Source organism: Anastrepha ludens, chromosome 5, assembly GCF_028408465.1.
Source record: "Anastrepha ludens isolate Willacy chromosome 5, idAnaLude1.1, whole genome shotgun sequence".
In the NCBI taxonomy this organism is placed as follows: domain Eukaryota; kingdom Metazoa; phylum Arthropoda; class Insecta; order Diptera; family Tephritidae; genus Anastrepha; species Anastrepha ludens.
In genome coordinates, this window is record NC_071501.1 from 62,600,595 (window position 1) to 62,818,914 (window position 218,320).

Sequence of the window (218,320 nt, forward strand, 5' to 3'; positions counted from 1 at the left end):
CCTCAATGGTAGTGTGGAATCTGAAAACTTCCAATTAATCTTTCTAAAGGTATGGCATTACTGACGAAAGTCACACATGCAAAATGCACATTTTGACAGCGCTTTCATCCGAACAAAAGTTCCAATGAAAAACCTACAAAGCCTCGACCCCTGCAAAGGAAAAAAGGAATATGATCTGAGGGCATGTACTTGGAATGTCCAGTCCCTTAATGGGGAAGGTGCCTCTACCCGGCTGGTTGATGTCCTCGTGAGAGTAAAGGCTGACATCACTGCCATTCAAGAAATGTGATGGACGGAGCAAGGCAAGGAAAACAAAGGACCTTGCGACGTCTACTACAGCTGTCATGTAAAGTTGCGCAAATTCGGTGTTGGATTTGTTGTGGGAGAGAGACAACGTCGCAAGTACTGTCGTTCACTCCGGTGGACGAGCGTCCCGCAATAATCCGCATTAAAGGCCGTTTTTTTAACATCTCGCTAATTTGCTCCCACGCCCCGACGAAAGAGAAGGACGATGCGACCAAAGATTCCTCCTATGAGCGCTTGAAACGTCCCTATGAGCGCTGCCCCCGCCACGACATAAAAATCCTGCTTGGCGACTTCAACGCCAGGGTGGGAAAGGAGGAAATTTTTGGTACCACAGTCGGAAAATTCACCTTGCACAACGAAACATCTGGTAACGGACAGAGGCTGATCGACTTCGCCGGGGCCCGAAACATGGTAGTCTGCAGCACCCTGATCGAAAAACACGAAACCAGATCGATCATGTTGTGATAGATGGAAGACACGCTTCTAGGGTATTAGATGTACGTACGATCCGAGGACCCAACATCGTTGGAGCCAAACTGCGCACACGCCTCTGTGCAGCAAAAAACGTATATCTACCTAGGCAAAGAATTTTCAACATCGAAAAGCTGCAATCGCAACAGACAGCCAGAAGATTCGCCACTCGACTCTCTCTCCTGCTCTCAGAGAGTATTGCCCAACAAACCGGCATGCACGAACAATGGAGCAACATTTCTCGCTCCCTACGTACCACCGCCGAAAAGAAATCGGATTCCGGCGTGCCGGAAAAAACAGTTGCTACGACGAGGAATGTCATACTGCCGCAGAAAGAAAGGATGCCGCCAATAGTGCCACGCGGCGAGCGGGCGTAATGCGAGCCATGTGAGATCGCAACAGAGAGCTGAAAAAGGAAGAGAGACGTATTATCCGAAAGAAGAAACGAGAGGCCGAAGTACGTGAGGGCGAGGAGCTTGAGATGCTGGCCAACAGGAACAACACCCGAAAATTCTACCAGAAAGTTCAGCGGCTTACAGAAGGTTTTAAGGCCGGGGCGTTTTCCTGTGAGAACAAAGACGGCGATCTGGTGACTGACATACAGAGCAATCTTAAATTATGGAGGGAACACTTCTCGAACCTGTTAAACAGTGATAGCTGCGCAGGTTAAAGAGAATGTGAAGATCCCGATACCCCATTTGTGGACGACTGAATTGTCGTTCCGCTAACCGACCATGACGAAGTGAAAATAGCGATAACTCGGCTAAAGAACAAAAAAGCCGCGGGCACCGACGGACTGCCGGCTGAGCTATTAAAATATGGCGGCGAGGAGCTGGTAGGGTGCATGCATCAGCTTCTATGCAAAATATAGTCGAATGAAGGCATGCCTGCCGATTGGAATTTAAGTGTGCTCTGCCCAATCCATAAGAAGGGTTATCTGGCAATCTGTGCCAATTACCACAGGGTTAGTCTTCTAAATATCGCCTATAAGGTTCTAGCAAACGTATTGTGTGAAAGGCTGAAGCCCACCATCAACCAACTGATTGGACCTTATCAGTTTGGCTTTAGACCTGGAAAATCCACCATCGACCAAATATTCACAATACGCCAGGTTTTGAAAACGACCCATGAAAGGAGAATCGACACACACTATTTTTTCGACGATTTCAAAGCTGCATTCGACAGTACGGAAAAGAGTTACTTGTATGCCGCGTTGTCTCATTTTGGTATCCCCACAGCGCTGTCAGAATTGGGAAGGACCTCTCCGAACCGTTTGATACCAAACGAGGTTTCAGACAGGGTGACAATTCGGAGAACGTTGGTTCGAGTCTCCGTGAAACACCAAAATGAAGAAAAATATTATCTAATATTTTCACGAAAAATCTCCTCATATAAACCATCTGCGTTCGGAGGCATATGCAGATCCCTTCATGTGTGGATAACATCAAGACGCGCAGCGCAAATAAGAAGATCAATATATATATTATAAGTATGGATACTAGCCATACTTAGCGTTCCTTACTATGGCGCAATTTTTTTTCTGAAAAGCATGAAATTTTGTTTCGCATTTAAAGTTGTCCCTGCTTGTGATAAAAATGTAAACAACTCAAGGATAGAAATAAAAAAATAGAATTGCATAAGTATTATCTTTTCATTTCATCTTAAGTATGGTACAAGGCTTTCTGTTTCACTTCAAAAATATTTTAAAAACTATTTACAAGATTGCTCATGCATGTTTTCATATAGCTACAATACATATTTTCAATTTCGAGAAAAATTCAATAAGGAATATCTTATTTGGTCTCTTATTGTCTGGCCGTTTCAGAAATATACAAGGAAGAGTTTATAAATGAGCTAGAATAACTAATCATTTACATATTTACGCTGTGCTTGGGAGTGCCAAAGGATTGCTCTTTTCTTTTAGCTGCCTCCGCACTAGTTTTTCATCTTCATCACTTTCACTACAACTCATATATAAAAACAAGGTTTTTGTTTGAATTTATTAAATTTGACAACAGTTTTGACACCTCATTGTGGCCTAAACATACGATCCAAAGCATGGGAACTTGAAAACTATTCTGAAGTGAAAATAAGTTACGATCCGTTTGCATTCGCTGATTTGACTACGATTCAGCTTATACGGTTAGCGTGTGACGTAATTTTCGTTCCTATGGTTGTTGACCCTTGCACGGATGTGATGATTCGACCCCAGTTCTGCTTCTACGCACGGTTACTGTCATTCGTGGAATTCAACTTTTATGAAAAACTAATCGAACGTAGCGCTAGACTTTGTGGGCTGAATAATCAAGGAGTGGAACGCTTTAAATGGCCTACATATGTAGTTCTTTTAGCTAGTTTTGTAAATTGTTTTTCAAATTGGCATACACGATAACTCGGTTATCAACCGATCTCCCTGAAATTTGCACACATCTTTTTTTATGATATTACCTTCTATGTGTTTCAAGTTTTCGAAAATTTTTCGATAAAATAATTTTTTCGAAGCAAAAATAGTAGGCAAACATTAGATGCTGTTTTTGTTAGGGTCCTGCTTATAATGTTTCTAAACCATTAAATTTCGAGCATTTCTCAAAATATTTTAATAGCAAATTGAAGTGTTACGTACATACATATATAGTATTTTGGTTGTTGCGCTTCTTTCTAAAAATATATGTAACATAAACTTATATTAGCAATTTACTATATTTTCTTAAAAATAAGTGATAATCGTGAATATAACAAATGGCAGCATTCAAACTAAGTACAATGGCAAAGATACAATTGCGTAGTATTTATGGGTATATTTAATATTGAATATATGTAATATTTGGTTATATTAGTATTCGCTATACAGAAAGAATTTCAGGTTCCGATTTTTTTTTTAAATCTTTCCAAAAGGCTTAGAACACAATACCCAGCAATTACCGTACCTTGACCTTTGTCTAGTCATGAAACAAGTGTGGCTTTTGTTTTTGTTTTTTGCTTTTCGAATGCGTATTTTTCGGGTATTTTCGCCCTGTAAAATATATACACGGTTATGTAACACCAAATGATAGGAAGAGTGTTTTTCTAATAGCGATCATTCCTCAGCTAGGAATGGCAAGCCTTAAAGTGTACTTCTGTTCTAAAACAGTTCGTCATAAAAATCTATCTGCCGTTCGGAGTCTGTAAAACTGTAGATCTCTCAATATGTGGAAAAGCGTCAAGACACACACCACAAATTAGAGGTGGAACACGGTCCAACGCGTAAGCGGAGGTGTACATGCCGAGTCATACATGTACAATGTACATACTATATGTATGGATAGTATGATGAAAAATGCATGTGTCGGTTTGTTGATATGTATGTACTTTTACTTATACATACTAATAGTTGTGTAACTATAAAACTCCTAAATCGAATGGTTATTAAGCATGGCTCATGTAACGAACGTTCAAATATTTTATTTACTATTTTTTTCTTTGATTTTGACTGTTAAAGTTACGGGTCGAGTGGTTGAAACAGTGGTATAAATACAGTCAAACCAGTTTGTTCTCCACTACAAATGCATGTTTGAACACACTTTGTAGAAATATTTCTTTTTGTTCACTACACAAACAATTTTTGAACTTTCAAAGCTAAAAATGTCTAACGGCCGTTGTAACTGAGTGGGATTGCGCGTTATAATTCGGTGGGCGCCGGTTGCGATGCCAATCATACTACCACCTCCATTTGTAGAAGAATTCCAGACGTTTCTAAGAAAGTTAAGGTGAAGCTCGAACAATTATATACATATGTATGTTTTTATATGACATTTAATATGGATATAATTTCATTTCTTTACCGATAATTTATTTATATATTTATTCTACTGCTTAAATTCAGAAATGAAGACTCGTTTCCGCAACATCACTTTTCGCGAAACTTCCAAAATGTTCTGTTTTTCTCTTGGTTTGACGTCATAAAATTCGAGTTTCTTTTTAGCGAGAGAGAATGTAGTTACCTCCTGTACTAGTCCAAATAGGGTGAAAGGATATTGTAAATGATTTCATTTCACCAATTCAAGTTCTCCCTACAAGTTGTCTTGAACCCATACCTACATACATATGTACATTGAACTTTTTTGACGACAGCAAAAGACTTGGAGTGATACAAGAGTTGGGGGGCTTAACGGATTTTTTGGCGAGTGCGCTTGTATTGAATACATTGAGTAGTGGGTGTAAATGTGTTACTGTTCTATATACTTGCCGGTAATTGCGGCCACTCATATGCATGAATGATTGTACATATGTATGTTGGCTACGGAGTGGTATGCGATGGGAGGAATTGGTCGAATTCAATACATAAAATATTCAACACTTTTGCTCCGCATATGAGGGTACTCATGTTAATAAGGTAAAAAAAACGAAGTATGTTGAAATGTTTCAACATACTAGGAAATCGCTAAAGTTGACTAAAATACATATTTATATATATGTATTTTTTCGAAATACTCTGTACCGGAAATACAATGTTATTAATGTGAGTAATAATCTAGTAGGCCCTGGACTTGGGCAGGGTCTGTAGTGCTTCTTTCAAATTCGATAGGCTGGATGTCTTCGTCGCTCGTCTCGAGACCCAAACATGTCGGATGGCATTTCATATCTTTAAGAAAAATCCATCCACGGTATTCTGCAGGAGCAGTCAGGCAAGCCCACAGTCTCCGTCAACATCGTAGATGGTGTATCTCCTGAGTTGCCGCCTTTTTCGTCACTTAGTCATCTAATTATGTATGTACATATATACTTGTACATATGAACATACAGTGGTCATACTATTTATTCGTACACCCTACGTAGTACGTAAAAAACTTTAGCTTTGTGCAAATATTTGTTGACGCGATAAATGTATTTCTTTTTGGTAACTGTAATAATGTTACATTCCTAATGAATTGCCGCAAACAAAACTCCCGTTATTTAAACTCACAGTAAAGGGTTCCAAGGAAAGCAGGCAGAACGTAGCAAAAACGATTCAGTTTCAGATGCGCGTAATATCTCGATTTAAAGGGACAAAATGGGACGAAGTCGCGATTTACGATTAGAACTGCGTCAAATTGTTATTAAATTGTACTTGGAAAACAAGTCTCGGCGCGAAATCGGCTAAACAATTGCCAAATCGCATTCCACGTTGCAAAGTTTTATTGCTAATTACGTTAATACTGGTAAATTGGAAGCTAATCACCTCCAAGCCGGAAGGCGAGAAATATTGACTCCACGTAAGGAACGCACAAATTGCATCAGTCGCGCAAAATCCAAAAATAGCCTCCACGATGCTATGCCGAAATATTTAATAGTCTTTGCATAAAACAGTAAGCCCACATACAGTCCGGAATTGTCTGCATAAAGCTAGTTATCATAATAGAGTGACACGCAGCAAGCCCTACATTTCAGATATTAACAGAAAGAAGAGATTGGAATTCGCCAAACTCTACATAAATGAGCTAGATTCTTATTAGGAAAACGTCATATTTAGTGATGAGTCGAAATTGCATGTTTTCGAAGCAGAAGGCTCTCCAAATGTTTGGCGAAGAGAAAATATAGAACTGTTAAGCATGGAGAAGTAAATGCAGTGGTTTGGGGTGCATAAATGGTTTTTATTGATGATAAAAGGGGCAAACATCTGTATTTAAACGTTTTGAAGAATAATTTGCATGATAGTGCCACGTTGAACTTGGACTGAATGTTAAAGAGTTCTTGTTTCAACAAGACAATGACCCAAAACACTGATCTTATCTCTTCCAAGAATGGTTTATTTACCACTATAAGCAGCTTAAAACTCCACCTCATTCACCGGATCTGAACCCAATTGAGCATGTCTGAGAGCTCTTAGAAAGAAGAATCAGAAAGTACAAAATAACATCAAAGGCGTCATTATCGACCGCTTTCAGTGTTGAGTGTGAGAAAATTGCATCTAATGAAACCAAAGTATTGGTGAAAAGTATGCACCGACGATTGGAAGCAGTTATCAAAGCTAAGGGCTGCCCAAAAAAGTCCTGAATACTCGTTTTTTCTATTATTTTTTAATACAATATTCTTTTTATGGCTATGTACGAACAATATTTTTGCATAAAGTTCTGCCTTATTTCGTTATTGCCTTAAGTACTCTAATTCCAGAAATTAATTTGGAAGTTTTTGTTCCTTAAATATTGAATACAAATGGTATATTTTACGAATATATTAAAAATTTGTTCTTTTGTATGAGTCGCGCTAAATATCAGGTGTATATGCTTATACAGGCCGCCGTAGCTGAATGGGTTGGCGCGCGACTACCATTCGGAATTCACAGAGAGAACGTCGGTTCGAATCTCGGTGAAATCACCAAAATTAAGAAAAACATTTTTCTAATAGCGGTCGCCCCTCGGCAGGCAATGGCAAACCTCCGAGTGTATTTCTGCCATGAAAAAGTTCCTCATAAAAAATATCTGCCGTTCGGAGTCGGCTTGAAACTGTAGGTCTCTCCATTTGTATAACAACAAGACGCACACCACAAATAGGAGGAGGAGCTCGGCCAAACACGCAAAAAGGGTGTACGCGCCAATTATATACATATATATGCTTATAAACTGTGAGTGTACAAATAAATTGTGTGATCACTGTATGTATTTAGAAAATAGTCTTATCTCCATTAATTTTGCCTAACGCAGACACACGGATAATCAAAAGTATGTTGTTGCCTTCATTTTTCCGCACCTAAAAATTGTGCTGTGCTTTGATGGTATTAAAAATGTTGAACTTACTTAGCTCTGGCTACATTAAGTTTGGCAATTATCGTACAAATACTCGTATTCCAGCTCCGATAACGGCTCAGCAATTGCGATGTCAATCAGTACAGTAACAGAAACAAAACTTGAACGTGTTTTATGTGTGCTAGCGAAGATGTCTGTTGCGCAGGAGCAGTAGCACTCGATATCACAAGTGCACCGATTGAGTCTATGCAACGACAAAAAAACTACACTTACACACTGCTGGTAGCGAATTTAATTATGCACATTGCAACTTATTACTCATCAGACTCGCCTACAAATTCCGTTGTTGCTCTTATTACGTAACTTTTTTTTTGGGTTCATGATCATTTCTTGCAAATACATTTTTGTGTTAAAGTTCATACAGTTTATAGATCACCCGATCCACACATAAAATATACTTACTCATATACGTAGTGGCCCATAAAGTAATTGTTTTTTTAATTATAAGGCAATATTATGACAGCGACAGCTCTTTACCTCTTAGTCTTACCATAAAGTCGGTACTATACCTCCGGGGAACGAAATTAATCACTTTACGCTTGAACAATGCCGGGAAATATTGTAAACTTATTTCCGAAGTATTGAGTAGCCCAAGCAGTGGGTTTATTGAAAAGAAGTCAAAATCATATTTTATGATGAGCTCATTTTCATCTCGGCGGTTATGTTGATATGAAATGTCGCTTCTGAGGATTGGAACGCCCGTACGTGATGCCGTGGTGCACTAGATAGATTTTGGATCGGTGGCATCATTGGCCCATTTTTCTTTTAAAATGGTGCTGGAAACGCTATTTTGGTCGACCGTGAGTGCTTAAGAGGTACATATGCTAAAACATAGCCCCTATCACAATCGATCTATCGCGCGTCAAGTTCTGTAATCGAGTTATCAGGTGCAATTCGATGCCATTCGGTTTTTTGAGGTGAGCCAAGAATCGACCATTGTCGCGAAAATAGAGTAAGCCATTCAACAGATAGAGTCAGTAACCATGCCAAAGTATTGGAAAACTGATTACATTACTGCAAAAGCCAGCCGAGGCAAACACCACTATATGAACCACCCTGTGTGTATATATAAATGTTGGCCTAGAATGGATAGACCCGATTTACACAAAAATACATCTGGAAGGGAGACACTGGAAATTCTCTTTTGATGTTTCATTCGCGTACACACGGGCAAAAATGTTTCCGCGACATTTTGACATTTAATACTTTAGCATCGTCTGTTTCGGATGTATTCTAGCACGCGCTTACATGTAAAGCAGAGAGCGTTCGACAACAATTTCTTAAATATATGAATGAAAAATGCAAACTGGTTATATAATAAATAACTTGTTTTTTATAATTGAAATATATTTATAAATTCTTATACTTGAATAAAAAAAAATTTAATTAAAAATACTTCATATGTAAAAAATTAACTTGAGTATCTAGAAATGCAGGAAAAAATCAAGAAGTCAACATAAACATGTCCCATAACTATTTTAAATTATACCTACTTTACTAGCAAAAATAATCGTGCATTTCCCAAGCAGCGTTCGGATGTTTGTCATCGTTGTTATCTTCCGTTTGATTCAAAACCAACACATAACTTAGAACTTTCTTCCACAAAAGAAGAAAACGAATGAAGCAACTGTCAAAAATTGCTTTAAGATAAGAAATAAGAATAAGAAGAGCAAAGCGTATCGCCGAGTACGGGAGACAAAATCCCTTCTCTCTTCCCTGACCGTCCTTCGCCCTCGAACAAAATGTTTCCCTTCCAGATGTCTCCTCGTGTAAATCGGGTCATAGTCATCACTGTATCAGAAAGGAAGAAAATAGAATTTGAAGGCGGTGGAAGTAATTGGTTCATATGAAAACTGTCCGGCATTAGGAATCAACATAGAACTGCCGAGTCATGCATTTGTGCAAAAAAATCATTGCGAATAAGAGTTAGACCTAAAACTAAATCTAAATTAGGGTTACATCATATTTTTGTAGGTGTATGAGAGTTTACGAGCTTCCAAAATTATTGATATTTTGTTGAGAAAGAAGAGACCGGCCCCATAACGACAGATCGCACCGAAAGGCCTTCCACTCTTCTTTTAGTTAAAATTTATTTAATCCATGATTACAATTTTACGTACTAGATTATATCAGAGTAATGATAATTAAAAACATACAACTAATAGGGATAAAGTTATAAAAAGTATGAATTAACAATACATATTCGACGCTTACATCCTTTTTGGGCGCTTGTCCGAGCTCCTCTGCTATTTGTGGCGTTCGTCTTGTTGTTGTTCCACAAATGAGGCCTGCAGTTTTAAGCCGACTCCGAAATACACTCGGAGTTTTGCCATTGCTTGCCGAGGGGTGACCGTTATTAGAAAACAACTTTGTGGACCATTTTTTTGTTAATGCACGGCGATTCGGACCTACGCTCTTCCGACTTACATATGTAAATATAAATCTCCACAACAAAATTACTATATCGCCTTTCGCCAAATTATCGTTTGTACCGAAACCCAAATTTTACAAGAAAGCGTTTTTTCTACTTTTCTGTTCTTTTTCTTGAAATATTGAAATCAAATTTACTTGCGCTGCTTTAGATAACTAAACTAAAAGTATTTTCTTTCAAAAAATTTACATTTTCCCAGAAAACCCAATTTTTTGGCACATAAGACAATTTCGCTCACACCATTTTATTGGTGTGCTACTAGAAAATAGCACTAACGATAACGTTAAAATCAGTTTAAATTACAAACAAATTAAAACACAAAGTTATTTGTGACCTTACATCTTTGTGAAATGATTAAGAAATTATTGTGAAGGTTTCATTTCGCATTTTTTATTATTTTAAGAGGTATTAGCGGCCGCCGTAGCCAAATGGGTTGGTGCTTGACTACCATTCCGAATTCGGAGAGAGCGTAAGTTCGAATCTCCGTGAAACACCAAAATGAAGAATAAGTTGTTTCTAATGCGGTCGCCACTCGGTAGTCAATGGCAAACCTCCGAGTGTTCTGCCATGAAAAAGCTCCTCATAAAAAATATCTGCCGTTCGGAGTCAGCTTAAAACTGTAGGCACCTCCATTTGTCGAACACAAACACGACACACGCCAATTATATACATATATATATATAAAAATAGGATCGGATGAGACCTCCCTATACTGATGACGACCCCTGCAACGAACTAAAGAATACGAAATGAGGGTATGCACCTGGAATGTCCTGTTTCTTAATGGGGAAGGTGCCTCTGCCCGGCTGCTTAATGTCCTCGTGAGAGTAAAGGCTGACACCACTGCCATCCAAGAGATGCGATGGACGGGACAAGGCAAGAAAAGCGTAGGACCTTGTGACGTCTACTATAGCTGTCATGTTAAAGATCGCAAATTCGGTGTTGGATTTGTTGTGGGAGAGAGACTTCGTCGGCAAGTACTGCCGTTCACTCCGGTGGACGAGCGTCTCGCGATAATCGGCACCAAAGCCCGTTTTTTTAACCCGTTTAACACGAAACCAAACTGATCATGTTGTGATAGATGAAAGACACGCTTCTAGTGTATTAGATATACGTACGATGCGAGGACCCAACATCGACTCGGATCACTACCTTGTTGCAGCCAAACTGCGCACACGCCTCTGTGCAGCAAAAAACGCATATCTACCTACGCAAAGAATGTTCAACATCGAAAAGCTGCAATCACAACAGACAGCCAGAAGATTCGCCACTCGACACTCACTCCTGCTCTCAGAGAGTACTGTCCAACAAACCGGCATGCACGAACAATGGAGCAACATTTTTCGTTTTCTACGTACCGCCGCCAAAGAAGAAATCGGATTTCGGCGAGCCCGAAGAAACAGTTGGTACGACGTGGAATGTCGTGCTGCCTCAGAAAGAAAGGATGCCGCCGATAGAGCCACGCTGCGATCGGGCGCAACGCGAGCCATGTGGGATCACTACAGAGAACTAAGAAAGGAAGTGAGAAGTATTATCCGAAAGAAGAAACGAGAGGCCGAAATATGTGAGTGCGAGGAGCTTGAGATGCTGGCCAATAGGAACAACGCCAGAAAGTTTGGCGGCTTACAGAAATTTTTAAGACCGGGGTGTTTTCCTGTAAGAACAAAGACGGCGATCTGGTGGCTGGCATACAGAGCAATCTTAAATTATGGAGGGAACACTTCTCGAAACTGTTAAACAGTGATAGCTGCGCATGTCACAGAGAATGTGAAGATCCCGATACCCCATTTGTCGACGACGGAATTGACGTTCCGCTACCTCACCATGACGAGGTGAGAATAGCGATAACTCGGCTAAAGAACAACAAAGCCGCGGGTTCCGACGGACTGCCGGCTGAGCTATTCAAATACGGCGGTGAGGAGCTGGTAAGGTACATGCATCAGCTTCTATGCAAAATTTGGTCGGATGAATGCACGCCTGCCGATTGGAATTGAAGTGTGCTCTGCCCCAAAGTATCGTGTATGGATTGTTTTCAATTTAATTTAATATTTTTTTTACCAAAGGGGTACATAAAACAAGCAATACGCTTCACATTCTACTTCTAATTTGAAAAGGAGATACACACCTACGTATGCAGTAAATTCAACTACTATGAACAATGTATTTTTATATGACACATACAATAATTTCTCTCATAAGAAAGCATGCATTATTACATATGATAAAGTATAGTAAATTTTTGCCGTAACTATAGGGCATTCACATACAATGTTTTAATTTTTGCATCAAAGAGTCAATTTCATGTCAAATACTCCAAGCTGATCAAGCCAAAAACTTAGATGTTCTGTTTGACCGTTGACTTACGTAGCGCTCCCACATATGTTCTAAAACGGAAGCAAATTGGGTTAAAACTTCGTGCATCGTTCAACGAGAATAAAATTCTTCTATAGAAATCAATATTTACACCTATATGGACCTATGGAATCCTAATATGTTGCTCAGCTTCAAACTCAAAATTTTGAAATTTCGCAAAAGTTTCAGTCAAAAGTTCTACGCTCTACACATGTGCGCCAATGCACCTTGGATTGTCAACAATGAGATTCTACACCGTGACCTAAAGTTCCAACTATACACAAGGAAATCAGTAATCTTAGTCGCAGACACAACAATGCTATTCATCCAAATCAACGCACTAACTCAACATCAATATTCCATGTAAATTAAAAACCTATTGACTTGCCCCAAAGATTTTAATCATACATAAATCGAATGTAATTTAATTATTTAACATCATGCAATATATTGTAATTTAATCATGATCTTCGACGGGAGTTCTTACGTATGTTTTTTTTTTTTTTTGTTTTTGAATGTATAATCATATATGTATGTATATGATTGTTGAATGTTATTGGATGACAGATTGTATTTAAAAAATGGAGATATTTATAAAATAGCAAATAGTTTTAGGCTATTTATAAACCCTAAAGCTGCTGTAGGCTAAATTTCAAATTTCTGCACTAAAACCCCTTTTTCAGAGTAATTTAGTCTGCAGCCCCTTTGCTGGGCAGTCGCGGAGTCTGCAAGAATCATTTTTTGCCACACCAATTTTCATGTGGTAATTAAGCTTACAATGTCCTGTTAGCAGTTCCGTGCAGAGCTTTATATCTTTTCTGCTGAGGTTAAGGATTACCTCTGCCTTTATATATTTTGGATCAACGAGTATTTTCGATTGCCGCATGCCCGTTTCGACTTTCCAGTACCAGCTCACGTAAAACGGCACATTTTAAGCTGTTGTTTACCCCGCAAAAAGATTCAGAACCAATGAAGGGACTACTTGCATCCTTTTTCGCTAAAGGGCACGCAATTTCATCGAGATTTTAAAACATTCGCAAACCAACCTTGATTGAAATGAGAAGCTATCTAGCGATTTTAGAGCTGCTTGACTGTCAGAGAGAATGCTGATATTGACATCACTCGTGCCTCTACGAAGACATTCCCTGGCACATGGCTCTAAGACGTGGACCTCCACCTGAAAAATAGAATTCATTTTTCCCACTGCAATTGCCTTCTTGAAGTGGGGTGCGACAACTGCAGCTCCGTCACTGCCGTCTTCCATTTCGGACCCATCAGTAAACAAGACCTGTGCGATCAATTTTAAAGACATTTCGTTGTTTCTCTACGCTGAGCGATCACTGAGGATCACCTTGAAATTCTTGGATAATTCTAGTTTTCTTTCCATCTTGCCACAGACCGTCAGACACCGGGAGTTGAGGACTCAACCCAGAATTCTTACATGCCCTTTAACATGCCTTCTTTGAGATGAAATAGCTTAGAGCTTTTAGTACTGTACTAACTGTGGGCCGTTTGGCTACAAGGTAGAGTGGAATGAGTCAAGTGACCATTCCTAAGGTTGTTGTGAAGCGAATTCGCATTGCTCCCTTGTTAAGTGTCATCTGAGTCTTAATTTGGTCTACTTTTGGCCACCATACCAAAAAGGCGTAGGTGATCATTGCCACTATTATTGTCCTATAAGACCATCATCTTTGGCCGCAGACCCCATTTTTTACCGTAAGGCCTTTGGCACATGTGTATTGTTCTCAAAGCTTTATTTAAGATGTACGATAAATGATTTTTCCAGGTCAAGGTTTTATCAAGGATTACTCCCAGATATTTCATATCCCCGGATAGAGTTAAGTTTTCGTCCTCTAGCTTTAGGGTTCCTGAATCTAGTTTCCTTCTTCGGGCGAAAGATTTATCGATAGTTCTTTCGCTTGACACCAATCTTAGGCAATGTCGAGAGCTAGTTGCATGCGATCGGTTATAGAAGAGTCAAATTTGCGATAAAAAACTTAAATTTCACGCAGAGAGGTCGATACAGGGGACAGTGTTGCAAAAGGACATGATATGAAATTACGAAATATGGTTTACTCTCCGTTCAGCTTCAGATATACCTTTCCGAGCCTCTGTAGCTCAAATATGTCAATATTGCCATTTTCATTAAAACAGACACTGTACTAACGGCTGAAATTTTTTCTTTTAATGTAAGCTTAACATGTAGCTATCAATGGTCAAAATTAATCATAACATTAAGGGAAGCCCCTTGAAACAAGATACTGGATTGTTTAAACACAAATTGCTTTCCAGGTAAATGCGCAACTGGCTGCTAGTAATAAACAGTTGGAGAAAATCCGTAAACGACGTTTACTGAGGTGTAAAAAAATTATAGCAGCAATGCCCACGCGAATTTCGATATTAAATTTTATAATAAATAATAAGTGGACAAAGCGTTTATGGAAATAGGTTTTTTTCTGCTATATGAATGCATAATTAATAATACCTAACAAAAATGTTACTGGAATTATGTCTACAAACCTGTTTTCCTTGCCGGCGTCCATTTTATTTATTATAATATACTAGTTTTAATATCAATAACACAAAATACACAGGGTTGTATGTAAGAAAGTCCAGTAATAATCTAAGACTATTTTATAATCTCAGATTTCGGGAGAGAAATTTTCTATGGGTAATCTTGTTATTTCTTTCAGAACGATTCTTCTGCATATGGTTCAAGCAGCTCACAACATCCGGGATTAGCCCACGTATCCTCTGGATAGCTTCCGAATACCCATTCGGGAGTGAGCTAACGTGAGAAGGGTAGCTGGTTGTGCGCTGGGTTTGGGACCCGCCACTTAAAAACTTAAACACGAACAAAACTAACACTCTACAAGGCTCTCATCATGCCCCTCCTAACGTATGGCACAGAAGCATGGACGATGACAACATCCGGTGAAGCGACGCTTGGAGTGTTTGAGAGAAAGATTCTGCGCAAGATTTTTGGACCTTCGCACGTTGGCTACGGCGAATATCGCAGGCGATGGAACGATGAGCTGTATGAGCTGCGAATAAAGATCGAGCGGCTACGTTGGCTGGGTCATGTGTTGCTACTTAAGTAGGAACTGTGACATTTTATAAATTTCTTTATAAATCTCATAGTACTTAATCACAGAAGCATTAAATAATAATTTATGCTCAAAATAATGCAAAAATTATAAATAACATTAAAATCAGCTGTTGTCGTTGCCGCTTTCAAAATATTTTTGAAGCTGGATTTGCGGCGACATTTGCTGTCGCGCAACATTTCACCGTCGCTACGGGGCGAAGTGCTGGTGTCTATGTAGATGCAGTATTACGCGTATTCTATCAGGTTATAAGAATGTTTGACAATTCTTTGCTTCATTTTATTCATTGACCAAAGAAAACTGGTGGGGCATACACTACGGTAAGCTGAATATTTTTAAAGAATTTGCATTATTATTAAATAATTTGCATTATTAATAAATAGTTTGTACAAGTCCTATCCTAATATTTTTTACCATGGATATTTGCCGTTTTTTGTGCAAAAAAAGGCGAATCGAGAACGAAGATGTAAGTTTAACATAATATTAAATACAGAATAAATTCGGATTTGTACTAAGTGCATAATATTCACTAGGGTGTTGGCGAATTTAGTCGTACTGAGCTTCAAACTCAGACAAATATTGCTGAAAATGTCACAGGTAAGAAACAAACGGGATTAGCACTGACTCCTACAGAAGTGGAATGTGATTTGGAGGTACCGGAAAGCTCGTCTTTGCCAGTTTGCTCTTTGAAAAATTATCTCAGTTCCTATGATATTCGATTGTTTGTTCAAAAATCACCAGCTGACGGAATAAACTCAATTCCTGGATTGCAAAAGAAGATTTGGAGTCCCCCTGATGACTACAGTTTCCCTGCATCGGGCCCTAGAATTTTGAAGTTTGAACGTTCTTGGCTCCAAAAACACGAGCGAAATTAGCGAACAATATGAAATTGAATTGCGAAAGCCAAGGATTGCGTCGAAACAGACCCAACGTTCCAACGTACAAACTGATTCAGCTGAAGATTATTTCCGCATAACAATCTACATACCGTATATTGATTGGTTTCTGGTACAATTGCAATCTCGATTCTCAAATCACCGCAATATTTTATCAAATTTCGCTTGCCTTTTTCCCAACAAAATGCAAATTTTCGAGGAAGAGCCCTGCGCTCAACTATTCCAACCACACTGTTCAATTTTGCACGACGATTCCCGTGAAATCTTGGTGAACGAAGTACAACTTTGGCGGAAGCTCATTGCCGGAAAGGAAATAAAAAACTCACTTGAAGCACTCAATATTTGTAATGAAGATGCGTTTGCAAATGTTAACCAGATGCTTCGCGTGATGGCAATTTTGCCTGTGACAACAGCGACGAATGAACGATCCTTCTCAACTTTGCAACGACTGAAAACGTATTTGAGATCAACAATGTCTGAAGATCGCCTGAACGGCTTAGCCTCACTCAATGTACATCGCGATGCCAAAATCGATCCGCAAATAATTTTGAAAGAGTTTTTTTCAGTACCTCGAAGAGTTGATTTATTACATACCTAAATGTAATTTCTGTACTCTAAAATTTTTTTTTCTTTTTTCATTGATTACGTAACTTGAGTTAAAACCACCCCCTCGGAAATTTTCTGCGCACGGGCCTGTATGCACTTATATATTTGTATAAGTATATTTGTATACGTACAGGTACATACATACGTACGCAGCCAAAACGCTGCTGCAATAACTTATAGCAATTATAAGCTAAAATCTTACAAATATATTACCTCAAAAAAATTTTTTTTTCATCTTCATTTAATTTCATATATGTATGTATAAAAAAATTAATGTTCGAAACCTCAAAAAGGCGTTAAAAGTTGAATGGGAAAACATTTCTTCTGAATATACTAAGAAGTTTGTGGGATCGGCTTTAAGGGGCTCCAAAGTGTTATTGAGAAAAGAGGTTACGCTATAAAATATTTATTTTCTACTTCTTAAAGCTTTTGATACTGTAAGCAATGTCTTTTAGGGCTGCATTATTTTTGCATCTTTCAAGTGGTGTTAATTGTCAACAACATTTTTATTTCCCGTAATTTCGTTATTTGTTCCAAAAAGTTTACTGCATTGTTTTGGTTGTGAGTTGCTGTACATAATATAATATATCTTATAAATATTCCAAATTTATTTCATATTCATTATATCTCAACCAGCTAAAAAAAAAACACCCGCCATGTATTTATTTTCAATAAATGTAAATTGGCAACCTTATCAACAAGAGAGCATTCAGCTGAGAACCGTTAGCACGGATTCTTTGCAATGATTCATTGTCTGTTTGTTTTTCTCCGACTCTTTGCTTTTCTTTCAATGTTTGATAGTCCCTCGGAACGCTTGCAGAGAACGTTAATGTATTTGACGTTCTCTGCGCTTGCCTGTCTATTTGTTCTAGGCCTCAGCTGTTCTGCTATTATCAATTCATTTTGCGCCGAAGATTTTGTTTGTTAATCACAAATCTTCTCTCTTATTTCTTCTCCGGGGGCGATTAATTGTCCATCTGGTCGTGATATCAATTCGTTGGAGAGTAATTACAAATCATGTGTATATGTATTTTTAAAAATGCATGTTTAAAATAAATATGTTACTTTACATTTGAATAAATAATCTCGGCGTTCGTTATGCATACGTATATACATACATACATATGTATAATATATTAAAATTATATTATGTGTATTCGTTTATGAATAATTTAAATAATTCAGAGCTTAGCGCAAACGACAATTTTTTGCTCAAGTTTTTTTTTGTCGTCACTGCGCTCGCTCCTACTTGGCCGGTGTATGTGTTTTATGCTTTGTGTATTTTTGCGCTTCTTTCCCACTTTCTGACACTTTACTGCACTCAGCTCAGCAACAATGTGAGTAAGAGTCGTGAATTGAATTTTTAGCAGATCGGCTGGTTGGCAGTCAGGTTTAGTTTGCCGCAGATATTCTTTCGATGTGGTATTACTTGCAAGGTCGGTGTTACATATGTATATCCACGAAAACCGTTCGTGTAAATTGCGGAAACAGTTTTTCTTGACAAACACAAAAAGAAAAGCAATAAACAAATATAAATTTTGTACATATTACATGTCGAAGACTGTGACAAACACATCTGTGCGCGAAATAAACTTTGTATGGCAGTTTAGTATTTTAGACCAAAGAGCAATGAGAATTATTGCAAAAAGTTTCTTCGTAAGATTTTCCAACTTGGTTGTTAAATAAAAAAGTGTCTAAGCCAATGATACGAAAGTTATATTTTGCAAAATTTTAAGGTACATTGCCATGTACAGAAAAGGATGTGACAAATTTGTAAAGAAAATAGATGCTGAGAGAGTTTAGCATTTTCAGTGTAGTGAGTGTGCTGTGCAAAGGAAATTTTAATTTTTTGAATTGTTTCATTACGTTGAGCAATTAATGTGAAGTTAATGTTACAAAAACATAGAATATGCGCATAGTTGTTAGCAAAGTACAGTGTGCTAATTGTGTCAACAAACTACCTACACAAATGCATACATACTTATGTATTTCCATTTCATGAGTTTTTGATATACATATGTACATACATACATTTATTTTTATGGATATAATGCTTTGGGGAAATTGTAATTGACATCCATCTGTAATGCATCCCGACAAAACATTAGGAACTATTAAAAGATTTATTATTATTATTATTTATAGGGGATATATACAACATAACGCTAATTTAATTAGCACACTGGCTACCAGGGCCTTCAGTGCTTTAAAAGATTGATTTCCATTTAAATTATGGAAACTATTGAGGAATATTCAGAATAATGCCGCGCGCTTTGAAAGTAAAAGAATGTGCATTTCCCCACTATAATAAAGTCCCATTTGTAAAAATGTTTCTTTTTGTATATTTGAAATCAAAAAAACGCCCCTATAAATAATAATAATAATAATAATACTATTATTTAGTAAAAGAATTGTTATTTTGGTTGACTGGGTTTTTCTTATTTCGCTTTGATATTCTCTCTCTAGTCGTTCGTTTGACAGTTCGCTCCTCACATTTATTCTGCACGGTATTACAAAAGGTTCGAAGAACATTTGTAATAATAGAGTTTTAATGGAATTTGGAGTATTATTTAGTAAAAATAGCTTTAAATCGAATCTTAATGTAATAAAGAATGTTTATAAGTGATTTTGTTACTTTTATGTGTTTGTATTTAAGTGAAATAAGCGTTTGTAATAGGGCAGTTTTTCAAGCTTATGCAAAAAAGATGCATTTTTAACGTTAAATATTGCTATTAATTCTTAATTTTAATTTATAAAAAGTAATATAAATCAAAAGGCTGATATAGTGACTACATTTGCGTGTTATAATTTTTAAGTTCGGTCTAGGCACTTAGACACTATAAGCAAATACATCGTGATAGAAATGGAAAGCACAGCCCTTTCTCTAACCGCAGTACTATAGGCTACCATTTACATAATGTTTTTTTTTTTATATTTTCTAAAATTAATGTAAGAATTGTTCCTTTTTGGTCGACTGGGTTTTTCTTGTTCCGCTTTATTCCATTCTCTCGTTCCTTTGACAGTTCGTCCCGTACATTTATTTTGCGCGGTATTACGAACGTTTAGAAGACTATTTTTAATAACTTAAAAAGTAAGTTGTAAAAGACTTCTTTTATTTAGGAACCAGCATCAACACCGATAACAATGTCAGCCTTGAAATCCAACGTAGAATCTTCCTTGCCAACAAGTGCTAATTTGGACTAAGTAGACAAATAAGTAGTAAAGTCCTCTCTCGACGAACAAAACTAACACTCTACAAGACTCTCATCATGCCCCTTCTAACGTATGGCGCAGAAGCGTGGACGATGACAACATCCGATGAAGCGACGCTTGGAGTGATTGAGAGAAAGATTCTGCGTAAGATTTTTGGACCTTCGCACGTTGGCAACGGCGAATATCGCAGGCGATGGAACGATGAGCTTTACGACGACATAGTCATAGCACAGCGAATAAAGATCCAGCGGCTACGTTGGCTGGGTCATGTCGTCGGAATGGATGCAAACGCTCCGGCTTTGAAAGTATTCGATGCGGTACCAGCTGGTGGTAGCAGAGGAAGAGGAAGGCCTCCTCTGCGTTGGAAAGATCAGGTGAAGAAGGACTTGGCTTCACTTGGTGTGTCCAAGTGGCGCCGGTTAGCTCGAGAAACAAACGACTGGCGCGCTTTGTTAAACTCAGCCAAAATCGCATAAGTGTCTATCGCGCCAATTAAGAAGAAGAATCTTGTTTTCTAATAACGGATTGGGAGTTAAGCACGAAGAAGTAGATGATCCACTTAAATGTGAAAGCATTATAAGAACTTTTCTTCATTTGTTTGTTTTGACGTTTTGTTCAAAGAAAACTTTTTAATATTGTACTTGTGATTTGCAAGTATTTACATACATACATATAGGGTGGGCCATGTAAAATTTGCTTTTTGAATCGGCTATAAAAAAAAAACTAATCAATATTTTTTCAAACTTTGTTTTTTATTTTGAAGATTGAACCTTGTCATTTATGAATGAAAAATAATATCGTTAAAATGACTGCCACGACTGGCTTTACAGTATACCATTCGATCAACCCAATTTTTAAGCACATTTTCGATTGTTTGGGCTCCAATTTCATGAATGTTTTAAAGCATCAATCGTCTCTGAATGGTTCGCATAGCATTTGTCCTTAACGACTCTCCACAAAAAATAGTCCAACGGGCTTAAATCACAGCTCCGATATCGGAATTCAAAAACGATAGCCAAAAGTACGGGTGTAACTTTGGCAGTGTGACAAGTTGCACCGTCCTGTTGAAACCAAATGTCGTCCATGTCACCCACTTCAATTTTTGGAAACAAAAACTCGTTGAGCATGTCACGGAAACGCTCGTCATTTACTGTAACCGCAGAAGAAGAAGAAGACTCACCACTTTGGAAATAGGTTTTCAATATTTCTCAATTTTGTTCAAGCGTATAGCGTCCCATTTCGTAAATGTCAAACCTTTAAGTAATTTATGAATACATTTGACATGTCATTTGTGTTACCATTTTCAAAAAAATAGGTGGTTCAAAAAGCAAACGCTATATGGCCCACCCGTTATTTACACTCCGGTTCTCTTGATTAGAGGAAACTAGCTTTAACCGCGACCCCGCTCGCGTAGGAGTAGTTTTGAGGGATTTATAATATGTATATAAAAGAATTACAAACAATAATTTCATAGAAAATATTTTTTTATTAATAACCATAATATTACAATACCCGGCATCCGTTGCTATGCCTCGTTGAATAAAATCAAAACAACCAATCAGAAAAATATTAAGCAAAATTATTTTTATTAATTTTCTATCTCAAACCGTTTTTTGAACTTTGCATTTGGGTTATAGCTGAACAGCTTATGCGGATTAGGAAGTCTAGAGTGTTCTATAAATAGTGGGAAATAGGAAAAACTAAGATTTTTTAGATTAAATTTAAACAAATATTCGATTATTAGAGACGAATGAGAGCGGTGGCGGGGCCTGGGGGCTGTGGGAAGGGAGTTCCATCATAAAAACATATAGTGATGCGCGGAGAACGTACAAACATTCACCTTTATAGTATAGATAATTTGTATGGAAGAAAATGGTTTTGATCTAGTAATCCAAGGTTTTCTGATAATTCAAGTGAAGTCTGTACTTTGCTCGAAAATAAACATGCAATTGGTATCATGAAGAGAAATGGTTTGTTTATAATGGGCGAAGGTTGTGTTGATTTTGGGCGTATGTATATCACCAACACAATCTCAATTTTTGTGTAAACAAACCGCTGTCATAACCCAGGATACGTCAGTAAATCCACAGATTCAAATCGCTGACAGAGCCGGTTAACGGCCTAAACCTGGTCACACTTGGCTGCCGAGGAGTAACCGCCAAAATTTTAATCAAATATGTAATCAATTATGTAAAGACTCACCAACGCACTATCCACAAACACAAACACAAACGGACCATTTTGACATTCAAACAGGTTTTTTCTAATGGCGGTTACTCCTCCACAGCCAATCCCAAATCTCTTCGAGTATTTCTGAGATGGAAAAGCTTCTCATAAAAAAACTATGTTATTTGTTCCAAAACGTTCACTGCATTGTTTTGGTTGTGAGTTGCTATACATATTGTTATATATCTTATAAATATTCCAAATTTATTTCATATTCATTATTTCTCATGCAGCTAAAAAAAAACACCCGCCATGTATTTGTTTTCAATAAATGTAAATTGGCAACCTTATCAACAAGAGAGCATTCAGCTGACAACCGTTAGCACGAATTCTTTGCAATGATTCATTGACTGTTTGTTTTTCTCCGACTCTCTGCTTTTCTTTCTCATGTTTGATAGTCCTGCCGAACACTTGCCTGCCTATTTGTTCTAGGCCTCAGCTGTTCTGCTGTTATCAATTCGTTTTGCGCCGCAGATTTTGTTTGTTAATCACAAATCTGCTCTCTTATTTCTTCTCTGGGGGCGATTGATTGTCCATCTGGTCGTGATATCAATTCGTTGGAGAGTAATTACAAATCATGTACATATGTATTTTTAAAAATGCATGTTTAAAATAAATATGTTACTTTACATTTGAATAAATAATCTTGGCATTCGTTATGCATACGTATATACATACATATGTATAATATATTAAAATTATATTATATGTATGTATTCGTTTATGAATAATTTAAATAATTCAGAGCTTAGCGCAAACGACAATTTTTTGCTCAAGTTTTTTTTTGTCGTCACTGCGCTCGCTCCTACTTGGCCGGTGTATGTGTTTTATGCTTTGTGTATTTTTGCGCTTCTTTCCCACTTTCTGACACTTTACTGCACTCAGCTCAGCAACAATGTGAGTAAGAGTCGTGAATTGAATTTTTAGCAGCTCGGCTGGTTGACAGTCTGGTTTAGGTTGCGGCAGATATTATTTCGATGTGGTATTATTGGTACGGTTGGTTACATAGATCCACGAAAACCGTTCGTGTAAATTGCGGAAACAGTTTTTCTTGACAAACACAAAAAGAAAAGCAATAAACAAATATAAATTTTGTACATATCACATGTCGAAGACTGTGACAAACACATCTGTGCGCGAAATAAATTTTGTATGGCAGTTTAGTATTTTAGACCAAAGAGCAATGAGAATTATTGCAAAAAGTTTCTTCGTAAGATTTTCCAACTTGGTTGTTAAATAAAAAAGTGTCTAAGCCAATGATACGAAAGTTATATTTTGCAAAATTTTAAGGTACATTGCCATGTACAGAAAAGGATGTGACAAATTTGTAAAGAAAATAGATGCTGAGAGAGTTTAGCATTTTCAGTGTAGTGAGTGTGCTGTGCAAAGGAAATTTTAATTTTTTGAATTGTTTCATTACGTTGAGCAATTAATGTGAAGTTAATGTTACAAAAACATAGAATATGCGCATAGTTGTTAGCAAAGTACAGTGTGCTAATTGTGTCAACAAACTACCTACACAAATGCATACATACTTATGTATTTCCATTTCATGAGTTTTTGATATACATATGTACATACATACATTTATTTTTATGGATATAATGCTTTGGGGAAATTGTAATTGACATCCATCTGTAATGCATCCCGACAAAACATTAGGAACTATTAAAAGATTTATTATTATTATTATTTATAGGGGATATATACAACATAACGCTAATTTAATTAGCACACTGGCTACCAGGGCCTTCAGTGCTTTAAAAGATTGGTTTCCATATAAATTATGGAAACTATTGAGGAGTATTCAGTATAATGCCGCGCGCTTTGAAAGTAAAAGGATGTGTATTTCCCCATTATAATATTCCCGTGATTTATATTTGTATTCGATTCTCTCGTTCCTTTGACAGTTCGTCCCGTACATTTATTTTGCGCGGTATTACGAATGTTTAGAAGACTATTTTTAATAACTTAATAGAATTTTAATAGAATTCGAAGTATTATTTTGTAAAAACAGGTTTAAATCAAATCTTTAATTAATAAAGAGTGCTTATAAGTGAATATTGTTACAAACATTTCGTGGTAGTTAATGGAAAGCTGACCCATAATATATAATGCCGATTATTTTTATTGGATAATCTGGTAAAACAGTTCTTTTTGCTCAAATCTGTTCATTGAACTTTGTATTAATTTTGACATCTCTCCCTAGGTATACAGTTCCACGCTTCCTGCACTCGTTTGCATAGTTCATAGGCATTGTTAAAGTTTTTGAAAAAACTTTCCTTTACTGCCACTATATATTTGAATTGGGGGCGGAGGGGGACCACCTACCATGCCCATTAGAAAGAGTAAGGTCACACCATTATAACTGTGAAAGTCCCAACCTCCTAATGTCCCTATAAAGTTTAAAAATTAGGTTTTTTCCGACCGCATTTGCAGTTTATACTGAAATACAGTTGAAGAGAAGAGTATGCAGCAGTAATCAACCCAGCAAGCATTGAACTTAGGTTTTATAATTCATAGCACTTATGAAAACGTTGTTTTATCGTAAAAGTTATAAGTGCCGATGGCGAAAATTTAGGCCAAAAATTGTCCGATTTTGCATTATTTCACTATCTATAAATTTATTTTTTTTTTTTTTGTAAAAATATTTGTTTTTGTAATATATATGTATATTTGAAATCAAAAAAGCGCCGCAGTCGAAAATTTGGACTAAAAATCGCTCGATTTTTATTCCAAATTTTCAATATTTGTTTAAAATATTTTTTTTTGTTATATATATGTATATTTGAAATCAAAAAAGCGCCCCTATAAATAATAAAAATAATAATAAAAGAATTGTTCCCTTTTGGTTGACTGGCGTTTTCTTATTTCGCTTTGATATTCTCTCTCTCATCGTTCGTTTGACAGTTCGCTCCTCAAATTTATTCTGCACGGTATTACAAACGGTTAGAAGAACATTTGTAATAATAGAATTTTAATAGAATTTGGACTATTATTTAGTAAAAATAGGTTTAAATCGAATCTTAATGTAATAAAGAATGTTTATAAGTTATTTTTTTACTTTTCTGTGTTTGTATTTAAGTGAAATAAGCGTCTGTAATAGGGCATTTTTTCAAGCTTATGCCAAAAAGATGCATTTTTAACGTTAAATATTGCTATTAATTCTTAATTTTAATTTATAAAAAGTAATATAAATCAAAAGGCTGATATAGTGACTACATTTGCGTGTTATAATTTTAAAATTCGGTCTTCGCACTTTGACATTATAAGCAAATATATCGTTGTAGAAAAGGAAAGCACAACCCAATATTTTCATAATGGATTAATTTGGATTATTATACAACCTTAGTTAAATAATTGCGTTATATTACATATTTCTCTTCAACGACATTTCAGTGCACTAAGCAATTAAGGACTTGAAAAAACCTCTTTTTTTTTTGCGATTCCCTAGAAGGTTAAGCCTTTCCTAATTAGGATGGTGGGTCCCTGCTCATTCCAATGGACGTGACAATGGACAAGCCTCTTCCGCCGACTATCGAAATATATTGTGACAGTATTGAAAGTTTAGTCGAAAGATAAACTGTCACAGTAACGATAGTTAGAAAAGAATATAATGAACTAAAAAGCAGTATACCAAAAGGGAAAAATTCCAGTGACTCCTTTACCTATTTACTTTCGAATAACCATAGATACTTTAGAGTAGTAGTCAAAATGCAGTACATATATTTTTTACTAATATTGCAATTTAGTTTTCACTACCGGAAAAATATATTTATATTATATAAATATTTTTTTACTGATTACTGAAAGAAATTGCAAAAATAGGTACTGATAATATAATTTGATTTGGATTATCAGTAAAATATTTACTGTTTATTGGTAGTCAAAATATAGCACACTCTCGTCAGGGAAATTAAATTATTTATGTACTCAATAAATAGTTTTAGTTTTGGCTTATCTTCTTTTCCTCAGAAAAAGTAAAGGAACATAACATATATACATATATATATATAATTGGCGCGTACACCCTTTTTGGGTGTTTGGCCGAGCTCCTCCTCGTATTTGTGTTGTGCGTCTTGATGTTGTTCCACAAATGGAGGGACCTACAGTTTTAAGCCGACTCCGAACGGCATATATTTTTATGAGGAGCTTTTTCATGGCAGAAATACACTCGGAAGTTTGACATTGCCTGCCTAGGGGCGACCGCTATGAGAAAAAACTTTTTCTTAATTTTTTGGTCTTTCACCGAGATTCGAACCAACGTTCTCTCTCTGAATTCCGAATGGTGGTCACGCACCCACCCATTCGGCCACGGCGGCTGCCGTGCTTTACCTTGCTCAAAAAAAAATTAAAAAAATGGCCAAAATCTGCATTTTTTGACTATTTAACCCCAAATTGCCAAAAATCCTGACGTTCTGGAGCATTTTCAAGTTCATATTCGTTTTCAGCATAAAAAAAACTTCAGGAAACACCCATAGCGGTTTTAGAAACTGTAAAAAAGCGCGATTTCGCAGGCCTCTGTTATCGATGCATAATTCATCAGAATTCAACTAAGAATAATAGTTCCTCTACTTAATGAATTCTTCATGCCCACTAGTACTATACTAAAAAATAAATAATTGGCGCGTACACTAATTTAATGTGTTTGGCCGAGCTCCTCCGACCAGAGTTGGTAATCTCCTTTTGTACAATATACATTACCTGACCGATTCCTATATATTTACTTATTTAGTTATAAAATTTGTATGCTCTCCAATTTGTATGAATGTAAGTTGTAGTAGTAATTTGCAAATGCATTGTTTCACATCCATTATGCCCAGCAGTTTGTATTACGATTCATAATACCTATCGGCGATGTTCAGAACTGTAACCGGACATCTAGTAATTAACTCGCTTAAAATATACTAAAGTTCACGTGATTAAAATACAAACATTTATTTCAAAATTACCTTGTATTTCGCATATTTACGTACAAATTGAAGCGTGCTCAATTTAATATAAATTGACCTTTAAAAGCTGAAATAGAGTAATCTCGGCAGTGTGGTGTAAAGAAAAAGCTTCTTCCGCGATTAAAAATTCAGTGCAAATAATATGCATTTGGAAAGTAATCGCTTGTTACGTTACGTCACTTGGTCACAATAGCGAGACGAAGCTCTTTTTTTTACCTGATTATCTACCTGTCCAAATATACCGCGGTCTGATTGCTTTTATTTAATTTATTAAGAAGGCTAAAATCAAAATGTCAGAAACATCATCAAAGATCCCATCTGTAGTATGTGGGGATTACTCCCACTTACTCCATAACAATCCTCCTTTTCGCCTGAATTCCACCCTGGTGGAACGGGGTTAGTGACAACCAGGGATGGCTATAACGTGCACAGAAAGTAGGCGAGGCAGTGGTGGCGGCCTAGCGTTCATGGCCCTGTGTATAGTAGGCCATTATCATCTCATCGATGAAGGCATCGACCTCAGGGATAGCACCTTAAAATGTCAAGGTATAGCTGTCCGGTCAGGCGATGCCGAGTCGAAATTTATAATATCTATATATCCCCTGTCACCTGCTACCCGGCAGGATATCACCCTGAAATCGGTGGTCTTATCAGAGGTGAAAACTGATTGGTAATAGGTGACTTTAATGCGCATTACGATCTTTGGCCTAAGGGGACAGCATTTGGCAGATCAGATAGACGATTCGACATTTAGCATAGTAAGCGACGACGCCCCTACCAGGGTAGTGGGCAATTACAGCAGCTCGCCTGACATCACAATTAATTTCTAGTGCAGGTCTGATAAATAGCATAACCCGTCGATCTATGCTATCGCTTACTTCAGACCAGATCATCTCGATTGAAAGACCTGTCGACTTTGTTTCCGCGACTCACCGGTCTTACATTAACTTCAGTAAAGCTAATTGGGCTGGCTTCGGGTAATTTACTGAGGGCACCTTCCCCGCTCTCCCCATCCCCGCCGATGTGCGCGCAGCCGAACGCGCATTCCGCAAGATTCTCTCAGCTGCCGCGAGCTACTTTAGCCGGCAATTTATATTGCATCCTAAGGCCGCCAGCTACAAGCGTCTAGCCACCACTAAATTACGCTGCGCCTGTCTGGTCGCCTTGTTTTTTTTTTTTTTTTGTGGAGGAGGAAAGCATTGGAAGCCGATACCCACATTGCGACCGTCGGTGTGGGACTTTAACCCGAACTAAAACTCCCTATTGTCCCAACGGGTTCTCATCCCGGAAACCTGCCGTTAAGTAATACCTCGGGAGGCCGTTATGGAGTGTATTAACTACTAGTACGAGAATCTGTCCTGTGTTCGTCTTGCAACGATTCTTCAGTATTTATATCAGCCTAGAGATCAAACTGTAGATGGCGCAAGTTCGCCTTCGGATCCATTCTTCATCACGAAGCGTTTTCATTATACGCGCTACTACACCACTTAATGCTCGCCGTTTTGCAAGTTTATTGCACATTTTCATCGTGAGGCTTGCCTCTGTAGGATGCTCGCCAAAAATCCTGCAAAGGTCTTCTCTTTCGGTGTGGAAGTGCGGGCACCGGAATAGCAGATGCCTTGCACTCTTTGGTTCGTCAGGCAGACCGGGCAAAAGGGGTCGCTTTCCAAATTAAAGCGGAGTAGGTACTCTTTAAAATATCCGTGACCGCTCAGCAGTTGCGTCACGTAGAAGTCGATTTCACCGTGCTTCCTTCAATACCATTTCGCTATGCCTGGTATTAGCTTGTTCGTCCAACGATCATTTTTTGAAAGGTCTCAGCGTTGCTGCCACTCTCTCATGGTTCGCTGCCTCTCTTCTTCTTTAATAACACTAAGCGGTATTTCTCGCTTCTGCAGCTCTTTGATCGCGAGATCTATAGGGATTTTTCTCGATATGACTGCTATGGCGTCGTCTGAAACATGCTGTTTCGACGGTTTGAGTCCAGAGGGAGAGGGGTGTTAGATGAGTCGGTTTTAGAGGGCATGTGAAAAGGTGGTTAGTGTCGTGCGGGGTTCCTTCACATGCCGAACATATTTTTAGTATGACGGGGTCAATTCAGGATAGGTAGGAGCTTAACTTTGGAACGAACTTTGCTGCCACACGCTCCATGCCCAAAATTTCCGAAAAGATTGCATGAGCCAACCGATATGCCGACATCCTCAGCGTTTCCACGGCAGTCGGTTCTACGTTACCGAAACGACCCGCTTTGTATCCGGCCAAGGATTGCCACTCCAGCAGCATTCCCCGTATGTAAGAATGGGAAATGTTTATGCTGCTACAACAATAACAACAGCTCGGATGGGAGCTAATGCCGCATCCATCATACTCTCCGGATATTGCACCTTGTGATTATCACCGTGGACTTGAATCCAATATGAGTAACAAGAACTACTCCTCAAAAGAAGCTATAAAAAGGGATATCGAAGCGTATTTTGGCTCCAAGGACAAACAATTTTTTTGAGCAGAGAATTAAAAATTTGCCTAAACATTGGGAAGACATTGTAAATAATGAAGAAAAATATATTATTGATTAATAAATACTTTAAACATATTTTTTATTAATTTTAAAATCACCTTTAAAAACGCACGAACTTATGGACTGACCTGATACATAACGAAAACTGTCGATGGAGAGCGCGGTTATGTACTTATAAATGCATGTAGTTAATATGCGTGAGCCGTATGGGCATATACATATAAGCTTAGGCTGCTGATGTTGTTAAATTATTATATTTCCGTTTTATTGCTATGTTTTTCATTTTGGTTGATGAGCATAGCAATACTTTATTTGCGTTTGTTTTTTGTTTATGGGAGCATACGTGGATTGTGTTGTTGTACTCACGCACACCACAGACCGGTAGTCTTTCCGGACGACCAACAAGCAAGAACAATGAAAACAAATTTTTAATCAACGGAAGCGGTGAATTTCAGTTTGAAATATTTTTTTACTATATTTGATGTGTTTATAAAAACAGTTTTTTATATTACTTTTTGACATATGTGTATCTGTATGTATGTACTTATGTCTGTATAATGTACTTTTACATAAGTAGTAATCTCCAACACAAGCAGAAATACCAAAAGGGCCAATCCAAAGAATATGTGATTATCATTATGAGAAGAAATTAAAACAAGTAAAGTTATAATAATAGTGAAAAATCTAAATATTATACCACCAAAATAGCAATCGCACAGGAGGTCAAAGTAAGCTGCTACAACGACAACAATTAAGCAATAAGTATACAAATAATTTGATATCGCTGCTGTTCCAAAAGAGGAAGCGAAAGTGAAACCATTACCTAAAATAATCGTCAAAGTGAAAATATTAAGCAACTAATTATGTATATTTATAAATGGCACGCTAATGCCAATATTTTAAACCAAAAATTTAAAAAGATAGTCACTCACTGAATCGGTGAATAATACTACCAAAATAGTTTATTAAAAATAGATCAATTATATGTATACGTCTCAAAAAGCCATAACGAATCAAAATGCTGAAAATTCATATGTTGGAACAAGTAGTGAACACGGAGACTGCACTGGATGTGGTGGCAACCCTGCCGAAAACACCTGCATCTACTTCGACGTCACCTAAGCGCAGCGGCAGTAGCTGCAGCAGTAATGGGCGCACTCCAACTGCCTCTACTTCGCCATCACTGCTACGTCAGCATTCATATCCTGTGCCGGAGGTATCACAGTGTCAAATAAGCGGCAGCATCAAATCAGGGTAGGTTGAGAAAATTCAAGTTTCTAATAATATCTTGCTTTGGAGAAAACATACAATAAAGGTGTTCCAATAATAGCGGGTCGAGATGGAATAAAACGCAAGACAATGATTTCATGCGAATATAAAGTTTTATTAATACATTTAACATTTATGTACGTATGTTAACAGTATGTATACGCAGTTAACTTACTCTTGCCTGATCGATTGAGAGGCCCGAATCCTCAAGAAGATTATCATTATTGAAATACATGTATATTTTGCCATGGCGCTTTCGAGCACTGAAAAGTATTGAACTTAGGAGTTTTGCAATTGTTTCTGGTGTGGAAAACAAAACCTAGCTCACCAAAAATTGAATAAAAGTTGTTTGATTTATTTAGATCAGAAAACAAGCTGTATTTTGTGTTTGAAAATGTTCAAGCTAAATTTAAAACCATCTCGTAGTGTTTACCGTTAAGAAAAACATTTTTCTATTAGCGGTCACCCCTTGGCAGGCAATGGCAAACCTCCGAGTGTATTTCTGCCATGAAAAAGCTCCTTATAAAAATATATGCCGTTCGGAGTCGGCTTGAAACTGTAGGTCCCTCCATTTGTGGAACAACATCAAGACGCACACCACAAATACGAGGAGGAGCTCGACCAAACACCCAAAAGGGGTGTACGCGCCAATTATATATATATAATAAAAACAAACAAACTTGGATTGCTATCAGTAAAATTACCATTTTAATTTTTATCTCAGTACTTGTGACAACCTCGAAACTTTCACCGAGTCCGGTTTTCATTACGTGCAAGAATCGCGTTTCTACTGTACTTGTATAAATATTGTGTAATGCAGTAGAAGTAGCAGTAGCAGTCCACTAATACTAGAATACATATATTACATACATGTACAAATAATACCGATGTAGAATACATAACTAAATAAAGTATGTAACAATGAGGTTGCATTCTTTGTTTTTTTCTTTTACGTGCATGTGTATGTATAAGCGTTTTTGTATGAAAGTCGTTAAGGGTTAAAAATGCTATGTTTTTCAGCTCTGTCGTTATACTTAAACTTTAGCACATCAGCGAAGCAACCCAACAGCTGTAATGGCAGAATGAGGCAAACATTTTAAAATGTAGAAAAATATCAGATTGAAAATAAAGCTGAAGACGAAAGCGGCTCAAATATCACGTGCGTGCCATTTGTGGAAGTCTGGAAAGTGTGACCAGGCAATGTGGATTTCAATGCTGACAGTATTATCGGTCTTAATGCTGGTTTCTAAATAAACGAAGTCTTATGAGTTCATATTCATAGCAGCAAAAAAACCAAAGAACGAAAATCGGTCGTTGAGTATGAAAATTCGATAATAAAAGTTGTTATGATCTACTATATTTTTAACTCAAATCCGTTATTTGGCGATATCTCGAAACAACAGGATAAAAAAGTTATTTGGATTTTCGTACTCAGTGATTATATACGAGTGGGATGGTATGGTTCCTGGGTAACATTTCTTTAATTATGTGTAAACGTGTTTAGGGAAGTGACTCAACTTTAAAACTACCTAGAGAGGGTCTTGAAAATAATTCATTATAAACAGCCGAAAATTGTTAGAACTAGGGTCCATTTGTTGCAACAATTTGTCACTTTCGTGTTGAGAACATTAATCAAAAATATCAAAAACTTTGGAATGTCTACAATTTACAAACATTTCATTTTGTCTTATTTATGTCTACATATGTATATATTTACATATACATATATGTATGGACAATGGGTGAGTGGAATTTTTTGTTGTAGTTAACGGTAATTGGAAATTGTTGTGTTTTAAAATTGCGTCAAAAGAGCAATCAACAGCCAACACTATGCAAATTATCTTTAAGCATTTATTGGTAAAAACATACATACATATTTATCACGAACCGGTTCCTCCTTTTCACGGCACGCTTGGACGGATCATGAAAAGATAATACAATACCTGCTTATGAAATATCGTGTTAATTATCACAGATATGTATGTGCAGACACTCGGATAATAATGTAAAATACTGCTTCATTGTAGTTTATTGGCAAAAAGTAAAATTTTGATTATTTGACAAAATAAAAACACAATAGCAGTCATTGCTGTATACATACGTCTAAAAACATACAACTCTACAACCTATGAAAACCTGCGATGCCAATAAGTCGTAGTCAATGTCGACAATTCAACGACTTTTGCAAGATTATATATGTAAATAAATTCGATTTTCTGTTAACTTTTTTCGTTGTTTTTTGATTGGGTTCCTAAAAATCAAAGCGAGAAGTTTAGTCCTTCCTTCTAACACAGCGATGTTACAATATACACATTTTTCGTAATATCACATTTTGTTTATTTGAGAATACGAAACATAAAGAAATCAATTTTAAAACACATTACTAAAAGGAAATTCACATGTTCGTACTACTTAATTAAACAAACCGTTTTATAGTAATTTTTTTTTAAGGAACCCGTTTGATCTCGTGTGATATCGGTTTTTAATTATTTTTTAGCTCCTCTCATAATCTCTTCCCCAAATCAAAATTAAAAAACTGTTATCTAATCTTTCGGCGTCTTTTGTGACGTTTAATGTGCAATCGACTTTCTTGCTTATCCGATGTAATTTAAGTCTATTAGATGCGTGGGGTGCATTTCAAAACTAGAAAAAAATTGTATATAGGGTTTGATTGAAAAGTAATGAGCCTCCTCGCGCGGAGCGTCTGCCAAGCGATCAACGGAATCGGCTGGTGGGGAAAATGATCGTTGGACCCTTCCCCTTCCACTCGAAACCGGCCCCAGTTCGCTGGCAACAGCGGTGCAGTCAACATCCCTCCGCGCGTGAAAGCTGTTTTAAAAGTGTGTTAGGATTTTGCAGTGGCGAAAATGCAGCGATCGTTGGAGCAACGTTAATCGATCAAATTTTGCGTAAAGCTAAACAAAACGAGTACCGAAACCGGTACTTCCCCACCCTCCCTACAGCCCAGACCTGTCCCCTCCGGACTTCTTGTTCCCGCGCCTGAAAAAAAAGGCGTTTCGACTCCATCGAGGCGATCCAAAAAACTTTGACAGCCGAATTGAACGCGATTCCGGCGGTGGAAGGACCGCTACTAGCGGTGTATTGACGCTCAAGGGTCCTATTTTGAAGAATATTAGTTGTATAAGCCAAAATGTTTAATAAAACTGCTTAAAAAAAATAACGCTTACTACTTTTCAATCAGTTACTATTGCTAATATTTTGAAGTCGAAATTTATCAACAGTCTAAAAGTCTAAGGAAAATTATTTTCCACTTTTTAGTCCATTCCATGGTATAATTGTTTACAAAATATGTGTTTTTGTATCACTTCGTTCGGGACTGTTTTAAATCAATACTTAAGAGCGTCCAAATGAAAAAACAAAATCGGCATTAACAGTTGTTGTTTAATTTTCACATTTCTTGAAAATAACAATAACAATATTTACATCTTCCTTACCCAGCAAGCCGTTACCAACTGAAATATTTTGCTATTAGGTATATATTGTATTTATTTAAATTTTAGACAAAAAACACAAAGGTGGATCTACCTCAAGATCCAGGTGATAGATGATCTATGTAGCTATGGTCCGAAATAGGCTTTTTTGTTTGAGACCCTCCAATTTTCTACCCTTATTGAGGTATTTTCAGACAGTAATATTAAATCTATTACTTCCGCCCCTCCTCTAAAGCATTCCGTGCATGGAAATATAAAAGTCGGGGTAGTACCCCTGTTACATACTGTTAGGTTAGTATTAATGATAAATTCATATTGTATAAGGACTCACATTGGTCATTCGTTTCGGTACTCCCCCATAAGCTATGCCTCGTCAGGCGGTGCTGGTTGATCGTGTGCCATATAGACGGAGGCAATTTTGATTCTGACGCCGTCAGCAGCCTCCAATTCGATGAGCTATAGGATGGAATTAAAACTATGTTTAAATGTCTTTTTGCTACAGTACATGCCCTGGGGTTACCCTGTGTCCGCTAATAGTACAAATTGTAGTTTTTGAGAGAGAATCCGCTTACCTCAGTACTCCGCACTTTGGGTTCCTGTATCAGTGCGATGTCTACGTCCTCCTCAAATCGGAGAACGGTTAGGTTGTCCGTTGCAGTCCTGAAGTGCTGCAGATTGATCTGGACAACCTTGAGACCCATATTTATTGGTCGTTTTTAGAGGCGCTAAGCTGCATGCCCGTATGCTGCTCATTAGCGCCGTCGTTTTTGGTAGAACCGGCTTCCTCTAGTTGCATGCACATGACATGAATGACTCAGTTTTTTCTCGACCAAGGGCTGCCGCCTCAGTAAACTACCCTGTCTAGTGAACAGTGTATCACTCCACTCCTTACGTCACAGGAGCAACTCCTTGCAACAATCTTGCTCCAAATACTTCTCCTCAGGGCTGGTATTGAATCCAACCATGGGTCAGAGGTATTCTATTGCTGCGTATGCCATAAACGGCTCCACCCGAACTCCACCTCTGTTAGGTGCAATAAGTGCAACGGGTGAAGCCACCTTAAGACCTGTTCAGGCATTAAGACACATAGGGAGTGGTTGACATGGTATGTGGTCACGTGTTGCTCCCGCCAGCAGGCATATGATGCCTCAACGGCTATAACCCCCCTGATAGGCCGGCACTACCAACCGCCACCACAACCCATACCTCCACGGTAAGGAGCCTATGGGAGCAACACAACTGCCCCGACTTAGCCCATCACCTTCCTTCCTGCTCCAACCCCAGTGCGGGAACATACCAACAGCTCTTGGCCCCCCGCACAGTCTGTTCCGTGTGTCAGAACCTGACATCAGTCAAATGCAGCTTTGCAATGGTCACATTCGGAAGATGTTCCGGCCTGCGTACCACCCGTGAGTGGAAAACTAATTACGTTGCCCCCCGATCGTAGGGGACAATTATTGGCAGAGCAGATAGACGATTCGTCATTCCGCACTGTAAACGAGGACGCCCCACTAGGGCAGTGGGTTATTGCAGCAGCTCGCCTGACATCACAATTGTTAGCGCAGGTCTGATAAATAGTATAACCTGGCGGCTGGTTGCCTCCTGATGTCCCCTGTTCAACACCTTCACAATGAGGCACAGATGCTCCCTGTAATGAGCACAACAAACTGCTCAGCAAACAGTTCCTGCAAACAGTCACCCTTGCAGACACCTGCTTGAGCCTCCTAAGCACGTCAGGAGACATCTCTTAAACTACGCCGACGATATCCAGGACAGAACTGACCGAAATCTACTGGACCAGACAGTGTTTAGACAGTCATTAAACGATATTCACCGGGAGAAGGTCACCACCTTCTTAAGCTCCCGTCCTGTGATTGCCGTAATCGGAGTCCAACCACCACCTATAGCAGATGAAGAGCTCCAGTTCCCCCGTGAGACACGTGTAACACTGGCACAATTACGTTCTGGATACTGTAGCAGGTTAAACTCCTATTTATGCAGAATTACACACCGACATAGTAAACATATGTCCGGCATGTGAAGGCACCCCGCACGACACTAACCTTCTTTTCACATGCCCTTCAAAACCGACTCATCTAACACCCCTCTCCCTCTGGACCCAACCTGTCGAAACAGCAAGTTTCCTGGGCCTACCCTTATATGAGCCAGACGCAGACGACCGGTGGTCCACCCTACACTGACGTGGCTCCTATTACTGTTAAAAAAAGAACAAATCACCCTGTATCCACGAACCACCTCCATTGAAGCATATCCTGGCACTTGACCCTCCGGGCTTCCCATAGCGTGATCAACGACAATACGAGACAGCCGTGCCTTGATTTCGGACCACCTTTCCAACGCAGGTTTACCGTGGTTCGTTAGTTCGTCCACCAACGGAGTTTGCAGGGGATCCCGGGCCACCTCATTGAACGCGCGTTTGGCTGGTTTGGGCGTCAAAGCAGTGCGTGACATCTTATGCTTTTTCGCAGTTTTTTACAGTTGTGGCCCACAGCTTTGCCGTCAAGTGTCTCTGGACTAGAAGCCAAGAGCGCGTCTTCTGAGACAGTTCCGAGCTTCCTCAAAGTATGCAGTTTTATTTCATTTCATAAATTATAGAAAACCAAAACGAAAAATAGCTTCTTCACCACAATTTAACAGTAAATTTTACAAAAACAAAAAAGTTCATTGGGCAAAAGTTTAAATACTCGCGAAAAGTTAACTATATTCAATAAAACTTATTAAATTTAATATCTATTGTAAAAAATCTTAGTTGGACCGCACCGAATGACTGCTTGTAGACGACGTGGCATGGATAATACCCCATTCTCCGTTTCGGACACCGTTATTTCTGACTATATTTTATTGAGAGCTTCTTTTAGCGAATCTTTGCTAGTTTCAGCTGCATTAAATAATTTGCGTTTCATCAACTCCTATACATGCATAGGGTTTAGGTTTGGTGATTGAGGAGGGCATATTAAAGCGGTCATTCCTTTACCGAAAGTGTGGTGTGCTTAGTATCGTTGTTCTGTTGGAATTGTCAATGTGGGCCAAAACCCAAATTGTTCACACAAGGCTTTAAATTTTCACCAATAAAGGCCTAATATCCGATGCCACCTGCTCTTATTGTTCCCAAAACCATTGCATTACCAACACCGTGTTTTAGTGTTGTATGCGAATTTCTTGTGGGACGCGCTGTTTTAGGTTTTCTTGCGAAAAATTGAATTCACATTCATCACTGAAAAGTGCAGTTTTAGAAAATTCTACGGACTTCTCTTTGAACTTATTTGCAAACTCCAATCTAAGCCCCCTATTTTTCTTTCATATTAAATACGTCTTCCTCTGCTTCTGTACCCGTTCTCCCGCATTGCTCTTTGCACGGTTTTGAGTGAACTTGCTTATTGGAAGTACTAGCGATAATATTTGCTCGTTGTGGAACAATTAAATTAATTTTAAATGTTTTATAATTAGCATTTTAACAATCGATTCTATTTCTTTTCTTTTGCCCATATTTTGGTGTATAACTGGCACTGATGATAATAAAAATACAACTAATAACATATGTATCTAAACTAAAAATAACAAATCTGATCAAAACCACAGATATAACGTTACATCATTTGTGAATAAAAACCATACATGCGTATTTAAATTTTCATTCAGTGAGGAAACTATTTTTTGTTTTCTATCATTTATGAAATGAAATAAAACTGCATTCTTACAATTGTGGTGAAATGTGTACTTTTCTTTAAACTGCAATTTTGAAGGGTGTATTTAAACTTTAGTCTCTCACTGCGCATAAATAAATCTGAGAGAGAAATGTTTTCGCTTCGTGCTTTCGCGAATTATTCTTAGCACAATTTATTGATTTTAAAACCTTCTGGCTTCAAAATATATATTTTCTGTCTGGGTTGATGTCTGTTTGCCACACATTTGATACACATTGACGGAAAATGTCCGCTAGCTCTTCTTTTATACTGCGTATGTGTAAAAAATTCACGACGATATCAATTAACAGCATCTCTCTAGAAGATATATGTCTTTACTTTTACTTAGGAGGCATACTTAGTAAATTGAAAACTTCGACGGCGTTTTTGAATTATGACACTCTTGCAGCAAATAAACGATTTGTGCATGGACACATCGTTACCAAATATTGACGATATGAATGAAACAAAAGGATTTCCCGTCCTATTAATTGTTAGTTTTTACTATTGCAGCAAATATTTAGCAGCATTAAAGCTATAAAAGTCATGGCAAACAACAAAGCAGAATCTTCAAAACCTTCCATAAATACGAAAGTTGTAATTAAATATTAGTATGTGATAGATGCAAACTCATTACCCACTCTTAATTCAGCATTAGAAAAAATATGCTTGTTTTATTTTTTATCAACCGTTCATTATGTCGCAACTAGATTCATTCATATAATTTTTTGCTTAGACATTGAGTTATTCATTTCGAGCCAAACGCGTATTCACGTTATTATGTACTTGTATTACTATAAGTTATGAGTATCTCGCCAATTTAAGCTTTTCATACGCATCACAATGTCCGTTCAGGTGAGCAGAATGATGTGAAAATTTGCCCCATAACGCCATACATTTTTTTTTGGTTAGGTAGCCATGTATTCAACATACACACAATCCGGTTTAGTTGATTAGAGGCAATAACCAAGGGTATGCGTTGTATTCTATTGTGCTCTTTATGGACCCCAATAAAATGCGTACTCGATATTTACAAATAACTGTAATGAATGTTTTATTATTCATATTTAAAATGATATATATCCTGTTACCCATATATTTATCAAGGCTACTAGTATATGTGGGGGAAGCGCAACCGTATAATTTAAGGAAATTTTAGAATTAATATGTACAGAACTCGTATGTCACAAAACACTCTATTATATAAAGGATTAAAATTAACTGTTAAAACCGAAAAATGATTGATAGATTGATAGATATATTAAAGAAAATATTGTATAAAATAATCGTAGCATTAAGCAAACCATGCAAAAAATAATTTTATAAATAAAAATAAATTTATGAAAATACTACTATTATGAATTGAAAATAGCAAGAAAGACAAATAAATAAATCACAAATTACAACTAAATTACAAATTACAAGGGTTTCTGATAATTCATAATGAGTGAAGACTTTACTTTGCTCGAAAATATACAAGCTTCAAAATATTATTCCATCTAACAGTATATCGCAGCTGTAAGACTTCGGCAGTACGAACAGGAGTTATCTGTATGCCGCGATGTCTGAATTTGGCATCCCCACAAAACTAATACGGCTTTGCAAGAGGACGTTGCTCGCTGTCGCAGCTGTAAGACTTCGGCAGTACGAACAGGAGTTATCTGTATGCCGCGATGTCTGAATTTGGCATCCCCACAAAACTAATACGGCTTTGCAAGAGGACGTTGCTCGCTGTCGAGTGACTTCTTTAACTTGATGTTGGAGAGCATCGTACGAGCCGCAGAACTTAATCGCTCAGACACATTTTTTTATAAGAGCGTACAATTGTTCGCGTATGCCGATATTGACATTATCGGCCTTATCAACCGCGCTGTAAGTTCTGCCTTCTCCAAACTGGATAAAGAGGTAAAGCGAATGGGTCTGGTGGTGAACGAGGACAAAACGAGGTACCTCCTGTCTTCAAACAATCAGTCGGCGCACTCGCGTATCGGCACCCACGTCATTGTTGACAGTTATAATTTCGAGGTTGTAAAGGACTTCGTTTATTTAGAAACCAGCATTAACACCGATAGGTTAGGTTAGGTTAGGTTGGTATGGTTGCCCAGGGAATGGGCACACTTGGACGAAGAAAGATTCGTCCTTTGTGATACCATTACGAAGGGGTGAGGCGAGAGAGAAAGACCGATGGGATGCAGGAAGAGGGCGGGGAGAGGTGGTGCTGGGATGGTTAGGAGCGTGCGGATTAGAAACCAGCATTAACACCGATAACAATGTCAGCCTTGAAATCCAACGTAGAATCTTCCTTGCCAACAAGTGCTAATTTGGACTAAGTAGGCAACTGAGCAGTAAAGTCGAACAAAACTAACACTCTACAAGACTCTCATCATGCCCGTAACGAATCGCGCAGAAGCGTGGACGATGACAACATTCCCATGGCAGCCGGTTCTACGTTACCGGAATGACTCGGGTTTTTCCCGACCAAGGGCTGCCGCCCCAGTAAACTAGCCCTGTCTAGTGTACCATATCCCACCCCCAATCTTTCGTCACAGGAGCAATCCATTGTAGCACGTTTGCTCCAAATACTTCTCTTCAGGGCTGGCGTTGAACCCAACCCTGGACCACAAGTATTTTACTGGTGCAGCTGCCACAAACGGCTCCACCCGAACACCACTTCGGTTAGGTGTAATAAGTGCAACGGGTGGTGCCATCGTAAGACCTGCTCAGGCCTTAAGACTCATAGGGAGTGGTCCACAAGGTATGTGGCCACGTGTTGCTCCCGCCCTCAGGCGGCCCCTGCCTCAACGGCGGTACCGCCCTCAGTGCCGGCACGTCAAACTGCCGCCACCAACAATACCTCAACGGTAAGGAGCCCCCAACACAACTCCTTCACTGACCCGCAACCCTCCTGCTCCTATCCCAGTGCGGGGAAAAACCAGCAGCTCTTGGTCCCCCGCACAGTCTGCTCCGTGTGTCAGACCGTAGTTCCTCGGAACTTGACAACAGTCCAATGCAATTCTTGCAGTGGCTGGTGCCACTTTCGGAGGTGCTCCGGCCTGCACACCACCCGTGAGTGGACATGCGACTTCGTTGCCCCCTGCTGCGGAGCTCTGCACCCGCAACCGGCCCCAGTGGCGCGGCCGCCCGTCAACGTCAGGCCACAACAACTTTTGCGGAAGGCACAGCAGGACCAACGTAGACAACACCACGCGTCCCTCACCCCCCGAGTTACGATTACACTCCCGCGAAGTTTCAAGCTATTACAACTGAACTGCAACGGACTCTCGAGCAAGATTGAGGAAATAGTCGACTTCATGAGCCGGTATGGTATCAAGATAGCTGCGGTCCAAGAGACAAAACTGCACGCTAGCTCCCCCCTGATTTCCTTGGAATCCAACCACCATCCATGGCAAATACTGGATATTGTAGCCCGCGACATACTAAACATATATCCGGCATGTAAAGGCACCCGCACGACACTAACCACATTTTCACATACCCCATCAAACCCACTCAAACAGGAAACAAATTGCTCTTTCCCGCACTTTTGGAATTCGTAAATGAATTTGGTATCATAATTTTAATTGAAACGCTCACTGAAGGAAATAAAATTTCACGCTATGGGAAATATCTGAGCAATTATATTTAAAATGGGATGTGGTAACTATGTAGAGAAAAACGTTTCGAAATAGCTAAAGGCGGAGCTGTTTTTTTTTTTTGTTAAAGAGAGAATAGAAAATATTGGAATGAAATGCTTATTTAATGATCATATGATATAACATAGGTAAAAACAGAAATGAAAATTTGAAATTATTTACACTTTACATAAAACGCAAGGTCTCGACTCGAGAATTCAAAAATTTTGAAAACTCTTGCCTACAAAATTAGTACAATAATAAAATAATAATAGGGGGCATGAATGATAAGATAGGGGATGCGATGCAAGATTTTGGCGACATTTTTAAATGTGAGGATGATTTTTGATCTGAGGAAATCAAAGGACGCTACGATAAATGCAAACGGAAGACAATTTAGAGAAACTTGAAATTTAAATGGTCTTGTAATTACGAATGGGCAAACAGAAGGTGATGAAGACGGTAACCTGACATTTATAGGAGGTATGGGTAGTTCGGTTAATGATAATTGTGCAGTAGGACAGAACCTGTTGGGCTTAGTAGAGGGTTGGGTTTACGGTTGAGAAAAAAATCTGGTCAGATCATATGCCGGTAACTTTATGTTTAAATTTGAAGGATTGTTATAATTAAAAATGCAAGTTAGTACCGAAAATAATTTGGAAGAATTCGACAGCAATATGAAAATGCTAAAGAACAAATTAGATTTAGATGATACCAGGTTGCTCAATACGTTTTGCGGTTCGATAAAAGAGGGCATTGCTACTAGCCTACATTTTTTTTATTATGTTGGTACACTGTTCATATAAACGTAAACTTGCAAGAGAAGTATCCGTACAAAAAGAAATAAAAGCAACATATTAAGAAATTCATTGTAAAAAAAACTAAAACATTTTTAACTTTTATGAGAAATGTTTAGTTAGTAATTTTTATATATTACAATTGGTGATTTGTATTACACAGCAACCAGAGCTTAACATTATATGCCGAATGCTTGGGATCATTATCATGCTGAAACCAAAAATCATTACCAAGCTGCAACTTCTGAACGCTTTGCATCATGCTAGTCTTTAAAATATTTAAATAAGAAGATTGATCCATTGTTGACTCTATAGAAACAAATATGTCAACCCCTTGCGCAACCAAACACCCCTCAGATCATCACACCTTCCCCGCCATGCTTCGCAGTTGGTACAAGATTTTTTTCGAGCGCAGTATCGCTCTTACGGTACACTAGTTTTCTTCCTTTAATGCCATATATGTATGTATATTAATATTTGCTTTCAGCCGAAAATTGAAAACGTTCCCAAAATTTTGGAGGCTTGTTAACGTATTCGTTTGCAAAATCCATGTGTTTTTTCTGTTGGTTTCGGATATGTACGGTTTTCTACGTGCTACATGTCCGCGATACCCATCTTTTTTAAGTATTTTACAGTTATCGTCGTGTACATGCTTGCCAAAGGAATTTGAAATGTTTTTACATATTTGAGAAGCCGTAATCGAGGAATGTTTTTCACTGATTGCAATATGGTTCATTTTTCACGTGCGGTCAGCTCAAAACGTGGCATTGACACAATTGAACCAGTTGTATTGTATGTTTGCACGACATACTGCAGAAAAGAGTGACTCTTCCTATGGATTGCCCAATTTCGCGGAAAGATTGGCCTTCATTTCTAAGTTTGAAGTAATTTTTCCCTCGCCAACACTAATTTCCTTAGTTTTGAGGGCCATCGCTATTTCTTGTACACAAAAACTTTAAAATAACTCCAAAGTAATGTAGTCAAAGCGAAATCAATTACAAACTAAAATAAAACCGTTATTGGGTATGAATATGCCCGGTGCTACGGTGAATCCATGTTTTCATGTGTATGTGTCTGCTTCGTTGAAGTGTTTTTTTTTGTTTTTGTTTTGTAAAATTTAATTTTTAAAGATGTACTTAGGAAAAAATGTATAGAAATTGTAGACAAATTACTGACTAAACATTTCTCATAAAAGTTTAAAATATTTTAGTTTTTTTTTACAATGAATTTCTTAATATGTTGCTTTCATTTCTTTTTATAGGGATACTTTTTCTGGCAAGTGTATGTATATGAGGTTTCATTTCAATCTGCCAATTCATTCTTTGATTACAAATCATTTAGTACCAACGTGTCACGGTATTTTCTACAACGTAAAAAATCAAGTATTGTGCGGTGATTGAATTTTTATTTTTGGAAGGCTTAAAAGCAACGGAAATTTATGAACGAATGTTGAAAGTGTATAGGACTTTTCGCCATCAATAAGTGGAATAGAAAGATGGGTTGCTGAATTTAAACGTGGTCGTACAATCCTTGAAAACGATCCACGTTAACGAAATCGTAGAGAAATTTCATAAAATCGACGAGTGACTGAAAGAGATTTAGTAGAAGCCCTAGGCATCTCATTGGGCATTGTAAGAAATATTTTGACTGAAGTATTGGGTTTCAGAAAGCTGTGTACAGAATGGGTGCCGTAGTCGCTAACAATGGAATAAAAACACATTCGAATGCGACTTTCTCAGCAACATTTTGAGCGTTTTCGAAAGAATAAAATGGTGTTTGTGCGTCGATTCATCACTATGGATGATCACCATGATCCTAAATCAAAACAAGAGGCTAAAGAATTTTGTTTGTGGATTACTTACAAACTGGTAAATCAATAAATTCTGAATATTATTGTAACCTTTTAGTCCAACTGAAGGAACAAATACGTGAAAGAAGTCCCAGGTTGCAAACGAAAAATATTTTTCATTGGACAATGAACCGTGTCATAAGAGCATTTTTACAATGGCTAAAATCCATGAGTTAAAATTCGAATTGTTGGAGCATTCAACGTATTCACCATATTTGGCCCCTAGGGGCTTCCATCTGTTGCCAGACCTAAAAAAAATCAGCTGTGGAAGCGTATTTTGCAGTCATTCCAGATTTTCTCTTCAGGCATGGAATTCATAAATTGGAGTCTCAACGGAACAAGTGTATTGATGCTCAGGTAGACAATAGTGAATAATAAAGTGCATTTCAAACTATAAAATTGCGTTTTTCTTATCGAACTGCAAAACGTATTCAACAACTTAATATTACAAAAATAATCAATAATTCCTTGCCAGATAGACATGTAATAAATAAAACTCTACATAAAAAAGGGATTTTGTTTAACTGGCGAAGCGAAACGTTCGGTAAAATGTGGTTCAAAGCACTTCAAGAGTATAACGAAACACAGTTAAAGTCTGACAGAGGAAGGTATTCGACGGTAAATAAACAATATAAAGCAGTTTGTGAATAAAGCGAGGAAACTATTATAACCAAGGAAAAATAAATGATATTAAGTGTAGCAAAGATGGGTGGGCTCTGGCAAATTAAATAAGTGGTCAATACACTGGTTTTGGTTGGAATATAAATCCGTCTTTGTTTAGGGAATATTTCAAAACACTTTTAAATCCAACTCAGACAGCAAGTAAGATTATCTACGCTGCTATAGAAGTAGAAACTTATTTCTTGGACTGCCCAATCACTGTACACGAAATAGTTACAATGATTAATAATACTAAAGGAAATAATGCAAGGCGTCTAGGCTTGAGAGGATTTCATATGAATTTTGAAAAATTCCACCAGTAGGTTTTTGGACCAGCTTGTGGAAATTTAAAATAAGTTATACCCAACTGGTAAAGTGAGAGACATTTTTCAAACACAATTTAACACAAATTACAGAGGAATATCTTTTATGAATTGCAGTGCAAAAATTGTAATCGGTGTTTTAAATTATCGACTGGGTTAATGGGTTGAAGAAAATAACTTGCTCATATTGAACGACTGACAATATCTACACACTTACGTCAATAATGCACTTAAAATTTAACGAAAATAAATAGATTATGCCTTTTTAGTTGTTTTTAATTTCATTTACAGCCTACCATATGTGGAATGCGGATATTTTCCAAATGTGTTAACTTCATTGAGCAGCTAAATATATCTAGAGACAAGATTATTCAGAAGTTGAAGATTATCCAGATGATTTTGAAACGTTCTCGGGGGTAAAGCAAGGGTGTATGATGCCTCCTTTACTTTTTTTGCTATATTTAAATGACTTGCATGAAGATTTGGGTGGTGGTTTGAAAGTTGACAATCTTAATACAAGAATCGGAACCAATGGTCTTTCGTCGTGGGGGCAAACGATGGAAAAAAGAAAAAGTGCAAAGATAAACGAGAGGATATACCCATGGCAGCCGGTTCCACGTTATCTGAATGACTTGGGATTTTTCCCGACCAAGGGCTGCCGCCCCAGTAAACTAGCCCTGCTTAGTATACCATACCTCACCTCAGAGAATATTATTATAACAGACACGTACTGCTACCTGGGGGTGATTGTTACCCGCGAAATGGTTTTCTGGAAACATCTAGAAAAAAGGAATAACTCTATCAAACACTGGAGTAACTTTTTTGAAAAGAAAGCAATAAACTTAGACATAAAATGGTAATTGTTTCAATCAGTCTGTCGAGCTGTCCAAAGTTATGTAGGTATGGAGATACTGTGTGTTTGAAAATGTTGACAAATTACAACTGCCATTCACAAAGAAAATTTGTAAGCTCCAAGCAGTTCGCCTCCTTATGCTATTTATTTAGAAACAGGTATCGCGATATCTTAAATTATATCCAAAAAACAATTTTTGAATCTGAAGCCTTGAAACTCCACCGTCCGTAAACAAAATTAGTTTTAAAAAGAAAGATATTCTTGGCTAAAGTTTTAAATCAGATTGGTTTAGAATTTGAAATGGAACGAAACGAGGTTAGAAAAAAGCAAGTGATAAAACAAAAAGCAAAATATTTCTAAATTGTATAGCAGGCAAAAAATGTGGAATAGAGTACGAAACAGTACGGACAGAATATGGGAGGTTGAATTAGTTTTAAAGGTGACACACAGATGGCGCTATTTATCACTTTATCGCGTTGGCAATACTGAATATATATTCATGACAAAGCCTCATCCCTAGGCTTTGTTTATCAGTATCTGTCATTTCGCTGAAGTATAAACAACGCAGTGTTTTCGTGCTCCGAGTATGTCAACTTTCGTGCCGTCGAAACGCAATTTGCGGGAAGCTTTGCTTTTCTGCTTCAATTTGAAAAAAAATACAGCCCAAGCCCGTGAATTGCTGCAGGAGGCCTACCCAGACCATACTCCGTCGATTTCAACATGTGAGTACTGGTTTCGACGATTCAAAAGTGGTGATTTTCACACCGAAGACAAGGAGCGTCTTGGCCAGCCCAAAAAGTTCGAGGACGCGGAATTGGGGGAATTGTGTGCCAAACCCAAGAAGAGCTTGCTGAATCATTGGGCGTTGATAAATCAACCGTTTGCAAGCGTCTAAAAGCGATGGGAATGATCCAAAAGCAAGGACATTGGGTCTCGTACGAGTTGAAGCTGCGCGACGTCGAACGGCGACTTTTTACGTGCGAATTGCTGATCGAGCGACAAAATCGGAAGGGTTTTTTGCATCGGGTGGTGACTGGCGACGAAAAATGGATCCACTACGATAACCCAAAACGCAAAAACTCATGGGGTTTCCCGGCCACGCATCAACGTCGACGGCCAAGCAGAATATTCACGGCAAGAAAATCATGCTCTGCATTTGGTGGGATCAGGTCGGCGTCGTATATTTTGAGCTGCTCCCACCGGGCGAAACAATCACGGGGGATCGTTACCGACTGCAATTGATGCGTTTAAGCCGGGCATTGAAAGAAAAACGGCCGGAAACGGTAAAAAGGCACGACAAGGTTATTTTGCAACATGACAACGCTCGGCCGCATGTTGCTCAACCTGTCAAAAAATACCTTGGAACGCTTGGCTGGGAAGTGTTACCCCACCCGCCGTATAGTCCAGACATAGCTCCCTCCGATTATCATTTGTTCCGGCATATGAGTCTCGATTTGGCGGACCAGCGGTTCTCCTCGTACGAGGCTACCAAAATATGGGTTGAGTCATGGATAGCCAAGCAGCGGCCAGAATTTTGGAGAAACGGTATCCGGAAATTGCCCGAAAGATGGGCGAAAGTTGTAGCTAGCGATGGCCAATACTTCGAATAAAATATTTTGTACCGTTTTTTCACAATAAAGCCCCAAATCTTCGAAAAAAACCTTTAAAACTAATTCAACCTCCAATATAAAGAACTGGGCGATTGTGTAGATCAAAGTTGTTTTGAGGATGCCATACAAAAATTTGAATTTTCAAGGATTTTTAAACCCAGAAGTAATTGCATTAATCTTAATGGCCTTTACCATAAAATCTTATGTAACTTAAATCAGAAGGAAACAATCCATCATTTTCTTAGGCGATGCCCAATATTAAAACAATACAGCTGTAATTCCTTTGGAAAACCGTCCTTAGTAATGCGAAATAGTTCTTGTTCTACTACTGTTTGCCTTACAATATTCAAGGGAAACGTTTTTTTTTTTGTTTTCTCAATATTATTCAGGCCGCAACGCTATCAAAATCGTCGCCTTTGGAAACGATTTTTCTTGAAAGTATTTGCCTTAATACCGACGCGGTAATACTTATGCTGCAAACAGTCACCGACGTAAACGCAGTCCCCTGCCAGGCAATCGAAAATACCATAACGGATAAAGGCAGAAGCAATCCTTAACCTAAGCAGAAAGGGCATAAAACTTTACACTGAACTACTAACAGGGCATTGTAAACTGAATTACCACATGAAAAAGATAGGTGTGGTAGAAAACCATTCTTGAAAACTCTGCAAAGAGGCACAAGAAATAGCAGAACACGTTTTATGCGCCTGCCCAGCAGTGGCACGACGCAGACTAAATTACCTGAGAAATGGAGCTATAAATCCAAACCTCCTGGTAGAAATTAAGCCTGTAGCAGTTTTAGGATTTATTAATAGCGAGTAGGCTACATGGCTGCACAATAGATCTATTCAGGTCGCAGTGCACAAACAGCCAATCAATAATAATAAATAAATAAATGAGAGCCCCATGTAAATGAAAAATTACTTCCCTTCCGCATCGTAGTATCGTAGATTTTATCGCAGGATTTTGGAAAATCCCGTCGAATCCTGTCAGCTGATTGCTTTCTCACCACACAGTGTTGCCAAATACTACATTTCGAAATCATTTACAAAAGAAACTTAGAAAAATTATACTTTTTATTCAAATAACTTAAAAACAATGTTGAATAATGTTAATGTTAAATGAACTGTTTGCATTTGCTGGTTTTTTAAACAATTGGCCTCTGGTGACGGTCAAGCATTGTTTGACAAGAACTTTATATGTGTGCGTGTCGGGTGCTTGTCGTTTGCCCGGTAACGTTCAAAACAAAAAGCGATCAATCCACAGTTGCATTTAGAAGTAAATATGTCTTCATCGGATGATGAATTTTTATTACTTGCAACTATTGCAGTTTTGTTAAAAAAAAAAAAGAAAAGAGATAAAAAAAAGTGTGGATGAAAAGCGTTTGTTTGAGAATTTTTTTGTTACCCACTTTCTGTGTTATATTAAAAAATCGCAATAAGTCATGTTTTTAATTATAACATACATTTTTATGTACTTTACTTATGTATATCAGTTTTAAATAATTTCATTTACATATAAATTTTTAAATTTTTTGCTTATTTATGTACATATTTCATACGGATTGTGCTTATTTTTAGTATATGTAGGTATTTACGAGTAACATACTATTGGGCAACCGCACACTAAATACTAACCTCAATGCTAAATACAACCCTGCTGTTTTGTCCATCAGACTCCGACACGATCAAAAAAGTAAGCGCCAAACGAAAATATCAAAAATTTTTGATTTTTCATCAAGCATCGTACGTGTAGCCGACAACAAATACGTGTGTCACGACGACACCCGACTGCACTAACACACACAAAGCTCAGTCAAGCATGCTTGACCGTCACCAGAGGCCAAATGAAAAATTGTAACTGATAACGCGGATGTGTGAAAAAGTGTGTAAGCAAAAATATCAATGGCAACATTGTGTCGATACAACCAAACACAAACACACACAAACCGATGTATTGTGTAAATATTATATGTAACTAAAAGAACGCAGTTGTTTTCTACGGGATAAGTTTTGCTCAATTTTGTATATCTCACGGGCAACAGACAGGGACAGGGACTACGATAACGTCGGTGAATGTGAGCACTATAAGTATCTACCAGCAATTTGCGCAGGGGATGAAAGCAATGATGAGGGGATGAGGAAAACTAAACGAATTTGATTTCAGTAGCGAAGTTGAATTCGAGTCGTGTTGTTTCATTAACGCTCTAATACGTATGTAATTCCGATATATTCGTAATTAATAAAATATTTACAAGACAGAGTGAACAAAAATAGGCTATATTATATTTCTTTTATAAAAAAGTGAGTTGTGTAAACAAGCGGAAAGTAACAAAAAATCATTATTTACGCTTCAAGCGATGAAAAATTGCTGGGAGTGGTTTCGTACTTGCTCAACATTTTCATAGTAAACCTTGGAAACATCTGAAATTCGTAAGCACTATAGTGGATCGCTAAATTGAAGTTAAATCTAAGCATACTAGACTCGCGCGCACTCAAGTCAATATGCTTGAAATTTTGTGAGCTGAAAACAAACGAACACTATAGATTGTGATCATTTTCAAAAAATATACTAGGTATTATATCTATGTTATTGAATTTGATTCTTATAAGACATAGAAACAAATAATAAAAAATTAAGATTACGTTGATTGGTTGGTTTAATAAAAATGAAGTATGATAATAACATGGACAAGGAATCCTACACACTGGTGACCCGGAAACGGCATATGAAGAAAATATTGTACGTATGTATGACTATTATTACTCCTTTCAGTTATTTTACGATACTTTGTTTATTTTTGATTGAATTTTATACTTATGCCAAACTTTTGAAAGTGCTCGCAACAAACACGAAAATTTGTTTGATTTACATTTAATATCGAAAAATGCCGAAATGAACCTCAAATTGCAGTTTCGTCAGTAGTTCAAAGCGAAATCCGTTCAAAGTAGTGAAATTAAGGCTCTAAAAGATACAAAATTTTGCAAATACATTAAATACAGATTGACACCTAGAATGATATAATACAAATTGGGCATTCCGGATCCGCCTTAGCTTTGATAACTGCTTCCAATCGTCGGTGCATACTTTTCGCCAATACTTTGGTTTCCTTAGCTGCAATTTTCTCCCACTCAACACTTAAAGCTGCCTTTAATGACGCCTTTGATGTTTTTTTGTGCTTTCTGATTCTGTTTTCGAAGGGCTCCCAGTCATGCTCAATTGGGTTCAGATCCGGTGATTGAGGTGGAGTTTTAAGCTACTAATAGTGGTAAGTAAACCATTCTTACACGATATAAAACAAGCGTTTTGGGTCATTGTTTTGTTAAAACAAGAACCCTTTAAATACAGATGTTTGTCCATTTTATCATCAATAAAATCTATTTATGCACCCCAAACCACTGCATTTCTTCCTCCTTTAACGGTAGGAAGCATTTTCTTTTCGACAAACTTTTCGAGGGCTATCTGATCCGGGAACAATAAATTTCTACTCATAACTGAATATGACGTTTTTCCAAAAATAATCTAGCTCATCTACATATGTATGTATATAGTGTTTGGCAAACTTCAATTTCTGCTTTCTGTTCATATCTGAAATGTAGGGCTTGCGGCGTGCCACTCTGATATGATAATCAGCGTTAGGCAGGCAATTACGAACTTGTTGTGGGCTTACTTTTTTATGCACGACTGATGATACTTTGTTGCGTTCCTCACTTAACACAATAACACTTTGCACCGTTATTTGCCAAGTTTTTGTCAATTTCGGACAGAGACTTGTTTTCCAAGAACAATTTAATAACAATTTTACGCATTTCTAATGGTAAATCCGCACTTCGTCCCATTTTGTCACTAAAATCACATGACATTCATTGTACATTTACAAACAAGAAACTTCTCTTCCTGTACATCGTGTATACTATTTGCCGCTTTCGATTCACCACTTCTCCGTGCGATAGAGAATTTCGTTGCTCGCCAGACGACAAATTTGTTTGAGAAAGCAACAACAGTTCAGTAATTTATTTATTTATTAGAATTAATATATATGGTAATACTAAAACTAATACAAGAACGAGTGCTAGCTGCCAGGGCCTACAACTCGATAGTTAGATAGAACAGTCTGTGTTATTATTAGGAAATCATATTAAATCATAGTAGTTAAGTTACAATCTTTCAAAAAATTGTTTAAAGCAGTTATATTGGTGGTAGAAACAGTAAGTAGCCAGTAGAGCAGAAGGTTTGGTGGATCCGAAGTGTTTTTTCCTGAAACTTTCTAAGGTGCGACAATCGTTTAAAAGATGGCCAGCTGATGCGTTATTATCACAAAATGGACATTCTTGTTGGGTACTTCCTGTGAGGAGGTGTTGGTGTGTGAGTTTAGTATGCCCAATTCTGAGTCTGGCGAACTGGCTTGATAAATATCGAGGTGTATTGCTTGGGTATAGAGATGGTTTGCACCTGTCGTTGAATTCAGAGTTCAGTAATGTTCATGAGACTTTGTTTTCCAACGCTTAGCTCACAAGCTAAGTAGTTTGCATACTCTAGGCGGAATGTGAAAACCAATGGAACGGTCCGGGAGGTTCTGGAAAGGTTTTCTTATACAGAGTGTTAATTAACTTATTGTATTCGCCAGACTTCGCAAGAAAGTGTTTCCGTGGGTTTGGCGGATATTCTAAATGTATTTAATTTGCGTATTCCGCTAACTGAGACTTCTATTTCATCAGCAAAAGTCGTGCAGTAAAGCAAGACAAGCAATAAAAAGCACAAGCGTAATCATATGGGCAGCATGCGGAATTAATATCGGAACGGTATACGTCTTGTTGGTAACAATCGTACTTGGTGGTAAACTGTATCCAATAAATGCTTACTTCGCAGAAATTAATGCATACCTGCATTGCTTTAATATCGGGCAACGAAAGAGTTTTTATGTATGGTATTAATGCAGAATGTGCAAAGTTGGAGCAACAAATGTTAACCTGTATGCATGTGATTGAAGATAAATAAATACAACAGAGGAGTTAGTGTATAAATGAAGGATGGACAATTATGAAAACAATGCATGCCAGTTGTTTGGAAGTGGAAGTTGTAACGGGAGAATCGTCCTTAGAACGGATAGTCATCACAAATGCATACGCCACATTTATTGAATATCATGTTTTATATTATTATTATTATTTTTGTTTTTTGTTGCCATGCGTTTATAAGTATAAAAAGTTAACTTTCAGTTTTTTTCTGTTATTATTAATTTTTTTATAAGCAGATAAATTATTTGTCGGTCTCGTTATAAAAACAAATAGCGAATTCGTACGCGCGGAGGGCTGATAATGCATCCACACACATATACACATACTCTTGCGAGATTTTTCCTCACTTTCTATTTCCACCACGGTCCAAGTCACCCTTGCTGCTGATCGTCTAAGTGAATACCTAGCGTAGTAATGCCTGAAAATCCATGTCATAACCTCCACCAAGTAACACAATACGAGTCGATTAGTTGTACACATTTAGCTCACGCAAAAAAGTTTCCCTAATTTTATATTGTTTTGTTTAAGACATATGTAAAAATCATAGAAAACTATTTTAAAACACATTTCTAAAATAAAATCCAATTGTTTGTAATAGCTAATTAAACAAATCGTATTTACTCATTATGTAGGTACTATTTTAAAGTATGTTTTGAACTCCCACTGAAAATCGCAGTTTTAATTTTACATAACTTTTGCAGAAAAATAAAAGAAGGAAAAAAATAGAAAGCAGAAGGCTAAAATAGAGGCGATTATTATCATGGGCTCAAAACTTGGTATGAAATGAATGAAACCCGATACTACAAAACGAGTTCTTTGAAAACAGCCTTGATTTATTATTATGCAATTTATTTATTTTAAATATTATAATAATGAAAAATGGACTTCTGTATTTTTTATATGTTTTTAATACATACTCTTATAAACGTAAAATTACGAACATTTTTGTAAAACTGATCGACTCAAGTCCGGGGGTATTCAGGTTCTTTAGTTTAATATTTCCCAAAGCCGCGCTGTGCTAATATTTAAGAATTTATTTAGCAGTAGGGCTCTCACTTTGGTTTTTACCTACGCGTTTTCTAGCTATCACTCTTTTCTACTGGATGATAGAAATTCCAATAAATGGACAATGGAAACTAAATATGTATGTACATCTATACTCGGCCGTCGTAGCCGAATGGGTTGGTGCGTGATTACCATACGGAATTCACAGAGAGAACGTTGGTTCGAATCTCGGTGAAACACCAAAATGAAGAAAAACATTTTTCTAATAGCGGTCGCCCCTTGGCAGGCACGGGCAAACTTCCGAGTGTATTTCTGCCATGAAAAAGCTCCTCATAACTCCGTTCGGAGTCGGCTTAAAACTGTAGGTCCCTCCATTTGTGGAACAACATCAAGACGCACACCACAAATAGGAGGAGGAGCTCGGCCAAGCACCCAAAAAGGGTGTTACTCATATACTCATACATATATGTGTTTACAAGGCAGCTAAGTATCATATAAGTGCTCATATCATTATTACTCATTACAGAAGTGCCCTGTAAACTACTAACTAAATTATTTTTTGTTGTCACACAAAGTTCTAAACAGCTCTAATAATCTAAATTCTCATTTTTGTCATCACACAACTTCTCAGTACTAATAATCAAACTAGTAATTTTTCTCCTCATAAAGTCCACGTTACGACATAAAACAAATAAATAGAAAATTAACAATTTTATTTTTTAGCAAACGAAATGTTTTATTTAAAAAATTGAGTACATAGATTAAATAAATAAAAAAATATAAATATTATATTATATATGTGTATTTTTCTAATTTTTTTTTTTAAATTATGAAATTATTTTGTATAGCTCACAGTTTTATCTTTTGTATTTGTAAGTGCTTATTATTCAAATTCATTTTTTAAACTAAAATTCTATTTACATTCATAGAAGCAAAGTATTTATTGCTACTTTAATAAATATACTCTATTACATTTTACGGCTGGGATTTGCTATAATGTAACATGGGCAATTTTAGGCAAACTAAAGGGTGGTTAAATTTCAAGGGCCGATGTTGAATGTGAACCACACCTAAACGTCAATGACGCCGTTGGACTTCTTCCTTTGGGGTTATTTGAAAGAAATTCGGCACATTAACGGCATAGAACCTCAATTATGCCTCAGCGTCATCGAAAATTTGGACCATCGGATGGAGGTGTGCCGGCGAGGCCATACGTAATTGAGCCATACCAATATTATCATAATAAGGAGAAATGACAATAATTTCCTAAAAATATTGTATTTTATTCCAAATCAACACCGGCCCTTAACACTTAACCACCCTTTATAAGGTATTATTTAATGAAACTTTGTGGAGATGTTAGGGAGTGGTTTAGGAACAACCTTTATAACTGCCAGTTATTCCGGAAATAATAATTTGGTAATTATTTACCTTCAAAGTGCCCTCGGGAACATCACTATAGTTTGGCACATATACCTATGTAAATATATTTTTCTAAACGCGTGTTTTTACTTATTTTTATACTTGTATTCGAAATATTTCAATTGTTTCGCTATAATTAAATGCAAATGCATTTACCCATATCATCACTTTCCAATTTCAAACGCGAATAAGAATTAATTCGAATTGACAACAGCTAGTGTTGCCCGATACTTGCAAATAAAAATAAAAATATGAACAAAAATGAAGTATTTCAGTTCAGTGTTGGTGATGGGGATTGGGGTTTTTGTGCCTCTTTACTACACATAAGCATATGACGTTTTAATTTTGGGTTCAATGGTTTGAACGTGGAAAGGAGTTCTATGCAAAAATATTGTGGATGGCGTAGTCGGAGTTGGACTGATGAGAGTTATTTTTTAGAAGCGTGGCCGAAGGCCGCCCACGCGAAAGGAGTTCTATGTAAAAATACTATGGATGGCGTAGTCGGAGTTAGACAATTGAGGGTTATTTGCATGCAAAAAAACTTCTAAGCAATAATTCTACAAATTTACAAAAACTCTTCTACTCGACGCTCTTGTAAAATTCAGTTTTATATGTTTATATTTTGGAAAATGTTTCTCAATTCCAAACTAAAGCAAAAATATTGCAGATTTATAAACTGAACGTGTCTGCATCCGAACTTCGTTTTTATTTCAGGTGTCTGGCAACACCAAATTTTCGCTAAGTTACAAAACCAAATGGGAAATCGGGGTGAGATTTTCGCTCATTTTCGCAATGAAGCAACTAATATATTTTAATACACGGGTTACTGAACACACTGAAACATTTATCGACTTACTATACTCAAATACTGATGAAGTAGTATGTGAAAAAGCAGAGGAACAAAGAATATCACATCATGAAAGTATATTATTCCAGTGCAACATAAAAACACAAAGCCCAATACTACAGTCTCAGATTTAACTTCTCTGCCCTGCATAGTTTTACCACTGATGTTATGCAAGAACAGATTAGCAGCTGTCTGATGTTCATAATGAAAAAGTTAACCACTAAAAAGCAAATTTACGTTAAAACTAGGAATAAATGGTATGACAGACAATTAGTCGAAACTATATTAATAAAAAAAAGTTGTAGCATCCTTATATTTTATAAGTATTAATGTATTTATTTCTATATGGCAACACCTTCTACTTGTTAAGATTCAATTTAAAGTTTTCTTACATATATGGCAATGCCCTAAAAGTGTAATGACTACTACATAGATGTCTTTTTTCAAACTCTAAATTTGAATTTTTTAATAGGATTGCTTTTGTCTATAAAAAAGAGGTTGTCTGTAAAGTCGGTTTACTGACGATAGTTTAACGTGATAACGTCTAAGGAAATACTGATTGAATGGTTGCATTTTTCAAAAGAAAATTTTAATTTTATTTGTTTGATAGATATTTTGTATGGATATAGATAATGAGTTAACATTAACATAACATAATAAACTTTAACATAACATAACATATCATAAAGCATTCACCAACAGCTTTCATTTGATACCCATATTGTACATACACGTCCGAAGGTTACCAGGGTCCACGTTTTGACCTATATCTCGAGACCCTATCTACCAATAGGTATTCAAACTATACGGAAATCATCTTCAATACCTACTTAACAATGTGTGTAAGTTTGGTTTAATTCGGTTCAAAGACACGGCGGGTCCACGTTTTGGCATATATTTCCAGACCCTAGTCATCAATAGGTATGAAAATTACCCCGTATTAAAGCACTTATCAACAGCTTTCATTTGATACCCATATTGTACATACACAACCAAAGGTTACCCGGGTCCACGTTTTGACCTATATCTTGAGACCCTATTTACCAATAGGTATTCAAACTATACGGAAATCATCTTCAATACCTACTTAACAATGTGTGTAAGTTTGGTTTAATTCGGTTCAAAGACACGGCGGGTCCACGTTTTGGCATATATTTCGAGACCCTAGTCACCAATAGGTATGAAAATTACCCCGTATTAAAGCACTTATCAACAGCTTTCATTTGATATCCATATTGTACAAACACATTATAGGGTCCACGTTTTGGTCTCTATCTCGAGACCCCAGTCACGGAGCGGCATGAAAAATACTCTGTACTAAAGCATTCACCAACAGCTTTCATTTGATACCCATATTGTACATACACGTCCGAAGGTTACCCGGGTCCACGTTTTGACCTATATCTTGAGACCCTATTTACCAATAGGTATTCAAACTATACGGAAATCATCTTCAATACCTACTTAACAATGTGTGTAAGTTTGGTTTAATTCGGTTCAAAGACACGGCGGGTCCACGTTTTGGCATATATTTCGAGACCCTAGTCATCAATAAGTATGAAAATTACCCCGTATTAAAGCACTTATCAACAGCTTTCATTTGATATCCATATTGTACAAACACATTATAGGGTCCACGTTTTGGTCTCTATCTCGAGACCCCAGTCACGGAGCGGCATGAAAAATACTCTGTACTAAAGCATTCACCAACAGCTTTCATTTGATACCCATATTGTACATACACGTCCGAAGGTTACCCGGGTCCACGTTTTGACGTATATCTTGAGACCCTATCTACCAATAGGTATTCAAACTATACGGAAATCATCTTCAATACCTACTTAACAATGTGTGTAAGTTTGGTTTAATTCGGTTTAAAGACACGGCGGGTCCACGTTTTGGCATATATTTCGAGACCCTAGTCATCAATAGGTATGAAAACTACCCCGTATTAAAGCACTTATCAACAGCTTTCATTTGATACCCATATTGTACATACACAACCAAAGGTTACCCGGGTCCACGTTTTGACCTATATCTCGAGACCCCAGTCACGGAGCGGCATGAAAAATACTCTGTACTAAAGCATTCACCAACAGCTTCAATTTGATATCCATATTGTACAAACACATTCTAGGGTCCACGTTTTGGTCTCTATCTCGAGACCCTAGTCACGGAACAGCATGAAAAATACTCTGGACTAAAGCATTCACCAACAGCTTCCATTTGATACCCATATTGTACATACACATCCGAAGGTTACCTGGGTCCACGTTTTGACCTATATCTCGAGCCCTATTTCCAAAATAAAATATAATCCATGTTACTCGTGGATGATGTAGTTTCGAATGGTGAAAGAATTTTTAAAATCGGTCCAGTAGTTTTTGAGCCTCTTCATTACAAACAAACAAAGTTTTCCTCTTTATAATATTAGTATAGACAACATATCTTATAAGGTATATGGTAAATATTACCATACATTTTTTCCTTCATATATAATAAAAACATTAATAATAATAACATTAAAACAACAGGTATTATTAACAAACTTGGTTTTATTTTAAATTCTTGAAGTGAATCAAATTAATCAGGCCTATTATGATAAACGTCGGATGATATGCGGCGGGAGTTAACTCGATCCGCACTCGATTCACTTTTTCACAAAAATGGTATTATTGTTACCGACGGATGCACTGCATTACAATCCGTGAACTGTGTTATCAGCATAATCAGCTGTGCAAAAGACCAATAAATATTTGTTAAATAAAATGGATTCAATAGCTTTTTGTTTGGATTTTAATGAAAGTACAAACAATGATGCAAGACGAACCCGGAAAAAAGTAAGGGATAATGCTGTTGACGTGTTCCAGTTGCCGGATGATGTGTAAGTTCACTTTTTAAGGACAATTGACGAAAATTTATGTGAACTCCTCTTGTAGATTTGTTAAGCAATTCCGTCTTAATAAGATAGCTTTCCAATATGTTCTTAACATATTAAAGAGGGAAATGCTTCCTGTTATTAAAACATGGTCGATATCGCCAGAGCTCAAACTAGAAGCCTGTCTAAGATTTTTTGCTGAAGGGGGTTATCAAAATGGTACTGGGCAGGATTTTAATATTGGCATGGCGCAGTCCACAGTGTCCATAGTACTGTCAGAAGTTTTAAATATTTTAGAGGCAACACTGTGCCCCAGATGGATAAGTTTGGCAATGACCGAGACTGAAGAGCTTGAAGCCAAAAGATATTTTTTTGGAAAAACAAGAATTCCCGGCATAGTTATGTGCGCAGATGGCACCCACATAAAGATTTTGAAACCTGCTGGAGACAATTCGCACCTTTATTATAATAGGAAAGGATATTACAGTATTAATGCAATGATAGTAAGTTAATTTCTGAAATTTTAATTGACTAATAAAATGACTTTTTTCTATCTTAAGATATGTGACCATAAGCAGCGAATAAGGTATGTGAACAGTAGGTACGCAGGTGCAAGTCACGATTCCTTTATTTGGGAAAATAGTGAGGCTTCAAGACATTTCCAAACCATGTATGAAAATGGACGCAGAAGCACTAGATTGTTGGGTACATATATGACAAAAACGAAACAGTTAACAATACATAAGTAATTTTGATTTAAATGTTCCCTAGGTGTCTCTGGATACCCACTTTTACCCTGGCTGATAACGCCCTTCCGAAATGCCGGAGCGAATACACCCCAAAGCCGTTTCAATAAAAGCCATAGCTCGGGTCGCAATATTGTTGAACGCACAATAGGTGTCTGGAAGAATTGGTGTCGATGCTTGCTCTCAGCTCGCCAACTTCATTATTCTCCGGAAAAAGTGGCTCAAATTGTTAATGTTGCGCCGGCACTTCACAACATTCGGATCCATTATAATATTTCAGACGAATATTTAGAAGGGGTTTTTGAAAGTGAAGAGTATGAAAATGGCGAGCCTGTACAACATCAAAGGTATACCAATGAAGCAAACCAAATCCGGAATGAAATGCTACACAGCTTTTTATAAAGAAACATTTTTTTGTTTTCATTTAACGTACATAAATATATGTATGTTTGTATATATTTCTTAAGAACAAAATAAAAACAGCCTTCTTGGCAAATGTTGCACATTAAAACTTAAACTTAAAATATAAAAGCCTTCTTGGCAAATGTTGCACTTTAAAACTTAAGCTAAACAAAATTTCTAATTCACAGTCATTTTTTAAGTCTCAATTGCACATTAAAACTTAAACTTAAAATATAAAAGCCTTCTTGGCAAATGTTGCATTTTAAAACTTAATCTAAACCAAATTTCTAATTCACAGTCATTTTTTAAGTATCAATTGCTTGTTAACTTCTCCTAATTCAATGCTTAAAAGTTCTGGTTTCACCCTTAATTTTTCAATAGCATTTGTCTCCATAGCCATATTATGTCTTTTTGTCTCCTCAAGAAAAGCTTGGAGAATTTCATTATTTTTCTTCTGGTGATCACCCAGACGGTCAACCGACCTAGTCAGATCTTTCAGTTCCTTTTTTACATTTTTAAAATGTAGTTCCTGTGCACCAACACCTTCCGAAACTTTTGAATATAACCTCTCCTGCACACCGATTTGCTTGTCTAACAAGTCAAACTGCTCTGGTCTCTTTTTTTTTCGGAGTTCATTTCGAATGTTTTGGTTATTTTCCACATCTTCATTTTCCAACAACTCTATGCAGATGGCGTCTCTCGAAGTATATGAATTTGTACGAGCTCTCTTCGATGTAGATGGAGTAATGTCTTCAACCACCTGCTCTGAATTTAGTGGAGTGGCATGCTCAATAATTCTCCTCTGAGGCACTCCAAACTCTTTTGAATTTTTAATGCCCCCAACACAGGCGTTTAGGCCCACTAGAGCAGCAACATCTTCTTCTAGCGACGATAAAGGTAGTTCCCTATTTTCGCCTCCACCAGTTGCTTGTAATTCCCTTTTATTGTGTGCCAACTTTTTCTTTACTGCTGATTTAAAATCTGACCAAACCTTTAATTAAAACGGAAATAAGTACTTATATTCTCAATGAACTTTTGAATTATCAACAAACCTTTTTCCATTCTGAAATACTCTTCGATGGAGGCCCTAATGAATTCAGTTCCTCACGCACACTCTCCCAAAATTGCTCTACCTCGTTAGGAGCACTTCTGGTAAAATTTTTTGCAATATCAGGATGCTCCTTCATACGAGATATTAAACCTTTAAATTGCTCTCTGGTGGTTGTGCGTTTCCTAAAAAATATTAATTTTGCCATTTGTATAAATTTTGCCAATATATATAATCCGAAAAAAACAAATAAAAATGTTTTTCCTTACATTTTATTGCTCTCCATCTTTATTATAATAATATCCGCAACACAATGACCTGCGGATGAGAAACGAGTAAATTTCTTTGAAACGCGTATTGAGTGCGTTGTTGGTAATGCCATTTTTTTAATCGATCCGTAAACCACATTATCGATCCGCATACTGCTTTATCCGACGTTTATTATGATACCGAATACTGTCGGATCGAGTATAACTCCCTCCGCAACCATCCGTCGGATACCATAATAGGGGTGAATAATAATCAATAAGAAGGCATATGCAAATACAAATACGTGAATTTATATATGTACATATGCGCATATACATACATATATACGCTCACTTAAGTAGGAGAGAGCAAGATGTCGATCGTTGCCGTTCGTTTGCTTTGTTTGCTTTGTCGTTCCTTCCGCGCTTTCGCGTGCAGTTCATTCAATGCAATGAGCAAGGTAACTACATATGAGCAAGGTAACACTAATATGAGCAAGGTAACACTAATGAGCAAGGTAACACTAAAGAGCAAGGTAACACTAATATGAGCAAGGTAACACTAATGAGCAAGGTAACGACACATTTTTTCGTGCGTGCAGCCTGTTAAATCGAATTATAAGACGTTATCACGTCAAAAAGCCTGCGCGCTTCTGGAGAGAACACATTCCGTTTGGTAATCGGCAGTGAGCAGAGCTTAGGTGCAAGAGCAATGACTACCTTTGTAGTGTGGACAGCGTTGGCTGGCCGCTGCAAAACAGGTGTTGCTCTTGCTCGCTCAGCTTAGCTTACTCTGTAAACGCATTTGTTTTTAGTTTTTAGGTTTTTTTATTACGGTTAAAAATACAAGAGTTGTATTTTATATAAAATTAAATTATAAAAATGTGGACGCGGTAAAATGAATACCAATGCTACTTGAGGGTGATGCTGCAGAATGATGGTGTGGCATTAAAGATCAAGTCATTGATTTTGCTGATGTTACACGTAGACTGCGCGAAATATTTTCACCTTCAAAACCGGCCTAGCGAATTTATGTCGAAATATTTGAGCTAAAGCAATAGAAGAGTGAAACGACGGGCATCTTTGTTCGGAAGAAGCGAGCTTTATTTTCGCAGCTAGATATCGTTCCTGCCGAAGCAGAACAACTAGACATGCTGTTTGGTATGGTGCACGCACAAATCCGGGAAAAAGAATATTTCATCTTATGAAGATTTGCTCAGCAAGGCTCGAGAAGCCGAACTTTTTTTAAGTGAACGTAGGAGTGGAAACTCTGATGAAACTGCAAGGAGTGTTTACATTGAAGTGGCATTGCGTTGCAATTTTTATCGAAAGAAAGGTCACACGCCGAAAAACTGTTTCAAAAAACAAAAGGCCGATGTTGTGGAAGCTCAATCAATGGCATTTGCTCAGGCAGTAAATGCTAAACCTAAATTTGCTTGCTATGATTGTATCAGGTCAGTCCATAAGTTCGTGCGTATTTTACACATAATTTCACTTTTGTACGATTTTTGCATACAAAAAATTATTCGCGGAATATAACGGAACTATTTATATTTTCTTTGATATATTGTGCATTCAACAAGTGATAGAAGCACGTGTTGTTAAAAAATAAGCGGATAGAAGCACGTGGTGTTAAAAAATAAAATGGAATCTTCGAACGCGAATAAGAGGCATATTTTGTATTTAACTCCGACGCCTTGCTCAAACTCGTGGAAGCTGAGCCAAATGTGGAATAGTTCACAGGCACCTGGGAAAATGGGTTCCGCATAGACTTTCCGTCGCCAACCTTCAGCAGAGAGTGAATGTGTGTTCTCAGCTGCTGCAACGGCTTGAAAATTAAAGTTTTTGAACCGTATCGTTACTGTTGATGAAAAATGGGTCCCTTACAATAATCCTGTTCGCGAGCGCCAATGGTTAGATAAAGATGAAACACCAGAACCGACCCCTAGAGATGGCCTTCACCCCAAGAAGATTCTCCTGTCTATTTGGTGAGATATGGCCGGTATTGTTTATTATGAACTTCTGGATCAAAATCAGACGATAACTGCTGATTATAACTCCCATAAGCTAATACTGAATGAGGCACTTAACAACAATCGACCGTCTTTAGTCAATAGACGCAAAGTTTTGTTTCACCACGACAACGCAAGACCTCATACCGCAAGGCAAACATTAGGAACGCTGAACGAGCTCGGATGGGAGATAATGCCGCATCCTCTATACTCTCCGGATATTGCACCTTATGGTTGTCACCTTTTCCGTGGACTTCAATCCCATATGAGTAACAAGAACTACTTCTCAAAAGAAGCTATAAAAAGGGATATCGAAGCATATTTTGGCTCCAAGGACAAAAAATTTTTTGAGCAGAGAATTAAAAATTTGCCTAAACGTTGGGAACACATTGTAAATAATGAAGGAATTAATTTGATGATTAATAAATACTTTAAACATCTTTAGAGGAGTTTTAGAGCGCTTTCTTTTGGTTTCTACTTTGTTTACATATGGACATACGGGTACTTTTTTGAGCATATACACATATACGCATACTTCAAGTACGCCTATATCGCTTGTTTTGTTAATACTACTTCACTCATATCTCCTCTAATACTTCTATTTGCAGGCGTCAACAAGCCTTCATGGTGGGTTCGCAAAAAGTTGAAGGCAATGGCGGAGGAAGTGCATCTCGCAGTCCCGGAAAATTGCATGGGGCCCAGCAGGATTTGTTCGAGTTGTTGGAGCGTGTGCAGTGCTCACGCTTGGATGATCAGAGATGTGTATTGCCGTCGTATTTCTCACAGGTAAAAACTTAGCAACGAATTATTGTAATAGATTCAAATATACTGCCTAAGTATTTTATGAATGAACGCCTCAACACATTAAAACTGTGAATGTATGAAACAACGCCAAAACAACATTTCTGTATATTTCTATTCAGTCGTTAGTCAGTTTCAGAGTTATTGAAAATACTTATAAAAAGTTTTTGTAATACGATTAGGTGTATTTACACCCAACTCTGTTTTAACACGGTAGATACATCCCTTAAAAATGCGTACAAAAAAAATCGTGGTGCGACATATAGTAAATTTAGGGATATGTTCCACAACTTAAAAAAATCGTGTAAGGTGAAAAACTCTAAATATTTCCCCAAAAAACCGTGCAAAAGAAGTAATAATGAAATCCATATTACATAAGTACGTATTAAACAAAAACAATTCATCTTTATAACAAACAAATTCAAATTATAGTAGTGTACAGTAAAAATGTAATCCATAAGTCCCAAACATATAAAAATTCAAAATGAAATTAGGAAAAAAGTAAATTTTGTAACTATTCATCGTTACTTATCTGTGCCCGTTATAGCCATCCCTGGTTATCAGGGAAGTGTTAGCGTGTAGTTTGTTGAACCGCAGCTATTGGGATTCCGTGTCGGCTCATAATGTCGATTATCTCATCTATCTCGCTCGTTAGTCCGTTACAGTTAAATTGAAGAAGCTTGAAGCTCCTCGGGAGTACTGTTGTTGTAGCAGTAACTTTGTCCTGTCAGTGTAGTGCAATCACCGGTCGTCCTCGTTTAGCTCATCTAACGGTAGACCCAGGAAACTAGCTGTTTCGACGGGTTGGGTCCAGAGGGAGAGGGGAGTTAGATGAGTGGGTTTGATGGGGCATGTGAAAAGGTGGTTAGTGTCGTGCGGGGTGCCTTCACATGCTGGACATATATGTAGTATGTCGGGGTCGATAAGTAGGAGTTTTACCTGCTACAGTATCCAGAACGTAATTGTGCCAAGGTTACGCGGGACTCTCGAGGAAGTTAGAGCTCTTTGTCTGCGATTAGTGGTGGTTGGACTCCGATAACGGCATTCGGGGGTCGGGAGCTTAAGAAGGTGGTGAGAGTCTCCCGATGAATGTCATTTATGGCCTGTCTGTACACTTCCCGATCCAGTAGCTAGCTGACTGTCTGTTTTGTCTTGGGTCTCGTCCGCGTAGTTAAGGAAATGCCTTCTGATGTGTCTGGGAAGTGGCTCAGGCTCAAGCAGGTGTCTGCATGGGTGAGGCCTACGGTAACACCTTAACAGAAACTGCTTACTGAACAGTTTGTTATGCTCCTTAATAAGTAGCACAAGGGCGTCATCGTGTAGGTGTTGTATCGGTGACATCATAAGACATCCTGTCGCGGTCCTTAATGCAGTGTTTTGGCAGGTCTGTAGCTTCGTCCACTGAAAATCACTGGCTCCAGGCGACCAGACAGGCGCAGCATAGTTTAGAACTGATCGGCCTATTGCTTTAAAAGTCGACAGCAACATTTCCTTGTCTTTGCCCCAAGTGCTGCCGGCAAGCGACTTGAGAACCTTGTTGCGATTCTGTACTTTAGTTGCAATAGCGGTTATATGCGCTGAGAAGGAGAGAAAACTGTCAAAGTTAACTCCCAATATTTGAGTTGTAGCTTGACCTCCTTTGTCCAGGTAGTGAAAAGAGTCGCCGTGGATTTAGTGGGGAGAGTTGTAAGTTTCTCGCAGTGAAAACGCAGTTAACGTTTACCTTAAAGCATAGGCCATCAATGTCATTGCCCGACGCCATTATCGTGCAGTCGTCGGCGTATGAGACCAGGGAGACTCCCTCTGGTGGCTGGGGGAGTTTCGAGATGTAGAACTTAATAAGCAAGGGTGAAAGGATACCACTCTACGGAACTCCTTGCTTTATTTTCCTCTGTTTAGATGTTTGGTCCACCTCTTCAGCCCTGGCGGGAGTGTCGACTGTAAAATGTCGTCTAGTAGCGTGGCATGGCTGACTGTGTCGGAAGCCTTTTTCATGCTGTAGTCAGCTATAGCAGCGTATTATTTGTGGTATACTCTCCTACACATACCTTCACGTCGTACACATGTTTCTCCTCTGATTCCTTTTCGACATCTCCCGCACTCCGACATTGCTCTTAGTGATTATCCGTTACTTTTGGAGGGACAGAGGCAACAGCTATCTGCTTAGGATTTTACTTTATTTGCTTTAAGAATATTTAGGTCATCAGTTATTTTTAATATTTATTATTTTGCGTTATTTCGCTCAATTTGCGTATCCAAGTGTGCTAATATGCAATTTTTCGAGAGCGATCAAAAACACATCCGTTGACATTGACACATTGACACCAATTCGTATAGTTTTGTCAGTAAAAGATGGAGCGCAGGCAACAAATACGGGTATTAGCTGCCCTAATACTAAAAAACAATTATTTATTAAAAAAAATCTTAGATTGCAATTTCTCAAACTGCTCCGAAATATCAAAACAATTAGAGTGTGGAAAGTGTTAGTGCAAACTAGCATTGCGTCCACTCGTCAACTATGCCGACGAGATCCCGGACAAAACGAGCCGACAACTACTGGACCGGGCAGTGTTTAGATAGACAATAAACGACATTCATCGGGAGATCCTCTCCACCTTCTGAAGCTATCGACCCCAGAATGCCGTAATAGGAGTCCAACCACCACCCACAGCAGATTAAGAACTTCAGCTACCCCGAGAGACCCGCGTAACCTTGGCACAATTACGTTCTGGTTGTTGTAGCAGGTTAAACTCCTACTTATCCATAAATGACCATGATATACCAAACGTATGTCCAACATATAAAAGCACCCCGCACGACACTAACCACTTTTTCACATGCCCCATTAAACCCACTCATGTAACACCCCTCTCCCTCTGGACCCAACCTGTCAAAGCAGCAAGTTTCCTGGGCCTACCTTTCGATGAGCTGGACGAAGACGACTTTTAATTTACTCTACACTGACAGGGTTTAGTATTGCCGCTACAACAGAATTAAGCGTTGAGTGGCAGAAAATTGCAGGTAATGAAACCAAAGTATTGGTAAAAAGTAGGCATCGACGTTTGGAAGCAGTTATTAAAGCTAAAGGCGGCCCAACAAAGTACTCGTTTTTTCTATTATTCTTTCAATAAAATATTCTTTATATGGCTATGTACGAATAATGGTTTTGCATAAAATTGTGCCATACTTCGTTCTTACCTTAAATTCTCTAAATTCAGAAATGGGCTTGGAAGTTTTTGTTCCTTAAATATTGAACAAAAATGTTATTTTTTACGAATATATTAAAACTTTGTTCTTTTGTATAAGTCGTTCTAAGTATCAGATGAATATGTTTATAAACTGAACGAAGCAATTGTGTGACCACTGATCAAATAATGATTATTAAAATCCTTTACTTAATTTTAAGTTTTCATTTAAAGTTTAAAATTAAATATTTGGATCGAATTCATCGGAATATTTTTTTAAAGTTAGATTTCAGAATTTGCTTTTAATTTTGTAATAAGACGCCATTCGAAGTATTACAAAAAACTGAGTTTTGCAGATACAACATCATTTATAAAAATTAAATAAATAAAATGATTTACAAGGAATCCCACCCTTATGAAAACTTGTTTTTGGATACATGTTATATTGTTTGTATACTGCAGCTATCTATGTATTTCACATTTTTCAAGTGTGATTGATGTACGATGCCATTTGCAAAAGAGTTAATTTTTGGAATAAGAAATGTCCGCTTTAAGGAAAAGGACCTTATTTCTTTCGAAATGAGGAAGGAGATGCCGTTAAGGCGAATGGCGAGCGCCATTCTGACCGAATATTTGTTTTCAAAAATTAATCAGCTAAACATCGACGTCCTTGGGTTCCAATAAGACGGTGCAACTTGCCATACAGCGCGCTTAACAATCGATTTATTGCAAATTTCAAGCCACTATTGACGCTTTACGGCCAGATTTATTGGAAAAAGTACAGTGCACTCGCGATAACTCGAACTAATTAAAACAGGCGCTGTTCGATTTATCGAATTTGTTCGACTTATCAATTGAGTGTGCTATGTTAAAAAAACAGTCATCGATATCGATTTTTCGATCGATTGTTGAAAATGGAAGCCAGTAGAAAATTTCTGTGGTATAGTTTCGTTATACGAATTACATTTTGGTCCATTGGCTGGATCAATGGTGTCACATTCGGCGGCATAAACATAGTTAAAATTAAACCATCCTCGGACTTTAATTCGATTTCGTTGGGATGTGATGGGGCATTATCAATTAGAAGAAGAGCCTTCTCAGGTAGTCCCCCATCTTTCAAATATTTTCTTACCTAAATATTAAAGTCATTTAACTTGGTTAAAAAAATTGTTTTAATGAATCTGGATTTTACCTGCGGCACGAACGAATTATGAAACCAGTCTTTGAAAATCGCCGAAGTCATCCAGGCTGATTTGGAACTTTTGTACTCCACCGGACAGTTAAAATTTTTGAAAACACGAGGATTTCTTGCTTTATCAATAACGAGAAGTTTAAGCTTATGGTTGCCGGTAGCGTTAGTGCAAGCCATAAATTGCCTTATCTTTCTTTTTTATAAGACTTATGGTGGACTTGGCTACCCCATATTCCTTCGCTAGAGAAGTAACACTACGTCCACGTTTAATTTTGTTAAGGACTTCAGCCCTCTCTTTTAATGTTAAACACTTCAACCTTTTACAATCCATTACTCACGTGCACTGATACACTACAAATGACAAATTTAAAGCAATTTGGTCAATGCAAGATGTTGTTCCCAGAAAACTAACGGGATATTAACGCCGAAATATTCATATGGACAATACACTAGTATACATATAATTTATATATATATACTATTACATATGTATCTATGTACAAAATGTACATGTTTGAAAAGAATGTGTGTACAAATAAATTTGTTTTTTTGTTCGAGTTATAGCGCTTTTTTATTGTTCGAGTTACAAAGAAGTCAATAGGGGAAAAAATGTGTTCGAGTTAGCACGTCGTTCGACTTAGCGGCTATTCGAGTTACCGCGAGTGCACTGTAATTAAAAATTGTGACTCGTAGCCGCGGCGGACATATACCGGATATCAAATTCAAAAAGTAAATGCCATGAAATTATCTACCATCAATAATATTTCTGTTTTATATTATCATTGTAAATTCTTAAACACCCTATAAAAACGCACTTATATATGTTTATAATTCACCCATTTGTCAGTAGTAACGTAAAAGTAAAGTAAAATTTCAGGAAACCTGCGGGTGTATCATACTACACTACATATGTTTGAATTCTCCAGCTTAATTTGTTGCAGTACAGAGTGCGCCATCTAGTAGAGCATAGCATTGAGAGCAATATACATACGTCAGGGCAGACGTGTAAGCTCGATAGAAAGTATGAACATGGTTTGAGACTGTGCTAAATAAAATCAGAGAACATACCATATATTGTATAAGGACAAGTTACCAGGAGTATCGCTTTGTATATATACAAGGTGAAGTCCAAAATAAACAAGACTGGCGTCATAAAAATGTTTTTGATGGCGCCATCTTTTTAATGAGTTAGTGCGTTGGAAGGTATATCCCCAGCTGAATCCCAATGAAAGCTTGGTGATTTTCGGTTCAGTGGAGCGAAGTTATTGCGTCTAAAGTGTCAGTATGTTTGTGTCATCGGTACAAATCGAGTTTCGAACAAAGAGCTAATATCAAATTTTTTTTTTAAATCGGTAAAACGATTACCGAATCATTAGAATTGATGAAAAAAGTTTATGGCGATGATTGTCTATCTCGTGCTAGAGCTCATGAGTGGTTTACACGTTTCAGAGACAGTTGTGAAGGCATAAATGAAAAGGCTTGTACCGACATCCTGAAGGAAATTCCGGCCAATGTCCTGAAACACTCTTTCGAAAAGCTTTTAGATCGCGCAAAACAGTGTATCGAGGCCAGAGGGGGCTATTTTGAATAAATAAACTCAAAGTTATCAGAGCAAAGCTCCTCTCGTTTCTATTTTAGCTCAGACTTGTTTATTATGGATTTTTCCTTGTATGATGAAATACTTTTATTTGGATTAGGTAATTTTTTTTTTATCATTAGCAATACTTCAATACTTTACATTTCTTACAGTAATATATTACACTTATTCCTAATGTACTCATTTTTGTTTAAATACTATATAACTTTTTTCATTTTCTGTTTCTATTGGTAATGCATTGTACAATTTCAGTTTTATACTATTTATACCTAATTCAAAGTCATTATTATTTCTTAGTACATATTTTTGTTTTCTTTTACGTATTGTATCCTATCCCATAAATACACTGGTGCATTTTTAATTTTGTGAATTGTCATAGGGGTATTTAGTTCAAATCGTTCTCTTATATGAAGCCACTTTAAAGCCTCGTAACATAATTTTTGCAATCTTTTCATTTGTGTTTGGTTGCAGCATGTATACATATGTGATTGTGGAACAATATTTAAACTGTGGTTTAATCATGACATTATATATTTTTATTGCGGTCATTATATGTACTTTATTGCAAATTCTTCTGAAGTATGCTAATTGTTTACTAATCTTCTTGCATATATATTCAATATGATCCTTAATTCCTGTCAATAAATATATATAATTGGCGCGTACACCCTTTTTGGGTGTTTGGCCGAGCTCCTCCTCCTATTTGTGGTGTGCGTCTTGATATTGTTCCATAAATGGAGGGACCTACAGTTTCAAGCCGACTCCGAACGGCAGATATTTGTTATGAGGAGCTTTTTCATGGCAGAAATACACTCGGAGGTCGGCCATTGCCTGCCGAGGGGCGACCGCTATTAGAAAAATGTTTTTCTTAATTTTGGTGTTTCACCGAGATTCGAACCGACGTTCTCACTGTGAATTGCGAATGGTAGTCACGCACCAACCCATTCGGCTACGGCGGCCGCCTGTCAATAAATACTCCTAGATATTTGATTGTGTTAATTATTTCAATTTTGTTGTTGTTTATTTTTAATTCCAATGTCCCGCTAATGTTAATTTCTGGCTTTTTTTCATTTAATTTAAGTTTGTTCATTTTTAACCCTTTAGTAACCTCGTCTATATAAGTTCATATTTTATTTTTACATTCTTTCTCGCTTTTTCCTTCAGCATAAGTCAGGGTGCCATCAGCATATAGTACTATTTTATAACCTCCTTATAACCTTTTCTAAATCATTCCAAAATTGATCCCTGTGGTGCTCCTTTTTAGTCATTCCATATTCCGAAAACTTGCCATTTACTTTAGTTCTTTGGTGTCTATCTTCTTAAACCACTTTAGTTCCACTACGCGAACACCATATTTTCACATTTTTTATACCAAAATCAGATCGTCTCAAATGGCCTCTTGAAATCTAAAAAAAACATAATTTTATTTTGTTTTTCACCGGTTTTCCATTCATCAATGATATAATTTATAGATGGAAAAAAGTTTATCAACTTCCAAATATTCTATAAGTTGCTGTTTAACTACGCTTTCCAAAATCTTTTCAATAGTTTTTAATTTATTATAGGCCTAAATTCTTCATCTCTTTTAACTTTATTTATTTTCCGAACCGGAGTTACCATTGGCACTTTCAGTGAATTTGGAAATTATACCTCTCGTTATTGGCGTATTTACTTTATTTTGCTCCATGTGTACCCTATTTTGCTCCATTTATCTGTAAACCTTTGCTTATTCCTAGGAAATCTGGTTTATTTTTCACGGTTTTACATACATATGTTATAAAGTTCTCCTAATGTAACCTCTCCAAATTTAAATACGCTTTTTATATCCCTTCAGTGTAATTTAGATATTGTATATACTCAATTGACATATTAATTTCTACTATGCTTTGAATAAATATTATTATCGTCGTCATATGTCACCCCTCCAAATTCTACACAATCTGATTTTGCTGTATCTTCACATAAAACTAGTTCTTTGATTTTTTTCCACATTTGTTTCTGCCGATGTGTATTTGTTATACTATTTCTCATATATGTATGTATTTGATTTTTCACATTACATTACATTATTTTCAATGAGTTGCCCTTCTAGAGTGAGAGCCCGCGACGCCCAGACCTTCGTTAAATTATAAAAGTTGGAAATTTTTCTATATACGTCTCCTATACTGGTATAAGCAAACCCAGATTATTAAACCTGGGTCGCGGTGGCTTTGGCAGGTAACAGGTAGTAAAGGTGAGTAAAATTGAGTCTCAAATTTGTAATAGTATAAAGCTTAGTTTTTATACATTTCAACTTACAATCATATCAGAAACTGCCTCGTCCATTGGCGGACACTTAGGGCGGTAACAACCCCTCCCCAGACACCCTAACATTCTAATTATTTATAAATCTACTTTCGTCATAGTATAAAATCTAATTTTTATATATGTTATTCAGAGATCTATAAAAATAATGTGTTCACAATCCCCAGACAGTTTCGATGGTTCCCCTATCTTCCCAGACATAATGAAGTCCACTCCAGGCGTGAGCGCGATGAATATATATGTACGTTGGCGCGAGTGAAATAGTGCGATCTGTTCTCTAAATTTATCAAGAAAATTCATTATATACATTTATAACAGATAAAAAAAGTAAATTTTTAAAGGAGAACGCAGAAAAATTTTCATATTAACAAATTATTAAATCAACAATACAATAATGCGATTTTTATTGAGTCAAGTGGAGATCTACGAAAGTTGTAAATATCAATCGAAAATTTTTTCTAGTATTGTGCAGAAAAAAATACGAAAAATCGACAGCTGATGGTAAAATTCTAGAAGTTTAAAGTTAAGAAGATAAATTTGTATGCATGTTAGTTTTACTGTAAGGAGAGAGAATAATTTAGATCGTAATTGAACCAATCGAAAAAGATTTCAATTATATTTATAATTATAGCCATTACAATACAAAGTAAAAATATAATGTGTCAAACATTATTATTAAATCAAAAAAAATATTTAATCAACTTCATCGTCCTCGTCGGTATCTCGATTATCTTCATCACCGCTACTCCATTCTGCGGATTTGTCCTCATGAATGTCATCGTCTTCATCAGCTTCTGTAATAATTAAAGCAAGTTAGAATAATTATGAATGGTTGATAATTTCTTCATAAACAGTGAACATTTTAACATACCTGACAAAGTTTGTACAGAATCACTGACATAAGTAGGTAGCTGATCTCCTTCAAACCATTTAAAATGGTATTGATCATTTTCCAGTACCCAGCCATTATTTCCAGGTTTATGTGAAGTAGGTTTTCTTAAGTGAGCATTGTTCCAAATCGTACAAATATAATTAGCTCGTAAAAAATGCTGTAGTAGCTCATTTTCACAAGGTGGTAAACTGCTAGCATCAAAGTTTCTCAATTTTTTTCGATTGAAAGCCTCATTAATGTCGGAAACTTTGTATGAGTCTATAAACATCTGAACTCGAGCAGAATCGACATCAATTGCATTCCGAACATTATATACACTGAAAATATATTTCTGAATACTATTGAAAATGTTCTTCTGTTCACTGCTGTCCTCTATTAACTTATTTTCGCCGAACTTTATAAAAGCTTTTTGGAATTCATCGTTTTTTTTTAATAGTTTGTAAGGTCTTAGTTTTCCCTTTCTAAATAATGCCGGATTGTAATCGCACCCTGTTATTGCGTGGAAACCAGGCAAGCTTCGGCAAATGGATTCTCCTAACTGGGCGTGTATCTTTGTTAGATTCACGTACCTCACATTGTTTCCAGTACCCGTCAGCATCCAAATGGTCGAATCATCACTGGAGCTTTATCAATTCACAATATAAATTTTGTTCTGATGATGTTGGAGATTTTGTTGCGAGTTCGGTAGTGAACTCAGGTACTATCGGTGTATCTGGAGATAAATTGTCTACACTAATCGACTCTTTGTTTACTCTTTTTTTCTTTTTTAAATCTGCAGGCTCCGAATTGTAGTACTGTTTATTAACGCCTGTTAATGTTTTATGGCATTCTCGGTGATAACCTCCATCTGTATATTCATCAGGCAAAATAACATTCGCATATTTAAGGTTGTGTTTTTTTCTGACTTTCAAAACAGTTCGGCACTTCTTTAATGTCTCTTCAGAAAGCAATATTAATTTCCCCTCACTTTTCTTACAAATAAAATAACTTAATTTGTTTTTTCCGGTTCCTCCGTTTCGATGACAACACTTTATCACAACTAGACCACTTATTTTATAATAAATTTTGCAAATAAATTATTAAACGCTTGCTGTACGTATAACAGTTCACACTACAATAATATACAGAGTATAAGACAGCTGATGCGCAGAAAAAGATCGCCGTAGACCAATCGCGCTATTTCACTCGCACCAACGTACATATATATTCATCGCGCTCACGCCTGGAGTGGACTTCATTATGTCTGGGAAGATAGGGGAACCATCGAAACTGTCTGGGGATTGTGAACACATTATTTTTATAGATCTCTGAATAACATATATAAAAATTAGATTTTATACTATGACGAAAGTAGATTTATAAATAATTAGAATGCTAGGGTGTCTGGGGAGGGGTTGTTACCGCCCTAAGTGTCCGCCAATGGACGAGGCAGTTTCTGATATGATTGTAAGTTGAAATGTATAAAAACTAAGCTTTATACTTTTACAAATTTGATACTCAATTTTACTCACCTTTACTACCTGTTACCTGCCAAAGCCACCGCGACCCAGGTTTAATAATCTGGGTTTGCTTATACCTGTATAGGAGACGTATATAGAAAAATTTCCAACTTTTATAATTTAACGAAGGTCTGGGCGTCGCGGGCTCTTAGTCTATTCATCATATTCTAAATTTCTTCCGTTGAGATGTTTTCGAAATAGTAATTTATTGTTAAAAAAGTATTCTACCTTTTTGTATATTTGTGAATTACAGTTTTTAGGTATTTCTATTATATTCGTCTCAATATTTGAGACCACATAGTTTATTATTGTTCTTGAATATGTTGAGATCTTTGGACTTTCTCACATTTTTTCATGTAAGCTATTGAATATTTCTTCTACTTGGTATTTACAATATAATAGGTGCATATACATACATACACCAATCTGAAAATAAAACTTACTATACGTCCGACGTACTATGGGTCCGCTGCTGGTACTGGAAATTTGTGCCTTATTAACGGCAATATGGACCACAAACAATACCTAACAGTTATGAAAGTGCTGAAAAGTTGGGAATTAAGGACTATTTCCAGGACTATCAAGACAACAATGCTAAGCACTTGATGTCCGTCTGTGGCTTATGTACAATTGCCCTAAAGTACTTTAAAAACCACCACAATCTTCAGACATCAATGTATGTAATTGAACATCTGTGGAAAACCAACTGAAAAAGCATGTTATTAGGAACAAGAAAGACCTAGAAGATGATATTAAAGAAGAGTGGGGTAAATAGATTCCTTAATATCCAAGAAGCTGATCGAATCCATGCCAAGATGACTGTGAGAAAAAATAAAGGCTTGCCGATATTATATTGTTTTTTTCTTAAACATTATTTGCCTAACTCCACTTTATATAAATTTCCGAGTTCTTTTTTGTCATGCATTTTTTCTAAGTTTTTATGTTTGTATTTTCTATGTACGAATGAGTTGAAGTTTGTTTATGTGTTTCGTAGTTTTGAAAAATACGCTTGAAGAACGCGAATAAATGTAAACCGACCATCCGTAAACACTTAAAAGGACTTCAGTCGGTAACCCGTGAATAACTTTAGTAATGTTGGCTTGTAATGCCTGAATCGAAACTGGTTTATCCACAAAACATTTAGACATCACTTACCCCCACAAATAGAAATCCAAAGGTGTGAGATCACACGATCTTGGCGGCCAATCCACTGAACCAAATGTAGTGGAGATCACGCGCTTCAATTTCCGAGCTTCTTTATCAAAAATTCGTTTATCATGGCGCGATCGCGTTCGCTATTCACTGTTACTTTAGTGCCAGCCTCGTTGTTGTTGCTGTTGTTGTTGTAGCAGCATACTAAACCCTGTCAGTGCAACGTAGTTACCGGTCGTCTTCATCTAGCTCATCTAACAAAGGCCCAGGAAACTTGCTGTTTCGACAGGTTTCGTCCAGAAGGAAAGAGGTGTTGGATAAGTGGGTTTAATAGGGCATGTCAAAAGGTGGTTAGTATCGTGCGGGGAGCCTTCACATGCTGGACATACATATATTTGATATGTTGGAGTCGATTCTGGATACCTATCCACTCTTACCTGGAGCTTAACCTGCTACAATATCCAGAAGGTTACGCGGTCCTCTCGTGGTAGCTGAAGCTCTTCATCTGCTGTGGGTGGTGGTTGGACTCCGATGATGGCATTCTGAGGTCGAGAGCTTAAGAAGGTGGTAAGAGTCTCCCGGTGAATGTCATTGAACGTGTGTCTAAACACTGTCCAGTCCAGTAGTTGCCGGTTAGTTTTATCCAGGATCTCGTGGAAATAGTTGAAGATGCCTCCTGGCGTGCCTGGGAGGCGGCTCAAATTTTACCAGGGGTCCACATAGGTGCAAGCTACGGTACGGTTACCCGCGTAGAAACTGTTTGCATTTTATTGTGCTCCTTGACTGGTAGTATTTGTGCCTCATAATGCAGGTGTTGTCCCCTCTACATCAAACTAAATAAAAGAGACAAACTGAACTAGCCAGCCTCGTCGCACCAAATGGTTGTTTTGTTCTCGCTGTGCTTGAATCCATTCGAATTAAGTATCTAAGGTGGCGCCGTTAAGCAACAGTTACTTTATTTTTCTTGATTTGGCAAGTCTGACGTCAGCTCCCTTCGCAATACAAAACAAACGAACAAAACAAACAAAAGTAGGAGAAATTACATGTTTGGGAAAATTCAGTGAATGGCTTGGTAATATTGTAATTTGTGAGACTTAAACTTATCAAACTAATGAAAACGAAGTGCCGTGTGTTAAATTGTGAAAGCTCAAATTAAAATAAAGCCTATAAATGCAGTTTGTTTTCGTTTTTATGCGGAAGACGCCGTGGCTAGAAAGTATGTGTGTGTGCGTATAACTTCTTATGTTTGGTTGTTTCCATTGCTTTCGTCTACTCTTCTTCTTCTCAAACAAGTAATTTCACTTCCTTTTGCTTGTTTATTCATAAACTCTTACGACACGGCAAATTCAGAAGGCGCAATCTGTTTCTTTATCATTCTTCTTCTTGAATGGCTTCGCAAAGCTCTTCAGCCTAAATAGGACAATTTTGCTTATTGACGCGGCCATTAAATCAAAAATGGGCCTCTCATTTATAGCCGAAGTATTCTCTTCGCTCCAGCTGTACGTGGTCTAATTGGTCGAGTTTATCCAATAATATATGGCATATTTAGATTATTACGAAATGTATGAAGTAATGCATTTACATATGTATGTTGTGTGAACTTAATAGTTTGTCATAAAACCCAAAGTACTATATGAATATGTTATTGTAAAATATATGAATATAAATAAAATGTTATTTTCTGACTGAAAATTTGGTTATTTTTCTTTTCCGCTCTTGGCAACACTGGTTGTGACTGCTGTCATTTCTTTCGTTGTTGTTTACTGTTCGCTCGTTCGCTCCACAAACGAAACAACAAACTTCGTATCTGAGAGATATTTTCTGCGTTTGTGTTTATTAGACATCTGTACGTGGTTTCGAATGGAGTTGAACAGTTACGGACAGATTGCCGCGTTAGTTGCTACGCTTTCGTGAATAAGTTATGTTTTGCTTATTTGGTTTTTAGCGTTATAGCTTTCATTAGGCTATTATTGATTCTGGCCTAAATAGGAGCTCGAATCGGCCGATTAAGTGAAACTACACACGACTACGCTAATATTTTACGGTTCGTGTGTGTGTGAATATAGAATTTATAGAATTCAATTCCGAACACTAACTACTTACTTTCGAAGAGTTAATGAGCGGTGTGAACGTGAGTAATATAAAAATTTGTGGAGGCAGAAAAGATTTTTCATTATGTATGTGTAATGCGTATATATGTATATGTATGTATTTGCTGAAAATAAAATAAAATAAAAACCGTGAAGTGAAGCTGTGAAGTTTAAAAAGTATATTTTTTATAACAAAAAGCAGTGTAAAAGTGAATAAAAGAGTTGAGCAATGCGCTGTTGAATACATATATATTATATGTGTGTATATAGTATACATAAATGCACTTGAGCTGCCGTATCTTTTATTATAATAGGAAAATATAACATTTTGAAGACGAATTATCGATTAGAGCTTTAAATTTTTCCAAACGAGCTACAAGAAACTGTTAACAGTATTAACAGTCGCTAAAATGACCTGCCAACACAGAACGTACGAGTTAAGTTCGAAACTGAACTGAACGCCAACAATATACATAAAAAAATAAAAAACAACGACAACAGCAACGACTGCTGCAAAACCTGCCAAACAAGTTGACTGAAAAATAAAATAAAAACGGTAACAAACTAACAGCTACATATGTGTTTATGTATGTTAAAAACCTGCGAAGCAAAGTGCCCAATTGAGAGAAAAATTCAAAAAGTTAATATGTATGAAAAGCTACCAGTAATGTATTTGTGAAGTGAGTATGAATGTGTCCAGGTGTAACACGGAATGATATTGAGAATAAAACTAAAAATAAATAGCATGAAAAGTATGAAAGAAACGACTACAATACTGTCTGTCAACGAATTTAAAATTCCCCCTGCATGAATGGTTTTCTTGGCTTCAAATAGTGAAACTAAATCAAACCACTTATTGACATTGACGTATTTTGCTCCGCACTGTGACACAAACGTGAACGAAAAAAGTGAGCTTAAAGGAAGTGCAGCTCAGTAAATGTTGCTGATTCACACCTTAACATACCCTGTCCCCACCTCACCAGCCAATCAATCTTTAAAGTTTCCTGTTCACATATATATATATCGCCCACGTCGTCTGCAACTGCAAGACAATAATAGACAAAGACTACAAGCTGAAAACATAATAGGAACAACAATTTGTGGAGAGTGCAGAGTAGAGGCATCACAAGGTATTGATTGGGGCCAAATATTTGCTGAAGTAAATAGAAGTAGAGTGCTGTTGGATTTTAAGTAAGTTTGTGGACTGAGTCCGTAGTGAAGGTGGCATTTTATAGCGAAGGCACTGAACGACGTTGGGTGCGCCAAGCCGTCATGGGGGTACTTAGGTGGCGCGATCTACCCGGATCGCGAACTTCAGTCGGAAATAATAACAACAATACTAGTGGTGGCAATAACAACAATCGAGAGGTAAGTGATTCACGGAGAGTATTCGAAATTGAAATCTGTAGGCGAACTTGAAATTAGTTAACTAGAAGTTTTTTGACTTTCAGCAAAGGTTTTTTTTACCACAAAAACAAAAATAATTTATCCATATACACAACTGCATGTGGATATTTACACGGAGTTGTATATTTTTCTGCATCAATATGAAATTGCTGTCTTGTTTTTGTTGCATTGGACTTACTTTGAATCTATAGTTTCAGTTCACTATATACGCATGTTCTGTTACTGATAAGTCATTTCCGAGTGCGTAGAAATTGGGCATATATGTATACAGTATGTCAAGAATGAGTTTTAGCATAGAAAACAAATTAAATTTTTCGACTTCGTTCGCAAAAATCAGCACTTTTTTATCTTTGACTTCTTTTTTGTAATGATTCATATTTATTCACAGCATTTAATTAAAGGAAATTAATAAAAAAAAGCTGGAAATTCTTTGGAAAAACAACAACATTATTTCGACACTGTCAATAAACTGTTTTTACATTTTGTTTTACCAATTTCTTAAAAAATGTTGCGCGATTAACTTCGATTTACCGTTATCTCCACTTTGCAATGATCACTTTGATGATTTCGTTTTATTATTCAGTGAAATTTTTTTGTCTAATTCGGACTTCAAATTTAAAGATTGTGTTTTTAAAATGCTTGGCAAAAAATTATCCTTTGATATTACTCAATTATTATATTATAATTACCACGGCCGCCGTAGCCGAATGGGTTGGTGCGTGACTACCATTCGGAATTCACAGAGAGAAACATTTCACCTGCCACATCCTATAACAAATGCTTTCAGAAATTATAACTTCCAAAAGCAACCCTATTTTATTCAAACCGATAACAATAATTACAATCCAAAATTTGCACCAATGCGACTTTCGGACCAAAGTCGCAGCAAAAACCTACACCAATGGACATCGACCAGAGCATGCAGACAAAGAGAGTCAACTTCATGAATCGGCCACCACCAAACCAGGCATTTCAAGGAAAAATTTCACCAATAATACAACCACAAATGTCGGAAAATCGTCAACGCAACATTAACATATGTAGAAACGGAACAGTATGAGGACTTATATAATTTATTTAGTCCTGAATTCGAACCAACATATTACCTGAATACATTGACTCGATTAGAAACTATAACAGAACAGATGAATGTGTCTTCATTGCCCTACATAGAAAGCCAGACAAGCGATGGAGAGGTCATAAAAATTCTGATAGACACACGTTCTAATAGGAAAAAAAAGCCGTAGGAGGACATATTGATGTCACACACCATACTTTTGCAAACATCTTCAGATTAAAGAAATCCAATATAAAATTATTCATTCTACCACGTCTTCTACGTTAAAACCACTCAATGCTATAATAGGGAACGGCTCATTAAAGGAATTAGACGCAGTAATTTAAAATAAAACTAAAACACCATATATCTCAGGACGTAAATTCAATCAACATAATATAAGATCGGACCATTTAACATCTTATGTGTCTAAAGCACCACGTTGAAAAAAAACAAGAATATTTACGCGTTGGCATCATTCGACCATCTCGATCACCATATAATTCACCAGTATGGATAGCCCCTAAAAAGTTACACGCATCAGGCGAAAAAAAGTATAAGATGGTAGTAGACTATCGTAAACTCAACCTTGATACAGTACCCGACAGATATCCAATTCCGTATATTAATGAAGTATTAGCACAACTAGGCAAAAATAAATTTTTTTCAGTACTTGATCTTAAGAGCGGTTTTCATCAGATTCCCTTAAAAGAATCTGAAATAGAGAAGACAGAATTCTCTGTAAATAACGGGAAATATGAATTTACCCATCTTCCTTCCGCACTTGATGGCATTCTAAGAGATCATATTGCATACGATGCATTTATACCGATGATATAATTATTTTCAGCAAAAATCAAGAGAGCCATTTTAAGGGCATTGAATTAATTTTCAATACCCTTTCAAAAGCCAATCTAAAAGTTCAACTGGACAAATGTGAATTCCTTAAATCTGAAGTCGAATTCGTAGGCTTCATAATATCAAACAACGGTCTTAAAACAAACCCTAAGAAAGTAGAAAAAATAATTCATTTCTCAGTTCCGAGAACCTTGAAAGACTTAAGGTTATTTCTAGGCCTTTTAGGCTTTTTTCGCCGATTCATTAGGGATTATGCGAAACTCGCAAAACCCCTGACTACTCTTTTAAGAGGAGAGGATGGACGCGTGTCCAAGAACCAATCAAAAAAAATTCCAATAAAATTAAATTGAGCCGAGTTGCCTTCGCCAGACCGGCTCAATCACCAGATATGAACGCCATCGAAAATGTATGGTCATTACTGGAAACAAAAATTCGCACACGTCACATAAGCAATAAAGATCAGATAAAAACCGTAATTTTGAAGGAGTGGAACAAAATCGGACCGGAAGTACCGAAAAAGCTAGTGGAGTCAATGCCAGAAAGGTTAAAAACTGTTAATAAAACCAAAGGATACCACACAAAGTACTGGATCATTTTTAAATCATTAGCTTAACTTAAATTTAAGAAAACATCAATCTGCATGAAAAAAGCCGCGACATAAAATTTTGAACTGTTCTGTGTTTTTTTTTTTTAATTTTTGTTTAAAGTTTAAAAAAATATATGAAACTACCTTTTTTATACTGCAATCGCGTATAAATTATTTGATATTTAAATTTTTTCAAAAAAAGTTTTAGCTTTCAAAATACAGCATTTGAAGTTTTAGCAGTTCGCCTGCATGAAATAAGCGGTGAGCCACTGTACATATACATATATAATTGGCTCTTACACCCTTGTTTGGGTGTTTGGCCGAGCTCCTCCTATTTATGGCGTGCATCTTGATGTTGTTCCACATATGGAGGAACCTATAGTTTCAAGCCGACTACGAACGGCAGATATTTTTTATGAAGAGCTTTTTGAATGCAGAAATACACTTCGAGGTTTGTCATTATAACGCAAATTTTATTGTACCTTTTTATATCATGCCAAATTTGATTCGGGCTGGAGTGGGGCGCTGTGCAAGATGCTAATTTCTGAAGATTTGCTTTGTGACTAAATAAAGCGTTAGTTTTTTCATAAGCGGGAAATGGATATTTTCATGTAAGCGGAAATGGGTATTTCAGAAGTTAATTTGTCGCCACAGAATTTAAATTTCTGTCAGTTAGCGCGCTCGGTAATGCATTTGCGGTATTAATTTTGTTTTATCAGCACATACATATGTATATTAGATTCAATCTATGTAAAAATGGGGAAATAGGCACTTCCGTGCAAATTTTTGAAAATAGTCCATTTACAATTGGGACTAAACTAGCAGAGCAAAATGCTATTAGATCAGTACCCCTTCTTGGTGGTTGCGTTAGCTACCCGCCTTTTTCTTACTTCGCGTTGTTTGTTGTTGTTGTACTAGCATAAACATTCCTCGTTCCTGTACGGGAAGGGCTGCTGGAGTGACAGTCCATGGTCGGATATAAATCCGGGTCGTTCCGTTAACGTAGAACCGACTGTCGCGTTGATTGTTGTTTTTGTTGTAGCCGAAATACTGAAACTGTCAGTGTAGTGTAAATCGCCGGTCGTGTTCGTCTAGCTCATCTAACGGTAGGCCCAGGAAACTTGCTGTTTCAATAGGTTGGGTGCAGAGAGAGAGGGGTGTTAGATGAGTGGGTTTGATTGGGCATGTGAAACGTAGTTGTCCCAAGGTTACGCGGGTCTCTCAGGGTAGCTGAAGCTCTTCATCTGCTATGGGTGGCAGTGGGACTCCGATTATAGCATTCGGGGGTCGTAAGCTTAAGATCCTCCCGATGAATATCATTGAGCGTATGTCTAGTAGCTGAAGAGGTGCCTCCTGACAGGCTTAAGCAGGTGCCTACATGGGTGAAACCTACGGTCGCAGTTTGCTGAGCAGTTTGTTGTGCTCCCTTATAGGTAGCATTTGTGCCTCGTTGCAGTGTCTTGTCCAGTCTGGAGCTCACTAGTTCCATGCGACCAGACAAGCTCAGCGTAGTTTAGAATCGGCCGGCCAATTGCCTTAAATGCCGATAGCAACATTTCTTTGTCCTTGTCCCAAATGCCGCCGGCAAACGATTTGAGGATCTTGTTGCGATTTTGTACTTTAGAAGCAATAGCGGTTGTGTGCGCAGAGAAGGAGAGCAAACTGTCACACTTTACTACACCCAAAATTGTGGGATTGTTAACAGTCGGAATTGGTGTGCCATCGACTTTTACCTTGAGGGGCAGTTTGACCTCCTTTGTCCAGTTTGTAAAGGAGGTCGCCGTGGGCTTTGTGGGGGAAAGTTGGAGATTCCTCGCAGTGAAAAAACGATTTTAGATTTGATCACGAAAAATCACTGACAAGTGTCGACACTCAGATAATTAGCGGACCACCTCTTCTGCCCTGGCGCGAGTGTCAACTGTGAAATGTAGTAGCGTGGAATGGCTGACAGTATGAAAGCCTTCTTCAAGTTCAATGCTACTAGGACAGTCTTCTTGCAGGGGTGGTTTTGGTGGGTGTTTATATGTTTTTATGGCGGTGAGTGCTCTGATGTACTGTGCGCTCGAGCGGAAGCCATGCTGATGTGGGGCTGGGCCAGGTGTTTCGTAGGAGAGCTTCCAGTGTCTTCACTACTGGGGAAAGGAGAGTTATCGGCCGATAAGATTCCCCTTGGTTGACGGGTTTCCCAGGTTTCAGTAGTGAGACCACTCTCCCTTATTTCCACTTGTCACGAATAATGAGAGTGACCCATGATAGATGGAAATCTCTTGTGAGATACCCTAATCCAAATGGATCCAGGTTTTTCAGCATCAGTAAGTTAAGTCCATCAGGGCCAATGACTTTTAAAGCTTTAGTTTTGTTGATGGCCTCCTAAACCTCATCACAAGAGAAAGTAAGTGGCGCACGGTTGTTCGTTAATTTGTGCAGCCATCTGGTAGTGAATTGCCGGCTAAAATAGATCGCGCATCTTTTCGAGTCCGGCGAAGTGCAACCGTTGAAGGTGATATTCACCTTATCGTTGTGGTGAAGTTACAGGTCTTCAGATGCTCTACGCATTTAGTCCGGTTATTGTTGCTGGAGACACTTGGAGGCGGGAGGCCTGAAGAAGGTGGAGCCGTGTATGGAAGACGCAGCAACAGAATACCTTGTTTCAGAGTTGCATTCAATACCAACCCTGAGAAGAAGTATTTGGAGCAAAATTATACGCAGATACGTTGCTATTGTTCTGCCAGTTTCTTTATTTCGCTTGCGAGCTACAGCCCAACTTTATTTACTTAACTAGGTGTTTCTTTACCTATAATGCAATTACTAACTGTTAACTGTCAACTCTTATTCCATACTCGTACCCTATGCTGATGGGCATATCAAATGCAGGTATAAGCAAACACATATGTATACATAGTATATATCAACATATATACATACATACCTAAATATACTTACATACACCAATGGTTGTCATCTAGCTGTTAAGTGAACTGTATTCTTTACGGAAGATTAAGAGAACGTGTTTTTGCTGTCAGTTCCACTTCAGCGTATGTTTATGTATAGCTTTTGTGTTGGGAATCAAATAATTTGAATATGCACACAGTTTTTATCTGCTAACATACCATATACATTAGGCCGGGTCGATTTGTGGGGAGGCAAAAAAATCGCCCATTGCTCTGTGAAAATCATATTCTAGGGATCAAAATAAGAAACTTTGCCGAAGGAACCATACCTCTAAAACGAATTCTGATGTTCCCCAATTTGGGTCGAACTTTTAGTGTCTTTTGTGGGGAGGCAAAAAAATCGCCCATTGCTCTGTGAAAATCATATTCTAGGGATCAAAATAAGAAACTTTGCCGAAGGAACCATACCTCTAAAACGAATTCTGATGTCCCCCAATTTGGGTCGAACTTTTTAGTTTCTTTTCTCATGTAAAGGCCACAAATGGTGATATTTTGAAATGATTGTATAGGGAACCAAGGGAGTTCCAGGGGGTGTGCCACTGGCATGGGTGGATCGGCCGTCCAAAGTCAGTGGTGGTCGGTCATACATTTGGACTCGATTGGAGGACTCTAAATGGGTCAAATTGGGATTTTTCGTTCGACCCAAATTGGGGGACATCAGAACTCGTTTTAGAGGTATTGATCCTTCGGCAAAGTTTCTTATTTTGATCCCTAGAATACGATTTTCACAGAGCAATGAGCGATTTTTAAATCGACCCGCCCTAATATACATACATAGTACTCTTTTTTCGGGCGGCTATAGTGTCTCAATAATCTGCATATCAGCAATTAGTACTTTGTCGTCATAAAGGTTGGTAAGCAATTATATCTCTGTATGCATCTACCTATATACGTATATATGTAGATACATTTGTATGTAGATTACATGTCAGCTTCACTTCATCTGTTTACTGATTTATCCCAACATCTGTCTGCGTACAAAAAAGCAAATCCAAATTGCGGTTCTTCATAGACTACACCGAAATATCGCCCTTTACCACTGCACTATGGCTTCACTATTACCTTTCTCTATACGTTTTTAGTTACTTTATGAGTTTTCCGCTATGCTAAATTGCCCTGAGTTGCGGTATTTCACATTATTATTTTCTTTAGTATTGTAGCCTCAGGCGGGGGGCAGTCAGTTAGTTAAACAGTTCCCGCTTTTCGTTTGCCCTGTTGTGCTTTTGTTGGGACAAAAAATATATACATATGTATATATTTTTTTTAGTGTAAATTTTATGCGGAAGGGTCCGAAACCATAATTTTCGTGCTTGCCTACACCAACACACATGCATCCTACTGAATATTTTTTGAATTTTTCATATGTATATGTTTCCCATCACACATTAATTCATCTCAGCACAAGAGATCAGTTCAACGCCCAGGCTAGAGGAATCCAAACAAAGAGGCAACGCATTAGCACGTCATATGTACATATGTTTGTTCCGTCAGTTTTCGTCTTCATTTATTGAGTACGACCAGTTTCAACGCTTCTGCGTTACAAGCACCAGTTTCTCTACACTGCAGTTTATGCGTTGCAGTGCGAACTCCACTAATTATTTATGTCCGAACCGAATTTAACATGCGGCTGAGTGCGCGTTCGCCTGCATCTGTGTGCATGAATTTGATTGCGTATTTCTGGTGAGTTTTGTAATTCATTATATAGTAGAAACTTAAACTGTGCATTATACATTTTTTACTATTTTGCTCTGTGGGCGTGTGTTCCTTAAAGTTTGTGTAATTTTGGCATGTCGCTTTGTTTGCATTAATTTAGATATTTCCCAACTGTGCATACATATTTGCCGATACTTCCATGTTCTTATACTTAGATAGTTAGAGGTTTTGCACCCTTTCATTGTTTATTAATTAACTCCCTACTTGTTGAGGTAACTTTGAGTTTTCGGTTGTCTAATTAGTTAAAATGCGCTAAATCTAGCTGCAAAATATCAAAGTTATTTCTGAAAAAAACATACATACATATCTACTCAGGTACAATCTAGTGTTGATCGTACATAAACAATTCTATAAATATTTGGGCCTATAAGCCCAAACTTAGCTCGAATTTGAAACTGATTCCTGAAAAACAATATCATGCTAAATTTATAGAAAAGACTTTTGAGAGTAATTTTGTTGTGCCGTCATTTAAAAAGAGCTACTAGAGGGAAGTGAAAGGAAATTTTCAAAATAGCCAAATTTTATAAGCAGCAGTAAAAGTTATTATAGTTTAAATTAATGTAAACATTGGAAAACAATGGATAAGAAAATAGACAAAATGCGCAAAGAGCAAGAGTTTGAGGCAACTTCAGTGTAACAATTGATTCTGTCAGATTTACTCAACTGTGAGTTTTGGAGAAAGAACTGCTTACTTGCTCAGCTGGCAATGCAACCGCGTGGACCCATTGCGCGCGTGGACGCCAGTTAGAAACACCAATGGCAGTCAGGTCGTCGTCGACTTGGTCTTTCCAACGTAGATGAGGGCGTCTTTTTTTGCGAGTTCCAACAGTGCATTTCGAAAAGAGCACCTTCTTTGCTGGAGCGTTATTGTCCATTCGCTCAACCTGACCTACCCAGCAGCCGCTGAATTTTGATGCACTTTACTACATCGATGTCGACGTGGTTCCATCTAATTCGATATGCATTATTTACGCAAATCGGACCATAGATCTTGCGAAGAATTTTTCTCTCGAAAGCTCCTAATAATTGTCCATCGGTGTTCGTCAATGTCTAGGACTCAGCGCCACATAGTAAGACAGGGAGGATAAGTGATTGATAGTTTTTTTTTCGTGCATCAAGAGAGGGCACTGCTTTTCAATTGCCTACCCAGCGCAAAGTAGCACCTGTTGGTAAGAGTTATTCTTCGCTAGATCTCTTGGCTGACGTTATTTTTTTTGGGGTTAATGCTGCATCCTAGACAAAGTCCCTGACTACGCCGAATTCGTAATTTTAAATTGCAATCTGCTGTCCAATACGTGTAGATTTTTGGTTGTTGGCACAAGGTACTTTGCCGCAAGACCCACACGACAGGATTATTTTTCAAGATTGGAGAAAGTTGCACTGACTGCCCGCTAACTAATGCCTACAACTTTGATATCATCAGCGTAAGAGAGCAACATGACACTTTTGAAAAAGTCCAGATGAGCTTTGCGGGAATGCTTAACTCGACATGGCGGTCCCTTATCGGACTGCCGAATACAGCTAGGTAATCAACGAAAATTCCGCCGAATAGTCCGGATCATTTATACTTTGCACATTCTGACAATGTTGTGTCATTAGCATCAAGCATAGCTGGTGACAGTCATCTTTGTGTCCTCGGTGATTTTAATTTATGTCGCCTGAATTGGTCCCCACTTAGAAACTCGGCTGCTTTTATGGCTTCTAATGTAAATTCTTCAGCCGAAATTCATGTCATTGATAGCTTTTTAAGCATTGATTTATCACAAATCAATGGTTTTTATAATAGCCTTAATAGAATCCTAGATCTAGTGTTCATTTCAAATAACATCAACTACACATTGTCTGAAGGCATTGCTCCCATATCTTTAACTGATAAACATCATGTTCCTCTTTCTCTTGAGTTGGAATTTTATGAGTTTTCTGAGGTATCCGATGAGCCTAACATCAAATTTAACTACAACTTATGCGACTTCTCAATTTTTAACGAAATTTTATTAAGTATTGACTGGGGTAATGCCTTCCACGACAATGATGTTACCTCTTGTTTTCATTTTTTTAAGACTAAGGTTTCTGAGCTCTGTTTGAAGCACATTCCTATTTATCATAAGAAAGTATATAAGTCACCTTGGCATACCAAACGGCTTAGGCACCTAAAAAATCTAAAAAACAAATTCTCTAAACTGTATAAAAGGTCTGGAGACCCAATGCACTTCTCAAAATTTCAATGCCATTTAAAAGAGTTTAACTGTTTGAACAAGTTCTTATATAGAAATTACATCTTGAATTTCGAAAACAATATTATTTCGGATTCGAAGGCCTTTTGGCAATTCATCAAATCAAAAAAGTCTTGCTCAATGGTGCCAAACAATGTTTTTTATAATGGTAAATATGCAAATTCTGCCATAGAATCTGCCAATTTATTTGCTGACTTTTTTTGCTCTAATTTTGAACCCGACCTAGACTCCGATTCTAGTTTGCCCTCTAATAGTTTTTCACCTCTAAATTTTGGGACTTTGTACCTATCTGTTACTGATGTCGTCAAGGGTATTACGAAGCTTAAGTCTACAACGAAAACTGACTCGGATGGCCTTTCGGGCATTTTGCTGAAGAATTGCTTGTGTCTCGCTGAGCCTCTTACAATTATATTCAATAAATCGTTGTCCTCTGGTATTTTTGTTGACGACTGGAAATTTACTTCCATTACGCCTATATTTAAGAGTGGAAATAAAAACGATGTTAGCAATTACAGACCGATTTCGAAGCTTTCGTCTGTTTCAAAACTTTTTGAGATAACAGTAAATGATAAGTTATATTTTGCTGTCAAAGGCCTAATATCTACCAACCAACATGGTTTCGTTGCAAGTCGCTCCACTGTCACTAACTTGTCTATTTTCAATGATTACTGCATTTCAGCCTTCCAGAACAGATCTCAAGTTGATGCAATTTATACAGACTTCTCTAAAGCGTTTGACAAAGTATCGCACCGAATACTCTTGTCGAAGCTTGCATCATTGGGTATACACTCCACTTTTTTGTCTTGGATCAAATCATATTTGTCCAACAGACACTGCGTTGTAGCCGTCGATAATACGACATCCCGTGCATTTATTGCATCCTCCGGTGTCCCACAGGGAAGTATTCTAGGACCCCTCCTCTTTATACTCTTTATTAACGATATTGGTTCTTGCTTTTCATTTGCAGAACACTTGTTGTATGCTGATGATCTTAAAATATTTGCGGTGATTAACAGTGTTAGGGACTCTGAAAAGTTGCAAACCGACTTGCACAATGTCCGGAACTGGTGCTATTTAAACCATCTGTCACTAAATATTAGCAAATGCTTTCACGTAAAATATGCTAAATCAAACAACACTTTGCATACTTCGTATAATATTGCTGGCTTACCTTTGCAATCCGTTGAGGAAATTAAAGACTTAGGCGTTATTTTCGACTCTAAGCTGAATTTCACCAGCCATGTTAACCACGTCATAAGACGATCATATGCGATGCTAGCATTCGTTCGCCGAAATTGTTCTGCATTTACCAACCCACACACTCTCAAAACATTGTATTGTGCTTTTGTTAGATCAAGATTAGAGTATGCCGCTATTATTTGGAGACCGTACCAAATAGGTCTGTCTAATCGGATTGAGAGAGTGCAGAAAGTCTTTCTTCGTTTTGCGCTCCGATCTTTAAACTTTTCTGAACCTGTACCATCGTACCGCTCTCGATGTTTACTAATTGACTTAAAACCACTTGATAGCAGACGGTCTATTCTATCGTGCTCATTTATTATTCGTATTATTTCTGGATCTATTGATTGTCCTTCCCTCTTAAGTAAAATTCAATTTAATATACCCAATATGAGGCTCCGACAGTACGAAACCTTTAAAATTGGCTTCTCGAGAACCAACTATGGGATGAATGCTCCGATTCCTAGGGCATGTTCAGATTTAAATATGTTTTTCAATTCTTCTGGTGCTGATTTTACATGGCCGTATGGCATCTTAGTCAATCATCTTAAATCGTTCTTTTCTTAGTAACTAATAAACTATTGTACATTAGCTTAATATAGTCTGTAAGAATGTATCCATTCAAAGACAATAAATAAATAAATAAAATAAATAAATAAATAAATAAAAGGTGGTGGGTGTCGATCTGCTTCTCTTGGGTCTTCTCCAGGATTTGGTGTAATGTGAAAATCTGGTCGATGGTAGATTTGCCTGTCCTGAAATCACACCGACAAGGCCTAATCATGATGATTTTATCCGACCATAATTTGCCTATGATTTTTTGCACGCTTTTCGTTAGCTCATCACCTCCGGCCTTCAAGAACTCTGCCGACAGGCCAACTGTATCCGTAGCTTTGTTGTTCTTAAGCCGGCCGATAGCTTCCAAGACCTCGTCATAGTCAGGCGGTGGAACGTCCACACCATCATCAGGAACTGCACTACTCGGATCAAATTCTCCTCTGGTAGGGGTGTTCGCGTCATCACCATTTAGTAGTTTTGAGAAGAGACTCCTCCATATCATCAGCAAGCTCTGTACGTCTGTTACCAGGTTTCCATTTTCGTCCCTGAAGGAAGAGGCCTCGGTGTTGGAACCATTGGAGAGGCATCTTATTCTTTCGAAGAATTTTGTGGCCTTATTCCTGCTGCAATACATCTCGATCTCTTCGCACGCACTGCCTTGTGTTTCTTGAGCTTGAGAAGCCGCTTCTCCTCTCTTCTGTTCTCTCTATTCCGCTCCTTAGCAGCTCGCGTAGCAATTGACTGCAGAGTAGCTCTGTATGCAGCGTCGCGACACTCCTGGTCGTATAACTGGTTCTTTTGATGGCGTTGGTAGCCAAGAACCTCTTCGGCAGCAGGCCGTAGAAGAGGAAGATTCGTCCTGGCAACTCCCAAGTGAATGGCGATCAAGGACTTTCCCCACTTGCGTGTTCTTCTGCATACGGAACCATAGGAGAAATAATTAATTTATCATAAATTCAACTGCATTATTAGTTGATATCGCACCTGCTTCGGGCGCATAATGTCAAACTATGTAAGTTACTTTCAATGCTTAGATCGATTAGCAAAACACTTTACTAATGCTTTCTAATTGATTCTGTAAATAAAAACTAAAATCGGTTAAAGTTAAAACACTCTAGTGGCAAATCAAAAAGGCTCACACCAAGGATAGAAAGATCAATAGTGAAACAAATTGACGAAAAACCACAGTGCAGTCTTAAAGTACGTTCACATATGCAATGATTAGCAATAAGTCCACAAAAATTAATCTACATGTTCACTTATCGCAAATTAGCTGCAAAATTGACAATCAGCTGTCAAGACTGTTTTCAAATATTCTTCACAGATTTTAATTATTATTAACGATATGAATAAAAGACAAATGGAAGCAACATTTAATTTAATTGCGCAATTTTCTGTTAGTAACGACGTCTACTGAGGTTGCAAACAATTATTACTAGTTTTCGCTTTTTATTTAGTTTTCCCTTTTACGATTCTTCTTATAATACGTTCACATATAAGTAGATGATCTACTTTTTCGCGCTTAACTCAAAATCCGTAATTAAAAAGCGCGATTTCCCATACAAAATTTCTCTCCCAAAATCTGAGATTATGGCCCTTATTATGAGCAACATTCGATCTTCGACTGTAGTCGAAAGTGCTGATCGAACGAATTTTCATTTGGTATTATGGTGCTCATTCGTTGAAGAATAGGACTATTGTGAATTTCGATCGTTCGACGCATTTACAATAGATAATTTTTTCTCAGCTGATACTGCAAATTAAAATAAAAGAAAAACCGATTGTGTTGAAATTCTTTGCTAACAACATTTTTAAAAGTAAAAAAAAGTATTTTTTGTGAAAATAAGTACAACGGAGTTGTGTTTCGACGATTCATCGGTCGATGAAAGATTAGTGGAACTAGCTAGAAATAGAAAACAGCTGAGGGGCGCCTAGAAATGGCTTCCACTGAGTAAGTTTAGTATTTTCAAAATGTGTTGACGTACTTAATATTACAGAAATTTCCTTACAGTTTTTTTAAGAACTTTAGATTATCTAAAGAGGCGTTTATGAACCTACTGTCCAGTACAGAAAACCAGTTGCAGCAGTGCACCCGAGCCAAGAGCTCTTCACTAATCTCCAAAAAAAGCAATACAAATTATTAATGTGTGTGCAGCTTTGCACAACATTTGCTTGTTTTATAATGTTCAACTTCCGGATGAAGAGTTATCCGATGAGACCCTCAACGATGATGCTGAAGATATTGAAGTGGAGCCAAATAACGGAGAAGCAGAAAACATATTATTAACCTTAAAAACTATTATTAACCTTAATTCATTTTGCTGCCGTTCTAACTGGTGGTCCCAAGCAATTCAGCTCCATTGTAAATTCCTCCCATTTTTTTGCTGCTTGTACTTTGGTGGAAATCCCTTTTGCGAATTGTGGATTCTCTTCCATTAATGCAACTAGCCTTTCTAATTGCTGTTTGGTACTCACGACTTTCGACCTGCATAATATTAACAAAATTAGTATAAATTTATTATTTAGTTACTATAAAACAATAAATAATCGCAAACAACTTACATTTTAACAAGTTTTCCCACAATACGCTACACAATCGAAAGCAAAATTGCATTCGACTCTAAATTCGGTATGCAACGAAAATTTCGACAGCGTTGCACCGCTCATAATACCAAATTGACATTCGATTTTCGATCTTCGACAACCAACGAATATCGAAGATCGAATGCAACTCATAATAGGGGCCTATAAAATAATCCTAGATAATAACTATACTTATTGACAAACAACCCTGTGTTTTCTGTGTTATCGATAATTATTATTCCGAATGTAAGGAGAAACATCAAAATAAAAAGTAAATGAAATGAAATTATGGTTCTAATAAAATTTTTGTTAAATATTATTAATTATGGATTCATTTTACTGCAAAAAAGCGTGTGCCCATAAACGTTTTGTCCTCTTATTACTTACCATAAAATGTAATATCGAATTTCGAATGCGTATTACTGCCATAATTTTTTGCAACCCCAGTAAAGGTCGCATATGGATTTCCTCTAACTGTTTATTAATTGCGCAATTAAATTTTCTATTCCTTCTCCTTGTATTTTCTTCATATCATTAATAATAATTAAAGAAACCAAAAACACCGAAATATTCCACCAAAATAGTTTCTATGAAGAAAAACCTCTCAAAGCTGATTGTAGATTTCGCAGGTAATCTGCCATATGTGAACGGATAGATTAATTTGGTGGATTTATAGGTGATTATATGTGAACGTATTATTACAGTGGCAATAATAATTATCGCGATAACACAGAAAACACAGGGTTGTACAGCAAAAAGTATATTTATAATCTGAGATTATTTCATAATCTAAGTAATCGGTGTAAGCAAGCGGCCAAAATCGCGTAAACGGTTATCGTGTCAATCAAGAATAATCTGGCTTTTTAATTACGGATTACGAGTTAAGTTCCAAAAAGTAGATAATCTAGTTATATTCGTATTATTATTATATATTGGTATATTACAGTTCTAGTTATATTTCGCACTCGGTGGAATATTGATGAGACAAAAATCATGCTATATAACCTCGATGAACTCAACTTATGTAGTTTAGAGGAAGCCGCTAACAATCCTAAAAAGTAAGAACATTATTCCTACAGTGAAATTGGGGAAGCTAAATGTAATGGTATGGAGTTGTATTTGTAGTAAAGATGTTGGTGAAATTAAAATAATTGAAAACAACATGGCGAAAGAAATGTATTTAGACACTTAACGTAACAATTTTAACCGAAGTGTGGCAAAATTTGGACTCACCCTTCTGAAAATCCAAATAAATTGTTATTCAAATTATACCAAGATAATGATCCCAAACACAAGTCTTACATATGCAGGTCTTGTTTTCTACACAATTGCTCGAAAGGGTTAGGTACTCCTACAAACAAAAATAATTTGACACAGTGCATCAAAGAGGAATGGAAAAGATTCCACAGGAACATGACCTAAAAAACTTATTTCATCAATGCACAGGAGGTCACAATCTGTGATGCAGATGGTCACTCTAAATATTAACGTAAAAAGAGTCATAAAAGCCATTTATTTGATCTTTTAATTCATGTGTGAAAAGAACAATGCCGGGTATAACATATTTTTTTTAATTGCATTTTTTCTAAATCACTTTAAATAAATAAATATAAATGGCGGAAAAATATAATCAGTTTGTTTTGTTATAAAAATAAATAAATACGTGTATTATTACTTTTGAAATCCACATAAACAAGTTTTCCTTGTTGAATATTTTCATATGAAAAGATTTTTGAGCAAACTAAATTTATACGCGGGATTCTAAATGGTTTTCCAATAAGAGGTGTTATTTTGATATTCAAAGAAAAATGGTATTTTTTAATATAAACGAACGGATTTTTATTTCATTATAAAGAGGAAGTTATGTGTTAATAGTGAAAAATAACATCAGGCAAATGACCAGCACGGCCACGCTTACAGCACAATATCCTTTTCATGAAATTTTCCATAACCGAATTGCAAAGTGGCTGCCATATGTCGTTGATAGCCTCAAGAATTTCATCTTTGAGGTCTTGAATCGGCCCTGGGCTTTCGGCGGAGACCTTCTCTTTCACGTGGCCCCAAAGAAAAAAGTCACAAGGTGTTAAATCACAAGATCTCGGTGGCTAATTGTGATCACCTCTTCGAGAGATAACACGGCCCGGAAACTTTTCCCCTACAAGACCAATGGTTTCGTTGCTTGTGTGGCACGTAGCGTCGTCTTGTTGAAAATAAATCAATACAATAATCAAAATAGATCAATACCATCCAATTCCGGCCATAAAAAATCGTCAATCATCTCTCGATAGCGGAATCCATTCACCTGTTATTGGAAAACCCTATGTCTTATTTAGAGTTTTCTAATATATTTTCTTTAGTAATTTAACCTGATGTTGGAAAAGATCGTGCGAGCCACAGAACTTAATCGCTCAGGCACAATTTTTTATAAGAGCGTAGAATTGTTGGCGTATGCCGATGATATTGACATCATCGGCTTTAAGACCGCGCTGTTAGTTCTGCCTTCTCCAAACTGTATAAAGAGGCAAAGCGAATGGGTCTGGTGGTAAACGAAGACCAAACGTAGTACCTCCTGTCATTAAAAAAAGTCGGCGCACTCGCGTATCGGTTGTTAATGGTTATGATTTCGAGGTTATAAAAGACTTCGATTATTTAGGAATCAGCATTAACACTCGAAGGCCTCCTCTGCGTAGGAAAGATCAGGTGGAGAAGGACTTGACTTCACTTGGTATGTCCAACTGGCGCCGGTTAGCAGGAAAAAGATGTGTCTTTCATCCACTTTTAGAAATCTTCACTTCAAATATAGCTATAATAAGTATAACAGTATAAAAAACTTAACATCACGTATACTCGTACAAGTACCTTTGTATATAAACAAAAGCATCTAGCAATATATACATACATACATACAGTGCGGTTCACTTGATTAGATCCAATAAGTTTCATGGAACAAAATGGTTATTAAAGTAACCTTATTTGATCTACTAACACAAGAGTTTCTGATAATTCAAGTGAAGACTGTTCTTTGCTCGAAAATAAGCATACACCAAAATATTATGCCATCGATCGGTATTTCGCAACAGTAAAACTTCAGCACCTGTAAATATGAGCTTGCTTTATTGGTTCATTTGAATAGAGGCACAAATAAGAAAAAATAATAGTAAAAGAAATTTGTTTTTGAAGTGAAACTTCTTTAACGGCGGTCTGATATTTGAGCGAGAATGGAGAGTTAATTGAAAAAAATGTAACGTTTAGAGATATCGTTACGCGAGAGAGAAAAAAAGATACAACGTAGAGAGAAGGAGAAAGTGAGCTGTACATTTTCTATACGTAAGACATAGGCTTCGTTGTAAGACAGAGTATACAGATATATAACATAGAGAGAAAGAGAAGGAGAGCTATACAGCGCATGTTGCAGCGCAAAATATCAGTAAAACAGCGGTACCAATCGGACGATGCACATCAACAATCCCGCTTAACAACTACAAAACGATTAACGCTAAACGATCACATTTACCATTAGTTTGTGTTTGTGCGACGACCGTTCTCAGGGAAGCACGTATTCTGAAGTTGTTTACAAATATGATAAAAAACATGCGCAATCATTAGTTTACGTTGCTTTATCACGAGTCACTTGTATTGAAGGCTTGTGGATTATAACGAACGGAAATGATTTTAGATTCTACCATGGTCGACGAGCATCAGTCAGTATGTCTCATTTACAAGATGAATTCCGGAGACTATCGTTAAATAGACTGGAAACTGTGGATAAATAAATAATCAATTTCATGACTCAGAGAAGAGGGCTATCTGTATATACTCTTAATTGTCAGAGCCTACGAGCACATTCCGCAGATTTAACAGACTCTGTCATCCGCAAATCGAGTATAGTACTTTTGTCCGAAACTTGGTTAAACGATAGCGAGGATATTAGTCTACCAAATTTCAATTGCGTCATCAAATATAAGCGACTAAATGTTAGAGCTGGCGGTGTGGCAATCTGCCACAATCAAGATGATAACGTAAATATCGTCACACCAAACATGGAAATGACTGCAAGGCAGTCTCAGTCATATTCATCAACAGTCACACCAGTTGGCGATGTTTGCATTGCAGAATGTCAAACGCTGAATGGGAAAACTATTGTCATAGCCGCCATCTATATCTCACCGAACCAAAATCTTGATGACATAATATATTTCATTCACCGCTCACTACTGGTTTACAGCAACGCAGGTGCAAATGCACTTGGAAGAGGCGAAGACAAAATTCCATTGATTCTCGGGGGAGATTTCAACGTAAATTTCGGATCCAATGATTCTTTGCCGTTGATTCAATTTCTTCGAGAAACATTCGGTTTGCAGATAAACAATAACCCTAAAGAATCAACAACAAAATCCGGAACTACACTAGATGCAATTCACACGTTATCTAGAAAATATTGAATCACGTACATATATTTCATATTTCAACTATCACAAACCAATTATATCAGTATTACCAATTGAACCACCAACAGATGATAGCATAATGCATATATAGTTAATAAAATCGAATTTTGGTTACACAAATTTTATACTGTTGTATTTCTTTTGAAATTATCCCTGTCTCCTTCTCTTCCTCTCTCGCTCTTTCTCTCTCTCTCTCTCTCTCTCTCTCTCTCTCTCTCTCTCTCTCTCTCTTATTCACACACAGAAGTTTTACTTCTACCACGAGTACGATGCTGCACATGATTTTTTGTTTTTTTTTACATTTATTATTTAAAGTTAACAGTTTGTGTAACCACCTTGTTTACCAATTAAATTAAATTTTAAAAATGAAATAAAAATTAATGCATCTACTCAAGTGAACCGCACTGTACATGTACACAGTCCCACATATGAAAATAATTGTAAAAAGTTGGAAAAATTAAAAATGCTTATATGTACATACAGTACGAGTACATACATATTTTAATCAATTTTTGGTAATTACTTGCATATTGGGAGATGTGCCAATGCATATGTCCAGGAGTGTATGCGACGAATTGAAAACTGAGGTTTTTCGAATGTTTAGAGAAAGTGCTGCAATGCGAGGCCAACAACTGCTTATTATCATAAAACAAATACTATGTGCTGCATATACATATGTATACACAAATGTATATATAAGTACATATACAAATATCACAAAGCGTTTGCATGTGCTTACATCCATATACCATATATTTATATGTGTACACGAATGCATACTAGGTCCCAAATGTACATATGTATTTAATAAAATAGTATGGGCATCTCCTTACCGTTGGAATTTTCAAGTGCCTGCCATTGCAAGGTTCACAAACCCGCGCCAAGGACTTTTGAATAAGCAAATGTCTATATGCATTCGTATATGCACTTTTGCGTATATTTACAAAGTAGATACATATATGTATTTACACAAATCCTATTTCAGTTCCTAGCTGCACTTGGGCAATTCATCAGGCGTATCTGGTTACGATATTGATTTTCGTAATATGTACGTGGGACTTTTTTATAATGGGGCCCTGCGCACATTCATATGTTTGTAAATGTTTATTCACTAAATGATATTTTATCTAATGACTAAATCATTAACTCAAGCAAACATTAAAAAACTAACCGTTTACAAGTCGGTAAGTGAAGTGTAAACGACCTGTCGGCCAGAGGTATCTGGTGTTGAAACTGGATAATGACCCATTGGACTTTTGCGGTTTCTTATTTTTTACCTATCCGCACATCCTGTATGTGCGGTTTATCTATACAGTTAAAGATGGCAGATGAAATCAAGGTGCTAAATTTGAAAAATCTCAGCAGCATAATTATCCACCAATGGTTTTACACATACATACTTAGTCTTGTCAAAAATTCTGTAACAAATTTTACAATGTAAACGGCGAGAAGTTTCGTAGCAAATTTTGCTTGTTAACAATGGAATAGAGAGCTAAGGAAAATCGCATTGCAGTGATTGCGTTATATAAATGTAGTAATAGTGCTACTGAGGTGTACGAATTGCTGTGAAAACTTAATATTTCGAGAATGTTTGTTTACCGCACGATCAATGGTTTTCCCAAACGTCTGAGGTGACAGACAGAAAAAGAAGAGGTCGTCCTCGCGTGGTTCGAACCTGTGAAGCCATAAAAGCCTTTCGAGAAAGAATTCGCAGAAATTCCCTTAGAAAGCAGAAAATCTTGTCCAGGGATACATGTCAAGACTAATTAGAGATGATCTCCTCATGAAAGATTTCCGTCGCTCAAATGGTCATCTTTTGACAACGCGTTTGAAGAAAATTAGACTAGACCCGAGGTCAACACCCGTGAAAGTATTCTTTTCATAGATAAGAAAATTTTTACTAAAGTAAAACAATACAACATAATCTATTTCTAAAACTCCTAAATACCTTAAAAATGTTTTTCCAAGGGTTCAGCGTGGTCACCACCCAGCCTCCGTAATGGTTTATTGGGGAGGAGTGTCTTGTTAAGGTGTTACATCTCTCCTTTTTTGCGAAAAAGGGTTTAGACCGGGGCAAAAGTGTGCCAGGAGGATGTCTTAGAAGGCGGGGTAAAGCAGCTCAGCAGTATTCTCTTCAATGGAGAGCGTTGGATCTTCCAGCAAGATTTCACTCCAATCCATAAGGCAAAAAACACCCAGCAGTGGCTAAAAAACAATATTCCTGTGTTCATAGCTGCAGAAGATTGGCCATTTGGAAGTCCAGATCTGAATCCATTGGACTACAGTTTGTGGTTAGAATTGGAAAAGTTTGAAGTCTTATGTAAAAGCAAATGATAACCATTTCGAATAAGAATTTAATTAAATTTACTATAATAATAGTGTACTAAAAAAAATCCTCAATATCGGATAACTTCGTAAAAATGATGTCAAAGTTGAAAAAATGGAGAAAAAAACAAAAAATTCGAAAAACTTACAACTACAGCTCGTCAGTTTTCAATGTCAAAAAGGCTTGTTTTTGTTATTTCGAACTAAAAAAAAAAACAAAATTAGAAATTGGATGGAAATTGGCGAAGTTATGAGTGATTGTTCATATCAACTTATTGAAAAACGGTTTTTTTTTGCCATAAAATGAGATTTTGGGGGGTGTATTGGAAATTTCTCCTATTCCATTTTTTTTTAGTCCTCACCTGATGCGTTTATTGAGGAGCAAGAGTTCGGTGCGTCGTGAATTATTTAAATATAAATTTCATTTGTAGGAATTTTGCTTACAAAATTTACATTCGCAAGTCTCCTGTGCTCCATTCGGATGACAGGAGGCCAAGAGCTGCCCAATAACGAAATGATATACATACATACATATAGAGGGGAGAGAGCTGCAGATATACAGATTTAATGCGGAGGAAAAATCAAATTTTAAGGCCGCTAAGCAACTTTTTAGCGCTACGCTTAAGCGCTTGTGTTGTGAATTTATTATTAGGTTGCTGTGTCCCAAGCAGTTTCAGTGGGTGAAACGGCCCAGCGACCGGATATGCCTGGGCATTTAGAATTTAAATACATATTCTATACAAATGAATATACATATATGAAATGCATAAAATTTATAGCAATGATGATGACAAACAATTATGTGTCGTAACTTCTGAAACCAAAAACAAAAATAAAGAAAACCCAACAGTGAAATAAATACCTATGTAATGTTTATGAGCATACATACCCAGTAGCAAAAGGTATTAAGGTGTATATCTAGTAAATGAGTTGTTAAAAATCAGTATGAGAACTTTACTGCTGATTTCATCGCTGAATTTTAACACAGCGATGTCCTAGAAACAACTCACTTTACTGATGTACATAAAGTACATACAGTGAGTCAAAAAAAGTATTGGCTCACTCGAAAAATCAATGTTCTCAGTGCTATAACTTTTCTTCTAATGAAAATATAAAAAATAGAAAACGGTATTTTCTAAATGTATTTATTTGTTACGTATCTGAACAAAAACAAAATTATTTTCGACTTAGGTTTATAAGCTCAACCTTGAAAGGTAAAATAAGGCTCAAATTCAGATCAAAAAGGTATTGATACATTCTTTAAGTTAGCTTATGCTTTTGGCATAATAACGGTAAACTCCCGTTATAGGCCGTGGTGTTGAAATTTACTTAGAACTACGTCAATTAATGATAAAACTGTATTTTGGAAAAAAATCCTATCGCGAAATTGGCAAACTTGTCGATAAATCATGGTCCAGCGTTCGAAACATCGTTAAGCATTATTGCAATATTGGCAAAATAGCTCCGGAGAGCCCAAAAAAATTAACCGAACGACAGGAGCGAATTGTGGTGTCCACGGTGGTACAAAATCCAAAAACTTCGGCTGTCAAATTGTGCGAGACTCTGAAAAATTCATTTCAAATCAATTTTAACCCGTTCATTTCGAAGGTAAATAACAAAAAGAGGCTAGAATTTGCTAAACAGCATTTCAATAAGCCAAACGCATTTTGGAACACCACCATATTTAGTGATGAATCAAAACTCAATTTATTTGGGTCAGATGGAGCACAAAAGATTTGGCGAAAACCAAATAAAGAGCTTCAAAAGAACAATCTGCTCAAAACAGCAAAACAGCACGGTGGAGGAAATGTGATGGTTTGGGGGTGTTTCGCGGCATCTGGTGTCGGAAAGCTCGTGTTCATAGATGAGACAATGGATAAGCATGTGTATCGCGACATTCTTAAAGAAAATTTAAGTCCAAGTGTCGAAAAACTGGGCCTTAATGGGAAAACTTGGCAATTTCCACAAGATAATGACCCAAAACATTCGTCTTATCTTATGCAGGAGTGGTTGATATACCATTGCAAATAGCTTAAAACACGCCCCTTTGATTTTTCGAGTGTCCGAATACTTTTTTATACCCAAGAATATGTATGAGTCAATCCATTGTAAGATAATATACAAATTTTTCGCAATTTTACATTTTGTTTGTTTGGGAATATTAAATATAAAAAATATTGAAACTCATTTTAAAACACAACTACCAAATTCATAGTTAATCAAACAAATCGTTTTTATATTGTACAAATTTGTCAAATTAAATTTGATTTTGGTATTTCTTTATTTTTTCAATGAACCCGTTTTGTGATATTGGTGTTTAGAGGCTCCGTTGATAAATGCTTCTTTAGCAGTCTTCACTTTGAATTGGTTCTGCAAAGTATAATAACATAAGAAAACAGAGATTTATTACCTGAATAAAAGTACAATTGACTATAGATAGCGCTTTCAATTCAGAAATAAGCCAACGATTCAGAAATAAGCATACAAATTCAGTCTCCACATTTCTTGAAAATAACAAGAACAAAGAATATTCCAATTCAGTAGTGAGTTCTTTTGCTAGTGGGTAAGATCGTAAATATATGTCCGTATACAAATGTAAGCACTCGTAAGTATTGATGCATACATACATACATATGTATTTGTCATAAGGATTGCGAATGCGTTTGCAAATTACAAATGTGAATAGCGAAGTCGTCAAATAAATGTAAACAAATTACCGCATTCAAGAGTCGCAAGTACATACAAACGAGTCCCTCACATACGCAATTCGCTGGTCTCTAGCAGTATTCATATCTACTTAAGCCGATCATTTACAAAGATATATGTACATACATCTTCAGCTTCTGCGGCTATGAACACAGGAATATTGTTTTTTAGCCACTGCTGGGTGGTTTTTGCCTTATGGGCTCAACTGCTTCTTCACGCCTTCTAAGATATCCTCCTGGTACACTTTTGCCCCGGTGTAAACCCCTTTTTCGCAAAAAATTAGAAAAGTAACGCCTTTACTAGACGCTCGCCACCAAACCATACCGAGGCTGAATAGTGGCCACGCTGAACCATAAAAACACAATTTTTTGCGTCTTTCGACAATTTCGACATAGATTTTAAAAACTTCTTCAGCCGTGAAAATTTTCTCATCTGTAAAAATAATATTTTCATGGCAGTTGACCGCGTGCCACCGAAGAACCTGCTTAGATCTGTCGAGTCTAATTTTCTTCAAACGCGCTGTCAAAAGATGATCAGTTGAGCGACGGAAATTTTTCATGTGGAGATCATCTCTAATTAGTCTTGACATGTATCCCTGGACATGACTTTCTGCTTTCTAAGGGGATTTCCGCGAATTCTTTCTCGAAAGGCTTTTATGGCTGCACAGGTTCGAACCACGCGAGGACGACCTCTTCTTTTTCTGTCTGTCACTTCAGACGTTTGGGAAAACGATTGATCGTGCGGTAAACAAACATTCTCGAAATATTAAGTTTTCACAGCAATTCGTAAATCTCAGTAGCACTATTACCACATTTATGTAATGCAATCACTGCAATGCGATTTTCTTTAGCTCCCTATTCCCTTGTTAACAAGAGAAATTTGCAACGAAACTGGATATAAAGAACAAAAGCAAAAATAACGAAGCTTTTTTTCTGGGAATTTATTCTCGTCGAATGCATTGTAAAATTTGTCACATAATTTATGGCAAGACCAAGTATAATATTTACAGACATTGGCGTATCGTAGACTTACAGACATTGAAGCAGTCCTAGGCTCAATTTTCTGCTTTCGAATTACCAACGGCCTAGAGAGTAGTGAATAAAACAAATCATTTCAGTTGAATCCAACGTTGGATATGCTTTGAAAGGAGTACATAATTTTCGTTTTGACAAACTGTTATGTAATTCGATAAATATCTTGTATTATTTAGATAAATATCTTGTATTATTATAGGCACTGGCCTAAATTTTAGCACCACTAAACTGTTGTCGTTTCGAGCAGCGGAATTATCTATCAAGCAGCGAAGTGGTTAATCGAGAGCAGCTAATGTACAAAATTCAAGTTAAAATGGCATCAGCTTAATTCTTATTTTGTTCGAGTTCACCTCTTCGCAATGAATATTATCTCATTACAACTAAATTTCTCCTCTTAATCACCTTTTTCAGCCATATGTTGGAAAAAAGTGAAATCCGTGCCAATGAGTCAATAAATATTCACTTCTTTGTTGTTTCTTACATTTTTTGTTTTTTTTTTTATGACACCAAAACAACTCAACTCGAGTGGGAAAAATTTAATTTTATGATGAGAGTAGACTCCGCGTTAATGGACCCCGCCTCGCAAAATGATGAACAAATAATTGTTTTTTTAACGTTTTCGCTAAATTGTGCACCGCCCGTTTTAATAAAAAGTAAAAGTTGCTCTCTATTCTTTGTTTTGCATCTATTAAATTGCCGCAAATTTATTGACCTTCTGTTTGCTTTTGTAAATTGTTGCACAAGTGAAAATTATTTAATAATATCACAAAAGTGTTGCAAATTGGCTTTTCTTGTCGTTCACACTAATGAACCGGGTAACGCTCTTCATGCCCTTTTCGCTTTCAAAAGTGGTACATTTAAGGGGAGAAAAATAGCAATGCAGTATCCCTGATGCAAAAGTACGAAACATATACTAGTATAGAGCTTAGTTAGGTAATATCTCTATATGCACATATGGTAATTAAACAAGTACCGAAAAATGCAAGTTTTTTAAATTAATAAAAATAGATATTCACTTGTATGTGGTTTTTATTTCATAGATTATTATAACAAATATAAATACAATAATAATCGAAGGATATTTTAAAATTTAAATTAGTGACATTAATATATTAACTACCGTGGGCACATATTTGTGATTTTTGTTGAACTTCTCGTGCGTACTGCCGGTAGCTATTAATTTTAGTTTCGAATCAAATAAAATTAGATTCTTTTGTTTCAGCTAAAATTTTACAGGATTGCATTTTTCAGTTCTTCTTTTGTCACGTCAAATCGTTCTTTGTCTAGAGTCTCTTACGGCATCGCTCGAGGGTTATCACATATTTCAATATTTGTTTTCGCTTTGAATATAAGTTAGGTTTCCTTGCGCGAAAATAGAAAAACGGCAATTTAATTAGTGCGGTGCGTCCGCTTTTATTCGCTGTCCGAATTAAACTCAAACTCTTTACAAAAATTACTTAATTCTACACCTACGAATAACTTAATTCTACAGGAAGGCGTTGCTCAAGCCAGACGCTACGTAAGCATTATTTATTTTCCCAAGTTTGAATTAGTAAGAATTTTAAAAGTGATTGCAAAAAGAATTGACAACGATATTGTGTGTTAACTTATATTAGGTCATAAATAAATAAATATACTTTTGTAAAGTTTTTCGGAAGTCGAGAGTTGACGAAGCATTTGTTGGAAATCCTAGACTGCTAGCTATCATTAGAGATAAATATAACCTTCGAAGAATGTGCACCAAGAAAGTTAGAGGGTGTTAAGAAAAAAGTACCTAAAATAAAAAAATCCCCCCTACCTCCGAAACCAAGCATTTCACCCTTACGGTCCCATATGATTTTTCGTTCCCATCGCCATTCCCTATCTTCCCACGTACACGTCGCCACGAAAAGTGGTACATCCTGTTTTAATTCTTTTGAATTCCATCCGGCACCAGAGCAACTTTTTTTGCAAACATTAGCGGTAGGTAATGTGTTAAAATAGGTACGAAATAGAAATAGATACGGTACAAAAAGAACTTAGTAATTTTATTAAAAATACTGTTTCGACGTTTAATCAATAACCACTGTGTCCACGAAGATTTTCAATGATTTTTTGTATCCGATTTGGTATAGAATTCTTACTATCGCAGGTTTCTGTGGGGGTGGAATAGCAAAGTTCTTTTATTTTTCGCATTAAATCCATCCTATTTTTTGAATATTTCTTTCCCGAGTCTTTAAGTCTTCAACACCATTTTGTAAAAACCATTGACGTACTAACATTGCGGAATGTTTTGTTTCATTATATTTCATAAAACGCCGCCGAATGGCAATATTCTTCTTAGCAAATGGTAGCATGAACTATGTCCTTGTAAACAAGGTTGCCCATTTTATTGCTTATAAGATGAATAGGTCCTACTCCATACGAAAAAAGCACCCCAAATCATAATGCTGCCGCCACAATTTTTTACCATTTTTTCATACCATCTGGCCAACACCATGACCTGTGCTTTTCTTTTTCCTTAAATTTGCTTGTTATAACAGACGAACTTTACTCTATTCTGCAAGGTGGTAGGTTCATGTTGTACCATCGATACTGTACAGTTGTCGCTGATACTACTTTGTTGATTTCAGCTGCAATAGCCTTTGATGACTTAAAATGGTGTTTCTTGGCATGAGTCACAATTAAATTATCAGTTGTGCAAGTCGTTTTATTTTTACACTTGGATTTTTTGGGCTTAACAAAAATTTTGGGCCGTTCAAGAGATTCAGACATAAATGTGTACGATTTTTTTTTTGTTTTCGAAGATTGGCAACAAGCCTTCGCTCCTCAACTGTGCAATGCTGCGAACGACCCATCTTTGTAATTATTAGTTATTACATGAATTCAATATTTTTCACTTCATTAGTTAAAATGCTAAAGTTATTCGCAAAGTTCCTATTTTAGTAGCCACGCAAAATTACACTTAATGAAAATAACCGAAATCCATAACGTAACTTAATATTATATAAAGGGTATTTTAAATTCACAACGATGCAGTAATGCCATTTGATTTGGGTATGGGAATAAGTTTCCGCCCTCGTAAAAGAGGTGTCGCTGCTGATACTATTTTGTGTTCGCTATAGTAATATACTGGAGATTTGAAGGTTTATATGTAAGACCTCGATCACAGTAGTTGACATTCGTTTGAAGCGTAAAGATCCTTTTTTATCTGACGTCAGAAAATGTCTACGTTCGTCCCGAAAAAACAGCATCTGTGGGTAGTCATGCTTCATTATTACCTTTAATGCTCCACTAATGCTCCTCCTCTAATTCCTTGTACTCCAAAAATTTCTCTATAACTAAAACTAGTGAGGGTAACGCAGTCTCTGTGGATCTGCCTTCAGTATATGCAATTTGTGCCCTAGACATAAAATCTGACATCTTATTTACTCTGATGTATGCGTCAAGAATTTTCTCAAGCGTTTTCAGAAGAAATGAGGTCAAACTACTGGGCCTATATTCAGTTGAGAGTATCGGGTGGTTCTTACCTTCTTTCGGTATAAACACAACCCTTGCTTCTCTTCAGTGGTGGCATTTTTCGAAAACAGTTTCCTGAGCCTAGCCGCTTCGTTTGTACTTTCTATGCTACCACAGAAGTCTTTCCATGATTCTCGTTTGACCCTACGTACCTCTTTCTTGTATGTTCGTCGTAGGTCGTTATATTCCTCTCAGGAGGATTCATTGTCGGCTACCCGTTCCAACTTATAGAATTCTGTTACACTGCGCATTTTTGATCCCAGCTCCTTGTTCCACCAAGGTGGATTTAATATTACTCTTTAGCTTAGGCGTGAATGTTATTCTGAAATGTATGTATGTGGTCGGAGAAAGATGACGTTACTAACACACTTGCCAAGGCAAGTGTATTACGTATTTTTAAACGGCTGTATGTACATACCCCTGCCAGCAATTACCAACTACTTCTCAAAACAGAAACAATAGTGGTCAGATATAGATAAAATAATGCAACTAACGCTGTATGAATGGTAAGGGAACGGACGACAATAGGATATTGTGGCGTTTTGCTTCTGCGTTAGTGTTCTTGTTTATTTATATATATATATATAATTGTCGCATACACCCTTTTTGGGTGTTTAGCCGGGCTCCTCCTCCTATTTGTGGTGTGCGTCTTGATGTTGTTCCACAAATGTAGAGGCCTACAGTTTCAAGCCGACTCCGAACGGCAGATATTTTTATGAGGAGCTTTTTCATGGCAGAAATACACTCGGAGGTTTGCCATTGCCTGCCGAGGGGCGACCGCTATTAGAAAAATGTTTTTCTTAATTTTGGTGTTTCACCGAGATTCGAACTAACGTTCTCTCTGTGAATTCCGAATGGTTATGACGCATCAACCCATTCGGCTACGGCGGCCGCCTGTTGATTTAGTGACCGTTTTTAGTCGGTCCGAGATACAAAATCACATGCCATGTTGCACATTATGCATTTTGCAACTATGCAGTTTATGCCAGTACCGCTAGTCATTCCTTTACGGGCCTATTTGTTTTATTTCCGAGAATGGCTGTTTTTTATGTGAACGTTAGTCGGCAGTGGTTATTTTGGTTGTTGTTGTGTTTGCAGTGTTATTACACACCTCACTAGATAATTAATTAAAGCTTTACAAAACTTAATTTACATACATACTGACTACAAAACAAGCGAGAACCGGTTTATCTTGGCTAAGGTTTCGCCAGCATAACACATGGGCTGAAAAGTCCCGGGCCTAACATATAGATGCCACTAGTTTTATGCATTCACCTCTTTTTTCAGTTAGTACTAATAACCCTAAAAAGAGCTGTTAAAATTTCATCATATTACATTCATTAGTTCTTGAGTTATTGTGCTAAGAGGACGCTACTTTTGTTATTTTAAAAACAGTGTATCACAAAGAATTTCGTGTTTTATTTTACATTGCTTCTTGATGGGAAAAATACCTTTCAAACGAAGCAATGGCTTGAAAAGTTTTATGAAGTCTTCGCTTCAACAGAAACAACAATAAATCGATGGTTTGCTGTCTTCAAACGTGGTCGTAGAGGCACCGGTAATGCACAACGCAATGGACGTCCAAATGAGGTGGTAACACCAGAAAACATCAAAAAATCCACAAAATCGTTTTGAATGATCGAATAATTGCGTGAGTTAGTTGACATCCTAAAGATATCAAAAGAAGTGTTGGCTTTATATTGCATGAGCATTTGACTATGTGAAAGCTCTGTTCAGAGTGGGTACCGCGTTTGCTCACTGTTGACCAAAAACAAGAACGTGTTGATGATTCTGAGCAGTGTTTGTTTTAAATGCAACATAAATTTATTTAAAGTCAATCAAAACAATGGTTGTTCGCAGACCTAAAAAAAATTGTCGCCGGTAAGAAATTACGCTCGAATGAGGTTATCGCTGAAACTGAGGGCAATTTTGAGGCAAAAGGTAAATCATTCTACAAAAGTGGTAGTGAAACGTTAGAGCGGCGCTGAAATGATATTTATTTTTGATGGAAATTACGTTGACGAATAAAGCAAATTTTGAACAAAAACAAAGCGTGATTTCTTTGTTAGGCCCGGGACTTTTTAGTCCATGTGTTACATAGATATATCTACAACTCGTGCAGTAACTATATATAACTAGTAATATATGTTTGTATGTACATATATAGGTACTATACAATCGCATATGTAAATATAAATAAGGTGTATGTGCATGTTTGGGTGCGTGGGAGATTCTTGATTGTAGATTGGAGTTATTTGAACTCATCCGAACTCTTGCGACACCGACATCAAGAACAGCAGCATTGCATGAAACATTTGCATCACCTGTTGTTCGTAGCAGTTCGAGTGTTGTACTAGAGTCGTTGGAAATTTGTTTTAACAGATACCATTACTGGTTAGATTAAAGCGATTTTTTGTTTGGTCAGACAGCTGTCATCAACCAATTTCTTTATATCTATTCCTTTTCGAGCTCTACTCGAAATCAATCGAAGCGCAAAACCGATCTTTATATTGTAAAGTATTACTCGTACAACCAATGCGGCATTTGTTTTTGTTTCTTTGTTGGCTTTTGGCAAAGGAATTTTGCATTTTTAGTGTGCTGTTTTTTGCTGTTACTGCTGGCAATTCTCTGTGGTTATAACAGTGATTGTATTTCTAAGTTGAAAGCTTTTATTAAAAACCAGTCTCGGTATGCCATTTGGAAAGTAAAGAAGTTGTGTTATTTTATATTTGCAACCTACTGTTGCAATATTTGAATGCTGCCAAAAGCCTTGTGATAAAACAAAAAAGAACTCGCATGCATATGTAAATATATACGAAATCTATGAATTTTGTAACTTGAGTTATTGAGCACACCGCCTTCAGAAACCTCTTTTTACTTTTTATATATTTTATTATATGTTGATATTTTTTCTCTCAAATGAACTTATTTTTCGATTGGACCCAGCTTTTATATATGTGCCCATAATTATGAAAGCGATCGAAGTCAAAATTAAAAAAAAAAATGAGTTTATCACTTATTTCGCATCCACATTATCTTAAACTATATGTATTTAATGTCATTTTCACGATATCGTCAAAAATGAACAAGACAGGCTCAGACTATAAACGACATTTATCGCGACACCCTTACCACCTTCTTAAGCTCCCGACCACCGAATGCAGTAATTGAGCTCCAGATAAAGAGATCCAGCTTTCCCGTGAGACCCGCGTAACATTGGCACAATTACGTTCTGGATATTGTAGCATGCTAAACTCCTACTTATCCAGAATTGAGCCCGATATACCAAATATGTGTTCTGCATGTAAAGGCACCCCGCACGACACTAACCACCTTTTCACATGACCCATCAAACCCACTCATCTAACACCCCTCTCCCTCTGGACTCAACCTGTCGAAACAGGAAGTTTCTAAGGCCTACTGTTAGATGAGTTAGACGAAGACGACCGTTGATTTATACTACACTGACAGAGTTTAGTATTGCTGCTACAAGAAGAACAACCTACCAAATACATTTATAAAACTTCAGTTATATAAGGGAAATTTTTAAATTTTGTTATGTTAGTACACTCGCCTCAAAGATATATTTACGGTTTTAGCAGTATAGCATAATTAGTTTGTTTGTGAGAGGCATAAATAAGACAAGTGTTTTACGTGTTCGGCGATTTTCTGCTATCGAAAAAAATGGATCAAAGAAGTTACATCAAATTTTGTGTAAAAATGGAACTAAGTGCCAAAAACACTTGAAATATTGACAGTGGCATACGATTCAACGCTCTTGGAACGAGTCGAGCAGCCACACGTCTCATGCCCAATTGATGGTGTAAAATGTTGCGAATTGATTCATTAGACACGCTAAGGTCGCGAGCTACCTCCCTCAAACTTAAATGATGGTTTTCCAGCACCATTTCCTTGACTTTGTCGACGTTTTCATCCGTTGAAGACTTTGATGGGCGACCGGATCGGGGCAAATCATCCACGACTTCTCGACCACTGCAAAAGCGTTATACCACTCGTAGATCCGTGTTTTTGATAAGGCACCCTCGCCTTAGGCTTTCTGCAACATTTTCAACAATTCGGCACACGAAATCTCGTTCAATCTCGCACACCTGCGGTTGACTGATATAATTAAATGCCAAAAACAAGCGAATTAAAAATGTTTGTTAATATTGTTAAAGAACTTCCTTTACAAACGTGGAGTTTCCAACATGACCCGGAAACTAAGCGTCAAATTGTCGAATGGAAAAGGGAATTGTCTACAAGAATCTCGTGCCAGTTGGCCAAACTTTCAATGCAATTTTTTATCTTGGTGTTTTGAAGTGTTTGTTGCATCGCATTCGTCGCACCGCGAAGGAGGAAACTGGCGCTTATTGCATGATAATACGCCATCTCATCGATCCACTCTTGTGACTGGTTTTTTTGACTAGAAATCGCATTTTAACCATCAATCACTCACCGTATTCACCTGATATGGCTTCCTGTGACTTCTACCTATTCGGAAAATTGCATTTGACCATGAAAGGAAAATTTTTTTGCGTCCGTAGAGACCGTCCAAAAGGCTTGTACCGACATCCTGAAGGACATTCCGGTAAATATCCTGAATTAAGTTCCTGTCGTTTCTATTTTAGCTCAGTCTGATTTATTTTGGACTTCACCTTGTATAACTTTCCCAGTTTCAAAAACAATATACTATCCGAAACAGTTTTTATTTACCCCAAGAATCTATGCCTCTCACCTTGTTTGACCCTGATCTAGAACCTATGACAACTTTTTTAATTTACTGTCGCGCTTCTGACACTTAATATTGGGCTTTTCTTGCCATAACAACCATTTGGCTTCTTTTTTTAAAAGAAGTACGTATATTAAACAATACAGTGGCTTTATGCGAGATTCTTGAAAATCGCCAGATATTGCGTACCAATCTGAAAAAACTTCCTCAGCTTGAAGAATTGACGTTACACTACAAATACTATTTATATTATATCAGTATATTTTGCGAAAAGCTGACGATACCATATCATCTGAAGGCGACACACTTCGAAAACCCTCATCCGTGAAGTTCTTCGGAATGCATTTTTCACATTTCAATTTACACAGCAATTTCTGGTAAATACCATAGCCAGTATGATACCGCTACAACAGTACCTCAGCTGTATTTTTTTCTTTGCCAAAATTCTCGCCTACAACTTTTATAGTTTCTAAGACGAGTTGCTCACTTTGTGGTTCTCATTCAGCGGCTCTTTCTCACAATAAATATGTTTATATACTATATGTGTATATGGTAATATATATAACAAGTTACTAACAGATATTAAAACAAAAAATGGCTTAACTTAATCCAAGAATTACATTGTAAATGAATTTTTAAATTTAAAGAAGATTGCGAAGTTTCGCTATTACGAAGCTATCATGTTACCTAAACAAAATACAATCATCATGAATTTTTTCATAAAATAAGCGGATCCATCCTATTTCTAATTGACTAAAATGCAACTTACTTCACTACGCTTTGCCCACGTTTGAAGTTGTGACCTCCAAGTCACGATTTTTCTTACATACTAACTATTAGGCAAACTACCTATACTTTTGTAAATTAGTCATTACTATATTTTAAGGGCTTTTTTAATAATTATTTTTATTTCGAGTGGATTTGTGTACATTTTTAGTTATGTTGCATACATATTAACACATATTTTCTTTTTTTGAACAAATCTTCTTGACGTCGGCGCTGGGGTTTACGTGTTCTAATTCACACCCAAGTATGATAGATGTCACAATGCCGAATAGTTGTGCGGCTGTAGTAATTGTAATGCTGTTATAGTAGTTGTACTCTTAAGTTCTAGCTCCAGCAGTACTCAGAAAGAAAGCCATACTGAGGCATAACGATACAACCCCCTGAACGAGTTGTTTTGCTACAAGCAAAAAACGAAATATCTTTTTCTTAAAAATTTTATTTATCCTACATTTTTATAAAAATTCTCTAGAGTTAGTAACTCAGTGTCTTGCTAAGAGAATTGATTTGTCAAGTGCACGTAAAAGTTATTTACTAAGCATGCATACATACTATGTATATATGTATCTAGTGAATATACATATGTATGTGTGTATATATATATGCATATGCCAATCTTCGTTCTGCTTCGCTTGACACTATGACAGAAGCCAACAGCTATAGCTGGCTTTTTTAGCGAGTTCTCCTTTCCCATGTACACATACAAAAAAACATAAGAATATATGAATGTAAACGAGTTTCTTGTTGTTGGCGCATTTTTCCGGAAGACTACAATAGTTCTCGTGTGTTGTTATTGTCAATTTGTTGTTTATTCTTGTTGCCATTACTCGTCATTTAAATACAAAAATGAGTCTCCAGTTCAATTCCAAATATTTCCGTTTAGTTGTAAAGTTAAAATATCATATTTTGTGCATACATACATATGTGCAATGCTATATGTATTTATGTTCCTACAGGCATAGTTCAAGATACAGTACGAATTGCAGCAATATTAAGCCGTATGCACTTTTCTACCTATCAAAATTTTAAAATTGCAGTGTAGGCTGCTGCTGTTGTTACTTTTCTTCTGCTAGCTCTGCCACGAATTGCAAACTGGTTTCTTAATTGCGTTGCTCCATGTAAAGTGCGTAAAAATGCAACTAAATTTACTACTTAGAAAAGACGTTTAATTCACATTCATATCACTTGCATTCTTCGTATGATCGTTGTTGTAGTTGTTGTATACGCAAATTTTCAAATATACACAGCGGCATTAATTTACACGTTCAACGTGATATGGCATATGAAGGATTGACCATCTACCTTCACAAATACTTATGCAAGTACCGTCATGTTTCATTATCTCTCTACCTTTCGTCCGTGCCCCTATCCTTTTATAACGTTGCTTTAAGCTGCAATTTGTGGGCTTGTTACCATAACGCCACAGCCGTAACCATAACCGTAGCCAAAACATTACAGCATTTGTTAATTAGGTTAATTAGTCATGCCATAGCCATAAACAGCTGATATTGAAGTAGTATTAATCACAGCATTTGCATTTTGTCATAAAAACACCGATAATTTTCCACTATGTCAATTAATGTTTCGTCGTTCATTTCTAATATTCAAATTTTTATCGCAAATATTAAAAGAAATGTAAAGTATTTGACAACTGCATACGGCTATGGGGAAAAAACCAAAATTCAATAGATACGTACGGCTACGGTTATGGTTACGACGTTATGATACGACACCTATAATCGTTTACAGTGATACGTTTGATCAGAATAGCCGATTGCTATGGTTACGCTTACGGCTAAGGTACGTCACCACTAATCGCGGCTGTACTGTCTGCTTCATACGACGATAACGTAATACCTCCGTATATTCCTACTTCGTATGTAGTGAATAGGTACCACCAATGTACTGCAGCGGCTCGTGCAACTCGTTCCTACAGTCGCTCTTTTGCCTCGACTGCCGCCACAGTCTCACTTCATTCGTTTCGCTCACCCGGGTCGTAAGTGTACACAAAATAGCATTGTATCGAATTAAGCGCCATATTGGCGACTGCGCTTCAACAAAAAGCGAGACACTGCTGACCCACTCTCATTTTACTGCGACAGCAAAAATTCTGTTAGACAACTAGAAATAGATAGGTAGGTAGGTTGCGCCCAATAATGAAAATGGCTTTATTGTTTTTTGAAAATATTCTCCTTGTAAGTTAATAAATTTATTAATTCTAATTTAACCGATTTTCAAAACACTTTTTCCACTCAGAAGTGAATAATGGTTGGATACCACTCAAAACTTAATGTTTTAAGTTTCTCAGTAGCGCGATTGTGATATGACCCGATTTTCAGAAAAAAAAGCTTGTGGTGAATCTCCCGCAAACAACTTTTGTACTATATTGTTCCCGGTTTGCTAATTTGTTCCCGGCTCGTATGCATAGGTCCAAGATTTGTTGCCTGTTACGATGTCATAGACGTGCTCTAAACCTCCACGGCTGAATTTCTTCAACATTTCTTTACATCAATCGGACGGCCTTTACGAAATTCATCCCGTAAAAATCATCGGCCACGTTGTAACCTTCATTTTACGGTGGCTAAGTATAGTGATTCAACGCTAATAGTCGAAGTAAGTTGAGCAATGTACTCCTGTCTCGATAAACCACATCGAAAATCTTAATCAATCATCGCACTAAAATTTTGACGGGTTAATAACATAGTTTGACCGAGATTTTTTCAACTCACTGAAAAAATAGCAAGTAAAGTTCGTAGTGCAAACCTTACATGTAAATTTATGCTAAAAAATACCAAACCTTTCGATAAAAATAACAAATTACCGCTCATCACTTGTACATAATTTTGCAAAGGCGCAAAATATAAAAGGCCCCTGTGAAAGTTTATAAACATTTGGGACTCAACTGCAACTATTTAAACTTAAATGTTGTCTGCTTTCTAATGTTAAACAAATTTTAAAATTGTAAAATGTACAAATTTTATTTAAAAAAAATGTTGAACTATTTTTTATAGGGATTCTGAAAACGATTAAAAATTTAAATTTTAAGAGTTCCTACAGCAAATAGTCTAAATAATGGTTTAATGAATCATCGTGTAATTTTTTGAGCATTTGTGAAGAGAAATTAAAAGAGAAGAGTAAATAATATCGATTTGTAAATATTTTACCGATAATTTTCAAAGCCTTGGTGTTAAATAAAAAAAATAAAATAGGTGTCACATTGTTTTTTGGTTTCCCTCAACACCCATAAACTATTGCTCATGCAAATACATGTAATGTCCTTGAGTGTAATTATCAATTATCAATACATATTTACACAATAAATATACCTTGTTAAAATTAGCTCTTATACTAATGCTTATATTTTCTCTACGCTTACAGACTCACAATCGAGATCCGAATGATGAACGTGTACCACATCCGCACGAGAGCAACCCCCTCTCTGGCCAATCTGGCAATTTCATGCACCACAATGGTCTGCAACACTCAGGTTCGCGTTCCACATTGCGCCATTCAATTTCTGGTGCTGCCACGAGCTCCACACCTGCTTCCCCACAACTAAGTGGCATTGGTGCCGTTTCAAGTACAGGAAATGGTATTGGCGTTGCTAACCAGTTGCTCTCCAATGGCCAGCATTATCAGTCGCAGTCGTCAGTCTCCTCACATGCTTCACAGTCATCGATTGTTTCTAACATACCTTCCTCCCAACGCTTATTGGAGGATGTACTCGCCAAGACGGCCCCGTATCCTATGATTATTTTGCCACTCCACGGTGGCTACTGGGTTGATGGCACCGAGCATGAGTGCTCATTTGATGCTCGTGGGAACCCGATGTTACCACAAGCCACCTGGATGGCCAAATTCGAGACAGACGATACGGCAAAGTGTTATCGACGATTTTATGCGGCGCGCGAGCACTCAAATCTTGTCGGTGAGGATGAACAAGCTGGTCCAGTTCTGATTTCCATAAAGACAGAGAATGTAGCAAATCAAGACCATGCACGCATTCTGCTGCGTCTACGTACCGGTACTATGCATGAACTCATACCAATGTCATGTATGGAACCAAATCCGACACCTGCAAAGATGGTGCGATTGCTGAATGATCAAATCACAGTTGAGAACTTTGTACCAGTATTATGTTCAAAGGCATCTCAATTGATCGGCGCCTACGATGAACATGTGCTCGTTTCTAGTTTTAAATTCGGTGTGTTATACCAAAGATATGGGCAAACCACAGAAGAGGAGCTCTTTAGCAACAACAATTCATCGCCAGCTTTTGAGGAATTTCTAGATGTTTTAGGTCAACGTATTAAATTGAAAGACCACAGGGGTTATCGGGGTGGCTTGGACATACAAAATGGACACACCGGTGATACAGCTATCTACGAGGTGTTCAAGGAACGCGAAATCATGTTCCATGTATCGACAATGCTGCCCTACACCGAGGGTGACCCACAGCAACTGCAACGCAAGCGGCACATTGGCAATGATATCGTTGCGATTGTATTCCAGGAATCTAATACTCCATTTTCTCCCGACATGATTGCCAGTCATTTCCTGCATGCCTTTATTGTAGTGCAACCGCTTGAGCCGAATACACCGAATACGCGCTATAAGGTCAGTGTTACAGCACGTGACGATGTACCATTTTTCGGACCAACTCTTCCTAACCCAGCAGTTTTCCGCAAAGGACAGGACTTTAAAGAGTTCATTTTGACTAAGTTGATCAATGCGGAGAATGCCTGCTACAAAGCAGATAAATTTGCGAAGTTGGAGTTGCGCACACGCACTTCGCTTTTGCAGAGTTTGGTAGAGGAATTAAAAGATAAAACGCGAGATTTTCTAGGTGCGGATTTGACGAATGGGACGACCGTCAGTCCAACACCTGAAACACCAAAGTCAGAGAATAGCACAGCCGGATCACGTTTTATTGACACCGTTAAGAAAGCGCTCATCTCACGTGTACGCTCACAAAGTGTAGATACTTGTAATATGGCACCTAGCGTAGAGAAATTTAGCGTATCGACAAAGATGAACTCGTCTGCTTCAACGATGACTTCGAAAAAGGACAACAGTCTAACAGAGACCCCGAATTCGAACGTAAGTATTTTTCAGATGCGCAAAGATCTTCATTTATAAATGTAGCTTACATCTACACCAAAAGTAATATCGTTCAATATTTCCCTATAGTCATGCAATCACACCACTTCAAAGTCCTCCTCAAAATCAAAATCGTCGAATGATTCAACCTCTTCATCACCTGATATAACATCTCGCGGTCCACTGAGCACCAGCAATACAATAAATAATAATTATGCAAATGCGGCCAGTGGTGCCTTAATCAAGGATGCTCAGCACTGCAGCAACTCTTCGGCAGCAGTCAATGAGGGCGTGGAAGTTGCTACTATGTCGGAGACTAGCGACGACTCCAGTCTAAATAGCGTGGATCTAGACCCGATTATTGGGCAAATAGATGGTGGTGCAATTTATATAGACAGTGATACGGGATTGGAATCAATGTCTTCAGCGGAAGCCCTGTCATCAACTAAGGCAGCCTGTTCGTTGTGTCTAGATGGATCGCAAAGTCTCATGGGCTCTTCGCCGAGAAACGAAACGTGTGTCACTATTGAGAACTTGAGGCAGGAAGTCACAAGGCTAAAGTGCGATAAACTAGATTTGCTCCGACAGAATGTGGTAGGTTGAAATGCTGATATTCGTTAATAACAGTATTGCCAACGTTAGGATTTCGGCACTAAACCTAGGGAATTTTAGAAATCATAATGGATATAAGGGACTTAATGATCAGCATATTTCTCCAAGCGCCAAGTTGGGCAAAATCTATTTAGGACTTAGCACATGCAGACATTATACTTGTGTCATTACCGCATTGCAACCTGGAAGCTGAGTAAATTTTAACCTACACAGAACTGCTGTCTATAAATTATAACTAAATATATGAAATAAGTAATATTTTCAGGTAAAAGGCATCAACTATCGACCACTATTTTAATTATACATATAAAATACATGTTTCAAATATTTTTTATGTTTCGAAGTTCTTGAATATTTTCGGTTTCTTCCTTCCCGCTATTTTGGCAATACTGATAAAAAAGTTGAAAAATTCGTAACTTCACCTTTTTATTTTAGAACTGTCAGCGTGACATCAAACGCTTGCGTGAGCGTGAACTTTCATTGCAAGGCGATTTAGCCGCCGCGGGTAAGGAAATTCTGAGATTGCGCGACCTGTTAAAAGAGTATATGCCCGATTCAGCAACAGCGCCACTATCCTCCTCACCAATCTAAAGGGCGGTGCGTGGTTTACGGCCATCGTTATTAAGAGCTTAAATTTGCGTAGCAAATTCCGCAAAAGTATGGTGCAAGAAAACAAAACTACAGGAGGGACCTTTTGTGCCGTGTCAAACACTCTTGTTGGGAGTTGGGAGCCCAAGAGCTTGGCTCTTGAAAATCTGTATTATAAAAAGTTGTTGATAATTTTGGCTGTAAGGAGTTTATTGCGAGAGAGATTAAATGAATTAATTCATCACAAACAAACACAAAAAGTTACACCAAAAATTTAATATAAGTCTATTTAAATGTAGAAAAATTATTGAAAAGTAAAAAATCTCACAAAATCTAAATCATGTTATGTACATACATACATACATAAATTGAAAGAAGAAAAGAGCGAAGAAGGAAAGCATTGTAGTGACATCTAGAAGAAGGCGCGATGATAACGAAGAGAAAATCTTGTAACTTCTTACATCGTGATGTTGAGTATTTAACGAAAAAATTTATCTTTTGATGTCAATTAACAGAACCTGCAAAAATATTGTTTTTAATTTTTTTAAACTTTTTCAACATAAATTTGAGAATTAGAAATTAATGATTAGAGCAAGAATTGCGAGCAAGGAACTATTCAACGATCGATTATGTTTTCACTAGTTCACGACAAGAATATGTGTATAAGTATTTTTAAGATTTTTTTATAATCAAATAACACTGCACTATTAAGTTGAATAAATATAACGATTCAGTTCAAAGGATCTTTTTGGGATTCTTGTAACTGTTTGAGTTTCTTAGTCTAACGGTTAAACGAGGTGGGTTCGTGGAGAACTGGGAATTGCGCCACTGCAAATCTAATTTCAAAACGTTTGAATGTAATATAAATTGGCGTTGCAAATAAATATCTTATTTGTATATATGAATTGTTCTTTAATTCTAAAACAACGTGCATTCGGAGATACAGACAAGCTGCTGGTTGAATTTTCAACAAATACCACAAATATAAAAATCTTAGCATTTTACAACTTAATATTATATGGTTAATTAAGAAGCACATTGTTCCACGTGTTCCATAAAAACTGTCGAAAACGTACTTATCCGATTTAACATTAATACGAAATTACAAATTTAAAGTCACAAATAATTTAGGAAAAAGTTGTATTTATATATTTAGTAAATGAAAGTAACTACGAAACAAAATAAAAAATGCTCACGTTCAAGTTTTACATAAATATCAAAACCTGTTTTCGTATGTATACGAGTATGAGACGGTATTCTAACTTTTTTTATATATTACATATACATTTTTGTAGTAATTTTACTTATTTTTTTGTTTCATTAAAACCTTTATAATTTTTTACGAGGAAACCTTTTAAGATGCTTAAGCATAAATATACATATATAACAAATTAATACAAGAAATAATTTGTGCGAGAGCCATAGATGGGAACTTGTCCTCAAAACCAAAATAATGCCTTTCTGTTTGCTCGAGCAGTTGGTGTATATTCGCGTGGAATATAAAACATAAAGACTAAAAGATCGCAGTCTCCGTATTAAAAAGTATACATATGTACTTCGTAGATGCATGAAATAATTACATTAATAAATGAATACGAGTAATATTGAGAAAACTTTAAACAAAGTTATTGCATTATTAGTTGAATAAGGATCAGTCTAAGACAGATATACATATGTATCAGGTCAGTCCATAAGTTCGTGCGTATTTTACCCATAAATTCACTTCCGCATAGACTTTCCGTCGCCAACCTTCAGCAGAGAGTGAATGTATGTTCTCAGCTGCTGCAACGGCTTGAAAATGAAAATTTTTTGAACCGTATCGTTACTGGTGATGAAAAATGGGTCCTTTACAATTATCCTGCTCGCAAACGCCAATGGTTAGATAAGGATAAAATACCAGAACCGACCCCTAGAGATGGCCTTCACCCCAAGAAGATTCTCCTATCTATTTGGTGGGATATGGCCGGTATTGTTTATTATGAACTTCTGGATCAAAATCAGACGATAACTGCTGATTATAACTCCCATCAGCTATCAAACCTGAATGAGGCACTTAACAACAACACGACCGTCTTTAGTGAATAGACGCAAAGTTTTGTTTCACCACTACAACGCAAGACCTCATACCGCAAGGCAAACATTAGGCAAGCTGAACGAGCTCGGTTGGGAGCTAATGCCGCATCCTCTATACTCTCCTGATATTGCACCTTATGATTATCACCTTTCCCGTGGACTTCAATCCAATATGAGTAAAAAGAACTACTCCTCAAAAGAAGCTATAAAGAGGGATATCGAAGCGTATTTCGGCTCCAAGGACAAACAATTTTTTGAGCAGACAACTAAAAATTTGCCTATACGTTGGGAAGACATTGTAAATATTGAAGGAAAATATATTATTGATTAATAAATACTTTAAACTTCTTTTTTTTTAATTTTAAAACCACCTTTAAAAAGCGCACGAACTTATGGACTGACCTAATACATCCATACATATATACATTCAGAACTGTGCATAATTTAATCAATTTGTCTAAATACAAAACGAGTGATACATATCTTTTATTTAACACTTGTAACTCGCACTTTGTTTTACACAGGTTTATCGTACAATAAGCGTTATAAATAAAAAATTATTTATAATTAATGAATTATAATAAAAAATAATATATATATATATATAAAACTTCTTTAACCTGATGTTGGAGAGCATCGTACGAGCCGCAGAACTTAATCGCTCAGGCACAATATTTTATAAGAGCGTACAATTGTTGACGTATGCCGATGATATTGATATCATCGGCCTTAACAACCGCGCTGTTAGTTCTGCCTTCTCCAAACTGGATAAAGAGGCAAAGCGAATGGGTTTGGTGGTGAACGAGGACAAAATGAAGTACCTCCTGTCTTCAAACAAACAGTCGGCGCACTCGCGTGTCGGCACCCACGTCACTGTAGACAGTTATAATTTCGATGTTGCAAAAGACTTCGTTTATTTAGGAACCAGCATTAACACCGATAACAATGTCAGCCTTGAAATCCAACGTAGAATCTCTCTTGCCAACAAGTGCTACTTTGGACTAAGTAGGCAACTGAGCAGTAAAGTCCTCTCTCGACGAACAAAACTAACACTCTACAAGACTCTCATCATGCCCGTCCTAACGTATGGCGCAGAAGCTTGGACGATGACAACATCCGATGAAGCGACGCTTGGAGTGTTCGAGAGAAAGATTCTGCGTAAGATTTTTGGACGTTGGCAACGGCGAATATCGCAGACGATGGAACGATGAGCTGTATGAGCTTTACGGCGACATAGACATAACGCAGCGAATAAAGATCCAGCGGCTTCGTTGGCTGGGTCATGTCGTCCGAATGGATACAAACTCTCCGGCTTTGAAAGTATTCGATGCGATACCAGCTGGTGGTAGCAGAGAAAGAGGAAGGCCTCCTCTGTGTTGGAAAGATCAGGTGGAGAAGGACTTGGCTTCACTTGGTGTGTCCAATTGGCGCCGGTTAGCACGAGAAAGAAACGACTGGCGCGCTTTGTTAAGCTCGGCCATAATCGCGTAAGCGTATACATGATTTTCGCGGTTTTATAAGTGGCTAGATTATTCCACCTCCTGTCTATCCGTGTTTTCATGTCCGCAGCGATGTCATTGTATACCGTGTATACAATGATTTTCGCGGTTTTATAAGTGGCTAGATTATTCCACCTCCTGTCTATCCGTATTTTCATGTCCGCAGCGATGTCATTGTATACCGTATTTAAAGGTTTCAGTATGTCGTTTTCTTGTTCGAATTGTATGTAAACAACGCTTTTGGCAATCTCATCTACAATTTCGTTTCCTACAATGTCCTTATGTCCGGGTAGCCAATAGATGTGTGATGTCTGTTTGCGGCTAGTCTCTCTATTGCTTCCCTGGTCCTAAGAACGTTTTTAGTTGCAATTTCATATGAGTTTATTGTTTTTATTGCCGTTTGACTGTCAACGTATATATTTATGCTGGAGTTGCTCGATGTCCTTGCTAGTGCTATTTATGAAGCCTTTTCTACCACAAAGACCTCTGCTTGAAAAATACTGCAATGGTCGGGAAGCTTAATTGGTCAAATGATGTCAAGTTCTGCGCAATAAATCGCTGCACCTACTCCGACCATCATCTTCGAGCCGTCAGTAAATATATTAAGCGTATTGGGGCTAGGTTTCATACCTCTTTTCCACCCCCGAATATTTTACAGGTAAATTCACTCGTTGCGTTAAGTCTTGCAGCAGATCTAGCTGCTAGACCTTCTGCCGCAATGTCAGTCGGTGGTACGTTGAGTATTCTTTCAAGTACCGTTGGAGTAGTTTTAATTGCCCCTGTAGTGCAGAGTGCACCAAGTGTGTCGTTTTTCTCAATGCAGTCTACCGCAGTAGGCATCTTAGAGTAATATTAGCTTTACTACCACTGAATAGCACCAATACATTATAGCATGTAACTCCCAGCATCTTTTTACATGCGTATAATGCGCTATTGGCCTTTTTCTTCCTCTCTAATATATTGTACTTCCATGATTACTCCAAAATTACTCAAGGTATTTTGTGTGGTGTTTAAGAATTAGTTCTACGTCGTTTAATTTCGGGGGTTGCCAATAGGGGATCTTGTACCTTTTAGTTAAAATTGACATACCCGTTTTTTCGGCGTTTATCCCCAAGCCTGTCTGAGGTCCCCATTGATACGAGTGTATTATTCATTATGTCGCTCACGGTATCTAGGTATTTGCCTGTTACTACTATGGCTATGTTATCTGCATATGCTATTAATTTAGATGCCATGCTTTCATTAGCTGCGAGTAACCAGAGAAGTGGCGATTCAGGCTGTGTCATATTTTATGTCGCTATGCAAACGCTGAATAACTCTGTCATTTACCAACCGATCGACTTCATCATACATGTTTGTCAATTCAGTACAATTTCAACCATGGATCGCTTTATATCGAAACAACGCGAAATCGACGCTATAAAACCCGAAATGCTTGCAAGGTAATGACAAACGCAAACAGATCGCAGTTTGTGATTGCTAATGAAGGTGGCCACTTGATTGATATTGTATTCAAAAAATAGTTTTAATAAATTGTAAATAACCAAACCAAATAAAAATACCTAACTTATCAAAATCACAAATCAGTTGTTTTTTTTTTTCAAAGTTATTTCAATGTCTTCATGCCGACATAAAAGATGGCGTTTCCACGACAGTCGGTTCTACGTTACCGGAACGACCCGGATTTATATCCGGCCAAGGACTGTCACGCCAGCAGCATTTCCCGTATGTAAGTATGGGGAATGTTTATGATGCTACAACAACTACATGGCGCACCCTGTAGGACGCCACCTTGTGGCGTACTGTCACATGCTATTGTAGTTTAGTGGGTTTAGCTTCGTTCCATTCCACACGTTTTATTCTACAACCTAAAAGGTTCTTTATCCATGAATAACCAGCGGGTTCTGTATTTGTTGTATCTAAGCCTATTAGAATGGCTTCCCTCGACACCTTACATAAGATACTTTTTACTCATTTTTTTATAAAATTCCAGTATACTATATACAATATTCGAACCTTTTCCATCACAAGCCAAAACATATACACTTTTTTTATTTATTACACGTGATAGAACAACATATATATATATTAAGTATAAGGAGTCATAGCCGTATACAGACGTGTTTTTTCTTTCGCCTGCTGCGTAACGAAGTGCTAGTCTGATATACAAAACTATTATCGTTTTCTTTTTGCTATTGTTTTATTGTTCAAAATTATTTCCAAGTGGTGGTGTGTACCATATATCTATATCACTGGTAAACGGGAAATAAATAAAATGAAAGGGGTCAACCCCCCTCATAGAAATAGGTTCAAACACCTGAAATCCGGATGAGAATATATCTTTTCCAACTATAAAACCAAAAAACCCAAGGGATTTCATACCTCTACCCACAATACAAAAAAATGACAACCATATCCCACGATATATTATATAATAGCCACCGCTATCGCTCAAAACAACGCTGACACTAAACCGCTATCATCCTATAATGTTTTCCAGATAGAAAAAAGTCTCAAACATATTAGTTCAGAGTACACGGAAGTAACTGGACTTAAATCTGGTGACTTGCTGATTAAGGCAAAAAACCTTGATGCGACAGAAAAATTCATTAAAGCTACCTACGTATGTACATATGTATATTGATGCTGTACCGGTAAAAATATCATTTTACGCCTTAACTCAACGCAGGGCAGAATATACTCGAGAAATACAGGATGGGCCATATAGCGTTTGCTTTTTGAACCACCTATTTTTTTGAGAATGGTAACACAAATGACATGTCAAATGTGTTCATAATTTACTTAAAGGTTTGACATTTACGAAATGGGACGCTATACGCTTGAACAAAATTGGGAAATATTGAAAACCTATTTCCAAAGTGGTGAGTCTTCTTCTTCTTTTCTCATGAAGCTCATTTTCACATCGGAGGCTACGTCAATAAGCAAAATTGTCGGATTTGGGGCTCAGAAATTCCACACGTTACTGTAGAGAAGCAAATGCTTCCACAACGAGTCACTGTTTGGTGCGGTTTTTGGTCTGGCGGCATCATCGGGCCATTTTTTTTCGAAAATGAGCGAGGAGCCGCGGTTACAGTAAATGGTGAGCATTACCTTGACATGCTCAGCGAGTTGTTTCCAAAAATTGAAGTGGATGTCATGAACGACATTTGGTTTCAATAGGACGGTGCAACTTGTCACACTGCCAAAGTTACACTCGAACTTTTGGCTACCGTTTTTGAAAACCGAATAATCAGCCGAAATTCCGATATCAATTGGCCGCCTCGGAGCTGTGATTTAAGCTCGTTCGACTATTTTGTGTGGGGAGCCGTTAAGGACGAATGCTATGCGAACCATCCAGAGACGATTAATGCTTTAAAACACGAAATCGAAGTTGCCATTCATGAAATTGGAGCCCAAACAATCGAAAATGTGCTTAAAAATTGGGTTGATCGAATGGCCTACTGTAAAGCCAGTCGTGGCAGTCATTTGAACGATATTATTTTTCATTCATAAATGACAATGTTCAATCTTCAAAATAAAAAAAAAAAGTTTGAAAAAATATTGATTCGTTTTTTTTTTTTATAGCCGATTCAAAAAGCAAATTTTACACATCCCACCCTATATTATCAACCTTTCTGAAAAAAATTTATTAGAAGGCCTTGCAGATCAAAACGTGATTGAAATAAGGGAAGTGATGAAAGTAATGGACGGTGTACTGACACCAACAGCAGCAGCAATTGTAACATTCAACCTAATTCGGAGACTTGAAAAAAATAGCTTGGGCTGGGAAAGGATCACAGTTCAGAAATACATCCTTAACCACATGAAATGCAGAAACTGCTTGAAACTGGGACACACAAAGAACTACTGTAGAAGTATTCAGCTATGCAAACAATATGCTACACTACCTCCTCATAATACTTTTCCGAGAAATTTCTGTGTTAATTGCAATATTCATATACATACCTCCGAAGACCGCTCCTGTTCTACCTTCCTCAAACATAAATCTATCAACAAAATTAAAATTGAAAGTCGGTGTACTGTGCGTGAAGCTTGGAAATTGTACAATACCAACCCCACTGCATTCCAAATAGAACCCAGTAACAGCCATACAAATAAGGCCACGTATGCACAAATTACAAAAACTAATAAAATTGAAAGATCACACAAAGAAAATAACGGCCAGGTCATCGTACCGGGTACTAAACCTTTAAATAAATAACATTCAAAGCCAAAAAATAATAACATTCAAAAACAAAGTACATACTCCGACATTAATACTATGCCTACAAAGATAACAGAACAAGCAAAACAAAACACAACAGCACACTTACCAGTTATGAACTTAAGCCTACCAATAACAATGGACATGCCATCAGAGAATGAAAATACATATAACAAACACAGAAAGCAGGGACATAGAAATGTCACATTGCACATTAAGCAACAGTAACAACTACCACTCAACTCCAATATACTCTTTTATTAACACAAATCAAAACTCCAGCGAACGCACTCAAAGGCAAATACTCCAATCACCTATAACAAATTTAGTACAAAACTTATTAGAAAGAAACAACTTCTTCATCCCAACAAATTAATTTGACAGTAACACAGACTTTTAATAAATAATTAAATAAATGAAAACAATATTACTCTAAACAACTGAAAATATGGGCATCGGACTTAATCTGTCACTCCTTCAATGGAATATACAAGTTATATTAACAACAAATATGCCCTTGAATTATTAGTTTCGAAACATACCCCCGATATTATTATATTACAAGAAACACACATAGTGCAGAAAAATCTACATCTACTGCATTTATCTAATTATAAACTCTTTCAGCACAACAAAGATTTTCAGTACTGCAAATCTGGCATTGCTTAAATAAATTACCGTGCATGGATTGACCGAATTCCACATAACAAATATATATAAGGAAGTAGATATATATCTCACAACGCAACTGCTAGATAATATTCCAGCCTACAGCACTGGGCATCATCTATTGCTAGGTGATCTTAACTCACATAATATATTATGGGAATCACAAACCACGAACCGTAACGGGAAAATATGGGAGTAATTCACAAATAATAGAAACTTGGTGTTCTTAAATGATGGTTCGCCAACAATACTCAATACAAAAAACACTCTGACAGCTGTCGATGTATCGATGGCTAGTGTAGAACTGGCAGGTATCCTATTCTGGAATTGTTTCCCACAAGGAAGCGATCACTTCCCGATTTTAAGAAGTTGGTATATCCGCAACACTAATATCGAACGCGACCTTGGCATCGAATCAGTTGCCACTTCGATCAACATAAACGCAAAGTCTCATATGGAAAGACTACGCCACCATGTAAATAACGAAGCCTCAGACCTAATTGATCCCGGTAAATGAAAAGAAAGGCTGAAACGAAAAAAACCGCACCAACTCACGCAGTAGCCCACTTCTCTGCAAGCCTTGGGCAGAGCATTATTAAATTTAGTTGTATTGCACAAAATTAAATTCAAATTGTTCGTTAGTTTATAATTTATTAACTAGTTACAATGTAAATAATATAATAAAAAAAAAACTTCTTGCCTAAAAGCTGTAAAAAGATTCGCAAAGTAGCTAGTAGTAGTTGAAATAAAAAATACGAGAAAAAATAGATATATTGGTTATTTTATCTATGATACATTAAAACAAGTCCAGAGAAAAGTTATTGTTTTCTTTTAATGCAACAATAATATTAATCTTGCTTATTTTAAAAAATTTCGGTTTAAAAGGCACGTAAAGCTACATATGCATGTGTTTTAACTCAGTTCGGAACTGTAAAAAACAAATTTCTAAAACTTTGTAACTAACAGGATAGAAGGAAACTACTTCAATTTAATTTAAAAATAATAAAGAAATTGAATAAACTATTTTCTAAAACTGTCTTGTACAAGGCAAGAAAAAGATTAACTTGCCAAATTATTCATATATAGAGACCGAAATATAGTATTAAAGTATTAGAATCCAGGGTATTTTAATATATTGTATGTATATATATAAGATACCGTAAGGCCATTGCCGAAGTTCAGCTGATCCCGAGTCATAAAGCATTTGGAGTTAGAAAAGTTAAAAGGCCTTTATTTGCAACAAAAATCACAACTTTAGTATAGTAGTTATACTTTAAAGTTTACTCTACTTTAATATGCTTGGCGTCCCGAATATTAGATGTACTATATGTCGATGGCAGTCTTGTAGAGTATTGTTCGATATCTTGTAAAGTATCTGTCAAACATTTTTTTTAATCCATACATTTTTTAAGACATTTTATTAAACATTCTACGAAAAGCACCCAGCGGTGCAACCAACGGGTGATTTTTTAGCTGTTATCTTTTTAAACAGTTGGTTTAAACAGCTGACGCTTTTGACGTGTTTTGTTTCACTGTCAAACATCTGCAGTTTGGTTTATAATTTAACCATGAATCGTCTTACAAACGAACAACGCTTGCAAATCATTGAATTTTATTATAAAAATGCGTGTTCTGTTAAGAAAGTTTATCGCGCACTTCGTGAAGAAAATCATCTTCAGTGATGAGGCACATTTTCACCTCAGTGGATTCGTGAATAAGCAGAATTGCCGCATTTGTGCGAATGATAAACCAAGAGTGATTGCCGAAAACCCAATGCACCCACAAAGAGTGACTGTTTGGTGCGGTTTATGGGCCGTATTTTTCCCAAAATGAGGCCGGTCAGGCAGTTACTGTGAATAGTGTTCGCTACCGTGAAATGATATCCAACTATTTTTTGCCCAAAATGCAAGAGCTTGACTTGCATGACATGTGGTTTCAGCAAGACGGTGCCACATGCTACACAGCACGCGTAACAATGGACTTGTTGGGAGGCGAGTTCGGTGAACATCTTATTTCACGTTCGAGACCTGTCAATTGGCCACCCAGATCGTGCGATATAACGCTTTTAGATTATTTTTTGTGGGGCTATGTTAAAGCTCATGTCTATTCAGACAAGCCTGCTTCAATTAACGCATTGGAAGACAACATTAAATCATTTATATGTGAGATACCGGCCGAAACATTGGAAAGAGTATGCCAAAATTGGACTAAGCGGATGGACCATTTGAAGCGCAGTCGCGGTCAACATTTGTATGAAATAATCTTCAAACATTAAATTATATGGACTGTACTATCGATTTAAATAAAAATGTCATGCATTTTTCTGAATTTTACGTGTGTTTTTTTTTTAAACTTTCCTACAGCTCTTAAAAAATTACCCTTTATATCATTATTTCATGATCATTTACAAAAATACAAGTAGAAACACTCTTCTTCTTCCCTTTTTTTTTTTGTTTCTTCTTTTGGCCTTGGTGGGAGTTTGACAGTCGGTCAAGTATGTGAAGGTGTGAGTGCTTGGTACTTTTGTTTCAGCGTATTGGTGGAGATGCTATGCCAAATTAGAATTTGTATGGGATAATTACAAACAATACAATATCACAAACAAAAATACAAAATAATATCTCTGATTTGGAAAATTTGCAATAACAAATGCTTTTAACATATTTCTTTGCTGTAATAATCATTTTTTATGCAACCATGCACAACAAATTGTTGTTAGTATGGTGCCACCATCTTTAATTAATGCGCCAAAGTAAGGGACTTTTGGAGACAACAAAGTTATCGAGTAAGATTCGATTATTATTTGACAGGAGTTCGAGTGACGAGTCTTGAGCAATTCTGTTGTCAGGACCTGGTAGCTGCTAAGGTGTGTTATAAGGGTAAGAGCGGTTGGCTGAGATTTGTGATTGCATCTGCTTATTTTCCTTACGATGCCCTAGAAGGGCCACCCCTTGGGAAGGCCATTAGTCTTGTTCTCTGCTGCGATGCTAATGCCCAGCATACAATCTGGGGCAGCAGCAAATGCAATGAGCGGGGCTCTCGACTATTCGAGTTTATCGCTTCCTCTTGCCTAAACATACACAACAAGGGCAGACAGCCCCCGTTTGTTATTGCTAGAAGGCAGGAGCTGAGTGATCTCACCTTATCAAATACAAAATATGGGTGGTCAATCAGGAACTGGAGAAACCTTGCCGAAGATTCGTGTTCGGACCACAGGTCTATTGTGTTTCAGTGTGGCGAGAAGGCACAAATGCCATTGCCCTCCAGAAACCCGAGGAAAACAGACTGGCAGAAGTTTAGGGAGGTATTGCGGGGCTTTGAAGCACGCCACCAAGAGTTCGGAAAGAACAGAGAATTGAGGGAGCAGTTGAGAAACTCCGCGCTGCCTTAGTTAAATGTTTTGAGTCAGCCTTTCCAATTCGATCTCTCCTTGATCGGATTCCCGCTCCGTGGTGGAACCGAGAGCTCCAAACATTGAGGCGTGAGTCGAGGGGTTTCGCGAAGCTAATAGAGATCGGCGATATAAAAATCGGCTGGATTCGAGGAAAGATGCGACCATGCGAACAAATTAAGAGATGCTATCGCTGCCTTGGTATAGGGCAAGCAAACTGCAGTGGCCCTGATAGAAGAGATACGTGTATCAGATGCGAGAAACCAGGGCACCAGCGCCCAATTGCGTTAACTGCGTAGACGCGAAACGCGACCGCACTGACCACCTGTCAGGGTCAAGGATATGCCCTCTAGCTAAGAAGTGATGAGAGTATTCCAGGCAAATGTGCATAGAAGTCGTACAGCAGACGCTCTGCTCGAACAAATAGCTATCGAGAGGGAGCTAGATGCGGTCATCTTCAGCGAGCAGTACGGACGGATTGCCAAGGGAACCTGGTTCGAAGACGAAACAAGAACTGTCACACTCTTGGTACCAAGCGGTAGCGCAGTCGCCGTCACACAGCACGGAGACGGTCGTTGCTGCACATACATTCAAAATAAACGCTTCACACTGCTAAGCTGCTACCTTATCCCCAGCGACAGTATTGAACAGTTTAGAATGAAACTGGACCTAATTGATGACAAGGTTCTCGAAATAGGTGGCCCCTTCATCGTAGCCGCAGATTTCAACGCCAAGGCTGTCGAGTTGGGCGCCCCTACTACGAACACACGGGGAAGAAATGTACTAGACATGGCTGCCAGACTGGGGCTTGTAGTGGCAAACACAGGAAACGCCACTAGGAGACCAGGATGTGAACACACCACGCCGGATATCACCCTAGTGACTGATAGTCTGGCTGGGGCAATCAACGGGTGGGAAGTTCTGGAAGAATATACTGGAAGTGACCATCAGTATATCACATTCCGGATCAGTGCGAGAACTGACCCTACCCCAACATCTATAATAAAGGGTGCGCGCAAATGGAACATGGCCAAAATGAATACTGAAGCGTTTCTAGCTCGCTTTGATGCAAATTCCATGCCGCACATAAGTGGTGACGCTGGCTCGCTTGCAAGCGGCATGATGCAGCGCATTGCCAAAAGCTGTGACGCACCGGCACCCTGCGCCGGGTTACGCTCAAGAAGACGACCTGTGTACTGGTGGACGTCAGAAATCGCAGACCTCAGAAAAACCTGCTTCCGTAATAGAAGAAGGTACACCAGAGCCAGACGAAACAGAGAAGCAGAGGCGGAAGTAGCTGATTTCAGACAATCCCGAAAAGCGCTGAAGCAAGCAATCATTGCCAGTAAGAAGGCAAAATGGGATGAACTTCGCAACCCTTGGGGCCTGGGCTATAAAATTTTAACGGGGAAGCTAAATGCCAACTCCACAGCCGTACATCTAGACAGTGATGCTATCAGCAAAATAGTGGGCAGACTGTTACCCACGCACCCTATGCTGTGCGGGAACCGAGACCCTCAAGGTGACGAGATGTTCCCACCCTTCACCGAGGAAGAGCCTAAAACCGCGGCAAGAAGCCTCAAAAGAAACAAAGCTCCAGGCCCAGATGGAGTCCCAGCTGAAGCACTCAAACTTGTGGCTGAAAGCAGATCAGATGTGATGTTTTACGTTTACAACAAAGCATCTTCCCTAAGCTGTGAAAAATACAGAAACTGATGTTCATCAGTAAGGGTAAGGGTAACCCAGCGTAACCGCCAGCTTGGCGTCCGCTGCGTAGACTTGCAGAGTGTGTTGAGAGAGCAGGGGGATTGTCAGCAAGGCAATACGGTTACCAACGCGAAAAATCAACCCTTGGCGCAGTAGAGGAGGTAATAAACAGCGCTCAACGCAGACGGCACTACCGGAATCGCATCACCGTCTTGGCTACACTTGATGTACAAAATGCCTTTAACAGCCTACGATGGACAGACATTTTAAAGGCAATACGAGAAAGGTTTCGAATACCTGCATACCTGCTAAGGATTCTCCAGTGCTACTTGAGCGAGCGCGAACTGCTGTACGACACACCATATGGTCAGAAAACAAAAGTAATGACGTCTGGCGCAGCTCAAGGATCTTTTCTCTTCCCTGATCAACAAAATGCTCGACACAGTGCAACAAAGCGAAGCCGCACAGATACAGACACAAGAAGACCAGTATATAGCATGAAAGCTGTCTACAAATATGATGCACCCAGACGTGGGTGAATAGAATTGGTCCTTTGTGGATGCCGTGCTGGGCCCTCCCGAAGTAGTATAGAAAGCAGTTCCGGGAAGGGTGTCTCCCCAGAAGGAGTGCCCACACCACACGACGCAGTAGACGACGGTCTCTGTAAGTGCGAAGGCCTTTTGAACCCTACCTCACCTAACAAAAAAAAAGAAGCTGCTGTCAGAGCTGCTACACCTTCTCGGCGTGACTGGTACGTTGCCAGGTCTGTGGTGAATGAAGCCGCCACTCGATTTGCCATCAAATCTTTTGGCGGCTACAAGTCCCCCGGACCAGATGGTATTTATCCCGCCATGCTGAAGGAAGGTATAGGGTCAGCGACTGTAGCCCTCAAGAAAATCTTCACTGCATGCTTGGCACTGGCTTATATACCACGCTCGTGAGATGACTACACCAGCTTTAGATCTATCAGCATGACCTCTTTCATGCTGAAAAGTCACGAAAGGCTAGTGTAGTTGCATATGCGTCAGAAGTCGCTGAAGGTTCACCCACTCTCTCCATTTCAGCATGCCTATCAAAGCGGAAAATCCTGCGAGTCGGAGAAGAGACTACGCTATGGGCATCTTTTTGGATAGAGGGAGCTTTTTATAATTTAACTTTCGACAGTATGTGCAGCTCTGCCAGCAGACATAGAGTAGACCGCTTGCTGGTGAATTGGATTCGTTCAATGCTAGCCCAAAGAATCGTCACGGTGCGGGCGGAGGAGGATCTGCTGGTGTCGTCCGGGGTTAATAGAGGTTGCCCACAAGGTGGTGTGCTGTCTCCATTGCTCTGGTGCATAGTGATCGATCCTCTACTCACCACCTTAAATGTTCCTGGAGTCTACACGCAAGCATATGCGGACAACGTTGCCTGTTTGATAACGGGCTCTTTGCTTATGAACATCTGTAGAAAAGTATAGAAAACACTGGATATGATTAACACTTGTTGCTGTGCGAAGGGGCTATCGTGGCAAACCCCACCAAAACTGGTATTGTCCCCTTTACCAGAGGGAGGAAACTTGATGGACTCGTTCTGCCTAAGCTAAAAGGAGCCACAATCCTGCTATCCAAAGAAATCAAATATCTTGGAGTAATCCTCGATAGTAAACTTCTTTAGAAGTCACACGTTGAAACAAAGACATCCAAAGCACTGACAGCCTTCTGGCAGTGCAAAGGTGTCTTTGGGAAAACGTGGGGTCTTTCTCCTAGCAAGGTCCTATGGATCCATACGACTATGATAAGACCTATTATCACCTATGCATCAGTGGTCTGGATGAGTAGACTCTCCCTCGTGGGATCACTTGATGATTTCATCCAAGGAGAGACCTTGAAGACTATCTACAGGCTGAAACACAATGGAAACTGGTACGGCTCCTGTCTGGCATTGGAAAACAGTGAAGGCATGGACTTCGATCCAACGATTCTCTCCATGTCCCTTGACTCCATGCCATCAAAAGTCGTACTTGAAAAGGGATACAGTTTAGTGCTGCCAGAGGCCCAGTCGTGGTCAAACTCTGAAAATGAGCCCGGCAAACACTGTTTTCGCATTTTCACGGATGGCTCCAGGACCGAGCTTGGCTCCGGCTCTGGGGTCTACATGGAGTCCAGCAGGACAAAACTGCCCTTTGCTCTTGGAATGCATGCATCTGTGTTTCAAGCAGAGGTCTATGCTGTTCAAGAAGCGATGAACTTTGTTGTGGAAAACTGATGTGTTAAGACGCGACCACCTTGGCTCCTTGGCACCACAAGATCTACTCAGATTTCTTCGGAGATCTGGTAGATTTAAAGAAATTCAAAAGGGAATCCAACTGTGGTGGGGGTATTCTACCTAGAAAAGTGCAAACCTCACCTGGCGCGGGGTTATAGTTTTTAAGTTATTTGATTGGGGGTGAAGTGTACGTTGCTTCATGGGGGAATGCACACAGAAGCGTATGGCAGTTGTGCCAGTAGCCTAAAGACCGACCATTGTGGTAGAATGCCACTCCGGCACGAGGTGCCCCTGCTTTTAACTAGGTATTTTTGCGTAGATACCTATATCTCATCATGTAGGGAAAAAATTCATCTTCAATTTCGTATGTATGACATGATAATACCCTATGAACATATATATTTAACAAAATTATACCTGTTTACACCTGGCTGACATTAGGTTGCGGCCAAGTGAGGGTTGGCACCTTGAACTTTTTCGGTAACTCAGGTATATTTCTTTCTAATAAAATATATTTTTTAACAATTACAAGTGAACGTAATTGTTCAAAAACAAATGATTAATTACATTTTAATTAAAATTAATTGCGGCCAAATTTGGATGGCCACCTTTGCGAATCTGCATTGGTTTAGTTATAAATATCGATAAAAATTATATTTTATTAATCAAACATATTAACGTATAAATCACACAGTCGGATCTCGTACTAATATATATATATATAAGTTATATTAAAAAAAACGCTACAGGCGAAAATCATCTCATTATTCTAATAGAAGAGTGTATGGAAATTATGTTGCTATGTTGCTTCGTTTTAATTTTCGTTCACATTGTTTTTTTTTTTTTGCTTCTGGCAGCACTCCATTTCAGCGATGCTTTTTAGTTATTGTTAATTTGGCAGGCATATTTGGAGTTTGCAACTTAAAAATGCAATTTTAATTTTTAATTTATGGTATATATCAATAAAAAGTGTTAGAAACGCGTGTGTATGTTACACAGTTTTAATAATTATTAAAATAAATGTGATAAATGCACTTATTGTATCAAAATTTGGTGAAGGTAAAGACAAATTTTGTTAACAAATTACTTAAAAACGATTATTAACTGAATAGTGCTGGTGTTAGTTTTAGCAAAATAAGCCCTAAATCAACATCTCCTGTGAATTTCATTGGAAAGTTCGTAATATTTCTCTGAAAACAAGTGACGGGGCATCGTAAGGAATCCTAGCCATTCCCCTTCCTTTTGCTTGTTATATCATTCGCTCTTACGACACGGCGAATTCGAAAGCGCAATTGTGTATTCGATCATTCTTGAGATACGACTCCTACTTTATGAGTGTGGGTTCGAAATTTGTTTGATATACTCTGTACCGAATTCCGACAAAGTGGTACATCACTACGAATGAAATGTCTGGGCGACGCACAAAGTCAGGAAATTTTTATTTGTATATCAGAAATTTTGCGAATAAGTTCGTGGCACGGAAGCTTAGCGGGCGTAAAGTATATAAAAATGTGTTGAATGTGAAAAAATAAGCGCTGAGAGTATATAATACCAATTTGTTAAAAGAGTGGTTGGGAACAAAATCTTAACTGATTGGAGAATTGTACCTAACATAATTTTCTTTTGTTTTTATAAAAAAAAGTGAGAAAATATGAAAGATAACGATTGTTTGCAAAATTGTATGCCGAAAATAAATTACCTGGGAGTAGGAGCAAACGTTGAAGTGGGCGCAACCAACAAAGTTGGTTAGAGCGGCGACGTCGACTTCGGTATCAACGATAACTATAGCGCATGGAGTACCAAAAAAACTTGGCTACCGCTATATTGAATACACGAATGAATGCCACAAGCTAAGGACCAAAGTGTACTGATTACGAAAGTAACAACTTAAAATTCTAATAAAAATAGAAGGTTAAAGTGTTAAATAGTTTGCCGACATTTTCTTAAAAGGTGAATATGAATTTGTATGTGCATGTGTAATAATTTTGGTAACCTATAAGGAACAAAATAAGTCACAAAGTGTTACGTACATACATATATACAAACCTTCCAACCTACTTCAGTTTATATTAATAACGCGAGAATAAGTGCACTAAAGAAAATCTGAATGATCTCTGATGAACGCAATTTTTTTCTCGTCGGCTTGATAAAAAACGGGTAAGCAGATAAATAGTTTCCTAATTTATTTGATTAGTTCCTCATAGCGATTCGTTTTCTTTATAAACATTGGTTTCCTTATTTGTAATGAGCTCTGTGTGATGGTAGTGCCATACAAGAATGATGGAATCATTGATTACATATGTACATATAAGTGTACATAAAAAGTATCTCTACACAAAGAAATGAAAGCAAAATATTAAGAAATTCATTGTAAAAAAAATAAAACATTTTAAACATTTATGGGAAACGTGTAGTCAGTAATTTGGGAAAACATTTCATTACTACCACGATATATTTGAATGCGGGGCGGAGGGAGAAAAAGCAAGGTCACACCATTATAACTGTGAAAGTACCAACCTCCTAGGGTCCCTATAGACCCCCCAGGAGAAGTTTAGATATGAGGTTTTTTCCGACCGCCTTTGCAGTTTATACTGAAATACAGTTGAAGAGAAGTGTATACAGCAGTCGTCAACCCAGCAAGCATTTAACTTAGGTTTTATAATTCATAGCACTCATGAAAATGTTGTTTTATCGTAAAAGTTATGTGTGCCGCTGGCGAAAATTTAGGCTAAAAATTGTCGGGTTTTGCACTATTTCACTATTTATACAAATTTTTTTTTGTAACATGTATGTATACTATTTAAAATGAAAAAACGCTGCATGCTAGTCTTTAAAATATTTAAATGAGAAAATTATCCATTATTGACCCTATAAAAACAAGTTTGCCGACTCCTTGCGCCGCCATAAACCCCAAACCATCACACCTGCCCCGCCATGATTCACAGGTAGTACAAGACTTTTGCGAGCGCAGTACCGTGTTACGCCACAATAGTTTTCTTCCTTTAATGCCAAATATTCAATATTTGTTTCATCCGAAAAAAGAACATGTTCCTAAAATTCTGGAGGTTTGTTAACATATTCGTTTGTAAAATCCATGCGTTTATAGATACATATGTACGGTTTTCTAGGTGCTACACGTCCGGCATGTGAAGGCACCCGGTTCGACACTAACCGCCTTTTTATATGGCCCATGAAATCCACGATCTAACACCCTTCTCGCTCTGGACGCAACCTGTCCAAACAGCAAGTTTCCTGGGCCTACCGTTAGATGACGTAGACGACCGGTGACTACACTACACTAACAGGGCAAAGTTACTGCTACAACAACAACAACCATAAAACAAATTCGTCTTCATCGCTCGACATATTGACAATTCGTACTTTGACAATAGCTAGTTGCATTGTGTGTGGACAATAATCGTATCGTCATCGTCGCTACATTAAAAAAAATGTTAGTGCCGCTGACGATACGACCCAACTCTCAGTGCAGCTTGTGCGTTACATATTTCCGTGTAAAAGGGTGTTTCACTAAACTGATTCATTCTAGCTTCGGAAGAGGTGTTGAAAATACCGCTTGCTTTAATCTAATACAGACAGTTTGCCAAAATTTGTCTTTAAACAGGTTGCTGGAGGCGCCATCGAATGAAGCAGAATTAATGTTTCATAAATGACAGGAATGTTTGCTCTTTCGGATAATTTAAATGAATTTTTAAAAAGAAACCATTACAAAGCAGGAGAGGCAACATCAAAAACAGCAGCCTTAGCATCACAATCAGTAAAAGTGGCAATGATAACGTTACTCTCAAATAACTTTGGGTTAAGTTTGTTGTTATTTTTTTTCATGTTCACTCCACTCGGGAGCATAGGACCTCAACAAGACTCAGTCTTGGATTGGTTTCGTTAATCTTCTTGCTTTCTGATAGGACAGGTGATTAGCCTGCCGCTACCAGTCCTAAGTAGTGGGAATGCCCACCTGTCGTTACTTAGGAACAACGTTTTCCTACTGCTTGAAGCACCATCTGTGTGTCAATTTTTTCTGGCAGAAGAATCACACAGATGGTTGGGGACTGCGCTATTACCGCGATTGCCCGCTTCTTCTTGCTGTGTGTCTGTGTCCTTTTCTTTATTTTTTGCTTGTTTCAGCAGCCCGAATGCAAGTAATGCGCCGACTTTTTGTGCGGGAGTAAGGATTGGAGGGATAAGGTTGTCGGGGTTAAGGAATACATTTTTTTTTATAGAAACTAGGAAAGTAGGTAAGTTTGGGAAAGTGCGAGGACGTGCTTTACGTGAGATTTGAACCCACAACCTCTGGGATGGCAGGCTAGTGCACTTACACTAGACTATCGAGGCCGCGTATTTTAATTCATTGAATTACAAACATTTATGTATAAATACATAAGAAAATGCGTGCCGGGCGATATGGGTACATATACAGCTGTGAACAGAGAAATAGCGCACTTCCCAAGAATAACATACATATAATGATGATTATTTTCACTGGATGACCTAGTAAAACAATTATTTTTGCACAAATCTATTCTTTTATTTCAGTATTATCAAAAAAAATAACGCTACATATTTAACAATTAAATATATGTATACAATTACAGGAAACTAGTTATTTCAAATTGGTTAAATTTTTATATTTATTTCTAACCTGATTAGTATTTTGCTGAGTATCCCATATTCTATAAAACTGGTTCACACTTACTTGCTATTAACTTTTGGCATGACCCCAAAGGTTAGAGTTCCATGTTTCCTGTACTCCATGGCATTTTACAATTTTTTGCACATCCCTAAACTCAATATCATGCCAGAGATTTTCTTAACGGCCTTATCCTGCTGAATTGTAGTCTTTTGCGCAGGGGTCTTTTGAAATTGCTTTCTTTTAGGCATTTTCTTTTTGTCTATACTAATACAATCCGGTTCGGAAATCGGATTCCGGCGAGCCCGAAAAAACAATTGGTACGACGAGGAATGTCATGCTGCCGCAGAAAGAAAGGATGCCGCCTAAAGAGCAACGCTGCGATCGGGCGCAACGCGAGCCATGTGGGATCGCTACAGAGAGCTGAAAAAGGAAGAGAGGCGTATTAAATTCTACCACAAAGTTCGGCGGCTTACAGAAGGTTTTAAGACCGGGGCGTTTTCCTGTAAGAACAAAGACGGCGATCTGGTGACTGACGTACAGAACATACAGAACAAGAAGAAGAAGAATACAATCCGGTTCACCTGATCAGTGCAATAATTTTTACAGAATAAAATGGTTATTGTGGCAAACATATTCGATTTAGGAATCCAAGGTATTCTGATAATTCAAGTGAAAGTCAAAGTACAATCTACTTTCTGTCATCTAACGGTATTTCGCAGCAGTAAAACTTCAGCAGTTGTAATATTGTGCTTGATGAACAAGGCACCACCCAAATAAAAAAAAAAATATAGAATACTTGGTTTTTTACATTTATTACTAGTAATAGTCTGTGCTGCAACCTTGTTTATAAATTACTTCCTAAATACGTTGATGAATGGAGTTTTACAAATTCTCCAGATAGCCTAATGATATTTTAGACCAGGCCGTTTAAATGATTCGAATTATATCATTTTTGTCTTCAAGTTGCTGCCCATTCTCATAAACCTTACGAGCGAGACAACCCCATAGATTTTCAATAATGTTCATATTTTAGGGACTATGGTGGTCATGAGAAAGTTTCAGCGTACGTAATTCAAGTTTTGACCACACTTGAAGTGTGTACAGATGCATTATCCTGTTTCAAAGATCCAATTAATAGGTCCAAATGTTTCACGAATCTCGAAAAAATAAAGACAGAGCTTTATAGCTGTTTCCCGTAATTTTGTAATCTACAATTTTCAATTCGAGCGGGCCATAGTAAGATATTACTCCCCGTACCATAACACCACCTTCACGGCTGTGGTGTCGACTCAAGTACCTTTCCCCCTTTCTAAAGTCATGGAATTCCTAATGATTCTGCCTTTCTAGTTCTTACCATAGGAAACACTTTAACACCAAGTAAATATCCATAACATTTGGACCATTCGACCAATCATTTTGGGAATTTGAAAGTCCCTCTGAGGCCAAGATATCAATTTATCCTTTTTAATGATCTGTTTAACCTCTCTGCTTTCCCATTTTATTAGAATGTCTAAGTTTTCGATCAAAAAACTTTAAAAAACTGTCCCTTTACACAGCTTTAATGTGCCTCCATCCACGTGAACCAATAAATCAAGCACAGTACTATATCTGCTGAAGTTTTACTGCTGCGACATACCGATCGATCGAATAATATTTTCGTACTTTTTTATTTTCCAACAAAGTACAGTCTTCACTTAAATTATCAGAAACCCTTCTGTTAGTAGATCTAATACAATACAGTGTGCGCCATCTCGAGCTTCGGTATGGAAATATTGAATAACTTTGCTATCCATTGTCAGAAGGACTTGAGAAAAAATAATTTGGAAACGTCAATTCAGTACAATTTTAACGATGAATAACTTTACACCTAAAGAACGCGCGGAAATTGTGACCATGTATTTGGAAAATGGTCGTTCAATTGTGCTTGCTCAACGTGCATACCGTCGAAAATACCGCGGTCGTAAAGTGCCTTCTGATAACACCATACGCAATCTGACTAAAAATTTTGAAGAATCGGGGTCTGTAGCAAATCATCAACGTGTTTCAGTTCGTAAAAGACACTCCAATGAAATTGTTGAAACTGTCAAGCAGAGTGCAAAAGCCCAAATCTGTCATATTGTCACCGTGCCCAGCAGCTAAACATAAAAGGAACCACTCTTAGAAGGATTTTAAAAGAGGATCTTCACATGTTTCCTTACAAAGTGCAAATAACTCAACGATTATTGCCCACTACATTGGAAGCGCTCAGGACCAACATTAGATCTGAAATAGAGGCAATATCACCCGAAATGCTAGCAAAATTAATGGAAAATTCGAAAAAATGAGCACAATATTGTGTGGCTCGTAAAGGTGGTCATTTGTTGGATGTTGTGTTCTAAGTGCAGTTGAAACAGATTGTAAAGGACAAAATCAAATAAAAAAACACCAACAAACATTCAATTTTGCTAGTTGCTAAAGTTATTCAATATTTCCATACCGAAGCTCGAGATGGCGCACCCTGTACATTTGCTTGAATAAGCATTTTATTCCTTTTTCGTATAGACCCTAAATAATGTTATTCTTTTCAAGTGAGCAGTGAAGTCCTCTTTCCAAGTTCGTGCTAAATAACGATTTTAAAGAAAACAATTATATTTGCAATTGTAACAAACAAGAATTTACCGAAAAGATTGGCTTTAATTAACTTAACCAACGAAACTTTAAACTTTAAAAATAGTGGTTTCACCGAAAATAAGCCGCGCAGTGGCCGCCCGAGCAAACTATCTCGCAGAGATGTCAGCTTGATAAGAAGTGGACAAAACCAAAAGTTTCTGCTCCGGAATTGGCGAGGATATAGCAAGCTCATCCAACAAGTGTGTTCATCCAAGAAGAATTCAAAGAGCTCGGAACAAAAACGGCTTTCATAGTAGAACACCACGAAAAAAGCCTCTTATATCTGAAAAGACCCGTAAGCTTCGTCTGGAGTTCGCCAAAGCACACAGGGGAAATACAATCTGATATCTTCGGTGGATGATTTGAAGCTTGGTCCAGGTTGGGTATTTCAACAGGATAACGATCCAAAGCACACAGCATGCATTGTGAAGGATTGGCTGCTTTACCATGCTCCAAGGCAATTAAATACACCACTGCAAAGCCCAGATTTTAATATTATTGAACATATCTGGGAAATTTTAGATCGAAAAATTAGAAAAAAATCCGATTTCAAGCGCTTCAGTAACGCTTCAAAGAACGACTAATAGAAGCTTGGAACAATATAACTTCTGCAGAGTTAACAAATTTAGTCACCTCGAAGCCATGACGGCTTCAAGCTGTAATTGATACTAATGGTGGACCAACTAAATACTAAGAAGCAATATTACTTAGGGCTAAGTGAATTTTTTCACACTGGAGTAAGATATTGTGTACTGTATGTAGACTTTTGTCATCATTGGTTTTTATGTTTTTTACATAGCTTTGCTATTTTATGTTAATGTATGGACTTTTTAAAGCTTATAATGATTAGAAAAAGCTTTCAAACACAGTTTTCAGCAAAGTTTTTGAACTTTCTATCCAGTGGCAATGTGGGGTGTATGTAGACTTTTGTCGATCACTGTATGTTAGAATATCAGTCAATCTTCTAAAAACTAACGCTTCGTATAGAGGACTCTGTAAGTGTGTTATTTCTCCGTCCATAGCTGTGTATGGGAAATTTACTTAACAATTTCAGAAAAATCAATAAATCAATGAGCTGTATCTGCATTTCTAAAATAAACACATGAGGTTGCCATGAAGCAATCTGAACCCAGAAACGTGTGCTACGGACAATTTCTGCTGAGCGGTGCACCCACGCAATGGGCACATATTCAGACGGCAGTAAAAATACCTTATGCTTACCAAGAACATTGGTTGTTATTTCTCCATTTTATACAGGCAATGGCATTGAAGCGTTTACATGACGAGATACTGCAACAATTTGTATTGTACTAAACTGCGGTCGCAGTAGCCGGTTCGCTCAATGCACTGAATAACGCCCATTTTTACTTTGACGAATATGTCAACAAAAAAACATTGTTGCATTGGGTCAGAAAATCCACACATCGTCATGAAGAAACCGATGCATCCACAATGATTGATTGTTTGGCTTTCCGGAACATGAGCAAGAATGATTTCTACAAGACAGCACTACTTACCAAAAAGTTAACCTTGTATTCAATCTTTTGCGCACTGTTATCTAAAATCGAATAAACAATCCAAAGGATGATTTCAATTGGTCACGTTAGAAGTTGCAGTTTGACTACATTAGAACATGGTTTGTGGACCGCCGTAAAGTCAATGCTACACCAGCCTTCCAGAGAAGTTTCAAGAGAAGAGTTAAGTCAGTAAGGCATCGAAACTAGTGAAAATGTATCTGCTGAAAAATTGGGTTCTATGAATGATTAAATGATTGTAAGTCGGCATATATGGCAATACACATTGGGAGATGGCGGCCGTCGTAGTTGTTGTTGTAGCAGTAAGTTTGCCCTGTTAGTGTAGTGTAATCACCGTTCGTCTTCGTCTAGCTCATCTAATGGTAGGCCCAGGAAACTTGCTGTTTCGACAGGTTAGGTCCAAAGGGAGAGAGGTGTTAGATGAGTTGGTTTGGAGGGGCATGTGAAAAGGTGGTTAGTGTCATGCGGGGTGCCTTCACATGCCGGACATATGTTTAGTATGCCGGGGTCGATTCTGGATAAGTAGGAGTTTAACCTGCTACAATATCCAGAATCTAATTGTGCCAAGGTTACGCGGGGCTCTCGGGGAAGTTGGGCCTCTTCGTCTGCGATGGGTGGTGGTTGGACTCCGATAACGGCATGGTTTCTTGGTCTCCCGATGTCGTTTATGGTCTGTCTGTACACTGTCCGATTCAGTAGCTGTCTGTTTGTTTTGTCTTGATCTCGTCCGCGTAATTGAGGAAGTGCTGCCTGACGTGCCTGGGAGGTGGCTCAGGCTCAAGCAGGTATCTGCATGGGTGAGGCCTAGGGTGACACCCTAGCAGAAACTGCTTGCTGAACAGTTTGCTATGCTCCTTAACAGACAGCATATAGGTCTCGTCGTGTAAATGTTGTATCGGTGACATCATAAGACATCCTGTCGCGGTCCTTACTGCCGTGTTTTGGCAGGTCTGAAGCTTCGTCCACTGCGAATCACTGGTTCTAGGTGACCAAACAGGCGCAGCACAGTTTAGAACCGGTCGGCCGACTGCCTTGAAAGTCGATAGCAACATTTCTTTGTCTTTGGCCCAAGTGCTGCCGGCAAGAGACTTGAGGACCTTGTTGCGATTCTGTACTTTCGTTGCAATAGCGGTTGTATGCGTTGAGAAGGAGAGCAAGCTGTCAAAGGTGACTCCCAATATTCTGGGGTTGATAACCGTCGGTATTGGTGTGTCATCGACTTTTACTTTAAGTTGCTGCTTGACCTCCCTTGTCCAGGTGGTGAAGAGGGTCGCTGTGGATTTAGAGGGGGGAAGTTGTAGTTTCCTCGTAGTGAAGAAGCGTTTACCTTGGAGCATAGGCCATCAATGCCGTTGCCTGACGCCATTATCGTCCAGTCGTCGGCGTAGGAGACCAGGGAGACTCCCTCTGTTGGCTGGGAGAGTTTCAAGATATAGAAATTGAAAAGCAAGAGTGAAAAGACACCACCCTGCCGAAATCCTTGATCTACCACTCAGGGAGTTCGCGGTCTACCTCTTCAGCCCTGGCGGGAGTGTCGACTGTAAAATGTCATCTAGTAGCGTGGCGTGTTGGCGGGTTTCCCAGGCTTCTGTAGTGGGACCACTCTCCCTAATTTCCATTTATCAGGAATGATGAGAGTGGCCATAGACAAATTGAAGACCTTGGTGAGGTATTCTACTCCAGATGGACCCAGCTTATTTAGCATCAGCATGTTTATGGCGGCTGCCGTAGCCGAATGGGTTGGTGCGTGGTTACCATTCGGAATTCACAGAGAGATCGTTGGTTCGAATCTCTTCAGTAGGTTGATGTGAAGAATCACTCCTAACTTCGCCAATTTCCATCCGATTTCGAATTTGTTTTTTTAGTTCGAAAGAACAAAAACAAGCCTTTTTGACAGTGTGTTGACAATTTTTCTGAAATGGCAACTGACGAGACTGTAGACGGAAGTATTTGGAATTTTTTTATTTTTTCTCTATTTTTTCAACTTTGACATAATTTTTACGATATTATCCGATATTGAGGATTTTTTTTAGTACACTACTGTTATAGTAAATTTAATTTTGCGTCGAATGAGCTATATTTGACTGTAATTGAATTAAAATTAATAGAGTTGTATGAGTTTTAAGATTTAATTTTTTTTTTTACTAATTTGATATGTAGGTATAACTTACGCTAAATGGGAATAAGGGCGCGTTTCGAAGCATGAAAATGATAACAAGTGTCATTATAAACACATAATATTTATTGGAGTATTGTGCAGTGCAGCACTGTACGGTATAGTACGGTGCAGCACACCACGGAACTGGTTCCAAACTTAAAAATGCATTGGAAACGGCCCTTTGGAGTTTAGTATGGTACGGTACATTTGTCATTTTCTTCATCAGTTTTGAATACTTCTCTGTAAGAAATTCGATCATCATCATTCATCTGAAGTCGTCATCAACTAAATTCCATTGTTTAAATCTAGAAGCGAGCGTTTCAGATCGTCTTCCCGATAGAAGTAAATAACGAGAAAGGTCCTGAAAATCTGAATTTGATACAATGTGTCGTTCTGAAGACTTAGAACCAGACGGAAAGTACTCTTCATCATCAGGTTTATTGTTATCAGTTTGATCATCATCAGCAATGAGTTGAACTTCCTTCAGTTCCTGTAGTTGAGTCAAACATATCGTCCAAGACTACGGGGTTCTTAACAGTTGCAACATCAGCATACTTTATGTGCTTTCGAGCTTTATACGTCCGTTTTATAAAAATAAAAATCATCTGGTTTATGATAAGGCTGATGATGCCACATCATCGGAGAATATAAAGAAATTCGACTTTTCTGGCAACGTTTTGATTTATATCTCTTGAATTTCAATGAAGCAAACAATAAAACTTTGACGTTTTAATAAGGTTAAATTATAATAACAAACTTCTTTTGTTAATCAATGTACAGTGTGAACTTTGGTACACTTGGGAGCTTTTTCATATTTCTATTGAAAAAAAAAAATGTGTGATAATATGTCAGATATTTTCATAAGTTTTAACCAGTTCTGTTGTATGCAGTACAGTACATATATACTCCAATAAATATTACGTATCTATAATAACGCATCAAAACACGTCCTTATTCCCATTTAGCGTAAGTTATACCTACATACCAAATTAGTAAAAAAAAAAAAATCTTAAAACTCACACAACTCTATTAATTTTAATTCAATTACAGTCAAATATAGCTCATTCGACGCAAAATTAAATTTACTATAACAGTAGTGTACTAAAAAAAATACTCAATATCGGAAAATATCGTAAAAATTATGTCAAAGTTGAAAAAATAGAGAAAAAATAAAAAAAATCTAAATACTTCCGCCTACAGTCTCGTCAGTTGTCATTTCAGAAAAATTGTCAACACACTGTCAAAAAGGCTTGTTTTTGTTCTTTCGAACTAAAAAAACAAATTCGAAATCGGATGGAAATTGGCGAAGTTAGGAGTGATTCTTCACATCAACCTACTGAAAAACGGTTTTATGGCCATAAAATGAGATTTTGGGGGTGTATTGGAAATTTCTCGTATACCATTTTTCTTAGTTTTACTATACCTACAAGTTGTACTAGGTCTCCATAAAAGTATAAAATCACTATCGCACAGTGTTATTTATTTTATTTTTATTTTTTTATGTTTAGTCCGTCAGGGCCAATGCCTTTATATGGTTTCATATGTTTGATGGCCCCCTGAACCTCGTCGCTGGAGAAAGCAAGTGGCGCACTTCAAACTGCCGCCACTAATTGATCCTCAACGGTTACGTCTCGCTTTGATCCACAACCCTCCTGCTCCAACCCCAGTGCGGTCTGTTCCGTATGCCAGACCAGGGTTCCTCGGAGCCTGACACCAGTCAAGTGCAATTCTTCCAATGGCTAATACCACTTTCGGAGGTGATCTGGCCTGCGCACCACTCGTGAGTGGACACGCGGCTACGTTGCCTCCTGCTGCAGAGCCCTGCACCCGCAACCGCTCCCCGTGGCGCGTTCGCCCGCCAACATAAGGCCGCAACAACAACAGCGGACCGCACTGCAACTGTATACGCATGCGCCAAATACCAACAGTTTATAGTGAACGGATGTATGTATGTATGTTATGTATATTGAAGGAGAGAAATGTATGAACTCAAAATAAAATGATTTACAACTACACCTTGTTTGCTGATAGTTTGATAACATCAACGATTTTTAAAATCTCAAATAATATTCCAATGGTGTCAAAGCACAAAAATTAGCACAGAAATTAGTTTTTAGTTATAATAAATTCCTCTCTATTTTCTTACGTGGAGTTACATAAATATTGAAATTTTTTTTTTTCGTTTCAGGTAATCGATAAAAAGTAATATGTTCATTACCAGTGCACGCCGCTATTTAATATTTTTATTAAGTCGAAGGAAACTTGGAAAAAGTGTAAGACAGAAACTTGAAAAGGTTAATGTGAACAACATGAGACGATAGAGAGCTTGCTTTGCTTGATGTGGATGTCATCGTACAAAATGTGAAGAAGCTTTCAGTAATTGACAACTATATACAACAATAATAAGAAACAATTATAACATTACCCCGCCAATACTGTGACTACCCACGAAGAACTTATTGACCAGCAAGGTCAGGTGCTATCATATCGGCCGTTGACTGCTTGCAACTGGTAGTAGGTAGTAGTGGTGCTTGCACTCACTAATTGAAAAGTTACAGCTCCGTGTTCTCCCGTTCGCTACATCTATTCCGTAAGATATTTCAGTCCATTTGACACGTTGGACGTTTCTGTTCCTGAGGGTCATCGCGTATGTGTAAACGTACAAATTTAGAGTAGCAAGCAGCACGCGGTTGCTACTTATCCGCATGTACATGTTTTCATATGGAAGAAAATAAATACAAGGTAGATACATTATGTTTGCGGCGTCGACATACGTATCTACAGGGCCAGTGGAAGTACCGAAGGCACTCCAAGAAGGAGAGAAGTTCATCAAATGGGATGATGTAAGTACTCATAGTTTTTTAAGCTTTAAATGATCTTTGAACCCTTCCTCCAACATTAACCTCCAATTGTTACGAATTTGTTTTTTTTTTTTAATTTTCATCCAAATAAAAGTCTAACACTAATTCTTCTGAGTTCGATCTCAGGATCGTTAAATAAAAACATCACAAACAAACATCACTGGCAACACAACTTGCTTTATTTATTTAATAACTTTATCGCTTTACTTTACGTTTACACGCTTAACTTACGACTGAATACCCTATGCACGGCACCTCTGCTTATATACATGTGCTTAACTATCGTAATTTCTTGGCTTGGCAATTCGTATATTCTGGCGACTTCTGCCTCACCGATGACTCGTCTTTAGCGCATTTGCCCACAGTTCAGCTCCGTATAAGAGAACGGAGAGGATGGTAGCCATCATTATTTTCCGTTTTGTTTGGGTTGGTCCCCCTGAGTTGCTATCTACCGAGTAGAGATTAGAGGCTTTCTCCGCTGCGTATTTTGTTTGGGCCCAGAAAGTAAGTCATGGATCCAGTTTTATGCCTAAGTACCTTATAACCTTTTTTGTGGTTAACTTATTTGAAGAAGTTTGCATGCTAACTTCTAATGGGATATGCTTCTTGGTTATAAGTATTAGCTCCGATTTGGCTAATTTATGGCCAAGTAAATGTAGCCACGTTTGTGTCCGCATCATGATTTGGTTAAGTTTTCTACGGGCTTCCTCAAGGTTTCATGGTGTGATGACAGCTGCGATATCGTCTGCGTATCCGATTAGAAATGTACTATCGGGCATTTCCATATTGAGTATCTCGTCGTAGCTGAAATTCCACAAATCGGACTGAGAATGGATCTTTGTGCCGCTCCGGATGGACGTCTATGCAACGAGAACTCTCTAAGATTGGATAGGCGAGTTTGCGGTCTCCCAAATAATTCCTCATTACGCGCTGTAGGTGTGCTGGAAGTTTGAACCTTAAGTCTAAGGCGGCTAATATGTCCGTCCCGCTTACGCTATTGAAAGCGGTGCTTACATCTAAGGTGGCAAGGAAGACTATGCTTCTGGGTTGAATACAGGCCTATTGCGCTGCTTTTATGCTGTTTATGACAATTTGCATCGCCTCTATTGTAGATTTTCCGCGTCTAAAGCCGTGCTGTCTTGCTGATAGTCCTCCGGTGTCATCTATCGCTGCGCCCAGTCGAGACCTGATCAATCTTTCAGAGAGCTTGTCTGCTGTGTCGAGCATACATAATGGCCAATATGCTAATGGGAGATTCGGGTTGCCGTTCCCCTTGCTTATTAATACAAACTGCTGTTTTTTCCAGATTTCTGGGAAAATTCCATCTCTTATACAGGCGTTGTACACCTGCGGGTACTGAATCCGTTCTTGGTGCCTTTTGAGTTTACTCGCAGCTGACTGGAGTTCCTCACTGGTGAATAGTGGAGGTTTCTGTGCCACATTTATTTGACACTCAGTGCCTTCTCTGATTTCGTGATTAGGAAATACATCTTTTACTATTTGAGCTTAGTTCCGGTGTAGGTATCCTGACTCCCAGTTTCTTCATTTCAATCCTGCACCCAAGTCCTCAGGAGTCCTTATTTAGATCTGCCCGGAGTTCCTCAAATTTTTTGTCTTGCGTCTAGCGCCCTTTAGCTGTATTTTCCTACTCGTATATGCCCCTGCATCCGCCGTGGCTTGTCCGGTTCGCCTGGTTCTAGTGTATTTTCGTCTGATGCGAAGATAGTCACGTCTCAATTCGGATATATCCTCCGTCCACCTTTCCGTAAACAGAGCTTTTACGTTTTCTCTATGTTCCCTTTCTGCTCCTGTGTTCATGATCGTCAGACCGAGCCTGGTCACCATATCTAGAACCCTCTTGCCCCTTGAATTCGTTGGCGTTCCCCATTCAATGGCCTCGGTGTTGAAATCGCCAGCAATAATTACCGATCCTCGAATTTTCGTTTGTATTACTCACTGATTAAATCGACGCTATAAAACCCGAAATGCTTGATAAAGTGATGACAAACGCAGAAAAAAGATCGCAGTTTGTGATTGATATTGTATTCAAAAAATAATATAGTTTTAATAAGTTGGAAATAACCAAACCAAATAAAAATACCTCACTTATACAAATCAGTTTTATGTCGTGGCGGGGGAAGCGCTCATACGAACGTTGCAGGATTGGTTTAATTACAACCAGCAGTATTCAGTCACGACCCCTACTTGTCCAACAACTATTTCAAAAAAGCACATCCTGATGTTCACACACTCACTTGCCCCATCAACGCTTGGTTATCCCTAGTTATTATTATTTATCGAATGCAAATGATTCCAATTCAGTTGGTGGTGGAGGAGTTTTTATACGTAATGTAAATGAGTGCGAAGTCACAAATTATAGTCTGGAATGCGCTGATATCATAAAAAACATTTTAGTAGTAGTAGTAGTAGTAGTACTAGTAATTCTTTTTTGTTTATTTATAAATATTGCGTCTTACATTTCAATAATTTATACAATAATTTATTTAAATATATAAATACATAAAGAAAGAAATATTAAGTTTGTGGCAATAACAATGTTGTCTGTCACAACTCAAAAATTAATCAAAAATTGAACTCTGCAATAAGAAAATTTCTATAGCGTAAGGCTGAGTATATAAAGCAAGTTAGTCTTTTCCAATTGTGGCCATTAAGTATATCTATTACTTCTGCTTCATTTTGCTTTGGTGCGTTTGGGTATCTTGTTCTGATCTCCTTCAGTACCGGACATCTTCCTAAGAAGTGCTGCATATCTTCTTTCTTGGTTAAATTGCAGAGAGTGCATATTTTCTGAGCATTTCCATGCGTAGTTGCAATTAGCTTTACGAGGGGTGTCTTTTATATTTCGGGATTTGGCAACCCTGGTGTTGCAATTTGGCAACTGACAGCTGTATCGCAAAGTTTGACATTTTTTGGCTTTTACGTACTCCAAACGTTTTGAAATACCAGCGCTATTTGTGTTGTTTACAGTAACTTAAAAGATTCATCTCGGTCCAAAAATGGAATTAAATCGTGAGCATTTTCGTGCGATTATTTTTTACAACTTTCGACGTGGATTAACTCAGCAACATTGCATGGATGAACTTAATTCATTTCTTGGCGATGAAGCTCCATCAAGGACCAGTGTTTATTGGTATGGTGAATTCAGTCGTGTTCGTAGTTCACAGTAATTGTGAATGATAGGCTGTTAAACGACTTAAAGGCACAGGATGCAACTTTAATAAAAATAGTGTGTAAAAACAATAACCGTATCGTATCGCGTATCGGCATCCACGTCACTGTTGACATTTCAACAATAAAACTGATTGCGCAGCGACTTTCCTGAAGGAATAAGAAAATGTGGCACATCACACAACAAACGGCTCCATCGCACTCAAACTCTCTTGTCACAGGAATAATTGTAAATCCCATAACCTTCATCAGAATTTTGCAAAAAATCTTTCTTAATGTTTTAAAAACAGATCGCAATAAAGAAATGGATTAAAAAAACACTATGGTTGGCTTTCCAGTCCCAGTGATCGACGACGTATTAGTGAAGAGTGAAATACTTATCAGTCATGGACTTAGAAAACGGTTTTTTTTCATGTGCCAATACAAGAGGAGAGCAAAAGATTTGCAGCATTTGTAATTAAAGAATTCAACAGAGACTCATTTTGTTACTGTAAATCTCCAGCGCCATTCATCAGGTATGTCAATATGGCAAAGTTTGGCCGGGTAAGGTCACAATAAAAGCTGTTGAAAGATTTCCCGTTCCTACACATATAAAAGGTGTGCAATCATTCCTACGGTTATTTTCCTAGCCATACAGCCCATGAGTGGATTGGCTACCACGATTATGTGATATCAAAACTTTAGACTTTTATTTGTGGGTATGTGAAATCTAATTATTTTGTGGGTAAGCCAGTTTCGATTGAGGCATTGGAATTCAACATTACTAAAGTTATTCACGAGATACCGACCCACGTCCTCCAGTGAGTCATACTAAATTGGTGTTTACGGATGGCCGAATTACGCGCAGTTTATAAAATTAATTTCATGAATGGCTCTACACAAAAATAATAAAAATTATCCAATCAAATTGAACTTTCGTTGTTTTATTTCAATTTAAAATCCAATATCTCTAACTTGATCACCCTTTATTATACAACGTGAAGTCCAAAATAAACAAGATTGGCATCATAAAAATGTTTTTGATGGCGCCATCTTTTTAATGAGTTAGTGGGTTAGAAGTTACATCCTTAACAGAGGATAAAAGACAAGAACTTCCTTTACAACATTGTAATTAGTGATGAAACGTGGTGTTTCCGTCAAAGAGCCGAATGGAAGGCCCCAGACGAGTCACCACCCAAAAAATAGCGAGAACTCAAAAATCAAGTCGATCCACTCTTAAGCCTGATTTTTTGACTAGAAATCGCATTTTAAACATCAATCACTCACCGTATTTGCCTGATATGGCTCCCTGTGAGTTCTACCTTTTCGGAAAATTGCATTTGGACATGAAAGGAAAATGTTTTGCGTCCGTAGAGAGCATCCAAAAGGCTTGTACCGACATCATGAAGGGCATTCCGGTCAATGACCTGAAACACTCTTTCGAAAAGCTATTAGATCGCGCAAAACAGTTTATCGAGGCCAAAGAGGACTGTTGAATAAATAAATTCGAAGTTATAACAAAGCTCCTGTCGTTTCTATTTTAGCTCAGTCTTGTTTATTTTGGACTGCACCTTGTATTTTATAAGATAATAAATAATTATTAACAAACAAATCTTCTAACAGTCATTTCGTCGATTGCGATAGTTGTTGGTGTTAATGATTATTCGTTAGTATTTGTGCGTGTGTTAAGCAGGAAGGGAGACCAATCGAAAAAATCGGTTGAAACTCATGTCGCCGCACACTTGGGGATTTGTTACCGATTTTAGGTTCACGTTGTTCGTTGCTGAATGAATATGGAACGAGGAAAAAAATGATTGACATGTATGGTATTTATATGTGCGTGAAAAGAAGGGAGGAGAGGAAGAGGGAAAAAAGTCGTTCAATTTGGGTGCAGGACTGGTTTAAAAGGCGAGATGAATATTAATATAGTAATGAGTATGAATATATATATTTAATTTCCTTTTTTCCCCGTTTTCTATATTTTAATAGAAATTTCAAAGTTTGCACATGAGCGGACAAATGGCAACATTAAACAGAACATTTATTGAGGAACTTACAGAGTTGTTCAAAAGCCAGCCATCATTGTGGAAAAATAGGAGCTATAAATATAATATAAGGTCAGATAAGGTGTGAAATTAAAATCGTGGCAAAAGCGTGGATAAAAACGCTAATATAGAAAGTGCTATTATGGTTTCTTCAGTATTATCTGGTTTTTTTTTGTGCAATGAATACTCCTCTAGGCTTTAATTCGTATTCAGTAAATTCAAAAGCTTTTTAAAATTTATAAAAAGTTTTTAAATGGTAAGAAGTGTTGAAAGCAGAAGATCCAATATTCTTGCTTAACCTCAAAAGGAGCAAAAATTAGATTTGCACTTTCAAAACATAAAATTTTATAAGAATCAACAAATTTTCAATAGCACTGAAATTTTCTTTGCATAAGCTTCAAATGCAAAAGCCATTAGCCATTTTTTTTTTAATTATACAAACGTTTTTAAGCGTTTTGGTAGCTTCAAATTAAAAAAGGAAACAAACACCAAACTTAAAAATATCCCCATTTTGGCTATAAAACGCTAAATTAATTGCGAACAGCAAGGCCACTGCACAACTTTACTAATGTGACGTCACGCACTCTCTGATGGGTACATACAGGGTCCGGCACTCGAAGTATAACCAACTTCAGACCGCTCGCGCAGCTGACATCAACTGTCTGTTAGTTGGCTAAATTACAGTCCAGAGTATTGTTTACAAGTGCCCGGAAGCATTTTGCCGAGAGTAATCGCGAATAAAGAAAATCAGTAATGGATTTCAAATGTAATGGTGATTGCATTATATTTGGATGGAAAATCGCAACCAACGATTGTTCGTGAGCTCAAGCACCTTTTAAGTAAATAAAGTTTTTGTTTATTGCACCATAACTCGTTACAATGATACTGGTAGCCACGCGAAATGTCATGGAGGTGGACATCAAAAGACTGCAACGTCACGTGAAATGGTTCTAAAAGTGAAGAAGCGATTTGAGCGAAATCCCCAACGAAGTGACAATCAAATGACAAAAGAACTGAAAATATCTGACCATAGCATCCGCCGCATACTGAAAAATGATCTCAAAGTCAAGCCTTACAAGATCCAAAAGGCGCATGATCTCACACAAAAGCAGCAACAAGTCTGACTTGAGAGAGCGAAGGAGTTGCTTCGCTTGGCTGAAAGCGGTTAACTTCCGAACATTGTGTTTTCTGACAAGACAGTTTTTTTCAAATTGAGCATTTCGTAAACTCCCAAAATGATAGGGTGTATTTGACCGACCATTCATATGAGAATTTGAGTCATCGATTGGCCGCCATCGAGCCTGGCGTCAAGGTAAATGCAAAATATTATCAGGAAAGTATTCTGGAGGTAGCTTTGAAGCCGTGGGCAGACAAACATTTCGGTGGCAGACCATGGACGTTTCAACAAGACTCGTCACTGTCTCACAAAGCTCGAATGAACCAAGAATGGCTAAAAAACAACGTTCCGATTTTCATTACGACCACACAATAGCTTCCAAATTCACCCTGCGCGAAACCGATTATTTTCTTTGGGCCATTTTGGAAAGCAAGGTCCGAACAAAAAGATTCACCGGTCTCGAGGCTCTGAACAAGGCTATTGTCCGCGAGTGGGCCAAACTACCGGCAAGTCGCAGTTTGGCAGCTTGCGACTCGTTTCTGGACCGTCTTAAAGCTATAGTCAATGCAAAAGGTGGTCATATCGAGCAAAAGTAAATTTATTCCTAATTTTGTATTATTTTCACACATTTTTTAATTTGAATTGAATAAAAGTAGTTTTCCAAACTAAATTTATGGCCTTTTTAATTAGTTACATTGCCGGAGCCTGTATATTATATTCCTGTTAGAAAGAAGAGCCGATATGCCTGGCAGCTAAGGCTCATTAGTAAATTTTAGAAAGCTAATTTATTTAATTTTGTTAATAAATTGAAGTAATAATAATTTGTGTTTTTTTAGGATTCCGGTACAGGTACACCCGTCACTATGCGTATTGATTCCAAAGGATTTTATTTATATTGGATCGACCAAAACAACGAAATGGACATACTTGATATAGCCACGATACGCGACACGCGTACGGGACCATTTGCTAAAAAACCAAAGGTAAGTTGATAGAAAAAAATTGTTTTATTGAAAGCTGACTACAATCAAACTCATGGGGTATTCATAAATTAATGCAAATTGATCAGATTCGTCGCAACAAAGGCCGTGGGTAAAAGATTTTAAATAGCAATTGTGGCAAAAATACTTTAGATGGTACCGCTGGAGTTGGACTGATGAGCGTTATTTTTCAGAAGGGGACGGTTAAGGGAACAGTCTGAAGTGCGAATGGAATCATATAATATGCGAAACAACAAAAAAAAACTTGTTTTTTTTTCATGAAAAACCGGTAAGGGCAGTAACAGAGACCGGCCGTGAAAAAGCTCTTCATAAAAAATATATGCCGTTCGGAGTCGGTTTAAAAACACTGTAGGTCCCTCCATTTGTGGAACACCATCAGTACGCACGCCAAAAACAGGAGGAGGAGCTCGGCCAACCACCCAAGTTTTAACCGTCACTTTTGCTGCGGTTTTCAGAACATCTTCAATCGCTGTTTGATACAGTGCCCCTTTAAGCTCTATGATCAATTCCTGTTTAGCTGTTCTGCGGATTGCTTTTACATCTCCTCCGAAAGTCTTGAGACAGTCCGATGTTTTTACCTTACGCAGAATGTCAGCATACGTAGCATTTTCAGACTTGGATATGATTATAGCATCAGGCCTTGTCCTCACCGATTTATGCGGCTTCTTTTCTTTTCTTGGTTTGACAACAGTCCAGCCGGCATTTTGATCTTTAATTGGTGACTATACTGCTTTTGTCTGATGAATCGCTGCCATTGCACACCTTTTTATTGCCGCAGGCGATAGTGCGTTCACGACCGGGTTGCCAGTTCCTTGCGTGCTAGGACTCTTTCTTGTTCTCGTCCTTTTAACCGATTGTGTAATTATACCGGAACATTCTTTTCTAATATGGTTATCGTTTGAGGTTTTTGGCGTATTTTTTTTTTTTTTAGTAGTCTGCTGTTTCTCACACTCTTCCATCGCCATAATAGCTTCGGTGCGCCTCTTTTTTATAAGAGAACCAATCTTTTTTATTTCGTGATGCACATTGTGACGACCTTTGTAGTGCGCCAGGAGAGAGTCAATAGCTTTTCCTAGACTCATCATTTTTACTTGTAGAGCCTTCTTCTTTTCAGTTGCACTTTTTCCTTCTCCAGCGGGTTTTCCGATGCAGCACCCACCCACTGGTGTTTCCATCTCTTTGTTTTTTGATCCGTCTGAGCCTCTTATGTGCCGTGTTGTTGGAGTAGGGGAATGATATGATGGGAAGCCAGGGTTAGGAACAATGAGGGAACTATCGTCGGTACGGTGATCTCCTCATGGGGATTGGATTGCCAATTCCACCGTTCGGCGGATGAATGGCTAGCCAAACCCCATTTGGAGCTTCCCTCTTTGTTCGTGGTGAGTTAGCCCTCATGATATGGGGGTTAAATCGCCACTTAAGCCTCATCCCCGCGCCAAGGAGACCATTTGCAAAATCTAGCAAACTCTTTACTTTAAACGTTTACTTAGACACAGATGGCATAATAAGATGCAAAAGCCGAGCTGATCACTTAAACAACCATGAAGGTGTTATAGTGATGCCTAATTCTCATCGGCCGCTGTAGCTGAATCAGTTGGTGCGTGACGACCATTCGGAATTCAGAGTGAACGTATGTAGGTTCGAATCTCGGTGGAAGATCAAAATTGAGAAAAAGTTTTTTCTAATAGCGGTCGCCCCTCGGCAGGCAATGGAAAGCCTCCGAGTGTATTTCTGCCATGAAAAAGCTCCTCATAAAAAATATCTGCCATTCGGAGTCGCCTTGTAACTGTAGGTGCCTCCATTTGTGGAACAACATCAAGACGCACACCATAAATAGGAGGAGGAGCTCGACCGAACACCCAAAAAGGGTGTACGCACATTTAGACTTTGAAAGTAAAGAGTTGAATATGCTTTTAAATAATTATTTTTTATTGGGAAAAAAGCAACATAAGAAATAAAAAACTTATTTACTTCCACTTGAAAACAAAAAAAAAATGGTCAAAAAGAATTTCAGTTCTGATTTACGAGATCGTTGATAACTCACGAAACCTCCTGGACACATAAACAGCACATCCTAAAAAAATTTCAAATAAAAGCAAAAATATTAAACAAATCAGTAATAATATTGTTTTACCAGATTAGTATTTTGTACTATATCCACTGTTTTTGATTACTTCTTCAAGCCGTCGCTCCATGCTTTCTACGAGCCTGTGGCATCTTTCCTTTGGAATCGAGTACCAAGCCTCCTCAACTGCGGCCCACAAATCATCAAATCAATCAATCAAATCAGCATTTGCTAGCGATTTTGACCTTAACGTCATTCCATAAACTTTCTAGTGAGATCAGGGCTCTGCGCCGGCCAATCCAGTACATTCATTTTTTCTCTCCTGAGCTTCTCTCAGCTTCACTGTCTTTGCAGTATGCTTTGGATCATTGTCCTGCATAAATGTCCAATTTAATGGTATAAATTCAAACACAAATGGCTCCATTTCATTCTGGAGTATATCCAGGTAACATACATTCTATTGCTATTTATTATACATATATTAACTAAATCTAACTGTAATATCAGGCCACCCTGACCAGTTACTTATAGGTATGTGTCACTTGGTGTAAATCGGAGTATTCGTAAAAAATAAGAACAAAAATACAAAAAGTTTTACAGCGTCAGTGCGCTGTTAAAAATTTGTCTTTTCATTTAAAATAATGCGACTGCCACGCTTGGAAAATACGCGCAGCAATAAGTATTATAGTATTTTTTATTTGTTTTCAGGATTCTAAACTTCGCCAAATAGTTACGCTCGGATCACAGGATACCCTAGAGGAGAAAACTGTTACGATTTGCCACGGTTGCGATTTTGTAAATGTAACATTTGTAAATTTTTGCTGTACCAAAAGGGAGATTGCACAGGTAAGCTACACTAAAAATTTTGTAGTACACGACATTTTAAATTGGGGTAATTCAATCTACAGTATTCATGCTTAATTGAAAATATTCCGTATAAATTTCTGACTTCTAAATATTCATTGTTTTATTTCTTGAAGTAATGACATATATCTTCAATTTATGCTTAAGATTGAGAGTCCTAACATGAGCTACCAAAAGGCATGACTGAACATGTGTGAAGCTGTTTGTCTTTCATATATGTACATATATATATATATATATATATATATACCTATATATATATTTGTACGCATTCTCCCCGCTAAATATTGTATAAAACAACGGACGTAACGTGTTATCAGCAAAAGCAAAACAACACTATTTCAGTCTGAACTCATATTATTCTTAACTGTGAGTTACTCTTGGAGAACTAGTATAATATTTCCAGGGGAAATTGGCGTCTGAATCTCAAACTGGTTAAGGGATTTTCCTAGAATCTTATTATATGGTGCAATTCTTGCAAGTATACTAGGAATAACATCACGAACTAACTAATAGACACTAAAAATATTAATTAGGCGAAAATCGTTGTAACATTAAATTTATGTATATAAGCTACCAACATTTTTTTTATTTTATTTTTTTCTTTATTTGTTAGACAAAAAATTCATATCAGTTATATTTGTTATAAACAGAATGGCGCTCTTTAGATTTGACCCTCTCATTAGGAGATGGGTATCAGTATATGTATCTGCTGCTCTCTGCCAATTCATTTTAAACTGCTATTCATTTTTAATTTATTTTTTCGTTTCGTTTTCTTTTAACAATTGGCCAATATTTTCAATGGCTCGTAATTGTGGACAGTTTGGTGGCTTTTGGTCTTTTTGAACAATATTTATCCCGTATCCAAAATTTCTAGCTTAAAGGCACCTGGGACTCCTCGTCTCCTCGTTGCACTCTGAATCTACTTAAAGTTTGCTTTGATGTATGTTTCTTCGTCCATAACTACACAACCATTTCTGGATGTCTTACTGTATAATTTTCGTGCAATGTCTTAGCAACCTTTTTATATAACTTTTGCTTTAGCGCACTTCTTGGACAACATACTTGTTTTTCAGCATCTTGAAAGGAAAAGCAATTTTTATTCCACTTTCAGGCCTTCGTTCCACCGACAATATTTCATTAATTTTTTTAGCGCATAATTATCTCTTCAAGCTCACACTTAACTGAACACATTTTGAAGAATATGTAGAAGTGCAAAAAGTGAATATGCCAAATGACAACAAACACTATGAATATGTAAACTTATTTTTTCTTTCTACATAGTTAGTTTTATGCAAGTGATGACTAAACACAATCGATTAGTTTTTTTCATGTATAATATTTTCTGAAAAACTAATTTGTTAGAGTTTGAATGGACTTGAATGGTATCGTCTCATCATTCGATCGAGTGAGATGGAGATTTAATCCACCAAGCGTGGTGCATGGAAAAGGCTTGTGCGGAGTGCATTGAACGAAGTAGAATTTATCCTGAACGCGCGGGCGTTTACATTTGTTTCTTTGGAAACTTGTGATGACGAGGCTCTTACTCCCAATCACTTGTTGTGTGGGTTATCGGATGACTACAAGCCAATATGCATCGACACAGTCCGCTTTTGGCATCGATGGGTGAAGGAATATATACCAGTCATCTCTCAAAGCACCAAGTGGTTTACAAAACAACGCCCAGTATTGGTGATGTCGTGGTAATTGCAGACCAAGACCTGCCGAGGAACTGATGACCAAAGGGTCAAATTGTAGATGTGGTAAAAGCGAAGGACGGCGAAGTTCGGAGCGCCATGGTAGAAACCAAATAAGGCATTCTTCATCGACCGATTGCAAAAGGAGTGGTGTTAGATGTCGGTACTGAGTAAAGTAAACATGTGTAATGAGACTTGTTTACGGGCGAGGGAGTGATACCAACGAAAATTACGGCCGAGTAGTAAATATCATTGATCTTCTCATTTTGGTATGTTCCATCACTCTCACATTCGCATTCTTCTCACCTGCACTGAATTTCTCTTATTTTATGAGCATCTCTCATTATAGGCTTATATACATAATTACAGTAAAATGCATTCTATTGTTATTTATTACATACTAACTGTAATATCAGACCTAACTGTAACATCAAATACATACGTGTCACTTAGTGCAAATCGTCGTAGTCGTAAAAATAAGAACAAAAATACAAAAAGTTTTAAAGGGCACTAACGCTGTTAAAAATTTGTCTTTTAATTTCAAATAACACGACTGTCGCGCTTGAAAATACGCACAAAAAGGGGTATTTGAATATGATATTTTAAAAATTAATTTGAAACAGAGTGCCGAAAATCTTGGCTTATCAAGAACGTTTTAGTTCCAACAAGATAACGACCCGAAACACACAGCCGAGATCGTTGAGCTTTGGTTCTTGTGCAACGCTCCAAAACAGGCTAAAACACCTTGGGAGTAGAATGGGCGAAGATTACAACTGAGGAAACAGAGAAGTTAGTAAACTCAATACTAAATAGATTGAGTGAAGTCCTAAAACACCATGGCTTTCCAACAGAATATTAATTTTCGTTTTCGTATATAATCGTAAAAATTTTTCTATATGTTGGAATTTCCATATATGGAAAACTGTAGGCAGACTTTCTGGTTGCCATATTTATAGGGGGTTTTAATAAGAGGTTATGAAATTTAAATACCTGGGGATAGAAATATCCAGTGACCGCGACATTATTAAGGAAGTCAGAGAGAGATGTATGCAGGGCGCACGTATTGCAGGTTGCATTAGGGATGTTGTATGGTGGAACAAATATATGACCACTGAAAGCAAGACGCGTATATACAAAACTGTAATAAGACGAATCCTGACCTATGGAGCCGAAGCACGAGCTGAAAACGCAAAAACAAACCAGCTACTGCGTACAGCTGTAATGCAAGTTCTACGATCCATCGTAGGAAAAACACGTCTTGACTGCATTCGAAACGAGGTCATTCGTGACGAAACTGGCGTTAATGACGTAGTGAAGTTTATTAGAACAAGAAGACGAGCTTGGAATGATCAAGTTTCTAAAGCTAGTGGCGACAGAATTATCCGAATAGCGAGGGACTATATACCATATGGAAAGCGCAGACCTGGAAGACCACCAAAGAGATGGCGCGAAAGCTGCATTTCGACATCAGCGGAAAGACAATAACATTTCGTCATTTTGAATTTTAATAATACTTTGTAATTTATAACTATGTAATTGTGTGAAGAAAAACAGATGAAAACCTATAATAAAAGAATAAGAAGAAAAGTTTAACGATCAAATAAGTTAGCATTTTCAAATAAGTATTGGTAAATATAACTTCATATACACTGAAGAGCAAAACTGTAACAAAATGTAATATTTTCTATTTCAACACATTTTTTTTTAGACATGTTTTAACAAATCAAATATTTTTTTTGCATAACTTTATTGGCATGTATGTACTCTCTCTCTCAAACCGGTTTGGTGTCAATGCAACAACAACAACACTAGTAGCAAGCAATAATGCAAATAAAGACAAATGTTACAGTTTTGCACTCAACCCATTTTTTATTTTTTACAATAAATAAAATAAATATTAATAAGATGTGCAATATCCTTTGGATTTTTTCAGCTCGTGGATACGATTGGGCATACTTCGTGTATACCTCAAGACAAAGTCAGTCGGAATAGCATCCCATACATCGCGTGTTCGCTCCCACAGCTCATTAACTCCATTGGGCGGACTTGAATATTCGGCAAGCTTCGATTTTACATGACTCCATAAATTTTCGATTGGGTTCATGTCCGGTGATTGTGGAGGCCACTTCAAGTTACGAAATTTTTGGCGTTGCATCCAATTTCGTACAACATGTGCGGTGTGCTTAGGGTCATTGTCTTGCTGAAAAATTACTTTTTCAGCAGCAAGACCCATACTTTCCACTACACCCGGCAGATTTTGTTGCAATATGGCCAGGTATTCTTCTTTCCGCATTATACCGTCTATTCGTACTAAAGCCCACACCATTTTTGGAAATGCAACCCCACACCATAATGGAGCCACCACCATGTTTTACTGTCTGCTTGATGTGATGTGGCTGGACTGCATTTGGGTCTTTAACCCAATACCAGGCCCGACCATCTGACTGAAATCGATTGATTTTGGTTTCATCAGACCAAATAACCTGCAATCGTTTTGAAATTTTATGAAAAAAGGTCTTTTATAATCCATTTATAAAGACGTACCTGATCCCAATCTTCAACTGTCCAGCTTTGGTGAGCCGCAACAAAATCCCGCCTCAACCGCACATGTCTTTTTGTCAGCATTGGCTTGGTTTTCTTCTCCGCTGCCTTTAGCTCCAGTTTTGACAGGCTGCGCCTGGCTGTCCACTGACTGGCATCAATATCCAGCATCTTTAGTGCTTCTTTGGGAGTGACCGCCTTGCTGCTTGTTACCAAATTTGCCAGATGGCGGGCATCGCGGTCGCTTATCTTCCTTGGCCGGCCTCCTTTGTTACTGGGAACAGCGTCTGGTACATTTTTCCGCAGCCTTTGCACAGCCATGTGGCTCACTTCGAATTTTTTAGCTATTTTTCTTATAGACTCGCCCTTCTTCAGCAAATCAATTATTTGGCGTTGTACTTCCCGATTTAACATTTTGTCTTATTCACGGTCACGTTTATAATAATTAAAAATCCACCAAATATATAATTACGAGAAAAATAACGGAAAATTTGAAAATTAAGAGTGAGTGCAAAACTGTAACATTTGTCTTTATTTGCATTATTGCTTGCTACTAGTGTTGTTGTTGTTGCATTGACACCAAACCGGTTTGAGAGAGAGAGTACATACATGCCAATAAAGTTATGCAAAAAAAATATTTGATTTGTTAAAACATATCTAAAAAAAAATGTGTTGAAATAGAAAGTATTACATTTTGTTACAGTTTTGCTCTTCAGTGTATATTAATCACATATTATATATGGCAAACGTAAAATTTTCCAGGTAAGTACACCGGGATCTAGTTTCTTTGATTTAATATCGCTTAATCGGAACATTTTTGTACACAATTTTTGACAAAAAGAGTCCTCGTCTTGAGAATAAACATATTTCAGCATTATCCCCTGAAATCCAAGTAAGGAAGTGATATATTCATACAATCTTAGTTAAAAATATGTGCTCGCAGGTCTTGGTTTTTATGCAACAGGTTGTTATCAAAGACCATACACAAAGTAACGTACGCTATAGACGAAACTATGTTTGTGCAAAATGTGTGTTACCCAATGACGAGCACCAGGTTAGTCGCACAGGTGCATTGATTTCACACACGTTGCAATTCTCGCCAGTGTTACACGAGGAAGCCTACGTAAATCACCATGGGTATCATTCAATAAGTAATAATGGTAAGTCGTAAAATTTACACTAATTTAATTTATACAATTATACTTGATTTTCTTACAGGTGCGTGATCCAAACATTAAAATTTTAAATGTTATTCTGAGATTTCCCTGTGCACGTATAATATATTTACAACTCCTCCGCCGTTCGCTGAGCTTTGAAACGAGCGTACCATCGAGGTTTTGAGTAGGTGCATATATTTCCTAACATTTAACTTAAACAACAAAACAACAATTAAATTATGAATAAATAACAGGCGACTTAAGTTATTGGAGCCATGATGTTGGCCATCTTTTAAAGCCATTTGCAGGTTCTATAATATTTATAAAAACGTAGTATTACACAAGGATTACACAACACATTACTATAAATTTGTGTGTCTATATCTTCTTCGGGAATACTTTCAATATATTGACTGCTTCTTTTGTTACAATCCGTCCAGAGTAAGTTCAACACTATTTCGTCCAATTCACGCCATAATTTAAAAACAGATTTATTCTGTTTTAGTGCTATTATGAAATGTATCGAACCACCTGCTATTGAACTGCCCCATTTACACTATTAAGAAACGTTGCTAGCTCCTCCAATTGCCAAAAAGCCTCAATCCTTTTTTGAATGGCACTAAACTCCCGTTCACATCATATCTTCCAGTTAACGATTGACATCTTTCTCATCGAAGTACTTAACGAATTTTGTAGCTAAGGGTGTTTATGAGAATAGCACATTCGTTACTGCAAGCTACAAGCGTCGTTCGTAAACAATAACGATTCCTGATTGCACTACTTGTAGAGTGGGTATACTTGAATATGAGCCATAACTTCTTATATGAAATAAGCTTGTAGTGTCTCTGCACGTTCACAGGTGTTTAAAAGGTTTTTTTCTTTGTCAAGGGTAGTTGTTTCGATATTGAATCGGTTTTGCTTCGGTTTTTGTTTCGAAAATGCTCCTATTGACAATGTAGGTACTCTTTTAAAGACGTTGGTGCCTGGGGTCGATTCATGCAGTTTACCTGTTGAGTTTGGATATTACGGTCCACTTTTATTTTCACGGCTGGATTTGATGCAATAGGTCTTTCTGGAGGCGAGGAACTCATTGCTTGGCTGGCTTGCGGTTTTTCATAAGGTGTCCTTTGGGATCTCGAAGTTGAGTTGTATTAAGGAAGTGTACGTGGTTGTATTTGCGGTCCTGGCGTTAATCTGTTTGTTGGAACAATGACTCTGTTTAGTAAGTTTTTATGGACTATCCTATCCCTTAAAGTCAAGTTTTTGATGTCGTGGTAAGCTGAGTAAACTCCAGGCAATGTTTTGGATCTTTGCACTATGTACATGAATAATTTCTGTTCAAATGCTTTGAAACATATTACAGTCGAACTTCCATATAGTGAATTCGCACGGGACCTGAAAATCACTTCACTATATAGAAACTTCATTATAAAGAAACATTGATTTTTTATGTAATTTTATTTAAAATAATCAGTGAGTTTGGTTTGAATTACAGCCTTCCATTTTTCATTTTCAATAAAAGCTTTCAAATCATGTAGAGAGTTGAAAACATTAATCGGCACGTCACTCCTCATTTCCACAAAGGTTCTAATTACGCTAATGGATGAAGTGGCTTGTATCAACGTAGGTAATGCCTCCTCAGTTTCTGCCAATTCTTCAACGGTCAAATCGTTTTCATCGTTATCTGAAATAATATTTACATATTAAATTTTTGTTTGACTATAAAAAGATAAATGCTTACCAGGTTCAGCTGGAACTCCGCGACTTTCAAAAATGCTGTTGAGAATATCTTCTTCGGATGGGTTGTCCCAAGTCTGCACACCATTATCAACATTTACGTAGTCATCAAACGATGCTTCGATATTTGCTACTTTTTTAAATGAAGACTGTAAAGCAGCCAAATCTGATATTGAAAGAAGGTCCTCTTCAGCCCAATGCTCAAATGGAATCTGCATAGCATCTTTTGAAAATCCAGCCTTTTTAAAACAGTTGGCAATTGTTTCTGGTTTAACATAGACATTCCATACATTGCTAAGATTTCGAACTGCTTGCAGCAAGTCTATGGCCATAACAGAATTTCCCTCATCCACTTGAGTCAATATATTCGTTAAAATTCGTTTTCTGTAATGTTGTTTCATATTGTAGAGAATGCCTTGGTCCATTGGTTGCAGTAACGAAGTCATGTTGGGAGGAAAATAAGCGAGATGAATGTTTCTCAACTTGTCTCTTACATCTTTAGGGTGGGCAGTGCAGTTATCAACAAAAAACAACACCTTTCTGTTTTGATCACAAAATTTTTTGTCGAGTTTTACAATCCATTTCGTAAAAATCTCACTGGTCATCCATGCTTTTTTGTTAAACTCATAATCGACACCTAAAGATTTTATTCCCTTGAAGCATCTCGGATTTTTGGCCTTTCCGATTACCAGCAATTTTAGCTTTTCTGATCCAGTCATATTGCTTCCCACCAGGACAGTTATTCTCTCCTTGCTTTGCTTCCCACCAAAGCATTTTTCATTTTTGAATGCCAGTGTTTTAGTTGGCAAGCATTTGAAAAACAAAGCAGTCCCGTCGGCATTAAAAATGTCGTTAATGTTGTAATTTTCAATTAATTTCGGTAAGACGTTCGTTACCCATTCATCACGGTTTTCTATGTTGGCGTCAGCACTTTCCCCACATAATGTCTTTTGAATAACGCCATGCCGACTTTTGAACTTGTCTAACCAACCTGTACTTGCCTCAAATTCGTGGTGTCCTAGTGCTTCCGCAAAATCTTTGGCCTTTTGCTTCAATAATGGTCCACATAAAGGGAGATTCTTACCACGTGCAACGAGTAACCATTTCAGCATTGCTTCGTCAATATCCTCAAAATGACAAGGTCGAAGTCTTTTGCGTTTGGTATTTACTGCCAAATCCTCCGCATTTTTTAAAATCACTTCCTTATTTTTTAAAATATTTGATAAAGTGCTGGGAAGAACTCCGAATTCATTGGCAATATCTTTTAATCATTAATAACTTTTTTTCAAGCGAAATGCTGCTTCGATGCGTCATTTTAACTTCAATCACTGAATAAAACTGTAATAGCTCAGCTTTTTCTGTTTTAATTTTGGGATTCCCCTCATTACAGTTTGTCCACATCTAACTGTAATTTTTTGCAACAGAAAACTTTTGAAAAAATTCACTATATGAAGACAAAAACTTAGGACGCTTGAATTTCCAGCTGTAAAATTTGTTCATTGTATAGAAAACTTCACTATATAGAAATTCATTATAAGGAGACAAAAATACACCGAAAGTAGAACGAAAAAGCAGTGTCTTCGAAATCAGTTCATTATAAGGAGAGCTTCATTATATGGAAGTTCACTGTAGAGAAGTTCGACTGTATATGCAGCCAAAGACGCATCTGCTCTGCCTAATACACAGGATAGCACGATAGGATTTTCTTTGACCATCTCATAGATACGATCCCCTCAATATTATCAATTCAAGAATAATATTACGACGGATTCCCCTCAAAAACTTGTAACTGTCTTACACTATCTGGGAGTCTGCCGACTTCCCTAAGATCTTTCTCTGTTACTGTTATGCATTTATTATTATTATGCATTTATTCTATTTAGATTCTGACCCATAACAGAGTTTATTGATTATATTCTGCTTATCCGCGATTCTAGAGCCAACCTATTGGCCCGATACCGGTTAATCGTGCTTCTAATCTCCTGGTCTGCTCAAAAAGAGTATTCACACCTCATCTAGTTCATTCACTTTTATAGACAAGGCGCCCATTGAGGAAATAGATAAATTGGCTGATTTAGAGAAAACCCCTTCGCCGATTCCCGATTCCATCTTGGTGTAGACAGAGGCACCAGCTTCGGTGCAGATTTCCCCCCTCGTTCCAATCCTGCCTACTTCGAAAGATTGAAAGATGGAAAGTATTGGGTATTACAATGCATTTGTTAGACCTCTTGTCGTACACGTTTTTTGGTTCACTGTATACTTTTAAAGGATCTTTCATTCCTAGACGATACCTGTTTTTATGTTATCTTTGACATTTCATATAGACATACCTACATATGTTCAATTTTATATGATAGAACAACGCGTTAAATATATTGAAACTTATTATGAAAATGGTCGATCTTTAAGAACAACATATCGCAAAATTCGTAATTTTTTTGTTGAATTATTCGTCCGAGTGACTCGACAATTCAAAGGTTGGTGAAAAAATTTCATGAAACTGGTTCTGTCGCGGATAGAAAAAGAACTGGGATATCAAAAACTGGCCGTTCTGTTAAGAATATCGCTAATTTAGCGCAAAATGCTGCTGAATCGTTCTCAATAATTAGGTATTCATGAATCGACTGTTTGAGGGATTTTAGTGGACATTTAAATAATGCCATTTTTCACATACAATTGTTAAGAGCCATATTTTGAATAAAAATAGTTAAACCAGAATGAATCTAAATGTTTACCTGTTTTATTTTAAAACAATATCTAGGCGCGTCTTTTGATATGTAACTTAACGAGTTTGTCAGTAAAACTGCAAAAAATTGAAGTGGGCTCTGCCACAAAGCCTCGTGATATTCCTCCTAAGGGAAAAGAATGAAACTCAATTAGTTACAGATAATAGTTTACAATTTAATTCGGCTTCCGTGCTTATAATGAAAACAAATATTTTTTATTCCAATCGCTTACTGTTTAAACGGCTTTTTTTAATTCGTTTATTGCTGACACTGCGCTTATGTATATTTTGAGTGTCTCATACTGCTAACGTTGCGCTTACTGTGAATTGAATTTTGGAAATAGTGATAATCCAGTTCACGGAACAAACACAGTGCATTCGTCGTATGTGTAATTAAAAAAGTAAGTCGAGTGCTGATCGAATTTACTCCTACCGAAAGACATTCTTGATAAGAGCTTGATATTTTAAAGTGATTAACTGATAATTTCTAGCTCTTCATCTACAATATGCTTTGATGTTATTTATTTTTTAAATTTTTATTGTATACAACATCTGAAATGTGCAGGTTCAACTTGAATCGTGCTTTATTACTTATGTCCATAAACAATTATATTTACATTTCCTTTGCAGCAATGGTGTGACGGAATTATGCGATTGGCTTACAGTTTAGCCCGACTGAATGGTTCGGCTAACACATTTCTACAGAAGGCGCGTACCAAACTCTGCCTGCAAGTTGACAAAAGTGGCAAAATCCCAGTGAAGAAGTGAGTAAATAGTTATTTGGTTTTTTGAGGTTTAATGAGTCGTGTTAGTAAAAATAAGCTATTGCTTCGAGTAACAGCTCCGAACAAAGTAAAAGCATTAAGTAAAGGGTTTTCCAATATGAGGTGTTATTTTGAAATACAAAAAAATGCTATTTTTAATATAAATGATCGAATGTTTATTTCATTATAAAGAGGAAGGTATGCCGTTAATAATGGAAAATAACATCAGGCAAATGACCACCACGATCCCGCTTACAGGACAATATCTTTTTCATGAAATTTTCCATAACCGAATTGCAAAGTGGTTGAGGTGGTCTTTGAGGTCTTGAATCGGCCCTGGGCTGTTGACGTAGACCTTCTCTTTCCCGCGTGGCTCCAAAGAATAAAGTAACGAGGTGTTAAATCACAAGATCTCGGTGGCCAATTGTGATCACCTCTTCGAGAGCTAACACGGTCCGGAAACTTTTCTCGTAAAAGATCAATGGTTTCGTTGCTTGTGTGGCGCGTAGCGCCGTCTTGTTGAAAATAAACGTTGTCCAGATCAATATTATCCAATTCTGGCCATACCAGCTTTCATGTTCTACCACATGATACTGCTGCTAACTATAAACGAATTAAGAAATCAGTTAATTACATTTTTAATTTGAATTCAATAATTTTTTCGTTTTCTTTTGAGTCTGTTCATGTTTTCATTTTCATCTCAAATTTGTTTTGGTTTACACACTTACTAATATACCTGCATAAAAATGTTAAAAGTATTTTGCCTTTGTGTATCACTTCGCTGCAGCATCATCAAAATGTTCGCTCAAAACAAGGAGGATCGCAAGCGTGTGGAAAAAGCATTAGACATGAGTGGGCTACCGTCGGGGAAAATAGAAACGTTGTCCATGCCGAAGTTTCACTTTGAGGATTTTTTCAATTTGTACAAGAATCTAACACAGCGCTGTGAAGTCGAGAAAATATTCGATGGCATGTAAGTATTTTCCGGTGGCTTGAGGCCACAATGGCGACTACGAGTCGATTCTTCACAGAGTCTATGTATATACCCTCGCGTGTTCAAAAAATAAGGCGAATTTTCAAATTTCACGAGCTACGTACATTCGACTCTCGATTATAATTTTTTTTTATGTTCGTAGTACACTCGTCTCGAAGATACTTGTACTATATGTTCACAGTTTTAGCAATATAACATGTTTAGTTTGTGTGTGAGAAGCATAAATAAGAAGAGTGTTTTGCGTGTTCGGTGATTTTATGCTATAGACTCTTGGCTCTCCTGGTCTCTTCCATTGGGACGATTGGGATTTGGTTTCGATGTCATGAACATACAAGTATCTTCGAGACGAGTGTACTAACATAAAACAAAAAATAATCGAAAGTCGAATTTACGTAGATCTGAAATTTGAAAATTCGCCTTATGTGTTGAACACACTCGTAAACGTGGTGATAAAAACTCTTTGATGATTAACTTTCGAACTTTTTAATTGAAATTGTTGAATACGCTTCAAGCGGCCTTTCTTACAACCTACCATTATTTCACAAAATACTTAATTTGTATTTGTTCTGTTTTGCTTTTAGAGTTGGCAATTCAAAACGCAAATGTATGTGTGTCGCACAGCTTGTAGAATTTCTCAACAAAACTCAGCGTGATCCACGGCTGAACGAGATTTTATATCCTTACGCGAATGCAGCTCGAGCCAAGGAGATTATACAGGAGTATGAGCCAAACAAATTTAACGCACAAAAGAATCAGCTGAGTTTAGATGGATTCCTAAGGTGAGTAAACATTAATAGAAAAACTTCATTTGTTTTCTTTGCTGAAATAAAAGGTTTTGGATTTTGTTTGAATATTTTTTAGAAACCAAAAAAACATTCAATTTGGATATGAATTTATAAATACAAATCTGTATACTTATGGCGAAAAAATTTGAATTGTATATTAATACTAGCTTTACGCCGCGGCACCGCTCGCGTAGGAGTAGTTTTGAGAGTCCCTCATAATTACAAACAATAATTTCATAGAAAATAATTTTTTATTAATAACCATAATATTACAATACCCGGCATCCGTTGCTATGCCTCGTTGAATAAAATCAAAATAATCAATCAGAAAAATATCAAGCAAAATTATTTGTATTAATTTTCTATCTCAAACCGTTTTTGAACTTTGCATTTGGGTCATAGTTGAACAGCTTATGCGGATTATGAAGTCTAGAGTGTACTATAAATAGTGGGAAATAGGAAAAACTAAGATCTTTTAGATTAAATTTAAGCAAATATTCGATTATTAGTGGCAAATGAGAGTGGTGGCGCGGCCTGGGGGTTGTGCGAAGGGAGTTCCATCAAAAATATATGCATATAACCTTCATTGGGTGAAAATATGAATGTATAAAAATTTGTACGTCATTTGGTGTTGTCGTTTCGTAGTGATGCGCGGACAACGTACAGACATTCACCTTTATAGTATAGATTAAGGGTTCTCTAATGGCTCTCTAATGAAAACACGTTACTTTTACTAACTGGGCGTATAAATTGTTTCACACTATACAGCGCGTTTAAAGTTTTTCCGTTTTCTCATTCCACCGGTAAAGATAATAATCCTTTTGACTTAAAATTTTCGAGGCAAGTTTTCGTGTTACATTATTTTTTACTTTTAATTGTTTAATTTTTTTGTTTTTATATTTTAAATAAAACACGAATTGTAGAATAAAAATAATTAAAAATATGTATAAAAAATTCTGTTCCAAGAATAATAGTAGTTTTAAGTTTTTTGAATTTCGATATCAGTTAATGAAAGCAAAAACAATATCTTTTAACTCGTACTTTATTATTTCGTACTATTGTCAGAAGTTAAGGAGACCCAACCTTGCATTTATAGTACTCCAGTTCAAAGCAAGACGCATTTGTACTGGAATATTATAAATATTGATTGTTTATTGTATTAATATTACTGTTATAAATCTGGATGGAACTATATTCCACCCACACTTCAACATCAAGTAAAAAATTAAAAAAAAAATTGTATTAAGAATACATATTAAAACTTTTGCACCAGATATACCTTATCAAAAGTTCCCGGAACAACAGCTACGTGACGCTCTTAGTCAACCGATTTCAGTTCTATTTTTTGTTTGTTGGGCTCCACATCGCGTTAAAAATGCATTCAATGATGCGAAAACCTTAGAAATGTTGTGAAACTTTTTCGGTAATGATACTTTAAAGAAAAAAGTCGTTTACGAGTGGCATGAACGTTTCAGAAGAGATTGTGAGTCCATCGATGATGACGAATATATTGGTATACCGTCGACATCGAAAACTGTAAAAAACATCAATCAGAGACCTGGCGTAGGACTTGAACATTACTTATGCAACAGTTCAGGACATTGTAATTAATGATTTGGGTTTACACCGACTTGCTCCAAAGTTGGTCTCAAAGGACCCTTTTATGCAAAAAGGAGGGATTGCATTGATGTCGCCAAATACATGATTTCGCATGATACAGGCTGAATCCGACCCAAAATTCCTCATACGCATCGTTACTGGAGACAACAGATAAGTGCGTGGAGAGCTTCGAATGAATCAATACCAAAAAAACCACATCGTGTTCAATCAAAAATAAAAACAAAACGATGGTCACGGTTTTTATGGATTCCAACAGTATTGCATACCATAAATTTTTGCCAGAAGGTCAGAAAGTTAATAAGGACTATTATTTGGGCGTTAAGAGGCGTTTTCGTAAAAAAAATCGCCAAAAAAGAGCGGATTTGTGGGAAAACCTCTCGTGGACTTCGCACCATGTTAACTCGCCGTTACACAGTGCCATGATTATTCGTGATCCAAAAGCCATCTAATTCACCTGATGTGGCTCCCTACCATTTGCTTCGGTTTGATCTAGTCTAAAAATCACTACGAACAACGCATTTTAGTAGCCGTAAGTAGTTAGCAGGCAGGCAATGGCAAACCTCCGAGTGTATTTCTGCCATGAAAAAGCTCCTCATAAAAATATTTGCCGTTCGGAGTCGGCTTGAAACTGTAGGTCCCTCCATTTGTGGAACAACATCAAGACGCGCACCACAAATAGGAGGAGGAGCTCGGCCAAACACCTAACAGAAGTGTACGCGCCAATTATTTATTTATTTATTTAAGTAGTTAGCAGAAGTAATGAAAAAATCGAAGTTGGCTCTGATGGCTATACCGGAAATAGAGTTCCAGAAACGTTTCGACTCCTAGATCAAACGCTGCCATAAATTTGTTGCAGTTGATGGGGAGTACTGTGAAGGCGCTAATATCAAACCAAGACATATTTAATAAGATAGTCTTGGGGTTGACAGTTCTTTTTCACGGAAGAGCAAATTTAGGCTTTTCGTGCCTATGAAAAGTGTGTTATATAACTGGCACTTACACCCTGTTTGGGTGTTTGGCTGAGATTCTTCTCCTATTTGTAGTGTGCGTCTTGATGCTGTTTCACAAATGGAGAGGCAGTTTTAAGCCGACTCCCACTGGCAGATATTTTTTATGAGAAGCTTTCCCATGGCAGAAATACACTCGGAGATTTGTCATTGCCTGCCGAGGGGCGCCCTCTATTGGAAAAAAACTTGTTATATTTATTATATTGGTGTTTCACCCGGGTACTGTGGTAGGCTTCCTTCAAACCCTACTAATCGCTCGAAAGTTAGGATACCGTACTTATTAATGAAAGAATAAAAACAAATGCTTCTATTCCTGGAAACGTATAAAAATATTTTTTTTTTGGGAAATTAATTTTAAAATTTATATTCATATACTATAGTTCCCAGAAATAGCATCTCGTTATTATTATATATATCTCGCTTCACGTAGTTACATAATTCATTTTTTCTAATTTCCTAGGTACTTAATGTCTGATGACAACCCCATTGTAGCGCCTGGCAAACTGGACTTATGCGATGAGATGGACCAGCCATTATCCCATTATTTTGTAAACTCTTCGCACAACACATACTTAACAGGGCATCAGTTAACAGGCAAATCTTCGGTGGAAATTTATCGTCAATGTCTGTTGGCAGGATGCAGGTGAGTTCGAAATCTAAAACGAAGAAAACAAATAATATTTACATGCACTACGAATATACCCACGTTCGGCTGACCCTCCAGTAGCCCAGCCTCGCGACCCAATTCTGCAGCTCGTTTCCGATAGATTTGACACCTATTTCCGCGGAGGGGCGAACAGAATTGTAATTTAATACCTCAATCGTTTCTGGATTGTGTGTATAACGAACTTTTGGTGGCAACTCACCGCCCCCTGTACGCCACTTCATATCACGATTTAATTCTCCAAAGTCACTCGTTGTTGTTGTTGTTGTTGTTTTAACAGCATAGTCACTCGTTCGTTGCGGCTGCTTCTCGCGTAGTGCTTGGCTCAATCGCATCAATTGAAGTCGATACCGATCCCCAATGATGGTTTCGCTTGGTTTTAACAGTTCATAATAAATAACACCAACTTGGTCCCACCAAATACATAGTACAACCTTCGCAGCGTGAATAATCGTGTGACCAGCTGACGTATAATCCACCACTTTATATTTAGCTGACAATTTTATTTCTTCAAAATATTTGTCTAACTTTAATTTGATCAATTTTTTAATCGGGAATAAATGATTAAAAATAATTTTTTTTATTACGTGCGTGGGCGGCCACCGCAGCTCAACCCACCCTCGGAGCCGCAGCTGACGTTTACAACGCTTCATAATGCGACTCTCTAAAGTATTTTACGAGTTATCGACTGAGAGGAACTTGGTCGTGAGAATCTGTCGCTGGCTTACGGACTATATAGTATATACGGAATGGCATTGAATAAGTAAAATTTATCGTCACAATATTTAAGCCATAGCGATCGGGCTTGGATTTAATGAAAACATTCGCGTTAAGTCTTCCACAAAATCCTAAAAGTTGTTCATCGATGGTACACTGTTCCGATGGAATACAATTGTGTCGACAATTTTTTTTTAAATATCCCAATTTTCTATAACTGGCGCTAAGTCTTAGATTTGCTCTTGTTGATTTATCATCAAACCATAATCGCATGGCAATAAATTCGAATCTCTCATGCTCATAACACTTCGATACATACTACCACCATATTCATAAGACCACATGTCCTCCGTATTATTGCGATTATCTATTTTCATACCTGCGAAATAAAGTAAAACTATAAACGCATGAAGTTCGACAAGAGTTATTTTTTGGAAAGCAGCGCGCACTTCCTCTTCACATGCCGTTTCGTTATATTTATCGATTTCTATATTCGTATATTTCAAAATGGTCTCCAATATGTCATCTGTAAGCAATACCGACCAAGCGTCCAGAGGGGATTTAGCCGTTAGGGCACGATGTTTTTTACCCACTCATCGTCGTTGAAGAGTAGAGGTTATGGCTGTGATTCTGCTTCTTCTCCATCTGAACTATTAGCGGATTCAGATAATTCTTTTATATTAAATTCTTCCGCGTCTTCTTCACTACACAACTCTTCTTGTTCTTCAAGAGTATCTTCTTCATCATTTGAATCGCTTCCGAAATATTTCACAGGTTCTCGATGACGGAGAATTCCCTCAATTTCAGCGCTTGTTCGATCTGCCATTTTTTATTAAAATAAAAAAAAATTATGTTTGATAACTAAAATTAGACAATGTAAGTTAAAATAGCTTAAAACGACATATTTTCCACAAAAAAAAAAAATGTTCACTTACCTACTACCGAAATCCTATGTCGATGGGTCATTGCCGTCCGCTTGTAAATTTCTTGCTCTGGCTACTCAACGCAAATTGTACTACGAATTCGAAATTTTGACAGAGTATCCTTGTGACGAATACTTTTTTTAGGAATGGGGGTAACCCCTCCAACTTGCTTATTTCTCCCCTGGAAAACCCAAAAAGAAACAGTGCGGACCCGCACGACACATCGACATGGGATTAATTTTCTCTAGTGGTACGACATAGCCAGATTTTCCGCAAAAACAGGTAATAACTTGCTTTGAGGTATTTTTTCCGTGATCAACTTTTCTTGGATTAAGCTCATCTTAGAACCCCGATGTCGATTGCTTTTTTGTTTCCAGCCTATATGCCAAGATCTAAGATTGGTCACCTGTTATGATGCCATAGACGTGCTTTGAATCCCCGCGGCTGACACAATAGACACGATTCCTTTTCGGCCAATTGTCAAATTATGCGGTACCAAAGAGACCAAATGTTCTTGACCAAATATTCATGGAATATTGACTGCATTCTGCCCAAAAGTGCTCCTAGCTCGCGATATGTCATATGAAGATTTGGTATAAATTGTATAGTATATAAATTGACGCGCAGCATCGATTGTTTTTGCCATAACGACTGTTTTTGAGTAGCGTCCACGAAATTCGAAAGGATCGACGACCACTTTGCAACTCTGTACCATCGCTTCAGAGTGGCTAAGTGTGGTGCTCCAACGCAAAAATTCGAAGTAAGGTGATAATACACTCTTGTCTAGATAATTAACTTCGAAAATCATTACTAATCATCGCATAAAAATTTTCACTAGTTAATTCCAGAGAACAAAAAACGGTCGTAGGTGAAAACGGCCTACATATGTAAGTTTGCTAATTCGGTGGAATTACAGCTCATGCAAACTCTCAAATACACTCAAATTTTAAATTCTGAATTTTCGGAATTTAGGCAACGGCTTTTTTGATTATTGTGAGCTGCTAGATGAGATGCATAATATTTCAGCAATCGACGATTTATTTCTCGCTTGAATGGGCTTTGTTTTTTCAATTAGTCCCTCTAGCTTCCCATGGGATGGACCCGTCTTTATGTGCAATATTCTGTTTTTCTTTAGCGCTCTGATAATTTTAAGTACATACAATCATCTCTCTATTTGAAGAGAGGTTAGTAGTTGTTGCTTTTGGCCTGCTGATTTTAAACTAATTGAACTAAATTCAGGAACGGTTTAAGATTTCATTAATGCCCACGAAAGCGAAAAAAAAATTAGCATCTGTAGTCGAAAAAACAAAAACGAAAAGATGCTAATAGCCATTAATGTTATTTTATATTAGAAGTAGTATACATTCACATAATTAGGTATATGGAATAGAATAATTTCACTTGAGTTTGATTCAATTTGTAATATTTAATTTTATTTAATTACTTTTATAGGTTTTTGGATATAATTACTTTTAATAATTTTGATTCTTTATAATTTCAAGCAATTACATAATTTTTAAGAAATTTGGCGTTACGCTATAAAATATTGTTTAATTTACAATTTTACTCAAACGTTCGCAAATGCATTTTTATCTGATTTTACCTCTTTTTGGTATGTTTCGTTTCTGATTCTATTCCATCATTCTTGGAACGGCAATAATTTTTCTACCCAATCATACTTGTTATTCATTGCGAAATAATTATTCTAAGAAGGGATTTATGAAATCTATAACTGTATTACGTATATTAACTATGAAATGGAAGTGTGTTTTTATTTCAATTAATTTTAGTTAATGATAGTTTTATTTCTCCTGCGTAAGCGCCGCTGCTAGGTTGATTTAGGTCCGCTCGATTGCGATTCTGCCATGAGAAAGCTTCTCATAAAAAACATCTAGCGTCCATTTACCTTGCCACAAATTGAAAGAAATGCTTGGCGTTAACGGATTATTTAGGGACGGATATAAAGGGCGAAATCCAGGCGATTCTATAAAGGTGGTGCTACTAGAGTATCCATGGCATTTCTATATATTTTGGTTTTGCAATTTTATGTCAAAATTTCTATGAGGATGTAAAAAAAACGCAATGAAATTGCCTAGAATGAAATTGTAAGTCTTCTAAATAAAAGCACCTTTATTGTCAATTTCCCTAAAAATGAGGAACAAGGTTGGATATCAACTTAAGAAATACATTTCTCAACACTTTGCGGTCCGTGGTAATGATGTTGATATCTAACCATTACAACTTACTCAAAATATCGGCTATAAAAAACAAAATCATGCCCTTCTTTAGCTAAGTTGTTTTTTTACAGATGCGTAGAATTGGATTTTTGGAACGGCCGCACCGATGAGCCAGTGATTGTGCATGGCTACACGTTGGTTCCTGAAATTAATGCAAAAGATGCGCTAGAGGCGATTGCTGAGAGCGCTTTCAAAACATCGGAGTTTCCTGTTATATTAAGTTTTGAAAACCATTGCAATCCAAGGCAGCAGGTAAGAAAAAATTAAAAGTTTCTGAAGAGCTTTAAATTATATACATATGAGTACATAAACGTTAATGATCTGCTGCCCTCAGCATTTATAATTTTTTTTTTTTATTAATAAAAGCAAATACAAAGTGGGATCAGATATCCATAAATTAGTATATAAAACAAATATTTCAAAAACAAAAACAAAAAAAAACTAAATTCCTTTTTTTTTTTAATTTTGAGCATGTTTTAATTTTGGGGATTTTCAGGGTCACTATAAAAATATAAAAAAAATTTGGAATTGTTCAATAAAGGTATCATTTTTCGCGCGTTTGTGAAAGCAAATTCAAAGAGAAGAATACATTAAATTGACGAAAAAGGGCATTTCTCCCGTGGGAATTCTATGGCAATTTTCGAAGCGTTAGGTAGCGCGGGTGAATATTAATGAATATTAATAATGTTTTTTTTTTGGCAATAAAATAAATGTAGTGGTTTGGACCATCCTTATGTGCTATATATATATATGTAGTACATAGTAGGTAAACAAACATATGTGCAATTCTTATCCGCTTTCATCGCCTTTCATCAACCATTTATCGTAATTTCCTTTCGGTAATTTCGTCTTTTGCTCATTTCATTATTATTTTTATCTTTCCATTTTTTGCAAATTTTTCATTTCCTCATTTGTAACTATAACGTAAATTAGGCTAAAATCGCCAACTACTGTCGGGAGATATTCGGTGATATGTTGTTAGATAAGCCGCTAGATTCTCATCCGCTAGAGCCTAATGTTGATTTACCACCACCATCATTACTTAGGCGTAAAATAATAATTAAAAACAAGCGAAAACACCATCATCATCGTCATAAGAAGGGAGGCGCATCGGGAACCGTAACTCCTGCTGTAACAGTGACCATCAAATCGTCAACGACGAACTCAGGTGAGTGCATCGAAAAACTTACTCATATATACAACTATATATATGCATGCATATAAGTATACGAGGATATGGATGTACTATATGCAAGGGTAAATAGGGTGGATGAGTTTTTGTTGCCGGTTTCAATATGAAACAAAAGTCTGGTGAGAAATACGGATGATTCTAATATAAGGTTTTCCATTAGGTGTACTCGAACTTTTGCAGTACTTTAAATAAAGTTATAAAAGGTCACTCTGGAACATTTTGATGAAATTTCGTCTTAATAAAAAATGTTCAAAATTTAATGAATTTATTTTATCGTGAACAAATTTTTTATTTAAAATTTTATTCGTTCCAAACAATATAAATTTTAATAACTTTCCTAATGTTTTTATGCAAAACAATTGTATTTTATTCCTTTAATACATTAAATACAGGGTGGCTGATGAATTTTGCTACATTAAGAAACTCAAATAACTTTTTTTTTAGTGTATGGAATTCATTTATTTTTTTTTTTCAAGTTGAAGGTCATTAAATTTTATTAAATGTAGCTTAACTAGTTTTAAAAATAATTGAATTTAAATGCCCCCCATGCTCGTTGACACAAGTGCGGCATCTTAGTAAAAAGTTGTTCATTGCTGCTTTGAGAGTTGCGACAGGAATAGCCGCAATTGTTGCCCGAATGGATTGTTTTAGTTCATCCGAATTTGTTGGCTTTGTTTTATAAACTTCTTGTTTACATAAACCCCACAAGAAAAAGTCAGGTGCAGTAAGGTCAGGCGACCTGGGGGGCCAACGAAATTCGGAGTTTCTTGAAATCAGTTTATTGGGAAATTTTCGTCGCAACTCTGTCATAACAGTCTGGGCTATGTGAGACGTTGCCCCATCTTGTTGAAACCACACAGAGTTGAAAGGAATTCTCTTTCGGCGTAGTTCTGGATAGAAAAATTCTTTCAGCATTTTCAAATAACGGTCTCCAGTAACCGTAACGGTGTGACCATTTTCTTCAAAAAAAATAAGGCCCGACAATACAGCGTGAAGAAACCGCACACCGCACTGTCACGCGAAGAGGATGCAATTCCGTCTCGTGGAGTATCTGTGGGTTAGAAGTACTCCATATTCGATAATTTTGTTTGTTCCCATTGCCGTTTAAATCGAAATGGGTCTCATCAGACATGAAAAGGCAGTTTAACATGTTTTGGTCTTCTTCCACCATTTTCAGGATCTTCTGGCAAAATTCCAAGCGAATCGGCAAGTCTGCTGCATTCAGTTTGTTAACCATTTGAATTTTGTAGGGAAATAAGTCTAAATCTTTGTGCATTATTGTTTGCAAAGACTGTCGGCTGACACCAAGTTGAGCAGATAAGCTTCTTGTTGAAACCCTTGGATTGCTTTGTATAGCTGCAGCTACAGCAGCGATCGTTTCCTCCGTCCGAACTGGTGGGTTTCGATGATAAGGCCTTCTTGCGACTGTTCCTTGCTCAGCAAAATTATTCACCAGTCTCATTATGGTCCATCTGCTCGGGGGATCGCCGCCAAACATCCGCCTGTACTCTCTCTGTACCAAAACTACGGACTCCAGTGCGTGATAGCGGCGGACTATCCAAATTCTTGTTTGCGTGTCCCAGTTATCCATTTTAATAAATTTTAAAGATCAATCTGCAAATTAAAACAAAAATGGAACAGATAACTTAAAAAGAAAAAAAGTTATTCAATTTTTTTTTGGTAGCGGCTTTCATCAGCCACCCTGTATTTTTTTGAATAATAAACTAACAAAAAATTCGAAGTTATTCCGTCTAATGAAAATCGCAGCCATTCTTTAGTGATTTACACTAACCTTTAAAAAACTATCCCATTCGTTAATATTTTTCTGAAATATTTTGGGAAAATTGTTATGTAGTAACATACCCTAATAATCCACACTTGCTTTCTATTTCATAGTGTTTTCTTTTCTCGAATATGTCGGAATAAATGCGACATTAATGCTAATGCGACTGAAGAAACACCATTATTTTTTTAATCTATCATGAGGTGTCTCATCATTGAGAAAACTCACTGTGTGCTGTAGATTTTGATCGGGCGATACCATCGGCTCTTATCTTTTGGAAGATGCGCTACGGCACCGTTATACAAAAGTAATCCACTAGGTTGAGCCACCTCGCAGGTGGTGTAGGAGAGGAAATAAATGATTAGATCTTCATTTTAATTATGGCATGTACCTGAAACACCTACTGGAATATAGACTGAATATCTGTTGCACTATCGCAATTCCGTTTTAAGAAGAATAAGCCTTTAAAGAAAGATGATGCCAACAAGAGCAGTTGTGCACCAAAAATGTGGGAATTTTTTAATGTTATTGTATATTTTTAGACGCAATATATATACATACACATGCATACATGTTATTAACATACTTATTTTAAGTAATTTAATATTTACACTTTCATTTCTGCAATTTTTAAAGGTTACAACTTTTTTCGGGCCCTTTTATTTAAAATTTACCTTAACTGACAATTTGATGCTTTAGTTTTGATATTAAGTCACTAATAATGATTACCACGATAAACATCAAGATTTTTAAATAACTCAAATTATTTGCATTTAAAAAACTAACTAAGTAAGTACTTTGTTTTAACATTCTATACGTTAGTTGAATGACTGAATGAATCCTATGTGCCGTTCCTCTGGCTGCAGTAGGCCAAGATGTCTCAACCTTTTCCGCGCTATAGCGCTGCATTCTAGGAGAAGGTGCATTGGAGTCTCCTGGGATTGGTCGCAGAAACGACAAGAGTCCGTAGACCAAATCCCGACCATGTGGTCCTTCTTCTGAGAAATCCCAAATGACCTTATTGTTGCTGTTGTTGAGGCCCCTAAACTGGCCTCTGTAGACCCACGGCTCTTGAGCCAGTACTATGCCCAGATCTCCCGAGGTAGACCATCGTGCGAGGCCGCAAATCATTTAGCGCTACCCAGGGTGCACCACGCAGAGGCGATCTGCCCTACACTCCGGGTGTTCAACTTGTATGACAGCAATATTTTGGATAATTAGGTTAATCATATTATTTCGGTAAAATTGTAATAGTTTTTTTTTAATATCTAGTAGCTATGGTGGAAGTAAAAAAAAAAAATACTCAAAACGTAGTTGATCTACCACGATTGTAAATTGCAATTTATAGTAAGTTGGTCGATGTGCTCGTAATTTTCACCAAGCTCAATTATTTAGCCAATCGTAATTTCGACCACTGACATATATATTATTTGTAAGATAATTAAAATACTTTCCTTCAACCTTCTACATTTTCAACATCCTCCGGCAGAAAGTATTAATTTTCATCTCTTAAAAGCCGGTAAATTTTAGGCCGGTAATTGTAAATTTCGTTTTCGCATCTTAGCACGGCGAATTTCATTCTATTATAATTTTCACTCAAATTTTTATTTTTAAGTTTCTAGCAAATCGAAAATAAACCGCTTTGTACATACATATATCACGAACTAATCGCAAAATGTAAACAAAGGAATTTAAACAAAGATCAGCAGATGAATCAGCTTTCAAGCCTATTTTCCTAAAACCCGATCTATAATACCTATTTATATATAATTTAGACCTTACCTTTTTCAATTAAATTAATATAGATTCAATATTTTGTTCCTTGTAAAACTTCAAATGGCTTTTCGTTTATATTTTTCGAAGCAGAAGTGAGTATTTTTTTTATGCTTTTTAATGTATGTATGTGGCTTTAACCGATTTAATTTTTTACATTTAAAGTCTATTATAATGGAATCAATCTATCGGTGTTTGCATTTGAGTGAAGTAGAGTTGATACAATGTCAATGATTTTTTTTAATTTTAGAAATTCATACTCATTAAAGTTTTTACACTGAAATTTTTTACCACAGTTCGTCAATGGGAAGATTTTAAAATTATATGTATTCATTAAATAAAACTGATTCGTTTTTATATTCAAGAAATATTTCTTCAACAGCAAGATTGTATTTTTTTAGATATTTTAGATATAAAGATATTTTACTACTCGAGCTTCTTTAAACGTCAAATACCATACTTGTGTTCAACTGAGCTAGGAAAAAGTATACATTTTTAAAATTCTCACTGTTTGTTCTACAAGTATGTACAAATTACCACAAAATCATCATTTCATCATAATTTAAAAATGCGAATTTAAAGAAAATAATTGTATTTTTAACTGTTTAAACTTTTCTTCTTTAAATAAAACCGTATTACACTCATAAAATTGATTTCATTTTCAGTTGATGCATCCATTAAAGCCTTAGCAAACCATCCCGTTATTCCGTCTACCATACAACAAAACGTCTCTGTACAGCGTGAGAATGGAACAGCTGCTGCCGGCTCGGTTACATCGACCCCACTTGTGACTGGTAATGGCGATATTAACTGCGCAGTATATCCGCCACCACTTCAGGTAGGCCCGTAACTTTACTTACTATAACTACTGTTTTTAGCCTAGCCCTTAAATGCGCAGTTTTGCCTATATGCCATGAACTGAAAATCCGATCTTACAACCACTTAGTTTAGTTGTCTTCTGTTTAGTCCGAACATACGAGTACATAGAAAACTTAGAGTTCCGCTATACAAAAATTTAAATGCTGCTAAATAAGCGTATCCCATTTTGCAATATGTGTTATACCATTTGTTAGTCTTGTCAACAATTTTCAAAACGTATGTTATTTTTACAAAATGAGTTTCGCGTATGAAAAATTATTTGAAGCAGTGTTCCTATGTACACATGGCGGCGAGGAGCTAGTAAGGTGCGTGCATTAACTTCTTCTACATTTTGTCAAAAAAGTACCGGGAATTGTTCAATAAAACACAAAATAATTGTTTAATCATCAAAATTTATTTTGTCACCTTCAAAATGGGCTCCATTCGAAGCAATACACATATGCCAACGATTGGTCCAGTCATCAAAGCACCTTTTAAACATTTTTTATAAGAGCGTGCATTTTCTGGTATATGCCGACGTTTTTGACTTTCTTATCCAGACCTTAACAACCGAGCTGCTAGTTCTGCATTTTCCAAACTGGATAAAGAAGCAAAGCGAATGGGTCTGGTGGTGAACGAGGACAAAACGAAGTACCTCCTATCATCAAACAAACGCCGGCACACTCGCGTATCGGCACCCACGTCAATGATGGCAGTTATGATTTAGAGATTGTATGAGACTTCGTTTATTTAGGAACCAGCATTAACACCGATAACAATGTCAGCATTGAAATCCAACGAAGAATCTCTCTTGCCAACAATTGCTGCTTTGGACTAAGTGAGCAATTGAGTAGTAAAGTCCTCTCTCGATGAACAAAACTAACGCTCTACAAGACTCTCTCAAGACGGGTATTATGTCTTAAAGCATGGCGCAGAAGCTTGGGCGATGACAACATCCGATGAGGCGTCCCTTGGAATGTTTGAGAGAAAGATTCTGCGTAAAATTTTTAGACCTTTGCATGTTGGTGACGGCGTTTATCGCTGACGATGGAACGATGAGCTGTATGAGCTTTACGGCGACATAGACATAACGCAGCGAATAAACATCCAGCTTCTACGTTGGCTGGGTTGTGTCATTCGATGGATACAAACGCTTCGGCTCTGAAAATATTCGATGTGGTACTAGCCGGTGGTAGCAGAAGAAGATGAAGGAAAGATCAGGTTGAGAAGGACTTGGCTTAACTTAGTGTGTTCAACTGGCGCCGGTTAGCATGAGAAAGGAATGACTGGCTCGATTACTTAAACTCGGCGAAAATCGCGTAAGCGCTTATCGCGCCAACCAAAATGAAGAAGTTCCTATGCACACATCCTACGAGGCCACACGTAAGGTCAGATCTCTTCAAGACGTCAACCTGAAGCAGTTTTGCCTTGCATGGGCTAAGGAAAATTCAGAAAGAAATTGGGTATACTTAATATTCACGGATGAATCTTCATTGGCTTCATGCATCCGAATAGTTTTCAAGCATACAGTTAAGGTTAAGATTAGAACTGCTTCTCCGCATAAGGATTTGAAAATTGCTTTAGCCATGAATGGAAACAATTTTAAATATTTAATAAAAGTTAATGCGACTATTAGCATTAATCGTAATATGTGTGTAAATACTTATATAACTCTTTAGAATTAGCAGTTATTGTTGATTCTCATATGCAAGCAACTAATTAAATCGTTTTCAATCAATACAGTAAATAAAAATTGTTTTTAAAATTATTATTATCGGTAAAGTGGTGAAGCACATGCTTTTTAATCTTTTTACTGCATGTATGGTTCTTATCGGCGTCCGTCGTAGGCGAATGGTTGTTTCGAGACTGCCACTCGGAAGTGTGCAGGTTCAAATCTCCGTTCATGAAACACAAAAAAAAAATATTCCAAAATCACGCAATTTCAATGGCAAACTTTCGAGTATATTTCTGGCATCAAAAAAGTCGTCATAACATATCATCTGCCGTCCGGGCACAAAAGGCAAGTAATTGAAAATTTTCATTTACTTCGGATTTATTGCTAGTTTGTGGCGCAGTTGCTGGATTTTCTCATTTATTTAATAAAAAAAATGTATACTTCTCTGTAGCACTCATTTCCATATTCCCTAACAACTTAATATGAGAACGATTGTCCTATTTTGCAACCATTCTTTCACCAAACTTGTTTTTGTTTTTTTCTGAACGCACATGTAAATAACTGCAAGAGCAATCGCGTAATCCGCTTTTTTGCTTCGCATGTTAACAGTATGACAATCGCAATGAAATGATGGTTTCAAGATTTGCGTACAGTGTGTGTCCTACAGACTAGGCACAAATCGCTGCGAATACTCAAACCCGAAAATCAATTTCAAGAAGTAGATTAAATATTTTCTATATTTGATACAGAAAAATTGATATTGGCCCGCTTAATAAGCACTGTGCGAATAGTGAAGCAAGTCTCTAGTTGATTTGACTTGGGCGGGGCACTGAGCAAAGCGTAATGTAAACGTATATGCATATGTACGTATGCAATATTTGGTAACATATCGAAGTTTTTCCTAAAGGTCTGAAGTGACCGACAGAAAACGAAGTGGTCGTCCCCGCGTGGTTCGAACCAGTGCAGCCATAAAAGCCGTTCGAGAAAGAACCCTTAGAAGGCAGAAAATCATGGCCAGGGAAATGAATGTATACCAGATCCATGTCAAGACTAATTGGAAATGATCTCCACATATACGCTTTCCGTCGCTCAATTGGTCATCTTTTGACAACGCGCTTGGAGAAATTAGACTCGACAGATGCATGCAGCTTTTTCGGTGTCATACGGTCAACGGCCATGAAAATATTCTATTCACAGATTAGAAAATGTTCAGTATTGAAGAAGTTTTTAATAAGTAAAACGACAAAATCTATGCTAAAGCTTCGAAAGACGCAAAAAATATTGTTCTAAGAGTTCAGCGTGCCCATTATCCAACCTCCGTAATGGTTTGGTGGCGAGTGTCTTGTAAAGGCGTTACATCTTTTAATTTCTGTGGGGTTAAAGGGGTTAAGACCGGGACATAAGTGTACAGGAGGTTGTCTTAGAAGGCGTGGTGAAGCAGTTGAGCAGTACCTCTTTAATGGAGAGCGTTGCATCTTCCAGCAAGATTCCGCTCCAGCCCATAAGGCAAAAACCACCGAGCAGTGGCTAAGAAACAAAATACCTGACTTCATAGCCGCAGAAGATTGGCCGTCTAAAAGTCCGAACCTGAATCCATTGGACTACAACTCGTAGCCAGAATTGGAGAACATGACCTCACAAAAATTTTGAGAGTCTCAAACAATTTTTGGTTCGAGCAGCGACGTCAATATCCGTCGCAACCGTGCGTGCTTCAATAGCTGAATGGTCGAACGGTCTAATCGTTTGAAAGCTTATGCAAAAACAAATGGTGACCATCTCGAATGATATATATAATTTTTTTAATATTTACATGATTAAATAAAACTAACTTCAATAACAAAAGTATTATAATTTCGTATCTATAACGGACTTAACTTGTAACAGAATTTATGGCAGGTCTAAGTACATTATTGGCGCTTTGTTGAATTTCGAACATTTGAACTTTTGAATGTTGAAGCCTTCCTCCAATTTGTGTTAAGCATCTTGATGTCGTTTTACAAATGGAAGTACCAATAGTTTTACGCCGTCTCCGGTAAATGGTTTTTTATGAGCAAATTTTTCGTGAGAGAAATACATTGTGTTGCGGGGAGAATCCTGTATGCAGCTACAAAACTGTTGCGGGAAGAACCAATAATGTTGCAGGAAGAAATTGATGCGGGAAGAATCTTTGAAGGCGGCTATAAATTCGTTTGCAGGGAGAATCCTTAATTCTTGATGTTGCGATAGGACCAAGTTGATTGAAGCGATGAAATATCCGGAACGAAGGACCTCACTAACGATGAGCACAAATTCCTGTTGGTTATTTGTAGCGATGATATTGCGGCAAAAATTCCCAATTTAAAGTATGTTGCTTCTGATTCAAAATTACAATTTTTTCTCACATTTATTTTACAAAATGTTCCGTATTTATACACATTTCTTTACAAACAAAACCTACTTAATTCACAGAAAATTATAACAAATAACAAAAGTTGAAAAACATTAAAGTATTTTAACTAATATTAAATTGAACTCAACATACCGCCGCCCTTGAACTATCTGAATAAGTTCAAAATAAAATATTAAAAAGAAAATGAAAAGCCTTGAAAAACATTTACGATAAGTTATTAGTTTCTTCATGAAATAAATCTCCTTTCGTTGGCAAAAGGCAAAGTTTGACTATAGGGCGAATCAATTCGCCATGCGGTGTTTTCAACGTAACTACTCTTACGCGTCCATCGGTACCATGATGGCATTTGATCACTCGTGCAATCGTCCACTTCGTCGGAGGATTAGGTTCGTTGAATACAGCAACCACATCCCCTTCTTCAATGTTGCGTGAAGAACGAAACCATTTAGTGCGACGTTGTAAGCTCACGAGGTACTCGTCTCTCCAACGACGCCAGAAATGTTGTCTCATGGCAGAAATTGCTTGCCATCGCTGTCGAAGATTTCCACGAAACCCTTGACCCTCAGGTTCCGGTATTGACTTAAGCGGTTCACCGACTATGAAATGTCCGGGAGTTAAAACTTCTAAGTCACCAGCAGCTTCAGAGTTGTCACAGAGTGGGCGAGAGTTTACGCAAGCTTCTATTTCAGTCAAAAGTGTGTTGAACTCTTCGTATGATAGTGGAACTTCTCCTAATACGCGTTTTAAATGATACTTAACACGTTTGACTCCGGTCTCCCAGTAACCTCCCATATGGGGTGCAGCCGGTGGATTAAATCGCCATTCGATATTCGAGTCCGCAAAGAAAGAGCGAAGTTTAATATCAGCCATGCACTGTTGAAATGCAATGCGCAACTCCTTCTCGGCTCCAACGAAATTTGTACCGTTATCTGATGTCATGACCTTACAAAAACCTCGACGATTTGTGAACCTTTTAAACGCATTTAGGAAAGCTGGTGTTGACAGGTCACCAACAAATTCGAGATGCATCGCACCAGTGCACATACAAATGAACGAACAGATGTAGCCTTTGGTAGCCTTAGCTCCTCTTCCTTGGGTGAATTTGTAGAGGTAAGGTCCAGCGAAGTCAACAGCAGTGTGAGTAAAACAACGGGCGTAGGTTGTGCGAATGACAGGTAGATCACCCATGACTTGTGTGGTAAGATTGCGGTTCAAATAAGTGCATTTCACGCAATTATGGTATATATTACGGATCAAGCTACGAGCGCCGATAACCCAATAACGACGTTGCAAGACAGTTTGCATAATGCGGGGCCCAGCGTGCAAAGTGACCTTGTGTATTTCGCAGATTATTAACTTAGCAAGCGGACAATTCTTAGGCAAGATAATGGGATGCTTAACATCTGGAGCGACTTCATCATTTTTTATTCTTCCTCCAACACGTAGAACACAAGTCTCATCCAGAAAGGGCTGCAGACGCAAAAGACTACTGCGAAGTGGGATTGGTCTTTTAGCGCTGCAAAGAGAAATTTCATTAGAAAAATAAAACCGTTGCGTATACCTTATTAGGCGAAGTTCAGCTTCAAATAACTCTTGGCAACTCGGTGTACCAAAACGCTTTATAACATTAAGCCGTCTGTTAGCCCGAATGTTAGTCAAAAAGCGTAAAACGTAGGAAATAACTCGACGCAGCTTAGAATACGATGAGTATTTTGTCATCACGGACCAATAATCTGTAGAATTAGTCACATGAGCACGAATACTATTTCGTATGCCCAGCTCTGTAGTGTGCTCTTTAGATTTTTTCTGCTTCCATAATTGTTCAGTGCTTTTCAGGAAAATAGGACCAGCCCACCATAATTGATGACGTAATAATTCGGAGGGAGTTATACCTCTTGAAGCACAATCTGCAGGATTCTGTTCAGAACGAACGTGGTTCCAACATTCGGGAGGCAAAACTTCTTGAATATCAGCTACGCGGTTGGCTATAAATGTCACCCATCTGCTGGGGTGAGCTTGTAACCATGCCAATGTTATAGTAGAATCAGTCCAAGCGAAAAGCGGATAACGGATTTCAGACCAGCAGTGCAGCACGCTTCGCACTAGTTTAGCAGCAAGATGAGCGGCGCATAATTCAAGACGTGGCAACGTTGTCGGCTTAAGCGGAGCTACTTTGGTTTTCGACGAAATTAATGACACTGTAATGCTACCGTCGCTTTGTGTTGTTCGTGCATACAAGACGGCGGCGTAAGCGCGCTCGGACGCGTCTGCGAATACGTGCAATTGCGTAAATGACCCAGCTACTTCAGTACCAAACCAACGGTTCACCTTCAAATGTGCCAATTGCTTGAGCTCTATGCGATGCTCCAACCACTTCGTTGCGATAGACTCAGGAATGATATCATCCCAACCTACCTTAGTGCGCCATATGTCTTGAAACCAAATTTTTGAATTTATAGTAGCGGGAGCAAGTAGGCCCAGAGGATCGAAGAGCGTACTTGCATCTGATAGAAATATACGCTTGGTCAACTTAACTGGCGGTTCCCTCAAGTTAATAGTAAACGTGAGGTAGTCTCCTTCTGTGTTCCAGATAAGACCTAAAGCGTGAACATCCTTATCGTCGACAATATAATGTGATATGTTCGTAGATGCATTGGAAATGCTTGCGATTAGTTCAGCGCAGTTCGATGCCCACTTACGAAGTTCAAACCCCCCTTCCCTCAATATTTCGGAAATATTTTGCTGCAACAATCGAAGTTCTTCTTTACTAGATGCACCAGTAAGTAGATCATCCATGTAAAAATCCTTGAGAATAACACTAACAGCCCTAGCACAACCATTCGACGAATCTCTTGCCGTCTGTTGAAGTGATCGGACAGCTAGATGAGACGCAGCTGCCACTCCGTACGTTACGCGAACCATGCGAAAATCTTGGATAGGCAGGGATGGGTGGCTACGCCATACGATGCGTTGCAAATCGGCGTGTTTTAAGGATACACAGATTTGACGATACATTTTGGCGACATCTGCTGTTACAGCATAGCGGTGTGTTCTAAAGCGAAGTAAGATGGAGTATAAATCTTCCTGCAATTGAGGTCCTATAAATAATGCGTCATTCAGCGAATTTCCGGAAGTTGATTTTGCGGACGCGTTAAATACAACCCTCAATTTGGTCGTGGTACTACTTTCCTTTAAAACAGGATGATGAGGCATATAATACGTTGGATTCATAGTCTCTGACGTGACCTGCATATGTTTCATGTCAATAAGTTCATTCATGAATTCATTGTAGCGTAAACGAAGATCGGAGTCACAAGCGAGTCTTCTTTCAAGTCGTAACAAATTCCGGATAGCAAAGTTTCGCGACTCTCCCAGAGCTACATCGGGCTTCAGCGGCAATTCGACGACAAACCGTCCGTTAGGTTCCCTTCGATGCGTTGTTTCAAAATGGTCTTCACAGTAACGCTCCTCATGCGTAAGATACGTTTTTTGCGGAGCTTCCTCTAACTCCCATAACTTGTTCAATGCTCGATCCAAATGAACATCGCAATGTAACGACTGTAAGCGTGGCATATCAGACTCAGATCCATTCACGCTTCCAAACAGAGTCCACCCAAAGACCGTCAGTTGAGCCATAGGAGCTCCAGATGGACCCTTACGAAGTTCTGTACAGATCAGTTGATCCATAACGTCCATTCCAATCAATATATCGACCCGTCCAGGCTTCATAAAATGGGGATCGGCTAAAAACAAACCTCGGATATGTGGCCACGATGAAGTAGCTATAGTCTGTGTTGGCAAGTCGCTTGTAATTTTAGACAGAATTAACGTTTTGACAGTAAAGCATTGATTTGTAGAGAAAGAAGAAAGAGAAAGTGATACTTCACCTCTAGCTCGTCCTCCTTGCGCTGACCCAATTCCAGTAATGTTAACTTCAGATGTTGATCGCGGCAGGCCTAAGCGTTGCACACACGCTTCGGTTACAAAGGAAGCATGTGATCCAGAATCGAAAAGTGCACGTGCGGGCTGCCAATTACCAGAACAGTCGCGTACCTTCACTAATGCGGTGGATAACAGCACAACTCTTTCTACAGCTATGGGTGGATTGGAGCTCGAGTTCAAGCATGAAGAAACGCGTGGAACGTCGACGCTTGCTGGAAGTTCAAAAGCTTTTGCGCTTACCTTTGATGTGGCGTCAGCAGCGCATAACGAATGCGTCGCGTAATTGTTCACTGCGGTAACGGTCGTTGACTGCAAAGCACCGTGCAACAGAGTGTGATGACGTTGTTTACACATGCGGCAAGTGGAATCACTATTACAACGGTCTTTATAGTGACCTAAACTTAAGCAGTTGAAGCATATGCGACCTTGCTTCACGAACTGTGATTTTGTAGACAAGTCCAATTCACGAAATTTTTCACAACTGTAAATTTTATGAGGTCCATTACAATATGCACACACGTTACTTTGTTTTGATACCGTGTGGAACACATTTGTCGACTTGCTTGCTGATGCAGTTTTAACCTTAATTGGTACTGATGTTGTTGACGACGAAAACATCGATAACGATCGGCATCTTATCTCTAAAAATGTTATTAGTTGCTCAAAAGATGGAGGATCATCACTAACGAGCGATAACTCCCACTGCTTACGCGTTTCGAATGCCAACTTACTGACGACCTCATGTACCAACCAATCATCCCAAAACTCAATCGGACGACCCAACGCTTTAAGCTCGCGAATATGCTGTTGGAACGCATCAATTACACCTTTGATTGCGTCAGCATTGTCATGCGTAGCTCTTTTAATTTCAGCCAACGCGCGAAGGTGAGATTCCACAATTACACGAATAACCTTATACCGCGATGTTAATAGACCCCAAGCTTCAACGTAATTTGCGTCACATATTTTAAAACCACTGATAATTTTCAACGCGTCACCTTTCAAGCAGCTTCGGAGATAGTGCAACTTTTGTCCATCTGATAATGCAGAGTTATTATCAACTAACGAAGAAAACGCGTCGAAAAAACCAATCCATTCTGTAGAGTCACCGGAGAATGTGGGCAACTCCATTTTCGGTAAACGTATAACCGTGGACACAGATGCCTTTGTGGAGCTATCTTGCGAATTAGTACGACAATTTTTCACGCGGCTAAAGTTAGCTGAAGCTGTAGAGTACCAAGTTTCGGCTTGGATACGCACATTTTCTTCAATTTCAATAACATCGGCACCACACGTAATTTCTACAGCGTCTTGAGCAACGTTAAAACGAACCCACTGTTCACTCAATAACTGAAGGTAGCTTGCAATATTCTCTGCATCCATAGTGAATGCCTCATCAATACTTTTTGCCATATACCGTTTAATGGCATTGAGAGCGGAATCGCGCGTTTTAATAGAATTCGACATTTTTAATATGACAGAAAAGCAAACGACGGGTTTTTTTAGAATTTTCGCGATGTTAAATGCAGGAACGGCTGCACAAACGTACACACGATTTAATGCACAAAAATAATTTTCTTAATATTCGTTGCGCCTTTTGCTACGCGTATGTATGTACACAAGCGAATGCGTACATGCAAAAGGCAAGCGGAGTGACTATTATCCGGCTCGAAGGACCAAAAATGTTGCGGGGAGAATCCTGTATGCAGCTACAAAACTGTTGCGGGAAGAACCAATAATGTTGCAGGAAGAAATTGATGCGGGAAGAATCTTTGAAGGCGGCTATAAATTCGTTTGCAGGGAGAATCCTTAATTCTTGATGTTGCGATAGGACCAAGTTGATTGAAGCGATGAAATATCCGGCTCGAAGGACCAAAAATGTTGCGGGGAGAATCCTGTATGCAGCTACAAAACTGTTGCGGGAAGAACCAATAATGTTGCAGGAAGAAATTGATGCGGGAAGAATCTTTGAAGGCGGCTATAAATTCGTTTGCAGGGAGAATCCTTAATTCTTGATGTTGCGATAGGACCAAGTTGATTGAAGCGATGAAATATCCGGAACGAAGGACCTCACTAACGATGAGCACAAATTCCTGTTGGTTATTTGTAGCGATGATATTGCGGCAAAAATTCCCAATTTAAAGTATGTTGCTTCTGATTCAAAATTACAATTTTTTCTCACATTTATTTTACAAAATGTTCCGTATTTATACACATTTCTTTACAAACAAAACCTACTTAATTCACAGAAAATTATAACAAATAACAAAAGTTGAAAAACATTAAAGTATTTTAACTAATATTAAATTGAACTCAACACATTGGGAGGTTTGCCATTGCCTGCTGCAGGGCGACAGCTATAAAGAGAAACTTTTTCTATCAGTGGTAACGCACAAATCAATTCGGCTACGGCTGTCACCGTCTAATCCAAGTCGGTATAACAAGCTAATATCTCTGGCATTATGTTGTACATTGCAATTGATATATTACCGTAATTTGCCTTTAAATACCCCGTAAACTTTTCTTACTTAGCAAATTCGTCAGAATTCCAAGGATAGTACTGGCTCTTCCGATACGGATAGCTCAAGCGATGATGAGTCTATGCCAAATGCGACACCCAATCCTCCAGTTGACGTTGATCCAACAGCAGAAAAACCACAAAAGGAAACTGAAGCGGCCGCTGAACTCTCAGCGTTGGTTAACTATGTGGAACCAGTGCATTTCTACACTTTTGAAAATGCGGAAAGTAAGTTTAAACGGGAAATATATATATTATGTTTGTATGTATGCATTTATATGTAAGATGTTTGTTATAAGAAGGTTACCATACTTAAAAAATATTTATTTATTCAAACACATCTTGTTGCCCCCTTCAAAGTAATCTTCTTAGATATGGCACATTTGTTTTAGAGCTTTTTCCGCTTTCGAAGATATGTTTGGAACAGGGATAAAAAAAATGTAGTAGGCCAAATACAGTGGCGGAAGCATGGTTACGGTGTTATTACGGTTCCGATATTAAGAAATCACCAATCATAACAAAACTTATCTTACTCTGTCTGTTCAACAACTTGATAATTTGAAAGTTGTAGAGTTTTGCCGTTCGCGTACTTTCGGTACTTGGGGAAGTTTAGAGCACAAAGTGATAGTTGACTTGAAATACTTTAAAAGTTTTTACTATCGTAAAATTGAGAGCAAGAAAAAAGTTTATTAAAGACAATTGCAATTTAATCAATCAAAGCGTCAAACTGATTTAAAAATCATGGTAAGAAATTCAAGAGAGAGTACGTTTAATATTGTGCGTTAGTGATAAAGGAATGCTAAAGTTTAGTAGACAAAATTGATCCATTAAGGCAAGGTATCTGCAAAAATGCCTGTCTTTGTGAAATGTGTTCTACATACCTATATGCTTAACTAAACAATATCCCAACCAGTTGTTATTACGACTTGTAAATTTTCGCAAATTTTGCGTTTACGTCCTTTTGTAAAGTAAACTTTTTTTAACAAACCTCCTCGTATAGAGTATACATACATTAAACATCAAAAACTCACTACCACTTCCATAGAAAAAAATAGGTGCTACGAAATGTCTTCATTTGATGAAAAACAAGCCACTGCGCTGCTCAAAGAGCGTCCAATCGAATTTGTGAACTACAATAAGCACCAGCTTTCCCGAGTTTACCCAACTGGTACCCGCTTCGATAGTTCTAATTTTATGCCACAGGTTAGCTAAACTTTCCGAATGCTTTACACTAAAATTTACTGCTGTTTACCCTTTATGTAAAGCTCTTTTGGAATGCCGGCTGCCAGCTAGTTGCTCTCAACTATCAGACTTTAGATTTAGCTATGCAATTGAATTTGGGTATCTTCGAGTACAATGATCGATCGGGCTATTTGTTGAAGCCAGAATTTATGCGACGCACCGATCGGCGTCTGGACCCTTTCGCCGAGAGTACGGTACTTTTTCTTTAGATAATTTATGCACTATGAAGGGATTGTAAATTATTTCTTTCCAGGTTGATGGGATTATTGCTGGTACTGTGTCTATAACAGTGTTGTCTGGTCAATTTTTAACGGATAAGCGCGTTGGCACATATGTTGAGGTGGATATGTTTGGTCTGCCGGCTGATACTGTGAGAAAGCGATTTCGCACGCGAATCGTGCGTGATAATGGTTTAAATCCAGTTTTTGACGAGGAACCTTTTGTGTTCAAAAAGGTATGTTATGCTCATATTTCTTTTTTTAAATAGGCCTTTTTAAAAATAAAAATAATAAAAATCTTATTGTGGCAAAAGCCATTTGATTTTGTGGACAGTTCCATATGGTACATATGGTACTATAGGAGGTCAGTACAAGCTTTTTGAATAGCTTCATTGTTTGCAAGTGATTGTTTATTTTTCCAAAGAGATAAAAGTCGAGATTTCAATTTCAATTCAATTTATTTGTTTTTGTTATACATATTAAGACAAAGTCTTCTTATAGTTCTAGAAAACGAGGATGCTATACATACTATTAAAATTATAGGCCAAAACTTAGTATAGTAAGTGAAAAAAAGAGAAAGATGGTGGAAATGAAAGAAGGGAAGTGAAGGGAAATGGTAGAATAATTTTAAGAAATTTAAGACAAAAGCCGTCCGCCCATATAGCATTAGATTTTACAGTATGTACACACTGTATTAAATCCATATCTGTTGCAGGTACAATTCACACTCACCGTCATCAGCATGCTCTCGTAAAGGAACTTTTATAGGTATGTCGAGTGGAGCCCTGTTAGATGCTAGAAAGTGGGTATTTAAGATTTCTGGGTCCAAACTGCACACGGGCTTATCCTCTCCTGAGACACCTAAGGATTTAAGGTTTTTCCATAGGACTTTCGAAGGTAAACTATCATTGAGCTACCTTTGTGCCCTTTTGGCATCTCTAGTGCTTGCGGTTACTTTATTTCTTGCAACACATATTTTTGCCACGAGAGTGTTTCTATCATTTTTACATTTCTTATATGCTTTACTACGCTCACTAATTAAAGACAATACCTCACGTGTAAACCATGGTTTCCTGTTTCCATGGACTTTATCTTTACGCATCGGAACAAACCTATCAAATAGATGACTGACTAAAGCATTGAAATGTTGCAGTTTTTCATTCACAGCTGTGAATAACCAACACATATTCCAATTAAGGTCGGCAGGCTCCTTACTTAAGAGATCATGCTGAATAAGCTAAAAATCTCTAAAAAATAACTCTTTTACTTAATTTTGTCTGTTGAACTGGATGTTGTAGGATAAGAATAACAACTCGTGGTCAGAAACTCCTGCCATAGGAAGCAGATCAATGTAACTAACGTAATCTCTGTCACTGACGCAAAATACATCCAAAAAAAATGGTTTGTAGTGGAGTGCAAAGCGAGTAGCATATTCATTGTTTACTGAACTTCTTAATGATTGGAAACTATCTATCAAACTCCTGGAAGAACAATTATCACTCAGAAGCTCTACATTTAAATCACTACACACAATAATGTGTTCATAGAAAATGTTGAATTCCGCTTATTTATCAAATATCACTGAGAGGTAATTTCTATTGCTAGACATTGCATCTAGACATTTGGTATTATTATCATAAAATTCAACAAAAATGTATTCGACTTCCTGCAAATGATCTGATCTGCAGGTCTCTTTCCACTTAAGTTTTCGTTGTTTTTTTCATCGAGTTTTCGTTGTCCTATCACATCTAATAATAATGTATTCGCACAGAGAATATACATTATTATCAATATACTCTTTGAACCATGTCTCTGTAATACATATTAAGTCAATGCTCAAATTATCAAAAACAAAATTTAGATAGTCAATTTTTTTAGCATTCAAACTTCGCGCATTCAACTGACAGACATTAAACCCATTGTAGGGATTAGAAATGAGTTTAAGCATTCCTCTTGCATGTTCTTTGTCTACTTGTTTTGCTATTACATTACACATTGACACTTTTATGGTTGGGAGGATACGGAAGGTGGAGGAATTTAAATAAAGCTAGGGGATGATGAAATAGATAGGAATGAAATCAAAATAAAAAAGGTTACATTGCAAAGCAAAGAATATGAAAAGCAGAAATGAAATGAAAGAAATATGAATGAAATGAGATTAAAATAAAAATGATTACAATGCAAAGCAAAGAATTTGGAAAACGTAAATGACAAATAGGAGAATAAACTTAACGCAGATATAACATTATCAATATAACGCAGACTAAAAGTCGTACGGTATCAAATCAAGCGTAAATCAAGAAATCCAAAGCAATCGAAAATCCATCGAATTTTGAGTTCAAGTTCTAATAAGTGAAGATTTTGGCATATTTTTGAGAAATTCACGCGTAACTTAAAAAGCTCTAAACATACTTATTATATATAAGTATATTTTAGAAACTACCTTGTGTTTTTTACGAATTACCACTTACAGGTGGTGCTGCCCGAACTAGCCAACATACGCATCGCGGCCTATGAAGAGGGAGGTAAATTCCTTGGGCATCGCGTTCTTCCCGTTATTGGATTGTGTCCTGGGTATCGGCATGTGAATCTTCGAACTGAATCGGGACAACCAATAACACTTGCATCCCTCTTTCTATATATTGTGGTTAAAGACTATGTGCCAGACGATCTGTCCAATTTCGCCGAAGCATTAGCCAATCCGATTAAATATCAAAGCGAACTCGAGAAGCGGGACAAACAATTGGCAGTGTTGACCGAGGGTACCGAACTGATATCATCAGAGGAGGATATAACAAGCTCATGTAAGTAGTATATCGCAAGCTTCAGTTAGATACTAGTCGACGATCAAGAAATTAGTATTATCGGTGAAGGCCAAGCTCTAATAATTAATAAATTTAATAAATAAATTTTCTTATGATGAGTTCAAGTATAATACTTTGAGTTTATTTCGTTCTTTGGTTACCTGAACTATTATTTTCTATTTATTTTTTACTTATTTTAATGTCCTTCCATCTACTGTTGGTTACTGGGCACTTCAATATCCCTCGCCCCAATCCCTCTTCTCTTGCATACTACCACCTTTCTATCAACAACTTTTTATCTACACTCGACCATCACGCTCAATAACAACACTTACACACCCAAACACCTCGGTTTGCATTCAACCTCCTCCCTCGTTTCCTTGCTACCTTTTCGGCTGCGTCCATTAAACTTGACAAGCAAAGTCGTTTTTGTACAAGTAGGTGGCCAGAAGAAAGAGCTACGTCCAGTTGAGTCTACGACAATGAGCCCGAAGCATCGAGCTAGCATTACAGCCACTACCGCGATCGGTGTAGAAGCATCATCACCACCTGATCAAGATAATGCGGATGCCGGAAACGCTGGTGGGCCAGGATTCACACATCAGCATTCGCTAGATTCATCTGCTCAAACATCTATTCGGCAAGTGGAGTCGTTACAGTTCGATGTAGGCGTGATGTGTGCGGATCCGCTGGATAAGATACTAGATCACAAGATGGTACGTGAAAAGCTGCTTGAGATGGAAAAGAAGTTGGAGTCGCTGCGTAAAAAGCACGATAAGGAAAAGATCAAAATTGTCATACACAAGTCCAGTCCACTGGATGGAAACAAAAGGCCAATGTTCAACATTGCCAGCAAACTGAAGAAACGGCTTAGCAATAAGAGTCTGTAAGTGTGCCTAAGTGTGTGTCCGCACTTGAGTGTCCAATGTTTTTCATATTGTATTTACTTTAGCGATATTGGCATTGAGGTGCCACCCTGTGTGCCAGATATTGCGGATATCAATGAGGACTCATCTGACGCAGCAGCTAGTAGTGGGGTAGAAAACTCATCACTGGGGTCACGCTCGCTACAAGAGCGAATGCTTGCCTCGTGCCGAGAAAATTTATTACAGTACCGTTGTATTCAGGAGAAATACCATGAGATAATCTATGAGTTAGCGGACAAGGTTTTGCGTAATTCACAGGCAAACCAAATGAAACAATTGAAAGTCTCCCTTGATCGAGTAACCTCTGAGGTAATGCATCAACTGCAGGAGGCGCGTCGAACCGAAGTGAAAAACTTGTCATCCGTGCATCGTGATCGTGATGAGTTGATTAGGTGAGTCAACATATTTATGTCCAAATTATTTTTACACTAAATTGTGCTCTACTGTTTTAATAGAATGAAGCGTGAAGTAGCCAGTTCGGTAGTGGAACGTGGTGTTGCAGAGCGAGTACGTTTAAAACAGACTTTCGATAAACGTACCGATGATCTGCAAAAGCAACACGAATTAGTGCGGAATGCTCTGATGGAACACCGGAACAAGGTAACATTTGTTTAAGTATTGCTATTTATAGCTGACCACATCGAAGAAGTGTCTCGAAGAGCACTACGCCAAATAACAATTTAACTTCCGTTGGACCAGATTATTTAATACGAAATATAAAAAAAAAACGGAAGTCTACTAGCTCAGGTGGGCTCTTGCCAATTAAAGTAAATTTTAATCACATGGATTACCAGAAAGAACTTAGAGATACCTAGGCTTTGTTATAACATATTATGTCAAATGCAAGTATTTATTTAATAATGGTGAAAATTTTATTATAGTTTCCTAACTCCAGTTGGCCGCCGTAGCCGAAAGGGTTGGTGCGTGACTACCATTCGGAATTCACAGATAGAACGTAGGTTCGAATCTCGGTGAAACACCAAAATTAAGAAAAATATTTTTCTAATAGCGGTCGCCCCTCGGCAGGCAATGGCAAACCTCCGAGTGTATTTCTGCCATGAAAAAGCTCCTCATAAAAATATCTGCCGTTCGATTTCCATTTGTGGAACAACATCAAGACGCACGCCACAAATAGGAAGAGGAACTCGGTCAAACACCCAAAAAAGGTGTACGCGCCAATTATATATAAATATATATATAACTCCAGTTTCCTTGCTCTTAGTAGAGCTATATCTCGAATAAAATATTGAGCAATTAGCATCACTCTTTTAAATGATCTTTCGAAATTAATAATATTTTTAAATGTTCTTAATATTGTTCTGTATTAAAATTCGAACTACTTTTCTGATTTTAAGCTACAAATAGAAAAGCCGAACTGATTAAATATATTGTACATATATTGATAATTAAGACCCAATGTCGAGCGCTGAAATATTTAATATATAACCCTGTCTTGGTTTGTTTAATGTTTCATAAACATCACTACTGATTATATTTCCATCAATATATATGGTGTTTTGCATTATATCGTCTTTAGAACAAATCGTGTTCACTTTCCTCACAGGGTCGTTTGATTTCTTTATTTTGCTTTGCAATCTTTTGCGATATGCCCAAAGAGTTGCAACTGAAGCACTTGTGCCCTTTTCTTTATTTTCACATGCCCTTTTTTGCCACAATTAAAACACACCAATTCATTTGCATTCTTCCTTACATTCTCTTCACGGCGACTTGAGTTTTCACCACTAGTTTTGTCTTTTTCAGACATTATATTGTAAAATCTCAATTTCTCTTTAAAGTCACTCATATTTTGTGCACCATTCAAAATCGTTTTGTTTTTCTCTTTTATGTCTATACACATATTGCATGAGCGCGTCGGAGAACGCCTTGATGGCTAATACCGTATGTTGCAAATTGATATCAGATCGGCCTGAGTCAAATTGCTTTCGACATATTTCATTTTTCCAGCACATTCTTCGCTCTGCTCATTTAAATTAAAACCGGCAAACTCGCGCAGTTGACGTCGATTGCCTCTGTCACCTTCGCTACCGAACACGAATTTATGTAGTGCGACGATACTAGGCTTTTTACACACGCGCAGACCCTCACTTATTTTATCATTTAAACATGCCATTTCACTTTTTCACTAGGACGAACCCCCAAAATGTGGGAAAATTCAAGTTACAAATATAGTTTATTAGTATTATTTTACAAAGTTCAAAGTAGCAATGTTTTATAAAAAAGATATATAAATTGAAATTAAATTAAATTAAATTATTGGTCGGTGAGGAGCCGCGGACCCGATACCGTGACTCTTCTCGTCTGTACTCGTTGCAAAACTGCAAAACTTCTTTCTCGTCTTTTGCTCGATGCTGTGGCGCCACAAGGCGACACAAGTATGGGTTGCCACCTTACTCCAGTCCATTCCCACATATATATAATTTAAGATGTTTTTCCCAAAATACCACGCGTCCTAGCCACTTCCTTAAATACCTCCTCTTCGGTTAAATCTCATTCAAATAAACTAAATATTTATTTCCAAAATGCCTTCGTCATTAGGACGAAGTAAAAATCTTTTTCGTGGAATTTGATAACTATGAGACCTCATTGAGACCTGACCGAATTCTGATTTGCGTGGGAGCCAACATGTATAATGGTTTTCGTAAGGATAGTGATTCTGCACAAATTGGTATCTCAAGAGGTGACGGAATTCTAATAGGGCCAACTCTGTGTTCTTGCACCTGGCGTTTCAGATATTTTTATTTGTGTATCACATCTTCTGCCGACAAATGCTGATTCGTTGTATAAATCTCACATAAGCACCTAAAGAGCTTTAGTATCTTAGATATTAAAAATATATTTTCCAAAAAATATTAACGGTTTTGCAGAATCTTATTTAAGTAGTAACAATGGAATTCCTAACTAAGGGCCCATTTTTGAACTGTCGAATGTTTCTAAACTATTTGAATACATAGTTAAGCAGAATATATACTCCTCAGACAACTACCTCATCTCTAACAATTGGCTTCATGACTGGGAGGTTCACAGTCACTAATCTTGCTGTTTTTTTTTTCAAAGTCTTGCACGTCTTCTGCCTTTAATGATAATCTGCAAGTTGACACTATAGTATAATACCAACTTTGCTAAGGCATTTGACAAAGTTAGTTAAATTTGTCTATCTCGGATAAATTTGTATCTCTCCTATCGTAACTGTGTACATAGTTGTTGTCTCATATTCTTTTGGAGCTTCGTCTGGTGCTCCCCAAGATACTATTTTCTGTCTACTCTTTATTATTTTTATGAATGCTTACGTATTATATTATCTTTTATATGCGGACGATTCGATTAACTTCCAAACTTATATTAATAGCGTTACTTTGTGGTGTCATAAAAACTGTCTGCAACTTAATATGAGTAAATGTTTCCTTGTTTCTTTTTCAAAATTTCGTACCCCTTTCTTCACTTCCTATTCTATTGGCAGCTCTCGTCTCTCTGCTTTGACTGAGATCTCCGAACTTTTTGTCTCAATTCAATGTAATTAATCTAGACTTGAGCTTAGCTTAAGTTACGTAAGAACTTAAAGATGTGCTTCCGATTTAAAATACATAGGCCCCTATTATGAGCAACATTCGATCTTCGACTGTAGTCGAAAGTGCTGATCGAACGAATTTTCATTTGGTATTATGGGGCTCATTCGTTGAAGAATAGGACTATTGTGAATTTCGATCGCTCGACGCATTTACAATAGATAATTTTTCTCAGCTGATACAGCAAATCAAAATAAAAGAAAAACCGATTGTGTTGAAATTCTTTGCTAACAACAATTTTAAAAGTTAAAAAAAGTATTTTTTGTGAAATGAGTACAACGGAGTTGTGGTTCGACGATTCAACGCTCGATGAAAGATTAGTGGAACTAGCTAGATGTAGAAAACAGCTGAGGGGCGCATCCAACCCCCTTGAAATGGCTTCCACTGAGCAAGTTTAGTATTTTCAAAATGTGTTGACGTACATAATATTACAGAAATTTCCTTACAGTTTTTTAAAGAACTTTAGATTATCTAAAGAGCCGTTTATGAACCTACTGTCCAGTACAAAAAACCAGTTGCAGCAGTGCACCCGAACCAAGAGCTCTTCCCTATTCTCCAAAAAAAGCAACACAAATTATAAATGTGTGTGCAGCTTTGCACAACATTTGCTTGTTTTATAATGTTCAACTTCCGGATGAAGAGTTATCCGATGAGACCCTCAACGATGATGCTGAAGATATTAAAGTGGAGCCAAATAACGGAGAAGCAGAAAACATAAGAAATGAAATTCTTAGAATATTATAGAAAAATCTAAAAAGTATTAAATAGAAACCTTTACGCCACAGTTTCTGTTTTATTTTTGTTATAAATTTTCTTTATTCAATTATTCGTCATTTGAAAAAAATATGTATTTCAGTTCCTCTACGTATTTCAGCCCATACCTGCCAAGGGAAAATAAAAATGTATTTCTATAAACATCTCAAAAAAAACATTATTAACCTTAATCCATTTTGCTGCCGTTCTAACTGGTGGTCCCAAGCAATTCAGCTCCGTTGTAAATTCCTCCCAAAATATTAACAAATATTAACATATTCCTGCATAATATTAACAAAATTAGTATATATTTATTATTTGGTTACTATAAAACAATAAATAATCGCAAACAACTTACATTTTAACAAGTTTTCCCACAATACGCTCCACAATCGAAAGCAAAATTGCATTCGACTCTAAATTCGGTATACAACGAAAATTTCGACAGGCATGCACCGCTCATAATACCAAATTGACATTCGATTTTCGATCTTCGACAACGAACGAATATCGAAGATCGAATGCAACTCATAATAGGGGCCATAGATTCGGTTTTCGTTACGCGTTTAATCAAATGCTCTTTTTGTATATATAGTAAATTAATAAAAACGCGGTGTTTTTTTTTAGGTTGCGGCGATAACAATCGCCTCTATTCAAAATTAAATAAAGAATGACCAAATTTTTTACAATTTCTACAATATTTATATTGCAACTAATCCTGTGCAGCCCTCGGGAAGGCTGTTATCCCTAGAGGGCGCGTCCCCAGATAGTGGGAGAACCATACAGGTCGATGTACGGAACGTGCTGTTCAATCGTGTAACTTGCCATGATGATTTGGCATAAACACCTGAATAATAAACAAAAGATTTGACAGATGTCACCAAAACAAAATGGCTGCCACAGGGCGCCAAAATCGACCCGCGCCAATTGAAAAACGTTTGCGTTAATGAACACTCATTTTGATAATAAAATTTTATCATTTGAACGTGCTGTTCAATCGTGTAACTTGCCATGATGATTTGTCATAAACAACTAAATAATAAGCAAAAGATTTGACAGATGTTACCAAAACAAAATGGCTGCCACAGGGCGCCAAAATCGACCCGCGCCAATTGAAAACCCCTATACTAGCTTCCATCTACATGGCACATGATCGGCCAGCACCGCCCGAACAGGCTCGTCGGCTTGTGCTTCAAACTAAGAACAAAACCCTGCTACTCGGATGCGACGCCAACGCGAGGCACTCTTTATGGGAGGAGTCCTTAGTGAGGTGAGTCCATTTACAATTTTATTATTAATACGGTATGTAACAGAGGTAATACTCCCACCTTCACCTTTTCTAGTACGGAGTACTTTAAGGAATGGGCGGTAGTTATTGATGTTACTTTACTCTCTGAAAACGTTCAGTAGGGATAGATAAATGGAGGGTCTCCAAAAAAAAGTTTTTTTCGGATCATTGCTTGATCCTTTACGAGATGTATCTGAGGGGGGATACACCCTTACCACCGTATTGAAATCTATTAAGAACTAACTGGAAAATGTTCAAAAATGTAGTAAATAATAGATTAGGAAGGATTCCGATCAACCAAATCACTCTCACGGAAAACCTTGAGAGTAAGGTTACAACATTGGAGAAGACATTCAGTAGGGTCTACAAAACGTTGTGCCCGTAAATATAGCAAAAAATGCTATCTTCCTTGGTGGAGCAATGCGCTCTCCAAATTAAGGGAAGAAGCCAGAACAAATTTTAATCTCAGCTACTCAACAGGTAATTGGCAACTGTACAAAGAAAGTCGGAGACAGCACAAGAAGGCAACTAGGGCCGCCAAGACAGGGAGCTGGAGAGATTATTGTTCTTCAATCGAATCTACCAGAGATTCTGCGATGCTCAGCCGTATTTTATCCCAAGATTATTCAATGGCTTCTTGCGTAAAGGGCCTAGATGCCATTTAGATTTCTACGGCAGAAGAATCTCTAGAAATTCTTGTGAACACTCATTTTCCGGGATGTAGCGCTCACGATAGCGATGTTGTAATAGTCACAAAAGAGAAGGTTGCATGGGCAATGAAATCATTTTCACCCTTCAACTCTTCGGGGATCTTTCCTAAGAAGGAAACTCTTGATACGGGATCTTTCCTAAGAAGGAAACTCTTGATAGTATTCTACCATGGCTAATTGAAATTTTCAAACCATGCTTAAACCTTGGAGGCAGCGTTCATGAGGTAATCCAAACAATCTCTATTAAACCCACACTATACCATGGAAGTTTTCCTAGACATATGTAGGTATATATAAGACGCATTTAATAACGTTAGCACTGAAGCTATCAAACGTGCGTTAATAGACTTAAGGGTGAAATTGTATCAGCAATTGGTTCATCTCTATGCTAGAAACCAGGATCATTAGAGCTAATAAAAATCAAAATAACTGGACCCTCTTAGTTACGGGTATTCATCAGGGGGGACGATATTTCGATCGTCATATACGCTGTTATAATCATATTTTATTATTTTGATTGATTAATTTCTTTCCACTCTTTATATAATATAGGTAAACTTGGTGCAGATAATTTATAATAGGTTTCGAATGAGATGTGCGCATTGTGATCGTATTTCCTATGGCTTGTGTGGTATTGGGTTTTCTCGAATTTCTCTTGAGTGTTTCAGTGCAGATCTAAAAGAAGCCGCTACTTTATGATGGGTAGTCGTATTACAGGCGACTTGGGTGGTGTTGGTTTCTCCTAAGTTAGCTTATATTACATTGACTTGTTTGTCATATTAAAAGACTTGAGTGTATCCAAAAGGTATGTCTTCGTTTCGCCCTACGATCTTTGAATTTTCTGGACCCAATCTTATCGATAGACATAAACTAATCAACTTAAAATTTATAAAAATACAGTTACTTCTAAATTGTTATATTAGTTATCGTAGTTTAAGCACTGTTAATTGGCTGTACGTAAACACTTGTTACATAAAACTTGAATAAACAAATAAATATAATGTAAAGTCAGACAATTTCGTTTATTTGTATTTTTTTCATAAATACTAGTTACTTTAGTAAGTAGCAGCTGCGATGAAATCACTGATTATAAGCATGGGCTGCAAATACATTATAAAAACATTTCGGATCTTAGAGCAAAATCAAAGAAAATTATTCATTACAGTGCAGAGGAGACTTAGACATTTTTGTCATTGTAGACTCTTGGTTCAATTTAGATTTCTACGATAGTGATATTTTGACAAAAATTGGTATAATGTGTTCCGTAAATATTGCGTTTCCGTTAAAACTGGTGTGGGCATCCTGCTCTGAGGAACTTTGTTGTTCACAGATTATTGTTTGTTATCCGATGTCTGCTAGCCAGCTGAAGTAGTTCTTCATTTCGAAAGGTTCCGAAAGCATTTCGATGTCTATTTTCTTTTCGACTATTGATTGCCTGAGTAAGTCCTGAGCAGCTTTGCAGTTGAGTTGCAAAATTCTCATCGCCTGATTTTGCCCACTACCATTTTGTACCGTGGGAATTTTTTGCTGTCAGCCTTCTGTGCTTCAGCGGCATTTTTCTGCATTTCCGCATCTTGCTGCCAGATGACCGTCCTCACCGTAGATATCCTTTCCCATGTTTCGGGCGCAGGGTTGCTAGTTGTCGGAGTTTGCACACTGTTTTGCTGTCTACTGTTTGCCCTCAAGATAATCACTAGCTGCTGCTGGTGGCTTGTCGGGGTACCTGATATGCTACCATGCCCATGCTAAAAGGGCCCCTACTCTTAGTTAATGTGTGTATGTAGTTCCCGTAAGCCCTATGGCTATCTATGAAAACGGGGATCCAGACTAGGGTTGACACAGGTCCTTGTGGTGTTCAGAGCCAGACTTCGAACCGGGACTAATAGAGAGTTTTCTCAACCCAATCTACATAGTCAATTAAGGGGTTATACGCAGTTATGAAGCAAATAAAAGACGGGTTGTCAAGGATTTATCCTGAAGAAACTTCAGAATATTTTAATTTGAAAATTTTTGGCGGTTATAAAAGCATCCTTCAAGAACGTAACAAAATTTTTTATTTATGAAAATGTTGATTATAGAGCGCGCTGCAGGCGATTTCTGGAACCTCCTTTAAAAAAAGACGATTTACGGTGTACATCGTAACTCAGGATTGGATTATCTGAAATCAAAAAACCAAACAAATTTTGTTAATATATTAGATTATCTAGTAATTAATCGTTCGGCTAATCAAAATAGTGAATTTTCACAAAATGGCAGCTTTTAAAAGAAATGATTTCGATTTTTACGTTAAAATTTGGCCGTAAATTGATTATAAAATGGAAAATAAGTATCAGATTTACAAACGGAACGATTAATTACTAGAAAATGTATCTTTAAAGATTGAGTTAAAACGGTTGATCGATCAAACAAGCCGTTTTCGAGATATCGTGTACACCGACTTGAAAAATGCCGTTTTGCCTTAAAACGTGCCGAGGCATCTCTACATATTTAGGTATAACTCCGAAAGTATTGCTTAGATCTACTTCAAATTTCGTGCGTATACTTTTGAATATATGTACATTACAAAAATGCAATAAAAAAAATCGATTTTTTTGAAAGTCATAACTGCGTATTACCCCTTAAGACTACGCGCTTCGATTGCTCTATGAGACCTGCCAAGTTTTATTAGCAACATGCATTTTATTTGCCGTCTAATGTTTCTAGCAAGATGGATTGTTAAAAGGGAAGAAACGTTAGGATGAAAATTGAAGAAATGTAAACAAACAAATTTATTAGCATCGCCCCAGAAGCAATTGGGGAATTTTGATAAGCAGTGTTTTTAACCAGCATTTGGATGGTTTTTCATTTTACATTTATATGTATAGAAATTGAAACAGCTCATCTATTTGTTTGTTCGAAATAAACTTTCTTTCATGCTTTGTTTTACTTAGCACTGTTTTGTTTTTTTCGGCATTTTTCAACCTCCTCGTGGGTCATTTGTGTGAATTTCGGCCCTAACATATTCGCTGTGCTGCTCCAAAAGTTATTCCAAGTGCTGGAATAATACTAAAAAAAAAGAAAAATTTAATTGCTTCACAATTTTCTCTGTTGAAGAATGCAGAGCCGCATTATAAGTAAGTGTTGTAATTATTGCCATCATTGCTATTTGGGGGTGATAATAACTCTTCAAAAATTAAATTAGGAATGCCAAGTGGAACTCTGACGAAATAAGGTAACAGCTGACGTAACGTCCGACAGATGCGATATGTTAATAATAATATGTTATAAATATATACATACATGTAATATACATACAATTTTTTATTAAACTAGTATATTTCGCGGGCTCCATTTTTCTTTATAGGCCCAGCAAATACTCGAAAAGGAAGCCGCATCTCGTACCTGCATTTCAACCAATGGATTCTTAGTACTATTCCAAGACTCCAGTAGCGCCAGTGGTGCAGCGGCATCTAAATCTGCTTTTAGTAATAATCGCTCACTGAACTCAATTTGTGGAAATACGATTTCTCCGGCGCGTTTGAGTAACAGTATAACGGATAATACCGGTGGCAGGAATAAAGATCATTTGGATAGCAGTGGAGTTGAAACTGATGGTGAATCTTGTGCTGGTGCTGCGGCAAGCGTTTAAACGCCAGATGTTTACAATAAAACAGCATGTACTCAAACATACAAATTAATCAAAATCTATAAGCGAATAATTCTATTGCAAAAGTAATATATAATGCAGTGCGGAAACTAAATTAAAAAGAACAAAGAAAATATTAAAACTCATGAAATTTGATGGATAAACATCTGTGTATTCGACAAAGCATTATTCGATTCAGTTACATACATCCTATTTATTTAGAAGCATTTACTTAATACCCTGAAACTAGGCAAATTCAAAAATAAAATCAGCTGCTCAGCTACCATTACCTTGTGAAAATTCCTCTTGCCCTGAAAGATGAAATCGAAGCGAGGATAAGATAAAATGAGAGAAACTGATGTATGCAGTTTTTTTCTTTGTGGGATAAGTTTTATTAAGGTCGGATAAAAACCACGCCTACTTTTATTTGCAAAGATTAAATATGTCCGCTAGTCAGATGTTATTACCTATAACTCTCATTGTCTATGAGTTTGTTTAACACCCAAACTTAATTCGGGCTGGCTGTCGAATTAAATGTAAGTGAAATGTGCGCGCGTGCAGAACCGACAATGTTAGTACTATTTTTATGCAAGCTTCGTTATTTACTTTGCTTTCTACAGAAACACAAGCAGTAACGAAAAGGTTAACACCAAGCTGGTGGTGCTACTAAAACAGCTGACTATGAAATGAATGCGACGTTGTTCCGAAAAGTATTTAGTTTTCATCACTCAGCAAATGGGAAGAAGAAATGTGAACTTATTTTCTCTGTTTCCAGCTGAGTTGATTACTGCCCCACAGTAAGTCGAAGCAAATGGTTTCGAAAGATTTACTGCTGCTGCAAACAGTAATTTTTCGTGTGACCCTTCGTTTGTATATAGAAGCTTGTTATGCTTCCTACGTCTGTGGCTGCACTTGAATAATGCTCGAGCGATTTAAAAATAAGCAAAATTGTAAAGAACATGTTTTCCCCAGTTTAATTATTTTTAGTACAATTTATAATTAAAAAAATATATATATAATATTATGGATTATTAATTTTATAGTTAAAATGTAACACAAACTAAAAAAGGTAAATTTCACTTTTGGTATTTATTTATAGTACAAGATCCCGCCTATGGTCGACCTTTACCGATTTAACATACAGTGAACCAATAAATTTTTTCACACCAAAGGTTTTGTTCTTGAAAAGTAACTAAAATAATATTTGATTTTTTTTGAATCAGTAGAAACAATTTATTTTGTGAAATTCTTTTTACTACCCAAAACTTCAAAAAACAAAACGAGCTCCTTTTCAAGGACCAAAAAAATCTTGTACATCATCTGTTAATTAAAAATTTGTCGTCTAACATAGCTTGCAGTTTTCTTGTCATAAAATGTACTAAATTTTTTTAACCTCGAGCGGTATATTTTCTTATACTCGTGTGCGATTTTCTTCTCATTTCTACTATTTATGTAGCGCTCAAGTGACTTGGTCTCCATGTACGCCCACTTTCATTATAACGGCGGATTATTTTGGGTCGTTATCCTACGTAAGGCAATAATAACAAATTACTTTTTAAAGACGATTTAAAAAACTCGCACACTCGCAGATAATAACAAAGACGTTTTTTAACTAAATAAATGCTTTTAAAGTATAGCCAACGCAAGTGTTCCAAACTTTTGGTTCTCGAAAAAGGAACTGTTTTTAATTTTTGTAGTTTTGAATAATGAAATGAATCCTTTAAAATAAGTTGTATCTACCTATTCAAACAAAATAATAGTATTTTAGTTACCTTTGGTTGCAACTTAAAATTTCAAGTGGTTGTAGAGATAACTCATGTCAATGCAAAACCCTTCAGTTCACTGTATGTATGTACCGTCGTGTTTGTAATAACATTATCAGTATTTTAATATATATTACAATAAAAAATCAATGCACGTAACGGATATCTTTAATATTCGAGTTTTTCTTTATAGTGTTTATAATTTATGACATCTAAAACATTTTGGAATATTTAGGAAATGATATTTACGGCTAGAATATATACCAAAAGATCTTGAGTGTTGATAAACATAATTAAAAAATGAGCGGAATTAAATGCGTGCAAAGTTTTAGTTGTGTTAGCGCAAAAATATATCGGAGACGAGTTTCATAAAAAAAATCGCGTATACCTAAGTTATCCACACCACATCAATATTCGGTTTTTCATACTGCACCAACATCCCACGCTTATTAGCATTGGTGTTATACAGTTTTAAAGTAATTGAAATCAAGAACGATAGAAAAAAGATCACAACAAAAATAACATTTCTAAATTTAAGCTGAAATCAGTATGTCATACCCACAGTGTAATAGTCTAAAACTAAATAAATAAATTGACTTGAAATATAGTAAACTGTTGGAATTATTGTTTTATTTTCTTTCTTTAAAGCGTTTTCCACAATTTCAGCATTTACAAATGTCATTGTGAAGAACATTCTTGCCCTAGGTAGGTAGGGTTGCTATCGTATTGACACACTTAGACCTGTCGTATATCCATTGTGATACCACTGAACCTTTTCCTACACTGGGTTTCCTTTTAAAGCAAAGCTTCGTTAGTCTTAGGTGTGCTATATCCGCTACTTCTGTTAAGAATGCACCACACATGAGTGCGAAGTCTCCTTCACATAGGAGGTGTCTCATTGCTTCCTATTCTTCCATGTTCTTCTGCAAAAATCGTACCAGTTAATACGCATATCTTGTTTCTATTGTTGTAACTTCTCTATTCGATCTCAACAGGCTTTTTAAGCGACTGCTGTTTCATTTCGGCCATGTATGTTCTTAATTCATATGTTCTTAGTTCATATGTAGTCAGGTTTCGACAAATTGCATTTTCATTGATATATTCCTCTCCCCATGCGTTGCAAATCTTGCTAACTTTTAGGACACATAACGAAACATTGTAATTGTACTGCGTTAATTGCGCCTTCCTGCCATTTACCATCTGACTGTGATCGCACACTCTGAACCAATAAAAATACCTTGGACCTTAACACGTTGGCAGCGGCGAATATCGCAGTCGATGGAACGATGAGCTGTATGAGCGACGTAGACAGCGCAGCGAATAAAGATACAGTGGCTACGTTGGCTGGGTCATGTCGTCCGAATGGATACAAACGCTCCGTCTTTGAAAGTATTCGATGCGGTAGCGGATGCTACGAATAAGAATGTCTATTACGAATACAAAAATTGAAAATGCTACCAAACTCAAATGTCAAATTTTAATATTTCGACAACCGCTCACTTCAATGTAAAGAAGACAATTTGGCAAATAATCTTTAAGTTGTTTGTCAAGTTAGCTGATCTCATTGCCATGTGCACTTGTGTTAATGGAGGAAGAGAGAAGTATCATAAACGAAATCTCAAAATTGAGCGAAAAATATTGAGCGATCCAGCAACCCTCTCGATATGGGCGACCTTATGTAAGTGCCTGCCTTTGTTGCCTGAGAGATGCTGGATACGCCTTGGAATCTTAACTGATGGCACCTTTTCGTTCACCTCAAATGGGCAGCCCTGAAATGAACTATAACAACATAGCAAAGGCTCGAAATATTGTAGAAAGAATTGTCATCATCCACTTATAATGATGCAGCTTCAAATATTAGACAGTCTATATGTAAAGCACTAGATAAAGTTTTTTCTTAGGAACAAATAAAATTTTAGCACAAAACATTTGTGGTTTTCAATAAAATATGTGTATTAATTTTTTTTTTCTTTTGACAACGCTTCGGGGCTCTTATTTTCTACCTCTAACATTTGTTGTTTTATTTGATTTTTAGCCGCATTCAAGCACTGTTTCTATGGTACCTACGCGTTTCTTTCAGGTCGCACATATTTTCAAGTGCCGAATACATTCGCTGCATACTCGAAGCGAGATTGTCTAGCTTCATACATATCTTGCTGTACAAAATACTGCAGATTCTTTGCTTGGAAGTCCTTTTGAAGCGCTACCTGCTCTTTAATAAGATCTGCAGCACTTGTATCGACTCGCTTTTGGAGAGTTGGTGCACGTCTCGTGAAAGAAGGACTGCAGTTATCCGACAGCATGGATAAGTCCGGATCGGGTCCACTATTCTCTGCAGGTAGTCTCACACTTACTGTGCCTTTTTGTTTTTTTTTGTTCCGGGATGACGCCCGTGAAGAGGGAACTCTCATGAGTACTGCTATACCGACATAGCAGTATGCACGACCTCATAGTATGTAGCCTCACAGCTACACCTACGTACTAAACACCTCTCCACTATCTACCACTCTCCTCGCGGAACTGTCCAAGAAGGAGTTACCTCACGGGGCTGGTCAGCTCATAGCTCTTTGTGACAATAGGTTTTGAGCGGCCTCACAGTGGTTAAGATTTATCTGAACAATTCTCATTTACTTTTATTTGTTAGAGCTCTCCTGAATGCAGGGCACCTATAGCTCCCGGTAATATTTTGGGAGAAATATTATTTTGGAAAATTGTGGGAGAAATTTTTTTTTGGGAAATTTTTTAGAAAAAATGTTTGGGGAAACAAAATTATGCGGAAAAAAATTTTGGAAAAAACTTTTTTTTGGGAAAAATTTAAGGAAAAAAAATTTATAATGGGAACATTTTTTGGGGAAACAAAATTTAGGGGAAAACAAATTTGTGGAAAAAAAATTTTTGGAAAAAAACTTTTGGGAAATTTTTTGGAAACAACTTTTGGGGAAAAAATATTATGGGAAACAAAAAATTTAGGGGAAAAAAATTTATGTATTTTGGAAAAAAAATTTTTTGGGAAAAGTTTAGGGGGAAAAAAATTTTGCAAAACTTTGGAAAAAAAATTTTTTTTGGGAAAAATTTTTGGGGAAACAAGATTTAGGGGGGAAAAATTTTAGAAGATTGTGGAAAAAATTTTTTTTGGGAAATTTTTTGGGAAAAATGTTTGGGGGAAAAAATATTATGGGAAACAAAAAATTTAGGGACAAAAAAATTTATGGAAAAAAATTTTGGAAAATTTTTGGAAAACAAATTTTTTTTGGGAAATTTTTGGAAAAACAAAATTATGAGGAACAAAAAATGTAGGAAAAAATTTTTTGGACAATTTTGGAAAAAAAAATTTTTTGGCCAATTTTTTGGGAAAAATTATTGGGGAAACAAAATTATGGGGAAAAAAATTTTTTATTGGGAAAAATTCAGGAAAAAAAAAATTTTTTATTGGGAAAAATTCAGGAAAAAAAAAATTTTCCAAAATTTTGGAAAAAAAATTTTTTTAGGGAAACATTTTTGGGGAAACAAAATTTTAGGGGGAAAAAATTTTGGAAAATAGTGGAATTTTTTGCGGGAAATTTCTTGGAAATAATTTTTGGGGGAACAAAATTATGGGGAATTTTTTGGGGAAACAAAATTTGGGGGGAAAATTTTGGAAAATTGTGGAAAAAATTTTTTTGAGAAATTTTTTGGAAAAGATTTTTGGGGAAATAAAATTATGGGAAAAAATTTTTTGGGAAAAATTTAGGGGGAAAAAATTTTTTTTTGGGAAATTTTTTGGGGAAAAAATTTTGGAAAATTGTGGAAAAAAAATTTTGGGAAATTTTTTGGAAAAAATTTTTGGGTAAACAAAATTATAGGGAAAACATTTTGGAAAATTGTGGAAAAAAAATTTTGGGGAAACAAAATTATGGAGAAAAAATTTTTTTTGGGAAACATTTTTGGGGAAATGGTTTGGATAGGTAGGAGTTTAACCTGCTACAATATCTAGTGAAAAGTATATCAGGAATCGTCGTATATATGTATGTATGCTTGTTGTTGTTATAGCAGCATAAACTTTCCCCGTGCATATATGTACGAGGAATACTGCTGAAGTCCTTGGCCGGATATAATTCGGGTTTTTCCGGTTACGTAGAACCGACTGTCGTGGGAACGAATGCTGCTATTGCTTGCTTGCTAAGTATGGTTGAAAATTTACGCTGCCAAGTCTATCATTAGACCTCTTTAGACAATTACCCGATTCATAGAACCTCCTTCATTGTATTTATTGCATGCAGTGAGATTTATATGCTTATTTCGTACTTCCTCAACAAAGTAAGAAACCATTTAAATGCACGCTCAAAATTCTGCACACTATGCTAATACTATATATATTTTGCTCAAAAGACGAAAGGTACTATGTAAGTAGTTAGCAAAAAGCAATGAACCAAGCTGAGATATAATACATTAATTTTTATTTATTTGAAGCAAATGTACAAGCAAGAAAATGAAATACCAACAAAATCAGTCAATTGGGTCCAACCAATAACCCAGTTAAGATCATAAGGAATTCTCAGGTGAAGTATATGTATATTTAGTACATCTACCGAATCAATCACATTTTGTACGAATTTATGGAATGAATTATTCACTCACGATTCATATATTCGAATCAAATCATCCAAAGTTATTTTGTAACCAGTTACGGGACAAGAAGAACGTTCTTTTAAATGTGAAATTATACATTTCCAGCAGTATACATATCCAGATACGCTGCAAGCAGTAGGCGTTCCAATTGTCATAAGGCATATAGGACAAATGCCTTTTGTTAAGACGCTTTTTCTCAGCTTTTCAGATGTACTTTTAAATGGGACCGGATTCTTTAACGCGCCGCCAATTTTCCGACGTTGATCGTTCGAATACCACCATTGAATGAATTGTAGAAAGAACGCAAATACCTCGAGCACTTTTAGAAATATGTAGGTAGTCGTATCATCTTTCGGTGATTCGCTAGGGTAACGTAATGTCAAACCGAGGGATCGAAAAATAGGCGAGTGACTGGTGGCATATTTTATAAGGTACAGGAATGTATGTATTGCTTTAGTGGCATGGTATACATGCAAAGCGTTTAGTGCCTGTCGCTCCACAATTGATATGTCTTCATGTTGAGCGTTGCGGTTTTTAAGCTTGCGTTCGAAGTATGGTAACAATGTTAAAATGCTGGCAGATATCACCTGTTGCCGGCCTGTTATTAGTTCACCAGTTTCGGTATTTGTTCGTTGCAATCCGTAGAAAATTTCACCAAATGAAGAACCACGATTGCGTAAATATAAGTACTGGAGCGCCCAGGTCACAACAGGTGATAACTCTTCACGTAGTCTATACGTATTCCAAAGCTTAAAGTCCAAACGGAGATGCAAGTAATCAAATATTTTACTTAACGCTGGATAGATAAGTGAGTCCAGTGTTTCGGCGGCACTTATTTCAAATATTGAAGGTACATTTTGTAAATTTTGACGCAAATTGGCATTCTCAGACATTATCAATTGAAATTAAAAGGACTTAAATATCTTTACTTTCTTTAAAATGAAAATAAATTGGCCACTTGTCGAAACCTTTTCCACCAATCTAATTAAGGCAATTCATTATCGTTTCAATCCGTAATCGATAAATAAAACCATTCATATATTGTGTAAAAATCGATATTTGTACGTTATAATACGTTCACATATGCATTAATCACGGCAGAGAAAGTACACAAACATTTTCTGCTCTAAGCCCAGCTAATTCTTTCAAAACAGCAGTGAGCGAAGATTCCAACCTTTTGTCATTTTGTTGACCATTGTTTAGCTTTTCAGTAACGGGCGGAACAGATGGTCTTTGTTGTTTTTCAAGCAAATGAGCAATAACAATATTCGGCGGCAATGCATCAGGTGTGTTGCGGGGTCGAGGCGGGTAGCGAATTGATTTTCACCGCACTTTAGTACAAACTGCACAGAAAAACTCGAGATCTGACTTCTCAGAAAAGTCAGCATCAGCTTCTAACAGGTTAACACATTTTAAATGGAAAAGTTCCTTGCATTTGGAGCATTGAACTTTCGGCTGACCACGGTCCACCTTGTGCTTGCATGTACAAGGCATGATAAATGAGTCCAAGTAAAAATTAAAAGTTAACGTTTACAATCGCACTGAATAAAAATATCACACTGAAAATGAACTAATTGAAAGCAAAATTGCGAAAGCTTTGCTTTATAAAAATTATTATGGTGGAATATTATTAACGATGTGAAGAAATACAAGGAGAATGAATAGTTAATTTAATTGCGCAAATGGCTGTTAGCACGATAAAGAAGCGTGCTTAATTCCCAATCCGTAATTAAAAAGCGAGATTTCCCATACAAAATTCCTCTCCCAAAATCTGAGATTATAAAATAATTCTAGATTATAACCCTGTGTTTTCGATAATTATTATTACGAATGTAAGAGAAACA

General features: G+C 37.4%; 6 protein-coding genes across 24 annotated transcripts; 4 read left to right on the forward strand and 2 right to left on the reverse strand.

The window, feature by feature from the left end:
* The first annotated feature begins 18,267 nt into the window (after window positions 1-18,267).
* Window positions 18,268-120,098, forward strand: LOC128864190 (rap1 GTPase-activating protein 1). 18 transcript variants are annotated; one of them, XM_054103729.1, is made up of 6 exons: window positions 18,268-18,366; window positions 30,417-31,093; window positions 64,223-64,400; window positions 116,414-118,135; window positions 118,226-118,729; window positions 119,183-120,098. In XM_054103729.1, the coding sequence occupies exons 2-6, from the start codon at window positions 30,858-30,860 to the stop codon at window positions 119,336-119,338; spliced, it is 2,796 nt and encodes a 931-aa protein (XP_053959704.1). In that variant the 5' UTR covers window positions 18,268-18,366; window positions 30,417-30,857; the 3' UTR covers window positions 119,339-120,098. The 18 variants fall into 18 exon arrangements, with proteins under 18 accessions (XP_053959704.1, XP_053959714.1, XP_053959710.1 ...); XM_054103739.1 differs by having other exon boundaries at window positions 18,291-18,366; window positions 30,548-31,093; XM_054103735.1 differs by having other exon boundaries at window positions 18,346-18,366; window positions 30,436-31,093.
* On the forward strand, window positions 58,343-60,552 carry LOC128864192 (putative nuclease HARBI1). Its single transcript, XM_054103746.1, has 4 exons — window positions 58,343-59,164; window positions 59,220-59,661; window positions 59,719-59,863; window positions 59,930-60,552. The coding sequence occupies exons 1-4, from the start codon at window positions 59,049-59,051 to the stop codon at window positions 60,304-60,306; spliced, it is 1,080 nt and encodes a 359-aa protein (XP_053959721.1). The 5' UTR covers window positions 58,343-59,048; the 3' UTR covers window positions 60,307-60,552.
* LOC128864193 (uncharacterized) lies at window positions 61,265-61,859 on the reverse strand. Its single transcript, XM_054103747.1, has 2 exons — window positions 61,624-61,859; window positions 61,265-61,539 (listed from the first exon to the last, which is right to left on the reverse strand). Exons 1-2 carry the CDS (start codon window positions 61,773-61,775, stop codon window positions 61,350-61,352), a joined length of 342 nt encoding a protein of 113 aa, XP_053959722.1. The 5' UTR covers window positions 61,776-61,859; the 3' UTR covers window positions 61,265-61,349.
* Window positions 120,099-131,555: 11,457 nt separating the features above from the next.
* On the forward strand, window positions 131,556-132,908 carry LOC128864736 (uncharacterized). Its single transcript, XM_054104489.1, has one exon. The coding sequence runs from the start codon at window positions 131,556-131,558 to the stop codon at window positions 132,906-132,908; it is 1,353 nt and encodes a 450-aa protein (XP_053960464.1).
* A 3,355-nt stretch (window positions 132,909-136,263) lies between these two features.
* LOC128862806 (1-phosphatidylinositol 4,5-bisphosphate phosphodiesterase classes I and II) lies at window positions 136,264-211,440 on the forward strand. Of its 2 annotated transcripts, none has more exons than XM_054101555.1 (20): window positions 136,264-137,303; window positions 148,325-148,979; window positions 156,164-156,310; window positions 159,102-159,239; window positions 169,745-169,878; window positions 170,666-170,851; window positions 171,454-171,651; window positions 174,745-174,927; window positions 178,897-179,077; window positions 179,759-179,993; window positions 184,239-184,411; window positions 194,970-195,183; window positions 196,001-196,158; window positions 196,221-196,391; window positions 196,451-196,651; window positions 198,889-199,219; window positions 199,643-200,105; window positions 200,172-200,537; window positions 200,601-200,745; window positions 209,824-211,440. In XM_054101555.1, exons 2-20 carry the CDS (start codon window positions 148,890-148,892, stop codon window positions 210,106-210,108), a joined length of 3,999 nt encoding a protein of 1,332 aa, XP_053957530.1. In that variant the 5' UTR covers window positions 136,264-137,303; window positions 148,325-148,889; the 3' UTR covers window positions 210,109-211,440. The 2 variants fall into 2 exon arrangements, with proteins under 2 accessions (XP_053957530.1, XP_053957531.1); XM_054101556.1 differs by having other exon boundaries at window positions 199,661-200,105.
* Window positions 211,441-216,287: 4,847 nt separating this feature from the next.
* Window positions 216,288-217,479, reverse strand: LOC128862807 (peroxisome assembly protein 12). The gene has a single exon (XM_054101558.1). The coding sequence runs from the start codon at window positions 217,367-217,369 to the stop codon at window positions 216,482-216,484; it is 888 nt and encodes a 295-aa protein (XP_053957533.1). The 5' UTR covers window positions 217,370-217,479; the 3' UTR covers window positions 216,288-216,481.
* Between the last annotated feature and the right edge of the window lie 841 nt (window positions 217,480-218,320).

Bases quoted from the DNA above. Each gene is read 5' to 3' on its own strand.
- LOC128864190 (XM_054103729.1), top strand. From the start codon at position 30,858: ATGCTGAAAATTCATATGTTGGAACAAGTAGTGAACACGGAGACTGCA. The intron at 64,401-116,413 runs GTAAAAACTTAG...CTACGCTTACAG, and splicing joins TGCCGTCGTATTTCTCACAG to ACTCACAATCGAGATCCGAA. The intron at 118,730-119,182 runs GTAGGTTGAAAT...TTTTTATTTTAG, and splicing joins ATTTGCTCCGACAGAATGTG to AACTGTCAGCGTGACATCAA.
- LOC128864193 (XM_054103747.1), bottom strand. From the start codon at position 61,775: ATGCGGATCGATAATGTGGTTTACGGATCGATTAAAAAAATGGCATTA. The intron at 61,540-61,623 runs GTAAGGAAAAAC...AATATTTTTTAG, and splicing joins AAGATGGAGAGCAATAAAAT to GAAACGCACAACCACCAGAG.
- LOC128862807 (XM_054101558.1), bottom strand. From the start codon at position 217,369: ATGTCTGAGAATGCCAATTTGCGTCAAAATTTACAAAATGTACCTTCA.
- LOC128862806 (XM_054101555.1), top strand. From the start codon at position 148,890: ATGTTTGCGGCGTCGACATACGTATCTACAGGGCCAGTGGAAGTACCG. The intron at 195,184-196,000 runs GTAAGTTTAAAC...CCACTTCCATAG, and splicing joins CACTTTTGAAAATGCGGAAA to AAAAAAATAGGTGCTACGAA. The intron at 200,106-200,171 runs GTAAGTGTGCCT...TATTTACTTTAG, and splicing joins CGGCTTAGCAATAAGAGTCT to CGATATTGGCATTGAGGTGC.
- LOC128864192 (XM_054103746.1), top strand. From the start codon at position 59,049: ATGGATTCAATAGCTTTTTGTTTGGATTTTAATGAAAGTACAAACAAT. The intron at 59,165-59,219 runs GTAAGTTCACTT...CTCCTCTTGTAG, and splicing joins TTCCAGTTGCCGGATGATGT to ATTTGTTAAGCAATTCCGTC. The intron at 59,864-59,929 runs GTACATATATGA...AATGTTCCCTAG, and splicing joins CAGAAGCACTAGATTGTTGG to GTGTCTCTGGATACCCACTT.
- LOC128864736 (XM_054104489.1), top strand. From the start codon at position 131,556: ATGAGAGTATTCCAGGCAAATGTGCATAGAAGTCGTACAGCAGACGCT.